A 241,830-nucleotide genomic window follows, 5' to 3' on the forward strand; every position below is an offset into this window, starting at 1 on the left:
AGCCAAAGAGTGGTAGTGGAGGATTGCTTCTCAGAGTGGAGGCCTGTGACTAGTGGTGTGCCACAGGGATCAATGCTGGATCCATTGTTATTTGTCATCTATATCAATGATCTGGATGATAATGTGGTAAATTGGATCAGCAAATTTGCTGATGATACAAAGATTGGAGGTGTAGTGGACAATGAGGAAGATTTTCAAAGCTTGCAGAGGGATTTGGACCAGCTGGAAAAATGGGCTGAAAAATGGCAGATGGAGTTTAATACAGACAAGTGTGAGGTATTGCACTTTAGAAGGACAAACCAAGGTAGAACATACAGGGTAAATGGTAAGGCACTGAGGAGTGCAGTAGAACAGAGGGATCTGAGAATACAGATACAAAATTCCCTAAAAGTGGTTTTACAGGTAGATAGGGTCGTAAAGAGAGCTTTTGGTACATTGGCCTTTATTAATCAAAGTATTGAGTATAAGAGCTGGAATGTTATGATGAGGTTGTATAAGGCATTGGTGAGGTCAAATCTGGAGTATTGTGTTCAGTTTTGCTCACCAAATTACAGGAAGGATATAAATAAGGTTGAAAGAGTGCAGAGAAGGTTTAGAAGGATGTTGCTGGGACTTGAGAAACTCAGTTACAGAGGAAGGTTGAATAGGTTAGGACTTTATTCCCTGGAGCGTAGAAGAATGAGTGGAGATTTGATAGAGGTATATAAAATTATGATGGGTATAGATAGAGTGAATACAAGCAGGCTTTTTCCACTGAGGCAAGGGGAGAAAAAAACCAGAGGACATGGGTTAAGGGTGAGGGGGGAAAAGTTTAAAGGGAACATTAGGGGGGGGCTTCTTCACACAGAGAGTGGTGGGAGTATGGAATGAGCTGCCAGACGAGGTGGTAAATGTGGGTTCTTTTTTAACATTAAAGAATAAATTGGACAGATACATGGATGGGAGGTGTATGGAGGGATATGGTCCATGTGCGGGTCAGTGGGACTAGGCAGAAAATGGTTCGGCACAGCCAAGAAGGGCCAAAAGGCCTGTTTCTGTGCTGTAGTTTTTCTATGGTTTCTATGGAAACATTGTCGAACATCTTATTAAAATACATATGCATCAGATCTACTGCTTTACCTTCAGCAATTTGTTTTGTCACTTCCTTAAAAAATTAAATCCTGCTCATGAGGCACGACCTGTCCCTCACAAAGCCGTGCTGACTATCTCTAGTCAATTAAGCTTTTCCAAATGCTCATAAATCCTATCTCTAAGAATTCACTTCAATAGTTTTCCCACCATTGACTTAAGACTCAAGACTATCCAACCCCATCTTCTGTTCCCCACTCTGACCTCTTCTCACCTGCCTATTACTCTACCCTGGGTACCCTCCTCCTTCTCTTTCTCCTATGGTCCACTCTCCTCTCCTATCACATTCCTTCCTCTCCAGCCCTTGACCTTTTGCACATGCCTGGCTTCACCTATTTTTTTCCAGCTAGCCTCCTTCCCCATCCCCCTACCCCACCTTTGTATTCTGGCGTCTTTGCCTTTCCTTTTCGGTCCTAAAGAAGGATCTCAACCCAAAATGTCAACTGTTTATTCATGTCTGTAAACGTAGGCCTGACCTGCTGAGTTTCTCCAGCACTTTGTGTGTGTTGCTTAAGACTCGCAGGTTTATAATTCCCAGTGTTATCCCTATTACCTTCTTTGAACAAGGGGATAATATTTGCCACCCTCCACTTTTCTAGTACTACTCCTGTGGCCAGTACTGATTCAAAGATCGTTGTCAAAGATGCAACAATCTCTTTCCTGAGTTCCCATGATATCCAGTGGTAGATCTCATCTGGCTCCAGGGACTTGTATATCATAATGTTTTACAAAAGTTCCTTCACATAACCTTGACATGTTCCAGGATCAGATTCAGGTTTAATAACACTGGCATATGTTATGAAATATGTTGCTGTGCAGCGACGGTACATAATAAAAAACTATAAATTACAATGAGAAATATATACAGTACTGCGCAAATGTCTTAGGCATATATAACTAGGGTGCCTAAGACTTTTGCACAGTATTGTATTTGTCAATGTGGAGCGGAGAGTGAGTTTATAAATCTGGCAGGAGCAAAGGGATGTTGAGAATGGTGAGGGTGGAGCACTGTGGGAGAGGTGGCAGAGGAGTGTCGGGGTGGGGCTGGCACTGGTGCAGATACACCCAGCCCTGAGACACCTGGGGAGGTAATTTGATTCCAAACAATTGATTTATTGATCATTACACAATGTCTCTCTGGTGCTTCCTGCCCTATCCTCTCTCCCTTCCCCTTTTCCCAACCATGATTCCTCTATATCTGTCCTCCTTCTCACTCTCAGTGCACAACAGAGACCCATGTCAGAATCAGATTCATCGTCACTCCTGTACATTATGTTTTTTTTTTGCTGCAACAGTACAGTGCAATACATAAAGTTACTATAGTACTGCGCAAAAGTTGTGGGCAACCTAACTGTATATATGTGCCTAAAACGTTTGCACAGTACTCTTCACAATTCATGTTCTTACTTGCACAGTTTGCCTCTTTTTCGCTTTGGTTGCTTGCCAGTCTTTGTCTGTTTACGTAGAGTTTTTCATGAAATTCTATTGCATTTCTTTTATTTTTGGTAAATGCCTGCAAGAAAACAAATCTCAAAGTAGTATATGGTAATATATGCATACTTTAATTTGGTATCCCTGATAGTTGGGAGTGAGGAAGTTCACACACAAATACACAGTACTGTGTGCTCACTCATTCCACTACTGATCCCTTGATGAGGACTGATGTGTGTTCCCTCAACATCCCCTTTCTGAATATCACCATCAGTTCCTTGTTTTCACTGATGGTGTGTGCAAGGTTGTTGTTTCAACATCACTGAACCAGCTGGTCTATTTCATTCCTGTATGCCTCCTTGTCACCATCTAAAATTCTGCCAACAGTTGTTGTGTCATCAACATATTCATAGATGGCATTTGTGTTATGCCTAGCCACACAGTTTGTGGGTGAATAGAGAGTAGAGCAGTGTGCTAAGCATGCATCCTTGAGGTGCGCCAGTGTTGATTATCAGCAAGGAGGAGATGTTATTTTGAATCTGCCCTGACTGTGGACTCCCAATGAGGAAGTCAAGGATTCAATTGCAGAGGGAGGTACAGAGGCCCAGGTTTAGCCTGTTATATGCTAAACTCATATTTAGCCTGTTTGTCCTAACCTCACATTCGCCAAAGACCCTCTCACTGGTGAACATTGAAGGAAAGTTTCCATTAAGACCCCCCCCCCCACCTCTTCCAACTCCAGGCCCATGTTTCATCTTTTATCCCTGATCTGTCCAACCCTCACTCTAGTCATTCTCTTGTTCTTCATGTATGTATAGAACACCTTGAGGTTTTCCTTAATCCTACTCTCCAAGGCCTTCTCATGTCCCAGAAAATGTCATCACAAAGAAGAAACAACAGTGCCTCTACTTCCTTAGAAACTTGAATATATTTGGCATGTCACTAAAAGCTTTGAGAAACTTCTACAGAGGCACAGTAGAGTGTACCCTAACTGGTTGCATCACGGCCTGGTATGGAAGTGCTCAGGAATGAAAAAAGTCTACAGAAAGTGATGGATACACTCCAGTCCATCACAGGCAAAGCCCTCCCCTTCATTGAGCACATTAACAAGGAGCACTGCCACAAGAAAGCAACATCCTTGGATCTCCTGGACAATGCCAATACTTAAATTAGGCTGCTGTTCATTGACTACAGCTCTGCGTTTAACACAATCATTCCTAGAGTTCTGATCAAAAAGCTCCAAATCCTGGGCCTCTGTATCTCCCTCTGCAAATAGATCCTCGACTTCCTCACCAGAAGTCTACAGTCTGTGTGGATCGGAAGTGACATCTCCACCTCACTTATATTCAACACTGATGCGCCTCAAGAATGCATGCTTAACCCACTGCTCTACCCTCTGTACACCCCTCCACGTGTAGCTAGCTACGGCTTAAATGCCATCTTTAAATTTGCAGATGATTACAACTATGTTGGCAGAATTTCTGATGGTGATGAGAAAGTGTACAGGAGCAAGATCGGTCAGCTGGTTGATTAGTGTCGCAGCAACAGTTGTGCACTCAACATCAGTAAGACCAAAGAATTGATTGTGGACTTCAGAAGGGGTACAATGAAGGAACACACACCAGTCCTCATTGAGGAATCAAGTGGAAAGGGTGAACAATTCCAAGATCCTGGGTGTCAACATCTCTGAGGATCTATCCTGGGCCCAACATATTGATGTAGTTACAAAGAAGACACAACTGAGGCCATATTTCTTTAGCAGTTTAAGGAGATTTGGTAAATCACAGGCGGATTTACCAAATTAATAATTTGGCACTTTTATCATTGATCAACAGAAAACAATCATTCATGTCAAAGTGAAAACAAATTTCTATAAATTGGTCTAAATTTATTACAATTATTAAACACAAAATAATTGATTGCATAATTACTCACTCCCTTCATGTTAGTATTTAGACCTTAAGACATAGGAACAGAATTAGACCACTTGGCCCATCGAATCTTCTAGCAAAATAGTTGCATCTTTGGCAGCAATTACAGCCTTGAGTCTGTGTGGATAGGTCTCTATCAGCTTTGCAGATCTGGACACTGCAATTTTTCCCCATTCTTCTTTACAAAACTGCTCAAGCTCTGTCGGATTACATGGAGGTCGTGGGTGAACAGCCCTTTTTAAGTCCAGCCACAAATTCTCAGTTGGATTGCGGTCTAGTCACTGACTTGGCCACTCCAGGACATCAACTTTATTGCTTTAAGCCATACTTATGTAACTTTGACTTTTTGTTTATGGTCATTGTCTTGCTGGAAAACTAATCTTCTCCCAAGCTGCAGTTCTCTTGCAGACTGCAACAGGTTTTCCTCCAGGATTTCTCTGTATTTTGCTGCATTCATTTTACCCTCTACCTTCACAAGTCTTCCAGGGCCTGCTGCAGTGAAGCATCCCCACAGCATTGATGCATCCACTACCATGCTTTACAGTAGGAATGGTGTGTTTTTGGTGATATGCGGTGTTTGGCTTACGCCAATCATTGCCTTTAGTCTGGTGGTCAAAAAAGTTCAATTTTGGTTTCATCAGACCATAGAACCTTCTTCCAGCTGACTTCAGAGTCTCCCACATGCCTTCTGGCAAACTCTAGCCGAGATTACAAGTGAGTTTTTTCAACAGTAGCTTTCTCTTTGCCACTCTCCCATAAAGCTGTGACTGGTGAAGCACCTAAGCAACAGTTGTTATATGTGCAGTCTCTCCCATCTCAGCCACGGAAGCTTGTAACTCCTCCAGATTTGTCATAGGTCTCTTGGTGGCCTCCCTCACTAGTCCCCTTCTTGCACAGTCACTCAGTTTTTGAGGACGGCCTGCTGTAGATGGATTTACAGCTGTGCCATATTCTTTCCATTTCTTGATGATTGATTTAACTGTACTCCAAGGGATGTTCAGTGACGTGGAAACTTTCTTGTATCCATCTCCTGACTTGTGCTTTTCAATAACCTTTTCACAGAGCTGTTGGACCTTTCAGATACAGATATATTGTTACTACAATCGATTGAAACACCTTGACTGCACACCAGTTGATCTCCATTTAAATAATATGACCTAAAACCAGTTGGCTGCATGGGTGATAATTTGGTGTGTCATAATAAAGAGGGTGAATACTAAGGCAACCATTTTTTTTGTGTATTATATTCGTGGTTAATTTAGATCACTCTGTAGAGATCTGTTTTCACTTTGACACGGAAGTGTCTTTTTGGTTGATCAGTGTGAAAAAAAAGCCAAATTAAATGGCATGGGATCCAGAGAAGTTTGACTAGGTGGATTCAGAATTGGCTTGCCTGCAGAAGGCAGAGGGCCGTGGTGGAGGAAGTACATTCAGATTGGAGGATTGTGACTAGTAGTGTCCCACAAGGTTCTGTTCTGGGACCTCTACTTTTCGTGATTCTTATTAACAACCTGGATGTGGGGGTAGAAGGATGGGTTGGCAAGTTTGCAGACGACACAAAGGTTGGTGGTGTTGTAGATGGTGTAGGGGATTGTCGAAGATTGCAGAGAGACATTGATAGGATGCAGAAGTGGGCTGAGAAGTGGCAGATGGAGTTCAACCCGGAAAAGTGTGAGGTGGTACACTTTGAAAGGACAAACTCCAAGGCAGAGTACAAAGTAAATGGCAGAATACTTGGTAGTGTGCTGGAGGAGGAGGGATCTGGGGGTACATGTCCACAGATCCCTGAAAGTTGCCTCACAGGTAGATAGGGTAGTTAGGAAAGCTTATGGGGTGTTAGCTTTCACAAGTCGAGGGATGGAGTTTAAGAGTCGTGATGTAATGATGCAGCTCTATAAAACTCTGGTTAGGCCACACTTGGAGTACTGTGTCCATTTCTGGTCGCCTCACTATAGGAAGGATGTGGAGGCATTGGAAAGGGTACCGAGGAGATTTACCAGGATGCTGCCTAGTTTAGAAAGTATGCATTATGATCAGAGATTAAGGGAGCTAGGGCTTTACTCTTTGGAGAGAAGGAAGATGAGAGGAGACATGATAGAGGTGTACGAGATAATAAGAGGAATAGATAGAGTGGATAGCCAGCGCCTCTTCCCCAGGGCACCACTGCTCAATACAAAAGGACATGGCTTTAAGGTAAGGGGTGGGAAGTTCAAGTGGGATATTAGACGAAGGTTTTTTACTCAGAGAGTGGTTGGTGCATGGAATGCAGTGCCTGAGTCAATGGTGGAGGCAGATACACCAGTGAAGTTTAAGAGACTACTAGACAGGTATATGGAGGAATTTAAGGTGGGCGATTATATGGGAGGCAGGGTTTGAGGGTTGGCACAACATTGTGGGCTGAAGGGCCTGTACTGTGCTGTACTGTTCTATGTTCTATGTTCTAAATCCACTGTGATTCAATATTATAAACAATAAAACTTGAAAATTTCGAACGGAGAAGGGTGAATACTTCTGAAAGGCACTGTATATGTACTGTATTATAAATTATAGTTTTTATTATTATGTACTGCCATGGCATAACAACAAATTTCACCACATATGCCAGTGATATGAAATGTGATTCTAATTCTGATTCCATCAACAAGGACCTCCACCATCCAGACAATACCCTCTTCTCATTACTATCATCGGGCAGGAGGTACAGGAGCCCTAAGTCCCACTCCACCAGGCTCAGGAACATTTAGTACCCTACAACCATTCCGCTCCCAAAGCACCACATCTCGGAACGGATTCCACAGCCCACAGATTCTCTTACAAGTTCTCATTACAATTCATGTTCTCATTGGCACAGTTTGCCTTCTTTTTGACATTGGTTGTTTGTTAGTCTTTGTCTGCTTATGTATAGTTTTTCATAAAATTCTCTTGTATTTCTTTTATTTCCTGTAAATAACTGCAAAAAAAAAACAAATGCATACTTTGATTTGATATCCCTGATACTTGGGAGTAAGGAAGTTCACTCACAAATACACAGCCCATATCTACCTCTAGGAAGAGGAGAATATGTCAGAAGATCTCAGAGACATAATCATTATCATTTTCAAGACAGGAAACAAATCCAAATGTGGTAACTGCAGAAATGTCTCCATGATCAACGATAGAGAAAGTTATTCTTCTCAATTGTCAGCTCCTTAAATACGATGTCAATTCCATTAATCTGGAGGCACAAGATATGACTTTCACGCTGCCAACTCCAAGAGGAATGCACGGAGCAGCATCAAACAGTCTACCTGGTGACTAGCAACTTGACTAAAACTTTTGACTCTAGAGCACCCTCCTCAGTTTTAGCTATCTACAAAAATCCATCACTGTTCCCCAGTATTTCATGATAATATACAAACCGTGATCCAAAAACATGAATCCACAACAATTCCAATTTGGTGTGAATGACATTGCCCTAATTGTCCTAACTCTTCTTAATGTTCTTAATGCTAGACTTACCCTCTAACAATATTCCAAATGGAATGGAACTATTCCACAGAACAAATGGGAAGCTGATTACTTCATACTGCATCAGGTTTAATTACCTGAGGACAGCTGCCTATTTCTGCTGCTCATTAAGAAGATAATTTATTGTTCAAAGCAATAGCAAGAATTTTGTGAAACTGGATGCGTACCAACTCCTTTTAAAGTGCAACTTGTATGAAAGGGCTTTCATTCCTGGAAGGAATACTTCAAATGCTGACACAACTTGGGAATGAGTTTCAAAATAAATATTAAGGTACATTGCCAATGCATGCTGTAAAAATAAGTGATTGAAATATAGATGTCAATCGACACCAGCAAAAACAAAGTATCATGAGGTGCTGGGCTCATCATTATCAATTTAACATTACAATAAAATGTACCATATATGGTACAAAGGGATGTTTAGAAAAATGCCACTCATTGTGTCCAGGTCACAAAACAGATTATGCTGCTGGGGTAGGATATACCACATGCCCATCAGTTTGATTGTGTGGTGATGTATACTGTTGGCATCTTACCTTAGAGGATCTGGAAGATCATAACACAATACAAACATATAATTTCCAATTCCATATATGGCTTCCTCGGGTATAGTAAGGCATTCTATGAGCTCTGTTTTTGAGAACTATTAATTAAATGATTGTTAATTGTCAGAAATTAACAATTTCAATGAGGGTTGATGATAAGAAATACTTATCTATTGTGTTTTCCCTGTGTAGCTACAATAGAACAGGTTTGGAATGTCATGTATGCTGGTTTTGATGGCCTTAAACTATCAACATAGAAAAGCTACAGCACAATACAGGCTCTTTGGCCCACAAAGCTGGGCCAAACATGTCCTTACCTTAGAAATTACCTAGGGTTACCCATAGCTCTCTATTTTTCTAAACTCCATGTACCTATCCAGGAGTCTCTTAAAAGACCCTATCATATCTGCCTCCTCCACCGTTGCCGACAGCCCGTTCCACGTACTCACCACTCATTGCATAAAAAAACTTACCCCTGACATTTCCTCTGTACCTACTTCCAAGCACCTTAATACCAACATATGATATTTAATACTTTACAATGTCAATGGAAAAGATTTGCCTTGTCAGTTTCCAAAGCAAATCTCATAACTGGCCCCCCAATCTGAACAGGCAGCTGTGTTCTTAAGGACAATTTACATGCTTGATTGCTGCAGGGAAGCTTCGTGCCATTTTTTTCCCGATTTTCTTTTTAAGTAACTAGTGGCTACCCTTATTGCATAACACCTGAAGATGTTTGCATTTGCATTTAATTGAAAACTGCTTTAAAAACTTCCTGAATTTTTTTTTGTTTTCTATATCCCAGGGAGCTACGTATTGACATCCATCCAGTAGCCAATGCAATTTATTGCCAACCAAGGCCTTATGATTCCTTATGCCCTGAAGTGCCTGATGGAAGATGAGCAGCACATGAGATGATGTTGAAGGCAGCCTATTGGTGGTGGTCTTTGTGACACAAAAGCTCTGTGATTATTCAAAGTATTTACTGAAACTATTTACTGAAACACAATATTGCTCACTAACATAATACCATTATACAGCTGTAACTTGCTTTGTTTTTAATATACACAAAATGATAAAGGCACTGAATGCAACTGTTGCAAAATGTCTGCAAATATTTGTGAAGGACGAACCTTCCTCTCAATTCCTCATGAATCCCAAATGAACATGAAAAATGAACAAAATCTGAATGATAAAAAATCCTTAGCAACTCTGTTTTTCTTTATCAATTATCTGTTCCTGGCATCTGAAATTTATGAAATCTGGTCACAAGGACATTTAAGCTTCTTTGGGGCAAACGCAGGTCGCAATAAATGATACCACTTTTATGTCTGTTAACGCGATTGCGTCTAAAGTAAAGTAAGCGTCAAGCAGAACACAATGATTTGTATGATACCTTTGGCATTCAATAATCTTTATTTAGTCTGATAATGCTAAATGGCGCGGCGATTTGCAAATAAAAGCGGTAGCCTTGAACAAGTTACATGATGGAATTCTGGGCCATTCATGGAAACTTGGAAAGACTGAGTCGGAATTAACATCTGGGCAATCGATAACTCTGTATTCACAATAGGCATAAAAAGGCCAAATGGTCGTCGCTCCAGTGTTTCAAATCAGGAGAAGCCACCTGCTATTATTTGGCCTTATTTAGCATTAACTATTCGGGCATTGAGGAGAAACCTCACACAAATCTACTTATGCTGCATTTAATTAACTCTGTAAAACAGGTGATTGAATAATGAACCACTTTTATTCACTTCCTACAGAACTGAGATGTTTGCTAAAAATCCAACAAGTGTGGGTTACAATTGTTAAATGCCCAAAATGTGACATTTATTAAGTACGGTATTATGTTTTCGTTCAGCAAGTTTAGCCCACATAGTTTATGACAAAATAAATCACATTGACCTGTGTGACATTGTGAAAACTTTAATGTGGTCCGAGGGAATACGCTATCCGAACCAATTTCTATACCGAACAACTTTGGAATCCTCCTGGCGGCGCCACATACATTGCAAAGGCCGGACACTGGCCTCTTAAGCGAAGCCCTTCCCTCTCCCTCCAACACGCGATGTTGACTTTAGCTGTCAGCTGAGCAAGCCAACTGAGGTGTTCACTTCAGTGACATTTCTTGAATTGCGTTCAATATAAATATAATAAACACCGAAATATTAACTTCATCATCCATCGGCGGCACAAACGTTAAAATGAATTTTAGTTCCAAAGTGCTGTGCATTTATTGAGGATTGAGGACATTTACAGCAGCAGGTGCAGAAGGAAGGCCTGGAAGATCATCGGGAACACCAGTCACCCCAACCATGAACTGTTTCAGCCGCTTCCGTCTGGCAAACGTTACCGCAGCATTAAAGCCAGGACCAACAGGCTACGGGACAGCTTCTTTCGACAAACCATTTGACTTTTAAATTCACATGTTTGTACATTGCGACGGAGTCATAACGCAAAGATTTTTACTCCCTCACATTGTGGGATGGATGTAAAATTTAATAAATTTTAATTAAAATGTATTCAGCTCATGCTCGTGGTTTAACAGAAGATACCAGCAATTACTCAGAATTATTGATAAAGAGCAAATATGTTCCAAACCCAGCTATGCATGAATGCAGTTCTATTACAAATGTGCAAATTTTAAGTGAAAATCCATTTGAAATTAACATCGATTGAGTACTGTTTGAAACAAATTTATACCGAGTGACAATCCTGATGGGGTATTCGAAACATATATTTGAGTATTTAAATGTTCGAATATGTATTTGCATTCATTGTTCTAAATTACTGTATTGTTAGTACAAGGACGTTTTCAGTTGCGAAGGAGTAACAGGTTGAAAAGGAGTTTTAATTGTACACGTGGAATCATTGTCGATACACTTTATAATAATTAGAAGTTTTGATTATCCTTGTTTCAATCTTTTCGTATTTTTGATTGATTTTTTTGGCGTTTGTCTCAGCTACTTAAAGCTTCCATGTTGGCAATACCACATTAAGTTCTCGACAACTTAACTCAGCATTTGCATCCTAGGTCCTCGGACACGACATCTTTCCCGAATTCTCACATGCCTTTAGTTGGCCATTTCGAAATTGTCGTTGAATGAGTCATTCCACCTCTCAGCGCGACATTGTCCGCCTTATTTTAATTTTGCCACCAGCTTTCTCTCCGTCTTTGCTCCATTAACAGCATAGTTAGCAGCCCATATTTTAGCCATAGGATTCCACCTTATCATGAAGAAAACAAAAATTCAAATGACGAATCACTGACCATTGAACTTTGTTTATCTCTCTGCAGACGCTGCCTAACCTGCAGAGTAGGCGCTGCCTTTTCTGTTTTTATTTCACCTATTTTTAAAAAAAGGCTAATCGGAATTTACAATTAACTTTGCTTTTAGTGTTCCTGTAAGTCTTTTTCCACCTTGCTCGCATTTTGAACCTATTTTGTATTCAGCCTTAGATATTATGAATGTATAATGTACAGCTAAGGATGTACAAAATCGATTCAAGGCCTGAGCGCGCGGAAAGCTATTTTTACGGTGTCCCAAAAAATCACAGGAAGCTGGGTGCAAGTGACTCTTCTAAAATCTTTCGTAGGCTAATAAAATTTGAAACGATTGAAAGTAATGCAAAATGATATTTGAAGTACACGTGAACTTTAAATGCAATTACCAGACGACATGAAGATCACGAAAATTGTAGATGAAATATTAGCTTGGACAATTAACTCACTGATTTTTTTCTGAAGAGCAGTAGCGGAATACTAAAATACGTGGAAATATTTCACATTCAATTAAAAAAAACACTCCGAACTGCATTTGTACCCCAAAAATACGCACGGTGCAGTGGGCCACATCTGTATTCAGTCGCATTGAGTGAGGTTCGTTTGATGCACGTGTTTTACCCTTTGAAACAGTGACACTAGACTCCTTAAAAATAGGCAAAATCTAATATACGCTGCTTTAAAGATAACTTCACTGACACCACGTTGCACATTTCGAAATACGAAACGTACAAATAGCAAAGGTGAGGAAAGTAAAATCAACTTAAAGAAACAGTGTGTAGGTCAAAAGAAAAAAAAATAACCTTTACTCTCGTTCCGTGTTTGAAAATGACACATTAGAAAGGGCTGGTACTTTTGTGAAACATTTTTATTTTCTTTTATATATCACAGTGCCTACAACTGTGGGCTTTTGGTGGATTTACTAGATTGTACTGGCGACCTTATTGCGAAAAGTTTATAACGAGAATGTTTTACTATTCTAACTCATAACACAAGGATTACTGCAACCTGACAACCATTCTGTAACCGATCGTTAGAACAGCTTGCAGCACTTTACACAGCGATTCAGAGGGCTGTAGTGATGAAATCGTTTACGCAAGCTATTGGCAGTTTACTGCAAACAGAATATTCCGTAATCGTGCAATCGAAAACGGCAGAACGTTCGTTCTTTTTAATGTTTCACTTCTTTTTTCATCGCAGCTTTTTTTTTACTACACGCCCCGCTTGAGTTTAAAAAATAAACTGCATTTTATCAATTTTGAAATAATCGAATGGTAAAGATCTTTTTATTAATTTGACCAATGTTGCGATTATCTTCAGACATTTTACAATAAGAGGCATCAATCATCAACAATCATTTTACAAACGAGAAAAGTCTGCAGATGCCGGAAATCCGAGCAACACACACAAAATACTGGAGGAACTCAGCAGACCAGGCAGCATCTGTGGAAAAAAGTACGGTCTACGTTTCGGGCCGAGTCCCTTCGGCAGCAGGGAACCACTTTGTCCCTGTCTACTCTGCTACCTAATTATACTTGTAACGGTTTAAATTAATTTTTCTTCAGCATCCCGATATTATGAGAGTCTGCTTAAAATACACTACTTGTAAACTTTACTTTTGTTTGACATTATCCCAGAAAACGCTGCTATGTATTTCTGAGGGAGCATTCTCAGGGGTATTGACTTTAAGATGCTTTGGCCGATGGAATTAAAATATTCCATGGCATTATTCCTGACGGTCTACAAAGCAGATTACCAGGTCACTTATATGATTGCTGATTGCGGGTGTTTGCTGTGGGTAAATTGGCCACTGCCCAATAACAACATTTCAAAAGCTGTGACTCGCAATGAGGTTTCATCAGACGTGAAAGGTGATGCATAAATGGAATTTAGTTCATATTTCAAAAATATTAAAAGGACGGAATGATTTTTTAAAAGCTGATTTTCTTCAAAAGCAAGTAATTGCTCACATCTGACCGCTTCCAAATGAAATCCAGAAGTTTGTCTCTCGAAATGTCTGACAACCCAGGTCAGAGAAGATAGCATCACGCGGCAGAGTACAGTTTCAGTTTTATTTAATTGAGAAACATTCGAGCTAATGAAAGAAAAAAAAACACATTTAAGCTCTCGCACCCACATCCGGAGGAGCTGGCGTTGCCCAGGTCCGAGGCATCGGCGCGCTCGCCTGTTGCGGAGTTCCATTCAACCGGACGCCAGGCGGCTCGGCCGGGGGCGGGGGGGACGGGGGATGGTTGACGCTCGCGCGCGGCCTGCTCGAGAGTTCCATGTAGGCAAGAGCGAGGGGGACGGGACTCGGCGGCGAGGTGGGTGGGAGCTGGTGACGCACGCGCTGAGCGAGGGCTCCGCGGAGCTGGAGGGGAGGGTGGGGGCGTCAGTGAGCTCGCTCGCTCGCTCGCCCTCTCTGTGTTTATGTACGCGCGCCGGGGAGAGCGCAGTATGCGCGCGGCGCGCTTCCTATTGTTTTTAAGACATATTTACTTGATTTCTCCTGTGCCCCTCGTGGAGTAGCTGAGCGAACTTGGGGGCGGGAGGTGGGGAAGAGGAAAATACAGAAAGGAGAAGACGGGGCGGGGTGAGGGAGGGAAAGGGGTTGGAATTGGGGGAGGAGACGGTTAAAGATACCCAAGTGCGTGTGCGTAATAACACACGAAAGGACGAAGAAAAAAAACCCTTAAACATGGCGATGAGGAACGAGGGGGATTCGGCAGCGCACAGTATCAGCAACGCCAAGTGCCAGGAGGAGAGCAGTCGGAACGGTTATGTGAAAAGCTGCGTCACTCCTTTGAAACAGGACCGTGGGTTTTCCGTCTGCAGGTGGTGTAACTTGGAGCGGCTCGGTTTAGCGCGCCCGAAACTTCCAGCCTTTTACGTCGGGGGCGGCTGCAGCGCCTTTGCAATACTCGTGCTGTCCATCGTGGCTAGGAGATGCCTGGACGAAGAGTTTCTTTCATCCTTCTTGCAGACTTTCCAGTCGGCGTGGGCGATCGTATTCCAGTCCCTGAGTCCTCTTTTTAGCATTTGCTGTGCCTTCTTTTGGTTGACATTTTATTTAAGGAAGAGTAAAAGGGAAAGTAACACGGTTTGGCTCCTGTCATTGCCACCATGTTGCTACCTCGGAGATTTTTTGGTGGTGCAAGTTTTATTCGGAGAGGACCAGATGTTTCTTTGCAGGTTGCTGGCTCCAGCTGCGGTGCTGGGTTGTGTGGGATTGTTGACATTACTCTCCACTTTGAAAGTGAAACAGAGCGTCCTGATCTTGCTGTTCTCCAGTGTTGTTAGGTTGGCATCCATCACCAGTTTGATCGCTCTACCAGCAGCTCTGCGACCCCTCTTGGCCTGTGGGGTCGGGATGGTGGGAGCTATCATTGCTGTGTATTTTGATTACTTATTTCCTAGGGAAGCCCGTCGCAGGACTGCCCCAGAAGAAAAAATACCTGTGATCAAGCCCCGCAGGCGGTCGAGTTGTGTATCTTTGGGAGAAACGTCAACCAATTATTATGGTGGCAGTAAGATGCCTAGGAGGACGTCTTTGCCTTGCATATCGAGAGAGCAGGTAACATTTGCAGACATCAACTTTTTAAAAAAAAAGATCTTTAATTTCATTATGAAATGATTATAAACATTGGCGACAGTGTTTGTAAACATCTCATAAACAATAGCAATTAAAATTCGTGCTGTAATCACCAAGAGATCCTGCTTGCTTCTATATTTTGCAAAATATTTTGTGACGGAAAGCTACACCTTATTGTGTTTTGATTATTTAAGTTAGGCAAGTGTGTACGTGAAATATACCACGAAGGAATGTTGTATTGAGTGGCAGGTTTTTATTTTTTTTCCAGAAACATTTTTGGTAAGGTACCATTTAAAATTACATTAAATTGGTTGAGTAAAAGAAAGCTAACTTATCGGCCACAGTTCCTGACTTGAAAGTATATTACTTGAAATAGTCTGGAATTTTGCACAGAATGCTTGTAGTTTATTGTAACCCACAACTACAATTTAGTGAAAACTTACAAATTCCTGTCTACAAATAAAAAAGAAGCATCGTCTAACATATGGCAATTGCCTTAATCTTTTGTGGTAATGGATATTTTTTCCTATTCAGAAAGCAAGCTAATGTGATATATGTATAATGCTTTAAGTGTTAGCATACGCTTCAGTTTGGGTATGTCTTATTGCCTGAAGCCAACTTAAAATGCTGGCAAAATGTTGGACAATATATACTTTGAGGATCAGTTCAGTTGAAGGAAAGAATGAGATTAGTGATGTTGGGAGATACCATTTTTCATGACTCCTTCTGTCTTAAATATGGTAAATTATTATTTTATATACTTGAGCAATCTGACAGTTCTGTTCATTTGATTGGCACAGTATGGGCTTTGAAACTTGTGAACAAAGCAACTGAAATAACTTTTTTACAGTTGTACAAATAGCATATGGTTATGGCTGTGATGCTGGATGCTTCAGTGTCTTTATTTTGCTTCTCAATTTGCAGTGAGTGTGAGGCATTAATTTGTTAACTTAGCCATATGATAAGAGCTTGGATAGATCCATACTGTAATTCAAAGGAGTAGAAAAGAATGACTGTTTGATCAGGATATTATACTTATGGTGCAACCTGTTTTTTCCACTTGTCTTGAACCTGAGCTTTAGCAATTTAAAAAAAGTTTGTAAAGCCAAGCTTATCAGATATGGAAATAATTTTGAGATACCTTTTGTGCTCAGCATTGGGAATTGTCAATGCAGAAATCGTTGAGAAGGCTGCTTATCCCATTGTAACCCTTCAGCCAAAAATGAACAATGTTGTTCTGAACTTCAACCTTGTTGAGATTTTCCTGCTACATGTTAAATGTACTGAGAGTTTGTTTCCACCATCCCTTTTGGGCAACGTTTTTAGAACCCCACTACACCTGAGTGAATCTTTTTGTCCTCAACTTGCTTCCAATTTTCTCATGTGTTAACAGACTATATCTCCTTGTTTAAACTTCAGTTAAAATAACCTTCAGTCTTGTTTGTTTCAAAAAAAATAATCCCAGTCTAGACACTCACTTATTTTCCAACACTGTCAAAAATTATCCACGGTTTCTTTGATACACTGGTGCTTTTGCACCACATTTGCAGACAGAATTCTATTCATGAATGTAATTAGTTTTTTTTATACAGTTCTGACCCTTGTTCTCTTGTATTTGCCACCTTTGTGTCCACCTAAGCAGTCCATTCAAAGAGGTTTTTCTGAAGCCTCTCATCTTCATCCATATTAGTCGCTGTCAGTCAGTAAAATCCTGGCTCTGTATTGCTCCTATTTGTTCTGGAACCCCTCTGCAAACGTTGGGGCATCTTGATGGCAATGAAATTACTGTTCATCATTGTACTTTGCTTTCTTACACGTCGGTTTCTTATGGTCAATTGTAATCAACTTTCCCTTGGAGCCCAAGAGGCTTTACTTTTCTGATTAACTTGCTTCATGGATGAAAAACGGAAGATGCTGAAAAATGTTCATCAGTTGAAGCAGCATATATGGAGAAAGAAACTCCACTTCAGGTCAGTGGTGCTTCTCCAGAACTACATGATAGGCTCTGTCAAATGGCTGGCTAAAATCTGTGTACATGGCTGCAGATGTTCCATCCTCTTCAACACTCATTACTTATTTTTCAAAATGTGTAATCAAGTTAGTCAGATATGACCTTAAAATTCATGTTGTCTTATCTGATTAACCTTTTTTTTAAATCTATGTATGCTTCCAGAAATCGTTTTCCAGTGGTTTTCATACAGCAATGTTTTGCCTGCTACTATTCAGACTATTACTTTTTAAGAATATTACTGTCTCTCTGTCTCTCTACGTCAGTAAGAACAAGGAGCTGATTATTGACTTCAGAAGGAGGAGATCCATGAGCCGGTCCTCATCGGGGGATCTGAGATGGAGAGGGTCAGGAACTTTAAGTTTCTCTGTGTTTCTATTTTGGAGGACCTGGCTTGAGCCCAACGTGTAAGTGTAATTACAAAAAAAGTGCAGCCGCGCCTGTACTTCGTTAGAAGTTTGTGATGGTTTGGCATGACATCTACAACTTTGACAAACTTCCATAGCTGTGTGGTGGAGAGGAATTTGACTGGTTGCATCACAACCTGGTATGAAAACACCAATGCCCTTGAATGGAAAATCCAACAAAAAGTAGTGGATATGGCTCAGTCCATCAGGGATAAAGCCCTCCCCACCATTGAGCGCATCTACAAGGAGCGCTGCTGTAGGAAAGCAGCATTCATCATCAGAGGTCCCCACCACCCTGGTTTGGTTCTCTTCTCGCTGCTGCCATCAGGAAGAAGGTCCAGGAACCTCAGGTCCACATCACTAGGTTCAGGAACATTTATCAGGCTCTTGAACCAGTGGGGATAACACTCAATTTCACTTGCCTCATTACTGAATTGTTCTCACGACCCATGGATTTGTTTTCAAGGGCACTTCATCTTATGTTCTTGATATTTTTTGTTTATTTATTATTAATTTTTTATTTTGTATATGCACCTTGGTTGTTTGTCCACCCTGTTGGGTGTGGCCTTTTATTAGTTCTGTTACAGTTCTTGGATTTACTGAGTATGCCCACAAAAGAAACAGATCTCAAGGTTGTATATGGTGACAAATATGTACTTTTGATAATAAATTTCCTTTGAACTTTGTCTTGTGCATTTAGACTTGGAGAACCAAAAATTGTAACTAACCCAGTGATCTTGTTGTTAACCTTCCCTTTGTACTGTACATGTATAAGAAGGATATGGCAATATTTACCGTCTTTGCCTTCGTAATTTCTCTTTTAAATTTCACCTTCGCACTTTCCATAATCCTTACAGCGTTGAATTATTTCATGACTTTTGCTTCTGTGTTTATACTTTTCCGTAATTAAATCTAACCGAATTATAACTGCTTTCGAAAACAATCCCCATTACCATTCATTCCTTGTCTTGTCTAGGTTGCTTCCATGCATTAGACTGTATCATTACATTACTCCTTGAATATAGGTATAAACAATTATGCTGTCAAAACTACTTGCTCTTTTTTTTGTATTACAGCCTTTCATTTTTTTCTGGCTGAAAACATTACTTTGCCTCTTTTATATTTCCTAAACCCTGTTCTTTTGCATTCATTTTTGAAATAGCTGACAGGTTCCCATTAATCTCTCTGCCAAGTTGAGTTAAACCCATTTTACTGGCACTGGTAATCTACCATTTTAATATTGATTCTTTTCTGTTGAGGTGTAACTGTCTATTTTATCAAATCCCTAGCTTCTCCAGATTCCCTCCCAGTGCCCCAGAAGTATTAAACCCTTTTTCTGTGTTTGTCTTTTCTGCCACTCTTTCATTTGCCTTCTCAATCACTGTAATCACTGGTGCATAACACCTGTTATAATGTGGAGAATCCCATCTTGGAAGTTGTTCCTTTTTAACGCCTTATCTGATGAATAACATCCTTTTCATACAGTGGATCCCAGTTAATTGGGACCAGGGCATTTTGGCCCAGTTAAGTGCTGCCCCAACTAGCTGAAGTTTCATGGAAATAGTTAAAAATGTATATAAAATACAAACTATCATTTAAGTGAGCAGCAAATTATGTATTTAAATAGAACAGAGAACAAATTAGAACGCTACCAATACCTCTACAGTCCTATACAGCTGTATTAATGTGATAATTATTGACAGAGGAATTCATCTGCACTGTTCTTTTGATTGACTATAAATTGAACAAGGTCAGCACAGACACCTTGTAGACTGCCTTAAACAATTGCATCGTCCAAATCTTCATTTTCATTGCAACATTCAAGATCATTGTCGGTACCTTTGTAATTCCTAACTTGTTGAAGTAGGAAATTGTTGAATTTTATTTATTTAGTGAGACAGTGTAGAGTATGCCTTTCTGGCCCTTTGAGCCATGTCACCCCAGTAACAACCAGACTTAACTTTAACCTAATCACGGGACAATTTACAATGACCAGTTAGTCTGACCGGTACATCCTTGCACTGTGGGAGGAAACTGGAGCTTCTGTGGAAAACCCATGCATTCCACAGGAAGGGCACACAGACATTCTTTGCTGAGGACACCACAATTGATACCCCGAGTTGTCATAGCGTTGTGCTAACTGTGACACTACTGTGGCTGTCGGCCATTTTCGGCATCTCCATGTCTGAATGCTTGAAACTGTGGTGAGCAAAACAGTTCGGAATTGTCTTACTGCTTATTTCTCGCCAACTATCGGTGACAATAAGCACTGTTTTTTGAACACAAATGCACACAACTGATGCTATTTAAAAACTGATCTATGCATGCTATGGTGTCTTAGTGGCTGCAGAAATGCATACAACTGACGCAAGTTTAGAAACTGCTTGGCAACAGTCTCCTGCCCCAACTAAGTGGCATAGTGTCCCAAAGAAACAAATGGAATCCCAGCTACTTTCTCAGTTTAGTTTTTTGTTAAGATTTGTCCCAAATAAATGGCTGCCCCGATTAACTGGTGGCAAAATTAACTGGAATCTACTGTATTTGATCTTGGTAATGGTAATTGTTTTTTTTAATTTCCTGGACCTCTGCTATTCATCTAAAGGTTCTGAACTTGCTCTATGATATTCTTGACCCTGCTAGCAGAAGGCAACAAATTATTTAGAATCTGGTTTATGGCGACAGAAATGTCTTCCCTTTGACTCTTTAATTGCTTCTTATTGTAGCTCTGTTCTTTCTGCTGCTTCTCTGTGCAGTTGTCAGTTAGGGACCATAGAGCTGGCTCTGCTGTATTTCCGAAAGGAGCATCTCATTTTGTATTATTCAGAGATGTGTATATTTTAGAGGGCACAAAGCACTTGGAGAATTTCTGCATTGTATGCCTGTCCTTATGGTTTGCACCAGAAAAAGAGATGCTGTGATTCTTGTCACAAATGTGTAAGGATTATGTCGTCTTCCCGTTGCTGCACAGACGGGTTGCTCTGAGTCACCAAGCAACACCTTTTGTATGCTGCACTGAATTCCCTCACTTAGCAAGTTTCTAAATTTTGGATTTGATTCATGCTGTGATCTCTGCAGCCTTTTTCAATAGGAACCTTATTGAGAGGAGGGAAGCCATGACTTAAAGACAGCATTTCTATTATATTATTGCTTAGATTCAATACATAGGAAATTATCTTCAATGGAATTATTATTTGAGGACTTGCTTTGGAATAAAATGAACAAACATCAACACGTTGTTGATTGGATAATGTGGTTACAATTTTATACTGAATCTTATAATTTGAGATATGTTATGGACATGCTGCTGAATGATTTCTACTATTATTCATTTATTGGCTAGTCCTTTCTCACTAAATTATTTCTCTCCCTTATAACTTTGCAAACTGTTCATTTTATACCTGGCCATACCTGGCAACTGGAAGTCCATCCCACTTACATTGGCTTTGATAATCAAGCTTTCAACTGCTATAGTTTTGCATACACTTCAAAGCTTTTTTGCTAAAGATCTTTTTAGAAACCCTAAGGCCCAACTCTAACCATTTTTAAAGTTGGCTTTCTATGCTTTATTTGGCATGTGTTTTCTTATTATCTGTTTAACCGTTATGTTGCTTTTTACAAAGATGTACCAGGTTAGTGGAGTTGATCTGCTCGAGTTTCTGTCATAGGTAGTTTGCACTCACTTGCTAGGAGAATGTTAAAGCAGATTGTCTGACATTTAATTCCCCATTCTCTATTTGTGAATAAATGAATACCTGGCATCCAGCTTCATTTTAACAGTTTGAGGAAATAGCTTTGTATGCAGCAGATTTAATTGAAAATACTAGTATTCACTTTTGGGACTGTTTAAGACTACATAGAGGAGTAAAAATAATCACAAAGCTGTCAGAGTTTTTAGAAGGAATTAGACTAGCTTTGTTACGTATCCATCAAAACATGCAGTGAAATGTGTCATTTACAGCAAATTAAATCAGGAAGGATTGTGTTAAGCAGCTCACACGTTCCGGCACCAACGTAGCATGCCCTCAACTCACTAACCCTAACTGTACATCTTTGGAATGATGGAGGAAACCCACATGGTCATGGGGAGAACTTACAAAATCCTTACAAACAATGTTGGGAATCAAGCTCAGCCCTTACAATTGCTGCTGGAAACATTTTGTGCTTGAGAGAAAGATGCTGTAAAACAATTGCACTAACTGCTGCTTCTGTGCTACCCTTTGACATTGGTAGCCTGTCTAGTGTAGCTGCTGTCATTGGTAGTCATGTAGGATTTTTCTTATTTGGTTTATCAAGGACAATCTTAACTGGCAAGCTGATCACAGTTGGTTAAGCAAAGGGAATGAAACAATGGTCTTTGAAATCATGCTGCTGAATTAAATGAACTTTGTGAATGTGTAATTGATTTCACTGTTGTTCGTATTGTCATCTCAAGAAATTTTCATTTCATTTCATTTTATTTCTGCTGGCCCGAAAATCAAGGCCATTTGGTGCATGATTTTTAAAAAACAGTGAGCTTTGTTAGTGTTTGTGAGCAATGAGGAAGGGTTAATTAGCAATCTTGTCGTGAGAGGCCCCTTGGGTAAGAGTGACCATAATATGGTGGAATTCTTCATTAAGATGGAGAGTGACATAGTTAATTCAGAAACAAAAGTTCTGAACTTAAAGAGGGGTAACTTTGAAGGTATGAGACGTGAATTAGCTAAGATAGACTGGCAAACGACACTTAAAGGATTGACGGTGGATATGCAATGGCAAGCATTTATAGGTTGCATGGATGAACTACAACAATTGTTCATCCCAGTTTGGCATAAGAATAAATCAAGGAAGGTAGTGCACCCGTGGCTGACAAGGGAAATTAGGGATAGTATCAATTCCAAAGAAGAAGCATACAAATTAGCCAGAGAAAGTGGCTCACCTGAGGACTGGGAGAAATTCAGAGTTCAGCAGAGGAGGACAAAGGACTTAATTAGGAAGGGGAAAAAAGATTATGAGAGAAAACTGGCATGGAACATAAAAACAGACTGTAAAAGCTTTTATAGATATGTAAAAAGGAAAAGACTAGTAAAGACAAATGTAGGTTCCCTACAGACAGAAACAGGTGAATTGATTATGGGGAGCAAGGACATGGCAGACCAATTGAATAATTACTTTGGTTCTGTCTTCACTAAGGAGGACATAAATAATCTTCCAGAAATAGTAAGGGACAGAGGGTCCAGTGAGATGGAGGAACTGAGCGAAATACATGTTAGTAGGGAAGTGGTGTTAGGTAAATTGAAGGGATTGAAGGCAGATAAATCCCCAGAGCCAGATGGTCTGCATCCTAGAGTGCTTAAGGAAGTAGCCCAAGAAATAGTGGATGCAGTAGTGATAATTTATCAAAACTCGTTAGATTCTGGACTAGTTCCTGAGGATTGGAGGGTGGCTAATGTAACCCCACTTTTTAAAAAAGGAGGGAGTGAGAAACCGGGGAATTATAGACCTGTTAGCCTAACGTCGGTGGTGGGGAAACTGCTGGAGTCAGTTATCAAAGATGTGATAACAGCACATTTGGAAAGCGGTGAAATGATCGGACAAAGTCAGCATGGATTTGTGAAAGGAAAATCATGTCTGACGAATCTCATAGAATTTTTTGAGGATGTAACTAGTAGAGTGGATAGGGGAGAACCAGTGGATGGGGTATATTTGGATTTTCAAAAGGCTTTTGACAAGGTCCCACACAGGAGATTAGTGTGCAAACTTAAAGCACACGGTATTGGGGTAAGGTATTGATGTGGATGGAGAATTGGTTAGCAGACAGGAAGCAAAGAGTGGGAATAAACGGGACCTTTTCAGAATGGCAGGCGGTGACTAGTGGGGTACCGCAAGGCTCAGTGCTGGGACCCCAGTTGTTTACAATATATATTAATGACTGGGATGAGGGAATTAAATGCAGCATCTCCAAGTTTGCGGATGACACGAAGCTGGATGGCAGTGTTAGCTGTGAGGAGGATGCTAAGAGGATGCAGAGTGACTTGGATAGGTTGGGTGAGTGGGCAAATTCATGGCAGATGCAATTTAATGTGGATAAATGTGAAGTTATCCACTTTGGTGGCAAAAATAGGAAAACAGATTATTATCTGAATGGTGGCCGATTAGGAAAAGGGGAGGTGCAACGAGACCTGGGTGTCATTATACACCAGTCATTGAAAGTGGGCATGCAGGTACAGCAGGCGGTGAAAAAGGCAAATGGTATGCTGGCATTTATAGCGAGAAGATTCGAGTACAGGAGCAGGGAGGTACTACTGCAGTTGTACAAGGCCTTGGTGAGACCACACCTGGAGTATTGTGTGCAGTTTTGGTCCCCTAATCTGAGGAAAGACATCCTTGCCTTAGAGGGAGTACAAAGAAGGTTCACCGGATTGATTCCTGGGATGGCAGGACTTTCATATGAAGAAAGACTGGATGAACTGGGCTTGTACTCGTTGGAATTTAGAAGATTGAGGGGGGATCTGATTGAAACGTATAAAATCCTAAAGGGATTGGACAGGCTAGATGCAGGAAGATTGTTCCCGATGTTGGGGAAGTCCAGAACAAGGGGTCACAGTTTGAGGATAAAGGGGAAGCCTTTTAGGACCAAGATTAGGAAAAACTTCTTCACACAGAGAGTGGTGAATCTGTGGAATTCTCTGCCACAGGAAACAGTTGAGGCCAGTTCATTGGCTATATTTAAGAGGGAGTTAGATATGGCCCTTGTGGCTACGGGGATCAGGGGGTATGGAGGGAAGGCTGGGGCGGGGTTCTGAGTTGGATGATCAGCCATGATCATAATAAATGGCGGTGCAGGCTCGAAGGGCCGAATGGCCTACTCCTGCACCTATTTTCTATGTTTCTATGTTTCTATTTGGTGGTGTGTCTCTTGTTTCCACTATCTTGTAGTAGGTGGACCAGATTGGAATAAACTAATAATTCCCTTTAGCTAGTCCATTGCCGCTTTTTTCTTTAAGTAATTTTATAATTCAGTGAGGCCCGACCAACAGAAGTCTGAGGTGGGATCAGTGTCTCAATATATGCAGAATACACTCAGTCACTATAAGTGATCATTGACTATTTTGATTAACGTTTTGGAAGGAATATTTGGATGTTGCAGAAGAGCCAAGGTACTATTCACAGATTCCAAACATTTTTTAAATGTGTATTTTAAAATACATATTTGCAAATTGTTTGGTTGCTGTCTGTTGCAATGGAAGTATCTGTTCTTTATGTTGCCAGCCTTTCTTTGTTTTTGTGCAGTGATTTGTTTTTGATTATTTGAACAAGTAATTACCAAAGTAAATACTTAAGCTATTTATAGAGGATCCAGATCCCATCATGGGCCTTCAGTCCTCATGAAGGGTCTCAGCCCAAAATATTAACTATTCATTTCCCACTATAGATGCTGTCTAACTTGCTGAGTTCTTCTAACAGTCTGTGTGTGTGTGTGTGTGTGTGTGTGTGTGTGTGGTGCTCCAGGTTTCCAGTATCTGCAGTCTCTTTTGTGTATCCCATATTTTCTTTTATCTATTCCTGATAAATGTTGTCAGCAGTGGAATGGTCAGCATATTTTGCTTATCCCTGATTTATCTTTAAATGCTTTGCTAAGTCATTGTGGAGGACAGTTAAGAGACATATGTAGGCTGCATTGGGTAAGTTGGTTAATTTTCCTTCCCTAAAGAACTTTGGTGTACCATATTGCTTTTACAATAGTGAAACTATTTCATGGTGACCAGTACTTATGTTATCTTTTCATTTTAAATTATCTGATTCATTGGACTTGTATTCCCCATGTACAATGTTGGGATTGAGAGGTCTTTAGATTATTCAATCAGGCCTCTGGCTAGCTGGTTGAATAACTGAAGTGCTGTGCTTTAATATTCTAATTGCATTTTTGTTTTTGTAAAAATTAATGAGACAGCATTGATGAGGCTTACCTGACTGACATTACTTTCTTCAGTGGTTTTTAGCATTGCTTGAGTGATGATTTGTTCCATGTATTTCTTTAAAAAAATCTAAAACTGTTGGAGTATAAATTTTTTGGTGATATCGTCACTTTATAGTTCTTTGTAATTGATGGTTCAACTAGTGGAAACATTTTGTGCTTGAGAGAAAAATTTCCTTGCAGGATCAGAAATTGTGCACGCTGTTACTAATATGTATAAGAACTCATTAAAGTATAGATAAGACAAGAGTTATGATTCATGGTAAACTGTGCAATTTTGCAAAAACCACAAGTGTAAAAATTGCTGTACTTGTGCTGCAAAAGCAAACTCAAAGTTGTGACCACAATTGTGCAGAGATCCTGGAAGTGAGATAGGTTGTTATCAATGGCCTTATTGAAACTAGTCAGCAACTGATGCTTCAATTTAATGTACTATGGAAAACTTCCACAGGAGTCTAAGTTAAACTGAGAATATTGTGTGAACAATAAAAAAGCATTGAGGATCAAAGCTACATGGTATAGTTGGCAGAGAGCAAGTGGAACAAAAGCTTGGCCAGGGATGTGATTTTTAAAGTGAACCAGAGAAAGGAAAGAGGGTTTAAAAAGGAATTTCTATAACCCTAGGCCGAGGGAGCCGAAGCAAATATATCATCAGTAGAACAAAAAGATTTTAGTGGTGTTTAGTGAGCCAGAATTCTAAATGGCAGATTTCGGAGGACTAAAGATTATTAGGGATAGGGTAGAGCCTCTGATGCATCTCTGAGAGATGCCATAATATTTTCAGAGGATTCAATAAAGAATACACAAATTGCATTGTTCTCAACTGCTTGTGAATGATGCTAATTCTATAAATAGCTGGAAACTTGAGATGTTTGTGACAGCAGGGAGAGAGAGAGATTGTCACCTTTGATTTGTTTATAAATTTCTTGAAAATTAGTTTTACCTACTGTTTTTGAATTTAGGACATGAATTATTGGAAGTAGCCACTGAGCTGAATGAACAATTGATGTGTTTTGGTGATGCCTGAGCAAGGGAAAATCTGGTGGAGCACTGGAAAAACTCTTGATTTCACTTGAATGTTAGCATCTAATTTTTAATGTACACTTAAACACAACTGCTCCTGCTGCAGAATGTTCAGTCTGCAGTACTCCAGTGTGCTGTGCTGGCTTAGATTCTGTATCCTCTTCTGTGGCTTGAACTCTGTCTTTTGTTTTGAGGTGCAAGTGCTATCAAAGTAAATGAAGTCTTCACAAGAGGTCAGAAAATACTATGTCTGATAAAGTGGAATAATGCTTAACCTTGTCAGAATTGTTGTTACCTTTAAGTATGAAGTGTTGACCTGTTTAAGTGAAATCTTTGTTTTAAAAAATATACACAGTGCATTTACCTAGAAACCATTAAGCTATTGAGAGTAATTTTTTTATATTTGTTTTAAGCGAGCATATATGATGGACTGTGATATGATGAAGCAGTAATGAAATCTCTGGTTTCTTGGTGTTCCTGAATTATTTAGCTTTTCTCTCCACAATTTTTGACATTATCATCAGACTGGTTCATTTGGTATATGCCATTAATGCTAACTTAATTGATTTCTGTAGCACTGCATAGACTGTATCATTACAAGATTGTTGTATTTGATCTTGTAAACATAAAATAAGTTATAATAAATGATCAGATTCATTTCAACTACATCTGGAATAAACGAAACAATCTACTATGAAAAATGTGCCCCCAGAATTGTAACGAAACAATCTTGTTGGTGTTAGAAAAGCCACCTGTAATTGATTGTTTAGTTATTTTTGCATTTACATTTCAATGTTGTTGATTCTATTACCTTAAGCTTTCAAAGGCTATTTTATGTTCCATTAATACAATTGATGAAAATAATCATCTTGTCAAGTACTTGGACATTACTCATTTGCAGCAGTATTTGTACTTCCTGATAAAACTGCATTTATAAGCTTTGTTATTTGTCAGTTATCTTTGTGTTTGTAATCATAAAGATTTCACAGTTCTGTATTCATTGCTGAACAATTTGAATGTAAGATCAAGACTGGCATTCCGTAGTAGCCTAAGAAAATGCAGCACTGCCTGAGCCATTGTCTGTTTGTTTCGGACAATAACCTGAAGTTTGTTTGTTTATTCAGGTGGGATAAAAACATCCTTAAAGAGTATTTTAAGGAAGAGTAAGATGTTGCTAGTGCATTATTCTTACTTAAGATCATTAAAATTAAAATGTGTTATTTTTGCTGTTTGTAGTCTATTTGATCATATTAGAGTCAAATGTGATCTTCTCTTTGTTTTCACCCATTGTCCACATGAAGTTTGAACACAGTAACCACAGTAATAATGACCAGAAGATGGCTGATGGATTGCTCTTCAAGGTCAAAAATAATAGTTGATCTGTTTGGTTATGATAAGTAAATTGGGTGTGTTCTCTGATTTTGCTACTCATTAGAGAAGCTGAGTCATTGAAGGAGTAAGAAAGGAATTTAGTTCATGCACATGTGGCAGGTAGAAGAAAAATGGTATTTTGTTATAATGTAATATGTTAACTGAATTATATGGTATCATAGTCTTTCTGGCTTAGCTATTTGCTTTTGAAAGCTATTTGCTTTTGAATAATTTATTTTAATGTTATCAGGGTAATTGCTGTGCAATTAGCAATTTTAATTCAACTTCCCATTCCCATTCCAACATGTCTGTCCATGGCTTCAATTGCCACGATGAGACCATGCTCAGGTTCAAAGTTCAAAGTAAATTTATTATTGAAGTACATACAAGTCACCAAATGAGATTCATTTTCTTGCAGGCATTCACAGTAGAACAAAGAAATTCAATAGAATCAATGAAAAACTACACCCAAACAAAAACTGACAAGCAACCTTTGTGCAAAAGGCAAAATGGCAGATAGAAAAAAATACAAATAATAATAAGTAAGTAGGTCCGCAGGTTGTGTTCAATACTCAGTTCAGTGTTGAGGTGAGAAGAGTTATCCATGCTGGTTCAGGAGTCTGATTGTCAAAGGGTAGTAACTGTTCCTCAGCCTGGTAGTGTGGGACCTATGGCTTCTGTACCTCCTTCCAGATGACAGCAGTGAGAAGAAGGCATGGACTGGATGGTGAGAGTCCTTGATGATGGATGCCACCTTCTTGTGGCAGCACTCCTTGTATATGTATTCAGTGGTTGGGAGGGCTTTTCCTGTGTTGGACCGAGCTGTATCCATCACTTTTTGTAGTCTTTTCTGTTCCTGGGCATTGGTGTTTCCATACCAGGTCATGATGCAACCAGTCAGAATATTCTCCACTGTGCATCTATAGAAGTTTTAAATGACATGCCAAATCTGTGTAAACTTCTATGAAAGTAAGAAGCACTGTCATGCCTCCTTTGAAAAAGCACTTACTTGCTGATCTCAGGAAAGATCCTCTGATATGATAACGCCAAGGAATTTAAAGTTGGAGGAGGTTGAAGGAGTGAAACCTCATATTCTGTCTGGATAGTCTCCAAACTGGCATAAACATTAGCTTCTCTGAATTCCGGTAGTGTCTTTCCCATTCCCTTCTCTCTTTTTCCATTCCCAATTCTGGTTTCCCTCTGACCCCTTCTCTGCTCTTCACCTGCCCATCACTATCACCTGGTTCCTCTCCTTCCATTTCTTCCATGGTCCACTGTCTTCATCAGCCCCTTACTTCTTGCACATTCCAGCTTTTTACTTTATCCTCCCTCCCTATCCGCCCATCTTTCCCCTCACCTTGTTTCACCTATCACCTTCTAGCTTGTACTTCTTCCCCTCCCCTAACTCCTTCTTATTCTGGCTTGTTCACTGTTCTTTTCGAGTCCTGATGAAGGGTCTCAGTCCGAAACGTTGACGGTTTAAACCTCTCATAGATGCTGCCTTACATGCTGAGTTCCTCCAGCATTTTTGTCTGCTCAAGAGTTATAGCATCTGCAGAATCTAATACTGTTTTCTAATATGTTTAGAATAAAATAGTCTGTTTGTTATGACTGTGTGTATAATAGTTTCTCATCCATGTAAATCTATTTTGATTATTTTTACCTACCTCCTCTTAATTTTCTTTCTCCCATATAAATGCATAAATTCCCTTGAAAACAGTAATCTCTATCACACTAGTTTGATTTAATCAACTGGAAATCATGGTAACAGAATACTTTTTGATCTCAAGGCTACTAATGGGAAGGGCAGCTCCATGAAAGGTTTTCTTTTTGTGAGTTGTCTAATATGTGTAATCAATAAGATGGATAAATATAACTTTCTGGGATCATTTTTAGTCTATATTTGTGTTAGCATTTTGGGTTCATTTGCATAATTATGAGGAAGAATAAGTTTAAAATAATATGAATAAGCCACTGAAGCAGTTTGAGATTTGCGTTTTGTTGTGTGTTGCTGCAGGAAGAGGTGAGCGATTGCCTGATTATGGTATTCTTCATCTCTCATTGATTGCAAAACAGAACTCTGGGAGAACTCAGTAGGTCAGTCAGCATCTTGGAGGGAAAAAAGTATAGGTAGCCTTCAGGATTGAGGCCATGCATTGGAACTGAGAGGAAACAGGAAAAATTTGCCAGTATATTACAGACTAAAGTGGAGTGGGATAGAGGCTGGTAAGTGATGAGTAGAACCAGATGAGAAGGGGATGATGGGTGGTTGGAACCAGGTGGAGGAAGGAGTATTGATGAACAAAGGGAAAGAAAGCTATTTGGATAGATGAGAACAACAGGAATTCTGCAGATGCTGGAAATTCAAGCAACACACATCAAAGTTGCTGGTGAACGCAGCAGGCCAAGCAGCATCTATAGGAAGAGGCGCAGTCGACGTTTCAGGCCGAGACCCTTCGTCAGGACTAACTGAAGGAAGAGTGAGTAAGGGATTTGAAAGCTGGAGGGGGAGGGGGAGATGCAAAATGATAGGAGAAGACAGGAGGGGGAGGGATAGAGCCGAGAGCTGGACAGGTGATAGGCAAAAGGGGATACGAGAGGATCATGGGACAGGAAGGTCCGGGAAGAAAGACGGGGGGGGGGTGACCCAGAGGATGGGCAAGAGGTATATTCAGAGGGACAGAGGGAGAAAAAGGAGAGTGAGAGAAAGAATGTGTGCATAAAAATGAGTAACAGATGGGGTACGAGGGGGAGGTGGGGCCTAGCGGAAGTTAGAGAAGTCAATGTTCATGCCATCAGGTTGGAGGCTACCCAGACGGAATATAAGGTGTTGTTCCTCCAACCTGAGTGTGGCTTCATCTTTACAGTAGAGGAGGCCGTGGATAGAATTGGATTGTAAGGTGTCAAAATGAAATATGTGGTGTAATTTTTTCCAAATTGTGTTTGGCCTCACCATAGCAATGGAGAAGTTAAAGGGGGCAAGAAGGATGTTAGGTGAATGGGAAAAGCTAATAATGTAAACTGCAATCTGCAGATTTGTGTTGGCAGGAGATTGAAAATTTGGTTGTGATGCCTCAACAACAACCTATCAGTCAACATCAGCAAAACCAAAGAGCTGATTATTGACTAAAGGAGGAAGAAGCTAGAGGTCCATGAGATAGTCCTCGTTCAGGGATCGGAGGTGAACAGGGTCAGTAGCTCTAAATTCATTGGCGTCATCTATCGGGGACTAGCATGCAAACATCATCACAAAGAAAGATTGTGCCTCTAATCTCTTAGAAGTTTGCACAGATTTGGCATGTCACCAAAAATGTTGACAAGCTTCTTTAGATGCACAGTCAAGAGGATCGTAATTGGCTGCGTCATGGCCTGGTGCCCGGGAACGGAAAATGCTGCAGTAAGTGGCGGATGTTTTTATATTTTTTTTGTAAATGCCTGCTAGAAAATAAATCTTATGGTAGTATGTGGATGGTAATGTATTTGTACTTTGATAATAAATTTACTTTGAACTTTGTCATTGATAGTATTCCAAGATCATTAAAGTTTTAAATTTAATTTCCTTCATCCAATATTATTTTGGTGACTTACAGTATCTAATATTAACATTCACAGGTTTTATTCATATTTGAGATCTGCACATCATTAGTGAGGCTGGGATTTATTGATCTGCACTAAGTGGCTCAGCCTTGATGCAATTGAGTCTTTTTGTGAGCATTTCAGACATTTGTTAATAATTTGTTAGCATTATAGTTATTGTTTACCTTACTGATTACAAGTTGCTTTTCCAGATTTGTTTGCTAAATGGTTAGTTTTTGCAATTCAGAATTATCTAGGAGGAAAGTGCCAAAAGCAAATTAAGCAAGGAATACAAGAGGAAAATGAGTAAAAGTTTTGGATTGTAATTGCTGATTGGAATATTCACTTGTGTATCAAATAAACCAGCAAAATTATTTGCATTAGATATGAGTTTCTAAATGGTATCCCTGTCAACTTATTTAAAAGATGAGAGTGAAATATGCAGTTTAGGTTATTTCAGTTAGTATTGTTATATGGCGTGGGCAGTCAGAGACTTTTTCCCCAGGGCAAAAATGGCTAATACAAGGAGGTATAATTTTAAAGTAATTGGAGGAAAGTATGGGGGGATGTCCGAGGTACATTCTTTACACAGAGTGGTGGGTGCGTGGAATCTGGCACCATGGGTGGTGGTGGTAGAGGCAAATACGTTCGGGGCATTTAAGAAGCTCTTTGACAGGAACATGGATGGAGGAATGGAAGGCTACATTGGAGGAATGGGTTAGATTGATATTAGAGTTGGTTAAGAGGTTGACACAGCATCGTGTGCCAAAGGGTCTGTTTTGTGTTCTATATTATTTATGCAGATGTACACTTGAAAAGCTGTTATGAGGTGAATTGTTCAGTGACTTGAATATGTGATGGTACTTAATGACTTGTGTAATATTTTTCTGATTTGATGTCACAAAGGTCACATTTTCACATTTCATCCATTCTTCAGAGTGAAGCATCCAGTTTGATAATCTAGATCAATAGATAAAATCATGACGTATTGAAAATATTCTCAAGTGCTTTGCAAAAATAACTTTTAGGACTATAAAAAGGTGTCCTGTATTTCTAAGGAAGTTTAGAAGGAAGTCTTTTAGCACCTTGTAAGGAAAACAGTAACTTGTATGATGCATCTGAATTTGAAAGTCATGTTTCCCGAAATTATGCACCAGTCCATTTAAGAGGCATAAGAACTTCAACAAGGACATCTTTCACAGAGTTTACTTAGAAGTTATTTCTTGGGTACATTGATTATATTTCCTGAAAAATAAAATTTGTGAAATAAAATTTATGACACATACTTTTGACTGTTAGCTTTCTCTTTTGGTATTAATATCAAGCTAAACTCCAAATACCTGAAAATGCTCTGGATTTGAATGCTATTTCATTCTTGCTGATATTCGTGTTTGCCCTATTCTGCAACAGTGCCTAAATTAAGTTTATAATTTGCTACATGGAACTTTAGACAAATGGTGGTTGTCAAAGACATTTCTATAAATGTTGGTTCATTCTTTTTAGTGCATCATTAATCATTAGTCTTTAGTCGTTTAAACTGACTGAATACTGAAAGGTCTGGATAGAGTGGATTTGGAGTGGACATTTCCAGTATAGGAGAATCTATAATGCAAAGGCAAAACTTCAGAATAAAAGAATGTTCCTTCAGAGGTGAGATGAGGTGGATTTCTCTGTCCAGAGAATGGTAAATCCTTGCATGGAGCGCTGTGGAGGAGAAGTCTTTGGGTGAGTTTAAGATGGATTGATAAGTTCTTGATTTGTCAGTTGGCTAAGTGTTAAATTGAAAGAATAGGATTCAGTTACAAAAAACCCCCAAGATTGAATGGCAGAACAGGCTAGGTGGCTGCTTTTATATCTTAGGGTCTTATAGTTTCATTAGTAAGTCATCTTGTTTCATATTGCATAGTTTGCTGATATCTTCAGAATGTAATGTTAATAAGTTTCCACATGCCAGTTACCTCATGCTGTTGTTTTCTAACTTATGTGATGGAACAACATGCTTTTCTTCTTCCTTAAGTATTAGAGATAAGATGGGTGTTCTGTAAGTACCACTTGCTGTGGCAATTAAGCTTTTTATACATTTGAAATTTTAAAATTACATTGGTTGTCATGCACCATCTCTTTTCAGTAGAATATTTCTTGTAATTTCTTCGGATGAATATTCAATGATTTCTATTTCTATTATACAATAACGAGGTGGCCTATAGGAAAGAAGTCATCTCTCTGATACAGTGGTGTCAAGAAAACAACCTCTCCCTCGATGTCGCAAAAACAAAGGAGCTGGTTGTGGATTACAGGAGGGATGGAGACGGGCTAACCCCTATTCACATCAATGGATATGGGGTTGAGAGGTTAAACAGCTTTAAGTTCCTCAGCATCAACTTCGCCGAGGATCTCACATGGTTTGTACACACCAACTGTGTGGTGAAAAAGGCACAACAGTGCCTCTTTCACCTTAGATGGTTGAGGAAGTTTACTATGGGCCCCCAAATCATAAGAACTTTCTATAGGGGCACAATTAAAAGCATCCTGACTGGCTACATCACTGCCTGGTATGGGAACAGTATCTCCCTTAATCGCAGGATTCTGCAGAGAGTGGTGTGGACAACCAGCGCATCCGTAGTTGTGAACTTCCCAGGATTCAGAACATTTACAAAGACAGGTGTGATAAAAGGGCCCGAAGGATAATTGGGGACCCGAATCATCCCAACCACAATATATTCCAACTGCTACCATCCAGGAAACGGTATCGCAGCATAAAAGCCAGGTCCAGCAGTCTCCGGGACAGCTTCTTCCACCAGACTGAGTAACTCATGCTGATTTGAGTGTATTTCTATGTCACATTAACTGTTCTATTTATTATAAATTATTATAAATTACTATAATTGTACATTTAGATGGAGATGTAACAAAGATTTTTACTCATGTATGTGAAGGATTTAAGAAATAAAGTCAATTCAATTCAATTTGAGGTACACAAACAAAATCTAAACGAGCATATACGTTTGACTAGACTGAGGTATTTCATTCCAAGCTTTCAATAGACAATAGGTGTAGGAGTAGGCCATTCGGCCCTTCGAGCCAGCATGGCATTCACTGTGATCATGGCTGATCGTCCACAATCAGTATGCTTTTCCTGCCTTCTCCCCCATATCCCTTGACTCCGCTATCTTTAAGAGCTCTATCTAACTCTTTCTTGAAAGAATCCAGAGAATTGGCCTCCACTGCCTTCTGAGGCAGAGCATTCCACAGATCCACAACCCTCTGTGTGAAAAAGTTTTCCCTCAACTCCGTTCTAAATGGTCTACCCCTTATTCTTAAACTGTGGCCTCTGGTTCTGGACTCCCCCAACATCGGGAACATGTTTCCTGCCTCTAGCGTGTCCAATCCCTTAATAACCTTATATGTTTCAATCAGATCCCCTCTCATCCTTCTAAATTCCAGTGTATACAACCCTAGTCTCTCCAATCTTTCAACATATGGCAGTCCCTCCATCCTGGGAATTAACCCAGTGAACCTATGCTGCACTCCCTCAATAGCAAGAATGTCCTTCCTCAAATTTGGAGACCAAAACTGCACACAATACTCCAGGTGGGGTCTCACCAGGGCCTTGTACACCTGCAGAAGGACTTCTGCTCCTATACTCAACTCCCCTTGTTATGAAGGCCAACATGCCATTAGCTTTCTTCACTGCCTGCTGTACCTGTATGCTTACTTCCAGTGACTGATGAACAAGGGCACCCAGATCTCGTTGTACTTCCCCTTTTCCTATCTTGACACCATTCAAATAGTAATCGGCCTTCCTGTTCTTGCCACCAAAGTGGATAACCTCATTAAACTGCATCTGCCCACTCACCCAACCTGTCCAAGTCACCCTTCATTCTCATAACATCCTCCTCACATTTCACACTGTCACCCAGCTTTGTGTTATCTGCAAATTTGCTAATTTTATTTTTAATCCCTTCATCTAAATCATTAATGTATATTGTAAATAGCTGCGGTCCCAGCACCGAAGCTTGCGGTACCCCAGTAGTCACTGCCTGCCATTCTGAAAACCCTACTCTTTGTTTCCTGTCTGCCAATCAATTTTCTATCCATGTCAGTACCCTACCCCCAATACCATATGCTCTAATTTTGCCCACTAACCTCCTATATGGGACTTTATCAAAGGCTTTCTAAAAGTCCAGGTACATTACATTCACTGGCTTTCCCATGTCCATTTTCATTGTTACATCCTCAAAAAACTCCAGAAGATTACTCAAGCATGATTTCCCCTTCGTAAATCCACGTTGTCTCGGACCTATCCAGCTTTCATGGATTCTTGATTACCTGACTGGCAGACCACAGTACGTGTGCCTGCAACACTGTGTCCGACAGAGTGATCAGCAGCACTGGGGCTCTACAGGGGACTGTCTTGTCTCCCTTTCTCTTCACCATTTACACCTCGGACTTCAACTACAGCACAGAGTCTTGTCATCTTCAGAAGTTTTTGGATGATTCTGCCATAGTTGGATGCATCAGCAAGGGAGATGAGGTTGAGTACAGGGCTACTGTAGGAAACTTTGTCACATGGTGTGAGCAGAATTATCTGCAGCTTAATGTGAAAAAGACTAAGGAGCTGATGGTAGACCTGAGGAGAGCTGAGGTACCGGTGACCCCTGTTTCCATCCAGGGGGTCAGTGTGGACATGGTGGAGGATTACAAATACCTGGGGATACGAATTGACAATAAACTGGACTGGTCAAAGAACACTGAGGCTGTCTACAAGAAGGGTCAGAGCGGTCTCTATTTCCTGAGGAGACTGAGGTCCTTCAACATCTGCTGGACGATGCTGAGGATGTTCTACGGGTCTGTGGTGGCCAGTGCTATCATGTTTGCTGTTGTGTGCTGGGGCAGCAGGCTGAGGGTAGCAGACACCAACAGAATCAACAAACTCATTCGTAAGGCCAGTGATGTTGTGGGGATGGAACTGGACTCTCTCACGGTGGTGTCTGAAAAGAGGATGCTGTCTAAGTTGCATGCCATCTTGGTCAATGTTTCCCATCCACTACATAATGTACTGGGTGGGCATAGGAGTACATTCAGCCAGAGACTCATTCCTCTGAGATGCAACACAGAGTGTCATAGGAAGTCATTCCTGCCTGTGGCCATCAAACTTTATAACTCCTCCCTTGGAGGGTCAGACACCTTGAGCCAATAGGCTGGTCCTGGACATTTCATAATTTACTGGCATAATTTACATATTACTATTTATTTATTACTATTTTTCTATTACTATTCTATTACTATTTATTATTTCTATGACTATTACTATTTACTAATAGAAGTATTACTATTTCTATTACTATTTATTACTTATGGTGCAACTGTAATGAAAACCAATTTCCCCCGGGATCAATAAAGTATAACTATGACTATCACTATGACTACTGCTATCCAAATATGCCGTTATTTCATCTTTCATCATTGACTCCAGCATCTTCCCCAACACTGATGTCAGAGTAACTGGTCTATAATTGCCTGTTTTCTCTCTCCCTCCTTTCTGAAAAAGTGGGATAACATTAGCTACTGTCCAATCCGCAGGAACTGATCCTGAATCTATAGATTGGAAAATGATTACCAATGCGTCCACGATTTCTAGAGCCACCTCTTTAAGTATCCTGGGATGCAGATCATCAGGCCCTGGGGATTTATCAGCTTTCAGTCCCATCAGTTTACCCAACACCATTTTCTGCCTAATGCAAATTTCCTTCAGTTCCTCCATTACCCTAGGTCCTCTGGCCACTACATCTGGGAGATTGTTTGTGTCTTCCCTAGTGAAGACAGATCCAAAGTACCTGTTCAGCTCGTTTGCCATTTCCTTGTTCCCCATAATAATTTCACCCGTTTCTGTCTTCAAGGGCCTAACTTTGGTCTTAACTATTTTTTTCCTCTTCACATACCTAAAGAAGCTTTTACTATCCTGCTTTATATTCTTGGCTAGCTTACCTTCGTACCTCATCTTTTCCCCTCGTATCACCTTTTTAGTTATCTTCTGTTGCTCCTTAAAAGTCTCCCAATCCTCTGGCTTCCCGCTCATCCTTGGTATGTTATACCTCCTCTCTTTTATTTTTATACTGTCCTTGACTTCCCTTGTCATCCACAGTCGCTCGCCCCTTACTCCCCTTAGAATCTTTCTTCCTCTTTGGAATGAACTGATCCTGCACCTTCTGTATTATTCCCAGAAATACCTGCCATTGTTGTTCCACTGTCATCCCTGCTAGGGTATCTTTCCAGTCAACTTTGGCCAGCTCCTCCCTCATGGGTCCATAGTCCCCTTTGTTCAACTATAATACTGACACTTCCAATTTTCCCTTCTCCCTCTCAAATTGTAGATTAAAACTTATCATATTATGGTCACTACCTCCTAATGGCTCCTTTACCTCGAGTTCCCCTACCAAATCTGAGTCAGTACACAACACTAAGCCCAGAATTGCCTCCTCCCTGGTAGGCTCTAATACAAGCTTTCTTAGAACAACATTTTCATTTTCCTCATGTAGTAACTTACCTCTTTGCTTTGAATGGGTAGTTAAGTAGACATTGCCCCAATTTGTCATTTAAAAAAAATTAGAGATACAACACAGTAACAGACCCTTCTGGACCAGTGAGCCTTTGCCGCAAAATTACACTCATGTGACCAATTAACCTACTAACCTACTAATTTTATATGAATTTGAATACTCTATTTATTCTAAGTGGAAAATCAACTTCATAAAACCAATTTTACCAAGTGGTCTAAAATATAATTTACTGTTGTGTACAATTTAAGATCATGTGTGAATTTTTAGCTGTTTTGACTGTCATGATAGTGTGTTGTACTAGAATCAGACCAACATATGAACTTGAGAGTTAGGTGCAGCAGTAAGCCATTAGACGCCTCAGGCCTGCTCTGCCATTAGTTAGATCAAGTTTGATGTGAGAAAGTCACCTTCATCTTCTAGTCTACCCATAGTAATTTTTGTTCCCTTAATGTGAATCTATGTACTTCTGCCTAAAAAATTAAAAGACACTGTTTCCAACAGTGTTAGGAGGAAGAAAGACCTCTGATCCTCTTGGGGGAAAAAAATGTCTTATCATTGACTTAAATGGATGACTCCTTATTTTCAAACAGTGACCCAAATTCACAAAACAACACATCCAGCTTATAAAGACCACTTAAGATGTTTTGCATTTCAAATAGGCTCCCTTTCATTCTTCCAAATTTCAACAGATACGGTACCTGTTGGTCATTTGATGATAGCTTTGGGAAAAGTAGATAAGGGTTTTAGGGATGCAGGAATTTTAACCATTATATTGTGAATCATTGTTTTCCCATTTGCTTGGAGAACATTTAATTTCTATTTTAATCAGAATAATAAGGATAGAGTGCATGGTATTAACATCTGTTTGAGTGACTGAAAATATAAATCAGATTATAAAGTATCATCATGTACTGACTTGAGAAAATGCTGATAATGCTGCCTTGAAGTGCAGACTTTGTGATGGAAGTGCTTGAATGATTCTGTTGGATAAACAGTTCTGAGATTTGGAGACAGATTGAAGATTACATATTTCCAAGGCAGAATTAAGTATTGCTTTGTGTGGAGCTTGGAGATGATGGTACTCCCATGTACCAGCTGCTTTTGTAATGGGAGTCACAGATACGGAAAATGCTGTGAAGTAACCATAGAGGAAAAATGCATTTTGTAGATGAAACACACTATAGCTATCGAGCTATAGTGACCACAGGAGAGAAAAATACGTATTTTGCTAGATTTAAGTGGGTTGTTTCATCTTAGATGTTGTGAAGCATTCCAAGACATTTTGTAGTGACGCTTATTCAAAACAGTGATGGTATTTAAAATCGAAGTAAAATTTATAGTCAAAGTTTGTATATGTTACCATGAGATTCATTTTCTTGCAGGTATTTACAGGAAAATAAAGAAATACAATAGAATTCATGGAAAATAAACTACTTAAAGACTGACAAACTAATGTGCAAAAAGAAATAAATTGTGCAAATAAAAAAAGTAATATTGAGAACTTGAATTGCAAAGAGTCCTTGAAAGTGAGTTTGTAGGTTATAGAATCAATTCAGAGTTGTGATGAGTGAAGTTATCTATGCCGATTCAGGAGATTGCTGGTTGTAGGGTCGTAACTGTTACTGACCCTGATGTGGGACCCAAGGCTTCTATACCTCCTCTCTGATGGTAGGGGTGAGAAGAATGCTTAGTCTGGATGGTGGGGGGTCCTTGCTAATAGATTCTGCTTTTTTGTGGCAGTGCTCCAGGTAAATGTGTTCAGTGGTGGGTAGGGCTTTACCTGTGGTAGACTGGGCTGTATCCACAGCTTTCTGTAGACTCTTCCATCTTAGGCATTGGTGTTTCCATACCAGCCTGTGATACAATCAATTAGGATATTCTCCACTGTGCATCTATAAATGTTTGTGGGAAGTTTTGGTGGCCTGCTGAATCTATGCAAACTTCTAAGAAAGTAGAGGTGAAGTCGTGCTGCCTTTTATGGTAGAACTTGCATGCTGATTCCAGGTCACTTCCTCTCTTATGATAATGCCAAGGAAACTAAAGGTACCGACCCTCTCCATCTCTGATCCTGACTAATGAGGACTGACTCATTGACCTTTTTTTCCCTCTTGTAGTTGATAATCAGCTCTTTGATTTGCTCATGATGAACCAGAGGTGGTTGTGGCATCAATCTCCTACCTATAATCTAATTCATCACCACCTTTGATTCACCCAAGAACAATGGTGTCATCAGCAAGCTTAAACTTCAATCAACTTAAATACTAAAAGTAACAAATGCTTAGTGTTAGGAAGTAAGTTATCTACTACAGGTTGCCCAGCCTCTGATTAGCACTTGTGGCCATGGTATTTATGTGGCTGGACTACTTTGAATTACTGACTAGTAATGATGGTAGGAGAGTAGAGCTACTAGGACTTGATGTTTCAATCCCTATGGTAAGTCCGCACTCTCAATGTTGGCAGTGGGCTTGGAGTGGTGACAAGGAAGGTAGGTATGTCATCAGGGTCATCAGATGGGCACCCTCCTTCTTTGATGTTTCATTGATAAGCCCACACCGTCTCCAGAGGGCTCAACGGTGCTACCTGGCATCCCAGATACACCCCCCTCAGTTCCATACCCTCCTGTCTTCATCTTGCAGCCCAGTTGTTGTCTTTCCTTTTAATCCAAATCCAATTGCTTTCTTCTGCTGCATTTGACAATGACTTGATTGCTTGTTGGACGGAGTGACCCCTCACCCCCATCTTCTTCAGTAGACTGATCGTAGATACATCAACAAATCCCCTGCATCCCACTTCCACAAGCAAAATCTTGGTCTTCCAGCCATTCTGGGCAGTTTCAGTTGCCAGTTCAGAGTACTTGGCCTTTTTTCTCTCATAAGCTTCTTCGACACCATCTTCCGATGGTACTATCAATTCCACAACATATGCCAGCTTGGCTGTTGTGGACCACAGGACCATGTCTGGCCGGAGTGTTGTAGCCACAATGTCTGGGGGAAAGACAAGCTTTTTTTCCCCAAGTCCACATCCATTTTCCAATCCCGAGCAACCTGCAGAATGCTTACATCTTTTGATGTTATATGATGCTCTGGAAGTTGGCCTGCTGGTACAAATCGTAGGATACTGGGTTCTAGTAATGCTCTTTAATATAATGGGTAGGTGGTCAGACTTTTTTTTACTGGTCACTGGCTGTACTTAAGTGGTGTAAAGTTTATTATCTCCAATTTAAACTCCATTTCTTAAGTAGCTTAATTTGGATTGTGCTGTTTTTCTTGTGAATTAGTCATTTCTGGACACTTTCCACATTTATCAGATAAATACCATCTTATAACTGTAATAGAATAACTTAGCAGGAGATATGACTCTTTCTGGAAGGCAAATCTTCCCTATCATAGATTGGATGTTCCGGGTCCTCAGCCAATGCTGTATCCTGTTGTCTCAGCTGTTGCTTAACATCATGTGGACTCCAACAAATTGGCATTGTGATTGTGGGCATCTCAGGAGGATATCTAGATGGATCATACACTCAAACAATTCAGGATGAATTTCATTGCAAGTGCCCCAGCGTTTACCACTTGAGTGTTAGGTCCAATTATCATTGAGGATGGGGGTGTACTTCCTGTTAGCTGTTTATTTGGCCATCACGTTTCTCTTTATGAATTGAACTTTCTCATGTAAAGATACAGTAGATGAGTTTAATGGAGAGAATGCTTTACTGCTTTTATTTTGCCACTGAGAATCTGCACTTTTGTCCTTATCTTCCCTAAATATTTTCTAAAGTAAAAAATACTTGAATTTTGGTACATTATGCTTAATATTCTAAGGATAATATGTTGCCCATGATGATGTATTTCAGTGTAAATATGTTGAGATGATTATTTGAAAAACACAATGGTGGTTAATTTTTAAAATTAACTCTTGTTGCAGTGAATCTGCGTATGTTCTATTTTTGACATTTTTGCATCTTTAAAACAATTTGTGTTTAATGATGGTAGATACAAAAAAAGCTTGTCAGTATTTAGTAAGCTAGGCAGCATTTTTGGAGTGGGAAATAGGAATGTTTTAGGTTATTTACCTTTTTATCAGTAATCTGTTTCCAGCAACTCAAACATAATCTGATGATTATTTCCAGCACTTTCTATGTTCATTATATGCATACTTTGCTTTTATTTATGTAATTTTGTTACTTTTCTCATTATTAAATATATTTGTACTTTAATATGATACTGTCTTACTAAATTAGTTAATTATTGATACAATCATCAGAATTTTTACAAACAATATCAAAAATAGTGTCAGGATACAGCCACGAAACCTTGCTCTTTCATTTATTGATATAGTGGTTAATTTTATCTTTTGGTCTTGTCTATTTTCATAACCCATGATTCTCCCAGTGGTCGAAAAAACTGTCATTTTCTTCAATTTTCTAGGTAGATTGGATCTGAGGAGCATGTTTTCACCAGGGTAGTGGGTATATGGAACAAACTGCTGGTGGAGATGTTTGAGGCAGATACAATTACAGTATTCAGAAGAAGTAAAATGGTCAGGGACATGTAAAGGAAATGTTTGGATGCGTATGGGCAACAGAGAAAAATGTGATTAGCTTAGAAGGGTATCTTGATTTGATTGAATGAGTTTGGCTGAGGAGCCTTTTTCCATGTTGTATATAACTCTATGCATCTATAAATGTATTTAATGTTTTAGCATTTTTAGTTGTCTAAGGTAAAGATTTCCAAAGATTGAGATTCCTCTGAAGGAGAAAATTTTTACCAACTTAGTCTTCATTGGATAGCCCCTTGTGCTGCTCCTCATTCTCAACTTTCCCACCAAGAGAAAAATACTTAATGCAACAACCATATCAGCATCCTGAAAATCCTATACTTCATTATTTTTTTGAACTCCACCAACTAAAGGTGCTTACAATTTGCTTACAATAGAAGCATGTTGTTCTTGTGGAATCACCGATGAGAACTGCTCAACTGCCTCCGATGCAACTACAATCTTCCTTAAGAGAGGAGATTGCTGGAGCCTTGATAGATTTTTGTATCCTGTTTAGTCACAGGTGAGGTTCCAGAAGACCACTTAAGGAACAGCGAGATGGCAGAGACATCAGGAAATTTACAGATCAGTAAGTCTTGCAGTAGTTGTAGGAACATCATTAGAGCAGATTCTTAGGGATAGGATCTACCGTCATCTGGAAAAGAATGTACTTATCAGAAATAGAATGGCTTTCTGCTGGGGATGTCATGTTTTACAAGTGGTTGAGTTTTTGAGGAGGAGACGAAGATGACTGCTGAGGACAAGATGGTGGATGTTTAAATAGACTTGAGTAAAGCTTTTGACAAGGCCCCTCCTAGTAGGCGGATCCAGAAGCCTACGCACACGAGATCCATGCTGACCTGGTAGATTGGATTCAAAATTGGCTTGGCCACATAGAAGATAGTGGCACAAGGTTGTTGTTCTGACTGGAGGTTTGTGACCCAAGAGGATCAGTGCAGAAAATATATATTTTGAACAAACATGTCAGTGGGCTGATTAATAAGTTTGCAGATTACCCCAAGTCTGGCATTGTTAGAGAAGTAGAGGAGGATTGTAAAATAATTTGGGTGATTTGGAATGTGGGTAGAGAATAGTGATGGAGATTAATCTGTATAAATATGGGATCTTGCTCTTTCGAAGATTAAATAAAAGAGGAAGGTATACAGTGAATTATAGGATCCTGAGGAACACTGATGTAGAAAGGGATATTTGGTTGCAAGTCCATCGTTACCTGAAAGTGGCAATACAATTAGATAAGCTGATAAAGGAGACATGTTGCATACTTACCTTCATTAGATGAGGTGCTGTGTATAAATGTCAGAAAGTCATGTTGCAGCTGTATAAAACTTCCATTAGCCCACATCTGATTGTTGGTCACCACATTACTGGTTTTGGAAAGAATGCTGTGGATGCTTACCAGCATGTTGCTCAGATGAGAGAATATTGGGTTATCAGGAGAAGTTGTATGAATTTAGATTGTTTTCTCTGGAGGGCTAACCTGCTAGTGCATAAAATTATGAGAGGCATAGACAGGGTAGATCTTTTTCATCAGATTCTGGAGGACGTAACTTTAAGGTGAGAAAATAAAAGTTAATAGGAGATTAATTTTATGCATGGTTTATTTTACATAGTGGGAGGTGCCTGGAATGCAATGCCAGAGGAAGTGGTGGAAGTGACTACAAAAGCAATATTTAAGTGGCATTTAGATAGGCACATGGCCAGGCATAGAATGGAGGGGTATAGACCATGTACAGGCTGATGAGCTTAATTTGGTTTTGTATTCTGGTTGGCATACAGATGGTGCACCAAAGGGTCTATTTCTGTTCTGTGCAGTTCTATATTTTATGCAAATAAGATGACCTAGATTGTGGTAGTTACCCAGTTTTGGTTTCCCAATACAATGTTGTCCTTGTTTTTCTGTGCTGTCTTATTCTCATCTTCCTACTCACAGCAAAAATTATTTTTAATCATCTCAATGCTTGCCTTGCTTTTATGTTTAATTACTGTGTGCGAGGACACCCAGATTACTTTGACCACGAGCATTTAATAGTCTTGATATTTTGACTTTTTTCTTTTGAACCAAGTAGGTAACTGTGCAATGTCTTAGAACCCTACAGCACAATATAGGCCTTTCGGCCCACAAAGCTGTGCCGAACATGTTCTTACATGAGAAATTACCTAGGGTTCCCCATAGCCCTTTATTTTTCTGAGCTCCATATACCTGTCCAGGAGTCTCTTAAAAGACCCTATCGTATCCGCCTCCACCACCGTCACCGGTAGCCCATTCCATGCACTCACCACTCTGTGGGGAAAAAAAAACTTACCCCTGATATCTCCTGTGTACCTACTTCCAAGCACCTTAAAACTGTGCCCTCTCATGATAGCCATTTCAGCCCTGGGAAAAAGCCTCTGACTATGCACACGATCAATGCCTCTCATCATCTTATGCACCTCTATCAGGTCACCTCTCATCCTCCATCGCTCCAAGGAAAAAAGGCTGAGTTTACTCAACCTATTCTCATAAGGCATGCTCCCCAATCCAGGCAACATCCTTGTAAATCTCTGCACCCTTTTTATGGTTGCACAGCCTTCCTATAGTGAGGCGACCAGAACTGAGCACAGTACTCCAAGTGGGGTCTGACCAGGGTCCTATAAAGCTACAAAATTACCTCTTAGCTCCTAAACTCAATCCCACGATTGATGAAGGCCGATGCACCGTATGCTTTCTTAACCACAGTGTTAACCTGCGCAGCAGCCTTGAGTGTTCTATGGACTCGGACTCCAAGATCCCTCTGATCCTCCATGCTGCCAAGAGTCTTACCATTAATACTATGTTCTGTCATATATTTCACCTACCAAAATGAGTCACCTCACACTTATTTGGGTTGAACTCCATCTGCCACTTCTCCATCCATTTTTGCATCCTATCAATGTCCGGCTGTAACCTCTGACTGCCGTCCACACTATCCACGACACCTCCAACCTTTGTGTCATTAGCAAATTTATTAACCCATCCCTCCACTTCCTCATCCACGTCATTTATAAAAATCATGAAGAGAAAGGTTCCCAGAACAGATCCCTGAGGCACACCACTGGTAACCGACCTCCATGCAGAATATGACCTGTCTACAACCACTCTTTGCCTTCTGTGGGCAAGCCAGTTCTGGAGCAACAAAGCAATTTCCCCTTGGATCCCATGCCACCTTACTTTCTTAATAAGCCTTGCATGGGGTACCTTGTCAAATGCCTTGTTGAAATCCATATACACTACATCTACTGCTCTACCTTCATCAATGTGTTTAGTCACATCCTCAAAAAGTTCAGTCAGGCTCGTAAGGCATGACCTGCCTTTCACAAAGCCATGCTGACTATTCCTAATCATATTATGCCTGTCCAAATGTTCATAAATTCTGCCTCTCAGGATCTTCTCCATCAACTTACCAACCACTGAAGTAAGACTCACTGGTCTATAATTTCTTGGGCTATCTCTACTCCCTTTCTTGAATAATGGAACAATATCTGCAATCCTCCAGAACCTCTCCAGTCCCCATTGATGATGCAAGGATCATTGCCAGAGGCTCAGTAATCTCCTCCCTTGTCTCCCACGGTAGCCTGGGGTACATATCATCTGGTCCAGGTGACTTATCCAACTTGATGCTTTCCAAAAGCTCCTGCACATCCTCTTTCTTAATATCTACATGCTCAATCTTTTCCGTCTGCTGTAAGTCATCCCTACAATCGCTAAGATCCTTTTCCGTAGTGAATACTGAAGCAAAGTACTTATTAAGTACTTCTCCTATCTCCTCTGGTTTTCCACTTTTCCACTGTCACACTTGATTGGTCCTATTCTCTCATGTCTTATCCTCTTGCTCTTCACATACTTGCAGAATTGCTTGGGGGTTTCCTTTATCCTGTCCTCCAAGGCCTTCTCATAGCCCCTTCTGGCTCTCCTAATTTCTTTCTTGAGCTCCTTCCTACTAGCCTTATAATCTTCTAGCTTTCTGTCATTACCTAGTTTTTTTGGATTAGATTATGAGGACACACAGTCCTCTTTTATTATCATTTAGTAATGCATGCATTAAGAAATGATACAATGTTCCTCCATGAATGATATCACAGAAACACAAGACAAACCAAGACTAAAAAAAAGTGACAAAACCCACATAATCATAACATATAGTTACAACAGTGCAAAGCAATACCGTAATTTGATAAAGAACAGACCATGGCACGGTAAAAAATGTCTCAAAGTCTCTCGAAAGTCCCATCATCTCATGCAGACGGTAGAAGGAAGAGAAACTCTCTTCCTGCCATGAGCTTCCAGCGCCGCAAACTTGCCGATGCAGCACCCTGGAAGCACCCGACCACAGCCGACTTTTGAGTCCATCCGAAAACTTCAAGCCTCCGACTAGTCCTCCGACACCGAGCACCATCTCTGCCGATTGCTTCGACCCTGGCCCCGGCAACAGGCAGTAGGCAAAGCCGAGGATTTGGGGCCTTCCCCTCCGGAGATTCTTGATCGCATAGTAGCAGCGGCAGCGAAGCAGGCATTTCAGAAGTTTCTCCAGATGTTCCTCTGTACTTCTCACTTTCCAATGAGACAGGGAAAGGATGGTAGGGGTACAGGAACCATGGTGTACAAAGGCTGTTGTAAATCTAGTCAAGAAGAAAAGAAGGGCCCACAAAGTGTCCAGAAACCCTTTGGTTTTTGAGGAGGGGAGGAGAAGATGGCAGCGCGACGCAGTGTGCGCGGCTGCTCCAAAATGATATCGTATTTGTAAGTAGAATGCTGTGCACAATCCTGATTTGATGTGAGCCGACTGTCCCTTCCTCCGTCTTTTCAGTTTGGTTTCCACCCCCCAGCAATCCTGGTTTAACCTCTCCCCGATAGCCTTAGCAAACCTCCCCGCCAGGTTATTGGCCCCCCTGGGATTCAAGTGCAACCCGTCCTTTTTTTGACAGGTCACTCCTGCCCATGGCACAGGCAGTAATCCTAAGATGACTACCTTTGTGGTCCTGCTTCTCAACTTCCCTCCTAACTCCCTGAAGTTTGCTTTCAGGACCTCCTCCCTTTTCCTGCTGATGTCATTGGTGCCAGTATGTACCACGACCTCTGGCTGTTGTCCTTCCCACTTCAGGATATCTTGGACGTGATCAGAAACATCCCAGACCCTGGCACCTGGGAGGCAAACTACCATCCGTGTTTCTTTCCTGCATCCACAGAATTGTCTCTCTGACCCCCTAACTATAAAGTTCCCTATCACTGCTGCCATCCTCTTCCTTTCCCTACCCTTCTGAGCCACAGGGCCAGACTCTGTGCCAGAGGCGCAGCCACTGTTTCTTCCCCCAGGTAGGCCGTTCTCCTCCAACAGTACTCAAACAGGAGTACTTATTGTCAAGAGGTATATCCACAGGGGTACTCTCTAGCCTTTGACTCCTGCCCTTCCCTCTCCTGACTGTTACCCACTTATCTGTCTCCCCAGACCCCAGCTTACTACCTGCTTATAGCTCCTTTCTATCACCTCCTCACTCTCCCTGACCAGACAAAGGTCATCGAGCTGCATCTCCAGTTCTCTAACACGGTCCCTAAGGAGCTGCAGCTTGACGCACTTGGCGCAGATCTGGCCGTCCAGGAGGCTGGGAGTCTTCCAGACCTCCCTCAGCTGACACTGAGCACAGAAAACTGGCCTCACACACATACTTCCTGTCTGTATTCTATTCAGGCAACCTACCTCACCTCGGTCTGTTATTGCCAAAGCCCCGTTGAGCCAAAGCCTTCCTACTCTGTCTGCCTGTACTCAGTCGCCTGGTCCTCAGATGCCCGATCTATCGAGCTGTCTCCATTTTAAACTCTTCTTGTTGTTCTCACTGGCTGACATCAGCACGCTTGCGCAGTCGTGCCCCGATCAAACCACTGAAGAAATAACCGTCTCCCTTTAAGCTCTTGTATTAATTAAATATAAGACATTATCCAATATATTTGGTTATTTACAAACCCCATTTCCAGAAAAGTTGGGATATTTTCCAAAATGCAATAAAAACAAAAATCTGTGATATGTTAATTCATGTGAACTTTTATTTAACTGACAAAAGTACAAGGAAAAGATTTACTACCAACTTAATTGTATTTTGTAAACATACGCAAATTTAGAATTTGATGACTGCAACACATTCAACAAAAGTTGGGACAGAGGCATGTTTACCATTGTGTTACATCACCTTTCCTTTTAATAACACTTTTTAATCGTTTTGGAACTGAGGATACTAATTGTAGTAGATTTGCAATTGGAAATTTTGTCCAGTCTTATAAGACTTCAGCTGCTCAACAGTCTGTGGTCTCGGTTGTCTGATTCTCCTTTTCATGATGCACCATACATTTTCAATAGGAGATAGATCTAGACTGGCAACAGGCCAGTCAAGCACACGTACTCTGTGTCTACAAAGCCACGCTGTTGAGGCCCATGCAGAATGTGGTCTGGCATTGTCCTGCTGAAATAAGCAGGGATGTGCCGGGAAGAGACATCGTCTTGATGGCAACATATGTCTCTCTAAAATCCTAATATACGCCTCACAGTCAATGCTCCCTTCACATACATGCAACTCACCCATGCCGTGGGCACTGATGCACCCCCATACCATCACAGATGCTGGCTTTTGCACCTTTCGCTGATAACAATCTGGATGGTGGTTTTCATCTTTGGCACGGAGAACTCGACGCCTATTTTTTTCCAAAAACTAGCTGAAATGTGGACTCGTCTGACCACAGCACACGGTTCCACAGTCTTTTGGTCCATCTGAGATGAGCACGGGCCCAGAGAACTCGCCGGCGTTTCTGCATAGAGTTGATGTTTGGCTTCCTCCTTGCATAATACAGTTTCAAGTTGCATTTCTGGATGTAGCGACGGACTGTGTTGAGTGACAATGGTTTTCCGAAGTACTCCTGAGCCCAGGTGGCTATAATTGTCACAGTAGCATGACGGTTTCTGTGCACTTTACTATCTTATTTTAACTCTGCCCCAACTTTTGTTGAGTGTGTTGCAGCCATCAAATTCTAAATTTGTGTATATTTACAAAATACAATTAAATTGGTCAGTAAAACTATTGAAACTCTTTTCTTTGTACTTTTGTCAGTTAAATAAAGGTTCACGTGAATTAACATATCACAGATTTTTGTTTTTATTGCATTTTGGAAAATATCCCAACTTTTCTGGAAATGGGGTTTGTATGTCAAAAGGCAAGTTTTTTCATAGTTTTTATGTTGGTTGAAAATGTTCAAAATATTTTTCATTCTTTATTTCGCTAACATAAATGTTATCAGATATTTGTATTTAATTTGGGTTTGCATTAATCCTAAAATACATTTTGACCAGTGTGATCATATGTATCTGTGAGAATTTATTTGCTTGACATTTTTTTGACAAGAATTTGAATTTTCTTAAGAAATGAGATTGCTGGATGAAATACTATTTACAGTCAATGTCTTATTTTGTCATTACTGTGTTTAAGTTGCATGTAGAGCTGTGAGTTCTGTTACTTTGTTTGAATTTATAAACTAATCTCACTATATTTCGGGAGTATTTTAAGTTAAAGAAGATATCTCAAATCTGAGTTTTGGGTTAGAAAGGCATGCTAAATTATGTTGAGCTGTAAAGAACTTTGTTGGAAAGTTTTAATACTGAAGGATTCAAATAAAGTAATTGCATTTGCATTGAGTTTGTGAAGATGAGTTTTTCTAGTGGGCGTTTGCTTTTAATGTAAAGCTTAAATTATTTATATTAAAAAAAATTTTTTTTTTACCCCCCCCCCCCCCCCAGTGTATCTAATGTCTTTCAGTCTTTGTTTAGGGCACCATGGTAGTGGTTAGCACAGTGCTATTATAGCTCAGAATTTGGAGTTCATTTCTGGAGTCATCTGTGAGGATGTCCTCCCTATGGAATACCTGTGTTTTCTCTGGGTGCTCTGTTTTCCTCCCACATTCCAAAGATGTACCTGTTAGTAGGTTAACTGGTCGTTGTAAATTGTCCCGTGATTTGGCTAGGATTAAATTGGATGGTTGGGTGGTGCAGCTTGAAAAGCCTATTCCACACTGTATCCCAATAAATAAAATTAAAAATAAGCTCAATGATTTGTCTTCAATTTTTAAAAACATTTTTTGTAGTGTTTGACTATAGTCCTAGGAAGTTGCTTTACAATGTTAGTACTTCTTTAAAAGTGATTGATAGGAGGAAAACATCTGTAAATTGTTTACTTGATTAATAAACTTCTCTCTGGCTTCCAGCCGGGTACGGGTGTTGATTATAACCAACGTTTTGATGACATACTCTGTTATCTTCTCACAAATGAGAAAATCTGTGGATGCTGGAAATCCGAGCAACACACACAAAATGCTGGAGGAACTCAGCAGGCAGGCAGCATTTAGGAAAAGAGTACATTCTCTTGGTGAAAGAGACAGAAGGCCATGGAAGAAAGGAAAAGAGGAGGAGCACCAGAGGGAGGCAATGGGTGGCAAGGAGATGAAGTGACGGAGAAAAGGGGATGGGAAATGGTGAAGGGGGAGGGGTATTACTGGAAGTTTGGGAAATCGATGTTCATGCCATCAGGCTGGAGGCTACCCTAATGAAATATAAGGTGTTGTTCCTCCAATCGAAGTGTGGCTTCATCACGACAGTGGAGGAAGACTGCTTCGCCTAGCGTCTACTCTCTGTCCGCCAGAAAAAGCTGGATCTCCCGTTGGCCACCCATTTTAATTCCACTTCCAATTCCCATTCCGATATGACTATGATTGACCTCCACCACTGTCGTGATGAGGCCATTCTTGTGTTGGAGGAACAACACCTTGTATTCCGTTTGGGTAGCCTCCAACCTGAGGTCATGTATATCAATTTCTTAAACTTCTGGTAGTGCCCTCTCCCCTCACCATTCCTCATTCCCTTTATTCCCTTTTTCCTCTCTCAGCTTATCTCCTTGCCCGCTCCCATCGCTTTCTTCTGGTGCTTCTTGCCCCTTTTCTTCCTTCCATGACCTTCTGTCTCTTTCACCAATCAACTTCCCAGCTCTTTTTGGATTCCAGACCTAATCAGTTCCCCTCTACCACCACTCTGCTCCGTCTAGCAGAATTAGTCCTTACTCTTAATAATTTCTCCTTTTGCTCCTCCCATTTCCTCCAAACTAAAGGTGTAGCTATGGGCACCCGTATGGGTCCTAGCTATGCCTGCCTTTTTGTTGGGTTTGTGGAACAATCTATGTTCCGTGCCTATTCTGGTATCTGTCCCCCACTTTTCCTTCGCTACATCGACGACTGCATTGGCGCTGCTTCCTGCACGCATGCAGAACTCGTTGACTTTATTAACTTTGCCTCCAACTTTCACCCTGCCCTCAAGTTTACCTGGTCCATTTCTGACACCTCCCTCCCCTTTCTAGATCTTTCTGTCTCTGTCTCTGGAGACAGCTTATCCACTGATGTCTACTATAAGCCTACTGACTCTCACAACTATCTGGACTATTCCTCTTCTCACCCTGTCTCTTGCAAAAACGCCATCCCCTTCTCGCAATTCCTCCGTCTCCGCCGCATCTGCTCTCAGGATGAGGCTTTTCATTCTAGGGCGAGGGAGATGTCTTCATTTTTTAAAGAAAGGGGCTTCCCTTCCTCCACTATCAACTCTGCTCTTAAACGCATCTCCCCCATTTCACGTACATCTGCTCTCACTCCATCCTCCCACTACCCCACTAGGAATAGGGTTCCCCTGGTCCTCACCTACCACCCCACCAGCCTCCGGGTCCAACATATTATTCTCCGTAACTTCCGCCACCTCCAACGGGATCCCACCACTAAGCATATCTTTCCCTCCCCGCCTCTCTCTGCATTCCGCAGGGATCGCTCCCTACACAACTCCCTTGTCCATTCGTCCCCCCCATCCCTCCCCACTGATCTCCCTCCTGGCACTTATCCGTGTAAGCGGAACAAGTGCTACACATGCCCTTACACTTCCTCCCTTACCACCATTCAGGGCCCCAAACAGTCCTTCCAGGTGAGGCATCACTTCACCTGTGAGTCGACTGGGGTGATATACTGCGTCCGGTGCTCCCGATGTGGCCTTTTATATATTGGTGAGACCCGACGCAGACTGGGAGACCGCTTTGCTGAACATCTATGCTCTGTCCGCCAGAGAAAGCAGGATCTCCCAGTGGCCACACATTTTAATTCCACATCCCATTCCCATTCTGACATGTCTATCCACGGCCTCCTCTACTGTAAAGATGAAGCCACACTCAGGTTGGAGGAACAACACCTTATATTCCATCTGGGTAGCCTCCAACCTGATGGCATGAACATTGACTTCTCTAACTTCCGCTAGGCCCCACCTCCCCCTCGTACCCCATCTGTTACTCTTTTTAATGCACACATTCTTTCTCTCACTCTCCTTTTTCTCCCTCTGTCCCTCTGAATATACCTCTTGCCCATCCTCTGGGTCACCCCCCCCCCGTCTTTCTTTCCAGACCTCCTGTCCCATGATCCTCTCGTATCCCCTTCTGCCTATCACCTGTCCAGCTCTCGGCTCCATCCCTCCCCCTCCTGTCTTCTCCTATCATTTTGCATCTCCCCCTCCCCCTCCAGCTTTCAAATCCCTTACTCACTCTTCCTTCAGTTAGTCCTGACGAAGGGTCTCGGCCTGAAACGTCGACTGCGCCTCTTCCTATAGATGCTGCCTGGCCTGCTGCGTTCACCAGCAACTTTGATGTATGTTCCCAGCTCTTTATTTCATCTTTCCCTATCCAGGTTTCACCTATCACCTTGTGTTTCTCCCTCCTCTTCTCCACCTTATAAATCCACTACCTAGCTTTTTACATCCAGTCCTGCCGAAGGGTTTCGGTCTGAAACGTTGACTGTATTTCCCTTGACACTGCCTGGCCTTCTGAGTTCCTGTAGCATTTTGTGTGTGTTACTCTGTCATCTTTTTCAGGGATGATGGTATGTCTAGACTGGTGGAATTTATACCCTCATAGTCCGTCCCTTCTGATTGGATGAGGACTAACCAATCTGGTTTCTTCTCTCCCACCTTGTTCATAATCGAATTCCAGTTCATATTTAGAACTAGATCTTCACCTTTGTTAAAATTCTTTTCCTTTAGTTTTATTTCAATGACTTCCTATACCAGGTGGTCCCAAAAGCCATTGCTGTGGCACAGTAGTTTTGTGCTGTCGAAGTCAATCCTATGGCTATTGCGAATGCAGTGGTCTGCTACAGCCGATTTTCTCTGGGTAACCCATTGGATACACCTCCTGTACTCCTTGATGCGGGATTCCACTGTACGTCCCATCTGGCCGATATATGCTGCTCCACATTGACAGCGAATCCTGTAAAGCCCAGCCGACTTGAGTCTTAGGCCATCTTTGAGCCACATAAGTTGTTAACTTGAGTTTCTATATGGATTTGTGGATAGTATCAATCGGTATTACTTCAGGATCCTGGCGATCCTTCCAGAAGCCGTGGAAATAAAGGGAAAACAAGCCCTGGTTCCTCCTGGTTGTTAGGTTTCCTGTATTTTTCTGTCAGCCCTTTTAAGAGCCCGATTGATTTCCTTCACCTTGTAGCCATTCTGTAGGAACGTTGTGTGTAATTGTCTAGATCCTTTGTTTACTTGATTATTTGCTTTATTGGTGGTTTAGGCAAATGGCTCAAAATTTAACATTGCCTAAGTATGGCAGTGCTGGAAAGAAATCTGTCTTTCGTAGGAACCCCTCCCCCCAGCTCTTGCAGCGGAACATTTAAATGTATAGTAATTTGTACCTTCATGTATTGAGGGGAATCAAACATTTAAAACCATAAGACCGTAAGATACTGCTATTCCACCATTGCTGATCCATTATCCCACAAACCCCACTCTCCCATCTAGCTCTGTTCTACTATTCATTTGTTTTTCCACAGCTCTTTTCTTGCAGTTGTCTTGCTTTTTATGGCCCTGTAGGTCCATTTTGTCCCCTGCTTGATTAGCACAGCCATCTGAACAGGAAGTGTGAATTGGAATTCATCGTTAAGTGGCAGCCCCTCTGGCCCATTCTTTGACAGCCCTGATGAATGTCTGAATCTATTCAAAAATTCTTTTAGATCTATAAGGACCTGAATAACTACAACACGGGAAATTGAATTATATCTTTAAAGGAAAATGTGTTGAGATGGTTATGGGAAGCTGGGCTTATACTGGATGACATGAGTCTTGAAATGGAGATTCAAAGAAGTTGGGGAAGGGGCAATTCGAATGCTGATCAGCTGAAAGTGACACCAGGTAAAAAATTGGTGATTAGCTTTCTGATTGATTTTAAGTGTAGAGAGCAACATCAATACTATTATCAATGCAACAGGGAAAAAAGGAGTTGAGTGAATCAGCCTGAATAAGATTAGCATGAGCACTGCTCCACACATCCAAATAAAGGACCAATGTAGCTTGGCTGTGTATGGTTCCCCATAGCTGCTTGGTGAATTGAGTTGATAGCGAGTTGCTTAGAATTGAAGGGCCCTGGGACCACCCTTGTATATGGTTTGCAGGTATGAAGGTATTGCTCTAGGTGAAGTTAAGCCACACACATAATGCTGGAGGAGCTTAGCAAGTCAGGCAGCATCTGTGGGGGGTGGGGGGAATGACCAGTCAATGTCTTGAGCCAAGACCCTACATGAAAACTAGGAAGGAAATGAACAGAAGCCAGAGTTTAAAAAAAAACTGGTTCAATTTCACTGTTGTGTGTAAGGAGTTGTACATTCTCCCTTTGACTGCTTGGGTTTCCTCGGGTGCTCTGCTTTCCTCCCACTTTTCAAAGACATTAGTAAGTTAATTGGCCACATGGGTGTAATTGGGTGGCATGGGCTTGCTGGGCTGGGAGGGCCTGTTACTGTGTTGTATCTCTAAAGAAAATAAAGATGTGGAGGGAGGGGGAGGAGCACAAGGTGGCAGGTGATAAGTGAATCTAGGTTTTCACGAGATTCCTAGAAAGGAGATCCAGAGGGAGGTGATGGGCAGCAGAAGGGAAGAGAAGGTGTGTGCCAGAAAGTGATAGATGGAATAGGTAAAGGGCTGAAGAATTTGGAAGCCTGAAATTGAAAATTGTTGACGTGTCAGAGGCAATCAATGGTGTCACAAATGCAAGTGACAGTACCCTTGACAATCTTGGCCTCTGTCCTCTCATAAGTGTTATCTCTATGTTCTTGACTCTTCCTCCTCTCCACCGTAAATTAATTTTATTTTCTCATTTTTCCTGCTTGATGAGGGTCATGATCTGAAATGTAGGCTCTACTTCTCTCACTCTCTTTCTCTCTCTCTCTCTCTCTTTTGCTCTCGCTCTACATCTGGTGGGAACCTCCTTTGAGTGTTGCATTTGGTGTTACTGATGTATTGCAATTCTGCCTTTTTAATTATGTTTGGGGCTTGATTGATTATGTACCTGTCGATAAGAAGACTGAAAATCAATGATCTTGACTGGTATTTTTAGTGGATTGTTACCTCTACCTTTATATGATTTCCCAGTGAAGTTGTTGCATAGCAGAGGCAATTTATAGCAGTGATACTGAATTAGGTGTTACATTTGTGTTTGGGAATCAGGATTGATGGTTCTGAGTTTCCGAAGAGGAATCGTAAATTTTGATAGACTTGGGTGGAACTTGCAGGATTTGAGAGCTGTTTTCAGGAAGATTTGAAGAGTGAGGAAGGGAGTTAATTGAATCTGGTAGGAGTGGGAGAGATCTGTGAACAACTGATATTAAGGAGAGCAAGTGAATGGACCTGGTTTGAGGGATGGTTCCAAGCTGTGAAGCAAAACAAAGGTTGATAATAACAATAATGTCCAGCAATTAGGCACTGGCTTAAAATTGTTCTAAGCTAGTGAAGAGTGAAATAAAGATTTAAGTTTGTTCATTCAGTTTTCTTCCATAGAAGGCGCAGAATCAAATGAAGTATTGAAGGCTGAGGTCACCATTTGTCAAGGATGTCAGTTTGTCTTGTAGGGCAGAGCTGGGATAGCACAAGTCTGGAGTTGAACTGTTTGAAAAGAGAATGGCCAACACACAAGTAACCACACTGATTTTTTTTTTGCTTTTTCCTAACTACTGTATAACTGCATAGTTTTTTTTTGAAGCATATTTGCTTTAAGAGTTCATAAAGTGCCTTTGGAATGTTTTGAAATATATGAAAGGTCATCTTTTCATGAATCGTATTTCCCTGTTCTTATTTGTTAAATACACAAGAGGTATCATTTTGATAGTTACTAATTATAAGGGATTTAAAACCATGTCAGTTGTGGTGCCAAGATTTTCAGGAGTTTGTCAGATGTGGTTAAAGTTAATGTAATAAAATATCTTGTGACAGTTGGTGAAGTGCCAGTGGAGGTTGTTCTTATTGTACTTGGAATTTTTATTAAAACCTTTTTAGTGATGGTGTTTAAATATTATTTATACTCAATTAACTACCCCAGCATTGAAAACTGGTGGTTGTCTAAGTAAGTTGTTTATTAATTCATAGATTAATACTGTGGATAATATTAAAATGTAATTTGGCGACTTGGGATAAACTAAATTATGTATTTATTAATATTTTTAGTTGTGTTTTAAAAGCTGAAATTGTTGAATGTACAACTCTCTTAATATGTGGTCTTGTCTGTAATTTCGTATTGCAGTTCATGTTACAGGGAGGGCTTGTCTTGCATCATAGTCTTCTATAACGTGAAGCACATCATCTGCGCCTGTGTCAAAAAATGCAAGTTGAAAAATAAAACGTTATGCTTTTATACTTTTTAGGCAAACTCCACGAGTGTGAAGTTTATTCTGTGTCTCAAATTTTGGGGTAATGATTTGTAAATTTTTTTAAGGGCAAATTTCTGTAACCTGAATGGCCATAACATTGGAATTGCTTGTATATTTGTTGACTCGTAATACCTGTGCCCAGCTAGAAGCCTGAGAAGAGTTTATTCATGTTTTGGATCTTTATTTAAGTAAACTCTCAAGCTTCTGTTCTTATAGCTGTTAAAATTAGTTTATAGTTGTTGTTTTGAGTTCCTTCCACAATCTGTCATGACATTTCAAATTAACTAAAATCATCAACCAAACTATAAACACTTAAAACATTGCGACCTGTCATTCCTCCAATACAGATATTGCTGTGCTTTCTAAGTAAAATTTCTGTAGCTATTTTCTTCGAAAAATAGATTGATTTTATTTATTTATATATACATACACACATACATATACATATACACACACTTCATTGCCAAATTATCTCATATTTTTATGAACTTTGATAATTCAGAGTAAATGAATAGAAATGTAGTATTAGATTTGAAGTTTCTGGATTGCTGCATATCAGTTTATTGTGCTATGTAAAACCTTAAGTTGATAAAGGAATTTGAACAATTAGAAATATACTTGGAGTCGTAGTGTAATATAGCATGGAAATTGACCCTCCAGTCCATCTTTTCCATGCCACCCAAGGTGCTGACTGAGCTAGTCTTATTTGCCTGCATTTGGCCCACATTTCCCTAAATCTTTCCTATGTGTACAGCTGTTTAAATGGCTTTTACTGTTGCAATTGTACCTGCTTCTACCACTTCCTCTTGTAGTCTGTTCTATTTACCCTTAGTGTGGAAAATCTTGCTTCTCAGGACTTCTTTAAATCTTTCCCTCTCATCTTAAACTTATGGCCTCTAGTTTTAGATCCCTTAACCTGTGCTGTAATCTGTAACTGTTCACCTCAACTATGTCGCTCATGATTTTTATTCACCAAGGAAAACAGCTTGGTGTATGCAGATTAATCTAATGTTTCCCACCCCAGATTGGCCTCCATTTTTCTTTTATCCATGTGTCTGTCTAAGATTTCTTAAAATGTCCTTAATATATCTGCCTTTATCATCACCCCAGAAAATGCATTCCAAGCACTTACCACTCTCTGTGTTTTGAAAAAAAAACACTACCTCTGACTCTACCCCCTCCCCCCGCCCAATTGCTCTGCTAGCAACACACATCAAAGTTGCTGGTGAACGCAGCAGGCCAGGCAGCATCTCTAGGAAGAGGTACAGTCGACGTTTCAGGCTGAGACCCTTCGTCAGGACTAACTGAAGGAAGAGTTAGTAAGAGATTTGAAAGTGGGAGGGGAAGGGGGAGATCCAAAATGATAGGAGAAGACAGGAGGGGGAGGGATGGAGCCAAGAGCTGGACAGGTGATTGGCAAAGTGGATATGAAAGGATCATGGGACAGGAGGCCCAGGGAGAAAGATGGGGGTGGGGGGACCCAGAGGATGGGCAAGGGGTATAGTCAGAAGGACAGAGGGAGAAAAAGGAGAGTGAGAGAAAGAATGTGTGTATAAAAATAAATAACGGATGGGGTACGAGGGAGAGGTGGGGCATTAGTGGAAGTTAGAGAAGTCAATGTTCATGCCATCAGGTTGGAGGCTACCCAGACGGAATATCAGGTGTTGTTCCTCCAACCTGAGTGTGGCTTCATCTTTACAGTAGAGGAGGCTGTGGATAGACATGTCAGAATGGGAATGGGATGTGGAATTAAAATGTGTGGCCACTGGGAGATCCTGCTTTCTCTGGCAGACAGAGCGTAGGTGTTCAGCAAAGTGGTCTCCCAGTCTGCGTCGGGTCTTGCCAATATATAGAAGGCCACATTGGGAGCACCAGACGCAGTATATCACCCCAGCCGACTCACAGGTGAAGTGTCGCCTCACCTGGAAGGACTGTCTGGGCCCCTGAATGGTGGTAAGGGAGGAAGTGTAAGGGCATGTGTAGCACTTGTTCCACTTACAAGGATAAGTCCCAGGAGGGAGATCAGTGGGGAGTGATGGGGGGGTATGAATGGACAAGGGAGTCGCGTAGGGAGCGATCCCTGTGGAAAGCAGAGAGAGAGGGGGAGGGAAAGATGTGTTTAGTGGTGGGATTGTGCCTTCTCGAATTAGCCATTGGTGCCCTGGGGAAAAAAAAAAGGTCCTGGCTGTCCACTCGATCTGTGCCTTTCATCATCTTGTACACCTCTATCCATTTACAGGTTTCCCCCGCCATCCGAAGGTAGAGCGTTCCTATGAAACGGTTCTTAAGCCAGAATGTCATAAAGCGAAGAAGCAACTACCATTTATTTATATGGGAAAAATTTGTGAGCGTTCGCAGACCCAAAAAATAACCTACCAAATCATGCCAAATAACACATAAAGCCTAAATTAACAGTAACATATAGTAAAAGCAGTAATGATATGATAAGTACACAGCCTACATAAAGTAGAAATACTTTTCTATAATCATTGCCGCACTGTTCTCTGTAGTGAAAATCTCACGCAAGCGCTCTTGGCAGAAACACTCCCTAGTAAACTTTAAGCTATGAAGCTGCCAAATCATACCAAATAACACATAAAAATACACAGCCTATACAAAGTAGAAATAATGTATGTACAGTGTAGTATCGCTTACGAGAATCAAGATGTCAGCGCCGAGCATACAGATGATGGTGTGTTAGGCTGAGTCGTCGGAGGTTGGGGTGGTGCAGTGACTCCCAACCTCCAGGCCGCCGACCGATACTAATCCGCGAAGAGTGCAGTGGTAGCCGGGACGCACCCAGCACATCTTTAAGAAAAAAGCCAAAATAAACAAGCTAATTAATTAGGTGCCGCCTGACACGTAAATGTCGGCCCAGATCAGAGGCGTCGCAATCGGCAATCGCCTCTGATCTGGGCTGACATTTACGTGCCGGGTGGCACCTAATTAATTAGCTTGTTTATTTTGGCTTTTTTCTTAAAGATGTGCTGGGTGCGTCCCGGCTACCGCTGCATTCTCTGCGGCAATGTATTGGTCCGCGGCCTGGGAGTTGGGGTAGTGGGACACTAGGGTGTCATCTCATCATCGTCTGTTTCCATCAGGGCAGGCAGGTCAGCTTCTATTGTGTCTGCCAGCCTGAATGTTGAAGGTCGAGTTTCGTCGTCTGTTGTGGCTGATGTGGAAGGCTTGAAAAATGACAGTATGCTTGACTGCTTAGCCTCGCGCATTTTTCTGTCATACTATTCTTTGTAAGCACTCAAACTGCAAATATGCACTAAACCTACGTACCCTTTCAAAATTAAAGTCGTATTTTTCTGCAATCATTGTTGTCAATTGCAGCGAATATCTCACGCAGTTGCTTCACGTTCAGTTCCTGGACTGCTTCATTCGGTTTTGATTGTTATCCTTTCCTCTTCCAATTGCATCAGCTCTTCATCTATCAGTTCTTGGTCATGGGATGCCAAAACCTCTTCAACATCATCTTCGTCAACTTCCACAAGCCAAACTCACTTTGTCCTTACTTCGTTCACCACAATCGAAACACTTAATTATGTCTAGTTTTACGCTAAGTGTAACACCCTTACAAGCTCTTTTAGGCTTTTCCGATACAGTACCTTAGAACTCATCTTGCTAATGGCTGCTCACAGGCATATGTTTAAGCAATGCCGACTAGAATGCAGTTCCAGGGGAGGAGCTTGGCTGCTCAGGGCACGTGCTGCCTTTTATCGTAACAGTGAAAACACCTTCTGTTAGCAAAAACAGGTAACTAATGTAGGTCTTTCGTAACAGCGAGGTTTTGTAAAGCGAAAGTTCGAAAAGTGGGTGACACCTGTACTCCTCATCCTCCTTCACTCAAAAAGAAAAGCCCTAGCTGGGTTAACTTTTCCTTGTAAGATATGCTCTGTAATCTAGACAACATCCTGGGAATCACCTCTGCACCCTCTCTAAAGGTTCCACATTATTCCTATAATGAGCCAACCAGAACTGAACACGATACTTCATGTGTGGTGTAACCAGAATTTTATAGAGCTACAACATTATCTCATGGCTCTTGAACTTTGTTCCCAACTGATGAAGGACAACACACCACAAGCCTTATTAACCATCCTGTCAACTTGTGATTTAACTTTGATGGATCTTCGGATGTGGATCCCAAGATTGCTCTGTTCCTCCATAGTTAAGAATCCTGCCATTAATCCTGTATTCAGCCTTCAAGTTCAACCTTCCAAAATCAATCACTTTACAATTTTCCACATTAAGCTCCATCTGTTACTTCTCAGCCCAGCTTTGCATTCTTTCATTGTCCCATTGTAAATAATATAAGGGATCTATTTTTGGAAGAAAATAGCTACAGAAATTTTACTTAGAAAGCAAAGCAAGATCTGTATTGGAGAAATGACAGGTCGCAATGTTTTGGGTGTTTGTTGTTCTATAGAATATTGGAAGCATTATAATTGTTTAATGCTTCTAATGCTGGGACTAATCAATTGGCTTTGTTTCCAGTATTATTATTTCAGTAATTCTAGTATGTGTACATTTTTCTTTTTTTGACTTTTATGATTTTATTTCTGCTTTTAATATTTTGTTTACCTAGCATTGCTGCTTTTCAAGGTAAAATAAACAATTTGGAGCATTTGTGACGCTGCTAAAGGCATATTGTGAATATGAAAGAGAACTGAGTATCTCTCAATTCAGTTGGACACATAATCAATTTTGAAAGCTCTCAGTTTTATTTTCTATAAAGAAGGAATGCCTATATCTGCTGTTTGTATTTCTTGTCTTCATGCTGCTTAAGAAAAAATGGAGAAATGGAGAAAACCATGACTACCTGGACCTTTATTTCCTGAAGTTTAAATAATCAAATTACAAAATAAAAGCAATTGGTTTTCTTTAATGTAAAGCAGAGAAAAGCCCAATTTTCTGAAATTAAACAGTAAAATTGCTGGTCTCGGAATCAGTGGGGATAAAGTATAAATTAACGTTTTGTGGATAGACTTATTGTAGGAGCTGAAGTTAATTTATTTTTAATTTAGTAATAATTTAGACAGAAGATTTGGAATTAAACATCCACTCTGGCATTTTTGAAAGTATATACATAAAATAACATTATCATAGCCACTTTGAAAAATTGTTGGATTGCAGTAAAAATGCAACTGGAAAATAATCCCTTACTGTTACATGGCATGTATGCATCTACAGTTCCACGTTCTTGCATCGTGTCTCTTTCAGCAACACGATGGGCAGGAATTTTATCTTGGCTCATCATTGTCGTTCACATCCCAAACAAGCACTTTGTTTCTCCTGTTCCTCTCTTTTTCCTCTCGTGTATCAACTTGTAATAGGGGGTATGATTGAATGAAATGGAAGGCATTCTGGTGAACTGCAGAAAGCTAATTGGCTCTTCGGCTTGCTTCTCCATTTAGTAAGATTTAAAAAAAAATCTTGACCTCCAACTACTACTCTCCTTTCCCCATACAATTTGATACCTTAGTAGTTTAAATGTCTGTCCACCTCCAACTTGAGTATATTCAATGACTCTGCAGGCATCACATAGAAAATGCTGGAGGAAATCAGCAAGTCAGGGAACACCTAAGGAGGGAAATAAGCAGTTGATATTTTGGGCCAAGACCCTTCATCAACACTCATGTTAATGTTTTTATTTCTGATGTTCCCTTTCAACCTTCCATTAACTTTTGTTGCCTTTTGGTCGTGGCCTCCCTTTTGGTCCATATTGGATAACAAAAAACGAGAGCAGAGGACCAAGAAGTAATCCAAATTTTAATGTAGTATTCATCTTTTGAATAGAACTGACTAAGATTGGGAGAAAGACTAGCTTCAGTTGTACATGCACTTTATCAGATTTGCATTTTGATGATGTTCCTCAGTTAGGATATTTTGACCAAGGATGGGGTATGGTACAGAATTATTATTGTGACGTTGGTCTGAAAGAGTTGAAGCATAGAAGAGTACAGCACAGCAAATGCCTTTTGGTCCACCATACCTGTGCCAACCTTGTTGCCATCTGAAACTAATTCCATTTGCTTGCATGTGGTCTCTGCCAAGTCACGTGCCTATCTAAAATTGCTACTTAAATTTTACAATATTATCTGCTGCTGCTCTGACTTCCTTGGCATTGCATTCCAGGTACAGACCACTCTATAGAAAAAATAACTTGCCTCACAGATCTTCGTGAAACATTTCTCTGATTTTAAAGCTATCTTCTTTTGGCATTTGGCATTTCCGCACTGAGAAAAAGACTGATTATCTATTTCTTTCATAATTTTATATATGCCTATCAGATAGATAGATAGACATATTTTATTGATCCCGAGGGAAATTGTGTTTCTCCACAGCCGCACCAACCAAGAATAGAGTACAAACATAGCAACATAAAACCACAGATAACCAAATAACAATATGTAAATTATGCCAGTAAATTATGAAATAAGTCTAGGACCAGCCTATTGGGGCAAGGTGTCTGACCCTCCATGGGAGGAGTTGTAAAGTTTGATGGCCACAGGCAGGAATGACTTCCTATGACACTCAGTGCTGCATCTCGGTGGAGCCGGAGTCCAGCAGCAAAAAGGTTGTCCCATTAGACCCTGCCACTCCAGAGAAGACAATGTAAGTTTGTCCAATTTGTCTGTATACTGTAACTAGTACTGTCTAATCCAGGCAACATCTTGGTGAACCACTTCTGCATCTTCTCCAAAGAAATATTAAACATTAGATAAGTATGTTACTGTATTTTATTCCTTATGTTTAGAAATTTGACCGATGATCTTCAAAGGAATTTGTTAAGAGTAAACGTAGAGAAGGCAATTCCTCTGGATGGGAAATGCAGAACAGATCTTAAAATGGAGACAATTCAGATGTGAACTTGTGAAGCATTTCTCCATACAAAGTACAGTAGAAATGTTTTCCATTGTACTCAGAAAAAGCTGTGGATGTTGGATTTAGTCAGTTCCCCCACCCAAGCTTTGTGGGTGACTGAAATTTATTTGGTTCAAGTATCAAAGACAGGTGTAATCTGCAATAATCTTTAAAAAATGATCAAATGAGTCTGAGTGACCAATGATCCTAGTTTTATTACATCATGAATAATTCTAAGTCCTTTCTGTAGTTCAGTCCATCCTTTACCTGGATCATTTTGTGATCAGTGCCTCAGTGAATTGTTGTCCCTGCAGTATTCTGTTTCCTTTCCAAATCTGGATACCATTGTCTTCTAAAATGTAGCTTCTCTTCACACACCAGTCTAGGCATATAATCATGTGAGTTGTTTATCCTTATGCCATTTGGTATGTGGATGAGCAGTAATCCACGAATTATTCTGAAATTTCCTTCCTAGCTCTGGCTATATCTTTTACTGGGCTTCTTCCCCAGTTCTTCTGTAATTTGTGATTTCTGATGTTTACTATGACAGGTTGTTTTTCCTTCAGTATTAATGCCTTTTCCATTTTTTTTAAAAAAGTAGTTACCCTGTCAGAAATCCTCCTGATTGTGTTTGCTGTTTTTCATAATTTAAATTCTGAATTACAAGAAGCTCTTATCATGCTGATCACTTTCTTTGTATTTGCTGCAATTCCATGGTCACTTAATTTGTATTTGTCATTCTTCTTACCCCCTTCCTCCTTGTCCTGTTAGATAGCAATGCAGTTTACCTTTGTGACACAGCTAATTTAGATAGTTATTCCTTTTGGATTTCCTGTCATCATCCTAGGATCTTGTCACTTGCACTGATTCTGCACCTGTGATTTCTTGAGTAATATATCCAGATCTTCGTCACAGTTTTACTGAAATTTCAAATTTTTAATCATGCTCCACAGCTTAATTTGATTTTGTTTAGTTGCTTGGTTATATGTATAACATACTCTCTCCCTTGATTACAAAAAAATTTTATTAGCCTTTTTACATAGTTCAGAGTTTTTGTCATTTTGTGTGTTAATTCTTTAAGTATTAACAATCTTCATTATAGTTAAATATTTAAATTATCTGTATATTATTGGTCACTTTTCTCAATGTGAGTCATAGTCTCCATTTCTTTCACTGTTGACACTGCTGTGATTCTTCATGTTTTAGACCCTTTCTCCAGTCCATTTCCCTTTGGTTGGTGGAAGTGAGAAAGAAACCATCTGGCCATGGAGAATCTTTTTCAATTTTAATCAGTTCCAACAAGATTTCAACACTGCACAGGCTTTTTTTTTACCCTTTCCTTTCACTATTTCAAAGGAAGTGCTCTGACATGCCTACCAACCACTGTCATGGCACTTCCTCATGCGTCCTCAGGAGTTGTAATACTTGTCTTTTAACCTCATACTTTCCCTCTGTTTGCGGTTTCTAGTTTAGTGTACTGCATTGTTGTTCACCAGGTAGTCTCCTCTGCACTTGCTTTCCCTAACATAGATTGGGCTGTGACTTTGTGGAACAGGTGAGGGTGAGACTCAAGGGATTGCAGATGCTGGAGTCTTGAACAATACACAGTCTGCTGGAAGAACTCAGCATTGATGGGAGGAAAGAATTTTTTGATGTTATAAGTGGAAATACTTCAGGAACAGAGAATGCAGAGGTGAGATGGCTCTCTATCTCTCAGTTCTGATGTAGGGTTTTTACAGAAGATGTTAACAGTTTCTTTCCTCCCACTGGTGCTGCTCAACCTGCTAAGTTTTTCCAGCAGGTTGTGTGTTGCACCTAAGGGGTGACATCACAAAGGTTTGTAAAGTCATGAGGAAAATAGATGAACTTAGTCTTTTTCTTAGAGTGGAGAAGTCTGAAGGCTAGAGGGCATAGGTTTCAGGTAAAAAAGGAAAAAAATTAAAGCATACTTATGGGGCAACTTCCACACAGAGTGCTGTAGGTATATAGAATGAGCTGCCAAAGGAAGTATTGATGGGTGCACTTAGCATGTTTAAAAGACAGGTTAGGTCGATAGGAAATATTTTGAGGGATATGGGCAAACACATGCAAATAGATTTAGCTTAGAAAAATACCTTGGTTAGAAACGTAGTAAACCGACAGCACAATACAGGCCCTTTGGCCCACAATTTTGTGCCGAACATGTACTTAGAAATTACCCAGTGTTACCCATAGCCCTCTATTTTTCTAAGCTCTGTAAACCTATCCAGGATTCTCTTACAACAGAGATCCCCAACCGTTTTTGCACCAGAGACCGGTGTAATATTGACAATATTCTTGCGGACGGGGGGGCGGGGCCGGGGTGACGTTAATCACGACCGGAATATAGGTGATAAGTCAACTATAAGTCACTTGTAAGTGGCTAATACGCTGAGTTTCATTTTTAAAAGGGTTTATCTAACGAATTTAATATTAAACACACAGCGTATATTTTCCTCACATGAATATAGTGATAAGTTAATTATAAGTTACTTATAAGTCAATAACATCATAATATTTTAAGTAACATTTGGATATTAAACACACAGCGCATATTTTCCTCGTATGAACATATAAAATCATTGCAACACACCAATATCACTGAATCAGTAGGAGCCCTGGGCTTGTTTCCCTGCAACAAGACGTTCCCATCGAGGGGTGATGGGAGACAGCGATACTCGAAGGGGGTTCCTTATGTCCAATCTATTCCACAATTTAGTTTTTGTTGCATTCAAGTCAGAAAACCCCGCTTCGCAGAGATGTGTTGTTGGAAATGGAAGCAACGTTTTCTGTGCTTTCTTGGCTATCTCAGGATATTCAGCTTTGACTTTGATCCAGAATGCCAGCAGATATGTTATGTCAAACATACTTTTCAGCGCACCGTCATTTGAAAGCTTGAGGAGTTGATCATTTTCCCGCGCTGACATGGATGATTCACCGGGGACATTCACGGACCCATTCCTTTGCACGTATTGGGTCATTTGTGGTTGGGAAGTAACACTCGAATTCTGTCGTCAGCGAAGATAGGTGATCGTGCACCAACTGTGAGAAGGACGGTGCAGCCTCAGTCTCTCTCAAAATCCCAGCTAATGTTGGGAACATGTCAGCTATGCCCCTGTCCAATCGCTGTCCCCACAGTTCCAGTTTGGCTTTGAAAGCAGACACTTTATCTGCCAACTTGAAGATAGTTGTCATTCTCGCCTGAAGTGAACAAATTGAGTTCATTGAGCAGGTTGAAGATGTCACACAGATAAGCGAGTTTTGCTATCCACTCCTCGTCACTGAAGTGTGCTGCCAGTGGTGACTTTTTTACTCATCGGGTAGTTGTAGGTTGATGACCTCGCGTGTGTTCAAGTTCAACAGTGGGTGTGACAGGGAATGAGGAAAGGTGCAGCTGATTCATATCGTTTCATATCGTTTCCTCGCAGCCTGGTAGCACATGCTTTGCAGCCCGGTGTTTGGGGACCACTGTCTTAAAAGACCCTTCTGTATCTGCCTCCACCACCGTTGCTGGCAGCCCATTCTGTGCACTCACCACTCTGCGTATATTAAAAAAAAATTACCCCTGACATCTCCTCTGCACCTGCTTCCAAGCACCTTAAAACTGCCCTCTCGTGTTAGCCATTTCATCCCTGGGGAAAAAGCTTCTGACTATGCACATGATCAATGCCTCATCATCTTATACACCTCTATCAGGTCATTTCATCTTCTGTGGCTCCAAGGAGAAAGGCCAAGTTCACTCAACCTGTTCTCATAAGGCATGATCCCCAATCCAGGCAACATCCTTGTAAATCTCTGCTGCATCCTTTCTATAGTTTCCACATCCTTCCTGTAGTGAGATGACCAGAACTGAGCACAGTACTCCAAGTGGGGTCTGACCAGGGTCCTATATACAGTGGCATGCAAAAGCTTGGGCACCCATGGTCAAAATTTCTGTTACTGTGAATAGCTAAGCGAGTAAAAGATGAACTGATTTCCAAAAGGCATAAAGTTAAAGATGACACATTTCTTTAATATTTTAAGCAAGAAAACATTTTTATTTCCATCTTTTATAGTTTCAAAATAACAAAAAAGGAAAAGGGCCCGAAGCAAACGTTTGGGCATCCTGCATGGCAGTACTTAACACCCCCTTTGGCAAGTATCAGAGTTTGTAAACACTTTTTGTAGCCAGCTAAGAGTCTTTTAATTCTTGTTTGGGGGGATTTTCCCCCATTCTTCCTTGCAAAAGACTTCTAGTTCTGTGAGATTCTTGAGCCGTCTTGCATGCACTGCTCATTTGAGGTCTATCCACAGATTCTCGATGATGTTTAGGTCGGGGGACTTTGAGGGCCATAGCAAAACCTTCGGCTTGCGCCTCTTGAAGTAATCCATTGTGGATTTTGAGGTGTGCTTAGGATTATTATCCTGTTGTAGAAGCCATCCTCTTTTCATCTTCGGCTTTTTTACAGACGGTGTGATGTTTGCTTCCAAAATTTGCTGGTATTTAATTGAATTCATTCTTCCCTCTACCAGTAAATGTTCCCCGTGCCACTGGCTGTAACACAAGCCCAAAGCATGATCGATCCACCCCCGTGCTTAACAGTTGGAGAGGCGTTCTTTTCATGAAATTCTGCACCCCTTTTTTCTCCAAACACCTTTGCTCATTGCGGCCAATAAGTTCTATTTTAACTTCATCAGTCCACAGGATTTGTTTCCAAAATTCATTAACTTGTTTGGATGTTCCTTTGAACTTTATGAATAGAACTTTTTGGCCACAATGAGCAAAGGTATGTTTGGAGAAAAAAGGGTGCATAATTTCATGAAAAGAACGCCTCTCCAACTGTTAAGCACGGGGGTGGATCGATCATGCTTTGGGCTTGTGTTGCAGCCAGTGGCACGGGGAACATTTACTGGTAGAGGGAAGAATGAATTCAATTAAATACCAGCAAATTCTGGAAGCAAACATCACACCGTCCGTTTAAAAAAAAAAGCCGAAGATGAAAAGAGGATGGCTTCTACAACAGGATAATGATCCTAAGCACACCTCAAAGTCCATGATGGACTACCTCAAGAGGCGCAAGCTGAAAGTTTTGCCATGGCCCTCATGGTCCCCCGACCTAAACATCATCGAGAATCTGTGGATAGATCTCAAAAGAGCCGTGCATGCATGACCGCCCAAGAATCTCACAGAACGAGAAACCTTTTGCAAGGAAGAATGGGCGAAAATCCCCCAAACAAGAATTGAAAGACTCTTAGCTGGCTACAAAAAGCATTTACAAGCTGTGATACTTGCCAAAGGGGGTGTTACTAAGTACTGCCATGTGGGGTGCCCAAACTTTTGCTTCGGGCCCTTTTCCTTTATTGTTATTTTGAAACTGTAAAAGATGGAAATAGAAATGTTTTGTTACTTAAAATATTAAAGAAATGTGTCATCTTTAACTTTATGCCTTTTGGAAATCAGTTCATCTTTTACTCACTTAGTTATTCATAGTAACAGAAATTTTGACCAGGGATCCCCAAACTTTTGCATGCCACTATAGCTGTAAAATTACCGCTCGGCTCTTAAACTCAATCCCCTGGTTGATGGAGGCCAATGCACCATATGCCTTCTTAACCACCTGGTCAACCTGTGCAGCAGCTTTGAGTGTCCTATGGACTCGAACCCCAAGATCCCTCTGATCCTCCACACTGCCAAGAGTCTTACCCACTAGTACTATATTCTGCCATCATATTTGACTTACCAAAATGAACCATCTCACACTTATCTGGATTGAACTGCATCTGCCACTTCTCAGCCCAGTTTTACATACTATCAATGTCCCGCTGTAACGCTCTTACAGCCCTCCACACTCTCCACAACACTCCGAACCTTTGTGTCATCAGCAAATTTATTAACCCATCCCTCCACTTCCTCCTCCAGGTCATTTATAAAAATCACGAAGAGAAGAGGTCCCAGAACAGATCCCTGAGGCACACCACTGGTCACCAACCTCCATGCAGAATATGACCTGTCTGCAATCGCTTTTTGCCTTCTGTGGGCAAGCCAATTCTGGATCCACGAAGCAAGGTCCCCTTGGATCGCATGCCTCCTTACTTTCTCATAAGCCTTGCATGGCGTACCTTATCAAATGCCTTGCTGAAATCCATATACACTACATCTACTGCTCTACCTTCATCAATGTGTTTAGTCACATCTTCAAAAAATTCAATCAGGCTTGTAAGGCACGACCTGCCTTTGACAAAGCCATGCTGAATATTCCTAATTGTATTATGCTTCTACAAATGTTCATAAATCCTGCCTCTCAGGATCTCCATCAACTTACCAACCACTGACGTAAGACTCGCTGGTCTATAATTTCCTGGGCTATCTCTACTCCCTTTCTTGAATAAGGGAACAACATCTGCAACCCTCCAATCGTCCAGAACCTCTCCTGTCCCCATTGCTGATGCAAAGATCATCGCCAGAGGCTCAGCAATCTCCTCCCTCTACTCCCACAGTAGCCTGGGGTACATGCCGTCCAGTCCCGGTGACTTATCCAACTTGAAGCTTTCCAAGAGCTCCTGCACATCTTCTTTCTTAATGTCCATATGCTCAAACATTTTCAATCTGCTGTAAGTCATTCCTACTGTCGCCAAGGTCCTTTTCCGTAGTGAATACTGAGGCAAAGTATTCATTAAATACCTCCGCTATCTTCTCCAGTTCCATACACACTATTTCACTGTCACACTTGATTTGTCCTATTCTCTTAGGTCTTATCCTCTTGCTCTTCACATACTTGTAGAATGCCTTGGGGTTTTCCTTAATCCTGCTCGCCAAGGCCTTCTCATGTCCCCTTCTGGCTCTCCTAATTTCCTCCTTAAGCTACTTCCTGCTAGCCTTATAATCTTCTAGATCTCTATCCTGGGCTATCTCTATCCTAGTTTTTTAGAACCTTTCCTAAGCTTTTCCTCTTAATTAGATTTTCAAAAGCCTTTTTACAGCATGGTTCCTGTACCCTACCATCCTTTCCATGTCTCTTTGGAACGTAGCTATGTAGAACACCATGCAAATATCCCCTGAACGTTTAACACATTTCTGCCGTACATTTCCCTTGGAACATCTGTTCCCAATTTATGCTTCCAGGTTCCTGCCTGATAGCTTCATAGTTCCTCTTACTCCAATTAAACACTTTCCTAAGTTGTCTATGCCTACCCCTCTCCAATGCTAGGAAAAGGAGATAGAATTGTGATCATTATCTCCAAAATGCTCTCCCACTGAGAGACCTGATACTTGACCAGGTTCATTTCCCAATACCAGATCAAGTACAGCTGCTCCTCTTGTAGGCTTATCTACATATTGTGTCAGGAAACCTTCCTGAACACACCTAATAAACTCCACCCCATCTAAACCCCTTGCTCAAGGGAGATGCTAATCAACATTGGGGAAATTAAAATGTCCCATCATGATAACCCTGTTATTATTGCACTCTTCCAGAATCTGTCTCCCTATCTGTTCCTCGATGTCTCTGTTACTATTGGGTGGTCTATAAGAAACATCCAGTAGCATTATTGACCCCTTCCTCTTTCTAACTTCCACCCGCAGAGACTCCATAGACAATTCCTTCAACTTTCTCCTTTTCTGCAGCCCTGACTCTATCTCTGATCAGCAGTGCCACACCCCCGCCTCTTTTGCCTCCCTCCCTGTCCTTTCTGAAACATCTAAAGCCTGGCACTCTAAGTAGCTGTTCCTGAGCCATCCAAGTCTCTGTAGTGGCCACAACATCATAGCTCTAAGTACTGATCCACACTCTAAGCTCATCCACTTTGTTCATGATACTCCTTGCTTTAAAATAGACACATCTCAAACCATCAGTCTGAGTGTATCCCTTCTCTATCATGTACCTATCCTCTCTCTCACACTGTCGACAAGCTTTCTTGATTTGTGAGCCAACCGCCCCTTCCACCATCTCTTCAGTTTGGTTCCTGGTTGACAAGGAACATTTGGGCCTAAGGGCCTGTTTTCATGTTGTTTATTTGTATGACTCTGACACATCAGTTCAGACGTCAGACATGATCCTGAACTTCTTTAATTTTCATCTCACTCCCGTGAATCTTTTTCTATGTGGTGTCCTGAGCTATTAAAATGAGTCCTAATTCAAAGAATCTACATTCAGAAACAATAACACCTCTTTTGTCTGGAAATGTCTTATTAACTCAGTTTTGAATTGTCAAACTTGGGTCAGACCTGATGTAAGTTGGGAGACCGATTTGTTGAGCACCTCCGTTCCTTCTGCCATTTAAATTCCTATCCCTATTCCCATTCTGACATGTCAGTCCATGGCCGCCTCTTTTACCACAGTGAAGCAACAGGTGGAGGAGCAATTCCTCATATTCTGTCGATGTACCCTCCAGCCTAATGGCATAAATATCGATTTCTCCTCAATTATTTTTTTTAATTTTCTCCTCCCCCTTCCCTCTTCTATTCCCCACTCTGGCCTCTTGCCTCTTCTCCTCATCTGCCTATCACCTCCCCCAGGTACCCTTCCCTCTTTCCTTTCTGCCATGGTCCACCTGCCTATCAGATTCCTTCTTTTCCAGCCCTTTGCCTTTCCTACCCACCTGGCTTCACCCATCGCCTTCTAAGCTAGTTCTTCCCTCCCCCCCCCCCCCCACATTTTTATTCTGGTATCTTTTTCCTTCCTTTGCAGCCCTGAAGAAGGGTCTTGATTGAAACGTCGACTGTTTATTCATTTCCATAGATGCAGCCTGATCTGCTGAGTTCTTCCAATGTTTTGTGTGTGGTACTTTAGGCAATTTGTGCTTGATTTCTGTCAGTATCTAATTAGGCCATTTCTGCTTGTTATCTTTCTACTTTACTCTTTTCACTAATATTTTCTGGTGGCATGCTGAACATGTCTTGCAGCCTTCCTGTCAGCCACATACCACAGGCAAGACTCACGGGTTTTTAATTTACATTATTATTATGTGGTCTTGCCTTATCAAAGGTATTCCTTTTTCATTCTACCCAACCTTCTCTCTCTCTGCTACAGGAAGCTAGCTTTGTTTTCTTACTTTTCAGTTCTGACAAAGGTTTTAGGACCTGAAATATAAAACTTCCTTTTCCTACAAGTGCTGTGTGACCTGCTGAGTGTTTCCAGCAAATTATATATATTTTTTAACTTTATCATGTAGTTCTGGGGCTTAACTGTGGAAAAGAAGGGTTATTCCCAAATTAAATATGTTAAAACCTTGACTGCTTTGTGGAGAGTATTATTGCCTGTTAAAATAGTGTTTTTGAAATTACTTGATTGGAGGAGCTGTGGATTGTTTTCCAATTCTACAATAGTAACATACAGTTTACAAAGCTGATGTAAAAATTTAGAGACTCTATAAACCAGACTTGAATCTCACATTTCCAGCATTTAGTTTCACTGTTTTCTCCCTCGTAATTTGGACTGCATTTGTTGTCTTCTGTTTAGATTTCAAAACATAATGGCCATTCCTTTTCAACCTGTACTATCACATTTTTGGTTTCCACCCGTATCACAGATATTCTCCCCTATGTTTCTTTTTCCTACTTACCCCAGACAAACTGTCATCGATCTGAAACGTTGCTGAGTATTACTTGCAATTTCTGTCACTTTCAAGAATATATAACTAGCTGGTCTGTATTGAGTGCAACTTCTTAAGAAAATTTTCAGAAAGGTATAAATATTTTTTAATTGCTAGGAAAGCATGTCCTGTGTGAAATAGCATTCCTTGGTCAATCAGGATAGCAGACAGCAGTCAGTAGATGGAAAAAAATGGCTAACAGTGGATGACTCTACAATTTAATTGACTTTCTTTTCTTCATTCACTCATCATGTAAGTGTCTTTAATTTGCAGCATATTATACTCATTTGAGAGGAAAGGAAATTGTGGCTTTATCTATAATGCTCTTTGGAATTTGTTTAGAATCTCTTAAAATCTGAAACAGAAGCAAAGTGGCTAGTATCTCAATGGCAAGTTCTTAATTTCCTGTTCTGATGGATTCAGCTAGTATTTTATGTGAAGTTAATCTTTCCAAACTAGTGCATATAGGGCTATTGGAAAATGTTTTATTTTCTTTATAGATTGGAAGCTTGAACTTGTTACAAGTCAAACTTTGGAATGTTAGCTTTGATTAATGAAAGTAGGATTGAAACATTGACAGAAGACAGAAGCAGGGCAGGAATGTAACTAGAGAGTCAGTAGCTTATTGAAGAATGGCTTAATAATTTTCATTAGGAATTTCTCATGTAAATAGAACAGTTGGAGCACAAAAAAGTAAAATGCAACCAACAACTACATTTGTTCAAAAAATCTTGATTTATTTAAGTTAAAATGTGTTATCTGGTTAACTGCATGAATAATTGGTGTAGTACATTCACGAGATGTACTATGCAGTGACTGCATTGTCAGACTGCTTATGTGAGTGCAAACAGATGAGGCATTGCTCGAGCAAGCACTCAAGAACTTCACCGTTGCCTTGGAAACTGTTTGCGTCATGATCACCAGCAATTAGCTTGCTGGTCTGTTATTTTTGAAAGCACTGCAGGGCTTATTGAGACTGCAGTTGCTGACGGTGAAAATAAGTGTCTTTAGACGTGCTTGTAGCTCTTAACCTAGTTTCATAGTTATGTTTACCCTTCATTGCACTTTTGCCACTTTCTCTTCTTTCTCTGTACTTTGGCTTTGATCCTTTGAGCTTAGTCGCATACCAGTTAGGTTGCATTGGTAGCAGCAGAATTTGAACTGAATCTGTGAGCTCTTTTAACCAATTCATGCCCAAGCATTAGTCTAAAATAAATTGTTCTGCAGAGATCTGGCAAGTAATTTCAAGAATAGCATTTACCTTCAACAAAAAATGTTTAATTTTATGACTTTCTTGAAGGGTATAGGTAGTTATTGTTAAGTTCTATTCATTTCCTGAATGTTGATATTCAGGTCTGTTAATGCAGATGCACGCACAGAGTTTGCTATTCTCTTAATGCATTAGGATTTCTAATGAAAGGTGCAGCTGGGAGGGTTTGTTTCTTTTGTATTAAGTACAACTAAAGCACAATTTAGTAACCTTTACAAAAGTTACACTTCACAGACTTGGCATCAAATGCATGTTTGTTGAACCACAACCATGCTCAGACTTAGCGATGCAGGGCTGCTTTTTCCAACAGGTGTCTGACATGATGACAGATTGCATTGTTTTGCCCTAATGTTTGGTTCATGCTTAAGATTTTATGTTGGCAAGTTTTGCCGTAATCATATATAGTGGATTCTGGTTAATTGGGCCATTGGTTAATTGGGACAGCCGTTCATTTGGAATGACTCTTAAAGAACAAAAACTAATCAAGAAAATAGCCAGGATTCCCTTTGTTTATTTGGGACACTGTGCCACTTAATTGGGGCTGGAGACTATTGCTGAAGTTTCTAACTAGAGTCAGTCATGTGGACTTGTTTACCCATTTAAACATTACACTTAAAATAACATCAGTTGTGTGTGTTTGCATTCAAAAAGGAGTGATTTTTGTCATTGACAGTTGGTGAGAAATAATCAGTAAGACAATTGGGAATTGTTTTGCTTACTGTGGTTTGAAGCATTGAGGTTGGGAGATGCCAGAAATGGTGGGGAATACAAATGAAAAACAATTACACTACTTCAAGTTAGTAACTATGAAAAATTTGAAGGTATTGACAGTCATCTTGAATGTTACAATGAAAATGATTTAGAGGATGCAGTCGTTGAAAGCATTGTTTGAAGGCAGTCCATTGTCTACACTAACTTCGATCATTTACAGTCAATCAAAAACATGGCAGCATATACTAGATAAATTCTTCTAATGTTCTAATTTGTTCTGTATTTCATTTAACTACATAATTTATTACTCAGTTAAATGCTAGCTTGTCTTTTAGGCAAGTTTTTAACTATTTCCATGAAATTTCAGCTAGATGGGCAGCGCTTAAAATTGGACAAAAAAATACTGGTCCATATATGTACCAATTAACCAGATTGGTTAATCCACTGTACTTTGCTCCAAATATTAAATTATAAATTGGTGGACCCAATATGAAATTCCAAATCACAATGCTGCTGAACTCTTTGTAGTAGTATTCCTTAACATAATTTCTTTGTTGCAAATTAACTACACTTGGATGTGAAGAAATAGTATCAAAATCCTCAGTGGCAGACTCTAACTCACTTTGAACCAGGCAGTCTTGAAGTAATGTGGAGTGCTATTTTAACATTTTCTATCACTTGAACCAGGAGGAAAGCTGTGTAGATAGTTATAAATGTTCTGCTATTGAATTGTGCAGCTTCAAATGGTTAAATTTGAGCATTATGCTGGATAATGCTCATCATCAAAGTGTATTTAAATATTTTCTAATTTGGCTTGGTAGTTCATATAGTTCCTGTTAGGAGCTGAAGATATAATCTGCGTTACTAAAACAAAAAATCAACAGATTTCTGAGCAGTGTGGTTTGGATTTCAAAGCATGCTAATTTAACTTATTTACATGTTTGCTATATTAGTGACAATGGCTCCTAATTCCTAACAGAAAATTTGAAGGAGAATTGTGTATGTATTTTTTTAAAAAAGTGAACTCTTTGCTTCTCAGTTTCAAATATTTGTTTAAGTCTGCTGTTTCATTTGAGCTTCCTACTTGTTCATATTTTACATGGGTGTTCCATTTTAAATAGGGACATGATTGCTTTTGAACAGCCCAAGGATACCCAGATGATTATATATTATCCTTGTTATGGAACAAGCATTATTCTGGATTCAGTTTGAGATAATATTTGAACATCTCACTTAAAATTAAACACCATAAGTGTTGGTTACAGAATGACTGTAAATTTGCAAGTTTCATTCTGTTGTCTTACACTCTGGACTCAGTTTTATTTCTAGATCGCTTTTAACAGCCATCTAATGCTAGGGTGCTGTTTAGCAGAGATGTTCATAGAGGTAAGCTGGATTTGACTGACTGTCTACACTTATCTGGGCTGGATGCAGAACACTGGTGAACTGCCCTATAGATCCAGGAGGCAGAAGGCAAGATGAAGTTAGATTTCCTTGGGATTCAGACCCAGCATTATTGCGCTCTGGGGACAGAATATTGTGGAGTCTTGTGATGGAGTGGCAGAAATGTTAGCTGAATCTCTTTAGAATTGATGACTAAGCATCAACTGAGGAACCAGTGCACTTTCTATTGTTCTGAAAAGGAGAAATTTTGTGCAGATAATGTTTCCTGTATTTATTTAAGGTGGTGGAATTGAGGTATACATTGTGCAGTTACGTGTTCCCTACATTTTGTCTACATGAATTTCCAAGGCTGTTGCTCTCTGCTATTAACACAGAATACAATATACAGTATTTTGGTCATCGGTGCCTCCATTAAGTATATATAATTTTTTTCATTAACCCTTTTTAGCTTACTTAGGTGTGTTTTAATTGGCTTAGAGTTTTGTAACTTTTCAATGGATGTATTTGCATTCTTTCCAGAGATTCTAAGATAACATTTTATTTTTTTTACCATTGTTTTGATTTCAGAAATTGTTGATGCATGTTATTAGGTATGGATGCTTCACTGGTTTCCTGTGACTCATGTGTTGAGTGTGTTTGCTTCATCTGCCAATGTCACACAATTTCGAGAACTAGATAATCTGCCAGAACTAAGTAGATCTCCTCCAATTATTTGTTTGCTTTAAGGCAGTCTTATAGACAATGAATTTCAGTTCTTTTCGGTACAATGTGCCTTCATCTCTTTTCATTTAACATGACTATATCCATTTGTGCTTTCAAATGCTATCCAACCAGAAATTTTAACATGATATTCCTAGTTAATTCCAAAGGCTTAAGCTTTTGATTCCAAAAACACTTTGTTTTTGATAGGCTATACAGGAGGTTAACAAAAGCTGAAATCAAACTTGTTGGTAACTTTCTTTGAACAGTATTATGAAATTCAATTAATTTGACCAAATGATTACCTCGGATTTAATTGTGTCTTTAAATCTTCATAGGATGATAAACCACAGGAGGTCAATATGTCTGGGCTGAAAGAGCCAGTCCCACGTCTCTACTTTTTCCATCAAAGTTCTTTTTACCTGAGAAAAAATTACAGACTATTGCTAAGGATGTGGCCTCTTCCTGCAGTTGCATTCATTCATGTTGCATTCACAAGATGTGCTTTGAGGTTATATAAATTTTCTTTTTTTTCTCACCTTGTATACTGCTATGCTTGTTCGATTTGAAACTATGATTTCTTCAATAAGTGCTATTGACAAGTGTTCTGCACTGTCTGCATTATGTCAGTATCAAGTATTGGCAAGAACAATTTTGAGATCAACAATAAATAAAATGAAGTTGTTTTTGTTTTGAACTGTAGTGTATCTAGCCAATTCATTGATGTTTTCTTCATAATTTTCTTTAGATAATGTTGCAATTTAAAAATTACAAACCAGAATTATTTATATGCAGCATCTTACTGTATGATTCAAAAGAAAAATAATTTACGTATGAATACTTTCAATAGTTGCTATCAACGTGGAGTTTGTTTTCAAAGGAGATTCAACTGAATGCAACAAAAGCAATGTTTGTCTCTCATTTGTACTAAGATGCTGTGTATCTGTTTGTGATGGGTGACATTTGGTGTCTTTTTGTAATTTGAATAATATTGAATGAAAAGGATATGATTCCTTGGTTTCATGCTTGTCATGTATCTAATTCCAAGTTACTTTGCTGTTATTGACTCACAAATGGATAGCAGTTACATTGTGATCATGATTAGCTAACATACACTCTGAAGTGTATTAACTGAAGAGACGAAATAAGCCGAGAAATTGCTGAAAACCTATGTTATGTCTTTGCACTTCAAATATAGCAACAAAATGTGTATTGATAGTGTTTAAATGACAAAAATCTTAATCTTATTCAACAAAGCTACATTCTTGCACTTTTTATATGTTGCTACAAAATACATGATTTCCTGCATTCAAGTATATTGAAATATGTGGGAACAATTTAGTAGTTTGAGATATTATCAATTGTCTTTAAAAACATCCTTCATTACGTTTGTGTTTGCTTTAAAAAGTGATTAATGTTTTAAAGAAAAGTAAAAAATGGAAAAGCCAACAAAAAGCGGTGGATGCAGGATAAGCTGTCTGCATCATTGAGCACATCTACTTGAGCGTTGCCACAAGAATGCAGCATCTATCATCAAGGACCCCCACCATCCAGGCCATGCTCTCTTCTCACTGTTGCCATTTGGAAGGAGGTACAGGAGCCTTGGATCCTACACCACCAAGTTCAGGAAGAGTCTTTACCCTTGAACCATCAGGCTCCTGAAACAGTGTAGAAACTTCAATCACCTGAACACGGAGCAGATTGTATAACTTGTGGATTCAAGCACTGTACAACTCATGTTCTCAGTATTGTCTATCTTTTTATATATTTTTTGTGTTGCGCAGTTTTTTGTTAGTCTTTGCATATAGCTTTTCATTGATTCTATTGTATTTCTTTGTTCTACTGTGAGTGCTTGCAGGAAAGTGAATCTCAAGGTAGTATGTCGTAACATACACTACTTTGACAATAGATTTACCTTAAACTTTGAGTAATGAATTGGCTGAAGTTGAGAGGAGCCTTGTAAATCTTTTTTAATTGGATCAAGTATTTGATGTGTCTTAGTGGTAGCACGTTTTCTTCCCAGATGGAAGGTTAGGTATTGAGGCTTCATTGGACACCCCCACGCATAATTTACTGAAATATGACAGAATAATTAGGTTTGATCTTAATGCCTTAACATTGCAAGGGATATATGACCAAGTTCTCCTTAATATCTAGCAGAGGGCTACAGTTTTTATGGAATAAAAGCCTATTGCAATTGCTTATTTACCATTAAATTTTGATTTTTTTTTCTTTTCTCAAGGATTTTTGATACCCTAGAAATAATTCCATCCATGTTTTCAATACTGAAAGCTCCTGCTTTAAATCTTTCTTCTATGCAGATTGAACAATAGTTACCTGATGCTTCTGTTTAAATGTTGTGTTTTGTTGAAATAGTATGTAAAGGACCTGAATGCTTCCTATTTGTGTTTGTGACGAGTACTTCAGATTTCGTTAGCCAGAAGTCCAGTGTAATCCTGTAGCTAAATTAAGAAGTTTCAAACTTTAATCTTCATACCAGGCTGATCTACCAAGGGTATACTGGATTTTTATTAGCAAATCTAGGTTATTTCTAGTTGACCCAGTGGATACAGAAGTTTATTGGCAATTTTTTAAATGAGGTACAAGCTCTTTCCTTCAAACATCCTCCTTAAAAGCAAATAACTGAGTTTTCATCTCAATATTATGTCAGGTTTTACAAGAAAAATAACTTGGTTCCTTTAGTAATTTAGTCCAGACATATATCTGGACATAAAGAGTAACAATTGTCAGCAGTAACAAAAATTACCAAAGCATAGCAAGCTGCAGACCTGGAGCTGATAGATGGGAATAGTATGTATAGGAACTTAATGGTCAGCATGGAAGTAGTGGACTAAATAGCCGGGTACTGTGCATTTTACTCTGGTACTAGAGTAACTTTTATTTTTTATGAACATTATTGCAAATGCTTCACAAGAGTTATCAGCAAATTTTGACACAAGCTGCATGAGGAGATATTAGCATGCAACCAAAGGCTTGGTCACACATCTTTGTCTTAAAGAGTATTCTTAGATGGTAGAATGGATTTTGTCTTAAAATTGAGACTTTGCATAATTTGGAGTCAATGTAGAATGGCCTGAAGGTGAGTGCTGGGTGATCAGAATTTGCCCCTTAAGGGCAAGGTTAACAAGTTTTTGATAACTTGGCAGTGATATTTTGCATAAGAGCTACTGATGAGTTTCCTTGAAGTATTTGTCTAGCGATAACAAAGTTGTAGAGTTTCCACAGGCTAAAAGAAATAAAACAATAAGTAGTATTTTGAAATATATATGCTCGGTAGTGCAAACTAAAAGATTTACATATCCATATTGAATATAGGCTGAACAAATATGATTACTTTAAATTATACCTTTAAACTAAGCAATATAATTTTAGCTGCCACAATACCAAATTGCATTAAAGACAAATTTACATTATTATTGAATAAATGGTGTAACTTTATTGCTGCATAATAATTTGTAAGGATGTTGTAAGGATTTCATTTATTATGGTTCGTAAATGTTTACTGATATTTTGCAAAAGCAAAATTCTTGCTATTAATATCTAATAACAATAAATAGTAATCTATTGTCATGAAATTTATTCTTTCACCCCCCCCCCCAGATTCATTTATAACTACTACTTTTGTTGGTAAAATGGCTTACTTTTAATTTTGATCCAAATTTGGCTCGTTACTTATATAAGCACTGGCCAGTTTTAAAAGTATTGTCTGTACCTCTATGTAACTTGGCCGTATTCCCTGGCAAGCTGTGTAATGAAAGTCTACTTTTCACTTTTGCAAAACTTCATCCAAACTCAGCTTGAACGATCTAGCAATTTTACTATATTTTTTTTCTTTGAATTAAATGATGTTTGGAAAGAGTTTTATGGACCAAATTACTTTTGAGTTGGATGATGATTTGGTCTTTCCTATATTGGAGTTCAATTTACTGAATACTTGTATTGCAATAAATTTTAAAACAGTACAAATGCAAGTGATGTTTCATTCAATTCTTTTTTTTTAGATTTAATTGATTCATTCAAGTTCTTAACATATATTAAAAAACACAGAAGAAAAGGGAGTCCAATGGTTATGCATTTGTGTAAGTTTTCTCTGAAAGGGACAGTCTGGTGGTTTGGAGACACCTCTTTCAAATCTTGGTCTCTCCTGGTAATCGTGAGTTTCGATTAACTTGATGGAGAATTCTTTATGTGAATGGAACTGGAATGGGATACATGATCCAACATAAAAACATACTGACAAACTAAGTGAAAGTTGCAAAATCCAACAGGATGGGCAACATCTGTATGAAGAGAAACAGAATTCCCATTTTAAATAAAATTTAAATAACCCAAAATGTTAACTCTGTCCTTTCACACATTGCCCAATTTGCTGATAGTTTCCAGATTATTAGTTTTTTTTTAGGTTTCTGCAGCTATTCGCCTTATCGGTAGAAACATGCTGATTGCCAAAATGGTTTTTATTTGTCGGGGAATACATTAGTGCCATTGCCAATGATACAGAGAGGTTTCATTAGGAAGTTAATTATTTCCATTCAGAATTTATTTCCTGATGGGAACAGTGATCATTTGTCACATTTCTTGGTACACTTCAGTTCATATAGGAAGTTTACCTCAAAGGACTTCTGAATTAATTTTTGATGGTATATCAAAGCAAGGTGCCCCACATATTACATACATCTATTTTTACTGTGTTGTTTGCTGTTGTTTGTATCTATTTTTACCACTTTTTTGTGCTGGTCTTTGTTACTCACTAAGTTCTGGAGTCTTCAAAGTGTGGGTTTCATTCACTTTATATAAACCTTCATTAAATTAAAGGTTTTTCACATTTAAGCACAGAGTATTGCAACTATTTGTCAGGAAATTTGGTACAGAGGCAGGTGATCTCATTTGACTGTCATTCATTTTAAAAGGTGTAAAAATGCAGCCATTTAAAAATAAGTGATGAATAGAACTTGTCCAATTTTGACATGTTTACTCACAGATGGCAAACTTGCTTTTCTCAGTGATATCGTTTGTATCAAATTCTTTCTCTTTGGAAGTAGGTTTACTGAAAGCTTGCACCTGATTAGTCTGAGAATATTTTCATTTGAGCACATTCTAGATTTGTGTTGGGAAGTGCTGCACTTTTGTGAGTGCATGAATTCCTCTGCTGTTTCCAGAAGTCAGCGGAAAGACAAGAATCCCTGCTGATCAGAAAAGTTGGTTCATCAGAAGTCCTTCAGTAAACAAACATTGCCACTCATATCAACTTGTAAGTTTATACATTATAGGTAGTTTCACCAGTCATTTTGAGTACTAATATAGTATTGGCCTGGACTTGAAGCTTGATTTCCAGTTTAGCAGGTTATCGTTGCCTGTTAAGGATTGTGACCGAATCTGAAGTTGAAATGTTACAGCTGATTAAACTTGACTGCAGATACAAACCAAAAAACTATTTGCTGCAACCGGCTGAAAATGTTATCATTTAAAAATATTAACCAAAGCAAAACAAATTTGTGCAGATAATTTACCAGTTGTCTAGTATACAATGGATGAGCTTTTTGACAATTTAAACACTTAAGATGTTTTAAAAAAAGTTGAATTGAGTTTGGAAGTAGAAATACTTATTGTTATCGTTAGTTATGCAAAATAAAATGGTTTGGTGATAGACTTGATTGATTTTAAGCAGTAAATTTACATTGATAATATCACATTAAACTCGGAGAGGGGGCATATTTTGTGAAAAGCTTTTAAAAATAGAATTAATTTACTGAACTATCAGATGACAAATGTGAGCTAAGTAAATGTGTTGTTTACCTTTGGGATGGATGCAATCTGTTGTTTTCTCCACTTGCCAGCCCTTTAGGTGGAGCATTGATGACAAGACCAATTGACTGCTTTGATTTTTTTTACAGCGATCTTTCTTTTGAGTCGTCAGTGCTCAAATTCTACTTGATTTTTGTCAAAATGTCTTCTTTAGCCAAAATAAATAAGACAAGCTTTCTGATCTGATATGTGATTGCTGAGCATTTCTGCAGTATTTTACAAGTGTCTTGGACAAATTGGCACTCTAGCACGCGTGCTCTCTCTATCTCTCTCTCTATCTCTATCTCTCACGCTCTCTATCTCTCTCTCGTGCTCTCTCTCTATCTCACGATCTGGCTCTTTCTACCTCTTGCTCTCTGTCTCCCCCGCAGTCTCCCTTGCCCGCCTGCCCTCTCTCCACCCCCTCTCTCCCCCCACCTCTATCTATATATAATGTGCCAAAGATTTTTGCAAAGTACTGTAGTAATTTTATTTACATTGTACTGCTGCAGATAAAACATGACATATGAGTGATGATAAACCTAATTCTGATATGGGTTTCTTTTGTGGCCTAAGAGTGGGAAGGGGGCAGGGACAGAGGAATCATGGCTGGGGAAAAGGGTAAGGGAGAGGGAAGGGTGTGGGAAGTACCAGAGAAACATTCTGTAATGATCAATAAACCAATTGTTTGGAATCAAATGACCTTGCCTGGTGTCTCAGGGCTGAGAGTATCTGCACCTGTGCCACCCCCTGCCCTGGCACTCCTTTGCCACCTGTCCCACACCCCTCCTGTGGTGCTCCACCCTCCCCATTCCCTACATTTTTGCTCTCACTAGATTGGCAAAATTGCTTTCTGTTCCACGTTGACAAATACAGTACTGTGCAAAAATCTGAAGCACCCTAGCTATATATATGTGCTTAAGACAATGCCGTATGCAGAAGTTGACACTATGTGTTCTGTAGAGGAACATATATATTTCAGTGACTTAACTTCAAGATGTTGTTTTGGCTGTAAGGCACTTTAGAACACTGAGGCAATACAATTTAAAAATGTGAGGTACTTCTGTTCTTGGTTTATTGAAGTTTGTTTGGAGGTACATGAGTATTCCAGAATACTCCTGTACAATTTATTAGCTTGGGAGTCATGAAATTGGTCTTTACACATACTGTTAATAACATATAGTTAATAGGTTCTGAATTGTAAATGAATAGTTACGATTTTTGATTAAAAGAAGAGAGCTGATACAGCTGAGAATTGAACTCAAGTTCAGTAACTCAAATTGTTTTTTGATGTGAATGTTTTTTGATGTGAATGTTTTAGTTTCTTTGAGAAATTCACTTGCGGTTTTAAGAGTTTATTTTTCTGCTTCGTTTTTTTTTTGGTTCTGAAGAATAGTTGGCCCAACCCTCCTGTGTTTGTCAGCTACGGGAACTACTGCAGAAACACTTTTGCACCAAAGGCTGTTACTAGGCGACTGCTGACGTAAATTCATGCTGGAGATGAGGTTTGTGTATTCAGCTACTAAGGACAAATTTATTGAAAAGGACAAAAAGAGGGGCTATTTGTTATTGCACAAATCATCAACTTAACTTCCAAGGATTGTACTTCTTAAAATAAGCATACAGCAAACTGTGCAGAGACCATACCGTACTTTCTTCACTGATACCAAATTTGGTTTTGTTAGGATTATCCTCAAAATAATTATTCACCCATCAGTGACGCAGCATAACTTCAGGACTGAAAACAACAATACCTTAAATCCGTTGCAGAGATTAGTATCAGATTTATGTAAATATGCCTATTAAACTTAGACTCTTGTAAAGCAAAAGAATCTTGTGGGGAAAAACTTTTAACCTGGTGGCTTTCAATTAAATTTTAGGGACATATTTTTATGGAGATATAATGTGTATGTGCTTTTACAGTCAATTTAGCAAACACTAATTTTCTTAGTGCTTTGCATTACAGTGCATCAATGCAAAAAAAATTTATCAAAAATGTAGAATAGTTTTGAAGTCTAGTGTCTTTTAATGTGATCTTAATGATCATATTCCCAGTTTGAGTTCAATTGTGATCATAAAGATGTGCATATAATAATAGCCATAGCCATTACGGTATTTGAGTTGCAATGATATGAAAATATATAATTCAAGAAAATGAGATGATGTACAGATATTTTAACAACCCCCTCTACCCCCATCATCTTTTCCCAAACCCCATTTTCTCCCAATAAACCATGTTTCTTGCCTCAGATAGACAATTCCTAAATCTTTCATGTTGTCTCCATTTCTACTGTTAACAGTTGAAGTTTGTAGTATCTTTTATTGTTGATTACATTAAAATGCCTTTGAGGGACAGTGTTTAATGTTTTCAAGCTGTCTCATCTGGCTACATACCCTGTTCACTATGCTCTTCAAAGTGCTCCAGTGCCAACATGTCTCTTCTCATAAGCCACACTTCAATCACTTCCTACCCCCACTCTTATTCCCCTCCCCCCTACCCCCACCCCCTATAGCAAACTATGCAAATACAAAAAGTAATACTAAATAAGCAATAAATATCGAGAACATGAGATGAAGAGTCTCATTATGATAAAATACGGGAACAGTTCAGTGTTGGGGTAAGTGAAGTTATCACCTCTGTTCAAGAGTGTGATGTTGAGGGGTAATAACTGTCCCTAAACCTGCTGGCATGGGTCCTGAGGCTCCTGTACCTCCTTCCTGATGGTAGCCTGGATGGTGGGTGTCCTTGCTGATTGATGTTGCCTTTCTTGACAGCGTTCCACATAGGTGTTCTCAGTGGTGAGGGGGGCGGGGAGAGGGCTTTACCCATGATGGATGGGGCCATATCCACTACTTTTCATAGGATTTTCCATTCAAGGGCATTTGTGATTCCATATCAGGCTGTGATGCAACCAGTCAGTGTATTCTGTGCTGCACATCTGTAGAAGTTTGTCAGAGTTTTAGATGGTATGCTGGATCTTCACAGACTTCTAAGAAAGTAGAGGTGTTGCAGTGTTTTCTTTGTACTGGCACTTAAGTGCTGGATTCAGGACAGACCTTCTGAAATGGTTGTGCCAAAGAATTTAAAGTTGCTGATTCTCACCACCTCTGATCCCCCAGTGAGGACTGGCTCATGGATCTCTAGTTTCCTCCTCCTGCAGTCATTAATCAGCTCCTTGGTCTTGCTGACATTGAGTAAGAGGTTGTTGTTATGACACCACTCAGCCAGATTTTCAATCTTCCTCCTATATGCTGATTCATTACCACCTTTGATTTAGCCAATGATAGTGGTGTTGTCAGCAAATTTAAATATGGTATTGGAGCTGTGTTTTGCTGCACAGTCGTAAGTATAAAGTGAGTAGAGCAAGGGTCCAGCACATAGCCTTGTGGTGCACCTGTGCTGATGGTAATTGTGGAGGAGATGTTAGTCTGAACTGACTGGGGTCTGCAAATATGGAAATTGAAGATCCAGTTGCACAAGGAGGTATTGAGGCCTTGGTCATGGAGCTTATTGATTAATCTTGAATGGATGATAGTATTGAATGCGGAGCTGTTCTCAATGAAGAGCATCCTGATGTATGCATCTTCACTGTCCAAATGTTCCAGGGTTTAGTGAAAGCCAATTAAATGGCATCTGCTGTTGGCCTCTTGTGACGGTAGGTGAACTGGAATGGATCTGAGTCACTCCTCTGGCAGGGGTTGATCTGTTTCATGACCAGTCTCTCAAAGCACTACTGGATACAAGTGCTACTGGACGATAAACATTAAGGCAGGTTACCGCATTCTTTTTGAGCACCCGTATAATTCCCCCCGCCACTCAGATAGAATCTCCTTTCTGGTATTTTAGGGATTTAATAACATTTGAATCCACTTTGCACTGCCTTTAGTCTGGAGTGCAACCTAATTCTTCTTACCTAATTTATTAAAGACCTTCTTAATTATGACCACCTCTATTAAATCTCCCATTGATTCTGCCACTTTCATGGATGGCAATTGTAGTATCTCACAGCTCCAACAGTAACTGAAATCATTCATTGCTTTTCCATTCTACTAAATTTCCTCTGCACCTCATTTTGAATTCTTCTCTGTCTGTGATGTTGAATTGGACAAAATAGAGAGAGTACAGAGAAGATTTACTAGAATGTTACCTGGGTTTCATCACCTAAGTTACAGAGATAGGTTGAACAAGTTGGGTCTTTATTCTTTGGAACGTAGAAGGTTGAGGAGGGACTTGATAGAAGTATTTAAGATTGTGAGGGGGATAGAGTTGACATGGATAGGCTTTTTCCATTGGGGGGGAGATTCAAACAAGAGGACATGAGTTGAGTGTTAAGGGGCAAAATTTCACGGGTAACTTGAGGGGAAACTTCTTTACTCAGAGAGTGGTAGCTGTGTGGAATGAGCTTCCAGCAGAAGTGGTTGAGACGGGTTTGATGTCGTCATTTAAAGTTAAATTGGACAACTATATGGACAGGGAAGGAATGGAGGGTTATGTGCTGAGTGCAGGTCGGTGGGACTAGGTGAGAGTCAGAGTTCGGCACGGTTATATGGTATATGGATGCAGTGTGATCCAGTGAAACAAAATAATCATGACTTTGTGGACTTCAGACGTATTGTCTTTTGTAGTCACTGCCTCCATTAATAAAGCTGAGCATTTAAGGTGTGTTTTAATGCCTTCATAATTATGTGTTAGTGTAAATTAATGCATGTAAACCTTCAGGGTTTTATGATCTCTTGGCCTTACTGAAATTGTATCATTCAGTTTATAGAGATTCTCATAATTTCTCTTGCTTAAATGCTACTTGTTTATGTTAAATTAGAAATGCCAGGTACTGTATATTAGCAGAATCCGTTTACGATCTGAAGTCTGTATATGTTCTTGTTTTTGTTCACTTAAATGCCAAGCTTCTATGTTTTCTACAAATTCTGAAATTGTGCCACAAGGAATAATTAACTTTGACTAATATCAAAGGAAGTTGGTTGTCAGTAGTTCAGAGGCAACAGATTCACAGAGTCGTTAGTATATATCAAAATGTTTTAATGCTGACCCCTGCAGCATGTTTCCGTTCAGTGTGATAAACAATATTTCTCTTCTACTGTCTGCTTTTCATACCAGATCTTTCATCCACATTGCCGCTGTCCCTTACTTACTGTGGGTTTCTATCTTGCCAAGTGCTCTTATTAAAAATAAAAGGCCTTTTGAGTATCTACATGCACAAGATTATCTCTTGTATACAATAAGTTGGTCAAATGTGATTTGTATTCTGTAAATGTATATTGGCTGTTCTATATTAACTCATGTTTTTATAAGTAGTAATTTGTCCTGCCCATTATTCTTAATAAGCTTGCCACTAACATGTTCAGCCTGTATTTATCTGGTTTATCTCCCACAAATTAGGGTTGCAACTGCTCTTTGACGTCTCTCCTTTATCTGAATATTGAAAGAAATGGGCAAGACCTCACTTAATTTTCTGTCTTACTTCTGTTTCACAGTAATTTTGATCCTCTTTAACCTTCAAGCTGATATTCAGAGTCACTAATAGAACCAAGCCATTATGGCTGGGCTTCAGTTATGGACATGACTGCTCATTGTAAAATACATTGCATTCTGGTTAATTGGGCAATCAGTTAATCAAGGAAGATGATTGATTATTTGGGACAACTCTTAAAGCACAAAAACTAATCGAGCCAGGATTCCCTTCATTTATTTGGGGCATTATGCCATTTAAATGAGCCTGGTGACTATTGTTGAACAGTTTCTAACTAGCATCAGTTGTGTGGACTTGTGTGGCCATTAGACACTACACCGTGCTTAGAGTGATCAATTTTTAAATAGGGTCTATTGCGTGTGCTTGTGTTCAAAAAGCAGTGATCTTTGTCACTGATAGTTGGTGGGAAATAAGCAGTAACGCCATTCAGAATTGTTTTGCTCCTTGCGATTTCAAACATTGAGGCTTGGAAATGCCAGAAACTGCTGTGAGAGAAAATTAAATGATTTCACTACTTCAACAAGTTAGGTACTTCAAAGAATCTGAAGATATCAACATCATCTTGAATGTTACAATGAAAATGAAGATTTGGAAGATTCAGTTGTTGAAAATTGTATGAAGGCAGTCCATTATCTACACTATATGTAGGTGTCTATATTGATTTTGTTCATTTACAGCCACTCGAAAGCACCTGGCAGTGTCTGTTGATAACAACTAGGAACTAATACACTGTTTTATAGTACTGCAGTAGTATTGATAGTGTTCTAATTTGTTCTGTATTTCAATTAAATACATAATTTATTAGTCAGCTAAACAATAGTTTGTCTTTTTTTATTGGGACAGCTGCTTAATTGAGTCAAAATTTACTGGTCCTAATGAGTCCCATTTAATCGGAATCCATTTATATAGTTTAGTGTTCATGTGATATGAAAAGCTCAACAAGGTGTTTTGCTTATTCTGGGACTCCTTATAAAAACAGCCTCAGGGACTCTCTTCAACCTGGCTGACAATTAGTAACACAACACAACGGTTGAAGACCATTTTAGAAGAAATGGTATTCACAACCAATAGTAAATAAAATCATAATAATGAAGTCTGGAGCTGACCAATGCATAGATAAAGTTATCACCAACAGGTAGACTGATGCACAAGTGAAGATGAGCAGTTTTATAAGGGTGAGAGAATTGATCTTCATGTTAAAGAATAAGGAGTCAGAAGCTCACCTATCACTAAAGAGGATATGGCCAAACAGTCAAGCAGTGTCATAGTTCAAGGTGAACAATTGAAGGAGATAACCAAATAAAGGAAATTTACATAATTAAAGAATGTTTTAAATTGTGCATCTATAAACGGTGATTAAAGAAAACACTTCAAAATTTGAAGATTAATCATTGTGAATATTGACATAACTGCACAGTGCTGTAACTTGGTATGGAACCATAAGCCAGAACTGTGTGAAAGTTCAGAATCATAGGAATAAATGAAGACAATTAAGGCACCTGCTGCCTATAGGTTTTAGGTGGCAGAGAATAATGGAAGCATTCAATAATATATTCCAAATCAAGTATGGGGGTCTGGCATAATAATAGAATGCATGACCGTGGCATGAGAATTTAATTCTGCTACATTGGTCATTAAAAAAATAATCTGATCATGTAACATTCCATAGTTTCGATAGTTTCTGTTTGGACAAAACACGTTTGTATGGTGGCACAGCAGTTGGAGAAGTTGTTCATATTTGATTATGATTGTGTGGCACATGCAGGTTCTCTCTGTGACTACACAGATTACTTCCAATTTCAGTTTGTAATCCCAAGATGTGCCGATAGGTTAATTGGCAATTGTAAATTACTCCTTGGTGTAGATTAATGACAAAAAGATTTGTGAGCAAGTTTAAGCAGGTGTGAGAGAAATTAAGTTTCATGGCAGCAGAGAAAATGAGAGGAAGAATTAGACAAATGGGATGGCTACCCAAGGAGCTGGCATGAACCTTTGGTATCATGTAACCTTAATCTTGTGTTGTCAGTATCAAAAAAGATTTTATGATGAATAGCAGAAGAGTGTTGTTTTAACTCTCACTGCCATCCACCTTCAAGTGGGAAAACAGAAAGGTCATCTTGCAGGTACAGAATGTATTTAAGGGATTGAGTCATAGAAAATTTATTGAGCATCATAATGACCCATTGACAGAGCAGTTTTTCTAAGCTATAAAATAATGATGCGCTCCATTAGAAATGCTAATGCATAGAAGATTCACAATGATTCAGTCCAATTCAGGAGCAAAAAGTGGAGGAACAGCAGTTAAAACTACAAGTACCAAGCCACAAACAGCTAAGAGAGGAAGTCGGCCTGCATTGCACTGAAACCTGTGGTCAAGCCGGTAATACTTTGTGTCCCTCTGTCCCAAGCAGCCGTATTTCTTTAGACTTGCTAATGAAGGCAAGTATCCCATCTGGCTTGTTCACCACTTTATCTGTCTGTGCAGCTGCCATCGGGGATGCTGAGTCATGTACACCCAAGTCACTGTTCCTGAGAACTCCTCAATGTTCTATCATTCATTGTGTATGTCTTGCCCTCATTACAACTCCCAGAGGGCATCAGTTGACAAATATTAGGATTAAATTCCATCTGCCTCTGTTCATTTGCCCAACAACTGGTCAATAGCTTTCTGTAGCATAAGCTATCTTCCTCATTATCAACACCATCAATTTTTGTGTCGTCTGCAAACTTCCTATGTTCAAATCCAAATTGCAAACGTATGTAACAGTGAGAAACCCAGTACCATTCTCTGTGATCATTTGTTATAGGCTTACAGAAACAAAACTGCCCTTTTCCATCACCCTTTTTAACACAAAGCCGGTTTTGAACCCAGTTTGCAACTTCCCTTTTGATCCCATAAGTTTTAATCTTTGGGACCAATTAAGTCCATGTAGTTATATCAACTGCATTTCCCTACCTCTTTGAAAATTCCATTCAAATTGCACCTTATATTTCTCTGCCAGATGTCGAGTGATTCACTCCTTTGTCTTCCTCAGCATCCTGGGATACATTTCAACAGGTTCTGATTATCCATCTTTCAGCCTTCTAATCAAACTCCGGCCACCTTTTCCATGTTGACCTGATCTAGAACTCAACCATCCTTTTCCCTGAATTCTCAGACTACAATAACCATCTTCTTAGTGAATGCAGATATGAAGTATTTATTTTGGATTTTACCCAAGTAAGCCAATTCTGTGTATATTTTGTCCATGACCCTACTCTTCTCTGTTTACCCTCTTGTCATCATGAGCGGCATGGTAACATGGCGATTAGTGTAACGCTTTGCACTGCCAACAATTGGAAGATTGACGTTCCAGTCCTGCCACTGAGTGTAAGGAGTCTGCACATTCTCCCCATGACTGCGTGGGTTTCTTCCAGGTGCTCTGGTTTCCTGCTACATTCCAAAGACATTCCTGTATATTGGGCATAGTAAGTTGTAGGCATGTCATGTTGGTGTTTGAAGCATGGTGACACTTGCAGGCGGTCTTTAGCACAATCCTTAAACTGTGTCAGTTGTTGATGCAAGTGATGCATTTCACTATATGTTTTGATGTGTGTGGCAAATAAAGCTAATATTTATATCTCTTTAATCTGTCCTTAATACACTTAGAAAATGCTTGTGGGATTTTCTTTAATCTTGTTTGCCGGTGATATTTCATGTTCTTTTTTTTGTATGCCCCTTTGTCTTGTATACCCTGAAGGACCCTTGTTTCAGTTCTCTGTACATGACGATTCACCACCTCCTATTTCTTTTCCCATCTCTTGATATCCTTTGATTTTTTTGATGTTTCTTGGAATAGCTGTTCTTGCTTTTTGAGCCTTTAGGGATAAATAAACTCAAATTTATTTTTAAAGAGTCCCACTTTTAACATACCCACTTTATTTTTCCCAGTCTATTTCTGCTAAGCCCTGTTATGATATTGAAATGGATTTTTGTTCAATATGCAGACTATCTTCATGGTCACTATTTAAAAAACCATGCTCCTCCCAATGATGATTAACTATTTGCCCAACTGATTTTAGCGACTTCATCAGTTTGGCACTGTAGGTTTTGGTATACAATAAATGAGACTACTCTGAAGTCTCCACCTTGGAGGCCAATGTTAGAACGTCTTTTGTGAGGATAAAGCTTTGCAAAGCATCAGGCCCTCGTAGAATCTACATCAGGCTACAGCAAAATCTATATCAGGCTGCTGTTTATTGACTGCAGCTCATGATTCAACATCATCATACCCTCAGCATTAATCAACAAGCTCCAAAATCTGGCCTCTATATATCCCACTGCTACTGGATCCATGACTTCCTTATCAGAAGACCACAGTCAATGCAGATCGGAAATAACTTCTGCTCTTCACTGACCTCAAGGATGTGTGATTAGCCCACTGCTCTACACTCTTCTACACCCAGAACTATGTGGCTAGGCCCAGCTCAAATGCTATCTATAAATTTGCTGATGACACAGCTGTTGCCAGAACTTCAGATGGTGATGAGGAAGTGTACAGGAGTGAGATAGATCAGCTGGTTGAGTGGTGTTGCAGCAACAAGCTTATACTCAGTATCGGTAAGATCAAGGAATTAATTGTGGACTTCAGGAGGGGGAAGTTGAGGGAACACACAGTAGTTCTTGAGGGATCAGCAGGGGAAAGGGTGAGCAGTCTCAGGTTCCTAGTTGTCAACATCTCTGAAGATCTATATTGGGCCCAAGATATTGATGCAATTACAAAGAAGGCATGGCAGCAGCTTTTATTTCAGTAGGAGTTTGAGGAGATTTAGTATGCCACCAAGGACTCTTGCAAATTTCTACAGCTGTACCATGGAGAGCATTCTATTTTGTTGCATTACTGTTGGTTTCGAAGGTCACTGTACAAGATTGGAAAAACCTGAAAAAACTTACAAACTTAGCCAGCTCCTTCAAGGGCATCAGCCTCCCCAGTGTTGAGGGCATCTTCAAAAGGTGATGCATCACAAAGGTGCTTTCCATCATTAAGGGCCCTTACCACTCGGACACACCCTCTTCTCATTGTAACAATTGAGGAGGTACAGGAGCCTGCAAACACACAATCAACATTATAGAGCTTTTCCCCCCTCTGCCATCAGATTTCTGAATAGACAATGAACCCATGGGCACTACCTCGCATTTTTTCTTTTTTTCCTCTCCTTTTGCACTACTTATTTAACTTAATTCAATTTAATTATACTTATTAATTTATGGCTTTATTATGTCTTACAATGTGCTGCTACCACAAACAACAAATTTTATGACATATATCAGAGATATTAAATCTGATTTTGATTCTGGTTGTGATATCTTCCACACTCCTCGATGAACCATGCTTGGTGCCATATTTTAATCATTATGATAGACATGAGACAGCAGATCATGAGGAATACAGTTTTGCTGTTGACACCAAATGCCACTGTAAGCCGATTTTTGGTTTTCTACATCTACTTTGGGCATTTAGTTAAAATGGAGCAACTATATAACATTTAGGAACAGCTTCAGAGTGGAGATTACACTTTTTCTCCACGTCTTGTGGCATTCACTCCTACCAGTGGTGCCCAAGGAAGGTGGTTATTATGAAAGAGCTCTCTCACTTAGGCTGTAGTGCACCTTTGCTCTTGTGGAAAAACATAGCAAGTTCCATTGGGCTAAGAATGATCATAGGATGTCCAATTCCAGTGCTTGGTTGATTTGGACTTGTTTGTCTCTTAATGTGAGTCAGCAAAGCAGTTGGATACAACAAAATGGTTTATTTGGCTATTTTAGAGAGCAGTTGAGATTCAACAAAGTTGTTTTGGGTCTGTAATCAGATAGACCAGGCTGGATAAAGTTTTTTAAGTTCAAGGATATTGGTGTATCAAATTAATTTACCAATGTGTGCCAATTATCTTGCAATTTCGTTATCGCATTCATTTAGACCAGCTTGTTTGAGTGATTAGAGGCTTCATTTGTAAGAGAAACTGCAGAATATGGGATTGTTCTCCTTGCTGTGAAATACGTTGGTGTGATTTGATACAATTGTTTATAAATATGATGAATCTAGATTAAGTTGACGTGATGAAGACTGCATTGTTGCTTCTGAATGCACCAGACAAAATAAGTAACTACTTTAGGTTTTGCAAACATTTTCTTGTACTTGTCCAAGTATTAGTGGACACTTAAATGGGGGTGGGGGCAAAGGGATAAAACTACCTTCATGTGAAAAATTATGCTGAACTAACATAAAACGGTAGTGTAGGAAGGGTAATGGGCAGGTGAGAAGGAAAGCTATTTCTCACACTGTAATAACATGTGCTTCTTACATGTGTTTATGTATGAACTTTGCTCTTGCTTTTTCCTTCCTGACATACTTCCCCACTCACAGTATATCTACACACGGACCATTTAAAAAAAGATGTTTTTCAGAACCAAAGGTTTAAAAATCAAATTTCTATTTTTCTTTCACAATAAACAGTGGAAACTGAAAAGAAGTGCCTTTACAATTGGAATGACAAGGTGCCATTGGGATGCACCCTGTCAATTAATGCTTGAGATACATATTCAGCCTACATCTTCATGTTGAAGTTTTTTGTTAAAATATTATCAGTTTATTTTGAGGCTTTTTTTTTTCTCTTTTGGGGCCTCATTTTGGCAAGGAAAGAAACTGATGACATATTTTAACTGACTTCTGTCAAGCAAGTTGATGCATTTCTGAGAGAACAACCAAAGCGTGTTGCATTGTTTTGGTACTTGTTTTCAAGTCAAAGTATCTGTGAAACCTCATAGTGCAGGTATTTTTAAAAACCGAAGCTTATTTGAATGCAATAGATCAAGCTGTGGATGGCTGTTTAAAAGCCACAATTCTGATTAAGTAGCAGGAATTTCATCAGTTCCTGTTTGTGTAGCAATGGGAATTCAAACCTGAAAAATAGGGCTAACATCCTAGTCTTGGTTTTCAAAAGTGTTATATAATATTTCTGGGCTTAATTTTAGTTTTAATTATATTTTGAGCAGCCCAAAAAAGTTCTGTAAAGGTAATTTACTGGGTACAGAGAAATTGCACTCAATTGCAATAGCAATGCATTTGCAATCAAATGTTCACAGAGTGTTTCCTGATGAAGGGTCTTGGGTTGAAATATTGACTATTTACTCATTTTCATAGATGATTTCTGACTTGCTGAGTTCCTCCAGCAGTTTTTATGTGTTGCTCTGGATTTCTAGCATCTGCACAATTTCTTGTGCTTACGTTTCATAGAGCATTTATCACTTGTTTATTACTTGTTATTACTTATTAAAACACTTCCTCCCTCAACACCATTCAGGGCCCCAGAAAGTCCTTGCAGGTGGGGTGACACTTCACCTGTGAGTCGGCTGGGGTGATATACTGCATCCGGTGCTCCTGATGTGGCCTTCTATATACTGTATTGGTGAGACCCGATGCAGGCTGGGAGACCTTTTCGCTGAACACCTATGCTCTGTTCGCCAGAGAAAGCAGGATCTCCCAGTGGCCACACATTTTAATTCCTCGTCCCATTCCCATTCTGATATGTCTATCCACGGCCTCCTCTACTGTCAAGATGAAGCCACACTCAGGTTGGAAGAACAACACCTTATATTCCGTCTGGGTAGCCTCCAATCTGATGGCATGAACATTAACTTCTCTAACTTCCGTTAATGCCCCACCTCCCCTTTGTTCCCCATCTGTTATTTATTTATTAATTATTATTATTAATTTATCTTTTTTTTCTCTCCTTTTTCTCCCTCTGTCCCTCTCACTACTTGCCCATCCTCTGGGCTTCCCCCCTCCCCCTTTCTTTCTCCCTAGGCCTCCCGTCCCATGATCTTCTCCCTTTTCCAGCCTCATATCCCTTTTGCCAATCAACTTTCCAGCACTTAGCTCCATCCCTCCCTCTCCTGTCTTCGCCCATCATTTTGGATCTCCCCCTCCCCCTCCCACTTTCAAATCTGTTACTATCTCTTCTTTCAGTTAGTCCTGATGAAGGGTCTCTGTCCAAAACGTCGACTGTACCTCTTCCTATAGATGCTGCCTGGCCTGCTGCGTTCACCAGCATTTTTTGTGTGTGTTGCTTAAAACTGGTTATTACTTGTTTAAAAAATGTAATATAAAATTACTCTGATCATGGATGGTGAATTTCAAAGCAGATTTTTCGAGCACAATTTTTTTTGCAGAGTTATTTCTTTTCTGAGGGATATAAGTCTCTGTAAACTCCGTCTCAGTATATCACATGCAATTTAATTATTTTATTTTAATTGTACCAGCTGACTTGCTTGGGAATTGGTAGCAGTAAATATTTTGATCCTGGGTTTAAATGCCTGTTTGACCTAACAGGTATTGCCATGTTCTTGACAGCATATGCAGGGATCCCTCTTTACTGTAGGTTTCTGGTCCCTCCCCATCATTGAGCGCATCTACATGAAGCAAAGCAAGATCCATTATCAAGGGCCCCCACCACCCAGGTCATGTTCTCTTCTCAGTGCTGCTACCAGGAGGAAGATTCTGGAGCCTCAGGACTCACACCACCAAGTTCAGATATTGCCCCTCAACTATCAGGCTCTTGAACTAAAGGGGAGCAGCAGCTGGACGAACTTTGGCTTATATGGGAGAATGAGGAGATAATTGATCAGAGTTACAGGGAAGTAGTCACCCCAAAGTTGCAGGAGGCAAGTAGCTGGGTGACTGTGTGGAGAAATGGAAATGTGAATAGGCAGCCCGGGGCACCCCTGTGGCCATTCCCCTCAAAAATAATTATACTGCTTTGGATTACTGTTGTGAGGGATGACCTGCTGAGGGAGACTGGGTTACTGGCATCGAGCAAAAGTCTGTGATGCAGAACCAAAGAGGGGGAAGGGGGAGCAGTTGTGATAGGGGACTCAGTAGTCGGGGGAACAGACAGGAGATTCTGTGGGCATGAATGGGACACCCGGATGGTATGTTGCCTCCTAGATGCCAGGGTCGGATCACGTTAACAACATTTTGGAGTGGGAAGGAGAGCAGCCTGATGTCTTAGTACATATTGGTACCAATGACATAGGAAGGAAAAGCAAAGAGGTCCTGAAAAGAGAATTTAGAGAGCTAGGTAGAAAGCTGAGAAGCTGGACCTCCTGGGTAGTAATTTCTGGATTGCTGCCTGTGCCATGTGCCAGTGAGGGCAGAAACAGGATGATTTTGGCAGATAAATGCATAGCTGAGAAGCTGGTGCAGGAGGTAGGGCTTCAGGTTCTTGGATCGTTAGGATCTCTTCTGGGGGAAGGTATGACCTATTTAAAAATAACGGGTTGCATCTGAACCCAAGGGGAACCAAGACTCTCACGGGCAGATTTGTTAGAGCTGTTGGGGAGTGTGTAAACTAGTTTGGCAGGGGGATGGGAACTGAAATGAGGGAATTCAGGATAGGATGGATCACTAAGAAAAGCAAAAATAGCATGCAGTCAGACTGTCAGGAAGGGCAGGCAGATGATAGGACATAATTGCAGCTAGCAGGGTGAGTATCAGTGTATTAGGTATGCAGAATCAAAACAGGGTAGCAAGTACAGTACTCAAAGTACTGTATCTCAGTGCATGGGGTATGAGGAATAAGGTAGATGATCTTATTGCACTTTTACAGATTGTTGGGTATGATGTTGTGGCCATCACTGAATCATGGCTGAAGGATGTTTGTAATTGGGAACTGAATGTCCAAGGTTACACGTTCTATGGGAGAGATAGGAAGATCGGCAAAGGGAGCGGCGTGGCTCTGCTGGTAAGGAATGTCATCAAATCAGTAGAAGGAAGTGACATAAGATTAGAAGATGTTGAATCCTTATGGTTGAGTTAAGAATCTGCAAGGGTAAAAGGACCCTAATGGCAGTTATATACAGGCCTCCCAACAGTAGCTGGGATGTGGATCACAGATTACACCAGGAAATACAAAAGGCATGTCAAAAGGGCAATGTTTTGATAGTGATAGGAGATGTCAACATGCAGGTCAATTGGGAAAATCAGGTTGGAAATGGATCCCGAGAGAGAGTTTGTTGAATGCAAGATGGCTTTTTAGAGCAGTTTGTCATTGAGCCTACTCGGGGATCAGCTATACTGGATTGGATGTTATATAATGAGGCGGAAGTGATTAGGGAGTTTAAGGTAAAAGTACTCTTGGGGGTAGGGATAACAATATCTTTGAGTTCAACTTGAAATTTGATAGGGGAAAAGTAAAGTCTGACATTGCAGTATTTCAGTGGAGTAAAGGAAATTACAATGGTATGAGAGAGGAATTGGCCAAAGTAAATTGGAAGGAGATGCTGGCAGGGATGACAACAGAGCAGCAATGGCTTGTGTTACTGGGGAAAATGAGGAAGGTGCAGGATAGATGTATTCCAAAAACAGAAATACTAATGGCAAAATAGTACAACTGGTTGATAGGGAGGTCAAAGCTAATGTAAAAGCAAAAGAGAGGGCATACAACAAAGCAAAAATTAGTGGGAAGACAGGATTGGGAAGCTTTTAAAACCCTACAGAGAGCAACTAAAGGAATCATTAGGAGGGAAAAGATAAAATATGAAAGCAAGGTAGCAAACAATATCAAAGTGGATAGTAAAAGCTTTTTCAAGTGTGTGTAAAAAAAAAAGAGATGAGAGTGGATGTAGGACTGCCAGAAAATGAGGCCAAAGAAATAATAATGGAGGCCAAGGAGATGGCAGATGAATTAAGTGAGTATTTTGTATCAGTTCTCACTGTAGAAGACCTAGCATTGTGCCAGATGTTGAAGAGTGTGAGGCAAGAGGAGTGAGTACAATTACTATTACAAAGGAAAAGATGCTCACAAAGCTGAAAGACCTCGGGTACATAAGTCACCTGGGCCAGGTGAACTGCACCCTGGGGTTTTGAAAGAGCTAGTGGTAGAGATTGTGGAGGCATTAGTAATGATCTTTCAAAAATCATTGGACTCTGGCATGGTGGCAGAGAACTGGAAAATTGCAAATATCACTCCACTCTTTCAGAAAGGAGGAAGGCAACAGAAAGGAAATTGTAGACCAGTTAGCCTGACCTCAGTGGTTGGGAAGATGTTGTAGTCAATTGTTGAGGATAAGGTTATGGAGTACTTGGTGGCACAGGACAAGATAAAACAGAGTAGCCATGGTTTCCTTAAGGGAAAATATTGCCCATTGAACCTGTTGGAATTCTTTGAGTAGATTACAGGTGGGATAGATAAAGGGAATGTAGTGGATGTTGTATGTTTAGACTTCCACAAGACTTTTGACAAGTTAAGAGCCCATGGCATTACCGGAAAGTTACTGGCATGGTTAGAGCATTGGCTGATTGGTAGGAGGCAGCAAGTAGGAATAAAAGGATCCTTTTCTGGTTGGCTGCCAGGGACTAGAGATGTTTTGCAGGAGTCGATGTTCAAACTGCTGCAGAAGGACAGATGAGGAGAATGGGCAAGAGAGCAGCAAATAAAATACAATGTTGGGAAATGCATGGTCATGCACATTAGTAGAAGAAATAAATGTGTAGACTATTTTCTAAACAGGGAGAAAATCCAAAAATCTGAGATGCAAAAGGACTTGGGAGTCCTTGTGCAGAACACCCTAAGGGTTAATTTGCAGGCAGAGGAAGGTGAATGCAATGTTAGCATTTATTTCAAGAGGTCTAGAATATGAGAGCAGAGATATGATGCTGAGGCTTTAAAGGGCACTGGTGAAGCCTTACCTTGAGTATTGTGAGCTTTTTTTTCTAGTCCTGCCAGAGGAGGTTCACAAGGATGATTCTGGGAATAAAAGGATTACCATATGAGGAACATTTGATGGCTGTGGGTCTGTACTTGCTGGAATTTAGAAGGGGGGGGGCGCGGATATCTCATTGAAGCCTTTTGAATATTGAAATGCCTAGACAGAGTAGATGTGGAAAGGAAGTTTCCCCATGGTAGGGGGGAGTCTAAGACAAGAGGGTACAGCCTCAGGATAGAAGGGCGTTCATTTAAAACGAAGATGTGGAGAAATTTTTTTAGCCAGAGGATGGCAAATTTGTAGTATTCATTACGTCAGACAGCTGTGGAGGCCGGTTCGTTGAGTGTAGTTAAGGCAGAGCTTGATAGGGTCTTGATTGGACCTGGTTATGGGGAGAAGGCCGGTGAGGTGGGGGGGGGGTGGTGGAAGGATCAGCCATGATTGAATGGCAGAGCTCCTGGATGGGCCAAACGGCCAAATTCTGTTCCCATGTCTTATGGTCTTATAATTTCACTCAACTTCGCTTGCCCCAGCATTGAAATGTTCCCACAACCTATGGGCTCACTTTCTAGGACTCTTCATCTCAAATTCTCAATATTAATTGCTCACTTAGCTATTACTTTTTTTTCTTTCTTTCTTTTCTTTAGTCCTTTGCACACTGATTGTATGTCCTGTTGGTGTGGTCTTTCATTGTTTCTATTATGGTTATTGGATTTATTGAATGTATCTTCAAGAAGATGAACATGTACGGTTGCAAGAAAAAGTTTGCGAACCCTTTGCAATTACCTGGTTTTCTGCATTAGTTACTGAAAATGTGGTCTGATCTTCATCTAAGTCACAATAATAAACAACCACAATCTGCCTAAACTAATAACACACAAACAGTTGTACTTTTCATGCCATTATTGAACACATTGTTTAATCATTTACAATCCAGGCTGGAAAAAGTATATGCACCCTTGTATTTAATAACTGGTATAAACTCCTTTAGCAGCAATAACCTCCACCAAACATTTCCTGTAGCTGCTGATCAGACTTGCACAACCACAGCGCTGACATTCTCCTGTAAAATGTCTTGGTACAATTTTGAATTCATTGTTCCCTCAACGATTGCAAGCTGTCCAGGCCCTGAGGCAGCAAAGCAAAATGTCAGGGTAGTGGTTCATAACCTGAAGCTTAATATAAGTTGGATGATAGAACAAGGCAATGATCAGGAACACAAGAGTAAATCAACAACAGAATGGTTTAAAAGGACAAAAAATTGTGTTCTGGAATGGCCAATTCAGATTCCAGACCGTAACCCAAATGAGATGCTGTTGCATAACCTGAAGAGGGCTATTCATGCAGGGTATTCCAGAAGTTATTGATGAATTGATATTGTTTTGTATGGAGGAATGGTCAAAAATTCCTCCTCACAGTTGTGCAAGTCTAATCAGCAGCTACAGGAAACGTTTGGTGGAAGTTATTGCTGCTAAAGGATAATTCTACCAGTTATTAAATATAAGGATTCACATATTTTCTGGCCTGGACTGTGAATGATTAAACAATATATTCAATAAAGAAAAATTGTGTGTAGTTTAGGCATATTGTGTTTTTCTATTATTGTGACTTAGATGAAGATCAGAACACATTTTATGAGTAATTCATGCAGAAAATTGCAAATGGTTCGCAAAGTTTATTTGCAGCTGGACGTAGTTTCATATTAAATTTACTTTGAAGTTTGAACTGGTTTTATAATGTTGATTTAGGAAATTTGGTTGATTCTAATATCTGCCATGAGGTGGCAGTGCTGCTGCAAGAAATATTGATCTTTTTCTCAAAATAAGTGAATCAAGGATGTTTTAGACTGTTTTGTGCAACTTAAAAAAAGTATGATTATTTAAAATAGCTAGTTTCAGTTGACAATTTGTTCAGGTGCAAGTATGTGCTTGTGTGCAGTATTGACAGCAGCATGGTGCAAGAGATCTGACGTTAGTAGCACAACTGATCTGACTGCCACAGTTATATTGCTGCAGTATTATTTACATTGAGCAATATTTATGAATTGGGATGTTGAGTAAGTTATTAAAATATAATTGAAAACTAGTTGTACAATTACTTTAAAGTGAGAAGTATGCCAGATTTAAATTAAATGCTTTTTAAAGCAATGGCTAAACAGTGATAAATGGCAATATTTTTGAATGTTGCAACAGAAAATGCTTTGCCATTAAGTGCTAATTTATTTGCAATAATTATCATGTTGAAATCCCTCTGTGGGCTGAAGTCTTCCTTTCTAAAACCTCGTCAAATCTACAAGCGTACTATTGTCATCTTTATGTACATCCCTAATTTATGATAGCAACCTATTGGTAATCATAACCAAAGAACTTTTTTTTTACACTGATTGTTTTGCTTGTGCACTGACTGACTTCAGTTTATTTTTTCAGATATGGATTTAGGCAGATCTGTAAAGCCACTATGAAATAGGTTTCCATACATCCCATTGCCTGCGAGTTATTCCAAACATGTTACTGCCCAAAGAAGGGTTTCTCACCGCCTGCAGGTGCTGCCTTCCTTCATTTTCAGTCACCCCTTCCTCATCACATTCTTGCTTAGATTCATGCCATGTGGAAGGAGTGTTTTGCAACTTTTGAGTTAGTTTAGGGGTCCCCCAACCATTGTTGCACCACGGACCAGTTTAATATTGACAATATTCTTTCGAACCGGCCGACCGGCGGGGTGTTGGGGGGACGGGGGGATGTTGTTAATCACAACCGGAATATAGGTGATAAGTCAACTATAAGTCACTTGTAAGTGGCTAATACACTCAATTTTGTTTCTAAAAGGGTTTATCTAACAAATTTAATATTAAACACAGCGCATATTTTCCTTGCATGAATATAGTGATAAGTCAATTATAACAGTGGTTCCCAACCTCCGGGCCGCGGACGGCTACATCGCCGCGAAGAATGCAGCCGTGCAGCGGTGGCTGGAACACGCCCAACACATATTTAAGAAAAAAGCCAAAATAAACAAGCTAATTAATTAGGTGCTGCCCTGCAGGTAAAAGTCGGCCCAGATCAGAGGCGACACAATCGGCAATCGCCTCTGATCTGGGCTGACATTTACGTGCCAGGCGGCACCTAATTAATTAGCTTGTTTATTTTGGCTTTTTTTCTTAAAGATGTGCTGGGTACGTTCCGGCTACTGCTGCACCACTGCATTCTTCGCGGCGATGTATCGGTCTGCGACCTGAAGGTTGGGGACCACTGAATTATAAGTCAATAGCATCTTAACATTTTAAGCAGCATTTGGATATTAATCACACAGTGCATATTTTCCTCATATGAACATATAAAATCATTGCAACATACCAATATCTCTGAATTTGTGGGAGCCCTGGGCTTGTTTTCCTGCAACAAAACGATCCTATCGAGGGGTGATGGGAGACAGCGATACTCGAAGGGGGTTCCTTTATGTCCAGTGTATTCCGCAATTTAGTTTTTGTTGCATTCATTGCAGAAAACTCTTGCTTCACAGTGATATGATTTTGGAAATGGAAGCAACGTTTTTAGTGCTTTTGTGGCTATCTCAGGATATTCAGCCTTGACTTTCATCCAGAATGCTGGCAGAAATGGTATGTCAAACATACTTTTCAGCCTACCATCATCTGCAAGCTTGAGGAATTGATCTTTTTCCTGTGCTGACATGGATGATTCACCGGAAACATTCACAAATGGGTCACAGACCCATTCCTTTGCACGTCTTGGGTCATTTGTGTCTTGGGTCACTGATGACCTCGTGTGCGTTCAAGTTCAACAGTGGGCGCGACAGGGAATGAGGAAAGGTGCAGCTGACTCATATCGTTTCATATTGCCAAATCATATCGTTTCCTCGTGGCCCGGTACTGGTCCGCAGCCCGGTTGGGGACAACTGAGTTAGTTCATTTGAAAGAAATTGCAAAGGGGTTAACGCATTAAAATGGGGGATATTGGCTTACAGACTGTGCATGAGTAGAGAGTTTAGTTTTTCCATTGTTGTTTCATCCTTTTGTTGCTATTAATTACTCTGACAGATTTATTGGCACATTGTGCAGAAATAATTTGGAGAAATCACCAACAAAATAAAGAAAGGCAACATAACTGAAAGAGTTGGAGCAAGATTAACAATGAAACATTAAATTGAATGGAATGAAAAATTCAACAGTTTGACAAAACTCTTGCTATTGGAAGAATTTCATGTAATATGGCATTATGTATAAGAAATGGATTGACTGAACTAGAGTGTCAAATGTAGCATTGGATGTTTAGGTATGGTGTCACTATGGAGACAAGACTGCAACTTGCCTGTGATTATTAGTTAAACATTTCAGTTACAATGCCTTTTGAGAATATAGAGAAGGGAAAAGAATTACTGGAAGCACTTGAACTAAGACTAAGGGAGGACTTAATTTTCTTTATAAAGGTTGGTTATTCTTTCTTAGTTTTAACAGTGTATTAGCAGCATGTACCTGTGTAAAGATTATTGAAAGAGTTACTTTAATGTGAGAATTTCATCTTATCTACAGATGTATAATATATTTATACAGGAAATTTTGCATGCCAGTTAATCCTAGCAGAATGGATGTACATCACATAGAACATAGAATAGTACAGCACAGTACAGGCCCTTCGGCCCACAATGTTGTGCTGACCCTCAAACCCTGCCTCCCATATAAGCTCCCACCTTAAATTCCTCCATATACCTGTCTAGTAGTCTCTTAAACTTCACTAGTGTATCTGCCTCCACCACTGACTCAGGCAGTGCATTCCATGCACCAACCACTCTCTGAGTAAAAAACCTTCCTCTAATATCCCCCTTGAACTTCCCACCCCTTACCTTAAAGCCATGTCCTCTTGTATTGAGCAGTGGTGCCCTGGGGAAGAGGCGCTGGCTATCCACTCTATCTATTCCTCTTATTATCTTGTACACCTCTATCATGTCTCCTCTCATCCTCCTTCTCTCCAAAGAGTAAAGCCCTAGCTCCCTTAATCTCTGATCATAATGCATACTTTCTAAACCAGGCAGCATCCTGGTAAATCTCCTCTGTACCCTTTCCAATGCTTCCACATCCTTCCTATAGTGAGGTGACTAGAACTGGACACAGTACTCCAAGTGTGGCCTAACCAGAGTTTTATAGTGCTGCATCATTACATTGCGACTCTTAAACTCTATCCCTCGACTTATGAAAGCTAACACCCCATAAGCTTTCTTAACTACCCTATCCACCTGTGAGGCAACTTTCAGGGATCTGTGGACATGTACCCCGAGATCCCTCTGCTCCTCCACACTACCAAGTATCCTGCCATTTGCTTTGTACTCTGCCTTGGAGTTTGTCCTTCCAAAGTGTACCACCTCACACTTCTCCGGGTTGAACGCCATCTGCCACTTCTCAGCCCACTTCTGCATCTTATCAATGTCTCACTGCAATCTTTGACAATCCTCTACACTATCTACAACACCACCAACCTTTGTGTCGTCTGCAAACTTGCCAACCCACCCTTCTACCCCCACATCCAGGTCGTTAATAAAAATCATGAAAAGTAGAGGTCCCAGAACAGATCCTTGTGGGACACTACTAGTCACAATCCTCCAATCTTAATGTACTCCTTCCACCACGACCCTCTGCCTTCTGCAGGCAAGCCAATTCGGAATCCACCTGGCCAAACTTCCCTGGATCCCATGCCTTCTAACTTTCTGAATAAGCCTACCGTGTGGAACCTTGTCAAATGCCTTACTAAAATCCATATAGATCACATCCACTGCACTACCCTCATCTATATGGCTGGTCACCTCCTCAAAGAACTCTATCAGGCTTGTTAGACACGATCTGCCCTTCACAAAGCCATGCTGACTGTCCCTGACCAGACCATGATTCTCTAAATGCCTATATATCCTATCTCTAAGAATCTAAGAATTACGTTCTTAGATATTCTGAAGTCGCCCCATAGACCAAATAGGCTTAATTTTAACTTTCCCCATTGAAAACTGATTAGACCTTTTTTTTTCACATCAGTTTTTGAGGTGGACCTGACACAAGTACTTTTGCTCTGTGCGAACCACAAGAAAAATGATAATGTTAGTCAGATACCAAAGAAATGCTGTTCATACTATTATAGGTGCTTTTTACAATAATTAAGGAATTTTTTTTTTTTTTTTTTTTTTTTTTTTTACAGGTGCTGCTCTAGGTATTTTAAACTAGAGTTGCAGGGAATTGGGAACCAGAGTAGCAGGTCAGCAAAGGAGTGGTTGTGGAGAAGGTAATGTTAAGCCTGCTACATGCAGAGATAGAAACTGAAAGGCGGAACATGTTGGGATGAATGTTCTGAGATGTGCCTATTTCAAGGCAAGGACTATTTTAGGTAAGGCAGATGAATACAGAGCATGGATAAGCACATGGTGTTATGATGTTGTCGTCAGTAGTGAGATTTCGTTGTGGCAGGGGCAGAACTGGCACAATGTTCTGGCATTCTGTTGTTTTAGATATGATGGCAGGGAGGTTGTTAAAGAGGGAAGGGAGGCATTACTCATCAGCAAAATTGTCATGGCAGTGCTTAGAGAGGACATACTGGAGGACTCGTCTACTGAGGCAGTATGAGTGGAACAGAGGAATAAGAAAGGGATGATCACGTTAATGGGTTCATATTATAGACCTCCTAATAGTCTGCATGATATAGAGGAGCAAACTTGTTGAGACAGTTGCAAGAAAAATAAGTCTGTGAGAGTAGGTGATTTTAAATTTCTGCATATTGACTGGGACTACCGTACTGTAAAACAACATGGTGGGATACAGGTTGTCAGATGTATTTAGGAAAGTTTCTTTAATCAATATGTAGAAGTCCTAACTAGAGAGGATGCAATACTGGATTTCCTCATTGGGAATTACTATAAATCTTGTCCCTCAGAACACCTTATATGATAGATGATAGAATGTGTGGGGGGGGAACACTTCGAATCTAGTGATCATAATTCCATTTGTTTCAATATAATTATTGAGAAGGATAGGACTGGTTCTCAGGTTGAAATTCTAAATTGGACAAAGGGTAGTTTTGATGGCTTCAGAAGAGTTCTGGCAGGTGTCGATCAGGGCAGATCGTTTACCACCAAAGTGATGCTTCGTAAGTGAGAGGCCTTCAAGAGTGAAATATTGATAGTACAGAGCTTGTATGTTCCTGTTACAATAAATGTTGAGGCTAACAGGGTGAGAGAAACTTGGTTTTGAGAGATATTGAGACCCTGGTTAAGGAGGAGACACATAGTAGGTGTAGACAGTTGAGATCAAATAAGGTGCTTGAGGAGTTTTAAGAAATGCAAAAGAATACTTATGAGAGAGATCACAAGGGCTAAAAGAGGACTTGAGGTTCCTGTGCTAGACAAGAGAAATCTCAAGAGCATTTATAGTAGGAACCAAAGGATAGCAAAGGACAAAATTGGTCCTCTTGAAGATCAGCGTGATCATCTGTACATGGAGCTGAAAGAGATGATAGAGATCTAAAATTTTTTTTTTGCATCTGTATTTTCTCAGAAGACAGACACACGGTCTATAGAACTGAGGCAAAAAGGGAGTGAGGCCCTGGGCCACAACAGTATTACAAAAGAGGAGCTGTTTGCTATCTTGAGTCAAATTAGGGTGGATACATTCCCAGGGCCTGACAAGTATTTGCTTGAAATTGGAGGGGCTCTGGCAAGATATTTGAAACATTCTAGGCCACTAATGAGGCGCTGGAGGAGTTGAGGATTATCAAACGTTCCATTGTTCAAAAAAGCTCTTAAGACTAAGCTGGGAAGTTATAGATCTGTGAGCCTTGTGTCACTGTGGGTATATTATTATAAGGTGCTCTGAGGGACAGGATATATAGCACTGTACTTGGATCCACAGGGCCTGATTATTGGTAGTCAACGTGACTTTGTGTGTGGTAGGTTGCGTAAAGCCAATCCAATAGAATTTATTGTAGACGTTACTAGGAAGGTTGATGAAGGAAAGCTGGTGGATTTTGTCCATGTGGATATTCATAAGGCCATTGACAAAGTCTTGCATGGGATGCTGGTTCAAAGGTGAAGTCGCTTGACATTCAGGATGAAGCAGTCAATTGGATTCAACGTTGCCTTAGCAGGAGAAGCTAACGAGTGTTAATAGTTTGTTGCCTCTGTTACTGGAGACCTGTGAGTAGTGGTGTACCGCAGGGATAGATGCTGAGTCCATTGTTTATCATATATATTAATGATTTAGGTAATAATGTGGTAAACTAGATCAACCAATTTCTGGATGACACCAAGGTTGGGTGCTAAGCGGACAGTGAGGAAGGCTATCAAAGCTTGCAGTGGGATCTGGACCAGTTGGAAAAATGGACTGAAAAATGGCAAACAGAATTGACTGCAGGCACATGAGAGATATTGCGCTTTAGAAGGACAAACCATGGTAGAATATACACGGTAAATGCTAGGGCACTGAGAATCAAAATTAGAACCAGCCATATCACTGGTGTATGTTGTGAAATTTGTTGTTTTGCAGCAACAGTACAGTGCAATATATATAAGAAACTAGAACTTACAATAGGAAATATATGTGTATTTATAAAATATTAATTGAGTAGTGCAAAAGCTGAGCAAGAAGAAGCGGGTTAGTTTCATGGGTTGGTTCATTGTCCATTCATAAATCTAATAGTGGTGTGGGGGGAAAAAAGTTTTTCCTAAAATGTTGAGTGTGTGTTCTCAGGCTCCTACACCCCAGTGCCCACGATGGAGTTGGCCGAATTTGGAACCTTTTGCAGCTTTTCTGATTCTGTGCAGTGGCCTCTCCATACCATATTGTGATGCAACTAGTTAGAATGCTTTCCACGGTACATCTATAGAAATTTGCTGGAGTCTTTGGTGACATGCCAAATCTCCTCAAATTCCTGATGAAATATAGCCGCTGATCTGCCACATTTGTCCCAGGATAGATCTTCAGAGATGTTGACACCCAGGAACTTGACACTGCTCACCCTTTCCACTGCTGATGCCTTGATGAGGACTGGCTTGTGTTTCCTTGACTCCCTTTCCTGAAGTCTACAATCATTTCCTTGGTTTTACTGAACCTGAGGTTGGGAGAGACCATAACTAGAAGTCATAGGTTTAGGTTAAATATTTAAGGACAACCTGATGGGGAATTTCTTCTCTTAGATGGTGGTGTGTGTGGAACGAGCTGCCAGCTGAAGTGGTGGATGCAGGTTCAGTTGCAACATTTAAGAGAAGTTTGGATAGGTACACTGATGAGGGGGGTATGGATGGCTATAGTCTGGGTGCTTGTAGATGGAACTAGACAAAAAAAGTTGGTACAGACTAGATGGGCTGAAGGGCCCGTTTCTGTATTGTAGTGCTCTATAACAATGACTTAATTTTATTAGAATTAATCATGTGCAGATGACCCTCAGATTATCGGGGCGGGGGGAGGGGGATGGTTTGCGTTGCTAGTTTTTCTTCTGTAACACCAAGTCATGTCATCTGTTATTCCACTAAAAGGTGAAAGTTAAAAAGAAATTAACCTTTGTGTTAATTAACCAATCATTTTTCAGCACCAGCAATCAACGATCAAGGTTCGATCCCTGCCGCTGTCTGTAAAGAGTTTGTATGTTCTTGGTACAGTTAGGATGTGTAGTTAATGTTAGTGAATTTCCATCAGAAGAGTGGCAACACTTGTGGGCTGCCTCCAGCATAATGGTTGGGTTTTGTTGGTCATTGATGCAAAATGATGCATTTCACTGTATGTTTTGATGTACATACATGTGACAAATAAAGCTAATCTTCAATCCGGGTTCCAGCAGCCACTTTTTGATCTTTCAAAAGTTTTTGCCTAAAGATCAAGTGGAACTGTGGCAGATAGTCATGTTTGACTGTCTACAATGTTTCCTTAAGGTTAAGCAACAGTAACTTTCAAGATCTTGAACATTAACAGAAGTGCAATTAAATAAAATGTTGACCCTCTACTAGAGTGAATCAGATAAATAAAGACGTGGTCAAAGAGGTGGTGTTTAAAGAGTTCCTCGAAGAGGGAAGAGTAGAGATGTGGAATTCCAGGATGTGAGCTGGTGAGAGTCATGACTTTTGAAAACCAGCAATGAAGGATTGAACTTTTTACACATTAGAAGATGCAAGAGATGAGAATTGGAAGAAATAGGAAATGCAGGAAGATTTATAAGTGGAAGAGTGAAGCCAATAAAGCATTGAATATAAGCAATATTTTAAAACCGAAGTATTATCAAAATAGGAGCCATTGAAGGGAAATCAATTTAATATTGGACATATTTTATATGATATATACTTAATATGTTAGCTTTAAAAATGAATGCAGCAAAAATGGAAAGGTTGAATAGCTGGAACTTATGGTTAATTTTGTAAAATTAATTTGAGCTCTTGAATTGTTTTTCTAATCATCTCAGCTATTGCCTTTTTTCATTCTCTCAGAATGATATTAGGGAAAGGCAAATTGCATAGATTTTCTGTTGTCAGCATAAGTTTTTATTGTCAACCAACAAGTCAGCACATTTCAGCCCTGTCTAATATTAATAAACTTCTTCCCAGATCTTGCTCCCCTCCATCATCACAAACTAAAAGTGAAAGTGTCAACTGAGATTGGGATTTGAATTCTTATCTTCTTATGCAAGAGCCCGATGATACTGTGTTGTAGCGACCATGCTTTAGTGTTGTAGCTACAAGCCACCTGACCATATCATAGTTTGACTTGAGTGAGCTCAACTGTGTTCAAAATAACCTAGATTCCAATCCTTGCATAGTTTGAGTAGTTTAACAGTTGCATCATCACTAAGGGAATGCACATGGTGTAATTCATCCACTATGAAAGTTAATCATTTGATAAAAATAATTGTAGAAAGGTGAATTTAGTAGATGAGACTTCTTTCATGACTTCTGGTCATCTCATTAAGCTTTGGAAACAGGGTTACTTCTGTGATGTGGAAAATATGTTCATTATTTTACAAACTACATGGCTGATGAGAGTTAAACAAAAAAGAGTTGATGTTTTCATGCTAAATATAAGAACGATAGGTAGGAAAAAGTACTGTGCTTGTTTTGAATTGTGCCAAGGAACCTTTTCTATTGTTTAAGACATTGTTATCTTTCAAAACGTGGTGGGGTGGAACTTGCTGTGGCGTATGTATAAAGTGTGTGCATTGAATTCTTATTAGTTCTCTACTAAAGGAGGCACCACATAGTACAGATTTCTGGTCAGTCAAATTTCTGTTGCGTAGAATTCTCAGCCTAGGTTTTCTCCCGACTCTCATAATCTGTAGATTTGAAGCTATAAAATAATATGTCCACTGTCATAATGGACCAACTCTTTGGTTAGTGGATTAAAGGTATGTTAATCAGTACTGACATATAAATCAAACTGATACGTGGGTGAAAGTTTATCAGAAATAAATTGATATTTAACTTGTGTCAATGAGATGTCAAAATTAAAATTAAGAATTTGTTCTTAGCACTTGTATTTAAAAGTTTCCTTATTATAGCAGTATTTTTTTTACTATGCCTGCTATCATTAAGTTAAACATTTTTTGCTGTTGGAGTTGACAGGATTGTTCTGAAGTGTTTTGGTGTAAGTGATATTCAATCAAGTTCAAATTAGACTGTTGCTACTTGCTGGAAAATAAAACTTGGAAGCTTATTTTAATGTTGTATTACAACAAATGTCTATTGACCTTAATGCATTAATACATATTCCCTTTTATTTTAACAATTAATGAGGCTCCAGGAAATTGTTTCATTTTTGTCCACGAGCATGGTGACAAATGGTCCATGAGCAGAGTTGGTGGGATCTATCATGACGTTACTGGCCCTTTTCCAGCACCTTTCTGTGTATATGATCTTGATGGTGGGTAGGTTGGTGCCAGTGATGCGTTGGGCAGATTTGACTGTCCATTGCAAAGCATTCCTGTCCACCGCAGTACAGTTTCTATGCCATGCAGTGATGCAATTTGTTTGAATGCTCTCCAGTGCTAATCTGTAGAAGGTCATGAGTATTGATGTGCATAGTTCAGCTTTTTTCAGACTCCTCAAAGTGAGTTTTCTTGATTGTGTACGATGTGTTCTGGGACCATGAGAAATTGTGTGAGATGTGTGCACTCCCAGGAATTTGAAATTGATCACAGTTTCCACAGCTGTGCTGCTGCTGTAAAAAAGTGAATGTGATGAAAAGTAGAAGGGTACTTGCAGAAACAATTCAAATGTACTGGAATCTAGAGAGGTCATACGGAATTATATAGCGTTAGTCAAAGAAGAAGTGGAGCCTTGTGTACTTTTCTGGTTACTACACTGCAGGAAGATGATGTAGAAGTGATTTAAAAGAACTTTGCCTGGGCTGGAAATGTCTAAATTGGAATTATTACATTGGTGCAAACCAGACTGGGGTAGGATTTAACTGTAAAGTTTTAGAATTAAGTTAAGCCTAAAATATAAACAACAAGGATCTCTCTCTCTCTGGGAGGACTATAATTGGGGAAAAGGAGCAAAATATTAAGTTTCAGGAGGAAAGAGGGCTATTTGGAGAATATAATTTTACTTCATGTATGCTGGGAAACTGGAAATAGGCCAGAAGAGGTGGTGGAGGAAGAAGCACTCACTAATTTTTCATTATCTAGATGACCATTGAAAAGCCATAACTTGTAGGGCTCTGAACTAGGAGCTGTGAGGTGGAATTAAGCCCAAATGTGTTTTTGACTTGCATGAGCATTGTGGACAAGATGGTGGCCACTTAAGCTGTAAAATTCAAAACATCAGAATTTTAGAATTGTGATGTCAAAAATATTGTGAATAGATCCTGTTCCTGCCTATAGCTTAGAGACAGAACAATTGGAATCAATGAGCCTTTGCCCTGTCATGTTTTCTCTTAAGGAAATATTTTGTTTATCTGTCCTGTATATTGAAAAACCTGTGCATGGAAAACACATTTATTTTCATTTGGAAACTGGAGCTTTTTTTTCTGTGCAACAGTAGCATCACTTTTTCTAGCATATAGTAGTTTACGTTTGAATAGGGCACTCCTGCTAGAAGTATGCCATTGTGGGATAAAGTTCATCTTTGACGCAATAGTGTTGACCTTTCTCAGCTGTGGCATTTTTGTGATTCCTGCAAACATGTTTTTGTTATTAGGCCGAGTTTCTTCCCCCAAGTAAGGGCACCAGTCCAGGAAAATAATCTGTAAGTTACAAAATATCCAAGACTGCTTGAAAGGAGGAGGAAAATGCTGTGTTTTACATGAGAGACAAAGTAGCTTTTAATGTTATCTGTTGTTGTGGAATGAAGTGTAAAATTGGCCAAATGAATGCAATAAATCAGGAATGAAAGGAGACTATTTATTTTGAGTGATAATCTCAAAAAAGAATGCAATTATTTCATTTATTCTTCCTGTGGATAATATTTTAGTTTGTGCAGTTAAATAATGAAAATATTTGATCAATTTTGTCAAACTATCTATAAGAGAAGCTGAATTGTACATTTCGCTGATTTGAATTGACCTCCCCAATAAGCCAACAACATCCCCAGAACCTCCGACCACTGTCATCAGCATTGGCATTTCCTTCCATTCTTCGCTCATACCCACCAGTCCCTCATGTCCTCTGCTTTTTCCTTCCTTACTGTTGTACCTCACCCTTCCTGATGTGCCCCTCACTAATGCGGCCTGAATGAGCTTATCGTCCCTTTCAGTGTTTTTGCTTACATGTATCCTTGTACACTTTCCTTCTCATTATCCAGATGATAGAAAACTATTCATTCTAAGCAGAGAAATGACACGTTAATATCCGTTTTATGATGTGATTCCCAGCAGAATGTAGAACAAAAGGTGTTCAGCTCAAGGAAGCTTAGAAGAAATAGCAAGTGGGAGAGTTAGGTGCAACTAAATATCAACATTAAATATTACTTTGACACCTTTTGGATACTCTCTTCCATTGGTATCTTTTCAACATTTATTGCTATTGCTTTATCTCATCTTCTTTGTTCACTCATGTGATGCAAACATGAGGTTATATACAGTATTGCTAAGCATGAGTCGTCCTCATCCAATTCTCCGCATGTTACATGGAAAAAAAATTGGCAGTAACTGCGAACTTACTTAAACTGGAGTTGCAGGGGAATGGGAACCAGAATGCCAGAACAGTTCATGGAGAGGTTGTAGAGGCAGATGTTGGTAAGACCTCAGACAAAGTTAGGAATCGAAAGGCTGAGCATGGTGTGACAAAATTGAAAAGGACTGAAGGTTTTACATCTGAATGTGAGGAGTATATGGAATAAGGTAGATGAACTTGCAGTACAGTTGCAGAGTGGCAGGAATGATGTTGTAGGCATCATTGAATCATGGGTGAAAGACTATAGCTGGGAGCTTAATGTCCAAGGATACACATTGTAACGAAAGGATAGGCAGGAGGGCAGAGGGGGTGGTGTTGCTCTGTTGGTAAAAATTAAAATCAAATCATTAGTAAGAGGTGACATAGGGCCAGAAAGTGTTAAATCATTGTAACACTCACAACACACTGGAGGAACTCAGCAGGTCGGGCAGCATCCGTGGAAACGATGAGTCGACGTTTCGGGCCGGAACCCTTCGTCAGGACTGTAGAGGGAAGGAGCAGAGGCTCTATAAAGAAGGTGGAGGGAGGGTGGGAAGGAGAAAGCTGGTAGGTTCCAGGTGAAAAACCAGTGAGGGGAAAGATAAAGTGGTGGGGGAGGGAAGCAGGGAGGTGATAGGCAGGAAAGATGAAGAAGGAATGGGGAAAACACAATGGGCGGTAGAAGGAGGCGGAACCATGAGGGAGGTGATAGGCAGCTGGGGGAGGGGGCAGAGTGACATAGGGATAGAGAAAAGGAGGGGGAGGGAATTACCGGAAGTTGGAAAATTCTGTGTTCATACCAAGGGGCTGGAGACTACCTCGACGGTATATGAGGTTTTGCTCCTCTAACCTGAGTTTAGCCTCATCATGGCAGTAGAGGAAACCATGTATGGACATATCTGAATGGGAGTGGGAAGCAGAGTTGAAGTGGGTGGCTACTGGGAGATCTTGTCTGTTGTGGCGGACGGAGCGGAGGTGCTCAATAAAGCGGTCCCCCAATTTGTGTTGGGTTTCACCGATGTAGAGGAGGCCACACCGGGAGTACCAGATGCAATAGATGACCCCAACAGACTCACAAGTGAAGTGTTGAATCCCCTGACTGGAGTTGTAAACAGACCTCCAAACGGTAGTAAAGATGTGGCCTACAAATTACAACGGGAGATAGAAAATGCATGCTAAAAGGGCAATGTTACAATAGTCATGGGGGACTTCAATATACAGGTAGACTGAGAAAATTGGGTTGTTGCTGGACTACAGGAGGGGGAATTTCTAGAGTTCCAATGAAATAGCTTTTTAGAGCAGCTCATGTTGAGCCCACTAGAGGATCAGCTATTCTGAAGTGGGTGTTGTGCAATGAACCAGAATTGATGAGAGAGCTTAAGGTAGAAGCATTCTAAGAGGCAAATAATCATAATATGATTGAATTCATCCTGAAATTTGAGAAAGAGAGACTAAAGTCAGATGTATGAGTATTACAGTGGAGTAAAGGAAATTACCAAGGCATGAGACAAGAAATGGCCAAAATTGATTGGAAAAGCACACTGGCAGGGATGATGGCAGAGCAGCAATGGCTGGAATTTCTGCAAGCAATTTGGAAGGCACAAGATATATACTTCGCAAAGAGGAAGAAGTATTCTAAAGGAAAGTGGACACAACCATGGCTAAGAAGTGAAGTCAAAGCCAACGTAAAAGCTAAAGAGAGCAAATATAATAGAGCAAAAATGAGTGGGCAGTTAGGGAATTGGAAGCTTTTAAAAATCAACAGAAGGCAACTAAAAAAGTCATTTAGAAGGTAAAGATGGAATATGAAAGTAAGTTATCCAATAATTATTAAAGGGGATATCAAAAGTTTCTTCAGATACATGAAGTATAAAAGAGAGATGAGAGTGGATATCGGACAGCTGGAAAACAATGCTGGAGAGGTAGTAATAGGGAACAAGGAAATGGCGGATGAACTAGATAAGTATTTTGTATAAGTCTTCATTGTGGAAGACACTAGCAATGTGGTGGAAGTTCCAGGTGTCAGGAGGCATGAAGTGTGCGGTTACCTTAAACAGACAGAAAGTTATTGGGGAAACTGAAAGGTCTAAAGGTAGATAAGTCACGTGTACGAGATGGTGTACACCCTAAGGTTCTGAAAGAGGTGGTTGAAGAGATCGTGGAGGCATTAGTAATGATCTTTCAAGAATCACTAAATTCTGGAATGGTTCTGAAAGACTAGAAAGTTGCAAATGTCACTCCACTCTTCAAGAAGGGAGAGAGGCAGAAGAAAGATACTATAGGCCAGTTAGTCTGACCTCAGTGGTTGGGAAGATGTTGGAGTCGAATATTAAGAATGAGGTCTCAGGGTACTTGGAGGCACATGATAAAATAGGCCGTAGTCAGCATAGTTTCCTCAAGGGAAAATCTTGCCTGACAGTTCTGTTGGAATTCTTTGAAGAAATAACAAGCAGGATAGACAAAAGAGAATCATTTGATGTTGTGTACTTGGATTTTCTAAAGGCCTTTGACAAGGTGCCACACATAAAGCTGCTTAATAAGCTACGGGCCCATGGTATTACAGGAAAGATTATTGCATGGATAAAACCGTGGCTGATTGGTCAGAGGCAAAGAGTGGGAATGAAGGAAGCCTTTTCTGGCTGGCTGCTGGTGACAAGTGGTATTCCCACAGGGGTCTGTGTTGGGACCAATTCTTTTCTCGTTATATGTCAATGATTTGGATGATGGAATTGATGGCTCTGTTACAAAGTTTTCAGACGATATGAAGATAAGAGGGAGGGCAGGTAGTTTTGAGGAAGTAGAGAGGCTACAAAAGGACTTAGATTAAGAGAATGGGCAAACAAGCAGCAGATGGAAATCAGTATCGGGAAGTGTATGGTCATGCACTTGGTAGAAGAAATGAAAGGGTTGATTATTTTCTAAATGGAGAGAAAATGGAGATGTGAAGGATCTTTGGATTCCTTGTGCAGGATTCCATAAAGGTTAATTTGCATGTTGTGTCTGTGGTAAGGAAGACAAGTGCAATGTTAGTGTTCATTTCAAAAGGACAAGAATATAAAAGCAAGGATGTAATGTTGAGACATTGGTGAGGCCTCACTTGGAGTATTGTGAGTGGGTTTGGGCCCCTTACTTTAGAAAGTATGTGCTGATTTGAAACTGGAGGGGGTTCAAAGGAGGTTCAAAAAAAGGATTCCAGGATTGAATGGCTTGTCTTAGAAGAGCGTTTGATGGCTCTGGGCCTGTATTCATTAGAATTCAGAAGAGTGAGGGACGACCTCTTTGAAACGTATCGAATGGTGAAAGGCCTTTATAGAGTGGATGTGCAGAGCATGTTTCCTATGGTGGGTGAGTCTAAGACCAGAGGACACAGCCTCAGAATAGAGGTGTGTCCTTTAGGAACTGAGATGAGGAATTTCTTTAGCTAGAGAGCAGTGAATCTGTGGAATTCTTTGCCACAGGCAGCTGTGGTGGCCAAGTCTTTATGCATATTTAAGGCAGAGGTTGATAGATTCTGGATTGGACTGGGCATTAAGGGATAATTGAGAGGAAAGTTGAATCAGTCATGATGAAATTGTGGAGCAGATGTGATGGGCCAGTTGTGGATAACACCTCTGCTGAGTTGCAATTTAAGGGTCTAAAGAAAGATAAGGAATGGCTGACAAACAGGTAGAGTAGTAGCAGGAAGGCAATGCAGGAGTCTCCTGCAGTCAACTCTATCGAAAACAAATATACCACTTCAGATACTATTGGGGAGATGGCCAATATCATGGTACTGTGGGTGGCTCTGCTGCACAGGAAGGCAGAAAAAGAATGGCAGAGCTATAGTAGTAGCGGATTCAATGGTAGAGGGGATAAGACCTTTAGGCATAGGTGCAGAATTAGGCTATTTGGCCCATTGTGTCTGCTCCATCATTCCATTGTGGCTGATTTATTATCCCTCTCACCCCATTCTCCTGCCTTCTCTCCGTAACTATTGACAACCTGACTAATCGAGAGCCTATCAACCCCTGCTTAAAAATATGCTCAATGACTTGGCCTCAGCAGCCACCTGTGACAGTGAATTCCACAGATTCACCACCCTTGGCTAAAGAAATTCTTCCTCATCCATGTTTTAAATGGACATCCCTCTGTTCTGAGGTTATGCCATATGGTCCTAGACTCATCCACTATTAGAAACATCCACCCTCTCTGTGTCTTACAGTATTTGATGGGTTTCAGTGAGATCCCCTCCCCCTTATTCTTCTAAATTCCAGTGAGTACAGGCTGGGCCCATCAAATGCTTCTCTTATGTTTACCCTTTCATTCCTGGAATCATTCTTGTGAACCTCTTCTGGATCCTCTCCAATGCTAGCACATCTTTTCTTGAGTAAGGGGCCCAAAACTGCTCACAATAATCTAAATTGGTCTGACTATTGCCTTATAAAGTCTCAGCATTACATACGTGCTCTTATATTCTGGCCCTCTCGAAATGAATGCTAACATTGCATTTGCCTTCCTCAACCTGCAAATTAACCTGTAGGGAATCCTGCACAGGGTCTCCAAAGTCCCTTTGCACCTCTGACTTTTGAATTTTCTCCTCATTTAGAAAATAGTCTACACCTTTATTCCTTCCACCAAAGTGCATGACCATATTGCCACTTCTTCACCCATTCTCCCAATCTGTCCTTTTGCAGATTCCCTGCTTCCTCAACACTACTTGCTCCTCTATCTATCTTTGTATTATCCGCGAACATCAATTCCTTCATCCAAATCATTGACAGATAACGTGAAAAGAAACAGTCTCAGTACAGAGCTTTAGTCACTGGCAAAGCCCTCTTCGCCTCCTGGCAGTCAACCAATCTTCTATCCATGCTAGTATCTTTCCTGTAGTACCATGGGCTCTTGCCTTGTTAACAGCCTCATGTGCGGCACCTTGTCAAAGACCTTCTAAAAATCCAAGTGAATAACATCCGCTGACTCTTCAATGTTTATCCTGCCTGTTATTTCTCCAAAGAATTCCAACAGATTTGTTAGGCAAGATTTCCTTTTAAGGAAGCCATGCTGACTTTAGCCTATTTTATCATGTGCCTCCAAGTAGTCTGAAACCTCACCCTTGTTTCAGTTCTTACTATAAATGTAAATAAGTTCAGGAAGCTTGCAATTAGCCTTTTTGTAAAGTGCAAACAGTAATTCGAAATTAAAAGCACAGACTGCTGCACAGACTGAGATTTTACTATATACGTAAGAGCCAAATGTTAAAACAATGGGGTTGTGTTAATTGCCTTGCATCAAGCCATGCAACATGGGTAAGTTATTTGTGCCATTGCGACTTGAGTGCAAGCTGGCAGACCAGACAGATGTTTCCACTTAGCGTTTCAAGCATAGTCACAGGTTTTGGAAATCAATAGTTTTTGTTTACTTACCATAGTTGTGTACTCAGAGACAGCCCTGACAACAATGATTTTGGGTGTCTGGGTCTCTCAAAAGATTTTAGAATATATGTTATTAATTAGTTGGACCTTGAGAGTTGTCTTATCAATTACAATATGCTTCCACTATATATTTCAAAGAAACCAGCTGTCAGCCCAAAACATAGAAGTAAACGATGTCATTGTAACTATTGAAATTATATCGAATCACTTCTGAAGGCTGATTTATACTTGTGCATACTAGCTTACACGAAACTCAACACGAAGAAACTCAAACTTTGAACAACGGTGACTGAAGGAGGGTGAATTTTCTGTGCTTGTCAGGCCACTGAGAGACATGGACGAGGAAATGCATTTCAAATATTTTTGGATGTCAGCAGGTAGATTTGACAATTTGGTTCAACGTCTCCAACCATTTATTTCGCATCAGTGTACGCACAGTATACTCAGAGACTGGCAATCACCATTTGAGTTTTAGCTTCAGGTGGAAGTCAACAGGCTGTAACAGCTAGCTACAAATTGGTGTCAAGCACAGGGTCCTCCATAATTTCGGAGGTTTGTAAAGCTTTATGGAAAGCATTGCAGCCCAATGTCGCCCAATGGGAAACTATTCCAGTATAGGAGGAAATGCGATGCCACCAAGCGGACCAATCACAGTTGTTGCGATCTGCGTTGCGGCGACGCGTAGTTGCATTTTTGGGGAGGTGCACGTCAGGCTACGGCATAGGGTACGGGGCTACGCCGTACTTACGGCATCAATTTGACGTACAAGTATAAATTGGCCTAAAGAGTGTCGCCAGAAGGATGTCTGCTTTTGTGCTGAATAAGTACTTCTATATCACCAGCTTCAGTGTCTTTCCAATGACTTTGATCACAGTAACAACATTTGGGGGCTTGTGTGGGATCCATTTGTAACCCACAGTGTGGTCAGTGATTTCAGCAGTCTAAGGGGGTGAGTATTTCTTTAAGAGCAGCACCCATATCCAGATCAGTTTAGGTCAATAACTGTGGGATCACAGAGTATCAAAGGACATGGTAGATAGCTCAATTGGTAGATATAAAAGTGTGGCATGTCTGTGTGCTTTGTGTAAAGGACCAGCTGCCAGACAATGCTGGGTAGGTTGTTGCAACAGGACCACCAGTTGCAAAAGGTTGTTATTTATTGTTCAGGATGCCACAGGGTGTGTGTATACTCGTTCAGTGGGCAACAGATTAAATGTAGCATGGCTACTGAAAACACTTGAGTAGTGTGGGAGGTATCATTTGGTATGCCAGAGGCTGTGTGTATACTTGGTTGGGGAATTCTTTGTGTGTGTTTGACTTTGTGTGGGAATACCTCAGGATCAATGCCTAAGACGGGTGATAGTGCAGAAATATTTAACTTTCTACATAAAAGGGATACAGCAACATATAAACTTGAGAAAATTGAACAGGGAATGGAAAAAGCTGGGTAGGTTAAGACCAGGAGCCCAGAGGAGTATTGGTAGTGGTTGAAAAGCCAATCAAAGAGGAAGGAAGATAAAGCAGCAGTCATTCTATGTCATGTATATTTGCAAGAAAGAACAAAGTGCCTGGAGTCACAGTGTAGAAATAGCAAAGCTGTGGAAGGAAAGGGATGAATACAGGGGATAGTGAGACAATGTACGAATAGAACTTGACATATTGAAAGAACACTTGGAACACATGGAAGGGAGAGAGGGAAACGTGGATGAAAAACAGGCAGAGTAATTCGAACGGTACAAAAATGAATTGGTCTGAGATCTGGGCAGACTGAGAGGTAAATGGCATAAGTGCCCAGCAGATGGGTGTTCACTGGGCAGCAGCCAGGGGAATAAGTGGTGAGGTAAATTAAGAAGCACTGGACCAGGGAGTTGACAAGTGGGGAAGTACCCAGTACTGCCTGTGGGAATGGAACCTATAGAGACCATGCAATGATAAGCTCGGAATCCTGAGATCCCAGCCAGCTACTCACACTCATCACCACTGTCCATAAGCCTGTCTCCCCAGGGAAAAGTCAGAGCATTCTATCTGAACTGCTTTCACTTAGAGTTGCGTGTGGTGATGCAGAATCTTGGTTTATGTTAGAGGAAGTGATCAAAATCCACAAGATGCACCCAAAAGACACATACATATTGGTTAAAGGTAAATGCCTGAAAATTGCGTGGGACACTATGACTCCGGGGATACAGGATGGAACATGGTCAACCATTGGGAATGCCCTCAATGAAGAAAGATCCTTAAGGAAGAAGTAAGGCAGTGACTTGGAGGAGAAGAGAGTAACTGAGGAATGATAATGTCAGTTATTCGGAAGGCCAGTGAACCTGCATGGACTACTCAGAGTGAAAATGTCGGGACTATGAGGAATACTCAGGACTGGGCAATCCAGGGAGGGATGATCCAGTCTTCCTGAAAATGCTCAAGGAAGAGCTCAGCTCAGCCCGCCAGGAGGTTTTAGACATGGCTTTAGATGGGATTCACCTACTCCACAATAGTTTCATAGTCTAGGAAAATCAAAGTCATAGTCATAGTCATACCTTATTGATCCTGGGGGAAATTGGTTTTTGTTACAGTTGCACCATAAATAATTAAATAGTAATAAAACCATAAGTAGTTAAATAGTAATATGTAAATTATGCCTGGAAATAAGTCCAGGACCAGCCTATTGGCTCAGGGTGTCTGGCCCTCCAAGGGAGGAGTTGTAAAGTTTGATGGCCACAGGCAGGAATGACTTCCTGTGATGCTCAGTGTTGCATCTCGGTGGAAAAAGTCTCTGGCTGAATGTACTCCTGTGCCCAACCAGTACATTATGTAGTGGATGGGAGACATTGTCCAAGATAGCATACAACTTGGACAGCATCCTCTTTTCAGACACCACCGTCAGAGAGTCCAGTTCTATCCCCACAATATCACTGGCCTTATGAATGAGTTTGTTGATTCTGTTGGTGCCCCAGCACACAACAGCAAACATGATAGCACTGGCCACCACAGACTCGTAGAACATCCTCAGCATCGTCCGACAGATGTTAAAGGACCTCAGTCTCCTCAGGAAATAGAGAGGGCTCTGACCCTTCTTGTAGACAGCCTCAGTGTTCTTTGACCAGGCCAGTTTATTGTCAGTTCTTATCCTCAGGTACTTGTAATCCTCCACCATGTCCACACTGACCCCCTGGATGGAAACAGGGGTCACTGGTGCCTTAGCCCTCCTCAGGTCCACCACCAGCTCCTTAGTCTTTTTCACATTAAGCTGCAGATAATTCTGCTCACACCATGTGACAAAGTTTCCTACCATAGCCCTGTACTCAGCCTCATCTCCCTTGCTGATGCATCCAACTATGGCAGAGTCATCAGAAAATTTCTGAAGATGACAAGACTCTGTGCAGTAGTTGAAGTCTGAGGTGTAAGTGGTGAAGAGAAAGGGAGACAAGACAGTCCCCTGTGGAGCCCCAGTGCTGCTGGTCACTCTGTCGGACACACAGTATTGCAAGCACATGTACTGTGGTCTGCCAGTCAGGTAATCAAGAATCCATGACACCAGGAAAGCATCCACCTGCATCGCTGTCAGCTTCTCCCCTAGCAGAGCAGGGCGGATGGTGTTGAACACACTGGAGAAGTCAAAAAACATGACCCTCACAGTGCAAAATACATCGAAAGAAAGGTAAAGTGGCTTTAGTAGATATAGCAGGTGTGAAGACACAGGGATCTTGCTTTGTTTACCTCCGACCTGGGAACTTGGCGAGGGACTTCCGTGCTAGACATCGGACAGAGGTGAAAATATGTGACAGTTGGAGGCAGTATCGTAACAGGGGAAGGAGACATGAAAGGGACCTCAAGACAGGTAGAGACCACAACAGAATTTGTCCCCAACCCCGAGCGCTCTTTCTGTCCAATCTGACTGCTGACCAGATTGTAGAACTAGTAAAGAAAGTCTCAAGGTCAGACAAATAGCTGGCGGCAACCCCCATAGTCTACACTGCTGACCAATGGATGTACATAACATGCATTGTTAGGGGGATGGCAATGCGATATGTTAATTGCATTGCACCTACCCTTGCCAATTACTAGAGAGGCTATTTATATTACTGATGTTGGAGGAAGAACAGTGAAGGCAGAAAGAAGTGAGTCACAGATATGTAAAATCGGCAGAGCGCAGCTTTCAGTGTATTTCTGGGTCTGTCCAAATAGTGAGGGTACCATCCTTGGAATAGACATACTGAGGGAGGTAGGAGCTATTATAGTTTCAGAGAAATAACATGGACATGTCAGGGCAGCAAACCGGAACAACCAATAGAGTACGCAGCTTAGCTAGTATAGCCGCAGCCACTACGATCATCAGGAACTGGAGCCTGGATGGAGTCTATGGGTTACTTTCTCAGTAGTTCCCACAGGTGTGGTCTAGGCACAAGCAAGGTTGAGGTTGTGTGAAGATAAACCCAGTTAAAATAGAGGGGGATTTGCATAAACCCTATAAGCAGTATCTCATAAAAGCTGATGCACTGACAGCTGTCCAGAGTATAATGAAGGAACTAAAACACCAGTGGAAACTAAGAGGGACCTTTTCAACCACTAACTCATTTAAATTGGCAGTAAAGAAATCAGATGGATCTTATCAGTTAATGATTGACTACATTGCTCCCCCCCCCCCACCCCCAATTGTGACCAGCCCTGCCACAATCCTGAATGGCCTTTGGATAACATTTTCTCAGCCCTGGAAATTTCTAATGGATTTTGAGGGTCCCATTAGCACCTGAGTCCCAAGAGTGATTTGCCTTAACCCTGAGTGGGCAGCAGTATATGTGGACCAGACTCCCCCAGGGATTCCACAATAGCCCAGCCATTTTTCATAAGCACAGACTTTGGAAATCTCAATTTAATGCCCTATCGCTCAACCACCTTACAATATGTAATTGATCTACTAATTGCTTCAGAGGATAAAGCAAGTCATTATGGGCCGATAGCCAGTGTTTTCGAAATACTGTGGGACGAGGAGTTTAAAATCAGCCCGCACAAGACTCAGATTGGGAAACAAACTATACAGTACAAACTACACAGTTTCGCAGGCGATGATGGACATGTCAGATGACAGGCTTTTGGCAATCAGCTCCATACTATGCCCAGTTAACGTAAGGGGATTGATGAAGGTAATTCGTCTTTTCAATTGCTGCCATAATTTTCATACCAGGGTTCTCAGCACTACTGGGTCTGATACAGGTCTTACAGGAGAGAAGCCTGCTCTGGAGGAAGTAAAATGGGAGCCAGATAAGGGAAAGGCTTTTACAGATGATCGAGAAATTCCTAATCTCTGCATCTGTACTAGGATTACCCACTGCAGCTGGCCCCTTTCACCTTTACTGCAGCAATGAGAGAGGGTATTACAATGCAGTGGTGTTGCAGGCCCTTGGGACTAAAGAAGACCCAGTGGCATGTTATTCAACAGAGCAGTCCAGGCACGTGTTGTAGCAGCATTAGACTGCACAGTGTGGACAGTGCGAGTAAGTGAACCGATTGTGATGATGGGACAACTCGTATTACACACTCCCCATACCATTTGAGTGCTCTTAAACACAAGGAGGCTGAGAGCAGTCACCAACAGCAGAAGAGTAGCTTTGGATGAAGTTCTCATCCCCAAAGACAACTCAGTGACAATAGTAAGGGACACTGGAATGAACCCTGTAAGCACCATCCTAACAGAGGGGGAGGCTCATAAATGCCAAATAGAAATATAGCAGGAGGAAGATATCGGTGTGAGGGAAACACCTCTGGAAGGGGAAGCAGGGGATAATTTTTATAAATGGGTCTCGGAGGTACATAGATGGAAAGCCACAGACTGGGTGGGCCGTGGTGAAGGAAACAAGTGAGGAATCAGCTGCAAGAGCATTGCCAGGAGGTTGCTCAGCTCAGTGGGAGAACTAGTGGCTCTGATAGATGCACTGCATTTATAGTAAGGGCAGATGAGTAAAATGTATATACCTACAGCAGGTATGCTTTTGGGCTGGTGCAAGATTATTTGATGGCGTGGCAAGGTGAGGATTTGTAAGCTGAACTGGGGTAGATATTCAGCACAGTCACCCAATACAAGAACTGCTGGAAACAGTGAGGTTGCCAGTAGAGGTTGCAGTAATTAAAGTAAAGGCTGATCAGAAAGGGAAGAATAAGGAGCAGAAGGGGAATAAGTTGGCAAACATCAGGGCAAAAAGGGCAACAGAAGAGTAAGAGGCAACTGAAACGGCAAGTGTGCAGGAAGAAACTACTGGAGCCTGTTTAGTAAAAGTAATATGAAGAGGTGGAGGCAGTGGAGAAGAAATGGAGGAGAGAGGGGGCAAAGAAGGGAGCAGCTGGGAGCTAGACTCGTAGGGAGGCAGGAGTTCCAGTAGTCCACCATGTATTAAGCAGATACTCCAGAAGTTATATTATAGGATAATGCATCAGGGAAGGCCCAGCATGATCATGACCTTCCGGCAGCCTGGTGGTGGCCAGGGATGGGCAGAAATATATGTTGTGGTTGTATCATTTGTGTCCAGCATAATCCTGTTAAGGACATAAAAGTGCAATTGGCAAACCAGCCACGGACAAGGAGGATCTGGGAAAATATTTAGATGGACTTCATGCAGCACCTTCCAACAATCATGATGAAAAGCTACTGTCTGGTGATCAAAGATCACTTCACCCGGTGGGTAGAGGCATTCCCAACTAGAGATTGTACCACTAACACGGCAGCATGGATTTTAGCTCAGGAAATCTGCCCAAGGTGGGGAACCCCAGTCTAGGTAGACTTGGAGCACATTTCATAGGGAAAGTGATGAAGGAAATATGCAAGCTGTTAGTGGTTCAACAACGATTCCATGTACCCTACTACCCTCAGAGCTCAGGAATGGTAGAAAGGATGAACCAAAGAATCAAATCTGGTTTAGCTAAAGCTGTAACAGAGATGGGAAAGACATGGGTTGATGTACTGCCAGGAATCATGACGAGATTGCGAGCAATCCAAATAGCATGCTGGGTTGGAGCCCCTATGAATTACTGATGGTGCAAGCAATGTGATTCCCTTATGGGGTGATTACGGGATTACTGGAATTTATTGGGATGAAATGACCCAGTATGCAATGGACCTCTGTAACCAGCTTAAATTGTTGAGGGACTGAGCAAAACAAGAACACATTGCTGATCAGAGACAGCTAGAGGGAGAGAATATAATTCTCCCACAACCTTGAGACCAAGTCATGATAAAGGGAGCTGCCTGAAAAGGCAGTGTTCACTCCCAGGTAGATAGGACCACCGGTGGTGCTTTTGACAAATGACACTTGTGTTTCTGTGTAGACCTGGCAAAGCAACCAGTGGGAACACTGGACTCAAGTTAAACTGTATGACTCATCTTGTCACTCTCGCTTACTGAACAAGGGATCAAGTCCACCCATTAACAGTATCATTCAGAGAATAAGTGATGAACACTAGCCTGCTGTGTCACATTTGACCACACTTGATGGAGGTAGACCCACAGATGAAAGAGAACGGAAATGTAAATGCCGAAGATCGAAAGAGAGTCTTTCAGTGAATTGTAAATAAATTTTAAAGTAATGATAACTACTTTGTAGTGATGACTGGTTCTTTGATGTAGATAATTAGTTGTATAGACTGGAATAGAAAGATATTGGGTGAAATAGATGGGAAGAGATCTGAGTTCAGGCAGAGACACCACAACCTCGATGGCAGGGCAGACTGGGACAGAGAGAAGAAATTGCACACATGTCAGAAGGCAGGCAGCCATCCCAGCTGAATGGGGAGTGAACACAAATAAGCTGGGCCCTTTCATTAGTTGGGCCAGCAATCAAAAGGACAGTCCTGGAGAGTGTACCACGGGCGAGCTCTTGCAGCTACTTGAATAGAGACCACCCCAAACCCTCCTGTAGATCGATCAAAAAGTCTGGTTGTCAAGATCACTTTGATAATCTGTTGCCTCAAACAAGTTTATCTTGCTGTGAACTTGCCTGCAGAGTAACTACTGACAGCCACTACTGATAGTTTTAATCAGATATTGAAGAGGTGAAGAAGATCTGATCAAATTTCTGGAAAGTTTGATTGCTATCCCTGTGCAGTCTTGTAGATAGCAAGTTAGGGATGCTAGATAGTGTAGCTGTAGGTACACGTAGTTTAGTAATAGGGAAAGGGATCTGGTGAAGGGCATTTTTTTGCTGCCCCACTTAATCAGATCTCCCTCAAAGTTTGAACTTCCTGGGATAGATTTCTGCCCAAGGCCCAAGAGAAGGGTATGTTAGTGTGTATTCTGGAGTTATATGAGTGCAGCAGATATTTATTCAAACATGAACCAGGCTTCAGTTCTTATTGTGTGTAAATAAGCTCAGGAAGCTTGAAATTATCTTCAGTTTTGTTTTGTAAAGTGCAAGCAGTAAATTGAAGTTGAAAGCGCAGACTGCTCCACAGACTAAGAGAGTGCATGTGCAAGAGCCAAAAGTTAAGACGGTGGGCATGTGTTAATTGGTTTGCATCAAACTAGGCGACATGGCGAAGCTACTTGTGCCATTGTGACTTGAGTGCAAGCTGGCAGACCAGGCAGATGTTGTCACTTACCAAATAAAGTCTCAGGTTTTGGCCATCAATAGTTTTTGTGTACTTACCATATTTGTGTACTCAGAGATGGCCCTGACAATAGTAACAATTTTAGGTGTTTAGCTCTCTATTGTTGGAAGGTTTTAGAATATTTGTGTTAATCAATTTCTCCCAAAGGGATTTGGATATTCTGAGGTGCCTATTAATTACAATGGGCTTCCACTATGTATTTCAGAGGAACCATTTATCAACCCAAAGTATTGAAGTAAACAATGTTATTGTAACTATAGAAATTATATTGATTCATTTACTGTTGTCTTTGATCTTAAGGGTATAAATGTGTGATGTTCTTTTGCGTTGGTGAGCCTGTACCGAGAGTGTCTCCACAATGATGCCTACTTGCTGTTCTGTGAGTCCCAGGTCATCTGTGACCCGCATATGCTATAACTTGAGCTTCCTTACGGGTTTGTGGATGGTATTTATCCAGTATTTCTTCAGGATCTTGGTGATCCTTCCAGATACCATGGAAATATAGGGAAGACAGGTGGTAGCGATGGGTTTCTCCTCATTGTTAGATAACCTAGGACTTGGGTCTTTGGCATTTACAGGATTCCCTGTGAATGCGGGGTAGCGAATATTGGCCAGACAGGTCGCACGGTGGAAGCCTGCATCAGGGAACCCAGAAGGTATATCTGTTTGGGTTACCCAAAGAAATTGGTGGTAGCAGAACACTGCAGTCACAATGGCCATAGGATTGACTTCGATGACACAAAACTACTTCACCATGCCAAAGGCTTTTGGGACCACCTGGTAAAGGAGGCCATTGAAATTTAACTAGAAGGAAAGAATTTTAACAAAGACAAAGGTCTTGCTCTAAGTAAGAACTGGAATTTGATTGTAAGCAAGGTGGGAGAGCGGAAACCTGATTGGAAGAGAACTAATCAATCTGGAGGGATGGACTGTGGGGGTATAAATACCACTGGTCTAGACATACCCAGGCATTATCCCTGAAGAAGACAGTAGAGTTTGTAATCGAAATGGTGGTTATAATTGATATCTGTACCCAGCTGGAAGCCCGAGAAGATTTCATTGGTCATATACGCCAGGAAAGCACTAGATCCTTTTTCGTATTTTGTACCTATTTCAAAATTATTTCTTTTTCTTCCTCTGGTTTGCAGTTTGTAACAGATATTTGAAGTACTTGCTTGCTCAACCAACTTGATGATTGCACAGTTGTCCAATGCCTGTGATTCCATTGAATTCTAACAGCAACAGGTGTTGGAATAGGGGAGAATGTTTTGGATAGTTTTAAGGTTCAAAAGTTCAAAATAAATTGTGTGTATGTCATAATATACAACCTTGAGATTCGTTTTCTTGCAGGCATTCACAGTCAAACAAAGAAATACAATAGAATCAATGAAAATCTACACACAAAGACTAGCAAGCAACCAGTGTGCAAAAGACTAACTGCACCAATACAAAAATAATAATAATAAACAATTAAATAACACTGAGAACATGAGTTGCAGAGTCCTTGGAAGTGAGTCCATAGGTTGTGTTCAGTGATTGGTTCAGTGTCGGGTGAATGAAGTTAAACACGCTGGTTCAAGAACCTGATGGTTGAAGGATAGTAACGGTTCCCAAACCAGGTGGTATAGGACCTAAAACTCCTCTACCTCCTTCCCATTTGAGTGAAAGAGAGCATGGTCTTGATGGTGGTAGTCCTTAATGATGGCTGCTGCTTTTTGCAGTAGCACTCCTTGTAGTCGTGCTTAGTGATGGGGAGGAGCTTTTCTGTGATGGACTTGGGCAGCATTTACTGATTTTTGTAGGCTTTTCACTTCTTGGACATTGGTGTTTCCATGCCAGGCCATGATGCAACCAGTTAGGATACTCTCCACTGTGCATCTGTAGAAGCTTGTTAAAGCTTCAGATGAGGTGCTGAAATGGAGCAAACATGTAAGGAAGTAGAAGCTTTCCCTTGCCTTCTTTGAAATGACACTTATCTGCTGGTCCCAGGACAAATCCTTTGATATAATAGCACCTCTCCCTCTCTACCTCCGACTTCCTAATGATGACTAGCTCATGGATCCCCGGTTTCTTCCTCATGTAGTCAGTAATCTGCTCTTTGGTTTTGTTGACATTGAATGAGAGGATGCCGAGGCACTATTCAACCAGATTTTCAGTCTCCCTCCTGTATGCTGATATGTCACAATCTTTGATTCAGCTAACGATAGTGGTATCATCAGCAAACTTAAATATACATTAGAGCTGTACTTACCCTCATAGTCATAAACTAAAGTGAGTCGAGCAGGGGGATAAGTACACAACCTTGTAGTGCATGTGTGCTGATGGTGATTTTATCAAGAATAATGTCTGCTAAAACTTTGACAAATATCTGTAGATGTGCGGTGGAGATCACAGCTTGGTATGGAATGCCTTTGAACAGAAGTGCCCACAAAATGTAATGGATACAGCCCAGTCCATCAGAGGTAAAACCCTCCCACCGTTGAGCAAATCTACAAGGGGTGCTGTCACAGGAAAGCAGTTTCCATCATTAAGGACACCAACAATCTCTTCTCGCTGCTGCCATCAGGAAGGAGGTACAAAAGCTTCAGGACCGACGCCACCAGGCTCAGGAACAATTACCCCTTAACCATAAAGCTCTTGAACAGAGGTGATAAATTCACTCATCCCAACACTGAATTGTTCCCACAACTTATGGACACACTTTTTCAAAGACTCTTCATTTCATGTTCTCAATATTTATTGCTTATTTATTATTATTTATTTGTATTTACTGTGAATGCCCACAAGAAAATGAATCTCAAGGTTGTATATGGTGAGTGACATAAACGTACCTTGATAATAAATTTGGAGGTTCTGGCACTGACCCTTGGGACACCCCAGCCTTCAGTTGGAGAGTTAACCTCCAACCATCATCCTCTGCTTCCTGTCATTGAGCCAATTCTGAATCCACCTCGCTTGCTCCTTCTGAAACCCATGTGATCTAACCTTCTAGTTTAGCCTGCCATGTGGGACATTGTCAAAGGCTTTTGAAGTCCATATATGCATAGTTAACAAGAATTTTTATGAATTATCAATTAACCTTATGTTGTAGTTTTCAGAATTTGCTCAGATATTTTTAAGCACTTAACCATTTATTGACAATATAATAGCGACTATTAAATTGTGTGTTGTCTTCAGCTTGTGATGGCCCATGGGAAGAATCAATTTTATAGGACTGCAGCTGGACATTTGATTAATAACAGGAAAGTTTACACAATGAAAGTTCACACCTCTTCAGTGCTAAGTGTGTCAATAAACCTGGAATTATGAAGGCAAAAAGGTTTTTCACTGAACTGATTTAATTTTTAATGAGACAATATAGAAATTTAATTTTATTGTAGCTAAAATATTTGATCTAAATCTCAAAATTGTTGTGGTCTGTTGGTTGTACTGATTTTCTACCATGGCCTTCCATTACCTCTTCAATGCTTCTGCCGCGCATGAACTCTACTTTTCTTTTTCTTGTGTATTGTACATGATCTATATGCACTTTCAGTGACACTGTCAAGAAGGTTGGCAAAATTGAAGCACATAAAATAAAGGGATCACTGGCGATCTGTTATCTTTTGGAAATTGAACTATGTTTTCAAAGGAGAAGAAAAGTACTGCACCTTCTTTTCAAACCCCATCTGTCAAATTACATTTTATGTAAATAAATTAAATGCTGTGAACCTCAGACATCATAAAATCAGCATTGTAATGGTACTTCCTCTTAATTGAAGTTGAACTGAAGAGTTTTAGTTAAAATTCAACACAAGCCAAAAGTGTGGTGCAAAACAAAAAAAAATGAACAACTTGAACAAATGAATAATTTTTAAGTGTTTAATCAAAAGCAAGGATATAGAAGAAAAATGTTCAAAAAGAATTGAAAAGACTTTAAAGAATCTGTCATGAACTAAAAGTGAAAGGTGGAAAAGAGCAAAAAGAGAAATTTGTAGTTAATTTTATTATATTTTCTGTGCGAGGTATGTAGAAACATGTATGATAGGGCTGGAGATTGTTCTGCCAGTCACTGTGATGATGGCTGCTCCACCATCTCATTATCATATTCCTGCTTTCTCCCTGTGTACCTTAATGTCTTGTTTCTAGAGATACATTTACCTCTTCCTTAAATATGTAAGTGCATTATAGCTGTTTGGACAATGGTAATTCATCCTTACAGAAGTAGCAAATTTACCCAAAAATTTGAGATTCATTATGAAATTTGCTCTTGTAAAATAAAAAAGCAAACATAAAATAATTGTATTTTTCATCTACCATTTCTTGATGCATGCACAGATGATCTAACTTGTATACTGTGTGTATTCAAAAATAACTCCTTCACCACCCTTTTTTTGGAGAGAGATTGAAAATCTATTTGAGTACTGCCACAACAGCAACCTCTCACTCAATGTCAGCGGAACTAAAAAGCTGATTATGGACCACAGGATCTCCATGAGTCCAACCTCATTCAGGGATTGGAGGTGGAAAGGATCAATAGATTTAAATTCCTTGGTGTTAACATATCATAGGATCTGTGTGCATGTAAGTGCCATCTCAAAGAAGGCATGACAGTGCCCCTACTTTCTTCGGCTACGTCCGCACTAGGCCAGATAATTTTGAAAACGCCGGTTTCGAGTAAAAATGACAGGTGTCCACACCAAGTGTTTTTCAAAATATCTCCGTCCACATTAGAACGGATATTTGGGCGAATCTCCTCCTACTGGGCATGCACAGGACACACAGAAAACAAGCGAAGAGGGAACGGTATGCTTGGTGCATGTTTGTCCAGTTACAGACTAGAAAAACTTTAAAGGAATTGCTGTTGGCTCTCGCACAGGAGGACTTAAAACTAAAAAAAACAACAAATACTGGACCGTATGGAGGCAACTGACAGGGAGTTCATGGACAGTATGACCCAGCTGACGACGAACATTTTAAAACTGACTAACTCTGTTGCATTAATAAAGCACCTTGTTAAATGTATAAAACATGTCTGCATCAGTGTTATCTTGTATTTCCATACAATGTTACATTAGGCTGTTACACATCTATTGTCAGAGAAGTACTTGCATAAATGGGTAAACCACCTTCATACAAGCAAGGACAGAAAACAGGGCAAAGTGAGTATACTTATTTATTCAGTAAGCTATGGATCAAAGTATTTGGTGAGTACAACTCTTCTGGCTTCAGTCTCATTGCCGTCTGTTCTGAAACTGTTAGGTTGTGTGGGGGGTTGCATTCAAGAAAACAATGAAATGCCGCACTGCCGCCATCTGTTCCGGCAAGTCATGACAGCGTTTTTAAATAGTCAAAAAAGCTCACTTTACAATTTAACTCTCACGCCGTTCACACCGACTGCACGTTATAACAGCCGTCCGGCAGTGCTTGTACAGTACCAAGCAGAAGCAGAAAAAGCATTGTTGTTCTGGAGTTGTCATGACAGCGTTTTTAAATATCTCTGTTTACCCCGTCCACACTACAACGGGTAACAATCGTTTTCAAATTTACACTCTCTGGAGAGTGTTTTAGAAAAGCTCCATTTTCGGGAGATGAAAACGCTGTTTCAATGTGGATGGAGGGTCAAAACAAAGAGAAAAAGCTTTGTTTTCAAAATTATCCAGCGTAGTGTGGACGTAGCCTTAGAAGTTTGTGTAGATTTGGCATGTTACCAAAAATCTTGACAGACTTCTATAGATGCACAATGGAAAGTTCTAACTGATTACAACACAGTCTGCTATGGAAAAACCAATGCCCAAGAATGGAAATGTCTACGAAAAGTAGTAGATACAGTGCAGTCCATCACAGGCAAAGCCCTCCCCATCACTGAGTACATTTACATGCTGTGTTACCACAAGAAAACGATATCCATAGTCATGGACCCCCATCATCCATGCCATGCTCTCTTCTCACTAGTACCATCAAGAAGGAAGTACAGAAGCCTTAGCTCCCATACCACCAGGTTCAGGAACAGTTATTATCCTGTAACCATCAGACTCCTGAACCAGTGTGGACAACTTCAATCACCATAACTCTGAACTTATTCTACAATCAACAGATTCACTTTCAAGGACTCTACAACTCATGTCCTCAGTATTTTTTATTTGCACTTTGTCTTCTGCACATTAAATGTTTGTTAGTCTTTATGTATGGTTTTTCGTAGATTCTATTGTTTTTATTTACTTTTCCTGTAAATGCCTGCAAGAAAATGAATATCAAGGTAGTATATGGTAACATATATGTATTTTGATAATAAATTTACTTTGAACTTTCAGCATTTTGCAGCTGAATAAACAGAAGCAGCGTTCTCAATTTTTTAAAGAGGTTTTGCTGGCCTGCAGAGGATTTTTTTTTTAAATGCTGAAACTTCTTTTTTGTATATATTCAAAGAACTTGTCCTCAGTGCTATCAAATGTTATGTTTCTTGTTAACTATAGTGGTTTTAATAATGGTGTTGCTAATGAACATAGAAGGTTGATGATTAGACCCTTGTTGGAGATGGTCATTACATATATGTTTTCTGATGTAAATGTTACTTGCTATTTACCCATCCTTAACTGAATGTTTTCAAGTTCTTGCTATGAGCAGACTTCGATAGATTGAGTCCTTGAGGAGTTGTGAATTATGCAATGGTTAGTAAATTCCCCCTCTTCTGCTATATTATGCAAGGGTCATTGAAATAATAGTTAAATGTTTTAAGGCCTAACACACTGCCCTGGTGAAGTGGAGCTGTGATGGGCTGGGGATCGGATAGTTAACCTCCAACTACAACAGCCATCTCCTGCGGTTCATGGTGAGAATATTTTTCCTTTGTTCATTGACATCACTTTAGCCGGACTACACAAATTTTGCCTTATTGCCAATGGCTGTCACCTTGGCATCACTTCTCGAACTTGGCTGTTTGATCCATATTTGGATCAAGGTTGGAATCAAGTCCGGAGCAGAGTAGTCCTGTGAAATCTACAAAAGTCTTACATGTGTAAGCCCTGCTGGATAATACTTTACATTACTTTGTGGAGCAGATTGATAGGATTTGTCCTGCTTTTTGTGAAGAGAGCATTACATAACTGGGCAGTTTTCCACATAGACTTGCAGATATTAGGATAGTAACAGTACTGGAACTAAGTGGCTTGAGGTGCAGCTGTTTCTTGAGTTTTAAGTTGCATTATTGTTTCTGGACCTTTATCACATGGAGTGAGTCAAATCAACTGGCTTCTGGGAACAGGGAAATGCATCGACCACTTGGTTCTTGTGACTGAACTACAATGTGAATGCTTTAGCATTGGCTTTCGATTTCACGTATTTGACAGTGATCAAGATAAAAGTCTTGATTAGTCCACCTGGATATGACTGGGCTTATCTTTAAAGTTATCCCAAGATGAGAAGTGGTTTGTACAAACTCTATGTGTGAACACTGCAGCTCAAATATGCTGTGCCTTGCAATACACTAGCATGGTTCATCCCCTGAATAAGCCTCACCTACACCTGCCTTCTCACTGTCAACAGCAATAGTTCACCACAGCTTGCTTCATGAAAGATGTTGTAAGTAATGATTTTTGTTGATTCTTTTGATTTACCAGTAAGCTGTCACACATCTTTGGTAATGTCATCTTAAACCAGAAACTTTTTTTGCTTAATATTAAACTCTAGCTTCAAATGAAATGTATTAGTATTAATTTTAGATTTAAAAATACAAGTTAGTGCATTTAGAATTCTGCTATTTCAAAGAAAACTAAAGAACTTTTAAGTTGTTAAATGTTTGTTTGATACAGTGCAGTACAGTATTATTGTAAATATGTTTTTGGATGCATTCGTGTTGCATATTTTCTGCTAGTAACAATAATGTGAAAACAACCCCAATTGACGTAATGGGGCCTGATAATGTCTTTGAATTCAATGACTGACGTTACTTTGTGGTTTCAGTGGCTATTTTGAACTGTGCACGAATTGTAAATATACCAAGTAAAGAGACTGTCCTTCCCGCCTAGAAACCCACCACAAGAATTAAAACTAGCAGAATTAACACATTTCATTTTTTTCTGAAAATTGTGCACATTTAAAAACATTATTTGTATGAGGTTGTACTCTGGGATTTTGCTGGGTGATTTGAAATAAACAAGACTTGGAAGAAAAGCTTTCTTGGGTCTTTCATGCGATCAGTTGGCAAATGTAAATATTAGCTCTATTTTTTAGCAATGATCATAGATATTGCAAGAAATCTTAGTTATTCAGAAATAGCTGTAATTGTTAAGGATATGTTATTGTTATTATAAACTGAATTGTGAAAGGGGAAAAGGATAAAGTGAATTAAATGAAAAAATGGGAAAGAGATAGGGAAGAGAGGAAGAGGAATCGAAGTATGAGAATAATGAAAAGGAACGGATGCTGACATGAACACAAGAGATTCTGTAGATGCTGGAAATCCAGAGTAACACACACAAAACGCTGTAGGAACCCAGCAGGTCAGGTAGCACCTATGGAGAGAAATAGGCAGTTGAAGTTTATTCCTCTTGACTGTTTATTTCTCTCTGTAGATGTTGCCTGACCTGCTGAGGCTGAGACCCTTCATCAGCCTGAACGGTGACTATTAGTGGATGCAGAGAGCATGGGAATAAGGAGAAAATGTCTCAAACATTGGCAGATCATTAATTTTGGTTTACAGGGTGCCAGAAATTAACTAGACAGACCAGGAAAGCTGAAGAATCTCTCAAAGATGTGGAGTGGTCCTGAATGATAAATTTTCTGAGAGAGTGTCTATAATAAATCCAATAGTGAATCTTTAGCAGTTGTCTGAATAAATTAAAAGTGTGACTGACCACCAGTAATTGAATTTAATAATAAAGGTATTTCTCTGACAGTCTGAGAAAGTAATGGAAACTACTTATTTGCTGGTTTAAGAGTTCAGGTGAGACTGTTCTGTTGAACAAGTTTAGTTGGGCTGATTGGTTGTTGATTTAGACAAGTTTTGATGCTACCTATAGAAAAAGTAATACATTTGCAAAATGTTGAGGGTTAGATTCTCCCACAGATTATGGATGTGCTTACATATTATATTAAAAAGCAGATAGTGAACTGAAAGGATATCTGGGAACTTGGCATGACGCGGGTGTTGAAGGAAGTTATGGTATGGACTCAGACTCATGCCTCCACATGAGCTTGAATACAGGAATGTTAATTTAAGATTTATGTCTGAGTTGTATGCAGTTTGATACTGTTTTAATTCTATCCTTCTGTACCAGCTGACCACTAGAGGGCAAATCTTCAAACACATGGGCCACTCTTAGTACCTTAATCTCTGACTTCAATCTTCTGGGTTTAATTTTCATTTAAAGATGACCATATAATATTCAAAAGAAGTAGTGAACCTTTGATTGGAACATCTTGAAGAGATGACCTCATCTTCTTCAAAAATGAATACCTTCCAATATCCCATGGCATTATTTTGTAGGTGAAGTAGTGAATTCTCCGTGCTACTATCCTTTATCACTTTGGATCCATGCTTGATTTTCATAGTTTACAGTCAGCATTTAAGTTAAGAGATATCTTGAAAGAATATTGTAGATAAGTGTGGAGAATGGTGGAGTGTACTTCATGTATTCTGAGTAATACTTAAGTGGTATACATAAAAGTCTAGTTATATATTTGGGACAATGCAATGATGGTGCTGCTGCCTGACACTTGTAGTGGCCTGAATTCAACCCTGATCTCTGGTGATAGTGTGTAGAATTTGCACTCTGTCTGCATCAATTTCTTCTGATTGTTGTGGTTTCCTCCTCCTTTCCAAAGGCGTAGGCTGGTAGGTTAATTGACCACTGAGTTGCCCCCATAATGTGTATGTGAGTGGTAGAATCTAGGGGAATTGATGAAAATGAAGGGAGAACAAAAAAAAGGTGTTAGGTTGGTGCAAGTGGGTGTTTGATGGCTGGCATGGACTCATTTGACTGAAGGGCTTTTTTCAGTAGTGTATGAATCTGACTTTATGATTCTGTATTTATCCTCCAAAATTTGGATCCTGTCTTGAAAGAGAAGTAAAATCATTTTTGTTGGATTTGAACGTTGTTGATTTTTGAGTTACTGGATACATACTGTTGAACTGTGGTGCTACATGCCAAGTTTAATTTAATGTTTTTATCAAATAGCTTGTGACAGTTTACAAACACAAATAGATTGTAGCTTTCCAATGGCAAATGTAAATAGTAAATCATGAAAAGCAAGCCATCAACCCTGTATAATGAAACCGGGATGAACAATGAAATCGTGTATTTCAGTTCATACAGGAAAGCTGCCCAAAACAAAAGCCGTCTCCAAACATGTTTTACGTGTCAAAGATCCTCCATGTGATCTTGTCATTGTCAAGCTTCCTGCCTGATGCAATTGATTCTGTTCATGCTATCATGTTACATTTCCCCTTTTGACCTTTACTTTTGTACTTCTGTAACTGGATTTTGATCTGTCCTGCCTGTATTTGCTACTGGATATCAATCAAAACTTTAAATATTGCTAAAAGTTGGATTTCATACAGAGCAGTGGGGGCAGCTTTTGGATTAAAGGTGAGTTGGCAAGGAAGTCCTCTTCTGGGTTCCATCCATTGCCATCTCATGAGGATAATGAGGAGTCAGTATTGTGTGGCATACTAACATTGTCCTCAATGAAGTTCATGTGCATAATAAAATATTGTGATACTAATAAGATAATACTGCTGAACGGATCCTGACCTGGATCTGGGCCGTACCCTCCAAATATCCGGACCTGCCTCTCGGTTTTTTTGCACTACTTTACATTTTTCTATTTTCTATTTGTGATTTATAATTTAAATTTTTAATATTTACTATTGACTTATAATCCAGGGAGCAGGAAGCGCAGAATCAAATAACGCTGTGATGATTGTACGTTTTAGTATCAATTGTTTGGCGACAATAAAGTATGAAGTAAAGATATTCTTCTCATCCAGTACACTCCCCAAATAAATATTGATATCAAAAACCATGGATGGTGTTGGCTATTGAGTTTGAGTTTTACTTAGGGCTAGTTAGTTGCAGTTGTCATACAGTACATGCCACATATCTAATCATATTTGAACGTGGTATAGGTTTTGCTGCATGCAAGCATGGACTCCTTCGTTTTCCAAGGAGTTGTCATTGGTGTTGAACATGGTGTAATTATGAATGAACATCACTAAAAGGATTATAAGGAAAAGATCAGTGAAAGTTAGCTGGTGGAGAATTTCATGTGACGAGAAGGCACACAGGAGTGCGATAGATTACCTGGTTGAGTGTTGTTGCAGCAACAAACTTGCACTGAACATCAGTAAGACCAAAACATTAATTGTGATCTTAAGAAAAGTTAAGACACAGGAATACACACCAGTCCTCATCGAGGGATCAAAGTGGAACGGGTGAACAATTTCAGGTTCCTGGGTGTCAGCAACCCTGAGGATCTATCCTGGGCCCAACATATTGATGCCATTCTGAAGAAGGCACGATAGTGGCTATATTTCATTTGGAGTTTAAGGAGATTTGGCATGTCACCAAAGAAGACCCTGGCAAATTTGTACAGATGTACCTTGGAGAGCATTCTAACTGGCTGCATCACCATCTGGTGGGGGGTGGAGGCACTACACATGATCAAAATGAGCTGCAGAAAGTTGTGAACTCAATCAGCTCCATCATGAGCATTTGCCTCCCCAGCATCCAGGATGTCTTCAAGGAGCATTGCCTCAAAAAGGCAGCATCCATCATTAAGGACCCGCATGCACGCACTCAACGATTCAGGAATAGTTTCTTCCTCTCTGCCATCAGATTTCTGAATGGTCATTGAATCCATGAACACTATTATTTTTAGCACTTCTACTTATTTAATTTAACTTTAATAAATATATACTTGCTGTGATTTACAGTGTATTGCAATGTACTGCTGCTGCATTGCAACAAATTTCATGACATATGCCAGTGATAATAAACCTGCTTCTGAATAAACAATTTGGCTGGGACATAGAAAATACTCTGAGGAGTTTAATGTTTACTTTAGGCTGGACTGATTCGTGTGTGCAATGTATGACTTAATATCCTCAGGTGAGGTTACAGCTCCTGCTTACATTGCAGACTCAGCAGTATTCAGGCATTAGCTGAAAATTGTGGAATGCTGATGTGACATAACCTCTAAGTAATGACCAGGTAAGAGAGAGTCCAACCATATGGAGGACTGACCATTTGACTAAAATCTTAAGTGAGCCAGCAACAAAATGTAGCTACAAGAGCAAGTCTCAGTATATTGGGGAAAGTGACAAATGTCTTGACTTCCCAAGACTTTTCCCACCATATGCAAGTTTTGCCTCGAATTTGGCGGAATAATCTTCAATTGCTTGGTGTTTAACTCTGCCCAGGGCAAAATGGTCCTTTCATTCACTACCAGTTCCTCCATTTAAAGCACGTTGCAGTTTGAATAGCTGACACCAACATAATGTACTGTAGCATCATGGTCAGGGTTTTACAACCTCCCAAACAGTGACCTCTGTCACTGTGAATAACTGTAGTAGGCAAGTGGAAAAGATATAGCTGACATAAACTATCCTTGCAATGATATTATTTTAACAGGAAATATATTGCCATCACAGGTGGCGTGGTAGCATAGTGGTTAGCGCATCACTTTACAGCACCAGCAATTACAGATTAGAGTTTGATTCCTGCCGCTGTCTGTAAGGAGTTTGTACCATCCCCACGCCCGTGACTGCATGGATTTCCTGTGGGTGCTGCAGTTTCCTGACACATTCCAAAGATGGATGGTTGGGGGTGGTGAATTGTGGGCATGCTATTTTGGCACCTGAAGTATGGCGATACTTATTTATTTACTTTTTTCTATATTATTATGTATTGCACTGTATTGCTGTCACTAAGTTAACAAATTTCATGACATATGCCGGTGATATTAAACTTGACTCTGTTTTTGATACTTGTAGGCTGTTAGTACAATCCTTGCTGATTTGATTTGATGCAAATAACCCATCTCGCTGCCTGTTTCGGTGTACATGTGACAAATAAAGCTAATCTTTAATCTAATAATCAGCTTATCATTGTGGGATCCAAATGCTAGAACTCCTTTCCTAAGAATGGGTGTGGGAGTAAGAACAGCAGTAGTTCACCCATATTTTCTTTAGGACATTTACTGGTTGGAGCATCTGCTGACCTTGCAACAATATCCTATGAGGAAATAGTGAAATTGTAAAAGGAATATGTGCATACAACTCAATAATGGTATAGATTTCATGTTGCTTTCCAAAGTTAATTAAGTTTGTGTTAATATTTAGATTGAACTGATAGTTTATATTGTGTTTATTTCCCCATCACCTACCTGCTTTGGATAGTAAGATGCAACTTGTTTAAGGAGCAAAAGCAGAGAATGCTGAAAGTTTTCAAGACAGATAATCTGTGAGAAAAAGATGTTTAACATATATTAAAGGGAGGCACAGTAACATAATGGTTAGCACGATCGCTTTACAGCATCAGTGATCGGGGTATGACAAATGCGGCTGTCTGTAAGGACTTTGTATATTCTCCCCATGACTGTGTGAGTTTCCTCTGTGTGTTCCGGTTTCTTTTTTCATTGCAAAGACATATGGTTGGGGTAGTGAGTAGTGGGCATGTTAGATTGGCACCAGAAGCATGGCAATACTTGTGGGCTGCACCCTAGCACAATCCTCAGACTCTGTTGTTGATGGAAAATTACAGCGCCAGCAAAATACAGCAATTTTGCTGCATGTTTCAAAGCTTCAACGTTCAGGTGACAAATAAAGCTAAAGTTTAATCTTTAGATTGAGAAATCCTCCATCTGAATTGGAGAAGTAAGAGAAATATGGTCTTAATTTGCAGAGTTGGGGAGGATTGGAGAGAAATTATTGAATATTGAAAGGACTAGATAAGAGTGGATGTGGAGAAGGTATTTCCTATAGCGGGGGAGTCTAGGACAAGAGGTCACAGCCTCAGAATACAAGGACATCCCTTTCGAACAGAGATGAGGAATTTCTTTCGCCTGAGGGTGGTGAGTCTGTGGAATTCATTGCCATGGAAGGCTGTGGAGATTAAGTCATTGGATATATATAAAGCAGAGATTGATAGGTTCTTGATTAGTAGCAATGTCAAAGGTTACAGGGAGAAAGGAGGAGAATGGTGTAATTAATTAGACACATTGGAATGACAGAGCAGACATGATGGGCCAAATGGCTTAATTATGCTCCTATGTCTTATGGTCTGACTAGGTGAAGTATTCACAAGCTTTAGGTTTCAATTGCAGCCAGTGGAGGTTGTGCAATTTGTTATCTGCTCTGAATGTCAGTGCAGACTAATTTTGTCTAGGTAATAATTTAAAAATTGATATTTAGAGACAAAAAACAAAAATGGTTTGAAACTGAAAGGTGTGTGCATGCCTGAGGCAAAAAAAGTTGTTGCTTGCCATTGTAAAGACTGCAGGGTAACAAGGTTGCTTCAACTATCATGGGGTAAAAAAAATCATAGACTGACATCTTCGACTTGTCAGTGGAAGCAAGTGGTCCTTGATCCCAAGCACTTCTATCTCTCTAGTCATTGTGTGTCTTTTAATATTATGGTGTGACACATAGATTTTAAAATAGAATGCTATCTGGCACATGACTTGCATTGTCTGCTGGTTGATGGTTAAAGTTGTATTTTTTCAGAATTTTTGAGAAAACTTTCTAAATATCAGCTAAGTCATGAGTGAATAAAAAAATGCTCAGTGAGGTTTTCCCAAGCTTTAGGTTTGCATCACAGCTAGTGGAGATTGTGCAGTTTGTTATCTGCTCTGAATATCTCCAGAACATAATGTTTATGTTATCTCCAGAACATAAAACAGCCTAGAACAGGAATAGACCCTTTGGTCTATGATGTGTGTGATGAACGACGCCATGTTAGACTAAATTTCTGATACCTGCTCATAATTCATGTCCTCCATACCCTGTGTATTCACGTGCACTTCTAAAAGCCTCTGCTGTTCTGCCATTCTGCTTCCATGACTGGCTCTGGCAGCTGTCCCAGGCACCTAACACTCTCTTAGTTTATATATAAAAAAAACTGGCCCCACACATCTCCTTGAGGGAAAATATTTCTGACTGTCTAACCCAGTGATCCCCAATCAGGAAACAATATGATTTGGCAATATGAAACGATATGAGTCAGCTGCACCTTTCCTCATTCCCTGTCAAGCACTGTTGAACTTGAACCCCCCCCCCCCCCCCCACTGTCGGCCGGTCCGCAAGAATATTGTCAATATTAAACTGGTCCGCGGTGCAAAAAAGGTTGGGGACCCCTGGTCTAACCTATTTCTGTGTCTCATAATTTTATAAACTTCTTTCACGTTTTCCCTGAGCCTCTGACAATCGACAGAGAAAAAAAATCGTCCAGCTTCTCCCATTATCCTCTAATCCTGAAGGCAGACTGGTAAATACCTTCTGTATTGTTTCTAAAGCTTCCACATTCTTCCTGTAATGGGGCGATCATATCTAGCTGTTTGGCGACTTTCAGGGAGTACTCTGGTTAGCTATCTATCTGAACTATAAATAAGCATTTATAAAAAGCAGGTAATATTCTGATGTTAAAATAATGCATTGTGACTCCACTGGTTCTTGATATTCCTCAGCCTCAAAACTGGCTAACATGGAAATAGTTAGGCACTTGGTTACATTTTGCAAAACAATTATCTTTGGCAGGCCCATCTCGGAGTCCCCTTTACTGAGCTTTCAAAGCCATTGAGTTCATCAGTGATGAAATAATTGCAGTATGGTCTACGATGCATTTCTTGAAAAATTCTAACAGTAAAAGTATAAAACAAAAATACCTACAAACGAGAATCTGCAGATGCTGGAAATCCAGAGTAGCACAGCACAAAATGCTGGAGGGCCTTAGCAGGTCGGGCAGCGTATGTGAAAAGGAATGAACAACGTTTCGGGCTGAGACCCTTCAGCAGAACTGGAAAGGAAAGAGGAAGATGCCAGAATAAGAAGGCAGGGAAGGGAAAGGAGAACAAGCTGGAAGGTGAAAGGTGAAGCTAGCTGGGTTGGGGGGGAGGGTGAAGTAAGAAACTGGGAGGTGATAAAAGGCAAAGGGCTGGAGAAGAAGCAAACTGATAGGAGAGGAGAGTGGACCATGGGAGAAAGAGGAGGAGGAGGGGAGCCAGGCGAATGTGATAGATGGTGCTACGTTCGGATGTAGTGACTCTCTGAGTCCAAACAAAGTTGCAATTGTTTGTTTTTTGCCTCTTTTACGATCACAAGACATTGCTGGATATTAAGAACATCAGGAATGGCAGAACTACACACTAGTGAGTTGCTGGATAATGACGGAGCTGGACTTGTTACATATTGTGTTACTGCTTGCTTCAGCCAGCCACCCAGGCGGTGCGCAATCCAACAAACGTTGGATATGATTGTTAGGACGTCTTTTTTTGTGACCGCAAAACCTAGTTGGATGTTGGTCATGTAGAATGCTACAAGTTTCGTTCACTTGTTCATTGGCAAAACCAATGGTAGGTTAGCTACGTTACCTTGGTTGTTCCGCGTATTGCCTCGGAGTTGCCTGTTGCAGTCACCTGTGAGGGAGAGGCCAGTGCTGGCTTTAGGTTGCTGGATTCTGTACAGGATTGGGTGCTGGCCCTTTCCATCGGTGCTGCCCTTCAATATTCATTCCTTGGAAGACATGCTGGATTGCTTTCGTCTGTGTCTGCACTTGCCCAAAATGAAGAACTGCTGGGGTTTGTTCTTGCAGAACTGTGGCTCCAGCAAGCCATCCATGCGCCATCAATCAACAGGCTATGAGACTCACAGACTTGGGCTGTATTATTATTATTTTTATATATGTTTTTGTAACTGTATATTTTTATGCTATCATAACTATGTGTACTGTGTGTAACTGTTCACACTGTGTACTGCACCTTGGCCCCAGAGAAATACTGTTTCGTTTGGCTGTGTTCCTGTGTATGATTTAATGACAATTAAACTTGAACTTGATAGCCAGACGAGAAGACATAGGAGGCTAGAAGGGAATAGAAGAGAGAAGGGTGAGGAGGATAAAGTTTTATGGAAAGGAAATTCTGAAAGTTTTTTTTTCACCTTCCCTTACCTCTTTTATTCCCCACTCTGGCCTCTTAGCTCTTCTCCTCACCTGCCTACACCTTCCCCTGCTGTCCATTCTCCTACCCTTTCTCCCATGGATCACTTTGCTCTTCTTCTCCAGCCCTTTGCCATTTCCAATTATCACCTCCCATCTTCTTACTTCACCCCCTCCTCTACCCTCCTGGCTTTATTTATCACCTTCTAGCTTGTCCTCCTTGCCCCCCTCTCCCCACCTTCTTATCCTGGTATCTTCCCCTTTCTTTCCAGTCCCGATGAAGGGTCTTGGTCCAAAACATTGAATGTTGATACTTTTCCACAGATGTTGCCTGACTACTGAGTTTCTCTAGCATTTTGTGTGTGTTGCAAAAATGATATCTTCTGTTTTTTTCTGTATATTCTGGCCATTAGGCTTGAAATTAGGGTGCCAGAAGTAATTTACTTATGACAACAAATAAGGAAGTGTTTCTATGATTTGTCTGATATTCTTGTGTTTGAGTAAGTGGGTGAGTGGCTAATGGATGCATCTCAGTATGTCCAAAGATGGCCTGGCCTAAACTTTTAAGTTCAGAAACAGCTATGCCACCTGTAAACCAGCCTTCCTACATCTTGATCTGCAAGAATATTTCTTTGCCTCTTCTTTGAAACTGGTTCTTTGCAATCTAAGTTGAAACTTAATTTTATCGTGGCCACATGCAAATTAACACGACATTTCAAAACAAATTAATTTGTTCACAGTGGTTTTTCCATGTCCATCAATAATCTATTAATAACATTTTATTTTGTATCTTACAGATGATCCTCTGGGATTGGGACTTGAAACAGTGGTTCAGGAGTTATCAGTATCAGGTTAGTAACTAACATGCAATGACTGTCCATAGACCTAAGAATATGCCATACATTTACGAATACTTTATTAAAAAAAATATGATTCTGTATTAACTTGTATTTAAGCTTTGTACTGCTTTGAAAGTTGTATTGTTATACCTTTGCAAATTCAAAAAACCATACAGTTTGTATATATAGCTGGAATGGTGATGGTCCATTTTTCAAATAGACAGTTTTGTTTTTTTGTAAGTAATATTTAAGAATCTATTTAAAAATTACATTTCTGAAACTGCAGCAATTTTGATTTTGTTGGTTTGTTTAATTTTTGAGTCAGAAATTGAGCATACTGTTGTTTATCAGAATCTTCTATTTTAATGTTAGCTGGTCTTGTACATTGTACATTTGTCAATATATCGTAAGGCAGTGAGTCAAATGTAAAACCAAATAGGCTTAAAATTGTGTTGCCTTAGTGTAGCTTGGTTTAACCCAGCCTATGAGACAAGGTATAATTTTATGACCTTGTATTTGCATTTGTGTTTATTAATGTATACTGTGTGTGTGTCCCTTTTGCTTTTCCCCTCCACTCTTCTAGACAATATTTTTCCATGTTGGCCCGTCCTAGTGTAGTGTCTTCTCTATGGTAACAAATCCAATGGCCAGTAACTGGTATTGAATTCGTTATCATGAAGAGTTACCACAGAATCTGGATGGTCTGGTTATATGGCTCACTCTTCATTAAACTGTGCAGTGATGAGATCATAGTTTCATTGCTGAAGGAATGCCAGCGGAAGGGAGACTTATTCTAAGACCCCAGCAGCATGCAGTTGACCCTGCACTTTGACCCATTTATCTTTGTTGTTGAGCTCTTCAGATCATCTCATCAAAAGTGTGATTATTTGTGGATGATTTCAGATTGCTCAGTTTGATTCACATCTTAAATAACATAGCAGCCCTTAGCTTACGCAGAGTAGGGTTTGAACTGATAGAAGGAAATAATATTCACAGCAGATAAATGATGGCGTGATTAATAATGGCCACATCCTCTTGGTATTAAACGGCATACCTTTGGCAAATCTATTTTGATCAATGCTTTTAGTGCTATTGATACTGGAAATCCATCTGTGCAGATTGCATGTATATGTGGCTAAAAGGAGAGATCCGAAACAGGGAATTCTGCTGCATGTCATGAACTTCTGACTTTTGCAAACACTTTTTATCATTCAAAAGATTCATATCAGGAGTTGAAATTTCAAAGTAAATTTATTATGAAAGTATGTGTATGTTACCATTTACTACCCAGAGATGCATTTTCTGTCAGGCATACACAGGAAAAAAGATACACAATAGAATTTTATGAAATACTAGACACAAACAGACAAACTGTCAGACAGCCAATGTGCAAACAAAGACAGACTGTGCAAATAAAATGATACTGAGAGCAAGAGTTGTAAAGAGTCCTTGAATATTAGTCTTTGAAAATCAGTCTGTAAGTTGTAGAATCAGTTCAGAGTACGGTGATTGAAACTATCCATGCAGAAATGGGACCCGCTCTCAGGGCCTCACGGCCAGCTGCTTTTCGATATGCCAAGGATGTGGCCTGGAAGACTAGCATACCTTCAGGGTGCCAGATTTTGTGGCTGTGGAGGCAGGTGGATTCAAGGCCAGTGCCGCTGTCTGATGCATCGTGGGAGACAGAAGATCGTAAGCAGTGAGCTGGCTGCTGGCTGTGTGCTCAGAGACCTGAGGTTTCTGCACAGAGCTCAGAAAAAGCAACGCAACAGACCTTTAACACCATAAAATCAGCGAGTTGCTTTGTTATATCTCCCCTCTTGCTGTGAAACAGGGACACCTCTTTTTCCTTTATTAGGGAGAGAGAGAGAGAGAGAGCCTGTGGTATGTCGAATTACTGGGTGAATGAATAGTCTTTGGGGTGCTGCAAGTCTTTGTCTTTACTGATGCTTTGCTGCATGCTTGAGTGCTTAGTGGAGGGCACCAATGCTTCTTTGCTGGTGGGGGAGGGGGGTTGTTGCTTTGTTGCTGCTTCTGCATAGGAGGGGGGAGTTAGGAGGGTCTTTGAGATTCTAACATTTAACTGTCATGCATTTTTTGAGGAACTCCTCTGTTTCCGTGGATATTTGCGAAGAAAAAGAATTTCAGGCTGTATATTGTATACATTTCTCTGACATTAAATGTACCTATTGAAACCTACCTATCGTTAGTTCAAAAGCCTGATAGTTGTATGGTAGTAGTGAGAAGATGACTTGTCTTGAATGGTGGGTGTCTTTGATGATAGATGCTGCTTTCTTTTGGCAGCACACCATGTAAATGTATTCAATTGTGAGGGGGTTGGAGAGTTTGAGGTAGTGCACTCAATTTGTATGAATAACAATTGATTAAAATGACACAGTTCCTTACATACCAGCAACCTGGGTCCAATTCCCACCATTGCTCGCAAGGAATTTGTACATTCTTCCTATGACCGAGTGGATTTCCGCTTAGTGCTCCAGTTTCCTCCCACAGTCCACATGTGTACCGGTTAGTAGGTTAATTGGTCAATGTAAATTGTCTAATGATTAGACTAGGGTTAAATCAAGGGATTACTAAGCAATGTGGCTTGAAGTGTCAGAAGGGCCTATTACGCGCAGCTCAATAAATAAATAAATGGGGCGGGGGCAAACCTCTAATAATTATCAGCAACCCACACAAAATGCTGGAAGAACTTAGCAGGTCATGCAGCATCAATGAAGATGAATGAACAGTTGACATTTCTGGCCAAGACCTTTCTTTAGGACTGAAAAGGAAGGGGGAACATGCCAATAATTATCAAGTAGCCTACTTGACTCACAAACATATTTAAAAATATTTTTCCTCTAAAGACTTCCTGTTATTATAGTACATTACAAGATGAATGGCAGTGCCTTTCTAAGATTGCTATAGATGCACAACTCAAACTTGCTCAAACCTCTTCTGGTGCATGACAGCTGGCATCTGGAATTGCATAATTTCATCTCCATTGTGTGCAAGACTCTCTAAATCCGGAGTATGGACTCTGTAAACTGTGGCCTTTTCTGCAGGTTTCCACTTCATTCAATCCAACAATTGTGCCTTCAGATGTTGCAGTTTCAAGTAATGGAATTACATTCCTTTCGATCTGTTTCAAACTCCTTGTTCCTGACAGAATCATCTTAAAATCTACTTCTTTAAGAGTCGTACAGCTCAGAAGCAGGCTCTTTAACACACTGTGTTTATGCTGGCTATTAAGTATTTAAATATATTCAACCCAGAGAAGTTGTTCCTTGGCTTTAGTACCTGCTCCTTAATCTTGTAAGTATGGCCCTTCATTCAAAATTATCTTACAACTGGAAATATCTTGACACCTAGCCTGCCATGACCCGTAAGGAATATGTAGTATATATTTCAATGAGGTAATCTTTTTACTACTTAAACTTCAAAGAATATAGATCGAATTTCTTTAGCTGCTCATGATTGGACAATTCTGGAATTATAGACTGTTGAAGGCAAAGAAAGATGCAGCATGTAAAGCGGATCTTTGGCCCACTGAGTTCATGTGACCATCTACCATCCCCTACATTAATCAAACATTAATCCTATTTCATCTTCTCCTCCTGCATTCCCACTAACTTGCACCTGATTCTATCACTTAACAATGCATTGGGATTTTTTAGAGTGGCCAATTAACTTAAAATACTCCACATTTTAGGACGTTTTGGGAGAAACTGGGGTGCTTGGAAGAAATCACGTGGTTCCAGGGAGAATGTGATACTCACTCTGATATATTGAACTAGACAGTGACCTCACTAGCTGCGACGTTATGCTGTCCATTCCATGGGTTAGCCATGTGAATATCTTTTGGATCTTAGTCAGTATTCTTTTCTAAATATGGGGTCCAAGCCTGTGCACTGTACTCAGTGTGGCCTTTTTCATACTTGTACAAATTGTATTGCTCTATTTCTGAGCTCTAGCTTTCTTACAGTTACAGTTGCCTATTGCCTTCCTAATCGTTTGCTATATCTGCATCCTAATCTTTTTTGATTTATGCACAGAAGTGCCTAGTTCCCTTATACTTCACTGATCTCCAATCATTCTCCATTTAGATAACAATAAGATTCTGTATCCTGGTTCATGAAGACATTGATTCCATGTGCTGCCTTAACCATATTGTTTGTCTGTATAATATCTTCAGGGATCCATGAATTAGGGTCCCTGTTCATCCTCACATAATACATTACCTTACATTCTGCATGATTAAATCACATCTACCATTTCTCTGGCCATTTTATCACCCAGTCCATCATGGGTAATGCCCTCCCCACCATTGAGCTCATTGACATGATGTGCTGTCGCAGGAAAGCAGCATCCATCATCAAGGACTCCCACCATCCAGGATCTTGTGCTTTTCTTGTGCTGCCATCAGGAAGAAGGTACAAGAGCCTCTGGACCTGCACCATTTGGTTCAGGAACAGTTATTACCCCTCATCATCAGGCTCTTGAACCAGAGATGATAACTTCACTCAACTTCACTTGCCCTGTCACTAAACTGTTCCCACTGAATTGGACTCACTTTCAAAGATTGTTCATCTCATGTTCTTGATATTTATTTCTTCTTCTTATATTTTGGTTCTCTTTCTTTTTGTATTTGCACAGTGTTTTTTGCACATTGGTTATTGTTTGCCCTTCTGGGTGTGGTCTTTCATTGATTCTATTGTGTTTCTTGTATTTACTGTGATTGCCCACAAGAAAATGAATCTCAGGGTTATATATGGTGACATATGTACAATATACATATACTGTAATTTATTATTATTTTGTTTTTCTTTTATATTATGTATTGCATTGAACTGGTGCTGCTAAATTAACAAATTTCACGACACATGCCGGTGACAATAAACCTGATTCTGATGATAAATTTCTTTTAAACTTTGATTTTACCAACATATGACTACAGTTCTGTACCTGAAGATCGCCCACTTCACAGTTAATGCCATCATTAATATTCCTGTCATTTATGAATTTATTAATCATACTTCCTACATTTGTATTCAGGTTCCTAACACCACTTGTCCAAATTAATTCCATTCTTTAGAACTTTTTCCAATTGTTTCTCTACCACTGATGTTAGACTCACTGACTTATAATTATCTGGCTTATTCTTGTTGCCCTTTTAAGGTACCACATTAACTGTTCTCTCGTCATTTGGCATCTTGCCTGTGGCAGACAAAGATTTGAAAATTCTGTCAGAGCCCTAATAATCCTTACCTTGTCTTGTATATCTTGGACCCTGGGCAATTGCCTGGTTTAATGCCCAGAACAATTCTAATCACAAGGATTTCAATGCTTATTGTTTCAGAATTGATTATGCTTTTAGCTAAAAAGTCTAAGCACTCTTTGAGGAAGTATGTTCTGTCCTCAGCAAGGGCCTTATCTTTGTCCCTCTTCACCTGCATCTCAGTGAGTTAGGTGCCTTCCATGACGCTGAGCTCTTCTTCCATCACCTCTGTCTCCGAGCCCCACACATCAAAGTTGTTGGTGAAGGCAGAAGGCCAGGCAGCATCTCTAGGAAGCGGTACTGTCGACGTTTCGGGCCAAGACCCTTCGTCAGGACTAACTGAAGGAAGAGCTAGTAAGAGATTTGAAAGTGGGAGGAGGAGGGGGAGATCCAAAATGATAGGAGAAGACAGGAGGGGGAGGGATGGAGCCAAGAGCTGGACAGTTGATTGGCAAAAGGGATAGGAGAGGGTCATGGGACAGGAGGCCCAGGGAGAAGGAAAAGGGGGGGGGGACCCATTGACTTCATTGACTTCTCTAACTTACGCTAATGCCCCACCTCCCCCTCGTACCCCATCCGTTATTTATTTATATACACACATTCTTTCTCTCTCTTTCTCTCCATTTTCTCCCTCTGTCCCTCTGACTATACCCCTTGCCCATCCTCTGGGTCCCCCCCCCCTTGTCTTTCTTCCCAGACCTCCTGTCCCATGATCCTCTTGTATCCCTTTTGCCTATCACCTGTCCAGCTCTTGGCTCAATCCCTCCCCCTCCTGTCTTCTCCTATCATTTTGGATCTCCCCCTCCCCCTCCCACTTTCAAATCTCTTACTAGCTCTTCCTTCAGTTAGTCCTGACGAAGGGTCTCGGCCCGAAACGTTGACTGTACCTCTTCCTAGAGATGCTGCTTGGCCTGCTGCGTTCACCAGCAACTTTGATATGTGTTGCTTGAATTTCCAGCATCTGCAGAATTCCTCGTGTTTGTGTCTCCGAGCCCATTTCTTCGTCAGGAATTTGATATTGATAACCCCTTCTCCTCTTCTTGGACACCCTGCTCTGGTTCTCTTCTGCTCTGGATCTTTTCATCTCTAATTGCCGACAAGGCACCAAATGACTCGATTTCAGCACTCCCTTCTCCTTTTTGAACCCTTACCTCCTCTGAATGTACTGCCCTCCACTCTCTCTGCACAAATCTCAACCTCACCATCAAAACTGCAGACAAAGGAGATGCTATTGTAGTGTGGTGGACTGACTGCTTTGCTGAGACCAGAGAGCAACTGTCATGCACCACCTCTTACTTACTCCTTGAAAAGGACCACACTCGAGGTCAAAAGGACATTGTTTCCGGATGCCATCACCAATCTCATCATCTCTGGAGATCTCTGATCCACAGCCACCAACCTCATAGAACGTTTAACTCTGCATTGCTCGCTTCTACCTCTTGCGAAGATCTACACACCTAACTGTGCAGGTAGGCCCATTGTTTCTGCCTGCTCTTGCTCCACTGAACTTGTGTCCACATACCTTGACTCTTATTTTATTCCCCTTGGTTCAAGCCCTTCCCATCTACCATCATGATATTTCACATGCTCTCAATCTCCTCAATAACTTTTAACTCCTTGGCCCTGTTAAATTCATTTCACCATGGATGCCAATCCCTATGCATTTCCATCTCTCATCAAGAAGGACTTGACAACAGATGGACCAGTTCCACTCCATTGCCACTATCTGCACCTGGTCAAATTGGTCCTCACCCTCAACAATTTCTCTTTGGGCTCCTCTCACTTTCTCCAAACTCAAGGTGCAGCTATGGGCACTTACATAGACCACAGATATGGCTACTTTTCATTAGCTATGTGGAACAGTCCATGTTCCAGGCCTTCCCTACTAATGCTCCCCAACTCTTTCTGCATTACATTGATGACTGCATTAGTGCTGCTTCATTTACCCATGTGCAAGTCACTTCAATGTCAACAACCTTGCCTCCAACTTGCACCCTGCTCTTAAATTCACTTTTCGATCTCTCTGCCTCAATCACTAGAGACAAACTGTTTACTGATATCTTTTATAAACCCACCACTTCCTACAGCTATTTTGACTATATCTCTTCCCTCCCTGTCACCTGTAAAAATGCTATTCCCTTTTCTCTGTTTCTTTGTCTCAGCTGTATCTGCTCTAGGATGAAACTTTCCATTCCAGAACATGAGAGATAACCTCCTTCAAAGAATGGGCTTTCCCTTACTCCATCATTGATGTTGCTCTCACTTGCATCTCTTCCATTTCCCGGACATCTGCACTCATCGATCTTCCCACTTCCTTAACAGGGATATAGTTCCTCTTGTCCTTACCTACCAACCAATGAGCCTCCACATCTGACATACCATTCTTTGCAACTGGTGCCATCTTCAACAGGACCCTACCACCAAACACACCTTTACCTCTCCACTTTGCGCAGGGATCACTCCTTCCGTGATCTCCTTATCCACTCATCCCTCCACACTAATCTCCTTCCTGGCATTTATCCCTGTAAGCAGCAGAAGAGCTACACCTGTCCATTCACCTCCCCTCTTACTCCCATTTGGGACCCAAAATAGTCCTTCCAGGTGAGGCAACACTCCACCTGTGAATCTGCTGGGGTTGTCTATTGTGTCCAATGCTCCCAGTGCAGCCTCCTCTACATTGATGAGACTTGTCATAAAATGGGGAATGCTTCGTTAACCACCTCCAAACCATCCACCAAAAGTTGGGACTTCCTGGTGGCCAAACATTTTAATTCTGATTCCCAGTCCTGTTCCAACATGTCGGTCCATGGCCTCCTCTTGTGCCAAGGTGAGACCACCCTCAGGATGGAGCAGCAACACCTTATATTTCATCTAGGTAGCCTCCAACCTGTTGGCCTGAATATCGATTCCTGTAAACAAATTTCCCCTCCACTATTCCTCTGACCTCTTACCTCTTCTCACCTGCCTGTTGCTTCCCTCTGGGTCTGTTCCTCCTTCCAATTGTCTTATCAGATTCCTTCTTCTCCAGCCCTTGATCTTTCCCAACAACCTAGCTTCTCCTATCACCTTCCAGCTGGATGCTTTCCCATATCCCCCACCTTTTTATTGTGGCACATTCCCCCTTCCTTCTCAGTCCTGAAGAAAGGTCTCGACCCGAAACACTGACTATCTATTCATTTCCCTAGATGCTGCCTGACCTGCTGAGTTCCTCTAGCATTTTGTGTGCGTTGCTATAAATGAAGCATAATTTTATATACGTTTTTTTACAAGAAAGAACCTAATTAGAATTAAAGTAAAGTACATTTAAGTGCAGAGTGATCAAATTGATTATAGTGTTGCTAAACTGCAGTGATTAGGATTTTGCTGGTTGTTTCAAGAACCAAATGATTAAAGGAAAGTGGATGTTTTTAAACCTTGTGGTGTGGGAATTCATGCTTCTATACCTCCTGCCTTATGGTAGCTGTGAAAAAAACGATAGGGATGTTGTTCCGTTTGCACCTCCTCTAGACCGACCTTGTTTCCTTACAATCTCTTATTATTTTACCTTGCTACCATGGAGTTCCCTACCAGCATGCTCATTTCCTATCTACCTTTTCTGCATCTTTCAACTTGTTTCCTTCTAACTTTTCACAGTTTAAATAACAAGTCCTGGACCTGAGCAAACAACTATCTTTTGATGTTTCCTGTCCTGATGACTATTATTACTTTGATTACATCTTTTAAACAGCAGCCATATTTATGATGACTGCTCATGATCCTGTCATCTCATGACTCTTGTAACATCGGAATTTGATCTTTAACACTGTATAAAGTTAGTCATCTGATATGTCACCATGTTCTACATGTAGAACATTTAGCTGAGGCTGAAAAGGCACTGGTGTGGCATACTTGGAGTATTGTGAGCAGTTTTGGACTCTTAATTTAAGAAAGGATGTGCTGACTTTGGAGAGGGTTCAGAGAAGGTTTGCGTGAATGATTCCAGGTATGAAAGGCAGCAATTGAAGGCTCTGGGCCTGTACTCACTGGAATTTAGAAGAATGAAGGAGGATCTCATTGAAATCTATCGAATATTGAAAGGCCTAGGTGGAGTAGATGTGAAGAAGATGTTTCCTTTGGTGAAGGAGTCTGAGACCAGAGGGCACAGTTTCAAAATAGAGGGACATCCCATTTAGAACCAAGATGAAGGGGAATTTGTTTAACTACAGGGTTCTGAATCTGTGGAATTCATTGCCACAGGTGTCTGTGGAGATTAGATCACTGGGTGCATTTAAGGCAGAGGATGATAGGTTCTTGATTGGTCAGGATGTAAAAGAGTATGGGAAGAAAGCAGGAGAATGAGGTTGAAAGGGAAATGAATTAGCCATGATGAAATGGTGCAGCAGACTCGATGGGTCAGATGTCCACCTTAACAGGGATAGAGTTTCTCTTGTTTTTACCTACTATGCCATGATCCTCTGCATCCAACACATCATTCTCTGCATCTTCCATCCTCTCCAAAAGACATCTTTACCTACCCCCCTGCCACTGTCTCCTTTCCCCGTCATGCTCCATCTGTGATTCCTTTGTCCATTCATCCCTCTCACTAATCTCCCTCCCAGCACTTAGTCCTACAAGTGGCTGAAGTGCTACACCTGCCCTTTCACCTCCTCTCTCACCTCCATTTGGGGCCCCAAGCAGTTTTTCCAAGTGTGACAACGCTTCAGCTGTGAATTTGCCCCGGACCATAGCCCTCTAGAACCCTCCCATCCATAGATGTATCGAAATTTCTCTTAAAATTTGAATGAACCTGTGTAAACCACTTGTTCCAGCTTGTTCCACACTCTAACTTCCCTCTTTGTAAAGAAGTTCTCCTGCTTCTGCCCTTAAACATTTCACCTTTCACCCTTAACCCATGATCTCTAGTTGTAGTCTCACCCAACATCAGTAGAAAATGCCTGCATGCCTTTACCCTATCTATACCCCTCATTATTTTGTTTTTCTATATTAAATCTCCACTCAATTTTCTATGTTCTAAGGAATAAAGTCCTAACTTATTCAACCTTTCCCGATAACTCAATTCATCAAGTCCCGGCAAATCTTTGTAAATTTTCTGTGCATTCTTTCTTATTTATATCTTTCCTGTAGGCAGGTGACCAAAACTGCAAATAATACCCCAAATTAGGCCTCATCAGTGTCGTATACAATTTCAGCATAATATCCCAACTCCTGTACACAATACATTGATTCATGAAGGCATTATGTCAAAAGCTTTCTTTATGTTGCTATCTACCCATGATGCCACTTTCAACGAATTATAGATTTATATTCCCAGATCCCTTTGTTCTACCACACTCCACAGTGCCCTACCGGTCACTGGGTAAGACCTGCCCTCGTTGGTCTTCCCAAAGTGCAGTACCTCACACTTGTCTGTATTACATTCCATCTGCCATTTGTCAGCCTATTTTTCCAGCTGGTCCAGATCCCGCTACAAGCTTTGATAGTCTTCCTTGCTGTCCACTACACTCCTAATCTTGGTGTCATCCGCAAATTTGCCAGTCTAGTTTACCACATTATCATCCAGATAGTTGATATAGATGACACTCAACAATGGACTCAGCACCAATCCCTGTGGCACACTACCAGTCAGACGGGCACCCATCTACTACCTCTCTCTAACTGCTCTCGCTAGACCAATGTCTAATCCAATTTACTAGTTCATCTGGAATGCTAAGTGACTGAACCTTCTTGTCTAACTTCCCAAGTGGGCCCTTGTCAAAGGCCTTGCCAAAGTCCACGTAGACAACGTCCACTGTGCTTCCTTCATCAACTTTCTTGGTAACTTCCTCGAAAATCTCTGTGAGATTGGTCAGACATGACCAACCATACACAAGGTCTTGCTGATTATTCCTAATCTGTCCCTGTCTATCCAAATACTCATATATCCAGTCCCTTAGAATACCTTCCAATAACGTTCCCACTACTGATGTCAGGCTCACAGGCTGTAATTTCCTGGTTTATTCTTAGAGCCTTTCTTAAGCAATGGCGCAACATTAGCTATCCTCCAATCCATCGACACCTCCCCAGAGGCTGTTTTAAATATCTCTGCTAGGGACTCTGCAACTATGCCCTAACCTACAGGGTCTGAGGAAGCACCTTGTTCAGGCCCTGGGGATTTATGCACCTTAATTTGCCTCAACGCAGCAAACACCTCCTCCTCCGTAATCTGTTTTGGGGTCCATGACCTCACTGCTGCTTTCCCTCATTCTATAGGCTCTGTACGTCTTCTAAGTAAATACAGATCCATTTAAAAGATCCATTTAAGATCTCCCCCATCTCTTTAAGCTCGATGCATAGATTAGCACTCCGGTCTTCCAGAGGATCAATTTGAAAACATTAGGATAAGTAAGTCCTTGGGCCCAGAGAGGGTATACTCCAGGTTAGTATAGGAGATCAGAAAAGAGATTGCTGTGCCTTTGAATCAGAATCAGAATTATTATCACTGGCATGTGACGTGAAATTTGTTAACTTAGCAGCAGCAGTTCAATGCAATACATAATCTAGCAGAGAAAAAAATAATAAACAAAATAAAAATAATAATACTAAATAAGTAAATCAATTATGTATATTGAATAGATTAAAAAATGTGCAAAAACGGAAATACTGTATATTTTTTTAAAAAGTGAGGTAGTGTCCAAAGATTCAATGTCCATTTAGGAATTGGATGGCAGAGGGGAAGAAGCTGTTTCTGGATCGCTGAGTGTGTGCCTTCAGGCTTCTGTACCTCCTACATGATGGTAACAGTGAGAAAAGGGCATGCCCTGGGTGCTGGAAGTCCTTAATAATGGACGCTGCCTTTCTGAGACACCACTCCCTGAAGATGTCCTGGGTACTTTGTAGGCTAGTACCCACGATGGAGCTGACTAGATTTACAACCTTCTGCAGCTTCTTTCAGTCCTGTGAAGTAGCCCCTCTAGACCAGACAGTGATGCAGCCTGTCAGAATGCTCTCCACAGTACAACTATAGAAGTTTTGGAGTGTATTTGTTGATGTACCAAATCTCTTCAAACTCCTGATAAAGTATAGCGGCTGCCTTGTCTTCTTTATGACTACATCGATATGTTGGGACCGGGTTAGATCCTCAGAGATCTTGACACCCAGAAACTTGAAAATGCTCACTCTCTCCACTTCTGATCCCTCTATGAGTATGTGTTCCTTTGTTCTACCCTTCCTGAAGTCCATAATCAGCTCTTCTGTCTTACTGACGTTGAGTGTCAGGTTGTTGCGATGGCACCACTCCACTAATTGGCAATGTTCTTTAGTCTTTACTAGCCATAGGAATAGTACTAGAAGATTGGATGGTGTCAAATGTTATTCCTTTGTTCAAGAATGGTAATGGGGATATTCCTGGGAATTATAGACTTGTTGGTCTTAAGTCAATGGTGAACAAACTATTGGAGAGGACTCTTAGAAATGCGATTGACAAGCATTTGAAGAAGCACAGTTTGATTAGGGATTAGCTTTGAGAGAGTGACAAAGCAAATTTATGTAGGTAAAATAGTGGATTTGGTGTATATAGACTTTTGTTCCCCATTGTGGGCATATTCATAAAGTCAGGAGGCATGGGTTCCATGGAAACTTGGTTGAGTGGATTCAGAATTGATTTGCCCATAGAAGGCAGAGGTTGGTAGTAGGTGGAGCATATTCAGCCTAGATGTCAGTGACTAGTGGTGTTCTGTGGGGATATTATCTGAGACTTCTCATTGTGATTTTTATAGATGACTTGGAAGAGGAAGTGGAAGAGCAGGTTCGTAAGTTTGCAAGTGACACGAAGGTTGGTGGTGTAGTGGATAACGTAGAAGGTTGTCATAGGTTATGCCTATTCGTATTAACCATTTTTGCCTTGGGACATGGTCTCTATATGTCCAATCTATCATTTTATAGACCTCTGAGGTAAGATGCAGAGCTGGGCTAACCATTGGCAGATAGCATTAACCTGGAAAAGTTGTAAGATCAAACATGATGGCAAAGTGCAAATTTAATGTCAGGATTCTTAGTAGTACGGAGGAACAGAGGAACTTTGGGGTCCAAGTCCATAAATCTTTCAAAGTTGCTGCACAATTTGATGGAGTGGTTAAGAAGGCAAATGGTGTGCTGGCCTTCATTATTCAGGGGATTGAGTTTAAGTGCCACAAGGTAATGTTGCAGCTCTGTAACACCCCAGTTAGACCACAGTTGGAGTATTGTGTTCAGTTCTGGTTGCCCCATTATAAAAAGTACATGTAAGCTTTGGATGTAGAGGAGATTTTCCAGGATACTGCCTGGATTAGAGAGCATGCGGTATGAGGATAGGTTAAGTGAGCTTGGATCTTTCTCTTTGATGCAAAGGAGGATAAGAGGTGATTTCATAGAGGTCTATAAGATGATAAGAGATATAGAAAGAGTGGACAGCTAAAGACTTTTTCCTAGGATGGAAATTGCTAATACCAAGGGGCATAATTTCAAGTTGATTGGAGGATGCTGTGGGGGGATGTCAGAGGTAGATTTTTTACACAGAGAGTGGTGCCTGGAACACACTGCCAAGGGTAGTGGTAGAGGCAGATACATGATGGACACAAGAGAATCCTCGATGGCACGTGAATGATATAAAAATGGAGGGCTATGTGGGAGGGAAGGGCTAGATTGATCTTGGAGTAGGTTAAAAATTTGACACATTGTGGGCCAAAGTGCCCGTGTTGTGCTGTGCTGATCTATGTTCTTTGTTCATGGTCATTGACAGGAAAAGTCACAGAATTTCGGTGCCACAGGTAGATACTATTTGGTTTACTGAGTCTGTCAAATAATGTTCTGAAAACACTGTATCTTTCAGTTTATACTTGAGCTTGATGGAGGAAATTCTTCAGAATTAAAATAATTAGATTAGATTAGATTAGGTTATGAGGACACGCAGTCCTCTTTTATTGTCATTTAGTAATGCATGCATTAAGAAATGATACAATTTGTTCCTCCAGAATGATATCACAGAAACTCAAGACAAACCAAGACTAAAAAAAACTGACAAAAACCACATAATTATAACATATAGTTACAACAGTGCAAAGCAATACCGTAATTTGATGAAGAACAGACCATGGGCACGGTAAAAAAAAAGTCTCAAAGTCTCTTGAAAGTCCCATCATCTCACGCAGACGGTTGAAGGGAGAAACCCTCCCTGTCATGAGCTTCCAGTGCCGCAATCTTGCTGATGCAGCACCCTGGAAGCACCTGACCACAGTCCGACTCTTGAGTCCGTCCGAAAACTTGGAGCCTCCGACAAGCCCTCCGACACCAAGCACCGAGCACCATCTCTGCCGAGCGCTTCGACCCTGGCCCCGGCAACAGGCAATAGGCAAAGCTGAGGATTTGGGGCCTTCCCCTCCGGAGATTCTCGATCGCACAGTAACAGTGGCAGTGAAACAGGCATTTCAGAAGTTAATTGATACAGTAATGTAAAGCCATATTAGGGGCTGGCATCATGTGATAATACATTCTCTCTTGTTCTTTACAGATGATGCACTATGTTTAAACGCATCCTGCAGAAAGTACTCTTGAAATTTGTGGTGCACTTGTCTGCAATATCCAGTGTTACATTGCTTCAAGGGCAGGCTACAGGGCCTCTTTCGCCAAGCTGACAATTTTGCATTTGCGCGCGCGCGCACACACACACACACACACACACACACACACACACACACACACACACACACACACACCCCACCCCCCTTGGAGTATTGATGTTAAGCTTAAAAAAGTGGCAGGTAGTTTTTTATATTCTCCATACAATGAGTCATTCCAGAACTTTATTGACTCTTCAACACCCTCAAGGGCAGCTTGCAGTGATACAAAGGTTGCAGGTACTTTGAATGAACCACTCAAAATGCCTTCATCTTCACCATCCTAGAAATATTTTGGTGACTTGTTCTGAAAATAACTTTTTTTGTTAGATATAATTAAATTTGATCCTCACAAAGTTTTTTTTTGCTGTATCATTGATTATGGAACGAACATTTAATCTGGCTTTTTCTTTGACATGCAAATATGTTTTAAATATACATTTTAGCATCTATGAACCTAAAATGACTGTCAGTTTCTACTGAGTTATATAGATGATCATTATTTCAAGCTGTTTCTATTTTAACGAAGTTGATGACAGACAATTATTATATAATTCATACCTGCTCATGAGTAAAATTTAAAGATTGGGTGATTATCTCTTTTCCTAGATATTAAATGCTCTTTATGGTCAGATTAAATTACCTTCTTTTGTACATTTACTGGAATCAGCTAACTTTACATAGCAGCCAGTTTGGTACATTGAGTGAATCTTCAATCAAATCGAAATTAGGAGCTGTTATTGAAATTCAAAATTTTGCTGCCAAATACAATATGTAACATTTCAAGAGCAGAAAATAATCATTTGAATGTTGAAGGAAGATTCCTAGTGTAAAATTCCAAAATGATCCAAAAGATTTGGGATAGTGACAAAAAGGCTTAAAGTTGAAATATCTGGAAATCAGAGCTGATTAACTATGAACCCATGGTTTTCAAGAAATGATTGGAAAGGTAACGTGCGGGTGTCCAGCTGTGATGTTCGCCCTTGAATTTATGATAAAGTAACTGGGATACCTAGATTTGACTGAAGTAAGCAGCAAGACCCAAAATACCCATCGACTCAAAAATCCTCCAAAATGGTAGACCACTGCTATTTGAAATGAAGACCAAATTATTGGCTGAGATGAATCAGAATTACTGGCAGAAGTGAATCAGTGAGAGGTGGGGGTCAGCATGGTGGAATTCAGATTGCAAGAATTTGTGTGCTGTAATGAAACTGCCATGTCTATATCAGACCTGGTTGTACTACACCAGTAGTACAGTGATATTTTGATATATAGAAATTGATTGTCCATATTGCCCAAATTATTGAATTTTATAGCAATGGTTATTATGACTGTTTGTATTCATCAATATTAAATTTCAAAACATCATTACAAACTCTGAATGAGATTTATAGACAAACATGTATTCAAAACTGGCAATACAAATTTTACAAAAAAAGTGTTTAAAACTGGTTAAATATGTTCAGGGTTCAGAGCTTTTCCAGATATCCATTGTTTAGTAACTACATATACTGCTGTCTTAACACTTGAAATTGAAAGTTACACATCTTAATGTTTGTTTATATACTTAATAAGTGTTAATTACATCACTGAAATTCATTGTGGCTTCTTCATCATCATATAATCAATGGCTTTAGAATTAAGTTCGTATTGGAGAAAATGGCTCTTAGTTTTGAATGTACAATATTCATTTCATCAACTTATCTCACAGGTTATTTCCAGGTAGTTAATATATTCGCTTCCAGTATGTCTGATTACCAAAATTAACGATGTTTACTTTTGATAATATGCAGCTCTTTTTGACATTTGCCCTCAAATGAGATAATAGATTAGTGTCTGATTTGTGACTGGCACAAACAAGTGCAAAAAAAAACTGTAAACGCTGGAAGTCAGAAATAAAAAGGTATAAATGCTAAAATTAAAATAGATTCATCAGCAACAGTTGAGTAAAAGACCTGTCATCAAACTGAATACTGTAGTGGAAAAGATGAAGTAATAAATCTAATGCACACCCTTAGCATTCTGCAGAAGAACGTGTTACCCACTCCACAGAGGTTGTCTTTTTCTTGGTGATGTTGTCAGACTTGTGTTCAGTTTTATTGTGCATTTTACAAGGGGTAAATGTTGATTGGTTTGAAACATTGAATCTAGCATGCTGTATTTATTTTCTGTAAACTATTAGATCTTGAAGAAATGTTCTTTGGATTTTGTTCAGTTACATTTATTGTCTTTCGAAGTTGTAAAATTGCAGGCATTAGTTGCAGTGTGTTATTGATACAAATTTTTGAGAATTCAAAACAACACCATTAGGTTTCAGTGCTTTGATTCACACATACACAATAAATTTTGCATGACTTTTTTTGGCTAAAATTGGTAAGTCCGTAAGATTATAAAACCTGAACTTCTGAAATTCTAGGCTGTTTTAAGTTAGTTATGGCCTAGATTTGCATGAGTAATCTGTGAAACATAAAGCTCAGTTTGTACTGAACGATTTGAAGAATTGAATTTGTCAGTTTGCTTCTTCCCATGGAATCCAATGTAGGGCCCAGATCTTGCTGGAGTTGCCCAGCATTACGTTGGAGAATCAGCAGTCTGGTCCCGAGCAAGGTTACATCTTGTATATAATTTGAATTTGAAACCCCATTGATTTTAACAGGACTTGCAGGAGACAGATTGTAGAGCTAAAAGTCAAGTTAGTTCAGTTAAAGGTAGATTTTTTTTTACTTTGGGAAAATTAATCAAATTTATTATGTGTTTTATATGTCCTTAAATGATTTAAAAATCTTTTCACACTTTACTAATTTTGCCTCAATTGTATTTAAATATTTCATTGTTTGATATATTAAAATTTGCTAGGAGTTGTCATCAGTTTTGGAGCAGTGCCTCTTTTCGAGGCTGCCCTAGACCCTGTTGCTACCCGGACTGCAACATGGACTTCAAGGTACAAAAGTCAAGTCAAGTCACTTCTTATTGTTATTTCAACCATAACTGCTGGTACAGAACATAGTAAAAATCAGACGACTTTTACCAGGACCGTGGTGCAACATGAAACAATACAAAAGCTACACTGAACTACATCCTGACCTCGTTGTATGCGAGGGATACATTCCTTGAAGTTGACGCATAATGTGAATAATTATTTAAATGGAGAAAATAGGGATTCGTTCCAGAGGGCTTCCTAAATATGTTTTATCTATAATTTATTCACATTTTTAAACCAATACGACACAAAAGCAGTGCTACAAGATAACATTTGTATTATATTTAATCAATTTAAGGTAATATTCAATGTAATAAATCATAGAAAGTTAACATCCTCTGGTGTACAGTAATCACCAACAGTGGCAGGTGTGTTCGCTCTGGGAGATGAGTGGTTGTTGTGATGTTGGGCAGCTTTACACGGATAAGGTGGATGGTTGTGGTCGTCAGGATAATATCAAGCACAGCAAGGGGTGAAGGAAGACTCACAGAACTCTTAGAATTGCTGGCAGCAGAAGATTACAGCGATCTGCATAAAGTGGTGAGGGTTGTTTGCTTGGCAGCATTTTGTTTTTCAGCATAAATTTGCTTGTAGGGAAGAAGGGTTGACAGCAGGGAACGACTGAAATGCTGACTCCGTTCTAAACTTGGGTCCATTTGCATTGCCATTTGTGCTAAGTGTTCCGACTTCCACCATTCCTTCACCGTTGGTAAACTCCTGGGATTTTCAAAATCGTCTGTTGCTTGCAGCATCTGAGAGAGAATTTGCGGTAAAAAAAATACGTATGCCTTGAATGTGGATCACACCGGTCGAGTGGTTGAATCAGCGGTGTTGTGTTAGGCGGCAGGAAACGCACTGTTATGTTAGGATGAATGCTGTCCAAATGTTTAGGATGGGCTGGTGCATTGTCAAGCAACAAAAGAACTTTAAAGGCAAGATTCTGTTCCCGGCAGTAGCGTCCCAGAGCTGTGTTACCTTCAGCTGATGTCGCGCTGTTTATAATTTCCCACTTTTTTTCAAATGTTAAAGCGGTTCTCTGCCGCTTGGCTGACGGCCCAAGGCATGACATCGGACGCTTAGGAGGCATAATTAAATATTTCAAGCACAAAATCACTGCACTGTAGGTAAAACCAACAGAAGTTTAAGATCACGCATCCACACCTTGCCAAAGCCAATGCGAGAGTGGCGGGAGTGGAATTGTGAGGCGCGCGCACCTGACGTATTGGCGGGAAAGCAGTGCTTCTTGTCCCAACTGTGAGGCGTGAGCACGTGACTTGTATTGGCGGGAAGGCAGTGCTGCTCGCATAACTGTGAATTTTGGATGCATATAATGAGATGTTGGTAGAAATAGATTCCTCGCATAACTGTGAATCCGCATTGTCTGAAGACACATATAACGAGGATAGGGTGTACGTAAGAAAAAAAAACTAAAACTACGCTAGACTACAGACCTATCCAGACTGCATACAGTGCACAAAACAGTGCAGGTACTACAATAAATAATAAACAAGACAGTAGGCACAGTAGAGGGCAGTAGGTTGGTGTCAAGCCAGGCTCTGGGTATTGAGGAGTCTGATGGCTTGAGGGAAGAAACTGTTACATAGTCTGGTCGTGAGAGCCCGAATGCTTCGGTGCCTTTTTCCAGATGGCAGGAGGGAGAAGAGTTTATATGAGGGGTGCATGGGGTTCTTCATAATGCTGTTTGCTTTGCGGATGCAGCGTGTAGTGTAAATGTCTGTGATAGCGGGAAGAGAGACCCTGATGATCTTCTCAGCTGACCTCACTATCCGCTGCAGGGTCTTGCGATCCGAGATGGTGCAATTTCCGAACCAGGCTGTGATGCAGCTGCTCAGGATGCTCTCAATACAACCTCTGTGGAATGTGGTGAGGATGGGGGGGGGTGGGAGATGGACTTCTCTCAGCCTTCGCAGAAAGTAGAGTCGCTGCTGGGCTTTCTTTGCTATGGAGCTGGTGTTGAGGGACCAGGTGAGATTCTCCGCCAGGGGAACGCCAAGAGATTTGGTGCTCTTAACGATCCCTACGGAGGAGTTGTCGATGTTCAGTGGAGAGTGGTCAAAAAGACCAAAGAGAGACATTCTCGACATCTGGGCCAAACAAATGGGGATATGTGGGGCTGGCAATTTTGGGCACCAAGTATGGTCATCCCAATAGGCTGGAAGTCAAGTCCCATTGTCTTTTAACTCAATCACAACTTAATATACTGTATGTTATACTGTTCTGTCATGAGTAAACTAAATCTACACCAGCTATTTTTCACAGAAATTTTTTTTTCTCTGTGAAAATTAGCTGGTGTGAATTTAGTTCATAGCTGGCTAAAGAAAACTGCCCACAAAGCAAAATATTGTGTGTCGACTGGATACCTGCAGGCCTAGATAGTTCATGCCGTTCAACAACTATGATGCAGTCAAGTTGTTTGAGCTGTCCATCCTAGCTGACATACAGGAAACTAAGAAGCAGAAAGCAGGAAACAATTGCATTTCCTCAGTTTCGGTGAAATAGCACAAAAACTGAGAAAGAAATGAAATGTAGAGTTGGTGGCTTCAATGCCAACAATAAGAAAGAGAGGAAAAGGAAATTGAAAATAGAGGAAAAGAAAATTGAAATGATAAAACAAAATAGAGGATTGGAAAGGTGAGATGATTTTAAAATTTTGCACTTTAAAAAATTTAGAATATTTACAGCAGAAGGCATTTCATTATCTCAAAATGCAGGAGTTCGTGGGCAGTAATTTCTAGCATGTCATAGTATATTTTGCTGTAAATGCAAGTTTAATTTTATGTGGACATCTCTAAATGCTTGGTTCTGTATTATTTCAAAACAACTATAATCTTCATTGCAAATTTAGTTCAGTTTTACTATGGTAGTATAGCAACCTTGTGCTTTTCAATGCATTTCAGTGGTAAAGCATACATTGTAGGCTTAATTTTCACAAAACTCATGAGAAAGCATGGTTTTCTGGACAGAAGTAGCTGGAGTATTTTGCATAACTAAATTAATGCTGTTAGATTTACCAGTATTTTAATGGCAAAGTATGAGCTAGTAACTTCCTGCCTGTTCTTTAAATCATGATAACTAGGGCTGACTTCTGAAGTATTGGACAATTTAGTTTACAAAATAAGTGACAAAAGCCCCGCATTTATTTTGAAGCTTCAAATGAAGCTGCTTCAGTGATATGCTAATTTGTCTCCCTTGCAATAAATCTTTCAGTTGTTCAGCTGTTAGTGATAAGTACAGATTCTGTATTGTAAATTAGATTTTTTTGTTCTTTATGATGCATATTCACTATGTGTAAATATCACTGTTGAGTTTCATCTCAATTCTGAAGCTGCAAAGGCAAAATGAAATCAAATGTAATGTTAAATATTTGATTTAAATTACTGGTATAAAATATCTACATAATCATGAATTATGATTTACAGCCTGAAGGGCATAAAGTTAATGTTATTTAAATTGCATCATCAGTCGTAGTTCAGCAATAACTTTATAATTCTCTATTTCCTGAAGTGTTCCTGCATGTATCTTCTGTTTAATTCTGCGATGCCTGTGCTCCTGAATATTTCACCTTTGGTGTATTGCTCTTCTGTGCCCATTACCTTTGTTTCTATTTCTTACCAAAAAGAGAATTTCTCTGGTGCTAGACAAGGCCAGGTTTACCTTGCCATTTGTACAGTTTGTTCTTGAATGCATAGATGCTGCAATACTAAGCCTGTAAATTCTGTTCACTTGCTTTTTCAATAGTAAGAAAATAATTTTGTGTTATAATCAATCTACGGTTGGAATGTGTGCAAACAAGGGAAAGGAATAATACAAGGGAGCATCTAAAACAAGTTAAGCTGAAAGAAGAATTAAAAATAATAGTAATTTATGAACCAAAGTAGAATTTTTGTCATCAGCAAACTGCACAGTGTGTCCAGGAATAATGTCCATTGTTTTCTTTTCCTTAGGTCAGCCACTTCCATTAACAGTAGATTGGAACAACTGTATTTCATATTGGATATTGTACTCGTAGAAGTGTACATATTGCAGTTTATAATACTGTCAATCAAATCATCTTGAGAACAAGCCTCAATTTTATGATAATTGCCTGAACAGTTCAGCATTTTTGATGCCCATCCCTAATTGTTGTAAAGTTGATGGTGAGCCACCACCTTCAAGTGCTACCATCTTTCTGAGGAGGTTTCCCCACAGTACAATGAGAAAGGAAACTTCAGTATTTCGACTCTGTGACATGGGTGGTGGTGGGGATGGGGGGAGAGAAAGAAGTGATATAATATCGATTGATGAATGTGTGTGGCTCAGAGGGTAATCCGTAGGATGTAGTGTTCCCACACACTTGCTGCCTTTGTCCTTCTCACTGGCAGAGATCTTCGACGATAACAGCAGTTTTAATTTATATAATGCAGCTCAAAGCTATCCAAAGCACTTAATATGATTATGTTCTTAAAAACCATGCTTGGAGCTTGTTCAGAGTTGTAGATTTTCAAAGGAATTGTGATCTGCAACTTTGGGATTATATTGTTTTATTTTTAATTGCACATATGCGAATCTCAAAAGTTTTTGTTAATTTCGTGGTAGAATAATGGGAACTTAGATTTTACAGTCATTGCAATCTGGGGATTGCGTGATTTGGGAATTATTTTAATACATGTTGTTTTGAAATTGTGCTCAGTTTTTGAAATGAATAAACTGGCACGTGAATTAATAGTTTTTGATACGTGTGATAATACTAATTGCTTATTGTCATTAATGTTGTTCAGTGTGTCTGGAAGGGAATAAACAGATGACGTTTCAGGCCAAGACCCTTCATCAAGACTGGACTAATGAACAGGCCCAGCCCTGATGAAGGGTTATGGCCTGAAACGTCAACTGTGTATTCCTTTCCATAGATGCTGGCCGAACTGCTGAGTTCCTCTGGTGTTTTGTATGTGTTACTCTAGATTTCTAGCATCTGCAGAACCTCTTGTGTTTGTGAGGTCTTTCCTGGTTTCCAGTCCATATTTAAAGAAGAAAAAAGCAATATTTATTTGAAATTAATCAGTATATATATCTTGTAGCTACTTGTGAGATTTTTGCTTTGGGAACAATACCTGTACTAGAAGAGTTTACAGGTTAACAGTGTTAATTATTTGACTGTGAAGCACTTAGATCAGGGGTTCCCAGCCTTATTTATGCTATGGACCAATATCATTAAGGAGTCCATGCATCTGAGATTGGGAACCCCTGACCTTGATGCATCCTGAATTAATTAAAATCATATACATCTTCAAACGAGCTCTAGAAAAATAGGACTACTTTGGATAATGTATGTTGCAAATTCAATTAACTTTCAGCAAGATCCAGATATATTTATATTGGAGAAAAGTAACTATTACATTGAAATTTTACATGCCCTGAAAGTAGTAAATTGAGTAAAACTGTACTATGAAAACCTTTTCTTTGTTCTTGCCATAGAATTCTAGTAATGGCTGTGGAGTGGATCTTGCTGTTATGGGTGAGGCACAGAGCTTGGTTACAGACCTTCTTGCTGACCCATCAGTCCCTTCCAATATCACATCATCTCTGCGAACTGTCAGCAGTCTAATTGCATCCCAGCTCACGTATTCTAATACACACAGGCCAAGAGTGAATCCCCTTACATCATTCTCTGACTCTTACACCTGTTCAGAAATGGAGGACTCTTCGGATAAAGGGGAAAGAATTTTTCCAAAGGTTAGAAAAACTTAACTGATCTGTTTGAGTATAAACTACATTACATTGTTATGAATATTATTGTTGTATAATAGGTGCCTGTAATTGTAACCTTTGAGAAAGTACATGGAATTTGCTAGGATTTCTGACTTTATTTTCCTGAATTATCATTTAAATTTAGTTGAATGTTATTATTGTTAATCATATAAATGTTCTGATGCTCATCTACAGATTCAGTTTCATAAATTTCTCTTGGGAGAGTTCAGTTTTAATTTTTTTTTCTGTTATACCTCTCTTGGCCATTTAATGTTATCAAAAGCTACCAAGAAATAATTGTCTCCAAGATTTCTATCTGTCCTGTTTAGTAAGTAGTTAGATTTTGCTCATTCTCCTCAATTCTCATGTTGGAGTGTATCCTGCTGATACAACTATATCTCCAAAAAATTGGAGTTGTGATAAGTGCTTTGGATTGTTAACCTCACTTATCTTTCAATTAGCGTTTGAGAAGAAGTTTACCAACTGGCCAGCTAAGAAGAAATACAGGAACATGGACAACCACCACATCAGCAACTGGCTTGCCAACAATGGAGCCTGCTCCTCTTAGATGGGATCGGAACAATGGAATAAAACCATACCCAGAGAGTGGTTCAGTGAGGTAATTTTATACATACTATTTTTGAGGTCCAATAATGTATGCCAAGGAAGTGATACCACAAGTTGTGAATCACATCAAACCAGTGGTTGATTTGAACAGCTCTGCCAACCATTACGAAATTTGCAGTTAACCTTTCTGGAAGTTGTTGCTCTGCAATGTTAAAGGTATATACCACAAAAAGGTACCGATTTTCTTTTCTATATTGGCTGACACTTCGAAAGAGAGAACTGGCAAGATCCATATGGCTTTAATTTTTCTGTCCTTAACCTTTTATGTTCTTCAAGTACTTGTTTAGTATACTTTTTATCATTTCTTAGGAACTTGGTCTCTTTTACTGTTGTACAAGCATTACATTCCTTATCATTATAAAGTAAAAAGGATTTTTCTCATGTCTGCATACCACAGTTTCATTTTGTTCCCCTTGGTTCAGTTCCATTATACCTACATTTGTGACACTTCATCACTTAAATAACTTTCATTTTCCTAGCCCCAATTGCCTTACTTTCTCTATTGACATCCAGTCCCCATACACTTGTATCCCCTCATCAGGAAGGCCTTAAAGCTCTCGCTTCTTTCTTGACAACAGACCTAACCAGTTCTCATCCACCACCACCCTCCTTCAACTGGCAGAAATGGTTCTTACTCTCAGCAATTTCTCTTTTGGCTCCTTTCACTTTCTCCCAACTAAAGGTGTACCCATAGATACTCACATGGGTCCCACCTATGCCTGCCTTTTTGTGGCTATGTGGAACAGCCCATATTCCAAGCCTACACTGGTAATGCTTCCCAACTTTTCCTCTGCTACATTGATGTCTGCATTGATGCTGCTTCCTGCACCCATGCTGTGCTTGTCAATTTCATCAACTATGCCTCCAACTACCACCATGCCTTCAAATCTACTTGGTTCATCTCTGACACTTCTCTCTGCTTTCTTAATCTCTCTGTTTTCATCATTGGAGCCAGGCTGTTCACTTATATCATTTATAAACCCACTTAGTCTCACAATTATCTTGAATATAGCTCTTCCCATCCTTTCACTTGTAAAAATCCTGTAGCCTTCTCTCAGTTCCTCTGTCTCCGCCACAGCTGTCCTCTGATGGTTGGGACTTTCCATTCTAGAACATTGAAATGTTATCTTTTTTTTTCAAAGAATGGGATTTTCCTTCCAATACTATCAATGCTGCCTCATTCACATCTTCTCCATTTCCCACATATTTGCCCTCACCTCATCTTCTGGCTGTCATAATAGGGATAGAGCTCCTCTTGTCCACCCCACAAGCCTCTATATCATTCGCCATAATTTCTACTATCTCCAACGGTACTGAGGATGGATGGGAGGAATCCTTGGCAATGAGTACATAGCACTCCTGATAAATATCACGAATGGGTGGAAGAGAAACCCCGATGATCCTTTCAGTAATCCTTGCGATCCTCCATAGAATCTTACGGTCAGATGCCTTGCAATTCCCGTATCATACAATGATGTTGCAGCTGATCAGGACACACTCAATGGTGTTCAATGGCACACTCAAGCCTCTAAAAATTGATTAGAATGGGGTTTGGGTAGCATCTCTTGCCTCAATCTCCTCAGGAAGTGGAGACACTGCTGTACTTCCTTGACCAAAAAAAAAGGTGGTGTTGAGGGACCAAGTGAAATTATCCATTTTGTGCACTCCCAGAAACTTGGTGCTCCTAACTCTCTCCATGAAGGAACTACTTATGTGCAGTAAGGAGTGATTAGCATGCACCTTTTTACATTTCACAATCATCTCTTTAGTCTTGTCCATATTGAGACTCAAGTTGTGCTTGCACCATTCCACAAGATGCTCTATCTCCTCTCTGTACACTGGCTTCTCATCATCGTTGCCCTCTCCCTCCTTTCTTTTCCCAATCCCATTCTGGTTACCCTCTCACTGCACACTACCTTGCTCTGGTTCTCCTTCTCCTTCCCTGTTTTCCATGGTCCACTGTTCTCTCCTATTAGATTTCTCCTCCTTCACCGCTGCCGTTTATCCCCTCCTAGCTTCTTACTTCATCACCCCTCCCCCACCCATATACCTTCACCTTCTGCTGGTGTCATCTATCACCTGCCAGCGTGTACTCCTTCCCCTTCCCACACCACCTTAATCTGGCTTCTGTCCCCTTCCTTGTCCTGATGAAAGGTTTTGGTTTAAAATGTTCCCTTCCATGAATGCTGCCTTACTTGGTGACTTCCTCTAGCATTGTGTGTGTGTTGCTCAAGATTTCCAGTATCTTCAGAATTTCATGTGTTGATGATTTCTCTCCTCGCTTTTAGGTCTTATGCTAATAATTTGGAATCTGACCTGAAGTTTATTACATAGCTAATGATCTTTTCTAGTTTACTCTGTCATAACGTCTTCTCATAGTACCAGCATTTGTAAGGCCACTCTTAAAACTTCCCTGTTCCTTCCTTCTGTCTTCAAAATTGATTTGCTATATTATAAACTCTTTAAAAGCATGCTGATAACTGAACATAGTGCTGACCACATTGCCAAATTAAACTAAATCTCTTTTACCTGCATATGATCAATATCCCTCCATTCCCTGCATAGAAACATGTTCATCTTAAAAACCTCTTAACCACAAATATCATATCTGCTTCCACTACTACCTCCAGCAGCCGATTTCAGGCACCTACCACTCTACAAAAATACTTGCCCTGCACTTAATCTTTAAACGTGCCCTCTCTCACCTTTAAAGCATGTTCTCTAGTACATGACATTTCTATCCTTGGTCCAAAAATTTTGTCTTCTACATATTTCTTCTTCTTCTGACTTTTTAATGGTGGTTGGCAGTCCAACTTAAAGGTGCATTACTGCCATCAACTGGACTGGAGAGTGGTGGAGTGAACTGGGGGAGGGGGAGGGGATGGGATGGGGCTTTCTACTTCACTTTCAAATGTAAACTAAATTGCCCCAAAAGCCCTATAGATTGTAAGTAATGAAAGACAATTCTGTGAATTAAGTTACTCCCATAATTTAAGAACATTTTTAAATAAAAGCTACCAACCCCAAAAATTGTAATGATGTCTGCATTTGATTTGTTTCAACCATACATGCTTCACACTGTAATAGTATATGTTCAACTGTTTCACAATGATGACAAGTCCTACACAACTCAGAATGATGTTTTCCAACAAGATATAAGAAGTAATGATGTGCTCAATTCAAAGGTGTGTCAAAATAATTCCTTTCCTTGTTTTACCCCCTTCTCCTATAAACCCAAAAGTTTTATGTATTCTCTTAAGGTGTCTCCTCTTATGCCCTTTATCCCGCAAGTTTTGCCATAAATCCCTAATTCTTCACCCTACCAACCCCTTAGCTTCTGATTTGCTATATCCACTGTTGAACTTTTAACAGGTTTTTTAGCGTAACAATCAACCCACTTAAAACCTCTGTGTGCAGGGACCCATAAGAAGCAAATATATAAACCAATACTTCTATACAAAATGTTTGATGAGCTTCCAACAGTAAATTCTGGCTGACTGCTAGAATGACCTGTTTTAAGATTCATCAAAACTGAAAAGGAATATGAATAAAGTACAGCAACACACACAAAAAATGCTAGTGAATGCAGAAGGTCAGGCAGCATCTATAGGAAGAGGTACAGTCCACGTTTCGGGCCGAGACCCTTCGTCAGGACTAACAATGCTGTCAGCAGCCTGAAGTCCATAGGTACTTTCATACCAATTATTACATTTCAAGTTCTATAAAATTTGCAACATTTAAAATGTTGCGTCCTCTATCTTGTTAACTTCTAAAATTTGAAAATGTTAAAGACCTAGAACTGACCACTTTAAGTCATGTCTTGGTCAAGAATACATCCATCCATCGCATGGCATTGCTACCTATAATAGAGTAAATTTTATTTACCTCCTCACTGCCATTTTCCGTATTTCAGTAAATTCTTCTGTATCATTTACAGTCCAGTAAATCAAATTTCCTCTTTGCCTTCAAAACAAATAACATCCTTAATTCTCCATGAATTAATTCCTCTTGCTTATGTGTTGTGTGGGGTCATGAGAATGACACGATTTGGTCAGAGATTGAATGGGAAAAGAGGGTGCTGCTGGTGAACAGAAGCTTGAAGGACATTAAATTAGAGATGTGCAATGAAAGCAGATGCTCAGGTGAGTGAGTGTTGGGTAATTGTCACCGAAGTGTTCTTTGGAAGACAAAGGGTGTGTGTCACTATCAGGTCAAATATGAAATAGAATGTCAGCAAATAACTTCAGAGGACTTGAGTTGAATCCCCAGTATGGTTCCTAAGTCACACACGTACACATCTTGCAGGCACTGTGAAAGCTGTTTTTACAGGATTGGCCAGCAAACAGCATGAGTCATTGAATACAAATAGAAATTCTGGTCTATGCAGTATTATTATAGCATGCACTTACCAATAATATCACGAGAAGTCAGAATGGGTTTCACTATGTCGCTCAGCTACGAAGTTCATCATTGCCATAGCCCAAACATGGACTAGAGAGCTGAATTTCAGTGATAAGGTGAAATTTTCTGGCCTTATCATTGAGCATCATTTGACTTTGTGTGAGATCATGAAGCCCTGGTCAACCTGAATATCAAGGAAGCATTGTGATTTGGTTTGACTCAAATACCATTCCAATGAAGAAGCTTGTGGTTGCTGGAATTCAATCATCCTTGTCTCAGAACATCACTCTGAAAGTAGCTTAGGACTGTGTCATAGGCCAAGTGATCTCTGCTTTTCATCAGTGACCTTTCTTCTATCATAAGAAGGTGTATAAGATGATGAGAGGCATTGATCGTGTGGATAGTCAGAAGCTTTTTCCCAGGGCTGAAATGGCTAGCATGAGAGAGCACAGTTTTAAGGTGCTTGTAAGTAGGTGCGGAGGAGATATCAGGAGTAAGTTTTTTACGCAGAGAGTGGTGAGTGCGTGGAATGGACTACCGGCGATGGTGGTGGAGGAGGATATGATAGGGTCTTTTAAGAGACTGCTGGACAGGTATATGGAGCTCAGAAAAATAGAGGGCCATGGGTAACCCTAGGTAATTTTTCAGGTAAGGACATGTTTGGCACAGCTTTGTAGGCCAAAGGGCCTGTATTGTGCTGTAGTTTTCTATGTGTCTATAATGTCTGAAGTGGAAGTTTTCACTGATAAGTGTGTTGGAATTTCATTCCTTGGCAAATGAAGCAGTTCATGACTGCATTCAGCAAAATCTAGCCAGTGCTCAGGAGCTAACATTTCCATCACAATATTTGCAGGCAGTGACCATCTTTTTAGCGTGTTGGTCCACCTACTCCTAATACCACCCACAGTGGCATTAATTTTTTGAGGAAATAACAGGCATTGTAGACAGAGCAAAATTTGTGGATATTGTTTACTTTGATTTTTATGAGGTCTTTGATAAGGTACTGCAAATGAGGAATTAAACAAGCTAAGAGCCCATGGTATTATAGGAAAGGACAGAAGTTTGGCTCACTGGCAGAAAGCAAATAGTAGGAATAAAGGGGGGCATTTTCTAGTTGGCTGCCTCTGACTAGTGGTTACAGGGGTTAATGTTGGGTCCACTACTTTTCATGTTACATATTAAGGATCTGGATGATGGCATTGATGGCTTTGTGGCCAAGTTTGTGGATGATACAAAGGCAGATGGATGAGCAAGTAGAGTTGTGGAAGCAGGGTATCTACAGAAGGATTTTGACAGATAAAGAGAATGGGCAGAGATGATAGGTGGAATACAGTGTAGGGAAGTGTATGGTCATGCGCTTTGGTAGAAGGAATAAAGGCATAGACTATTTTCTAAATGGGGAGTGAGTTTAGAAATCAGAAGTGGAAAGGAATTTGTGCAAGATTCCCTTAAATATTAACATGCAGGTTGAGTCTGTAGTAGGGAAGGTAAATGCAATGTTGGCATTTATTTTGAGATGACCAGAATATCAAAGCAGGGATGTAATGCTGAAGCTTTATAAGGCGTAGTCAGACCACAGTTGGAGTATTGTGAGCCAGCATTGGAGAGGGTCCAGAGGCGATTCACGAGAATTTTCAGAAGGCTTTTGAGGAGGTTCCACACATGAGGCTGCTTAGCAAGATAAAAGCCCATGGAATTACAGGGAAGTTACTAGCATGGATAGAGCATTGGCTGATTGGCAGAAAACAGAGAGTGGGAATAAAGGGATCCTATTCTGGCTGGCTCCCGGTTACCAGTGGAGTTCAATGATGATGTATGTCAATGATTTGGACTACGGTACTAATGGATTTGTGGCTAAATTTGCCAATGATACAAAGATAGGTGGAGGAGCGGGTAGTGTTGATGAAACAGTGAGTCTGCAGAGAGACTTAGATAGTTTAGGGGAATGGGCAAAGAAGTGGGAAATTAAATACAATGTTGGAAAGTGAATGGTCATGCACTTTGGTGGAAGAAATAAACGGGCAGGCTATTGTTTAGATGGGGAGAGAATTCAAAATGCAGAGATGCAAAGGGACTTGGGAGTCCTTGTGCATGATACCCTGAAGGTTGACCTCCAGGTTTAGTCAGTTGTGAAGAAGGCAAATGCAATGTTGGCATTCATTTCTAGAGGTATAAAATATAAGAGTAGGGATGTGGTGTTGAAGCTCTATAAGGCATTCGTGAGACCACACTTGGAGTATTGTGTACAGTTTTGGGCTCTTTATCTTAGAAAGGATACACTGACATTGGAGATGGTTCAGAGAAGATTCACGAGAATGATTCCAGGAATGAAAGGGTTTCCGTATGAGGAACGTCCGACAGATCTCGAGCTGTATTCCCTAGAGTTCAGGAGAATGAGGTGGGATCTCATAGAAAGATTGCAAATGTTAAAAAGCCTGAACCGATTAGATATGGTGAAGTTATTTCCCATTAAAAACGGAGTCTAGCACAAGAGGGCACAACTTCAGGATTGAAGGACGTCCATTTAGAACTGAGATCCGTAGAAATTACTTTAGTCAGAGGGTGGTAAATCTGTGGAATCTGTTGCCATGAGCAGCTGTGGAGGCCAAGTCATTGGGTGTATTTAAGGCAGAGATAGATAGGTTCTTGATTAGCCAGGGCATCAAAGGGTATGGAGTGAAGGCAGGGGAGTGGGGATGACTGGAAAATTTGAATCAGCCCGTGATTGAATGGCGGAGCAGACTCAATGGGCCAAATGGCCTACTTCTGCTCCTATATCTTATGGTCTTATGGTGAATGATCCTGGGCATGTTAGGGTTAACATTTGTGGAGTGTTTGATGGCTTTTGGCCTGTACTGACTGGAGTTGAGAAGAATGAAACTTACGAACTGTTGAAAGACCTGGATAGAGTGGACGTTGAAAGGTTGTTTCCAATTGTGGTAAAGTCAAGGGGCAGAGGGCAGAGCCTCAGTATACAAGGATATACCTTTAGAACGGAGGTGGTGTGGAATTTCTTCAACCAGAGAGTGGTAAGTCTGTGGAATTCATTGTCATAGATGGCTGCGACAGTGAATCTCTCTCTCTTTTTCCCGCACTCCCGCGCACACGTTTTTTTCTGTTGATCAGTGTCAAAAAAGCCAAATTAAATCCACTGTGATTTGATGTTGTAAAGAATAAAACATGAAGACTTCCAAGAGGGGTGAAAACTTTTTTTTATAGGTGCCATAATATCATAGGCACCATAATCTCATTAGCACTCAAATATCATTGAAATATTAAGTATACAACAGACAAGATGAGGACCACCATCAATTGTAAACTCAACTGGACAAGCTGCTGATATTGTGGTTACAAAATCAGGTCAGAGGGTGTGCATTCTCCAAAATGTATCTGTTTACCTGATTGAGTGCTGCTCCAACAATTATTGCATTGCACTAACCAGATTGATACATGCTGCCTGATTGTTACCCTTCCACACCCTATATGTTAATTCCCTCTAACAATGCAGTCCAGCAAAAAAAAAATGCACTGCAGTTCCCCTGTTTGACTATTTAGACAGCTTCTCCCAAACCTGCAACTCTACCACCAAATAGGACAGCAGGAACCTCAGCACCTGCAAGTTTCTTGTCAGTTCCTGTACAATCTTGACTTGGGAATATCTTGACATTTCTTTATTGTTGCAAGGTGTTAACATTGAACGTAGAACATTACAGCACAGCACAGTCCCTTTGACCCATGATATGCTGACCTTTTAACCTACTTTAAGATCAATCTAACTCTTCCTTCCTACATAGCTGTCCATTTTGTCTATCATCCATTTGCCTATCTAAGAGTTTCTTAAATATCCCTAACGTATCTGCCTCTAACGTTACACCCAGCAGGATGTTCCGTGCACACCCATTCTCTATGTTAAAAAAAACTTACCTTTGACACACCCCGATTCTTTCCTCCAGTCACCTTTAAACTATGCCCCTCTTATTAGCAGGAAGTCATGGAAGTTCCTACCTAAAAGCATTTGTTAGGTTCAAGAAGGTGGCTCAAAATCACCACCGCTAAGGTAGTTTAAGGAATCAGCTATAGTGTTGGGGAGCTAGGAGTCAAGCCATTTATCACAGAATACCAACGTCTGGCTGTTTTGCAACCATAGTATTGTGTTTCTTGTTTAATTAATTTTAGGTAAATTTCATGGAGGTCATGAGGTTTAAGCACTTAAGAGATGAGAATAGAGAAAGACAGATCAGAAAGAGGATCTTTGGCTCATAGAGTCAATGCTGACCTTCAAAGAATCATATATGATAAGGAAATTGGGAGCACCTGAGGAAACCCTTGTGGTAGGTGCAAATTTTGTACAGCATCTGAGGTCAGGATTCAACCCCATTTGCAGGAGCTTTGAGGTAGTAGAAGTCCTCGAGAAATGTCACTGTGCAAACTAATAGATCATTCATATGCTCCAGATCATTTTGCAAGCTATTTGAGTCAGTTGTGACAACTTCTGTTTGAACATTCTAGTTTATGTAGGACTGATAGGGATAATACTTTATACTGCAATTAAACCGTATCGTTTCAATGTAACATTTTTAGTTGATTTATTTTAATTCACAAGCAACATGGTGTTATCTATTTGTTTTCACTACATTCTCTTGAGGTCTGGTTTAGATCACCCATTGTCAAATTGGAAGAGAAAGATGTTTTTCCCAGAGAGAATCTGAAGAATATTGTATTTCTGTTTTTTGGAATATTTTGTCATAGATACTGGAATTGGAAAATTGCTTCATGAAATTGGCAGCATGTATATCATAAATAAGAAGTTAATTTTCTAATATTTTCAAGATTTTATATATTATTGTTAAATAGCTTGTCTTCCATGATGAATGCTTCTTAACTTTCAGAATCTATTAGGTGAAGTGAAGTTAAATTTCTCAAAAGAGAGATTATTTGAAAGATATTTCTAATGTGTATTGCTACTGTTAATTTTGTCTGGCTAAACATATTTCGGAAGGTGTGGTTCTTTAAAAAGTATAATTTTAATTTTAATTGAAATTGGTTAAGGTTCAGTGATTTTAATCTTATGGTTTTGTGGAATATTATTGGAATTCCAGAGCATGATATGGATGTCTGATGATGGAATAGGAAAATCTGATCCAAATGCAAATTCATTACTGAAACATTGATTTCTATTTTTGTTCCTATGTTCAGTATGATACCTCCTAAATTTTGCTGTTCACTGCAACTAGTTATTTGGGTAAATGTTGGAAATCATCTAATCCAGATCAACATTTGGTCTTTTATTTTAATGTTGGCTGCAATGAATTCTGAGCACTATTCTTTCACTTCTTTGGCAGAATATTTAATATATAGCTGTACAAAATATGTTTTGCTTGTATTAACAATGTTGAAATCATGTATAGATATTTGAACAGAAGGCAGAAAGTGAGCGTTGGAGTGAGGCAGATACAGTACAGGCCCTTTGACCCACAAAGTTGTGCCGAACATGTCCTTTCCTGAGAAATTACCTAGGGTTACTCATGGTCCTCTATTCTTGTGAGCTCCATGTACCTGTACAGGAGTCTCTTAAAAGACCCAATTATTTCCATCTCCATCATCGTCGCCGGCAGCCCATTCAACGCACTCACCACTCTGCGTAAAGAAAAAACTTACCCCTGACATCTCCTCCATACCTACTTCCAAGCACCTTAAAACTGTGCCCTTTCATGTTCACCATTTCAGCCCTGAGGAAAAGCCTCTGACTAACCACATGATCAATGCCTCTCATCATCTTGTACACCTCTATCAGGGTCATCTCTCATCCTCACTCACTACAAGGAGAAACGGCAAAGTTCACTCAACCTATTCTCATAAGGCATACTCCCCAATCCAGGCAACATCCTTGTAAACCTCCTCTGCACCCTTTCTATAGTTTCTACATCCTTCCTGTAGTGAGATGACCAGAACTGAGCACAGTACTCCAAGTGGGGTCTGACCAGGGTCCTGTATAGCTGCAACATTACCTCTTGGCTCCTAAACTCAGTCCCGTGATTGATGATGGCCAATGCACCGTATACTTTCTTAACCACAGAGTCAACCTGCGCAGCAGCTTTTGAGTGTCCTATGGACTCAGACCCCAAGATCCCTCTGATCCTCCACACTGCCAAGAGTCTTACCAGTAATACTATATTCTGCCATCATAGTTCACCTACCAAAATGAACCACCTCACACTTATCTGGGTTGAACTCTATGTGCCACTTCTCAGCCCAGTTTTGCATCCTATCAATGTCTCACTGTAACCTCTGACAGCCCTCCACACTATTCACAACACCTCCAACCTTTGTGTCATCAGCAAATTTACTAACCCATCCCTCTACTTCCTCATCCAGGTCATTTATAAAAATCGCAAAGAGAAGGGGTCCCAGAACAGATCTCTGAGGCACACCACTGGTGACTGGCCTCCATGCAGAATATGACCTGTCTACAACCACTCTTTGCCTTCTGTGGGCAAGCCAGTTCTGGATCCACAAAGCAATGTCCCCTTGGATCCCATGCCTCCTTACCTTCTCAATAAGCCTTGCATGGGGTACCTTATCACATGCCTTGCTGAAATCCATATACACTACATCGAGTGCTCTACCTTCACCAATGTGTTCAGTCACATCTTCAAAAAATTCAATCAGGCTCGTAAGGCATGACCTGCCTTTCACAAAGCCATGCTGACTATTCCTAATCATGTTATGCCTCTCCAAATGTTCATAAATCCTGCCTCTTGGGATCTTCTCCATCAACTTACCTACCACTGAAGTAAGATTCACTGGTCTATAATTTCCTGGGTTATCTCTACTCCCTTTCTTGAATAATGAAACAACATCCTCAGCCCTCCAATTCTCCGGAACCTCTTCTGTCCCCATTGATGATGCAAGGATCATCGCCAGAGGCTCAGCAATCTCCTCCCTCGCCTCACACATCTTGTCTTGTTCTGGTGACTTATCCAACTTGATGCTTTTCAAAAGCTCCAGCACATCCTCTTTCTTAATATCTACATGCTCAATCTTTTCAGTCTGCTGTAAGTCATCCCTACAAATGCCAAGATCCTTTTCACAGTGGATACTGAAGCAAAGTACTCATTAAGTTCCTCTGCTGTCTCCTCCGGTTTCATACATACTTTTCCACTGTCACACTTAATTGGTCCTATTCTCTTGAGTCTTATCCTCTTGCTCTTCACATACTTGTAGAATGCCTTGGGGTTTTCCTTAATCCTGTCCACCAAAGCCTTCTCATGGCCCCTTCTGGTTTTCCTAATGTCTTTCTTAAGCTCTTTCCTGCTAGCCTTATAATCATCTAGATCTCTATCATTACCTAGTTTTTTTGAACCTTTCGTAAGCTGTTCTTTTCTTCTTGACTAGATTTACAACAGCCCTTGTACACCACGGTTTCTGTAACCTATTTTCCCTGTCTCATTGGAATATACCTATGCAGAACTACACGGAAATACCTCCTGAGCATCTGTTCCCAATTTATGCTTCTAAGTTCTTGCCTGATAGCCTCATATTTCCCCTTATTCCAATTAAACGCTTTCCTAACTTGTCAGTTCCTATTCCTCTCTAATGCTATGGTAAACGAGATAGAATTGTGATCACTATCTCCAAAATGCTCTCCCACTCAGAGATCTGACTCCTGACCAAGTTCATTTCCCAATACCAGATCAAGTACAACCTCTCCTCTTGTAGGCTTATCTACATAATGTGTCAAGAAACCTTCTTGAACATACCTAACAAACTCCGCCCCATCTCAACCCCTTGCTCTAGGGATATGCCAATCTATATTTGGAAAATTAAAATCTCCCACCACAACAAGCCTGTTATTACACCTTTCCAGAATCTGTCTTCCCATCTGCTCATCGATGTCCCTGTTACTATTGGGTCGTCTATAAAAAAACACACGGTAGAGTTACTGAACCTTTCCTGTTCCTAACTTCCACCCACAGAGATTCAGTAGACAATCCATCCATGTCTTCCTCCTTTTCTGCAGCCATGACACTATCACTGATCAACAGTGTCACGCCCCCACCTCTTTTGCCTCCCTCCCTGTCGTTTGTGAGACATCTAAAGCCTGGCTCTTGGAAGTAACCATTTCTGCCCCTGAGCTATCCAAGTTTCTGAAATGGCCACAACATCATAGCTCCAAGTACTGATCCACACTCTAAGCTTATCCGCTTTGTTCATAATACTCCATATATTAAAATAGACACATCTCAAACCATCGGTCTGAGCACGAACCTTCTCGATCACCTGCCTATCCTCCCTTTCATACTGTCTCCAAGCTTTCTCTATTTGTAACCCAACTACCGCTTCCTTCATCCTTCATCTCTTCAGTTTGGTTCCCACCGCCCAGCAATCCTAGTTTAAACTCTCCCCAGTAGCCTTCACAAACCTCCCCGCCAGGATATTGGCCTCCCTGGGATTCAAGTGCAACCCGTCCTTTTTGTACAGGTCACTCCTGCCCCAAAAGAGGTCCCAATGATCCAGAAATCTGAATCCCTGCCCTCTGCTCCAGTCCCTCAGCCACGCATTTTATCCTCCACCTCACTCTATTACAATACTCACTGTCATGTGGCATAGGCAGTAATCCCGAGGTGACTACCTTTGTGGTCCTGTTTCTCAACTTCCTTCCTAACTCCCTGTAGTCTGCTTGCAGGACCTCCTCCCTTTTCTTGCCTATGCTGTTGGTACCAATATGTACCACGACCTCTGGCAGTTGTCCTTTCCACTTCAGGATATCGTGGACGCGATCAGAAACATCTCGGACCCTGGCACTTGGGAGGCAAACTACCATCCGTGCTTCTTTCCTGTGACCACTGAATCGCCTGTCTGACCCCATAACTATAGAGTCCCCTGTCACTGCTGCCATCCTCTTCCTTTCCCTACCCTTCTGAGCCACAGGGCCAGACTCTGTGCCAGATGCCTTGTATCTAGAGGCAGGGGTAAAACTGGAATACTGAACAGATATTTGATATTGCTATTTACTCAGGAAGAGGATGGTGTCACAAGGAGTGTAGAAAAGGAGATAGAAGATATGATGATTGGGATGAAAACAGAAAGCTGTGCTGGAAACACTGGCTATGCTTAAAGAAAGAAAGTCTCTTTGTTTAGGTGGGAGGTATTCCGGAAAGGTGAGGGAGTCGGTGGTGGTGATAAGAATTCTATTAGTTTTTAAATAGTTAGGGAGAGAGATAGGACTTGACCATAGGTTGAAGTCCCAAACTGGTGGTTTAGAGGAGATAATGCAGAACTCAGTTGGGTGAGATGCTTTGCAGGTAATGGGAGGATTGGAAAGTTGGAAGCTTTTTAAAGTGGGATAGGCAAAGTTCAGAGCCACAATGTTCAGTTTGAATGACAGTCGAGGATTAACGAACCTTGCCAATGGTGTAATAAGGGCATGTGGCAGTTATAGGTTTAGAAGGTTATTGCTAAACACAGGCAAGTGGTTAGCTCACTTAGTCATCGTAGTTGGCATGGACAAATTGTTCCAAGGGGGACTGTTTTCCATGCTGAATGAAGCTATGACACTAAATAGGTTAGAATAAAATGTTTTGTCACAAACATTAAGACATGAAATATTCTAAAAGGAATTATTGTGGAAGTCATATTGCAATTTTTTTTTGAAGTAATAGTCAGTGGTTTTGGAAAATGATAAGTTAGGGCCATACAGTATTTTCTGTGATATAAAATTCTAAGATCCTCCAATATTACTAAATGTTGAGAAATTGGGACACTAAAATACAAATTCATCTTTGGTAAGTCTCCAGTCTCTATATTTCTCACCTTGTTTAGGAATAAAAGACAATAATAGTTAACTGGATGAAATGTCTGTAAATCAATTCTTATCCATAAAAGTGCTTGCAGAAATGCCATTGACAGAAATTTGGAAGTGGTTACACTGTTTGAAGAAAACTAATTATCCAGGAAAACCAGATGGTGGTTGCAAATATTGTGGTTTATATTTTACTAACTCTATGACCATTCTCTAAGCAAAGTATCCTTAAAATGAGCAGTCTTCTTTTATGTCAGGATCACTAGTTTTATCTGTGCCTATTATTGTCTGTGTTTATTGAATCCATTACGGTGTGCTGTCTAGTGACGAGGGGTAGTAGTTGGAAAGGAAAGATTTTGGTTTTTGCTGCTTAGTCAGCACTTAATAAATAATATACCTAATTCAGTTACCTGTTTTAAAACAAAATGTTCAGTTGACAATTTCCTTAACTGAAAATGGTGAGTGATCTACTGACACTATCTTTTGAGGTCTGGAGTTTAATCTGATATCTGGCAATTCACCTTGTCTAGTTTGTTTAATGTTGATATGAGAAATCGTCTACATTTAAATTTGCAGGTCAACTTTAAAATTTGCTAACAGTATAATCTTTTAGTCTTGCATCACATTTAAATTTGTGATGTAAAACTAATTATACTGTTAGTAAATTTCTGGCTTTAAATCAAAAGTGCCATTTATAAAACCATCTTTTAAGGATAATAAACATTTTGCAATATTACAGGTGCTTTTGCTGTAGGATAAATATGACAAAATGCAACATTTTATTACCATGAACAATCAGGTATCAGCATTCGTTCAATACCTCATCTAGCACATTCTATCCTCGAGGCATACAGTCGTAGTTTGAATGTGAACATGGAAAATAAGTTGACAGATCAGTAATGCTTTGAGGAAATGCTACATTGTTGGAGGTGCCATCAGTAGAAGAAGCACAACATTGGTTAAGTTTTAGAGGCACTAAATCTTATTTACCTTCTCTGGTGAAAAGAAATATTTAAGTAAGAGCAGGAGTGTTTCCTTGATTGTTTTGAACAATATTAATTTATTCTGTTTGTTGGATCTTGTTAAGCTCAACTTGGCTGCTGGATTGAGCTTTATTCCAGCTGCAAATGTAATTCAAAAAGGCTTCTTTTACATTAAGAATCGTTTAGGCCTAAGATTCTACATGCATATAATTGCAAGTCTTCATTTAATTTTTCTCGAACAGGAGGTCTTTCTATTTGATGTTGGTTTGATAATTTTTCTAATAAAGCCATGGGAACTTTTAAGTGCTAGAAGTTAGCCGTTCTTGATCTTTTCTTTAATAATTTGTAATTGTTTGGGTATTCAATTGAATTTTGCTTTTTGCTTTTAATAGATTTTTAAGGAGTGAAATGTCTGAATGTGTCATTTTGAATCACTCTGGAAATTTAATCAGTTAACTTTTGGGTGGGAGTTATTCTTACATACTTGACATAATTTCCACTTTGGGCATATACAGTATGGTGTGCACTTCAGGAGAAAGTCAATTTTGTTGTCTCAGGAACACTTTTCACTGAGCATTTCTAGGACAAAATAGTCTTCCCAGTACAGTGGGAGCTCTTAACGGGAAAATCAGTTAATTAAAATTCAGCAGACAACCTCCACTTCTTCACCTCCTTGATGTCCATATTGCTCCCCACCTCTATCATTGCTTGATTTCTTGATTTCCCTCAATCTATCCACAAGTGCTTTTATTTCCAATCCCCCACCATCTATCAATTTATGTACCATTAGTTTTCAGGCTTTATATGACCTGTGGCTACAGACCATTGTTAACACAACCTCTGTTTCAAATGCCAGGGCACACCTTTTCAAAGTTTAAAATGTGCAGTGTTTGGTCATTGATGTTCACCCAAGACCTTACAAGACTTTAGGGACTTAAGTGTTTAAAGTTGGCTTGGGTATTGTAATTGTACAGCATGGAAACAGGCCCTTGTGCCTATCAAATTCACACCAACTATCAAGCAACTATTGAGTCTTTCCTAGTTTTTTTTTACTCTTGCATTCACATTAATTCCACATGTCTTATACGAGAGATATTTATAATAGCTAATTAGCCTACCCTCCAGCATATCTTTACAATATGGGAGGACATTGGTGCACATGGTAGGAAACCTATGAGGGCATGAGGCAAGCATGCAAATTTCACTCTGACAATATCCAAGTCAGGATCAAACCTTGGTTTCCAAATATTGCACTAATTTTTTTTAGTTCATTAGTATATAAAGCAAAGATGATTTGAATTCAGAACGTTTTGCTTGACTTACCTGTTGGTTTTCTCTTTTTCAGTTCTTTAGGTGTTGGTTCACAGGCAAATGGACCTTCCAGTTCAAACTTGTTGACAATTCCTAAATCTCGATCTGCATCCTTATCTTTAACATCACACCACCTTGGGCCCAGACGAGCAGGTGACAAATTTTGTTTCCTTTTAAAATCATTGTTGGTTGCTCTTTATAAAACTAAAATTGCGATCAGGAAAGAAGTTGCCACTTAAAAAAATCTAGAATCTAGAAGCAGCTTAAGATGAGAACTTACGGAATGGTCTTTGTATGCAAAGCTTGCACCTTTTTGGATGTAGGCATGAAATCAAGGGATGTGTAAATATCAAAAGAGAGCCCTGCTATGTTTTTTCATTGTATGAATGAATATCAAGAGTAAAGTGAAAAAACAAAAAAAAGATTTCATTTAGCTTAAAAAAATCGTGTTTTCAAGTCATTTGACACCTATCTCTCTCCTTTATAACTAGTTTCCTTTTGCATAAATGATTTACCAGTTATCTGGTCTTTATTTTTTTAAGCTGTCTTAGTCAACAGGATGGATCATTAATACTTTTCCAGTAGGGCTGCCAAGTACAAACTTGTTGAAAGAAGCATAAAAGCATACCTCTGTTGCTACTGGTATGATTGAAAGACTTTCTCATTTAACTTATCACTCCCTGATTCAGACATATCCAGGCATGGTAATCAATATTCCCTCTAATTTGTGATGATCAGTGTGCGCAAAAATCTTGTGCTGTGCAATTTTTCGCCTAGTGACGACATCAAGTGTGCACTGAATTTAATATATCGAGGTATTCATTTTAACAGCTAGCAAAACACTGTCAATAAGAACTTTGATCTCTGGGTTTGATCATTTTCGCGCTCATTCATCTGCGCTCTCACAAAACATACATCACAGGCTTGTCATGGGTTATGAAGGATTTTCGCAACAGAGCTCTTGCACACTGTGATTTGCTTGCTAAATTACACTTTAAAAAGTCAAGTTTACAAATATTACTCCACTTCCCACTTGCAAGTTCTCCAGCAACCTTATCATCGTGACAGTACATGCATGTCACACCAGTTTCTGTATTTATTGTATGTCATGAGCTTTCGGTATAACAATTTCTATTGTTTCATTAAGCCATTCTGCTTTAAATGAGCTCGCAGTTCTTTTGCTCTTCGTGCCCTTTTCTTCTTTGGAATTCAATATAGTAAATCAATAATTTCTTCAATAAAAACAGTATAAATAAGCCAGTTCTAAAATCTGCAGACAATTCATTGCAAACTCCACGGTGTCTACACCATCCGCATCAGAAACCAGACAATGAAATGTGATTGTGTACAATTGTGAAATATATTTAACATGCCAACGAGGTAGAGGGTGACATGCAGTTTAAATTTCTTTGTGTGCTGGTAGCAAACGATGCATGTGCACACATCTTAGAACAGTGTTTCTCAACTGGGGTTCTGCAAGAGGTCATTGAGGGTTTGGTGAGAGATTGTGATTTTAAAAAAATAAATCTCATTTTCTGAACATTGCGCAATGTACGCTGCTAGTGCTCCCAGTGGTGGGCTGTGACCAAGCAGTCCCATTAGCAATTTCAGCCCAGTATGGCAGTGCGTAGTTGGACCATGTTTATTTGGTTGAGTCCATTCTCAGTTTTTGATGTGAGATAGAGGAAGCCGTTGATGATTGGTTAGTGCTGTATTGCATGAAGGGGAGGACGGTAGGCTGATAATTGGTGAGCACTGTATTACACAGAGGGGAGGATGGTAGGCTGATGGTGTGCGCTGTTGAACACTGTTTTACATAGGGGGAGGACAGTAGGCTGATGAGGAGCATGAAGTGTGTTTTCTGAGCATGAATGGACTCTTCCAACTTGGGTTGTGATGTCAACCACTTCTTCCTGAATTACCTTCCCCAGCTTCCCCTAATGTGCTGCCGATTGACTTATGGGAGCGAATGAACTCTACTGGTGTAGTAGAAAACTGGAGGGAAATTTTCACTCTAAAGAAGGAAATTTTACACGCCGCAATTCAACTGCTGGCTTGCCACATTTTACATATTTTCATATTTTTTGCAGTTTTCTCATTTAGTTATTTATTATGCCGTTCTTATGATGCAACAGTGGATACAAAGAAAAGTCAGCCTTTACAATGAAAGCTACTTATCAAAGGGTTTTACATGGACTGGTGATCTAAGTTGTCCTATTCCATTGTGCTAGTCTGTGGTAAACAACTTACAAATGTCGCAATGGTTCCAGCAAAATTATTCAACTACAAATCAGAGCTATATGACTGATTATTTTAAATGGTATTGGAATCTTAAAACAAGTAGAGTAAAGCTTTTGTTAATAAAGTTACAGTCAGTAACAGGGTTCAGGAAGCAAGTTATTGAGTAGCAGAACTTATTACCCAGAAAAGGCAAAGTCACACAGTTGGTGAGAACCTGATAATGCCAGCATGTTAAATTATACAGGGTAAAATGCTAGGACAAGATGCAATGCAAGAATTTGAAAAGGTTTCACTCTCAGATAGTATGATAAGTTGATGTATTGATGTCACATGGTGTAGAAGAGGTTTTGTGTAATAAACTGAAAAACAACAACTTCTCTGTCCAGATTGACGAGTCAGCAGATAACATCAATAAATATCATGTAGCATTTGAATGATTTGTAAATGATGGCAAAATTCGAGAAAACTTTTTTCTGTTGCTGTGTATGTACATCTACTGATGCTTCTGGACACATCTTCTGGATACATTTCAGTTCCTGGAATCATCGGGTGTTTTGGGTCTTTCAACATCATACAACCTCCTTCAGGTGATCCAGCTGGGGCTGATCAGACCCCGGCTTGTGTTCAGATGACTAGCTACTTATGACTCCATGGCTCCCCTCTTTTGAGACACAGCCATCTTGAGGCCCTTTCTGCTGCACTGGTGGTACTGCAGATGGCTCTCCTCTTCCTCTCTCCCTCGATGCCCAATTTGCTGAAGGCTGTAGCTAAGGAATGGGCTGTGAATCCTTGACAGTCAACCTCCACTGGGAGACACCTCACTCTCCATCCAGCCTGCTGACAGTTGCTGACCAGTCCTGCATACTTGGAGAGCTTCCTTTCAAAGGCCTCTTCCAAGCAATCTTCCCATGGGATTGTCAGCTCCAGCAACACCACTTGCTTAGTAGAATCAGACACAAGGACAATGTCTGGTCGCAGTCTGGTGGCTGCAATATGGTTGGGGAACTTTCAGCTGCCGTTTGAGGTCCACCAACAGCTGCCAGTCCCTTGCAGAGGTCAGGATGCCTGCAGATGTTCTTTTGGCGGGTATTGGCTGCTCCCCAGCTCTGACAATGTTGTAGCATTTAAATGATTTGTAAATAATGGTGAAATTCAAGAAAAATTTTTCTGTTGCAAAGAGCTGCCCGAAAAAAAACAAAGGCCAAGATATATTTAATGTTTGGTCTTCATATCTGGAAATAAAAGGTCTGTCTTGGAGGAACCGTGTTTGCACCTGTACTGAAGGTGGTTCCAAGAAATTTTTCATTTTTCTTGTTAAAAAAAATTGTCACAACACACTGCGGAACTTGTGTGAACTTGCATCATATTTTCAACATCTGTGAACGGCATGATTCAGGTCTTAACCAGAGAATTGAGGCTGCCTTCAGCATTAAAGTGTCAACCCTATCAGGACTGCTACCTGGAAGTTGGAATTGTATATCTCACAGTTAAATTCAGTTTTCACAATTGCCTGGCTCATGTGCTTTGATTTAGCAGGGACTTGGGCAGGTCAGAATCAGTGTTATTTTGAATCAGAATCAGTTTTATTATCACTGACAAATGTCGTGATTTTTTTTGTTTTGTGGCAGCAATAAAGTGAAGAGCATATAAAATACTGTAAGTTACAATAAAAATAAAAGTGCAAAAGATGGCAAGTTTCTGTGTGAGGCTGCTTGGGGAATTATCAAGTGTTACTACTACAGTTGAAATCTGCAGCCATAGACGGACTTAAATTTGGCCACATGGAGAGCATTTAAAGGCATTAGGTATGCATACCCATATCTCCTTAACATAAATATTTTTGGAATTTGTGATCCCACTGCCTTGGCCCCTCCCCTTCTGTGCTCCATCTTTGTGTTCACCTTCTGATACAGCAGCACCAAGCCTTTTGTATTCTCCGTTGTTTGTTTTAGTAGCCTCTGTCTCTCTCCTTCCCACCCCAGCAGTTTGCTTATCTCCATGCAGTTATGGTTGTCTAATTCCTTGAACCTTCACATGCAACCAATATTCCCAACACCACCAGTCAGCTTCATGTGTAACTGTTACCTGCGCATCCAAAACCATTATGATGAATTTTCCAAGCTCACAAATGTATCTTTTTTGTTTTTTTCCTTGTTTAGCAATAGATATATCTCAACAGGCACTGTAATCTTTTTAAAGTTAATAACACTTAATAAAAAGTTTTTCCTATTTATGTGGTTATAAACACAATAACCCTAAAAATTAATAGTGTTCGAACAAGGATGCTTCAAGGTGAAATGGTATTGGAATGTACTGTGCCATATTTGTAAATCAGATTTTCTATAATGAACTCTCAGTTTATCAGCAAATATTTTCCATAAGTTTTTGATGTGCAGAATTTAGCAATGTAAGATGGGCCTGATGTTTTGGGTATAAAGTTATAGGGAGCTACAGCAGAGAAACAGGCCTTTCAGCCTATCTAGTCTGTGCCGAACTATTATTCTGCCTCATCCCATCGACCTGCACCTGGATCATAGCCCTCCATACCACTCCCCCATGCATTCCACACTTTTACCAGTGAAGTTCCCTTTCAGGATCCCCTGAGATATTTCACCCTTTACCCTTAACCCATGACTCTAGCTCTAGTCTCGCCGAACTTGAATGGAAATAAACCTGCTTGCATTTACTGAATCTATACCCCTCATAGTTTTGTATACCTTCAGCATATTTTCCCCTCATTTTCCAATGCTCCAGCCTATTCATTCTTTCCCTGTAACTCGGGTCCTCAAGTTCCAGCAGCATCCTTGTAAATTTTCTCTGTACTCTTTCAACCTTATTGGTATCCCTCCTGTAGGTAGATAAATAGAAGTGCACACAATACTCCAGATTTGCCTCACCACCATCTTATACAACTTCAACATGACATTCCAAATCCTGTACTCAGTGTTTTGATTCATGAATGCCAATGTGCCAAAAGCTCTCTTTACAACCTCATGTACCTGTGATACCTCTTTCAAGGAATTATGGATCAGTAAAATACAGCAATCAGAAACTATCTAAAGCACATGCTTACAAAAACTTGTGTTATTAAGAGTGTAAGGTAACTGCTAAATACAAACAATGTAAAGGAGTTTCTTTCTTTTGAATGCCAGTAAACATTTTATTAGAAATTGAGTTTTAGAATTTGGTACAAAATTAAGTTCATAGTACATTAAGTTCATGGGTGGATTCAGATTGGCTTGCTTGCAGAAAGCAGTGGGTCGTGGTGGAGGGAGTACATTCGGATTGGTGGGTTGTGACTAGTGGTGTCCCACAAGGATCGGTTCTGGGACCTCTACTTTTTGTGATTTTTATTAACGACCTGGATGTGGGGGTAGAAGGGTGGGTTGGCAAGTTTGCAGATGACACAAAGGTTGTGGATAGTGTAGAGGATTGCCGAAGATTGCAGAGAGACATTGATAGGATGTAGGAGTGGGCTGAGAAGTGGCAGATGGACCCGGAGAAGTTGTGAGGTGGTATACTTTGGAAGGACGAACTCCAAGGCAGAGTACAAAGTAAATGGCAGAATACTTGGAAGTGTGGAGGAGCAGAGGGATCTGGGGGTACATGTCCACAGATCCCTGAAAGTTGCCTCACAGGTAGATAGGGTAATTAAGAAAGCTTATGGGGTGTTAGCTTTCATAAATTGAGGGATAGAGTTGTGAGGTAATCATGCAGCTCTATAAAACTCTGGTTAGTTCACACTTGGAGTACTGTGTCCAGTTCTGGACACCTCACTATAGGAAGGATGTGGAAGCATTGGAAAGGGTACAGAGGAGATTTACCAGAATGCTGCCTGGTTTAGAGAGTATGCATTATGATCAGAGATTAAGGGAGCTGGGGCTTTACTCTTTGGAGAGAAGGAGGATGAGAGGAGACATGATAGAGGTATACAAGATATTAAGAGGAATGGATAGAGTGGATAGCCAGCACCTCTTCCCCAGGGCACCACTGCTCAATGCAAGAGGGCATGGCTTTAAGGTAAGGGGTGGGAAGTTCAAGGGGGATATTAGAGGAAGGTTTTTTACTCAGAGAATGGTTGGTGCATGGAATGCACTGCCTGAGTCAGTGGTGGAGGCAGATACACTAGTGAAATTTAAGAGACTACTAGACAGGTATATGGAGGAATTTAAGATGGGGGTTATATGGGAGGCAGGGTTTAAGGGTCGGCACTACATTGTGGGCCGAAGGGCCTATACTGTGCTGTACTATTCTATGTTCTATAATAGTAGTGAGAAGAGGGCATAGCCTGGATGGTGGGGGTCTTGTGGCAGTGCTCCATGTATAACAGAATCAACAAACTCATTTGTAAGGCCAGTGATGTTGTGGGGATGGAACTGGACTCTCTCACGATGGTGTCTGAAAAGAGGATGCTGTCCAAGTTGCATGCCATCTTGGACAATGTCTCCCATCCACTACATGATGTACTGGTTGGGCACAGGAATACATTCAGCCAGAGACTCATTCCACCGAGATGCAACACAGAGCGTCATAGGAAGTCATTCCTGCTTGTGGCCATCAAACTTTACAACTCCTCCCTAGGAGGGTCAGACACCCTGAGCCAATAGGCTGGTCCTGGACTTATTTCCTGGCATAATTTACATATTACTATTTAACTATTTATGGTTTTATTACTATTTAATTATTTATGGTGCAACTGTAACAAAAACCAATTTCCCCTGGGATCAATAAAATATGACTATGACTAAATGTACTGGTTACTTTAAATTGTTCATTTGGTATTATGTACCAATCAGCTGTAATACACACAGAAGGAAGTAGTGCTTTATTGCAAACTTGTTTTAGGCTGCTTGGAATTGGCTTTCAATTCCTAAGATAGTGTGTCAAAGTAGGATTGGAACAGAAAATTCAAATGATGGGTAACTGGAAGCTTGAGGTTGGAATGAAAAGTTCTATAAAGCAGTGACCCAAACCATGGCTTTGGTTTCTGTAATGCCAAATTGGATGTAGTGCAATGAATTGCTGCTTCATCTGGGAGAAGCGTTTGGTCCTTAAATAGTAAGAAGAGAAGAGGTAAAAGGGCAGTTTTACGACTCCAACATCTCTATGGGAATATTTCATATAGATTTCATCACTCTTATAGAATTTTCTTTTTGGCTTTCGCATGATGAAAACTATTAGGATGTGAAGATTACTAACTGTTAAAATGAATTGCATTTTCACATCTAAACCATTACGCAAAATTATAAATAGGCGAAGTGTGCTGCCGTGGATCATATTGTACCCTAAATGTAATGTGGTTTAGGTTGTTTATCAATCTATTTTCGGTATTTCAGATTTTAAGTAGTGGAGTATAGTGCCACATATTGATGAAATGTGGATTTACACCCTTGGTTTACCCACACTGAGAAGATTACAGTGGATGCATGGCAAGACCAGTACATCAAGTGGAGAAAAAATTTCTGAAATGTAGAGAAAAAATTTCTGAGGGAACATATCATGTTGCACTCTTGGTGCATTTGGTTCAGAAAAGTTTTGACAGAGGCCCAAATGTATAATTTACTACTGATTCTGCTTAAGTAGTCAAAGTACAGCAGAAAATATTTGAAAATTTATTTGGAATTAAATATACATTTCCTCAAACTAGAGATTTTGAAATAAAATATTTGTAGTATAGGTTGATTCAACTGTGAATCCTCTTTTTGTTCTAGGTACTTCTCCAAGCCTCAGTCCTGTGAATTCCCCAACTCATGGACCAGGGGCAATGGCAAGCTTTAATCGCTCACCAGTAGAATTTCCTGATACAGCTGATATTTTGACCAAACCAACTGTGAATCTTCATAAACCAATTGGATACACATTTAGTTCTCCAGAGTTTCAACAATCAGCTAGAATATCAAGCACAATACTCTGCAGCAGGTACATGATACATTACTGAATGTGTGTGCTGAAAATTGAGTGTGATTTCTTAAAAAGCAAAATAGAGAAGACATGAACATTTCAAGGGAATAAGATAATATAACTGTATTCTCTCAATTTAACTTTTTGAAAGAAAATACCTATGATACAGTTTTGATTAAGCTGATAATGTTATGTTCAAGATTAATAAGAAATTCCGTAAGGTTTTTAACAAATATTGCACTGATTGTGAGATACCTATACAAGAACTTGTACAGTTCTTGTATAGGTCAGGTATGACATACGGAAGTCAATTTTAAGGGCAAGAAAGTAAAACCGATTGAGGTTACAAACGGAATTGAATGCACATCAGCACTGGCAGGGTATGCAGGCCATTATTTACTACAGAATGAAACTTATCATCATGAATAGCTGTGATGCTTCACTCCCAGATGACCTCAATATCTTTTATGCATGCTTTGAAAGGGAGAATAAAATTACACCTGTGGCAGTCCCTGCAGCATCTGTTGATATGTGATCATTGTCTCGGAGGCCAACATCAGAATACCTTTCAAGAGGGTGAACCCTTGTAAAGCATCAGGCCCTGATGGTGTACCTGGTAGGGCTCTGAAAACCTGTGCCAACAACTAGCAGGGGTGTTCGAGGATACCTTCAATCTCCCACTTGCAGAGGTTCCCACTTGCTTCAAAAGGTCGACAATTATACCTGTGCCCAAGAAGAGTAGGATGAGCTGCCTCAATGACTATTGCCAAGTGGACTCACATCTACCTGTGATGAAGTGGTTTGAGAGGTTGGTCATGGCTAGTATCAGCTCCTGCCTAAGCAAGCACCTTGGACTTGCTGCAATTTGCCTATCGTCACAGTAGGTCTAATGAGGATGCAATCTCACTGGTTTTCCATTTGGCCTGGAGAATAGTACCTACACCAGGCTGCTCTTTATTAATTATAGCTCAGCATTCAACGCAATCATACCCTCAGTTTAAATCAGCAAGCTCCAGAACCTGGGCCTCTGTACCTCCCACTGCAACTGGATCTGTGACTTCCTCACTGGGAGTCTGTGCAGAACAGAAATAACAATTCCTCCTCCTCCTTGTTGACACTCAACGCTGGCGCACCTCAAGAATGTGTGCTTAGCCCACTGTTCTACACTTTCTCCACCCATGATTGTGTGGCTGGGCACAGCTTAAATGCTATCTGTAAGTTTTCTGGAGACACAGCTATTGTTGGCAGAATTTCAGCTGGTGACGAGGAGACATACAGGAGCCAAATAGATCAACTGGTTGACTGGTGTTGCAGCAATGGCAGCATAACCAAGGAATTGATTGTGGACTTCAGAAAGGTGAAGTCGAACAAACAGACACCAGACCTCATTGAGGGATCATCAGTGGAAAGAGTGAGCAGTTTCAAGTTCCTGGGTGTCAACATTTCTGAAGATCTATCCTGGGCTCAACATATTGATGCAATTACCAAGAAGGCATGACAATGGCTACATCTCATTAGGAGCTTTAGGAGAATTGGTATTTCATGAAAGACACTTGCAGATTTTTGCAGATGTACTGTGGAGAGCATTCTAACTGGTTGCGTCACCATCTAGTATTGAAGGGCCACTGCACAGGATCAGAAAAAGCTTCAGAAAATTGGAAACATAGTCAGTTCCATCATGGGGAACTAGCCTTCTCAGCATCCAGGACATCTTCAAAAGGTGATGCCTCAAAATGGTGACATCCATCATTAAGGACCTCTATCACCCAGGATATACTACCATCAAGGAGGAGGTACATGATCCTGAGGACACATTCAATGTTTAAGGAACAGCTTCTCCTGTGCCATCAGATTTCTGAATGGTAAATGAACCCATGAACACTACCTCAGTTTTTATTCTCTCTTTCTGCACTGCTAATTTAATTTAAAAGAGAAAAATATATATTCGTTAATTGTAATTTATATTTTTATTATATGTATCGCAATGTACTGCTTCCACAAAACAACAAATTTCATGGCATATGCCAGTGATATTAAACCCCTAATTCTGATTCTGATTCCCTACTTTTTGAAAAAGTGCTCTGTGGTCTTTCATATCCACTTTATAATAGATAGGGATTGCGGTTTCAGATTGGTTTCTGTAATTTGACATCTTTGACAGTTCAGTTTTGATGGAGTGTCAGCCTGAATTCTGCTTCTTTACAGTCATGCTAGAACCCAGAAGCTTTATGATTCAAAATAAGGTTTTACCGTAGCTCAAATTATCTGGCCAGAAGCCGGAGTTTTTAGTTGAAAAGAATAGGAATTCCATATCTCTCAGATCTGACCAAAAAAAACAAGGTTGTAATATATTCATTTTTTATTTTGAAAAACCACTCTCACATCCTTAATAAAAAAAATTGAAGAAAACACCAGGGCAAGATACAATTAGGAATCATATTTGCATGATTTTGAGAAAATCTATTTTTCTTATTCAATGTTTTATAGAATTTTTATTCCAAATCTCAGTTAAATATGGCTGCCTGTCAATTGATAAAGATTCAGGTATAAACTAACACTATGTTTATTATAAAAGAAGTTTCTATTGCACAGTTTAAAAATGCATTATTCCTTGAGCAACATTCCCTATAAGTAGAGTGACTTGCTGCACTTTCATAAACATGGTTGAGACAAAGTGGAGTTTATTGTTGTATGCATAGGTACGATCCATGCTTGATGTTCTAGTTTTGACTTTCAGCCACAGGCCTAAGGTACAAGTTTTATTTTGCCTTAAAAACACAATAAATACTATTATTTCCCAGATTGATTATAAAATAGACAACGCAGCTTTGAGCTGTTTTACATTTAGGCTCTCTTTTCAAATCTAAATTTTAAGAAAGTAAAACCAATTCTTTATTTTATCTTTAAGTACATATAAAGAGGAAAATAAGTATTTATGCACTTTGTTCATTTTCTCCCCAATGTATTGTTTGTTCTTTCACATAACTGTACTAGTTGTGGCCGGCATGTGACTAGACCTGTTCAAAATACAGATTTGCAAACAGTTGCAGAATCACCACATGTCAAGAAACCAGGTACGTTCATAAACAAAGTCTGTATTTGTGAATGTTAAGTATTCCCCTCTTAAAAAAACACTTTAATTTGTGTTTCACTACTGATGTAATTTGTTTTTGTTGTTATAATTTAATGTGATGTTAGAGGCATTATTCATTCCCCTTGTTGTCCAGGGATAATACCATTCATTTTAAAAAGCTGTATTTTCTGGCCTGGCTGCAACATTGAAAAATCTCACAGTTGAGATTTTTAAAAAATTAAAAAGAGTGTTTTAATTTTAGTAGAACTAGTTCATAAATGTTAGAGGTGCATTTGAAAAGTTAGAAAAAAACTTACAATAAAATGTAACTTATGTTCAGGATAAAAACAAATATTTTTAATTTGATTTAACCACTGTAATTTGCTTTTACCAAGAAAAAATAAGTCCATGATTATATCAAAGTATAAAACAATTTTTAGAAATATTGAAAATTTGAATATGAAGAATATGCTTTATTTTTTTAAAGATGAAGGTACTGAAAATGCTGCTAGTAACAATGAATTGAAGGAATCAAAGGATACATTGGGGACAGAATGTAAAGATCAGCAAGAGAGCAGAAAATCCAAGAAATTTACAAATCACGAGGATCAGCTGATAGAACAACAGAATAGTAAATCTGGGGTAAGATGCTCTATATATTTGCTGGTTTTGCAGACATAATTTGAAATTTATCCATATTTGTATCTATGGACACCTTAAAGCATTCCAATTAATCTCCATTCTTGTGCAGCAATTCATTAAAATATTAATTGCAGCACGGATACTATACTTAGAAATTTTAAATATTTTAAATTATTTCATGTGCATTGAAGTTAAAAAATTTTCAGGTGATATGAAATATTTTTATTGAATCTTTTCAAACAATTTTGCTGTGTGGGTTAAAACATCACACTGAATGAATCATAAAAGTTAAATCAAAAATTAAAGCAACCTTCTATTGTGTATGTAGTTACTAACGTAGTGTCTTTCATATCCTCAGGACTTCTGGAATTCTTCATCATATATCATGTGTTTTGTAGACAGATAAAATGAATGTAAAAGATAAATCTACCTCCCATCTGGAACTGAATTAAAACCTTGCTCCAACTTGGCATTCTCTTATAGAAACTTACCAAGAAATTAATTGTAGAAGGATCATTGGTGGGGTAGAGAGGTGTTTCGGCACAAATGGGCATGGGGTATTTCTGCTTAATTAAACTAGCATTCTTTATAAACTGAGTGTATTTCCTGAAGGTTTGGTTGACACAAAATTCATGGTATTTTGTCAGTTTGGGGAAAGTTTCAAATGGGCAGTTGGCAAGCAAGGAATAGACAGAGCTGTCTAAGGTCTGTTCTAGGGCAAAGGACAAAAGATGCAGGTGGTTACAATTATAAAGAAACATGGTGGTTAATAAAAATAGATAACCATTAACAATTCCATGTTAGAGAAAAGAGGAAGAGTGCTTAAACACTGAGACTGCTGAATTTATTTTTGATTTTGAAGATTGTAAAATGTCTGATTTAAACATTTAAATAGGAGGAAGTGGAATGGAGAATTTATATTGCAAATGATGGAAATCACATATTATTTATATGAAAATATAATATTCAAGTGATCACAAGTTCTGCTTCTGCTCTCCCCTGCAGAGATGCAGTATAAAATGATAAAATAGAAACAAAAATGCTGTTTCACCAGTGAGGAGGGATTGAGGCCTTGAATGCTACAAAGGATGGGGGTAATAGTGTAGTGGTTGCATGGGAGTGAACAATGTAACAGTTGGGTGTGTTCAGGATGGTAGTTAATGAAACAGTATTTGACACAGTTAATCTTAATGAAATTACTTTACAAAAATGCATTTTAATGATACTGCAACACCATCATTGATTTTTTCTTTAAATCAACAGCAAGTGCCAGACCTTTCACTTGACTCAATAGATATAGAAAACACTGGGCTGTGCATGGATAAACTAAATAGTTGGAATTTTCCCATTTTTGAACTTGTCGAAATGACTGGGGGACAGTCTGGAAGAATTCTTAGTCAGGTTAGTTCTGCTTATGTTTTATTTTTGTTAATGATTTGGCATATATTGTCATTGTTCATAAAGTTTTGGCAACACATACAAAATGCTGGAGGAATTTAGTTCACTTAACTTTAGTTCATAAAGTTTTGTTCACTTACAGAAATGTCTAATATAAAACAAAATCGTCAATCCAGTTTTTAAAAATTGTGCTTTCTTGTCAAAATCTATCTGAATAAAACTGAACTTATTTCAAGATGTATATTGATGTTAAAAGGAATTGAGTTTTGGAAGCAGAATGAAAAAAGCTTATGCTACAAGATTGCACATTTTGCATGAGTGACTGTGGAGGAAAAAAGAAGTACTTCATGGTTTTTATTTTGCCTTCAAATATCTAGGTATAAACAAGCCAAAAACCTAACAAAATATTTTTGTGTCAATAAATTCTAAACTGCAAACATATTTTAAAATGTATTTTTCCAAAATATGTTAATGAAATATTGAAATACTAACAGGTAATGTTCACATGCAAAACCAAAGTGACAAGTTGCTTTCAAAGAGCCAAATAGTACTATTTTATGAAATATTTATGTCTAAAAATTAACTTCTAGCCCTGATGTTAAACCAATATCGAGCTCTGTGATAGTGGAAGGTCTTGTCTAGACTTCAATCAACATTTTGTAATAGGCATGCCAAATTGGGTATGAGTCAGAACTGTGATGTCATTATCATGGAGCAGGTAGCCTAGACATGATCCAGCACTTCCTCACTACATAATTTTACTAGGGAAGCCAAAATGTCTTTTACTGGCTGACCTTGTCATTGGGAGCAATTGTGAAGCACTTTTTGAAGAAAGCATCATTGATGGACATGAAATTGTGATGTCAATAGATTAAAAATCCCCAGTGAGGGTTTCTGTTGAGATTAAATATATAATTTAATAAATGCAGTTTCAATCCAACATTATTCAAAATATCTGTGTAATTAAATGGAGCAAGTAGTCTTTCCCGAGAGTGGAGAGCTGGAGGATTCATGCTATTGAATACTTTAGTACCCTTTGTTATCTGCTTGAAGGATAATGTTATAAATTTGAAAAAGTGAGTAAATGGGAGTTTTACACAAAAAAGAATGGCAAGGTTATACTTCAGTTCTTTAAAGAAAGCTGTAAACAAGATATTTATAAGTTTGGTACATATGTCTTTTAATAGGAAATACCATAAATTGATGATCTTGAATATGTTACTGCAGGAAACTTGATTTTAAACAGAAAATTATACCAACTGCATTCTCAGTACACTACACACTCATGCATTTGGTATCCATAGGGTATTATGGGTGCCAGTTGCATAAATATGTTGATTGTGTGAAAATTCCTTAAAATAAAAAACTAGTACTGCATGCATAAATTTTTAATGCAATTGCCAAACTATATTTTATCTTTCTCACTGTTAAGAATATATCTTTAAATTCTTGAGGAACCAGTTTGAATTCTTTTAGAACTGTGTGGTTTTTTACCTTTTTGCTTCAGTTTTTTCGATATTTCCAGTTTTTGCTTCAATGTTAAATATAGTTTCACTTTATACTTTTGCCAGGAGTATTCTTATTCACAGTCATGGATAGATGTGGGAAGGATAATAGTTTATGAAACAATTGGAAACTACTGCCTCTTATAACATTGTAAAATTGAGGACAATTGTGTTCTTGGCAGTGCAACATGGCATGCCAGGTTCAAACTTATTTTTTTGAAAAATGGGTTTTGAAATTATTTAATATAGTTTTTGCAGATTACATGAGAATTCTGTTTGCATAAATACCAGATTAAAAAAAGTTTACTGTAATTTGTGGCTGATAGTGGCTCATATTGTGCAGGATGTGATGAACTTTTTGAACATTATTCAAAACGTTCTTCACAATTGCTGGCAATGATAAAGTCTGCCAGTAAAATACATTTTGGTCTTTCCAGGTAAACATATAGCAGTATTATGCAGTATATTTTATAATTAAACAAACTAATACATATATAGTAATATTCCAGTTATTTGTATTTTTAAACTGATTTCATTATATCTCCTTTTTCAACCAGTTTCTGCATGAGCTTTATAACTAACAAAAATTTTGCTGTTTCTAGGTCATATATTCTCTTTTTCTTGATACTGGCCTATTTGAACTTTTCAAAATCCCCGTTCGAGAGTTTATTAACTATTTTAGTGCACTGGAAAATGGGTACCGTGACATTCCTTGTAAGTATTAATATAGTCTATTTACATATGTATATGTAAAGTATGTTCCTATCTGTAGCCTTACTCTTTAATAGTCAGAGAAAATAGTTATTACCTAGCTTTTCCCCTACTATTCCATTGCTATTTATTCCTAATTCTGCTTCTTTTCCATCTTACTTTAGTATATCTTTCCTCGTTTTGATCCTGTCTTCTGTCTTTTCTCTTAGTATTTTTCAGGTTGGAAGGAATGAGTTACCTGGTGTGAAAGTGAAAGAAAGCCCTCAAAATTCCAGGATGAAGTTTTTGTAACAGTAGCAGGGAAATTGTTAGTCTCTATATGTTTTTTTTCTAGCACTTGTAATTTTCTATCTTTTGGCTCTCCTTGTCTCCCAGAGCTGCCGTTCCTTCCACTACTTTGCCACTTAGTCTTGCTGGTTATTCACTTTTTCCTTATTAGTGCCTTCACTTCTCACTTCATCACTTTAAACTCAAAATTTGAACGCCAACTTTTTTATCCTCATTTTTTATCTCAACTCTTCCAGGTCCATCTACTTCGTTCATAAGGGATATCATTTTTCTTATTTGTCAGTACCATATTCTATTCAATACATAAATTTTGCTTTTGCTTCAAAATCAGCACTTTTTTAAAACTAAAAATGAAAATGTGCCAAGGACTGGTAAAGCCTAAAAAAGCTAAAATGAATGTGAGATTATAATAATTCCTTTAAATTAGTAATAACATCTCCTCCTCACTGACAGTCAACACTGGTGCACCTCGGGTGTGTGCTTAGCCCACTGCTCTACTCTCTATATACCCATGACTGTGTGGCTGGGCATAGCTCAAATACCATCTATAAATTTGCTGATTACACAACCGTTGTTGGTAGAATCTCAGATGGTGATGAGAGGACGTGCAAGAGTGAGATATACCAACTAGTGGAGTGGTGTCACAGCAACAACCTGGCACTCAACGTCAGTAAGATGAAAGAGCTGATTGTGGACTTCAGGAAGGGTAAGATGAAGGAACATATACCGATCCTCATAGAGGGATCAGAAGTGGAGAGAGTGAGCATTTTCAAGTTCCTGGGTGTCAAGATTTCTGAGGACCTAACCTGGTCCGAATATACCGATGCAGTTATAAAGAAGGCAAGGCAACGACTATACTTCATTAGGAGTTTGAAGAGATTTCATATGTCAACAAATACACTCAAAAACTTCTATAGATGTATCGTGGAGAGCATTCTGACAGGCTGCATCACTGTCTGGTATGGGGAGGGGTAACTGCACAGGATTGAAAGAAGCTGCAGAGGGTTGTAAATTTAGTTGGCTCCGACTTGGGTACTAGCCTACAAAGCAACCAGGACACCTTCAAGGAGTGGTATCTCAGAAAGGCAGCATCCGTTATTAAGGACCTCCAGCACCCATGGCATGTCCTTTTCTCACTGTTACCATCAAGTAGGAGGTACAGAAGCCTGAAGGCGCACACTCAGCGATTCAGGAACAGCTTCTTCCCCTCTGCCATCTGATTCCTAAATGGACATTGAACCTTTGAATACTACCTCACTTTTTAAATACATATTATTTCTGTTTTTTGCTCAATTTTTTATATATATATATATATATATACTGTAATTGATGCAATATACATGTACTATAATTTATTTATTATTATTTTATTGTTCTCTTTTATATTATGTTCTGCATTGAACTGCTGCTGCTAAGTTAACAAATTTCACGACACATGTTGGTGATAATAAACCTGATTCTGATTCTGAAAAATGTTCTGATGCTATATTATTTTCTACCTGAATAAAATTTTACAATCAATACTTTAGATTTTCTCCATACTTTATGTTTATTTGTGAAACTTAAAAGAAATGTATAGTTGATATACATTATAGTTGATTTAATGACACAGATCTAGTCAGAAAAATCCTGGAATAGGCAGAATTCTTGAAATAGTGCAAAAGTATAAGTGAAAAAATAAAACAACATTTTGATTTCCTGTAAATACTGTGGCACTTCCTTATTTTTTTAACTGCCTTTTTGTTAATCTGCTTTTCTAATTCCTTTTCATTTTAATTAATTATTGCTCTTTATAATTGGATTTTCAGTTTCTCATGACGTAATACATAACACAAAGGACAATCATTATCCACCAATTAATAAAACTTTATTTATCCAGGGAGTAGTTAAGATGTCAATAATAAGGAAAGGCATATATGGCTCTCATGAAATCAAATTGTGGAACAAAGCCATGGATTGAAGAGTGTAACAATAACTAAATCTTTTGTTCTAGTAGTTTTGCCTGAGGATTGAATATTTATAGGGTAAATATAATGATCTTCAGAACACCAGAGTAGAATTTTTTTGCGTCTATCAATGGGAGTAGACAAAGACTCAGATTTAATGTAGTATCAGAAAGACAGCTTCACCTACTTTGCACCACAGTCTCAAATTTAAATCATTGTGCTCATGCCTCTGGAGTGAGAGTTGGAACACAGAATACTTCAAGTCATGAATGCTGTTTACTTAGCAAAGTCAATTAATAAATGAAGGAGCACTGAATAGAAGGATAGGCTGATAAAGATGGATGAAGTAGGATTTAAGGAATGCACGAAAAGCAGAATTGTCATCTTAAGCCTTGCATGTTAAATTGTCTGCTTTTATGCTGAAAATTTCAATTCATTTATTTAAAATAATTGAATAGAGCTATACCAATCTGTATGCCTTCCATAAATTTTAATTTATTTGTATTTAATTCAAATACAATTAGCAGACCTTGCACAAACAGCCTGAACAATTGGGTAGACTAAACTTCAGCCCCATATTGAAATGATATTTGCAAAAGAACTACACATCCACATAAACCCAACAAAGGGACTTCAAACTGAAATATTAACTCTGTTTCATTTTCCACAGATGTTGCTTGATCTGCTGAGTGTTTCCAGGATTTTTTTTTTGTTTTCCCAGACTTCCAGCTTCTACAGTCTTCTTAAAATATTTTCACTTGTATCTATGCTGGGCAGAGAACGGATGTACAGAGACTGGGTAGAAGAGTGTCTATAATAACAAAAATGATTTTTTTTAGTTTTTTCAATAAAGGGTGAAATGTTTCATATCATTTTAAGTGATGCTAATGCACCCTTAATGAGACAAGAATGCCGTTACTTTTGTCTTTATTTCAACTGTGGTCTTGTTTCCACTGTTTTAAATAGATCACAACCGTGTCCATGCCACTGATGTGCTTCATGCTGTTTGGTACTTAACGACAAGGCCTGTTCCTGGATTCCAACAAGTAAATAATGATCATGTGACTGGAAGTGATACAGGTATATGCTTTGCACATAATTCAAAGAATATCATTTCTGCTTTGAGGATAAAACAAAGTTATTTGATGATTAATGAATCCTTGTTTAATATTGACTTTTGGCATTTTAATTGTTATCTCAGAACTTAGTTAATTCATCTTCACTGTAGTATTAGTCATGCTTTTTATGGGTAACTTGAGAATTCCCTCAAAATAAATTTCTGTTATGAAATTTAAGGTGTGAGAAATTCATTTAACTTAATCATCATAAAAATTCAAAATGTGTGAACTGAGGTTTGGAATTTGCAGCAGGGTATGCCTCAAGGAAAGATTTTCCAAAGATCTTTCAATCATTTTAGTGAAAACCTTTTGTTCTAGCATTGCTGCAATGAAGTATCAGGTCAACTCTTTCACTGTGTCAAGCAAATCTTATCCAACTGACATAGGTGCACAGGAGCGTAGTGTTAGCATAACACTATTATGGCACCAGTGAGCCAGATTCAGTTCCTGCTGCTATCTGTAAGAAGTTCGTACATTCTCCTCATGACCATATGGGTTTACTCTGGGTTCTCCAGTTTTCTCCTATATTTCAAAGACATGCGGGTTAGTAGGGTAATTGGTCACGTGGGTATAATTAGGTGAAGTGGGCTTATGGGCTGGAAGGGCCTGTTACTGTGCTGTATTTCTAAATTTAGAAAAATAATAAAAAATAAGAATCAAGCTATTTTTATTTTAAATTATTTATCAGCAAATATTTAACTTAATGTTTTGCTGTTTACTAAATAAAGTTTTGAGCTTACAGAATTAAAGTAAAAGCTGAAATATCAATACACTTTAAAAGTTATTATTAATTTGGAATATGCGGGGACATACAAAAGTAAATATTTTTAATGAACGTTTTCTTTGCTTTAATTCTATGGCTCTTTTGTATGCTACAGATAAGAACCTGCAGATGTAACATACATAATATTTTTAGGGTATTTTATGCAAGACTAATTTGTAAAGAGTGTCTAAGATTGTAACATTTCAATTGTCCCTTGATTCAAAAATTTGTCAATGATATCAAAATTTAAGGCTGCAGAAAAATATTTATAAGCTTAGATACACACAACAATGGCAAATGACATCAAATTTAGAGAATACTGAGGTAATAAATTTGATGAAGACAATAGAAAAAGACAAGGCAAACATACTAAATGGTAGGTTATTAGGAACAGTAGCAGAAATGATTGTAGAGTGCATATTCATAGATCGAAATGATCTGCTACCTTCAGAGTTAAGGTGAATGAGACCATCACAAAGAATACTAGAACTTCATATATAATTCTGTCTATTTTCGTTCAGGAAGGAAATTACAGCAGATGAGAAGGCGCAGCAGAGGCTTACGACTTTTTTGACAGAGCTAGAGAATATTTTCTTGAACAGCATGAATGGTTGCATTTTTTAATTTTCCTTAAATAATATAGAGGAGATTTAAACTGAAAGAGGTGAAAAGAAAGGATTTTTTTATTGACTGGGCATATAGATTTATGTCTGTTGTTAGCATAAGTGAGGAGTTGAGAATTTTCCTTTCTACCCATGAGATGAGTGTGGGTCTGGAACTTACTGAATGATATGTGAACTACAATGAAGAGCTACTGCATGAACTGAGAGCTGTGCATGTGAGCTATCTAACCAGCTCATCTTTTGCCAGCACAGACCTCCTTATAATTTCTATATTTAAAAAAAAGCTGAAATTCGAGTATTAAAAAGTGTTCCCAATGGAGTCCATTGTCTTTAATATTGTGGTTAGGAACTGCTGCTGTTACCAATCTGCCTCCTTCCATTACTAGCCTTCCCCCAGCTGTAGTAAGTGTTGAACAGTTTAAAGCCCTCGTAGGTTTCTCAAGCTTTTTGACAGAAAATTTTGACAGCAAATTCCCTGTTGTGCTTTGATGTCAAATTCTGCATGGTTGGACCTGGCATAGGAACAACAGGCTCATTCATGTAAATGGATTTACCAACTGCAAGGGAGGGGGTCATTTAGATAGTACGCAGTTTTCTTGAACTAACTAGAATTATTTAGTTGTATGTTTATAGTTTTTAAATTAATTAATTGTGTTTGTTAATACTTGAGTGTTTCTGAGTGTTCTTGACATTCAGAAGTGTTCAAAGTCTTTGACAGCTCACTAAGCTACACATTAAGCCAACTGAAAAAGCTGTCAGAAAATTTCAGCCATTTCCTTTCAGAGCCCACCTGCATGACAACATTACATCATGCAAGGGCCTACAGTGATACAGGGCTTCAGCAATTTGGATCTGGATGGATGGCCAAGTTGACTTCAGACCCAAAAGACATAAATACATGGTCAGTATTGTATCAGCACTGAATGTATGACTCATTTCTACCAGTAAGTTTTGGCTTGATACCCTCTGTAACTGTAGTGGCAAAATATATATATATATATATTTTACAAAAGAACACTTCGTCTTTTTAAAGTGCAAAGAATGCAATGTTAATTACAGCACTGAAATTGCATTTTTTGGAAAACCCAAACACTGCTACTATATTAATTAAAGATTTTGCAGCAAACAAAACCTATGATTGAACTGGATCGTGTAAAGAATCATTTTCACTATTTATGTTCTTTTTCATAACTACACTTTCTAAACAAAAAATGGTTCTATTTTAAAGGACTATAGCGATTACTTTTATCAACAATATGATAAAATACGCACAGTGATTTGCAAGGAGTATTGACTTTGAACCATGTTTGAAAATATTATGAAATTGTCAGAGAAGCTGACTGAGAATAAACTAAAAAGGTTACATTGCTTAATTTAAATATATATCATTTTTAGATTCTGACAGTGGAATATCTCCTGGCCGGGTTGCATATATATTTTCCAGAAGTTGTGCTATTACAGATGACAGCTATAGTTGCCTTGCATCAAACATCCCTGCTCTGGAGTTAATGGCACTTTATGTTGCAGCTGCCATGCATGACTATGATCATCCTGGGCGTACTAATGCATTTTTAGTTGCAACAAATGCACCTCAAGTAAGTGAGTCTGACCTAAGCATAGATTTAATATGAATTACTTAAAAAAAAAGATTTAATAGTACCAGATGTAAGGCTTACTAAGTCATATTTGATTGTGACTACATGCTCAAGTTTGTGTATGGAATTAAATGAATTTAATCAAAGTTTAAAGGGCAGCCTGTTTTAACATTCTAGTACTAGTTCAAGTTATTGATCTGATCTTTAATTTCCAAATTTTAAGTACTGTCCATTTTGGATACAATACCAAATAAATTTATTCATCATATACAATAGCACAAATTGTATCTTGCTGTGTAATAATTTTAATGTGAATCAAGGTATATTTAATTTTTTAGGAACCTTCACATAAAAGTTGTCATTTAACATTTGCTTAAAGGTACTGTTATAATGATGAGACAAACCTATGTACTTAATATGGAAGTAGAGAATATTGTTAACAATGATGAGGGTTTTTTGTTCAGATGATGAGCGATTGTTTCAATTTATTTAACAGTTCTGCATATTATTCATCTCGCGTGCAATGTAGAATTCTGGGCAATTTAAATATATGCTTCTAATTTCTAAATACAGAAGTGAACAGTGCATAGAGTTCTCCTTCCTATTTTCAACTATGAAACATTGATTATTGGGAGGCATCAGGAAGACTTTTTACTGTGGAGCGCAATGAGTAATGTTGTGATTAATTTTGTATTTTGCAAATATGTAGTGAATGCAGAATAAGTTTGACAACTTTGTAGTTTTCAATGCTTCAAGCCGGAAGTTTGTGTTATAGTACTATTTGCTGCAAAGGTTGAAATTGAAGTGTGATGGGAATAATCCCTTAGCTAATAATTTACTTGTGTTTGAGGTCTGATTGTGTGTAAGTTGGAGTTGATTTTCAGTACATTCTGATACAGTGCTAAGAGACCTGACTAAAGCAGGGTAGGAATAGAAAAGAAAATTGCTAACTTTTAGGTAAAGTGAGTCTGAGAAATAGTGAGAATTGAAATCTGTACAGACTTCAGTTTTGTTGACATTTTATTAAATACAATATGAGACTGTGATTTTATAAGTTAAATTAATAATTGATTCCAGATTGCTTTTTATACCGCATTGTTATATTTTCATTATATTAATGATATTTGAAGTCTCAATGTAACAAGATTTTGTAGCTGCGAGTAAGTTATTTTTTGTGATGCGTACCTTTTTGCTTTTATAAAAAGTCAATTCTTTTAATAATTTCCAGGCTGTCCTATATAATGACAGATCCGTCTTAGAGAATCATCATTCTGCTGCAGCATGGAACTTATTTATGTCTCGTACGGAGTTCAACTTCTTGGCAAACCTAGATCATGTTGAGTTCAAACGGTTTCGTTTCTTGGTGATTGAAGCAATCTTGGCTACTGATCTGAAAAAACATTTTGATTTTCTCGCTGAGTTTAACTCCAAGGTTTGTATACTTGGCAAAATGCCTGCTAGGCAAGAAATTTGCTAGGGTGTAAGTGAGCTCGTGAAGAAACAAATTAATTATTGTTTCAGTTTATAAAGTGAAAAAGATTTTTCTTCAATATCAGTTAATTGGAATTGGTTTAATTTTGTCACATGTACTGCGATACAGTGAGAAGCTTGTTTTGCTTACTGTTTATACAAATCAAATCATTATACAGTGTATTCTGATTCTGATAGAACAGTTAAAACAATAACAATGCAGAACAAGGTGCAACAGCTACAGAAGGAGTGTATTTCATTTAAAGAATAAGATGTAAAATCAAAACGAGGTAGCTTGTGAGGTCAAGACATCTTATACTGGGGAACCATTCAAAGCTGTCCCTGAACTTGGTCATACAAGCTTTCAGGCTTCCGTATCCTTTGTCTAATGGAAGAGGGGAGAAGGGAGAAGGTCTGGAGAAGGTGAGGTCTTTGATTATGCTGGCTACTTTACTGAGACAGCGTGAAGTACAGACAAGGCCTTTGGAGGAGATGCCAGTTTCTGTGGTGCTGAGCTGTGTTCACAACTCTGCATTTTCTTGCAGTTACATGCAGACCAGTTGCCATACCAGGCCATCATGCATCTACATAGCATGCTTTCAGTGGTGCACTAATAAAAATTGTCAAGGGTCGACAGGGGCCTGTCAAATTTCTTTGGCTTTCTGAGAAAGTAAAGGCATTGATGAGCTCTCTTGGTTGTTATGTCTTTGTGTTGCACCAGGACACACTATTGCTGATGTTTGCTCCTAGGAACTTGTAGCTCCAATCACTACAAATGCTGTCTTGTCTATTGAAGTGCACGATTCTTAAAGTGAGTTGAGCACAAAGGTTTGTAGTTTCACAATACCTGTGCACGCATGAATGTAGAAGTAATTGGCATCCTGGCAGTTGTTGGAGGATGTTTCTCAATCAGTATTTCAGAGGTTCAAAGTCAAAGTTATGTCTGTTTCTCAAATACACAGTGAACAACATTCAACAGATTAGCAGTGTTGAAAGAGCAAGATTTATTCCACTGACTGCAAATTCTGGGAATTGACACTACATTAACTGAATTGGAATCAGAATGGAAATGTTGGATTTTTTTCCCCCTCCCCTTACTGTTGAGGCCTTCTGTGGTCACAGCTGAACACAAGGAACACAAGTGAAGCTTGAACGTAGTATCATCTGTTCTTCCTTGAATACAACAATACTAAGTTTGGGTTTGCTTGATGGAATAATGGGAGGTGCTTGGTAGGATTTTTGTACTGTAACAGTTGCCATTAAAACCAACATTTGAACAATATAACTTGCTCCAGAAAACAATGATGACTTAATGATTGAAATTTTTGTGTTTGAAAATGCATTAATACATTGTTACTAGGGAAAGTTAATCCATGTTTATTGGCTGTTTTGAAGCAGATAAATGAAGTTAATAATCCAGGAATTGATTGGACCAATGAGAATGATCGTTTATTAGTGTGCCAGGTCTGCATAAAGTTGGCTGATATCAATGGCCCTGCTAAGAGAAGGGAACTGCATCTACAGTGGACAGAAGGCATTGTGAATGAATTCTATGAACAGGTGTCAGTTATTTTTCCTTTATTCAATGAAAATGCATGTTGTATTTTGAGACACACCACTGATGATGCAGTGATAACACAGTATTTGTTTTGCTTGTTATGCATTATTGAAATGTACTAAGTTTTAGCATAGTTTATACTTGTATCTACTTGTGGGTATGCTAATATAATAGTAATTGCAGTTTATTTAATGCAAATCCATTAGTAGTGATACAGAATCATACTTGTGCAACATGGAACAGTCCCTTTGGCCAACTTATCCATGTCAACCAAGTTGTGAACTAATCCCATTTGCCTGTATTTGCCCTATATCCCTCTAAATCTTTCCTATCCATAGGCCTGTCTACATGTCTTGAACTTGCTTCCATATCAAATTTATTTCATCTTATGTATTGGAGTCTTACTATTTGATCTTAGAGGATTTCTAACATCATTTTCTGTTACACAGGGAGATGAAGAGGCAAGTCTTGGGTTACCCATTAGCCCTTTTATGGACCGTTCTTCACCTCAGCTGGCAAGGCTGCAGGAATCTTTTATAACACATATTGTAGGGCCTCTGTGCAACTCATATGAGGCTGCAGGATTACTACCAGGTCAATGGGTGGATGATGAGGATGTTGATCCAGAATGCGGTGAGGACGACGACGATGATGATGATGCAGAAGAATTAGAATTTGAAGATGAAATTGATGACGACCTTCATCTACCAAGAAGTAAATGCTTGTTGATTTAAAACAAGTTTTTAGTAATAATAAATTTGACGTTCACCTTTATCCTCAACTATCTTACAGAATGTCCTTTAAATTGAGCCTGTAATATAAAGCACTTCTTTGTGTGATTTACTATCTGTTGTGGGAACAAAACGGCAACCAAACCAATAGACTGAATACTGAACAAAACCAATAGAGTCAACTTCGAAAACAAATCAAGATTAATAAAATATTTGTAATTTTATAAATTGGTTTATGAACGATTGGTAAAATAGCAAATAATATTTTAAATTCATTTCATTAATAGGGCAAAGGAGGAAGAGGAAAAGGAGACAAAGAATCTTCTGCCAGATAATGCACCATCTGACTGAAAATCATAAACTGTGGAAGAAAGTAATTGAAGAGGAGGAGCGTGAACAGCAATGCAAGTCAGAGCTAAATCTACAGCAGACAGATAATTCATCCTTACCTCAAACTTCAGATGAAATCCAGGTAATTGAAGAAGCAGATGAAGAAGAAGAGAAACAACAAGTTGAGGAAAAATAGTGCTGAATAAGTAATATATTGCTGACATTAGAAACTGCTGTACTTTTTGTTAAAAAGGCCTTATTACTGTGAGAGGGTTCTGGCACTCACCAGGACCCCAGTTCTATGCACTTTTACCCATGGAAATATTTGAGTTTGTATTCCATGAAACAAAGCCCTTTGTGCCATTTGGTGTCCAAGTGTTTTCGTTATGATGCTGCCTTGCAGAATAAAGAGTGCTCATTTTCCATGCGGTACTGGAGGATGTTGCAAAAACTTCAACTTAGCAACTGCTGTTACCAAAGTGAACTGAAAGTTTACCATTTTCCGTTAATAAGGAGGAAGGTGGATTTTAAGCGTGTATCACATGCCCAGTACCTGTCAGGTGGACTTGAAAATTGCAGGTTGTCCCTGTAGGCGTTCAGAATGGAGTACTGCGGTCAAGAGCCTTATTAGAAGGACCTTTGTATTTTTTTTCTCTCTCGAAAAGAATCTGATTTAATACAGGTAACAGATATTAAATCCTTAACTCATTATTTGACTGAGAAAATGTTAGAGTAACTGAAAATTCAAGCTGCATCATTTTTCTGATGTCCTTTAATGTTGTGTACAAAATTTTTTTGGTTTTTGTGCTGGAAGTAATCAGAAATGTGCAGTGGCCAAGCATTTCAGTTTGCTCAAACATCACCATATAATCGTTCTGTAATAGAACGTTCGCATGACATTAATGATGAAAGGTATTTCTTTAATAGTATGTTTTTTTGTCACTGCAACTCAGGATCATGCAAAGATATACATGAAGCAATGCCATTGAAGATATGCAAGTTGTGGTTTGGGGAAGTCATTGACAAAGTATACGGCTTCATCCATTTCTATTTAGATAGTTCAATTGGTCTTTCAAGTCATACATCATAAACAAACATCCTTATGTATCCACATTGCTCGTAGTAAGTTGGTTATTGCACATCACCATGCTGAAAGGCTGCTGTGTATTGCAGTCAGTATACCAGTGAAAAGAGTATACTTGCCATGAGATTTCAGTATGATGGAATAGGACAGATTTGTGTTATGTGTGTTTCCACTACTCTTTTTCCAGTACTCTTTTTCCACAATATAAATTCTAGACATTCCACAAGGGCATTGTACCTGCTCAGACGTATTTATCTGCAAACTCATCCCATGTAAAGATGGTTGCAAAAAAAAATGCATGTACAGCTCTTACACAATATTTGTAAATTAGTTTAGGCTGCAGGTATGTAATTTTCTTATGCAGACTGTACAAAATAGTTACCAACAGTTGTGCACCTTTTTTCATACCAAACAGATATTTTCGATTATGCACAAATAACTACATTATATAAAAATTCATCTGAAATCTTTGTATTAATGGATTGTATCAGAATGCATTTTGTACATATGGAGCAGTTGATACAAGTAGAGGGACAGTAATAATCCTAAGCTAAAAATTTTTAGTAGCAAGAAGTTGGTCTGTAATAGTGACAGGAAATTGTATTGTTCCTTAATTTCTGCAACAATATGTTTGTGTGCCTTTTTACAGCCACCTACAATATTAATAATCAACCTCAAGTTGACATGGGGTCATACAATGAATGCTGAACTCTGTCCTATTAAATCTGAATCCTTAAATTTGTATACTGCTAATAAGCATGTTATATAATCAGACAGACTCCTCAGTGACTGATGAGGAGCAAGGAAGTGGTACTATATCATGGTATAGTACTTGACTGACAAAATAAGGAAAAGTTAATCAGACTAAATGCTCCAACCATGTTTGCCAAATCTTGTGTTAGCTATGCACTAAATGCTAAAAGTTAAACACCTCGTAACAGCACATTCTGTATGTAATTTATTCCATTAAAATTCTCATGGTTTTTATGTATATGTATATATGTGTATATTTTGATATATGCATGTATATACAGTTTTATGGTTACTATCCATTTTGAGTCTTAATTGTGTTTATTTTAAAAAATGTGACTAGGTAAACATATTTTCAGAAAATATTTTAGTGCAGAAAACCGCTACACATTTTCTGTTGATATTTAAGATTACTTAGAGCAATCTATTTGCTTTATAAATTAGTGTGTAATTTTTATATTTGTTTTGAGTGTACTTTTAAAACACTGCCCATGTTTGGTATGTTACAGCCTTTTTAAAAAATGGTAATATGGTACATCATTTTCTTGAGTTTACTGAAGTTCTTCTCTAAGTTCTTTGATCTCTTGGAAAGCATTTTGTACTTCTGGTTTTTTTTTAATATTCTTTCTTGTAATATTTGACTTGAAGTGGTGGTTAGTTCTATCAAGAGAAGACAGTATTTTGATCATTTGCTACCACATTTATCAAAATAGGGTTAAGTAGATGCTATGCTATTGAAAGTCAGTTCACATTAGCTGTCTTATAATAGGACACAGGTGTCAAGTAACACTTTAAAACATTACTTTTGCTAATTTTTCATTTATTTTGTAAATGTAACTGCTTTAACCCTGCCACTGAATGATACGCCTTAAGTCAATTTCCTTGCATTTAAGTTAATAGATTTATACAATTTACTAACTTATGTAATTTACTAAGTTAAATTCATCTTCACTTATCATTTAATTTAATTGAAATTATCCCAAATCCACAAAGAAAACTTAATCAGTGTGCTGTTAATTACTGAATGAGAACATTTTATCTACATCTCTATCTCCACTTGAAACCTCAGTATGGATAAAATTATTTATTTTGTCATCAACAACAGGTATGGTACTTCTGGTGCAAGCAAAGATTTTATAATTGTGTTTATTTATTCTATTCCCACCTTTTCAATCTTTTTCACCTGTTTAACTATGCATTTGATACAATCTGTTTAAGCAAATTCACTCATTTTTTGGCACTTACATTTTTTGTACCAGTTCACCAACAGTGTTTTGTCATGATAGACTAATCTCTCTGTATCAATTTTGCATCAGTTGTCAGCTAAAATAGTCAAAAATAGAATAGCTTCCAATTTTCATTGTCACAAAACTTTCATTGTGACTGCATCATGAGGTATCTGCTTAACTTGTCTCAAGATATTTGAATATGATATACCAGAGGAGGCTCAGGAAATAAAAATAGAGGTGTATGGACTTATGTGAAGCATAGGCAGCAGTAAACTTTTCCTCATGGCAGAATTGTTGAAGACCAAATGACAAAAAAGTCAGAAGTTCAAAATTATATCTAAGTATGTATACCATATACAAGCTTGACATTCATCTTGCACTCATCCACAAGACTATAGAATCCATGAGAAACCACATACAACAAAGACCACCAAACAACCAATGTGTAAAAGAGGACCAATCATGCAAATAGTAAAAAAAAAGTAACAAATAACACAGAACATGAGCTGCAAAGTCCCGAAAGTGAGTCCACCTGTACAAAATCATTTAAGCACTGAGGCGAGTGAAGCCTCTCCAGGAACCCACTGGCTGTAGGGCAATAACTGCTCCCAAACCTGACGGCATGAGACCCAAGACTCCTGTACTTCCTGTCCATTGAGAGAAGAAAGGGATACGTGTCAAATGTTGTCTTCTCACATCAGATGGAAGGTGCAGGAGTTGATGATTTTAATCTGGCTTGACGCTTTAATCATCTCAGAGTAAATGGAGCTGAGCATGGGTTCATTTACTGCTGTTGGGCTTCATTGGGCCTCAATGCAGCATCCATCCCCAGCGATGGCCGTACATGTATTCTGGATAGTCAAGTTCGCCAAATTCTTCAGGAAGTCGTAAGATCGCTAGTTCATTTAGATGGTACAAAAATACATTTCTTAAAGGGAAATTACAGGCTGCAGATTGCAGTGATCATAATTCAGAGAAGTATATCTAGTAGAGTACCTAGAAGTTTTGTGAGCTGGCCACAGAACGTTACCATATGTTGCCAGGACCATCTAGGTTAGGCCACTGTAAAGAAAAAGGTTTGGAGGTCAACTGAGGAAGATTAGTTGAATGCAGAACAAACTGCCTCTTGGAGGCAGGTACCCTGAAAGAGGCTTGAATTATCAAGGCATAGTAGACTTGTGGAACATGGTAACTGGGATTAGTAGAGATATCTGTGATTGGCACATGTATGATGGTGTGTGGAATGGGCATAGTGAACCAAAGGGACTGTTTACGTTGTGTGGCTCTATTGTTCATAAGATGGCTATTCTTAGCTCTAGGTAATAAAAAGCAGCAAGCTGGAGCTATACAGCATTGAACCAAGCAATTCATCCCACTACATCCACATTGACCATTGAACACCTATGCATATTAATCCCATCCTCTGGCACTCGACCCAACCTTCAATGTTTGGGCAATTCAAGTGCCCATCTATATACTTATGAACTGCTTATTTAGTGCATTCCAGATACTCGCCATTCTTGGAGGAAAAAATGCCTCTCAGATCCTCTCTATTCACCTATTATCTACCTGCCTTTGTCTCCCATTTCCACTGTTTCCCTGCCTGGCTTGATCTGCCCACCATGTTTCACCCTCCTCTGTCTCCTTATTACCTCTGTCTCCTGTCTCAACACTTGCCCTCTATACTGGTTTTCTTCTTCAGTGTTAGTCCTCATGCAGGATTTTGACCACAAAAATGAACATTCCTTCCCTCTCCCTTCTATATTTGGAGTTCTTCTAGAAAATTGTTGCTCAAGATATCAGCATCTGCAGTATACTCTTCCCTAACTTTCCTCTCCTTGCCCTAAGTCTATATCCTACTTCTATGAACTCCTGATGAAGCATAAAGTTTTCTTTAGTGTACTCAAACTATTCCCTTCATAATTTGATATACATCAGTCACATCCCTTCTTAATTTTCTCCGCTCCAGGGAAGGCTGATCTTGCTTCCCCTTTCTGGCCTTGAAACTGAAAAGTTCTATCGTGAGGTGAATCTTCTCTACACCCTTTGCAGCTCCATTGCGTCGTGTAATATGGTGGCCAGAAATGATAACTGAATGCACTACTCTAGTTGATGTCTGACCAACGTCTTATAAAGTTGGTGCAGATTCTCCCTCTTGTATTTGGTGTCAATATCCCACATGCTTTCTTAACCACATTATTTACCTGTGCTGCCACTTTCAATATCACTTTGTTCCTCAGTACTGCCTAGGACCCTGTCACTCATGGTATATATTCTACTCTCAATAGTATTCCCAAATTACATCACTTTACATTTATTTGAATTGAACTCCATCTGCCATTTCTCTGTATTTTATCAAAACATTGATATCACCCTATAGCCTAGGACTACCTTTCACATCTGAATTTCTTATGTATGCGTATTACAAACAGCAGGGGTCCCAGCACTGATCTCTATGGAACATCACTAGTCAAACAACCCTGTACCCATCACCTTCTGTTTTTTATTGTCATGTCAGTTTTGGATCCAGTTTATCAACTTGCCATGGATCTCATGGGCCTAACTTTTTGGGCTAGTCCCCCATGTAGGACGTTTTCAGAGAATTTACTGAAATCCATGTAAGCCAAATCTACTCACTGTCCTCATCAATACACTACGTTACTTTTCAAAACATTCAGACAAGTTCTATTCTTAAAAAAGCTATGCTTGCTATCTCTGATCAGTCCCTACTTTTCCAAGTGTTTATGACCTCAAATGTTTTTTACCCCAGTACGTTCCTTACTTCTGATAGGCTTACAATTCTGTAATTATGAGGCTTTTTCTTTCTACCCTTCTTGAAAACCATGCCACATAATGCAATCCTGTTCTCTGATGATTGTAATAAGTACTGTTTACTCTTTGCCATAAATGTTGCTTGTCCTGCTAAGTTCCTCCAGCATTTTGTGTGTGTTGCTAAGTAGTGTTAAGGAATGTTCTCTTAGGTGGATTGTTTTTGACCTTGGCCTAGATCAAGTAATGGTATAATTGATTTATGGAATTTAAAATTAAGACTGTTTTTGTTTCTGAGATTGCTCTGACCAGTTAGAAACCAAATTCTACCGGTCTATGTTTTCTGAAATAGGTATACTGGAATTTGGCTTCAAATGTTGAAAGAACAGCATTATTAGAAAACCTTTAACTCTCAATGGGATAAGTTCCTGTACATTATTTCTTGTTTTGTCACATGACAGAAAACATTTCCATGTTTCAGGCAGCTTCATCCCATAGCAAAATGTTTTCAATGTCAACTTCTCCTTTTATAGGTACATAGAAAAAAAACTTCTTATTCCATTGGAAAAATAATGTGGTTCGTAGATATTTTCTATATTATTCACAGTACTGCTCTTGAAGTATAGTGATTACCCCTGGCTAGAAATAACCTGCTAGTTAAATCTTACTCATGAATGTCTTCATTTATAAATATGGAAATGGTTTTCCCATTCATCTAATGAACATTTAGTACATTGAAATGTGAGGGTTTGACTTACAGATTTATCTGATTAGAGCTATGGCTGGACCTGAGAATTTGGGAATTAAAATTTTGGCCTTTCCAGCTTCCAAGGGATTTGAATTTGGTTGCAAATACTGCACTAGATCAATTAATGTTGTAATGCTTTGGATATTGTTCTTTGGAATTTAGGGTTCTGATATTCAAAATAGTTAATTTACAGTACTATACCGTCTTTTGGAATATGAAAGGTCCAAATGTTACTTGTGCAGCACCTGAAGTAGTATGTTTGGTATCTTGACCATCCAGTGCTTCAGACCTCCAACACCATTCTAGCACAGGGATGTAAGTATATAGGTATAACTATCACTTTTGTGTTAATACATTGATTCTGCATGAAAATTGGATCATTGCCACCATAAGTATTACAGTGTTCATTTTGTGAAGAAAGAAATTAATCATTAAAAAGAGAACAAAAGTATTCAAAGACCCAAGATATATCCTGACTCGAGGAGAAACAACACATCATTGTTCATATGTAGAGTCTGAGTTTTACAGATGTGGATAGGAAGATATGTGATTTGTAAATTAACTAGCAATCAACTTCAGAATAATCACTTTCCAGAAATACAAATTTCACAAGTAAGTATTAGGGCATTATAGAATGTTTGCAAATGAAGCAGGTTGTTGTATCTCATGTGTCCATGTTGTTAACACTTCATCCAGAATTTGGAGATATGATAAACATTACAAACAGCTGTGACGTTTTAGAGGTAACTTGATCTTTGCTTTTGTTCCATTTTCCATCAAGTAGAATCTGTGCATTTAACTTCTGGAACTTGCAAAAGTGTTATGCTTTCATTTTAGTTGAAAGGAAAGACTCTTGTGCTTCATATTGGTGGTATCCCCTATTTTTGTAGATTGTTAAATTCACAAAATCCATAGTCATCCATGTGCCTTGCCAGGTTGAAGTTTTGGTGAGAAAGTAAGAATGAGCTGCAAGATCTATCAACGACTAGGATTTTAATTTATTTCAAATAGCAATTTCACATTATTGTTCAAAAATAAATTGATTATTATATGCGTGTCCTAATATGCATATTTAGAGTGGCCAAGCAATTATGGCTTTGCACAATCCAAAAGAAACCATTATATAGATAGACTTTCAAGAGTCATTATAGAATTGAAGGATTCAGCACTAGTGTAAACCATGTAGGCTAATCTTGAGTTACTTACAGATGTTAAAAGCCCTTGAGAAAAATTAAATTGTTACCATGTTATGTCTATTTTAATATTTGTGTATGTGTAACAAGTCAATCAGTAACTTTGTTAATATTAACTGGTTTGGCACAACATAGTTCATGTGTTGTACTGTTTTATGTTTTATGTCCTAATATTACCATAATTCTTTTTCTTAGAAACACCAAGTAAACATGTGTAAAATGTATCTTGACACACTCAAAAATTAGATTTTCTTTGACTCCTGTCAAAAGTTGGTAAGGCCATATAATTGTTAAATGTATTTGAAGGAAGCAATTGTTATGTACTTGCTGATGGAAACCCATGTGTGAAATAGTGTATAATGTTTATTTTATCTAGGAGGTAAACATTTTCTCATTTGTAGTCCCAGAATAACTGTGTGGAACCCTATATCCTGTCTAGCTTTGGAAATAGATTGCTGATTCAGAAGCATCACTTAGTCAGCATCTGAAACTCCCCATTCAATAACTTTCTGGAAGCACCCTCTCCAAGTAGCCTCTAGTGGTTTAAAATTTCAGTTTAGCTTCAACTTCTGGACAGTTAAAAAGGATGGATAGATTCAGATCCCAAGAATGAATGAAACCTTCTGCAACTGAACTATCACTTTGAAATTTTCCAGCATAAACACATTTCTCATCTTGTGTGAGAGTTAATGTGTAAGAAAGCAGTAGAGAGTTTGAAAATCAATATTTTCAAAGCCAAAGTGATATAATAGTGATTTTTTTATTCCTAACCCTTGTGGATCATTGCGGTTTCCTATGAAATAAAGATATATTGGCGTTTCTTTATGAACAGGAAATAGACTCAATAAAATTTGAAGACTACAGAACAGCGATGTTTGACCTTACTGCTCTCAGATTGCAAAGGTGAGAACTGCAAAATCAAACTGGTTAACTTTGTTTGCAACCTACTGAACTGCAAGAAAAAAGTTGAATCAACAAGTGAATTAGTTCTACTTTTAACATTGCTTATTTTGAGTCTTTATCAGTGATTTGTTTTAGAATTCCAGCAGAGGTTGTTTTGGGCATAATTTTAACACTGATTAGCTGTAGTAGCAACTGTAACATTTCATGTTTATTGGACACAATTTTACAGTTTTAGTTGAAAAAGTACAGATTCTGGAAATTTGAAACAAACCGAAAATGCTATAAACACTTAACAAATAAAGCAGCTTCTATGAAGAATGAAGCAGAATTAATATCTTACTTCAGTTCTCATACAAGGTCGTCTGCCTGATGTATTGGCTGTCCTGCTAAGTATTGTTTCCTTAGGGTTGTCATGGCTGGTAGGGGGAGGGTAGTGGGTATAAACTCCCACTATTAAATTCTCCCAATGGCATGCATTTCAGGTAGCCTCTTGACAACCAAGTCCAGCTCCCGGCCTTCATGTATGCTTACCTACTAAGCCCATTGGAACCATTTCTGCTGTCAGGAAAAGGGGCAAAAGTGGGTTAAAACCAGTTGCTTCAAGCAGATGGGGCTCATCAGTTGTGGTTGGCAGCTCATCCAGGAGAAAGGAAACCCTGATCTTAAGCCTCCGCTGTCTTGCAACTATAACCCACATGGAAGGCTTCGGGAGTACCCCGAGGAAATATCTGGAACTGGAGTCCCTAATGCAGTCCTACGTTGAGTTCAACACTGACTGGCAACTCTTGTGACGCCACTGATACCAATTTATATTAGTCTCTGCTGTTCCTTTGGGTTCATTAGCTGTGTGGAGAAGGGAAGTGTGCTGCATGAGCAATAGCTTGCTCTTCATATTGTACTGCCCTGGTTTGCGTACTGGCTTACCAAATGATAACCAATATGCAAAATCCATAGTTGACACAGACCAGCAGAGGGCCTCATTCCAGCAAAACATTTATGGTATTTTATTTCCTATAGCTTTACATTCTGAGCCTATGGATTTAATCAAATTTATTGTAAAATTACTTGGTATTTGACAAGACAAAAATAAAGACCTGACAGCTGACAGTGTTTTTTAAAGTATTATCGTTGTTTTGGGAAAATGTGGTAACCAGTTAGCACAAAGAGATTAAAAACATAATTAATTGTTATACTTATGTTGATTAAGAGACTTGTCAGATTGCTGGATAAGTTTTGGTTAAATACCAGTCAATTTAATATGTCTATCCAACAAGTTCAACTGAACCTTGACTTTTACCTTTTCTGAAATATGACCTTTCTCACTGGAGCATTAAGCATTAGTTTAATATTTATGCCTTGTGGAATTGGAATATATTTACTTTTATTAACTAATGCAGAGGAATTTGACCACTGATCCACAAAGTATCTCCAAAGCAATCTTGCAAAGCCATTTCTGTTTTGACCTTACACTTGAGGAAAATGTCACTGTACTATTTGGCTTTCCAGTTGCTTGCTACACCTGCATGTTAGCTTTCAGTGACCCGTGTACAAAGACATCTAGGTTGCTTTGAAGATGAATATTACTGAATTGCCCATCAGTTATAAGATACTTTGCATTTCAGTTCTCTACATGAAAGGAGGAAACTTTGCATTTTCTCACTTTATAGATGTGTATAATTTTTTGAGATACAGCTTGGTAAACCCTCACCATCCAGTTACTCGCATGTGACCAATTAATCTACCAGGCTCTATGTGTTTGGAATGTGGGAGGAAATCAGACCACCTGCAGGAAACACTCTGTCAAACTCCTTTCAGACAGCAGTGGAATTGAACCCGGGTCACTGGCCCTGTAATAACATTATGCTAACCACTACGCTACCATGCTGCCTCGTATTGTGTCTGCTACTTTTTTCAAGTCACAATCTCACCTAGTTTTTCATCATCAACTTTTGGTCCATAAGCCAAATCAATTTTAAGGATGGCTGTGTCTCAAGCACGTTTCCCTGCTGTACCCTTCTGATCATAGCTTGCTAGCCTGAGAAAGATAATTGTATTCTTACTCTGCTTTTGGTCAGATCACCAATTCTGTAGTCAGATCTTTTATTAACTGTTGCTTTGTTTGCTCAAACCTTTTTTTTACTTCAGTCTTAATGGGACCCTATTAAAAGTTCTTTTAAAAACTCAAATACATGTTGTTCACCAGTTCCTCCCCTGCCCCTCCTCTCAATCTATTGGAGTCAAATCATTTTTTCTGAATCAGATTTATTATCACTGATTTCTGATAGGAAATTTGTTCGCAAAATTACTATAAATTGGCATAATAATAAAGGAATAATAGTGTTCATTGTTTCATTTAAGGTTTATTTTTCATATATCCAAGGAAGCTTTTCTCAATCCTATTATTTTCAAACTAGTTTTGCTAATTCTTCACAATAGACTCCAAAATCTCCCTCACCAGTGATGTTAGGTTAGTAGGTTTATACAGTGCCTTGAAGAAGTTTTCAGCCCACCCTGACCCCCAAACCAGCCAAACTGGTGCTGGTGAACCATGGCAATGTTCTGCAGGCTAAGTAAAATACTTCAAAATACACTTTTATTAAATTACTCTCACTGCAATCTGCTACGTGCAATTTCTCTTCAAAACAGTGTACTTTTAAATCAACTTAACAACCTACAGATTACACGATTTTATGAATGACTTGGTGGACTTAGTTCTCAAGCAAGTATTTACGGTGCCTTTAAGTAGATGAAGGTTCATCGCCATAGTTGGAAGTGAGGCAGTGGAGAAACGGTATTCCAAGGCGGGCTGAAACACAGAGGGATGAGGCCCCCTTTACCCAGCACACTGTTAGAAAAATGTGCTGTCGCTGGAGAACAAAATTGAGGACCTGAAGGAAAGATTGCTGTATCGGAAGGAAATGAGAGATTGTTGTGTTCTATGTTTGGATGAGACATGGCTTACTCCGAGAATACCAGACTCGAGGGTTCTTGATTAACAGAATGAACCAAAATGCTGATTTAGAAAAAAGCAAAAAATGGAGGTATGTGCTTCATGATAAGCTCTTGGTAGTGCTGTGATGTGGCAGTTTTGTGGAACTTGTGTTCACTCGACTTTGAACATCTAATGGTCAAATGCTATTTACCTAGGGAGTTTTCTAAATTCCTGACTGCAGTTTACATACCACCAGCGGCCGACTGCAATCAAGTATTTGAGATTCTACAAAAAGTTTTCTCCAAATAAGAAACAGTCCATCCTGACACATTTCAAATCATAATAGAGGACTTCAATACGGCTTATGTGAAGAAAACTCTGCCCAATTATCATCAGCATATAACCTGTAGTACCAGTGGTCCCAACACACGAGACCTGTGTTATATTAAGATAAGGATTGTCTAACAGGGCATTCCAATAAATCTAATTACTTGTCTGCCCTACCTGCATACAGGCGGAGGCTAAAGATCAAACCTCCAGGGGGATTAGGATAACAAGGGTGGTCAAGTGAAGTGGAGCAGTTACGGGATTGCTTCAAGTCAGTGGACTGGGCCGTGTTCAAGAATTCATCTATAGATCTGAATGAGTATACCATAGTGGTCACAGACTTTATTAAAACAGTTGTAGACAAGTGTGTGTCAACAAAGTTATCCAGAGTCTTCCCCAACTGGAAGCCCTGGATGAACCATGAGATCGGCAATCTGCTGAGATCCTTATCAGAGGCAAACAAGTCTGGTGACCAAGAAGGTTACAAGATGTCCATGTACAATCTCTGGAAAGCCACCTCACAGGCAAAGTGGCAATTCTGGACTAAACCTGAATCAATGAAAGATGCTTGACAGTTATGGCAAGGCTTGAATACTGTCACCTTAAATCAAGTGACATAGATGAGCTCAATGGCTTCTATGCTTGCTTTGACCGTCAAAACATGAGGGAACTATCATTAGCTCCCACAGCCCCTGATGATCTTGTGATTTCAGTCTCTGAGGACAATATGCGAGCAACCTTCAAGGATACAAGCCCATGAAAAGCATCTGGCCCAGACGGGGCTCCTGCCCAAGTACTAAAGATCTGTGCTGATCAACTGGTAAGAATATTCGCTGAGATCTTCAATCTTCCACTTCAGCAGTGTGAGGTACCTACCTGCTTCAAGCAGTTTTCAATTATCCTGGTGCCTAAGAAGAATGTGGTAATCTGCCTCCATGACTATCATTCAGTAGCATTTACATCCACAGTAATGAAGTGTTTTGAGAGATTGGTGATGAAGCATATCAACTCCTGCCTGAGAAGCAACTTGCATCTCCTCCAATTTGCCTACTAGAACAAAAGATCCACAGCAGAAGCCGTCTCATTGTCTCCTCACTTAACCAGGGAACATCTGGGCATAAGCGATGCATACTTTAAGAGCAATACACACAAAATGCTAGAGATACTCAGCAGGCCAGGCAGCTTCTATAGAAAAAAGTACAGTTGACATTTCGGGCCGTAACATTGACTGTACTTTTTTCCATAGATGCTGCCTGGTCTGCTGCGTTTCTTCAGCATTTTGTGTGTTGCTCAGATTTCCAGCATCTGCAGGATTTATCTTGTTTGCATACTTTAAGATGCTCTTTATCGACTACAGCTTGGCATTCAATTTCATCATCTCAAAACTAATTAATAAGACTTTGGCCTCAATACCTCCTCGATTTCTTCACTTGCAGACTCTATTGTGTTCGGATTGGCAATAACATCTCCTCCACATTCTCCACCAGCACAGGTGTACCACAAAATGATGTGGTTTGCCCCCTGCTTTCTTGCTTCACTGTTATGACTGTGTGGCTAAGCACGGCTCCAGTGCCATATTCAAGTTTGCTGATATAGGACAAATCAAAGGTGGTGGTGAATCAACATATAGGAAGGAGATTGAAAACCCAGCTGAGTGGTTTTCAAAACAGCTACTCTCACTCAATGGCAGCAAGATCCAAGAAGCTGAATATTGACTTCACGAGGAGGAAACCAGAGCTCCATGAGCCGGTGTTCATCAGAGGATCTGAAGTGGAGACAGTCAGCAACTTTAAATTCCTTGGTGCTATTATTTCAGAGGATCTGTCCTGGGCCCAGCACATAAGTGCAATTATGAAGGGAGTATAGCAGCTCCTCTACGTCCTTAGAAATTTATGAAGATTTGACATGACATCTAAAAGTTTGATAAATTTCTATAGATGTGTGGTGTAAAATATTGACTGGCTGCATCACAGCCTGGTATGGAAACACCAATGCCCTTGAACGGGAAATGCTACAAAAAGTAGTAGATACAGTTCAGTCCATCACAGATAAAGCTCTCCCCACCATTGAGCACATCTACATGAAGCATTGTCGCAGGAAGACAGCATCAATCGTCAGGGACTCTCTTCCCAAGGACATGCTCTCTTCTCACTGCTGCCATCAGGAAGAAGGTGCAGGAGCCTTAGGACTCACACCAGCAGGTTCAGGAATAATTATTACTCCTGACCATCAGGCTCTTGAACCTAAGGGGATAACTCCACTCAACTTCACTTGTCTCATCATTGAAATGTTCCCAGAACCTATGGACTCACTTTCAAGGACTTTTCATCTCGTGTTCTCAATATTTATTGCTTATTTGTTTATGATTATTTCTTTTTGTATTTGCACAGTGGTTGAATGCCCAAGATAGTGTGGTCTTTAAGTGATTATATTATAGTTATTGTTCTATTATGAATTTATTGAGTATGCCTGCAAGAAAATGAATCTCCCGGTTTATGGTGACATATGTGATTACTTTGGTAATACATTTACTTTGAACTATGAACCCTTTGTTCACCTAAATGAGTATTAAAACCAGGGATTTTGATCAATTTAACAGATAATTTCATTTCTGAAGCACATGCTCCTTTTTCCCCCACAGTAGAGTCCAGAAAACGGGGGAAATTTTAAAGCATGAAAAACTAAAAATACAAAAAGTGAAATATCAGGAATTCAGAAGTATTCATTCCCTTCGCTCTGTACTTAGTTGAGCCACCTCTCACAGCTGTTACTGCCAGTAATCTTTGTTGGATAAGTCTTTATTAGCTCCACACAACATGATGGAAGAAGATTTGCTCATTCCTCCTTGCAAAATAGATCAAGCTGTACCAGGTTAGTTAGGGAGCAACAGTGGACAGCAATCTTGAGGTCTTGCCAGAGATGTTCAATTGGGTTAAGGTCAGGACTGTGACTGGGCCACTCAAGGACATCAATTTTCTTAATTTGAAGCCACTCCATGGTTTCTCTGGCAGTGTGCTTTGGGTCATTGTTCTGCAAGATGAACTTCCTCCCCACTTTAAGCTTTCTGGCAGAGGCTAGCAGCTTTTATTTAGGGTCTCTTTATATTTAGCAGCATTTATCTTCCCATCAATCCTAATCAGATTTCCAGTCCTTGCTCCTGAAAAGCATCCCCATAGCATGACACCATACTTTACAGTAGGGATGGTGTTACCTGACTGATGCATGGTATTTGATTTGTGCCACATGTATCACTTAGTGTTGAGACCAAAAAGTTCCACTTCAGTCTCATCCAACCACAAAACCTTCAACATCTTTACAATATCTTCTAAATTACGCTTTACGAAGTCTTAATGGGCAAGGATATACTTTTTTCTTTTCTAATCTTCCTTGCAATTCTTCCACGAATATGCTTTTTGTGCAAGGCCTTAGAGATTGTGGAGCCATGAATTCTCCAGTTGTAGCCACTGACCTCTGCAGCTCACTCAGTGTGACTGTTGGGGTCACAGTAGCTTCTCTTACAAGTGTCATTCTTCTCCAGCGACTAGACTATCTGACCTAGCTAGTGTGGCTGTGGTTTCATATTTTTTCCACTTTTTCATGATGGACTGCAGTGAGCTCTGAGGTACATTCAGTGCCTTTGAGATAATTTTGTACCCTTCCCCAGATTTATGCTTCTCTACTATCATTTCCCTGGCTTACTTTGAAAGCTCTTTTGTCTTTATTTTGGTTTGGTCAGTTGAAAATCTACCATACTGTCGGACCTTACAGAGAGAGGGGGTGTTTATTCAGGCGATCCAAAAATTTTATATATATCAACAAATTGGGTGAGTTAGTAAGGTAATATACAATATTGCACCTGAGGAAAGTTGGTATGGTGATTACAAAGGGGATGAATACTTTTTCAGCCTCACAATTTTGTTTTTTTAAATTTTTAGCGAACTGTTTACAGGGTTTGGCAGCATCTCTAGGAAGAGGTGCAGTCGACGTTTCAGGCCGACGAAGGGTCTCGGCCTGAAACGTCAACTGCACCTCCTCCTAGAGATGCTGCCTGGCCTGCTGTGTTCACCAGCAACTTTGATGTGTGTTGCTTGAATTTCCAGCATCTGCAGAATTCCTGTTGTTTACAGGGTTTGGAATTTTTCTTTTCATTTGACACGAAACACAGTGTTTTAAGACCATAAGACAAAGGAGCAGAAGTCGGCCATTCGGCCCATCGAGTCTTCTCCGCCATTTTATCATTAGCTGATCCATTTTCCCATTTAGTCCCACTCCCCCACCTTCTCACCGTAACCTTTGATGCCCTGGCTACTCGGATACCTATCAATCTCTGCCTTAAATACACCCAATGACGTGGCGTCCACTGCCACCCGTGGCAACAAATTCCATAGATTCACCACGCTCTAGCTAAAAAGATTTCTTTGCATCTCTGTTCTGAATGGGCGCCCTTCAATCCTTAAGTCATGCCCTCTCGTACTAGACTCCCCCACCATGGGAAACAACTTTGCCACATCCACTCTGTCCATGCCTTTCAACATTGGAAATGTTTCTATGCGGTCCCCCCTCATTCTTCTAAATGCCAAGGAGTACAGTCCAAGAGCGGACAAATGTTCCTCATATGTTAACCGTCTCATTCCTGGAATCTTTCTAGTGAATCTTCTCTGTACCCTCTCCAACGTCAGCACATCCTTTCTGAAATAAGGAGCCCAAAACTGCCCACAGTACTCCAAGTGAGGTCTCACCAGCGCCTTATAGAGCCTCAACATCACATTCCTGCTCCTATACTCTATTCCTCTAGAAATGAATGCCAACATTGCATTCACCTTCTTTGCCACCAACTTAACCTGGAGATTAACCTTAAGGGTATCCTGCACGAGGACTCCCAAGTCCTGTTGCATCTCAGAACTTTGAATTCTCTCCCTATTTAAATAATAGTCTGCCCGTTTATTTCTTCTGCCAAAGTGCATAACCATACACTTTCCAACATCGTATTTCATTTGCCACTTCTTTGCCCATTCTTCCAATCTATCCAACTCTCTCTATAGACTCTCTGTTTCCTCAGCACTACCGGCCCCTCCACCTATCATTGTATCATCAGCGAACTTAGCCACAACGCTATGTATTCCATAATTCAAATCGTTGATATGCAACGTAAAAGGAAGCGGCCTCAATATGGACCCCTGTGGAACACCACTGGTAACCAGCAGCCAACCAGAATAAGATCCCTTTATTCCCACTCTCTGTTTCCTGCCAATCAGCCAACACTCTATCCACGTATGTAACTTTCCCGTAATTCCATGGGCTCTTATCTTGTTAAGCAGCCTCATGTTGCACCTTGTCAAAGGCCTTCTGAAAATCCAAATATACAACATCCACTGCATCTCCCTTGTCTAGCCTACTTGTAATTTCCTCAGAAAATTGTAATAGGTTTGTCAGGCAGGATTTTCCTTTAAGGAAACCATGCTGAGTTCTGCCTATCTTCTCATATGCCTCCAGGTACTCTGTAACCTCATCCTTGACAATCGACTCCAACAACTTCCCACCACCAATGTCAAGCTAACAGGTCTATAATTTCCTTTTTGCTTCCTTGCCCCCTTCTTAAATAGTGGAGTGACATTTGCAATCTTCCAGTCCTCCGGAACCATGCCAGAATCTATCGACTTTTGAAAGATCCTTGTTAATGCCTCCGCAATCTCCACAGCTGCTTCCTTCAGAACAGCAGGGTGCACCGTCTGGTCCAGGAGATTTATCTACCCTTAGGCTATTCAGCTTCCTGAGTACTTTCTCTGTCGTAATTGTGACTGCGCACACTTCTCTTCCCTGCCACCCTTGAGTGTCCGGTATACTGCTGATGACTTCCTCAGTGAAGACTGATGCAAAATACACATTGATTTCCTCTGCCATCTCCTTATCTCCCATTACAATTTCTCCAGCATCATTTTCTATCGGTCCTATATCCACTCTCACCTGTCTTTCACTCTTTATATACTTGAAAAAGCTTTTAGTATCCTCTTTGATATTATTTGCTAGCTTCCTTTCATAGTTCATCTTTTCCCTCTTAATGACCTTCTTAGTTTCCTTTTGTAAGCTTTTAAAAACTTCCCAATCCTCTGTCTTCCCACTAATTTTTGCTTCCTTGTATGCCCTCTTCTTTGCTTTAACTTTGGCTTTGACTTCTCTTGTCAGCCACGGTTGCATCCTTTTTCCATTCAAAAATTTCTTCTTTTTTGGAATATATCTGTCTTGCACCTTTCTCACTTTTGTAGAATAGCTCAAAAATCCTACTTCAATATATTTTAAATTTAGAAAATGAGATTAAATTGTGAAAATATTGTGGGGGCTGAATACTTTTTCAAGGAACTGTAGTTGCCTTATTATTTATTTATTCCTCCATTAACTACTGAGATCACATTTGTTCTATTTCAGTCCACAGGAACAATTCCATGATATAAAATTTTTGGAAGATTATAACCAGAGTGTATACTATTGCAATAGCTAACTCTTTGAAAATTCTTTGATAAACGAAACTATCTTCTTAACCTCTCCAATTTCTGACCTGTTATTTTTTTCTTTTATTACATCATTTAATGTCTTGTTTTCCTTAAACTCTTGGATCTCTAGTATTTTGGACAGGCATTTGCTGTCTTCCATGAAGGAGGAGATAAAGTAGTCTACAATTTCTGTATTCCCTATTCTAAATTCACCCATGGCTCTGCAGTGGACCTACTTTTACCTGGCTACTCCTTTACTTTTTTTTATCCATAGAAGCTCTTAGAGGAAACAGGCTGAGTATAACACAAGGCAGCTGTGCAAGTCCTTGAGATTGTTATGGATATTCATAGCTAAATCTGAAGAATGAATGGAAAATGCACCATATTCCTGCTGCTGTCAGTAAGGAGTTTGTACGTTCTCCCCGTGACTGTGGACTTCCTCGAAGTGCTTTGATTTTCTCCCACAATCGGAAGATACAGATTGGAAGGTTAAATGGTCATTGTAAATTGTTCCATGATTAAGCTAGGGTTAAATTGGGGGTTGATGGGTGGTGCGGTTTGAAGGGCCAGATGAGCCCACTACACGCTGTAGCTCAATATATTAAAAAAATTATTAACAGGATAAAGAATGGCAACAAAGTAACAAAACTTCAAAGTAGAGTATTTGGACAAGGCACAGCACAATACAGCCATTGGCCAACTGATAAAAGAGGGAAGAGTGAAAGCCTGAGCCAGGACTGAAAGAGCACTGTGATTTATCTCCTAAAAAGAGAGGTGGAGTTTGGACAAGTGGTTTGCCTTTTCTTAAAAAAAAATGATTAAGTGTGGAGATAAACAAGTTGTTCCATGTGAGAATAACTTACACCAAACAAAAGTGATGGCTACTTGGATAGACAAGACATACAAAGATAAGGGTCTGATGCAGGTTAATAGGATTAGTATAGATAGGCATCATGGTCAGCATGGATGAGGTGGGCCAAAAGGGACTGTTTCTGTGCTGTATGATTCTGTAAGAATGGTGGTGCAGAGTGATTCAGTGTGCTTCTGCTCAAGAAAGAAGCAAAGTTCTGGGTTGGTATGTACTTGTTTGGTTATAAATCTGTAGTAAGAACTCAAGAAAGCAGGAGCAGATTATAGGCCACCTAGCCAGTTGAGCCTCCATCATGGGCATTAGCCTCTCCAGCACTGAGGTCATCTTCAAAAGGCAACGCCTTAGAAAGGTGGCATTCATCATCAGAGACCCCCATCACCTAGGACATACTCCCTTAATACTACTATCAGAGAGGAGGAGGGGGAGGAATATGAAGACATACACTCAACATTTTAGTAACTGCGTCTTCCCCTCCGTCAGCAGATTTCTGAATGGATAATGAATCAATCCATGAACACAAGCACGCTATATTTGCTCTTTTTTGCACCACTTACTAAATTTATCTATATATATTTCATATTACAATTCATGTTTTTTTAATGTATTGCACTGTATTCCTGCAAAACAACAATAAATGTAACACTTTTTAAAATTAAATCTTCCTGGTTTTAGGGAGTCTGATGGCAGGGTGGAGATACAGCTCTGCCAAAGGAGGTGTAAGGCGCTCCTTGCCTCCACAAGCCTGAGCGAGGTGTGGTACCTGCTTAGCCCCCCAGTTAGGGTCACGTGAAGCCATGGGAGCAGCTGGTACGTATCATAAGTTTTGGTTATGTGACCACTGACACCAGGCAATCTTGGAAGAATATTGATAATGGCTGGGGTCACCTCTCTTGTAAAGACACTGCCCAGAAGGCAGCAATGGTGCCCACTTTTGTAGAAAAATTTGCCAAGAATAATCATGGTCATAGATAGAGAAGAGTAAGAACAACAGTGTGAAGGGATTCTTCCCCACAGGAGAATTAAAGACAGATTGAAGCCCACGATTTCTATGTCATACAACATGGAACATGATGATGATAATAAATCGCAGGCGGTGTTGATTACTCTCTGATGCCAGACTCCATTTAAGTAGCTTGTGTATTTGCACTGGTTTATTACTGTTGCATGTACTGGGATACAGTGAAAGCTTTTGTTATGCATGCCATCCAGATAGGTACCAGACATAATTTACATCAAGGTAGTAAAGGAAAACAAGGTAGTAAAACACAGAAAACAATGGGCAATTGCAGAAAAAATGCAGTGCAGATTGTCAAAGGGAAAAGGGCCACAAGGTAGATTGGGAGATGAAAATAGACTGGGCTGCATTTATAATTTAGTTTCTTGCAGTCCTGAGCAGAGAAGTTGCCAGATGAAGCTGTGATACATTTAGATAATATTTTCCATGATATGTCTATGAAGATTGGTAAGCACCAACAGTGACATTGAGAATTTCCTCAGCCTTCTGAGGAAGTAGAGTTGTTGGTGTGCTTTCTTGGCCATAGTGTATGGCTGGCTAGACCAAGACTCCACCCCAGGTAGCGGGGTAAGAAACAATTAATGCAGATCATGTTCAATATTGCGGTCAGCATTATCTGCATAAATGTAACAGTATTTTTCATTGTAATGTAACAGCATTTTTTCACAAAGGAAATTTACTAAAACAAAGAAAATGATCTACTTACCATCCTAAATTCTTGTTTGATTTTCGTTGATGGCTTGGCTAACATTACACCATGGAATTCCTATTTGGCTGCCATCTAGTGGTAATTGGATTGCTAAGTTAGCTCCAAGGTGACTATTGCATCACCAGTTCTCATACTGTTCATTATTTCTATCACCCTGGTACTGAAATTACAACAACATGCTATTCCTTGCTTAAGACTGATATGAAGTACTCATTTAGAACCCCAGCAATACCTTGACCCTTCATTAAAAGCTCCTATGTTCTTATTACCCTCTAATTATTTATATGGTTATAGAAAGCACCTGAATTAACTTTATGTTACCCCACATTCTTCCTTGCTTGAGTTATCTCTTCACTTCCTCTCTCATTGGTCAGTCACCTGGCATGAAGCAAATAATCTCATGTTTGTCATTATTTCTTTGTCATTCGAGGGGTTCTGCCTCTGATTCCTTTCCCATTCCCTAATATGGGATTGCATTAACCTGAAACACCTGCACCTTAAGTGTCACACACGGTTCAATACATTATTTAGACCTACTTTATCTTTGCCATACTGTTTCTCATCTCGCTGAATTTAGTCCTCTTTCAATTAGGATGTTTTAGATTTATCCTTCGCTCATCCACCAGAAACAGATCCAAGGATGCCTCCTATGCAGAGCTAAAAGTCAATTTATTAAGGTTATTCTTTCAAATACATTTCAGAAAATATTTTCTTCCTTTCCCATTTGCTCTAATATTCCAATTAATAGCAGGGTAATTGAAAGCTCCAGTGCATAACTCCCTATAACTTCTGCCATTTCCAATGGGATCCCACCAAGTGACTCCCTTGCCCATTCGTCCCTCCTCGTACTTATCCTTGGTGGAACAAGTGCCACTCCTGCCCCTAAACCTCCTCCCTCACTACCATTCAGGGCCCCAAACAGTCCTTCCATTTGAGGCTACACTTCACTTGTGAGTCTGTTGGGGTCATCTACTTTATCCAGTGCTCCGGTGTAGCCTCCTGTATATCGGCAAGACCCAACGTAGATTGGGAGCCCGCTTCACCAAGCACATATACTCCTTCTGCCAGAAAAAGTGGTGCCTCCCAGTGGCCACGTATTTCATTTCTACTTCCCATTCCCTTTCTGAATGTCAGTGTTCTATAGCTGTGATGAGGCCACACTCAGGTTGGAGGAGCAGCACCTTGTATTCCATCTGGATTGCCTCTAAGCTGATGGCATGAATATCAATTTCTTGAACTTTCAGTAATTGCACCCTGCCCCCTCACTATTTCTGTTTCCCTCTCTTACCTGCCCATCTCCTTCCTGTGTTGCTTTCCCCCTTCCCTTCTTTCCATGGTTTTCTGCCCTCTCATATTAGATTGTCCCTCCTTCAGCCCTTTATCTCTTTCACCAATCGACTTCCCAGCTCTTTACTACACCCCCCCTTCCCAGTTTCACCTATCACCCTGTACTTCCTTCCCTCCCCCCACCTTCTTGCTCTGACCTCATCTTTTTTTTCCAGTCCTGATGAAGGGTCTCAGCCTGAAATATCAACTGTTTACCCTTTTCCATTGCTGCTGCCTGGCCTACAGAGCTCCCCCAGCATTTTGTGTGTGTTAATAAAGGACGTTGCCAGGACTCGAGGCCTGAGTTGTAGGGAAATATTAGGCAGGCTAGCACTTTTTTCTTGGAGAATAAGAAACTGAGAGGTACTTTTGTAGAGGTAGATAGGGTACTCACAGGATTGGGAAATCAAGGACTGGAGAGAGACAGAGGGGGAAAATGTATAGGAACTTGAGGGATAACTTTTCTTTACACAGGGGGTGGCATGTATCTGTAAAGATAGTTGAACAGGAAATGTTTAGAAGGATTGGAGCCAAATACACATAAATTGGGATGAACTTGTATGAGTATCTTGGTCAGCATGGACCAGTTTAACCAAAAGGTCTGCTTCTGTGCTGTTTGGCTGAATGACTAAGTCAGTCCACTGACTGGATGTTCCTTAAAATATGTAAATACAAGATTAATAAAGGCCACTGAACATATTTATAGAAATGACCAGCATTACATAAATGATGCCATTAAAACACTTGTATCCACAACTAGTACCACAATGCTTGAGCATCATATTAATTCTGAGATAGCTTCTCTCATTCTAATCAGAAAGGCAATCAAGGTAAAAAAAAATGTTAATATGCTTCTCGGTATCCTATCATTTGGCTACAATACCCAGCTATCACAGAATAAGTGATACAGTATTATTCCTAAAACATACTAGTTTGGAGCCAATACATAGATCTGCATTGTCATTAATCAGAGCAAATTTTAGCTATGTTCAACAAATAGTCTGTTATTGTAGGCCAAATGAAAAGCAGTTCCAGTTATTACATGTTAATTTGTGAAACTACTATCATCACTGTAGAAGCATGAATATATATTTATGTTTTAATTAGATCTTTTTCGAACACAGAGAATTTTTGATTCACTGGCCTTTAAAAAGATGTAATTAAAACATAAATGTTTGTTCCTCCCAGCTTTTTTTCCACTGAAACTATATGTTTAAGTCTATGAATATTTATATCTAAGTTACATAAATGGTTTAATCATTTAATCATGCTGTTATTGAATTAAATTTGCAAGATTACAACATATCAAAAGATATTCAACTTAGTGTTACTGTTTATCTTTTACATGAACTAGTCTAAATCCCACATATCTGACTTGCATACATATTTTTATCTTCCTTTCAACCAACTTGTTCTCAAAACTAAATGCACCTCTGAATTGCGTGACCTTACTATGCTTTATGTCCTTTGTCTCTACAAATAATTTTACACCTGAGCTACTGATGTTTAGGTTTATTTTAAACAATCCAATTGTTTTTTGAAAGGTAAGTTCTAAAGTACCCAATGAAATAGTTCATGTCTTATGCAGAATGAAGCTCTATACTTGTATATCAAGAATTAAAACCATAGACATATGCTTCAGGATCTCACATAAATTAAAATGATTACTAATTGCAATTAATGATGCAAACTAATGGAGTAGAAAAACAAAGAGTGTAACACCAGTGCTTAAAACTCAGTTGCAAGCATTTCTTATTAGTACATTTTTGCATACTGTAAGTGAACATGGAGTGTTTCTTTTAACCTTGTTTCTACTCCTACCTATTAAACAACATGGTTCCAAACAATGCAGTGAACTACACAATAAACACTTTAATAATTACTAGTCAACAGCAGATACATTGTTCCAGAAAACTTCTAAGTACTTTTACTGGAAATGTGAGTGTGAATAAGAATGCTTTGCTTTTCTATATTTGATTAGTATCCTGCCTTTACCAAGTTAACAAAAGAACCTATTTCCTCTCATAAATGCAGGAAGGATATTTAGTATTTTTAGGCTGGCCTTGCAATTTCTTCAGCAATTGAGACTACAGCTGGCAGCAGTTTGGTAGTTAATCATATGGGTTAATCAGAAGGTTTAAATAGAGAAAAATATCAAATTTCCTCGAGTCAACATTAAGTTTAGCAGTGAAACTATTAATTTTAATAATCTACTTTTTATCAGTCTTGCTAAAGCATTTTAAAATGTGTTTTATTTACAAGATAAATCAAGGCAAGGTGATGTAACTATGGTAGTATAATTTTTAAGGGAGTGTCAAATGACAGATGCAGAGCACCCTCAGGACCTAGATTGCTGGGCCTACAGATTTTCCAGACTATTGAACATCACTCTTACTATTACTGTATTCTATACTCTTTCACATGTTACACAAATGTACAATAAATTTTCCAGTGATCCTAGTGCTATACAAGCACTCTGAACTCTGGCTCCATTGTACTTTGATAATACTTTGACTTTGAACCCTTCTTATGCTTTTGCCGTCTTGCATTCTCAACCCTGACCCTACCTCCAGCCCAGTCCAGACCCTTGCTTCTTGCTGCACACTTATACTTATACTTATACTCTAGGTCCCTGACTTAGATTCTGGACTGATGAGGGGGCCAGATGTGAAGCATCAGGGATTCTGAACAATCCGATAATGGATTATTGGAATTTTATTGTACTTTTATAAGTCCTCCCTGGTTTACAAACACTTGCACTTGGGAGACTGGTGGGATGGATTTGCTAGTTGCTGCAGCCATCTTCTGCATGGTAGCAATGGGATGTTTCTGGGTGTCTTCTCTTCCAAGCAGATCCTCAATAATCGGGTACTGGGTGCAGAACTAGAATTGCTGGGCAAATTCATTCATTTACTCAAGTCAGTGAGACTGGCTTGCAGTCACTCTTCCCATGCCTACTCGTCTCCTGTCACAGCCATTTCTGCAATCTTCTTCCACAGACCGATTCCACTCATTTCCAACTAACGAACACTTCAGGTTACAAACAATTCTGAGGAATGGAACTCTGTCATAACCTGGGGAACAGCAATGCACATATTTTTGGAAGTTTAATACAAAAGAAATCCAATATAGCATTATAGCCATGAGGTTATCACTAGCTTCTTCACAGAGTAAAATTGACTGAGTATTTGTAAACGGAAGTGCATGAATCCTTAGTTTATAAATACAAGCACAGGATAACAACATACAGAAAGGTATCCCATATAAATTATCATCTAGTCAGAATATTATGTCTAATAGTGGGCACTAAAATTTATAATCTATGTTGTGCATTAAAATGTGAAGGAGTTTTACTACTGTGATGCTTGAGATGAGAGACAATAGCTAGGAGGAAGAGGACTGAAGGATCATTTCCCTTGGACAGAAAAGGTTTCAGGGAAATTTAAAAGAGATGTTTATAATTTTGAGGATATTTGACAAGTAACCACAGTGAAGTGTTTTTACTTGAAGGATGATTGATAACCAGACACATCAGAGATCATTGGCAAAGGAATCCATTGGGCAATGAGGGGGAAATTATTTAATGTGGTTGTAATGGAATGCCTGAACAACTGGTGAAAACATATTGAATTCTTAACTTCTTGAAAAGAATTAGATATAGAGATATTAAGAAGGAAATCTCCAGCTCCAGCCCTTCCAGACTACTCTGCAATTCAGTACAATCTTGGTTGATCCTCCATGTCAATCCCACATCCCCACTCTCTCCGCACAATCCTTGATGTCTTTTGTGCCTAGAGATGTAGCTAACTCCTTCCTCATGTGTACTCTGTGGCTTGGTTTTTAGCACCTTCCATGATAGAGTTCCACAGATTCACCATTCAATGACTTATTATTTCATCTCAGCCCTAGCTATCTTACTCCACATTCTGTGATTTCTGGATCCAGACCCTACAGTTACACTGTCCTGTCATAATTTTATATGATTCAATGAGATCCCACCCCATCCATCAACTTTCTCATTAATACAGACCTAGTTTTTCAAATCTTTCCTTATACAATTGTCTTGTCATTATCTATACTCCATTTATGGTAAGCATAACCTTTCTTCGCAGAAGGAGACTGAAAGTGCACTTGATAGTGCAGGTATTGTTTCATGAAGATAATGTAATAAAGACATCTTTACTTCTGTATTCAAAATACCTTGCAAAACGAAAGTCTGTGATTTCCTTTCTTGATGCTTGCATTACTTGCACATTTGTATTTTAGTCGCTAAGTTACTGGGTTTCTGTTTTCCTGACAGAGGTGGATAATTTTGTATTCCCCATCTTTGCACACTTACTCAACTTGTGAAATCCCATTAAATCCTCTTTGTTCCACGCAGACTCATAATATCATGCTTGTCATAAGATTAAGGCACAGATTGTACAGTACAAAACAGAATTCGGATATTCCTGATTCTAGGGAGTTGCTTCTTTTCCACTATGATGAAAGTATGTATTTGATAAGTAACTACTTTACTATCATCCTTAGCAACAGGCAAGGTACCAAATAATTGGGGAAGAATTAATGTTGTTCCACTGTTTAAGGAAGGCTCTAAAACTAAACCAGCAAATTATAGGCTGGTGAGCTTGACATCAGTAGTGGGAAAGTTATTGGAAAGTATTCTAAGGAACTGGATATATGTGTATTTGGATAGGCAGGGACTGATTAGGGATAGTCAGCATGGCTCTGTGAGTGGTAGGTCATGTCGAACCAATCTTATAGAATTTTTGAGGAAGTTACCAAGAAAGGTGATGAAAGCAAGGCATGGACTTGAGTAAGGTATTTGACAAGGTTGGTTGGTCAGGAAGGTTCAGTTGCTTGGCATTTGAGCTGAGGTAGTAAATTGGATTAGACACTGGTCTTGCGAGAGAAGTCAGAAAGATGTAGTAGATAGTTGCCTCTCTGACTGGAGGCCTGTGAGTAGTGGAGTGCACAGGGATTGATGCTGGGTTTATTGATGTTTTATCATCAGGATGATAATGCAGTAATCTGGGTTGCAAATCTGCAAATTACACCAAAACTGGAGGTGTAGTGGAGCTTGCAGCAGGTTCTGGACCAGCTTGAAAAATGTGCTTAAAATGGCAGATGAATTTAATTCAGAGAAATGGAAGTGTTGCACTTTGTTAGGACCAACCAGGGTACTGTGAACAGTAGGGCACTGAGGAGTGCTGTAGAACAACAGGATCTGAGAGTACAGGTCCATAATTAATTGAAAATGGTGGCACAGGTAGATAAGGTAATTAAAAAAGCTTTTGCCACATTGACCTTCATAAATCAAAGTACTGAGTATACGAGATAGGATGTTAAGTTGAAGTCATATAAGACGTTAGTGAGGCCTAATTTGGAGTATTGTGTGCAGTTTTGGTCACCTACCTACAGGAAAGATGTAAATAAGGTAGAAAGTATACAGAGGAAATTTCCAAGGACATTGCTGGAAATGAAAGGTCTGAGTTATATGGAAAGATTGAATAGTTTAGGACATTAT

General features: G+C 39.6%; 1 protein-coding gene across 2 annotated transcripts; it reads left to right on the forward strand.

Moving 5' to 3' along the window:
- Positions 1–14,466: 14,466 nt before the first annotated feature.
- pde3b (phosphodiesterase 3B) lies at positions 14,467–223,733 on the forward strand. 2 transcript variants are annotated; one of them, XM_063061900.1, is made up of 16 exons: positions 14,467–15,402; positions 147,266–147,319; positions 170,670–170,927; positions 171,404–171,561; positions 188,101–188,219; positions 196,019–196,226; positions 199,203–199,282; positions 199,769–199,923; positions 201,187–201,324; positions 203,429–203,540; positions 206,738–206,851; positions 209,671–209,870; positions 211,099–211,302; positions 212,736–212,900; positions 213,348–213,612; positions 213,917–223,733. In XM_063061900.1, the coding sequence occupies exons 1-16, from the start codon at positions 14,527–14,529 to the stop codon at positions 214,153–214,155; spliced, it is 3,345 nt and encodes a 1,114-aa protein (XP_062917970.1). In that variant the 5' UTR covers positions 14,467–14,526; the 3' UTR covers positions 214,156–223,733. The 2 variants fall into 2 exon arrangements, with proteins under 2 accessions (XP_062917970.1, XP_062917971.1); XM_063061901.1 differs by having other exon boundaries at positions 212,739–212,900.
- The last annotated feature ends 18,097 nt before the right edge of the window (positions 223,734–241,830 follow it).

This window comes from Mobula hypostoma, chromosome 11 (genome assembly GCF_963921235.1).
Source record: "Mobula hypostoma chromosome 11, sMobHyp1.1, whole genome shotgun sequence".
Taxonomy (NCBI): domain Eukaryota; kingdom Metazoa; phylum Chordata; class Chondrichthyes; order Myliobatiformes; family Myliobatidae; genus Mobula; species Mobula hypostoma.

Bases quoted from the DNA above. Each gene is read 5' to 3' on its own strand.
- pde3b (XM_063061900.1), top strand. From the start codon at position 14,527: ATGGCGATGAGGAACGAGGGGGATTCGGCAGCGCACAGTATCAGCAAC. The intron at 170,928-171,403 runs GTTAGAAAAACT...TCTTTCAATTAG, and splicing joins GGGAAAGAATTTTTCCAAAG to CGTTTGAGAAGAAGTTTACC. The intron at 206,852-209,670 runs GTATATGCTTTG...TATCATTTTTAG, and splicing joins TGTGACTGGAAGTGATACAG to ATTCTGACAGTGGAATATCT.